Consider the following 288,358-nt stretch of genomic DNA (forward strand, 5'->3'; position numbering starts at 1 on the left):
CTGAGTAACAGAGAGAGGAACATCTTATCCTGCCACTGCAGCAGGTTTGGACAACTTTTATTACTTTAGAATTAGATTCCATCTCCTTCCATCTCCCTGCTCTCCTCTTTTTTTTTTCTTTTTTTTTTTTGTTCACATCAGTACCAAAACACATCTCAGATTTTTCAGCCTCCTTGGGTACAGCACAGTTGAACAGCCTGTGCCACAAGTGGGGCACCTGAGGTGACACCTCGTGCCTTCAGCCTCTGGGACCGAGATGAGACGTGGGGTGCAGGGTTGGAGCAGTGATTTCTGCTGGCTCCAGAGGAAAAGAGCCAATTCCTGGCTCCCCACAAGTGGAGCAACTCCATTCCCCACCTCCCAGCACCCCACAGGCACAGCTGGCACTCTGCTGTCTGCCACCCAGCCCTGGCAGTCCCTTCCTCAGTCGCCCATTCAATTGAACTAAATAAGCTCATGTTTTCTTGATTCCTAACTGGGAGTGCTTTCTTCTTCCAGACACCTAGAGTTGTACATAATTCTGAGCAGCCCTTCCTGACAACAAACAAACCCCACGAATATTGCCATGAAGACATCCAGTGCACTGAGCTCCAGTCCTGCTGCTGGCCACACTCCCACTGCTGGAGCTGGGGCAGCTCGGTCAGGCCAAAGGGGAGCAGGCACTTATTGCTGCTATTGCACAGCAGATCCTGAAACCTTGAGAGGAATACACATCAAAGGTGGGACCTGTAAAGCAGGACCAGTGGGTTCTGTTCACCCCTCAGATGAACAGAGCTTCATCTGTTGGGATCTCTGCTTGTCAGAGTGACCCTGAGAAGAGTTCCAAAGTCTCTTTTCCCAGCCTGGCAGTCAAAGAAGCAGTCAGAGCTCTTCGGTTCTCAGTCTCAAGGTTGTTTATTGTTCCTTATCTATCAAATTCTTTCTCCTGCCCTGCCGAGGTCCATCCAGCAGGACAGTTCCAGGCACCCTGCCTGCCCCCAGGGCAGTGTTATGTCTTTATACTAAAAACTACATGTACAATGTTTACAATTACTTCCCAATACCTATCACCTGTGTTAGACAGTGAGCTTCTACTCTAAACCAATCTGTGAGTGCCAACATCACAGCAGAAGATGGAGGCCAAGAAGAAGAAGGAGAAAGGCTGGACACACCCAGTTCCCTCCATCTTGCCCCCTGAACCCCCATTCCAAAAACCCCAAAATCTACTTTTCCACCCCATGATAACTTCACTATTATTCTACCTAAACTGTTGTGGCTTGCAGATCTTCATCTAAGGTTGGTAATTTGCTCCACAGGTCACAATCAAACCCACAGGGGCATCTTGGGCTCTGTGCCAGGGTCTCTGAGCCCCTGGGCAGGGTCTGGGCTGCTCAGCACAGCCAGAGGGATGTGCTGGCTCCTGACATTTATCAGCAGGTACATTATCTGTGCACTCAGCAAACACCCTGGGCAGGCCTTTCAGAAAGCAGCTCCTCCCTTAATAAAGCAATTAACCAAATTCAAACCATCACCCATCCCTTCCAAGTTATTTTTGCCACTGGAGACATAAATGATGAAAACTTCCCAGTGCTGTTTGCAAATACTGAGCTTGAATTTTCAAGTTAGGCACCAGTCCATGGAAACAAACCAGTGCAGAACAGAAATCCTTGTGATGTATCCAAACATCCTGCAGGCAGCAGGTGTCCTCTCAACTGGTGTAGCATCACTCACACACTTACAAGAAAAAACCTTCTCATGTAGTGGATGTGGGCAACAATTTAAAAGAGTGGTTCTGTCACTGCTCACATGCTGTTCACCCTGCACTTAATAGCCACAGGCACCTGGGAGAGCTCAGAACACTCAGGATTTGGGAATATAAGTGAGCTGGAAGCTGGGTAAGCCAGAAGTAACAGCTGATATTAATCTTCATTCTGATTCCCAGGGAATTAATACTGAAGAATGTGTATTACTAAGATTTGCTAATTTGGGATTTCTTCTTTTCTTGGTCCTTCACTGTTCTTCAAATATTTTTGGAAAAAGACATATTCTTCCTGTCAGAATTTAACATCTTTGTTTCAGCACAGAGCTGAAATTATCACAAGGGCAATAAATTAAAGTCTTAGATTTTTGAAAACCAGAAGGGAAATCCTGAATTTAGTAGCAAGAGACAAATCCTTTCTTGCCTCCTTCACCTTTATTTATTACTTTAAGAGAGAGCAGAATCTCTGCTAGTTTGTCTTTCCTGTTCTATTTACAGAACAGGGTTGGTGTCTCCAGACTCATTCCTTTGGCATTCTCCTTGGGACACACTACAGCTGGCAGGATAGAAATCTCATTAGGAAAATATTTCATCTTATGGAAATGAAAAGTCAGATGCATAGAAGCACAAACATGAGCTGTATCTGTATTCCAGCAGCCAAGCAAGCTTCAAGGAAACCTCTGAACCAGAGTAACAAAGGTAAATGAAAACTAGAAAATGGATTTTGGAACCAATATTTATTTTCTCAGAACCCTTGAGATTCATTTTGAAGACAAAGCAGCATTTTGATTTAAATTAATAATTAACATCTTGCATGTGACAACTCTGTTCCAAAATCTGGGGTGTGTGGTAGAGCCCAGTTATGTTTCCTCTGACTGCTGCTATCCCTTAATCTCTAGGAATCTTCTTCAAAACACTGGGAATTGATGATCTCAGGAAACTGGTTTAGCATTAAGTGTCAACAGCAGAAAGATTAAATTATGATTAGGTAAACATAAACAAATCATAGACTCTGCAGCAGGGGCTGCTGTGCCTGCCTGCCAATTTGCAATCAATTTTTCAGTAATCTCCCTGAGCCTTTTTGCAATTTTCCTGACACACACCTGGCGTGGTCTGCAGCCCTGAGCCTGCTGGGCACTGCTTGTGTCACCTCTGACAAATTCCATGTGCTTTTCTGCTAACATCAACTGAAAGGGAATCCTGAGAGCACCCCCAGGTCCCACTGATCTGCAACCAGGTGCAGCAACAAAGCCAGGTGAAAAAGGACTGCAGTTTTTCCAAGATGAAGGAATTATGCAAGCCCTTCCCATGGACTCCATTTCAGCAGGACATGAGGTATATTACAAATTATTCAGTGTTCATTCCTCAAAAAATAAATGTTGGGGAAGACAAAACAGGAAAGCCTTATAAATATGATTGCCTGGCAAAAGATTTTGAGAATATAGAAACTATAAGTGAGATTGAAATGAAAGCAAGCTGTGAGATACCTCAGTTACTGAACAATTGGAAAACAATGGTGTGGCCAGCTGAAGGCAATTCCCTTTTGATGGAACAACACCCTCTGCTTGCAGGCAGCTCCAAGGGGCAGAGCAGCCCCTACAGCTTGGCAGAAGGGGCCCAAAGAGGAGTTTTTAGGGTTTAAAATGTAACCCAGTATGGTAATGTAATGATTCTTATAGGCTGTATGTAAATGCTGTAGGATTTGTATATTGTACTAGATTGGTCAGTGAGAATCAGAATATTCAACACAGAAGAAGATTTATTGTATTGTAACGGGACCCTCACTCTCTTACCCCCTTACCCTCTTACCCTCTCATCCTCTCTCCCCCTCTCCTCTCTCAGCCTGCTCCAGCTGTGTTTGGCAGCTCCCAGCAGGGCCCTGCCCCAGGCCCTTTGCAATGAACCCCAAGTTCCAGCCCTGGCTGCAGAGATCTCTCGTCTCCGTCCGTCCCGACCGTGCTGCCCCCATTGCTCCTACAAATAAGGAATGAAATTTTGATGGTGCAAAACCCCACTGGATTTTTGCTATTCTGTATATATGGTGCAAACAGAACAGTTGCCAGCTCCATTATTGATTTTATACCTAGCACAGGATCATGGAATGGTTTAGGGACCCCACTCCATGGGCACAGCAAAGGGAAAGCTTCATGGAAACCTCTCAGGAAAAGCAAAAGAGAAAACAACAGAAATTTAGTGACCCTAAACAAATGCACTGGAAGAAAGGATCCATTCTGAAAGGGCACAAAGCTGGGAGGATGATTTCCATGGAGTCTCAATTTAATCTATTTTCATTTTCTGGGTTCTACTTGCATTCCTCTTGCTTAGAGCCCCAGACATTTCAGTAGTTTCAAGGAAAAAAAAATTCTATAATTCTACTTTTAAGTTCTGGTAAAATTGTGTTTCATTCATCACAGGGAAAAACTTAATTTATTCCCAAGCCAAAAGGAGCACTGGGTGCACTTGGAGTGTATTAAAGTTCCATAAAATGGGCTCCATATTCATCTCTGCAGGAGCCTATTGATCATTGCCAATAAATGACCATTAACTGTGTCCCCAGTTAAGTCTTCAATGCAGCAAAAGCAAGTGTTCTTGTCACCAGAAGAGAAGAATTCTCCTGCACCCCTCCATCTAAAAAGCAAAGCACAAAAGACTGGCCACAAATTATATTTGAAGAAAAAAGGAAAATATCTACTTCCAACAGAGAGTAATTTCTATTTTTTGTTCAAAAGATTATCCACCAAATTTCTGTCACAAGTATTAATACAGCCCAGTATGGCCAGTAATAAAATTACACTTAGAGAAGAGAATTTAAGAAAATATATTTTAAATAACCACCTATATATAATCGAAGTGAAAATATACAAAATTAAGATTTTTTTTTCAAACTATTAAGTATGTTGAAAAAGAAAAGTCAAAGTTGAGATTCCATTGACCAGCCAACATTTCTGAGGTTTCTGCTTCAATAAGGTCTGTGGATGCCATCACCCTGAGAGTTTTAAGAAGCCACCAAAGAGTCCTGCTCAAATGAACATTAACCTTAGTCCAGCTGTGCCTCACCATGGCCAAGCTGGGCTCGTGTCAGTCACTGCTACAGATCAAAAACTTCATGGACCCTTCCCAGCACAAAACACAGCAGAGAAGTTCAACATAAAGATCAAATTAGGGAATTCACACTATTGAATTATTGAACATTCCTCTTTAACACCGTGCAGTCACCCAGGACAGGGGGATGGATTGGAGAGCGCAGACAACCACCACTGCTTTATTTCTGATATTAAAGAATCACTTTAAATACTCAGAAGAAAAGAAACACTGGAAATGGAACAACCTTCAGTATTTGGTGTTAAGTAATATTAAGTGACAAACTCAGTACTTATCATTCTTTTTTCCTGCTCTAATACCAGTGTGACTGACATTTTTCCATTTCCACAGCATCAAGTCTGTAATGCTTAAAATATCTTGTGAAATACAACGCTCAACTTTGTCAACTCCTGAGTTATCAGCATACAGGGAAAAGAATGCCTGTGTCATCAGCAACCTTGTGTGTCACCCAAGGGTAAAACATCCTGCATTCTTCCTTTTCTCCACCTGCTTGATAAATTAAAAAACACAGGCACTGCTCATCAGTTTCCCAGAATTATTTCTCTCACCTCTATGGACTTGCTCAAGATGAGTCTGAGGTATTTGTGTGCTGCAAACCAACCTGCCCCAGCTGGATCCACTCAGACTCTCTTGCTGCTGGGACACATGGCAGGCACAGAGCAGCACCAGTTGTTTTTTCACAGCACAGTCAAAAAGGTTCCTCTGTGAGCTAACAGATAATTCCACCCAATTTTCCTGGGAAAAAAGAGTGAGAATGCCATCCCTGCCAAAGGCTGTTTTCCCAGGCCTAAGTGCTTTATGCTGCATTTTCCCTCACCGTTTGTCAGAAGATGCAGATGGGGACAACAGGAGGAGGGGAAAAATTAAAAAGAAAATTAAAAGAAAAATATAATTTTCCTCCCCAAAACTCTCATGTAACCCTCCTGCAGAGGGAGAGGCCTGTGGGAGGCTTGTGCAGCACAGGGTTCCACAGCAGCAGCTCGTCCTGGAGCACAGCCCTGCAGTGCCACACAGCCTCCCCTGCAGCTCAAACCTGAACCGCCCTGGGGCAGGGGCACCCTGGACACTGGGAAGAGTTTCTTCCTAGGAAGGGTGATTCCATGTTGGAATGAACTCCCAGGGAGTTCCTCCACACGAGAACATCTTCTCATAGCCCTACATATAATCCCCATATTGCTTCTAATCCTCAAACCTGAACTAATCTCTGGTATCCCCATATGCAAGTATGGTTTCATCCAAAACATTAGACTGTGACTCTAAAAATAGAAGTTAAAACCTTCTTACCTGCCGAGGAGAGGTAAAACCAGCGAGAACTGCTAACTCTTGTATCTGAGTATAAAACCTCAGGCTCCTTACTTTCAAAGGATAATAGTAATCCGATGGTTTTAGGAGCCACTCATCTTGGTGCAAGTCCAAGTTAAAGTAATGAACCTCTCACTAGTCCTAAACACATTCATACTCTTAACCCTAGTAACCCTCTCCACCCCCATCCTATTCCACTTCTATCCAACAGCCTCAAGAACACCCCCAGCACAATTACAAACACAGTCAAAAGCTCTTCTTAATCACCTCCATCCCTGCAGGTGCCCCAGGAAGGGCTGCAGGTGGCACTCAGGGCTCTGGGCTGGGGACAGGGTGGGTAGTGGGCACAGCTGGGGCTCCCTGGGCTCCAAGGTTTTCTCTCATTTAAATGATTCTGTGATCCTGGAACACAGCCAGGAGCCTGAAGCCTGGAAATGTTTCTCTCACATGGAAACAGGATTTGGTCCTTAGAAGAGCGGAGTACACTGAGCTCCTGGACACTTCAAATCACAAATAACTGAGGCCAGCCTTTCTCCTTCTCCTTCTTCTTCTCCTTCTTCTCCTCCTTCTCCTTCTTCTCATTCTTCTCCTTCTTCTCGTTCTTCTTCTCCTTCTCCTTCTTCTCCTTCTCCTCCTTCTCCTTCTTCTCCTTCTCCTCCTTCTTTGTCTTCTTTGTCTTCTTGTTTTTTGTCTTCTTCCTCCTCTTCACCTTTTTTTTTTGTTTGGTTTGGGGGTTTCCTATCTTTGTTTCTTTTTTTTTTTAATGTATAGTGCTGCTTTAGGCCTGTTTTCCCTCATTTTCACACAGATTCTACTTCTCTGCACTATTATTCACTACAATTTGCCATCCAACAACAAAGAAACTGTCAAACCACCTGATACCAACAGAAGTTCTCCTAAATCTGTTTTAAAACTTTCTTAAAGCGTGTGGAAAACATTTAAAAACTAAAAAGCCTAGTAACATTTTCTTCCTTTGAGTCTCCAATCCCCCATGAACATCCTCAACCTCTTCTCCTCCCGTGTACCTCAGGATGTGTCCCCTGTTCAGAGCAGAAAATCACACATGGGAAGGGAATCTTGTGCACCCTAAACTGTGACCAAAATGATTCCCTTTTTTCCCTCACTCCCTTTCCAAGTGCAGCTGGAAGTGTGTCCTAAAGGTACAAATGCTTCAGGAAAAATAATTCCTTGTGCTGTTCACACATGTTGGGCACAGCTACCTCGACTGAGGGTTATTTCTGCCTGACAAGGGAAGGTGGAAGCACATCCTCAGAACAAGCATCCTCTCAGAGGCTGCCTCTGAACCCCTGAGTGCTGCACTGCCAGCCCTGAGTGCCACAGCCATCCTGGGCACACCAGGGACTGACTGCCACCGGGATGAAAGGAGCTGCTGTGACAGTGCTCGTTTCAGCACACCCAAAAATGCATTTTAAGAAGATTGGTAGGAAAAGGAGCACCCTTAAACACCATAGGAGAAATTAAATACTCCTCTCCCAGCAACATTAGGTAAATAATAATGAAAGCTTAATTACAAAGGAATTATTACTACTAAAATAAAAAAAAGTATAGAAAAGTATGTCTGTTTCAAAGGCCCAGGTGTTACAATTTTTCCTTACTGAATTCAGACTGCTTTAAATTTTGTTAGCTGACAACCTAACACAGCTTTAATGCTTGCAGTGCATTGATAAAGATTTTTGCAACAGGTACAAAAAGGCCACCCTATCCAGACTCCAGGCATGCTCAACATCAACGAACTGGCCTTTATTCCAGAACAGCTTTTCACTGCTTAATCAGAAATCTGCAAAAACTTATGAACAAAACATTTCAGAGGGCATCTGCATTTGGAAAGTGTTTTTTCCAGCTTTTACACAACAGATGCTTTTTCCTGCATGGTTTTATTTCATTAGAACCAGAGTGGTTTGGGTTGGAAGGACTTTACCATGAGATCATCTCATTCCAACCCTGCCACGGACTTCCACTACACCAGCTTGCTCAGAGACCCAGTCAGCCTTTGAGAGCTCAGTTTCCCACTTTTTCTATAAAATATCTGTAATTTCACAATATAAACGTAAGTTATAAAGGGTTTTTTTAAAGACTGTGCACAGAACAAGGATCCCCCACATGGCACACTGCAATGCACATCTATTCTGTTTATTGCTTCCAGCCCAGCCAAGGAGAGATTTTCTAAGAGGGAAGAAGGTGACAAGTTGCCAGTGAAAGCCCAAGATAATCTTTTCAGGAATTCCTTAACCAAAACATTAAAATTTTTTTTCAAGTAAATGGAAAGATGTCAAAGTTCATAAAAGGTTTATCACAATGTCAGGTGAGAACAGGAAAACAAATTGTAGACAAAAGGAATCCTAAAGGAAACCTGAACTAAATCCCCTGTCCTGTGGCTCAGCAGCTTCCTGTCCTCACCAGGTGACATTTCAGTTCTGTTGTAGCTGTGAGAGGCAAGGGAGGAGTGAGGCACACATGAAATGGAACAGGAGCTCCTCAGCCTGGCTTGCAGCTCTTGGCTGCCCCCACTGAAGAGCCAAAAGCATCGGCCAAGATGGGGGGTACAGGAGGCAGCTCCTGCCCTGTCTGCAGGAGCACAGCATCCCTGTGTTCCAGACTGCAATGCAAGATGTTTTCCATTACCATCTGTATGGCTGATTACCTTGTCAAGTGAGCAGTTTGCCTTATCTCTCTTTTTGAATGACCACATTCACACCTTCCTCGGGAGGGGACCTCTGCTGATAACAGACTATTGAATGTCAGTGCATGACTGGTAAGAACTATAACATCCCATTGTGAGATGCTCCGCCCACAGGGAGGAGCCAAGCATTGCTACCCTGATATAGTCTGAGATTCTGGAACACCAGCATGGCTTTTCTCCACGAGATTCCCTAGAGGAACAGCAGCTGCCTCTTCCTCCACTGGATCTCCAGAGGAAAGGATACATTGTTCTCTACAGATCCTCCTTGCTCCAACAGAACCACACCTGATACTTCAGAGGACTGCAGCCACATTTCCAATAGGACTGCTACCAGCACCCTGACCCACAGGGTGTCAGGTTGGGTTCTGACTCTGTCAGTGTTGTTCTAGTGGACTGCGTTGTTTATTTTATAATTTTATTTTTTTCCCTTCCCTATTAAAGAACTGTTATTTCCTGCTCCCATTTTTTTTGCCTGAGAGCCCCTTAATTTAAAATTTATAGCAATTCGGAGGGGTGGGGAGGGTTTACATTCTCCATTTCAGGGGAGGCTCCTGCCTTCCTTAGCGGACTCCGGGCTTTCCAAACCCAGACACCCTGCAAGCACCAGGAGCTGGGAAAAACATGGAAAATCTTTGGAGCCTCAGCCCTGCTGAGCCCCCAAAGCCTCCCAAAGCTTCTGTGGCCCAGCAGCTGTGCAGGAGGTTTATCCTATTGCAGTGAGTCTCAGGGGAGCACGTTTCATTTCAGTCCCTAAAGTTAACACCATTAGAAGATACATTTCCTTGATGATTAAAAATTAACCACAGAAGAATTTCAAAGCTTTTGAAATAACTCCAAACTAATGAAGGACTAATTGCTTCACTACATGTCTTCATATAATAATGTATAAAAAATTGGTGTCAACTGTCTCATGTCAACTCCTGCATCAGTTAATTACATGTTTGCCATCAGTCATCCGCAGTCACAATTAAAGCAGGAGAATATTGTTATAATTAGTTTTCTGGTTTAAAGCAAGAGACAACTGAAGGAAGTGTTAAAACTTGGTTTACCTTTTTTTGTTGCTAAGGTGCCACAGTCATTAGCTTTATTTTAGGAATCAGCGCCATGGGCAGCTGGCTGAAGGGAATTGAATCTCTGAGCCTTGATTCACCTTGAGAAAACTCTCAGACTTTGCAAATGTAAGTTCACAAATTCCAATTTGTTCTCTTTTAGCTTTTGAAATATCATAAGCAACATCTAGTTATTGATCAGATTAAATACACTGAAATTTCTTGTGGCAAAGAGTCTAACACATGAAATGAGCAGGCAACCACTGCCTCTGTTATTGTGGAAATAAAGACCAAGTAGGAGGAGAGGAGGAACCTTCATCCCCCCTGACTGATGGGAAATCTGCATATCAGAAGTTTGAAATCAGATGTAGCAACTGCCCAAATGCCATTTGAGCCCTGCATTGTGAGCAAATTCCATGGGAACTGCTCCACTGAATTCCCTGAGTTTCTTACACAAAGAATTAACTTGATTTTAAAAGCTGGTTTGCTTTGTTGGATTTTGGTTATTTTTTTTTAAACCAAGTATTAATACATCACAGCATCTCTATCTCGGCAGCTTCCTGAATACAAATAAGCAATTTCAAGGACAAAAGCCCTGGTCTTTTAGAACTAGAGCTGCTGCTCTCTGGCTCCAAACTGAGGTTACTGCTCCAGCAAGGCTGAAGTCAAACCCAGCTGACATTGAACAGGTAAAGGGAGACAGAGAGAACAGCAGGAGCTGTTCCAGAGCCAAGGGATATGGCAAGGCAGCATCTTGGACTTGGAAACATTCCCTCCCAACCTTCCAGAGAATGAAATCCTTACAACAGAATAGAACACAACATAAGGACAAAGGGGATAATCATCAGCAGGCAGAGCCTGTCTCACATTTAACCCATCCTCACCTGAAATCCAGAAAAAGCCGTTTGATCACCACGAGCACAGGGAGAACGTGGTGGGTGCTGGTTCCACTGCAGCACAGCCTGACCATTGCATGTTGGACCATCCCACCACCTGGAGCACAGCAGCTGCTCAGATGCCATTTCTTGTTGAAAATGAGTTTGAAACTTTCAAAAAGGATGGAAAAAAAAATCATCAGAGTGTGGGGAATGCCAGAATGAGGCCAGGGGAAATCCCTGGTGTGACTGAGCACACAACAGCCTCAGACACTCTCATCCCTCAGCCCACTCCTGGTCATTGTCTAACATATTCCTGTTGAAGTAAGGCTTCAAAATCAGAAACATGATTAGAAAAGTTGTTTAAAGTGCTCCTCTCAGCCTTCCCTCGTGTTTTAAAAAGCTTCTCTGAAGAGAAGGGTTTAAAAAATCATGAAGAAGCTTTAAACACTAAACATTGTCTCTATTTAGAGTTACAAATTATTCATTTTACCCTCAGAACTGTACATTCACTGTGAAGGTACAGTACATAAATCAGTAAGAAATATGCTCTTACTCTGTGAGGTTGAAATTCAGTAATTTGAATCACTTTTAGGAAAATGTACCAGGTTTTTTAGTAGGGCCCCAAAGAAAATGCCATTTTAAAATTTGTATGTAAAGATCCATAGCCCTGGCTGGGATTTGTGCTTGCCATGGAGCACTGGGGGTGTTGATTCCCCAAGGGAGCAGGGGCAATCCTGCTTTTGGTTCTGCTCTTGAGGATGGGACAGTCCAGGATGGAATTTCACACACAGTACATTGATGACAATTCTCTGTTGGAAGGATCTAAACAGAGCAAATTTCTTGGATAAAAACCTCTGATGGCTGATGTTGCAACAGTGAAGCCGAGGAGAGTTTTGACATCTTCATATATGAACCCAAAGTCAGATTATTCTTCTTTTTCTCTCCCTGTTTTGTATTTTTTTTCTTTTTTAGCATGCAAGTCATAGAAGTTGTGCCAACAAGAACTGCCAAAAAAGTGTGCTGAGCCAGTACAGGCTCCACAGAGAGCTCTGGAAGCTGTAAATACATTAATCAAAATGAGTTTTATAAGCTGACAATATATAATAGAGGGAGGGGAGAACAGAAAAAATGAATGTCTTTGCTCACAGCTTGACAAGTTAAGAACCTCATGCCACCACGGCCAAAAAGCCAGAGATGAATCAATCTTTATTTTTTTAAAAAAAGACACTATTGCTATGTTTATAAAACTGAAGAGATGTTAATAGCTTATGCCATTGGGTTGCAAAGGGGAACACAAGAGATTTAAAACCAAACAAACAGAGCTGCAGTGTCACTGTGCCTGGGCAGCAGCAGCTCCAGGGGTCTGTGCCACGCATTCTGTGCCATCCCTGCTCCCAGGGCTGCACGGGCAGCTGGAACAGCTCCCAGTGCCTCCCAGTGCCACTGCATCCCTGCTGCTGTGGGAAAGCCAAATCAGGAGCAGAATGACAATCCAAGCTTGTGCTGTGCAGCCAGTGCAACAAACCACGTTAAACTGCATCCAGCACTTCCACCAGCAAAACTGCCTCGGATTGCAGGGCCTTACTCCATCTACTAGTTCTCAGTAACTTGAATTTAACAACTGTCTCTGAATGAAGAAAGAGAGAAACAAATACACACAGAGAGATTTAATAAATTAAGCTGGAAACATCCCCAAAAATAATGCAGTTCACAGGAGTGGGAGGAAAAAAAAGAGAAAATACATCAATCATTTAATGTTATGTATAAGAACAGTGAGATGGAGTTGTGTAAAAATAGATCTAAGATAGATCATTCAACTACCCAGCTTAAAAATCCTAATAGTCAATAAATACAATAGGTGTCCCAGTTTGCCCTGCTTTTAATTGGTAAGTCCTTTCAAGTAAACAACACCAAACAGGCAATAGAATTTCCTCTGTTTTTCTTCTGAGAACAGTTTCAAAGAGCTGTTTATTGCTAAGGAACAATTTGGTGACTAGAGATCAAAATATACAATAAAATTAAAAATTATGATTAGGTAAAACACAAATATACACCATCTTAAAGGTCATCTTTTCCCCACCAGAAAAGCAGAAATCCCATAAAAAACCAACCCTGCCCTATATTTTGATATTTATTTACATACCTGACTGCATCTGCTGTCACAGTTTTGGGGTTTTTTTCCCCAAGAAACATCTGCTTCCTGATATTTGGAATTATCATTTACAAGTAAAAGTCCTTGGTGTCAAGGCACAGAATGTCAAAACACTGCTGCACATATTAAATGCTGATTTTCATGTCCTCCTATCTAAACTAAAAATATCATCAGTAAATACAGAGTTTGAGATTTATCAGTCCAGTCCTGGTCCTGTCTGCAGAAGAGGAGTTACTGGCCAAATCCTCGTCCTCCTGACTTCATTCAGGATTTGGAGGTTGATTGCAGTGGGAACAGGGGGCCACAATTTCTTTACTCCAGTTTTACTGATAGCCTTTGCATACACAGGGTTTGGCCTGTATTCCAAATTTCCAACTGCTCCAGTGCTCAGGACAGTTCATTTAAGGTACATGAACCCAGCACCAATATTCTTCCAACTTTTGGCTTGATCCTCTGCAATAAGATGTTCAATTCCTTATGGGAACAAGGTTTCTTTTGCATCACAATTTAGAGAGCTGCAGGGCCCTGCTGTGAGCTCAGCCCTCTGTGTGCCCACAGTGGGGCCCTGGCACGTCCTGCAGCAGGAAAATAACCCCAAAATAACCAGCCCACAGCTGCAGCTCTGCATCATCCCCTATTCCAGTAATTCCCCCTCATCCTCCCCCTTAATAAATAAATAACAAACTCCAGAGAACCTAGATGGGAAATGACAAAGTGAACACTACACTACTTAAGGGACATTTCTTCATGCACATTTAAGGTTACTGTGAGACCAGACACGGGTGGCACCAGGATAGTCCCAGTTTATTTGACTAACAAATTCTCCTTTTAACAGCAAGGCATATTTGCTTCCAGCAGAGACACATTTAAGAAAGCCTGGATGTGACATCGCTGTTGCCCTCAGGTGCAATTCCTTAACCTTTCTGAACTGCAGGATGTGAGGCTGGGATCACTATTCTGCAATTAAAATAATTGTAAAATAGTGTGTGTGCACAAAGAAGTGGCTCAAGGTTACAAGGGCAAGCCAAGATTTTTCTAATTCTTAACCTTTAAGACCTAACTTTCAAATAACTTGTAAGGCTGCAAAGCAGTTTTTTAACCTTGATATTAGGAAGATAAAAGACTTTTCTTAATATGTACTTAGAGTTGGCAGAATACCTATACCCAAGCTTATCTGCTGCAGCCCTGATTGGAGATGAGATGCTGTCCATTATTGGAGCGCTGCTGTATCCTGCAGATAAGTGTTGGCAAAGGTGAGCAGATCCCAGCTCCAGGTCCCAGCTGGATTTTGAGATGAGGGCTCTGGAGCACAAAGCCCAGGAGGGGCTGGGCCATGTCCTTTTCACAAGCGTCAGACGGGGATTAAAGGCACCAGCCCCGGCCAGCTGCTGCCTCACCTCCAAACTTTGGGTTTCCAGAACTTCTGCTTCTTCCAAGGGCTTGATAACCTCTGCAAGGAGTGAAAGGGAGATGCTTTAGGCTTGGCAAGAGGCAGCAGTAGTGAGGACAAGCTACCACTCCTGCTCTGTGCTGAATTCCCGCTCAGGTGGCACTGGGGGAATGGCAAAGGAGCTGCAGCTCCTGCTCCTGCACAGGTGGGAGGAGAGGGGCACCATGCACATCCCACACTGCTGAGTCAGCAACAGAGCCACAAGGAGGGGCTGTGGTGTTTACTCCCTCCCAGGAGGGGAACAGAGCTCAGTTTTGATTCTCAGGCTGGAGCAGCTGAGTGAGGTGAGCATTGAAGAGCAGAGCTAAGGAGTGCCAGGGCTGGGGCTCTCCTCAGCCACACATTCCCACCTCCCTCACTGGGGCTGTGCTGGGGCAAACAGCACACTCAGAGATCCAGGATGGGAATGGTCCAGTAGAAAATAACCCATCAAAAACCATAACCTGTCAGGCACCTCCTTGATTTGTACAACAGCTCTCCTTGCACTACCAGCAAGGGGCAGAGACTCTGTGAGAAGGAAGGGAAAGCAGGGCCAGGGCTGCCAAAACTTCCATCAGGAGTTATTTGTCCCAGTGGATCTGATAATCCTGTCTGGAACTATTATATTTCAACAATATTCCTTAAAGAACATCATTTTGATGGGTTTTTCTCATGATGAGCCAGGACCAGACTCCTGATTGTAAGTTTGTTTTCACCTGTGCTTTTAGACCTGGGATGGTTATATTCAACCCTAAATATCCCAGAACAGTCTGAAATCATCTGAAACAAAATCTGGTTAGGAGACCTTTCCCACCTCTACCTGCTTAACATCAAGAAATGTATTTTTTTATAAAATGTTTTGAGGTTTTGTATATACATATATATACACACACACACACACACATATATATATATAATATATATATATATATATAAAACTGAATAAACCATAGAGGAATTTTAGGATCTATTATCTCACCATCCTAGATGTGTGGAAGTTAATGCAACTTCTTAATTCCCCTCTCAGACATAATTTTTGGAAGTACCCTCTGTTTTGGCAGTTCTAATCTTGTTTGGGGTGTCTGCTGGCAGCCCTTGAGCAGGTCACTCTGAGATCAGAGTGCTGGGATTTCCAGCAGTGCAAACAAACAGGGCCAGGGGCTGCTGTCCCTGCCCTCCCCAGGCAAACAGAGATAAGGCTCGGGCACTGCTGGTTCCAGCCCCAGCCCCGGGGAGTGCAGGAGGTGAATCTGCCTTCAGCCCCAGCCCCAGCTCTGAGCCTGGCTCTGGGGCCCTTCCCTGCCGCAGCTGCCAGAGCAGGCGGCTCAGAGTGGCTGTGGCTGTGCATGGCTCTGCTCTCAGCTCAGAGTGGCTGTGGCTGTGGCTGTGCATGGCTCTGCTCTCAGCTCAGAGTGGCTGTGGCTGCGGCTGTGCATGGCTCTGCTCTCAGCTCAGAGTGGCTGTGGCTGTGCATGGCTCTGCTCTCAGCTCAGTGTGGCTGTGGCTGTGCATGGCTCTGCTCTCAGCTCAGAGTGGCTGTGGCTGTGCATGGCTCTGCTCTCAGCTCAGTGTGGCTGTGGCTGAGGCTGTGCATGGCTCTGCTCTCAGCTCAGAGTGGCTGTGGCTGTGCATGGCTCTGCTCTCAGCTCAGTGTGGCTGTGGCTGTGCATGGCTCTGCTCTCAGCTCAGTGTGGCTGAGGCTGTGCATGGCTCTGCTCTCAGCTCAGTGTGGCTGTGGCTGAGGCTGTGCATGGCTCTGCTCTCAGCTCAGTGTGGCTGAGGCTGTGCATGGCTCTGCTCTCAGCTCAGAGTGGCTGTGGCTGTGCATGGCTCTGCTCTCAGCTCAGTGTGGCTGTGGCTGTGCAGGCTGTGCTCAGCTCAGAGTGGCTCTGTGCTGGCTCTCTCAGCTCAGTGTGGCTGTGGCTGTGGCTGTGCATGGCTCTGCTCTCAGCTCAGTGTGGCTGAGGCTGTGCATGGCTCTGCTCTCAGCTCAGTGTGCCTGTGCTCTCAGTGTGGCTGTGCTCTCAGTGTGGCTGTGCTCTCAGTGTGGCTGTGGCTGTGCTCTCAGGGTGGCTGTGCTCTCAAGTGTGGCTGTGGCTGTGCTCTCCCAAAAGGACAGACACAGCTGGGCCCCTCTGGTCTCGGTCTCTCCTTGTAGGAGCATCGGGGCGGGGGGGCAGCACGGTTGGGACAGACGCAGAGCAGAGATCTCTGCAGCCAGGTCAGGAACTTGTGGTTTATTGCAAAGGGCCTGGGTGCAGGGCCCTGCTGGGAGCTGCCAGAGCAGGCCTGAGAGAAGAGAAGGGTAAAGAGGTTGAAAGGGTAAGAGAGTAAAAGGGTAAGAAAGTGAGGTTTTCATTACAATACAATAAATCTTCTTCTGTGTTGAATATTCTAATTCTCACTGACCAATCTAGTACAATATACAAATCCTACAGCATTTACATACAGCCTATAAGAATCATTACATTACCATACTGGGTTACATTTTAAACCCTAAAAACTCCTCTTTGGGCCCCTTCTGCCAAGCTGTAGGGTCTGCTCTGACCCTTGGGCCTGTCTGCAGGCAGAAGGTGTTGTTTCAGCAAGAGGGGATTGCCTTCAGCCAGCCACACCATTGTTTTCCAGTTGTTCAGTAACTGAGGGATCTCAAAGCTTGCTTTCATGTCAATCTTGCTTATAGTTTCTGTATTCTCAAAATCTTTTGCCAGACAATCATATTTATAAGGCTTTCCTCTTCCCCAACACCTCCTCCCTGCTCAGAGCTGAGCAGACCCATCCTGACACTCTGGGTGTGTTTCCTTCCAACACTGCAAGGGACGAGAACTCTGCAGTGGGTCTGAGAGGTTCAAGATAAGTTCATTAAGCCAATTTGTTAATCATCTCATGAACTGTGCTCTCATTTCTTACAAGGATTTGTGTAATAGATTTTATAAAACCTTAATGAAAATCTAATTAGAGCCAAAAGTCTTGGAAAGATTTCATTATTTTTTTCCTTCTTTCTCCTCCTCCTCCTATTTTTTCCTCCCTTTTAATTATGAATTGGAGGAATGGACAAAAAGGGACAGTAAAAGATGGGACAGTAACAAAGAACACTGCAGATTAAACTTCAAACTTTCAGCACTTTTTTTTTATATTCATGTGCATCCACAGCAGGAAAGTTGATAAAATTCGTGCTGTTTCTCTGCACTGATATTGCATTGCAGGAATGGCTGTGATGGGAGATACTCACACAAGAGTCACAGCACCAGACTCTCACAGCTCTTCTTCAAACAGGTCAGTGTTCCCCCAATGAACTCACTGAATAAATAAAAATGTCACTTTTCAAAGATGCATTTCAAGGATGCCACTCCACAGCTCACTCTGGCCTCAGCAGCTGAGGATCAGTCCCTTCCAAAAGCATCTCACAGAGTCTGTGGCTGCTTTTCACCAGCCACAGACGCTGCCCCAGGTTTTAGGGGGGATATCCAAGCATGCAGACACAGCCTGAGGATCCCAAACTCACAGCTGTGGGACACACACCACATAAACCATCAGACTGGGTGAGCTGGGTACTGGGAGGTGTCCCTGCCCATGGCAGGGGTGGGAACCAGATGACTTTAAGATGCCTCCCAACCCAAACCATGCTGTGATTCTGTTTGAACAGGTAATTCTATATAATGGAAAGAGACAGAGCTGCTGATTTCACCTCAAAAATAAAAGAAAAAAAAAAGAATCAGTGACAAATTCAGTCTTTAAGACATTGATTTTGCAAAACACCAGTATTTTGCAACTGATTTAAGTATCAGCTCACAACATGATTCACCAATGCATGTGTGTATGCCAGGAAATACAATTACTTCAAATATTTGCAGATTTCATGTAAATATGGAGAGGAAATGGGTTCTATATAACATAATTCTATGTGTCATTGTACCCAAAAATAAAAGCACAAAGTGACTCTTTTCTAACTCTTTCCTCTTTCCCTTCATACCTTTATTTCTAAACATGAAAACACAAGGAGTCTTTAAGAACACAAACTGATTTGGGACTTTTGGGGTTATTTTTTTCTCTCCCCCCAGAAGTACATCTCTGTGACACAGAGTTTTGTCACTTGTTTTATTTTCTTTGGAAGGTTTTCTCCCCACCTCCCTGAAAAAGCCAGGTCTTCAACAAGTTTTTATGATTAAGAAGCTACAAAGTAGACTCTTCAAAATATCCAAACATGCATTTAGAATACAAATACAGCAACCTTAATATTGCTTATTATTAAATATAAGGAATTAGAGAGAAAACTGGCAGGCTTTACACCCCCCTAAACATTGTGCAAGATGTCAAAGACCCTGAAGGACCAAAATAATTAAATCAATTTGTCCTATGATTCAATAGAAACAAATGACAAATAGTTTCAGCTGAAAGGAACAAACAAATGCACAGATAGGAAACCAAATCCTGAGGTCTTTGTTCAGTCTTAATCTGGCAGCTCCTGCTGATATCCCCTGACTTTGCTGGGAGATGCAGGGAGCTGAAACTGAGCAAGGCTGGGAGGATTTCCCTGTGAACAGATTCCATAGAGGAGCATCACAGGCACAGAGCTGGGTGTCAGGCAGGATAAGGCAGCAGTGGAACCCTGGCATGTAAAAAGTGTAAAAAGTGTAAAAAGTGATGCTATTTGGGTCACAGCGCTGAGGATGTAAAATAAGCACGATTATCCAGGTCCCATTAGATCTCAGCCTGTGCTTGGGAGCAGCAGGCCTGGGACATGGACAGATCAGAGGCACCTCAGAGAAAAGCATCTCAGATGATAAAAGCATTGGAAAATAAAAACTGTGCTCTGTGAAAACACCACATGTTAAGGAAACTTTACAAAGACTCTGAATGGGAAAAAGTAAGTTTCTGCAACAAAGTTATCAGGGTTCAACTTGATAAAAAATTATTTTCTAAGCCGTTTCCAGCATAAAAAGTCACTCGTGCCACACAGGAAAATACACTAATATATATGAAACATACAAAAATATTAATCTACTGCCCAAAGTATCGTAGTTCAGTTGTAAACTTGCAAATTAAGACTAGTTGGTGTTAATCTGTCCTGTCCCATCCAATCCACCAATTACATGGATGGAGAAACACAGCATTTTTCTGGAAATAATCTTACAGAACACCAAGCGTAGTAGACTGGAGCCAACTAACCTCCCTCCACTTTAAAATCATACAATCATTTGGGTCACAAAACTCCAACCAAGACCATCAAGTTCAACCATTAACCCTCACTGCCAAGGCCACCACTAACCCATGTCCCAAAGTGCCACATCCACATGGATGGGGACTCCACCCCTGCCCTGGGCAGCCGTGCCAGGCTGAGAACCCTTTCTGTGAGGAAATTGTTCCCAATATCCACCCTGAGCCTGCCCTGCCCAGCCTGAGGCCGTTCCCTCTGCTCCTGTCCCTGTTCCTGGAGCACAGCCCGACCCCCCGGCTGTGCCCTCCTGGCAGGAGCTGTGCAGAGCCACAAGGGCCCCTGAGCCTCCTTTGCTCCAGGCTGAGCCCCTTTCCAGCTCCCCCAGCCCCTCCTGGGTCTCCAGACCCTTCCCAGCTCTGTTCCCTTCTCTCTGTTACACTTTCCAGGTTTTTAAGATTTACAAAACCTCAGCAGTTTAAAATTCCTTTGAGCTCATTTTTGAATCTCAAGAACGAACAGACCCCTTATGGCAGGGCAATATTTGAGTGCTGGAAAAACAGAGCTTTACATTTATCCTCAACAATTTTGGTGCTCTTAACCCATGAAGCAGCGCCCACCCTGACTGCCCCTCCGAGCCCTGCCTGCTCCCAGCTGCAGCCCTGCTGATCGAACACAGGGAACACGAGGGAGGCAGCCAGGACAGACCTATTGGATCCGCAGCAGCATCCCACTGGCATGTCAATGCCTTGCCTGGGCTCTCAGAGATCTCTGCAGAGCTGCAGTGCACAGGAAAGCAGAGAGAGGCTCCTTCCCAGGAATGAAGGGATGTGGATGTGCAATAAGAAACCTTTCTAATGAGGTGAGAGGGGGTGTTGTTACATTTTTTTTTTTTAGCAGAAAAAAGCAAGGCACAATTCTTCTCAAGAATATTTTGGGGTTTCACATTCTCTGGACCTCAGAGAAAGAAAAAACAATTCTTATCTCATTTGCTGTGTCTGTGTTGTGCCAAAGCAGAATGCAATGTGGAGATTGTTTACCCACAGTGATGGTGTTTTGTTTCCTTGGCCTGTCAGGGCCAGGTGTGTGTGTGTGTGTGTGTGTGTCGGGACTGTCGCTGACAGTCAGAAGATGCTGTGCAGTTGTGTGCAGAGCTGAGTGTTTGGCAGATTCAGTTTAGATGTAATGTAACATAGTGTAATATACTATAGAATGATATAGTATAATAAAGTAATTAATTAGCTTTCTGATAAGATGGAGTCCTCCTCGTCATTCCTCCCTGCCACAGGGATCCCTGCAAATACTATAAGGGGGCAAGCAAATCCAAACAAAAATCAGTCTGCATTAAGGCACACATTTTAAGAGTCAGGGCAAGCAACCAGTGGCAACTACCAAGAGAGATGACTAGAGGACTTCAAGACATGATTTCCTTCTTTTTCCCCCACAAGCAGAGTTGCAAACTCACACACAAACGTCCAGCCAGGCTCAAGACAGCGATAACTTACAGATGAAGTCATGTAAGAAGTGATAATAAATTTTCTGCATCCTTCTGGCCTCAATACTTACTACCCTAAATTAAAAACGTATTTGATGCTGTGCTGCAGGTCTGGAAAATGTGGAGCTTTTGTTACATTGGCTGCAAGCACAGGGAAGTGTCATACTGCTTTTTAAGTGCCCTTTCAGCTGAATCCAGGAACATAACTGGGTGTGGGAGGCAAATTGAGAACATTGCAATACGCACGAGAGGAATAAACAGCAGCTGTCCCCAGACACACGAAGCCCAGCACCAACTTCAGTAACTCAGTGCAGGATCCCAGGCTGCCCCCTCTCCCTGCTGGGTTTGCTCCTGGGTGTGCAGTGTGGAATGAGGAGGTGCTGGGGACACAGTGCTGGCACATCACAACAAACACTTCATTCCCTAGGTATGGATGAGAAATTGTGTTATTTGCGCTGTGCTGATGACACACAAGGCAGTGTCATGGCCTATTTTAGGGGCTATTTTAGGATATGTGCAAGCCCATCAGAACTCCCGTGGCCAGGCTTTGCTGCTTTACTGGAACTCGAGGGGCTGAAGTTGGTTCCACCTTTGCTCAGCATTTCAGAAAGTATTCCCTGTTTGTTCTGGGCAGACTCTGCTGGTGCCCCCAGTGGGATTTTAATGATCAGTGCTGACTCTCTCTGCTCGCCAGGCAGCTGCTCCCGCACCCAGCCAGGGCCAAGGGCAGAGGGCTCAGCAGCTCTGAGGGCGATTCTGCTCTCCTGCCCGGGTACACCGGGGCTGCTGCAGCCGCAAAGAGCCCGGCCCAAAGCCCAGCCCAGCCCAGAGCCCGGCCCAAAGCCCGGCCCAGCCCTAAGCCCGGCCCAAAGCCCGGCCCGGCCCAGCCCAAGCCCGGCCCAGCCCGGCCCAAAGCCCGGCCCAAAGCCCGGCCCGGCCCAAAGCCCGGCCCAGCCCAGCCCAAAGCCCGGGCCAGCTCTGTGACCGGGGCTGTGCCTTTCTCCCCCTGATGAGCTGAGCAGCCTCAGGGGCTGTGCTGTGAGAGGAGCAGAACAAAGGGTTTGGTTCTTGTTTGGGTCTCGGCTGTCTTTAGGCCAGGTTGGGAGCTCCGAGGTCAGGAAGGCTCTGCCAAGGGCTGGATCTTTGCTCCCCATCATGGGCAGGGGCTCCTCGCTGCTGTTTGTGGGGTCAGCGCTCAGAGGAAAAACGCTCCCACTCTGATTTGTCTTTTGGAGCAGTTCTGGGAGAAGGTCCAAGGATCCTTCTGGCAATATTTTGTACTCACAAAGGTACAATTCAGAGGATCTGCATCTCAGTTTACACCTACAGAGTGACACCTGTCAGAAATCCACAGCTTGTGTCCCCAGGTGACTGAGGGACAGAATAAGAAGTCCCAGTTTTAAACTTGAAAAATACACTCATAAACGGACGTCTGTGTTTAAAACTTCCCCATAATCCTGTGCATGCAGTGTTCAATATTGGGATTAACTCCATTTTAAACTGAAGCTGACCCAGGCCTGCTAGCTGTGATCAGCCCTGGAGTACGCATCTTTTGAAACTATTTTCTCCTTTTCAGTAAAGACCTTTGCCAAAAAGCAGGTGTTCCACATTTCCTGGGGATGCAAATTAGCGATTTCACAGCTCCTTTAACATTTCAAATGCAAAACCAAAGGCTTGGATCCAAGGAAATATATATTTCATTATTTTATTTTTACCACCAAATTAAAATTTTACAGATTATTATCCATAAACATCTCCCCTGTAATAAGCAGGAGTATAACTACATCATGTCTCCTGATAAATCTTGCAAGATTAAAAGAAAAATCCCAATTATTAAGATTCTGAGATGCAGCTTAGATTTGTGCTGTCTTTTGCAGCAGCACACATTTTAATTTTAAGAAACGTCTTACCTATGTGCATTCATGTATCATGGATATTTTTCTTCCACATTTTTCAGTCTGCTGCAAATTAGCAAAATATTCCTACATAGAGGACCCACACAGATCCAAACCAGACAGAAATGTCAGTGAAAATGCGGGGAAAGTTTGACTTGCATTTTCTCCAGTCAAAAAATATTAATATCTAAAAATAAAAATGAGAATTTTGTGCATTTATGCAGAAGTTTCACTTTGATTTCAGTAATTCAGCACTAAAAAGGCAAAGGGCCAAGTAATCAACATTTCTGCTGCCTGCCACTATTCCCAGAAGCAACATCACACAATGTCACCAGTTGCTACTTGATTAAGTTATTTTAAAGATTACCTGCTGGTACAGTATCTGCCCATTATTCACAAGATATTTCAGGTAACATGTGATGAATATTTCAGTAGGTTGTTTTGTTGGGTTTTTTTTTAATATATCAGGTGTTTCTTGGAAAGTTCTCTTGAAAAAAATTAAATATTTGGTAGTGCAATGTGTCTATGCTAAGTGCACTGTAAGAAAAAGCCTAGAAATAAACTTGCTTTAAAAAAAACAGAATAAATGAAAACAAACCAAACAAAAACAAAACAAAGCAAACAAAAAGAAAAACAAAAAACAAAAACCAGCACAACAACAACAAGAAGACCAAAAACCAAACCAACAAAAAAAACCACACCAAAGAAACCAAACCCAAACCAATCACGGAATTAATCCCCAAAAAATATTTTCAAAATTGTTTTCAATAGCAAGAAAACTGCTTGTTGTACTCCAGGAGCCCTAATCTCTGTAGGTCAGATGGGGTTTTCTAACAGTTTGAAATGAGCTTCTCAAACTTGAGGAACTGGAAAATGATTTGCTGCAAATAAAGGAAAACACAGAAAGGAGCAATCCAGTCCAAAAAGGCATATCCCAAGCTAGAAAACCTGTGCAACTTTGGGGACTTTTTGTTATCAATATTTTATTAACTGAATGAAAATATGTTGAAACAGCAGAAAGGGAGATGGGGCACAATGGTGAAAGGCAGCTCTGTTTGGCCATATCACTGGTGCCAATTTTAAAGCCTCATTTTTAGGTTGCACTGAGCTGGTTCCAGGTTCTCTCTGGAACCACTGAGGATGTGAGGAGCCCCTGCACAGGAAGGATCAGTCACATCCAGGAGGGCACAGTATTATTACATTTTCCATTTCTGTCCAAGAGCAAGTGTGTGATCCCATACCCTTTGGATTTCAAAAAGCCATTACATTGAATCAAACCCCAAGAAGGCAGATTAAATATAAATAACAAAGTGTTTTAACACAGCTCTGAAGGAGGGCACGAGGGTCTTGAAATATGTTGTTTTCAGTTGTTCCAGCTGTCACTCAAAGCCCTGAGGAGAGCAGCAAAGCTCACATGAGGATGGTGCTGCAAGTGCAGAGACATCAGCACAGCACCAGCTCAGGTCTGCTAACAAACCTGCCAGGGGGGAAGACAGAGAACACCTTTCAACTGGAAAAATGCCATGGAAAGATGGAAAGCACTTCCACAAATCCCTGTGCTCTGGTTAGCAGCAGCCCTGGCAGCTCTCACATCACAATTCGTGGTGGGTTCACTCTGCTGCTTGATGGATTTAGCAAACTTTGGTGCAGTAAGATCTTTTTATCCCTATAACAAAATTAGGACCTCGTTTTATTTAATTTATCTTTTTTTTTTTTTTCTGAATTTTCAGGCAGCTGCTGCAGTTTCCCAGCAGACAATTCTCTTTGCCAACAAATCAGTGCTTTATCCAGTGGGGTCTGCTGCTCCCGCAGGGAACGAGCAGAACAAAGGGACAAACCTGCAGTGTCCCTGGGCCACACTGACCCAGCTGCAGAAAGAGCATCTCTGCACAACCCCTGGGGTGCTCTGAAGCACTCTCACTCTCTCAGACCTGTCCTCTCTCTTGGTGAGCCACCACTTCTCATGGAACCTCTCCTGAGAGGAGGGACCCTGCTCACACCCTGGCAGCAGCACCTGGGAGCTCTGCAGCACCAGCTGCCCTTTGTCACTAAAACACTGAACTTGGAATCCAGGAAGATAAAATAAAGCAAAGGAAAAATTGGACAGAACAGAGACTACAAAAAGCAGGAGGTGCTCAGCACCCCATGCACAATCTAAAATCTCTGTGGGGTTCCAAATTATGCTCACTAGGGTTGATCCTGTGACTGAGCACATCTTAAAGAAACATAAGCACATAATAATTATTGACAGAATTTTTCTGAGAGAGATTTGAGGAGCTTGTGGGTTTGAGGGGCAAGGTCTGTGGGATTTAATTTTCACCAATTCCATTGTCAGGAAGTCTTACACAACAGATAGTGGGCAGTGTGTTACATTCCATAATGAAAATTTCCCTTTTTTTTTTTATTTTTAGAGCTGACACTACCAACTTTGACAAAGAAAGCAGCAGGAATGGGAGATACTGGAATGCTGTACCTATCCACTCAGATGCTCCTTCAGGACCAGATTTGAAAGGAGTTGAGGAAAGTCAATCAGAGTATCAGCAGCTGCTAAAAAGGAGAATTCTGCATGGGTGGGAGAAACACAGGAACAGCAATCCAATACACCTCAGGACTAGCACCTCTTTCCTGGGAGCTTTGGACCAGCAACCCCTCAGCAGTGCAGCAGATAGAACATTGCAGATAAAGCTGAAAACTGCATGAAGGGATCCTGGTGGGCAGGAGGAATATGTACGTCTAAAATTGTGACCAACCTGCTCCAGATGTTCCCTGTAGTGACTGTTGCAGACAGTGGGGAATGCACAGAGACACAAAACAGCTGCTAACTCCTCACCTCTCTCAGCCCTTGGACCCTGCACTGCCTCCTCCCTCAGCACTGGGGATCCCCTTGGATCTCAGTGCAGTTGCTGCCCTTTCCCTTTGCCATCCCCACTCCCTGCCCCCCTCAGCACCCCCAGGTTTGTCCCTGTCAGCCCCGAGGTGCCCTGGCCTGGGGCAGGGCTGCCCTCACCCCCTGCTCTGCTGCAGCCTGGGGCTGACTGCCTGCAGGGAGAACTGAGCCTTTAAAACTGATCCCAAAGGGCAAAAGGAACCCTAAACCCACCCCATTCCTGCCTGCAGGGAGAACTGAGCCTTTAAAACTGATCCCAAAGGGCAAAAGGAACCCTAAATCCACCCCATTCCTGCCTGCAGGGAGAACTGAGCCCTTAAAACTGATCCCAAAGGGCAAAAGGAACCCTAAATCCACCCCATTCCTGCCTGCAGGGAGAACTGAGCCCTTAAAACTGATCCCAAAGGGCAAAAGGAACCCTAAATCCACCCCCATTCCTGCCTGCAGGGAGAACTGAGCCCTTAAAACTGATCCCAAAGGGCAAAAGGAACCCTAAATCCACCCCATTCCTGCCTGCAGGGAGAACTGAGCCCTTAAAACTGATCCCAAAGGGCAAAAGGAACCCCAAAGCCACCCCGTTCCTGCCTGGTGGGGCCCTGCAGAGCCCTCTGCTCAGGGAACACATTTCTGAGCAGCTGCAGCCTCACTCAAGGCTCACCCCCCTGCCAGGACACCTTTCCCTGGTGAGGTGCAGCTGGAGCAGCGCTGGCACTGCTCACAGGGTGTAGGATATCAAGCATGAATAGCTGAGAAATTTATGAGATTTAAACCTGAGGTTGAAAAGCTATTGGTTGGTTCTGGGAGCTCAGTAGGCACGACAACTTCTTTTGTGATTAATTCTAACAATAACTTAGTTTTAGGATCCTCTGACATAAAAGTCTTGGCTGCTACAATATTAAATAGGAGATAAATCCAGGGAAATGTATTTGTTACTAAATCTTTTCTTTTTTTAAAACCATCTTTATAATATTGCCAGATGAAGATCTCAATTTGGAAAGCATTGACGCATCTGGAAATTTTATCATTTTTGTCAGGACATGGCAAAAGAAATTTATGATTCCTGAAACCATTTTTTGATACCCATGTACTATATTTTCAGAAATTCTCCAGGTAGCACACATTAAGGCTGAAATTTTACAGCTACCTCACAATGTAAGCAGAATTCCAAAAGGGAATTAGCTGCAGCCATCACAACTGGGGACCTGCTCGTCAAGGACAACTCCTTGTGCTGGTGCCCAGTGCTCTCAGACACTGAAATTGAACAATCCAGGGCTTTGTACCCCCCTAGAGACTCACCAGCCATAGAGAGACTACAGCTCCAATGAATTCAAGGCAAACTCTATCACAGGCAGCAGTGAGAGGGAGCTTCAGTGACCAAACAGACAAGAGATCCCTCTAGGGACTGCCTCACCTGTTTTCACCTTTCTACCAGAGGTTTTTCCTAGGTACATCATCTTCAGAAGGCCCAAGCACAGCTGTGCCTTCCCTCCCTCGGTGTGCTGACACCTGAAATTCAATGTTCAGATTTAAAAATGGGGCAAACACCCCACCCTGAAGGCAGGAGAGAAGCAGAGGCTGTCCCTGGGAGCACAGAGAGCAAACAGAGCTAAACCATGGGGGCACAGAGAGCAAACAGAGCTAAACCATGGGGGCACAGAGAGCAAACAGAGCCAACACCATGGGGTACAGAGAGCAAACAGAGCCAAACCATGGGGCACAGAGAGCAAACAGAGCCAACACCATGGGGCACAGAGAGCAAACAGAGCCAAACCATGGGGCACAGAGAGCAAACAGACCCAACACCATGGGGCACAGAGAGCAAACAGAGCCAACACCATGGGGCACAGAGAGCAAACAGACCCAACACCCCTGGGCACAACCAGCACACAGTGGCTTGAGCCAGAGGCTGGAGGCACAACCAGCTTGGAACAAAACATCTGAGAGCTTTGGCCTCCTCAGGCTGAAGAGGCTGAAGGACATTCCCAGTTGGAGGTGCCCCTGTAGCTCTGCTGAAGCCCAGCTGGATGAAACCCCATGAGGGTCCATAACCCCCACCCTGCAATGAGAAGGGAGCAGCAGAGGTGACACCTGGCTTTGGGTGCTTTAAAGCACACCTGTGAGGCTTCCAGAGGATATTGCAGACCAAGGGGACTGGCCAGCACTTTGTCCAGTTGTCCAAGAACTTATGGAATCACAATGCCAGCACCTCCCAGTCTGCTGGACAACACTAAAAAAATCTAAAAACCCTAAATACCTTAACAAAAGAGATGGTTTAACAAACCCTGAATCCTACAACATTTTAGATGGTAATGATACACATCTCTCTGAATTGCTATTTGCTGCTCCACAGAGATAATAGGCCAAAGGGAGAGAATTGGATAAAAAAAAGAGAAATTGCATGTATAATTAATAGCTTAAAGCAATTTCTTGTTCAGAGATGGCAAAAGCTGAGGAAGGTTTATTAGGAGAAATTACTGAGGCAGAAACACCACAATGATTGAGGAAATTTTTGGTTTGTATCCCCTACTTTGAGATAACAAGAAATGAAATAGGTAAGGAAAGGTGTCTTACACACATTTTCTTATTCTCTCATCTATAGTTCTTCTGTAAAAATAAGCAATGCTATTAAAAATTCAACATTTTTGTTTCTTGATGCATCAAGGGATCGGTCAGTTTATTATGACAATGCAGTAAACCAGATTTTAAGGAAAATTAAGTTTCTTTGTTTAGACTCCAGTAAGAGGTAACTGAAGTGTGAACATGGCCCGAGCCCTGCTCTTGTAAATAGTTTTTGCTGTAAAATTCAGACTCCAAAGGAAATGGTCTGTTCCCAGTACAGATCCATCTGGATGACCTAGGGGGAGAGTGTGATCAAGCTCTTTTTGCCTCAAGTTCTGAAAGCTCCCCTTCTTTGGATTGAAAGTGCAGCATGGACTAAAACAAACAATCATATTTATTTGATTTCAGTGCAACTGCTGAACAGGATACTTTGAAATCTTCATTTGGTGTTTGGCTACAACATTCAAGTGAATGAACAGCAAAACCCAAGAGCCAAAGTTTCACTGCTCAGAGTTTTTCTGGAATGTGGGTGGGATCAGCTGCCAGTACACAACTACACACAAAGATAATCAATTCCTTTTTTTTCCCAAAGACTAAATCATTTTCTGAGATAGTAAGCACTAATAACTGTTAATCTGTTTAATTTAAAAGACTGGAAAAGAAAATAAGGGCACTACTGCTTTGATTAAAATAAAAGCATAAAAACAAATTTAAAAAGCAACACCTTGACAATCTAACCAACCAAATTAAAAATAAAACAAACCCAAAAAGCCAACCAAAAGTAAGGGGGTTGTGCTAAGTATCCTATGATAAACACAAAGTGTTGTAAGCTGACCCAAAATCTGCAGGGGCAATGCCCTCCACCTTGCTTTGAATAGTCATAAGAGCTCTCAGATCTAAAGAATCTATTTCATCTTAGTTTATGCAGATAATTCAGTCCTTTGCATGCCTTTAATAAGATGAGAATTCACCAAAGCACTGTCATTTAATCACAAATTAATTGTAATCTCTCCCAAACTCTATCAGCAAGTTTATAGCCATCGCTGATCGCTTTAGAATTCATTTATTTTGTCACTAACATGCAGGCAATAAATAATACTGAACTTCCAGAACGCTTTCCTAGTTAGAGCTGAAAAGAAAAAGCCATTGTAAAGTCCTTTTGTTGTAAAAGGAGAAGGGATACAATTCGTTTGTCCATAAATAAATGGCCCCACCCAACTCAGGGGCCAACAGCCTTGGCACATTTTGGTTTTCACACCCTAGAGTTTGTTTTATTCTCTGTGCTGAGCTGTCCTACAGCTCTGCACTGGCTTCTGGCCAAGCACAGGTGTCTGGGTCAGAGCAGCTTCAGAGATGTAAAGAAAAACCCTCTCCAAGGGGGTCCCAGGGATGCCCAACGCCCCCACCAGGACCCTCCACACGGACAGAGGGCTCAGAGCCCCTGAGCTGGCTGAGAGGAACAGTTCTGACCCTGAACTGGGCCCTGAGGTGACACTGACAATCCCAGCAGGGCTTTTCCAGCACCCCCCAATGCCAGCACAGTTCCCATCTCTGGCCACCCCCACCCAGAACTGCAGCTCCTTTCACCTGAGAGATGGAGAGCTGAACACCCACATTTTCCTTATCTTCTAGCAAGTCCCTACATCAGCCCTGGCCAGCAGTCAGGCATCCCTGAGCAATGGTCCTGCTGCAGGAAATGGTAAATTGGTGACATCCCGTGGCACCAGAGCAATGTGAGGCAGCACTGCTCACCTGCCAGGCACAAACCCCTCCCTGTTCCTGCTGCTTGAGGGACACCTCAGTGAGCAGGAGGAGCTGGTGAAGCACATCCCTGTGCAGCCTCAGGGATTCACTGCCTTGGGGCTCACTGCTGGCTACTGGGGTGGTTGGATGAACAAATTGGTTAAGTGAAGCTCTGTGAAAACAGGTTTGATCCAGTGTCCCCTGCAGTGCTTGCAGCAGAGCTGGGCCCAGTTTGCAGACAGGTAACACAGGGATGGGGACAGAACCTGACACCAAGGGGTGGCCCAAGGATGAGAGCAGGATTGGCCCTGCAGAGGCACAGTCTGGGGGTCACTAACAACTCATAACACAGCAAAAGTGTGCCCATGGTCCCTTGAGAAGACACACATTTCTACCAGTAAATGAAATGTCCAGAAATGCTTGGCTATCCAAGCATTAAGTGTGTAAAATCCTAGTTATTCATTGAACAGTAGATTTTGACCTTATATGCAGAATAAGTTGTGTTCATCCATTTTTAATGCAGAACAGTCCTTGCACTCTTTCTGTGTCCTACAGAGTGCTGGGGGCACTCTGCTCTACTCCTGGTAAAGGTCAATTAGTTAAAATTAGTCACAGTCACAGATCACAGCCACAGACCTTTCTGAGTTGGAAGGACCCACAAGGATCCTCGAGTCCAGAGCTGGCCCACGCAGGCTGGAACCCAGAGGCTTGCTGTCATTAACACCACACCCAAATTTCACTTTTCCTGCGTTTACTTTTATGTCTGTCTTGTAGGGTTTTTCTGTTGTTTGTCTGTGGTTTTGAGTTTGTGGGGTTTTTTAAAGGAATGGGTAAAATTTGGCTTCCCAAGGAAGGAGATAGTGAACCTTTGTGTGCAAGTAGATAAGGACAGGTGGGTTACATGGTCTGGATTTCACTCTCACGTATCACATAGAGGGAGTCAATCCCCAGGGATCCTGTGCCACAGAGCAGAGCTTCCACAGACCCAACAAAACTTCTCTTGCCTTCCCTGACTTCTGACAGTTGCTCTTTCTCAGACAGCAGATGAGTGGAGACACGGCACAGAAACGAAGCAGAAGAAAACTCAAAGATCAAGAACATTTCTACAGCTTGGTTGAGAGCCACCCATATGTACTTTTACATTCTTGGCAGGATCCTTTTTTCAGAGTGTAAGCACTTCCACTTTCTCTTCCCAGGGTCTCCAGATGTCACCTTCCTTCCCTGTTCTCAGCTCTCTATCACCCTCACAACTGCAGCTACAGCAGCAAGTTAAAGAGTCAGCTGTGCTTCCACCCCTGCCCAGAGCACAGTGCTGGACAGGAGGGACATCATCTGTGCTGAGCAAAGATTCCCCTCACAAAGAACTGTAAAATGTTCCTCCAAAGACAGTCCAGGTTTCTGGGCAGCATGGTTACATCCTAATTAACCAAATGTTTTACTAAGAATAGCAGCTGCTGTGCCCACTGTGCCCACAACGCCCTTCAGTTCTAGGCACAAACCAGGGCATATGCTAGGGGGTCTCAACTGTAGCCAAAGGTTTATTTTGTGTGGGTGCACACCTACACCTTTGCCTTGAAGTTATTCTGTGGTTTCAGCCCAGGTGTGCAGGTGTCGGATGTGGGCTCAGAAGAGAACAAAAACTGCAACTTCCTTCTGTCCTGTCCAGGGTTCTTCAGTGTGAGGGGCACTATTCTCTTTATGGCACCTGCAGTACTTCCCATCACCAGAGCAGACCAGGCTTCTCAAACCTTGCACAGAGCCTATCATGAGGTCTCCTTGTGGTTCCAGCCTGCTCTGTAGAGAGACATGAGCCAAAACTCTGCCTGACTCTTCTCATAAAGAGCCAGTCTTTGGTTACACCTCGTATTTTTAACATTTCCCAAGTCCTGAATGGATAGAAATGTGTGTGAAAGTCTCTGGAGGAAAGAAAAACCAGCAGTTCAGACACTTGAAAGCATTCACCAATTTGGAAATTGAATCCTCCTACAAAGAACTCAGCATGGAAATACCCATTTCCTTAGCTGAAAGCCTCTGCTGACACCACCTCACCCATCCCTAACTCTCACAGAGCTCTGGTATTAGCAGCACAGCACTTTAAATAATCATGTGTGTGCTTGCCTGAGCTCTGGAGCATCCCTCCTTTCTTTGCTGGAGCTGAGGAGTGAATCAGCTGAGCAGGAAAACGCCTCTGGACTCTGCTCACAGCCTGGATGTGCTGCTGCATTCCCAGGCACAGGGCAGTTCTAAATCCAAATCTGGATCCCTTAAACACAGACCAACACCATGCTTTTGAACTGTCAACTGATTCAAATGCAGCTGCTGAAAATTTCATGTTGTAGGCAAGCTGTATCACAAAGTGGCTGGAGACCACTGGCCCTGAATTATTTGAGGCAGACAGAGTGAATAATAGAAGAGGTTTCATCTGGTTACCCCGGTTCAGCAGAGATCAAATGCCTGTAAATGCAGCCAATCTGCTCAAAGGCTGCTCCCCACCTGCCTGCAGTGGAGACTGACCAACAGGGAGAGCTGCTCCCTGCAGGACTCACTCCTGCAGATAGCTTAAGCTTCAACCTCTTCAGTTCTGTCTGGGAAAAAAGAAACATTAGCACTGCAGAGTACTTTAGGTGGAACAGTAGTTTAAAGGAAAAAAAACCAACAAAACAAAATCTCCCACAAACCTCCAACATGGGGGCCTGAGCTTACAAGGTCAGCCAGTTCTGGTGCCTCTCCATCCTCCAGGAGCAGCTGGAGGCCCCAAGGCACCTCTCTTGCAGCTGTGCACCACAGCTGGCACAGGCACAGCCAAACCCTCTTGCTGTGGACGAGCCTTCAACCTCAACAGCATTAACAGCAAAGGTACAGAGAACATCAGAGGCCTGGCAAATGTCTGTAGGATTTACGGCACTGGTCCTTCCCATCCATTTACATCCCAGACATCTGTTTAGTTGGAGGCTCATGGCTTGATGAATTCGTTTATTATTTCAGATGCATTCAAAAATAGGATAATTGGCATTTTACATTGTAACTATTCACCAGCTTGACATTACCATGCATTTTAATTAACATGAATACCTAAAGCTTGGGATTGAAGAGAGAGATAAGTCATATTAAAGTCTATAGCTGTCATCCTTCAGTTCAAATCCAGACACAGAACAAAACTAGACATGTCTATCAACGCTGACATTTCAACAGCAGTGGTTAAAGGGGACAGGGCTGATGCAGTGTTTTTAAAGAGGCTTTCACTAAATTCAAAACAGTGCTCAGTCCCCTTTGAAATAATCTTAGGTCAAGCACAGTACCTGTGCACATCACCTGAGCTCTGTTGAACTGGACTTTAGGCAATAACATCAGCAGCAAGGCCAGCCAGCCCCCATTAATCAGAGCTGAAGCCTCACAGGGCAGCTGGGCCAGAGGCAGCCCCTGTGCGCAAACCCCAGGCACGGGCTGAGCCTGGGCTGCCATGCAGGATGGAACCAGAGCAAACCCCAGCACTGCACCCTGCCCCTCCAAGGCAGCCAGGACTGCACCAAAGAGCTCTGAATATCCTCCAGTAATGGAGATATTTGGATTTCTCCAAAGGAACACTGACTACTCACTTCAGACACAGGATGTTTGCATCTCGTGTTTACGTTGCCCTGAGTCAGTGTTCCTCAGTGAAATCCAAATAAATCCTTTAGGAAACCCTTCAGCTTTCTCCCATTGACAGTGCTATTCCACTCTGGATAGTTTTTCTCCCTCAATAACTGTTCCAAGCACAAATCCACCTCCTACTTACCAAGTTTGGTTCCAATCCATGCTCTGCAACAAACAATCTTTAAAGATAACTTGATAACCATGCCGGTTAAACATTACAGGAGAAAGATGCACATGCCCTTATCTACAGTTCATTATTTAAAGGGGAAAATAGAATTCTTAAAACATAAATTTTAAATAGCTAAATAAAGGATTTTTTGTTGTTAAGAGTGTGTTGTGCCATCATTAGGTTTCTCATGGAAATGTAATTTACTGGAGGTAAATTATAAACCTATGGAAAGAAGAACATCCAGTGGTGGCTGCACTAAATTTTCCATGGAAACACTTATATCTAATAAATTCAGATATAAATTAGATGCTTAGCATGTTATTAAAACATATACATGAGTAAATATAATTAAACAAACACCAAATTTGCACTGAGAGCGACAGGGAGGAAAGAAGATCAAGGTGGCTCCTTTTAGATTAGGGCTGTAAATTGGTAATGAGACTGGAGAACAACTCTGGCCAGTCTGTGCTGTGATGAGAGGGCTCTGCCATGCCCAGAATTCCAGTTTTCCCTTCAGCTTGTCCCCGTGGCAGAGCACTCTTACAGCACTAATTTAGGGAACTCACCACTGAATTAAGCCATTGTGATGCTGGAAAGATAATTACAGAAATAAATACTTTTCAAACACATCAAAACCTGCCTCTGAGAAGCACTGAGTGCAGGCCAGGAGGGGTTCATGAAGCAGGAGCAGGGTCCCATCCTCCAGCCCTGTGCCCATCCTCACTCCCTGGTGGCTTCTTCCAGCAAATCTGATTTGATCAAATTTGTGATTCTGAAATGCCATTTAACCCAGATCTGTCCAGCCAGGAGCCCTGAGCCAGGCTGGGCTGTGGTCTCACTCTAGGCACATGCTCCCCTCTGATCACTGCTTCCCAGGGCAATAAATGAGGTTTATTTATATTTATTAATGGCTTTCACCACGAGGAAATGCTCATCAGGGTATCCTTCCCCAGAGGAAGCACACGGAAGGGCCCCAGGAATATTTCCCTGCCTTTTCTCTTGGGATAAAGATTTATTATCCAGTGACATAATCACAATGTTGTAGCTCCAACAGCCCTGACCTTTTAATGTTCTTTATTTTCTGCTCTGAATTCCAGGTTTGCTGTCCCTGAGCTCAGGGTGGGTTTTTTTTTTTGCTTTCAGAGAATTTTCAGACTTGTTATTATCCATTCTGCTCCCAGTTCTGCTCCATAAGAGTGCAAATCACTTGTGGGCAGCAAGGTTGGTGGAGAGCAAGATAAAACCTGCTCTCCAAGGCTGAGTGATCACGGCTGGAAGGTGCTGCTAATGAGGATCTGACTCTCTGGGCACTGCCTGGGCTTTAACCAAGTTTGCTTCCACCTCTTTCTCCAAATGGCTCAATCATCAGAGCACCAGGGACTGCAGCCTGCAGGGAGGGGGGCTACAGAACACTCTCTCAAAGGACATCTGGGGATGGAATGGCAGCTATGAAATCCCATGGTTTGTATTTCCCACCTGAGAGGAAGTCTGAGCACAGCCCCATCATATCCCAACACAAAACCCATGCAACCTTAGCATGAAAATAACTTCCAAAATGACAACAGAAAGCAAATGCTGCTGGTGGAAAACAGGTGAGGTTTTCCTCCCAGTCAAACAAACAATGACAAATAACCCACATTTACAAGCATTTCTTGAATAGCTTGTCAGGTAACAGCCCTGTGCATTTTGGAGTAGTGCAAATGGAGTTGTTCCACTAAATTCTTCCAGTCAGTCGGCTCAAATCTAAAACATCTCTTGCAGTCCAGATGGAAACCTCACCACCAAGTGACAGCAAAATCTGGGAGCAAAGAGGTTGTCACTGCTGCTCACATCAAGGCCAGGCATAAGGCTAGCAGTGTGCTCCCTTCCCAATTTATGTTTCTGTAGCCAGGGGCTGTCAGGGGCTCTCTGCTCCTTGCTGGGGGCAGGGTCCCCTCTGTGGCAGCAGCTGTGATCCCCACAGGGACACAGACACAGCCCAGCTGCCAGGGCTCCAAAGGCTGCAGGAACAGCTCCTGCCCCAAACCAAGGCCTATTTCCCCTTCTTGCCCAGCTGTTTCACACACACTCATGGAAGGGGTCTCAGGGCTCCCCAGGTGTTCATGGCATCAGCTGGATTAAGAGCCAGGAAACAGAGTGGAGCTGTCTTAGCACATGCCCCACACTCAGGCCAAAATCAATTTTTTTCTTTTACAATTCAGAAGACTCTGGTCCACTGCTTTGAGCTATATATACTATTAACATTTAATTTTAACATTATATCTTTTATTACATTTTACTTAAATGTTACACCAGAAGCTGACACTTCCCAAAGACCAAAGGGAGCCTTAAATTAGAAATCTCTTGTTAATACTTACCATGACTGTGGGGTTCTCTCTTCAGGAAAGACCTGTAGGTAAAACCCTGTTCATTATGAGTGAAGGAAACTGGGAATGAGGAATTGTTCCCTGGCAGGGTGGGCAGGCCCTGGCACAGGGTGCCCAGAGCAGCTGGGGCTGCCCCTGGATCCCCGGCAGTGCCCAAGGCCAGGCTGGACACTGGGGACAGTGGAAGGTGTCCCTGCCATGGCAGGGGTGGAAGAAGGTCTGCAAGGCCCCTCCCACACAGATCATTCATTCTACGGCTCTTTGATTCTGTGAAATTCAATCCTAAATCACAGGTGAAATTGAACACTGAATGTGTATTTAGCTACTGACCTTAGCTGGTACTTACTTTCTGTTCTTACCTTAAAGTACATACATACCATAAGTACAGCAGACCACTACACTCCAATGAAATTTGGCTTAAAACATCCTCAGTGGTTCTGCATGTGTTGGGACAGACCCTGAGAAGGGCCTGCAATGCACAACTTCGGGAGCTCTCAGCCCCACAAAGACAGATATTTATTTCTCCTCACACCATTTTTGCTGCTTTGTTTGCATCACTGTCTAATGCAGTAAAGAGTTGGCTAAATTGGCCATCCTAACACTATAGATAACTTGTAGAAATGCAACATATTGCCTTCCTTTAAATGGGAATTTTTTTTTTTAATTAATTGAGTTCTAATAGTGACACTGTGCTCTGAGTAATTGAGTGAGAATTGCTATTACACAGAGCCTGCCATCAGCCCATAATTAGTGCACTCCCACTCCGGCAGGAATCTCATCCCTGCAGGCTGGGGTCAGGCGGGCAAAGTGGCTCTGCAGAGCAAGGAGGCTCCTGTGCCAGCTGCCAGCCCTGCTCTGCACCAGGCATTCCCTGGGAAACGAGGAGAAGGGCTGGCCTGGAGCTCTTCCCTCTTCCAGCCAGCCCTGGAACTCCTCAGGCTTTGGTTTCCTTCAGCTCTGGCCCTTCTCACCTGCCCTGTGCTGTTCCAGGTGTTAGGTCTGATTCTGAAATCCCATTTATCCCAAAGAAGTCCCAGATCCCCATCTGGGATGAAACCCCATCATTTAATCTCACTCTTTTGTTTTTGACCAAACATGTTCATTCTAACAGCCTGCAGGGAATTTTCATTGCATCCAGCTTAAAATTACCCAGCTCTGTTTCAGTTCATGGCAGCACTCAGGTATTTCAGCAAAACTGATATTTGTTGGTACTGATCTGGAAATTATTTTTGAGATGCCTGAACCCCTTGGTCTGCACAATAGCATGTGAAGGATTAAATGAACTTTCTCTCATCCCACCAAAATCTAACAGCATTCTTCAGTCACGTCCCTCAGACCTCACTGTGAAACAACCAATGTTTTCCCCAGGAGCAGAACAGGATGCTGGAAAACTCCTGTCAGCGCATGCCAGGCTCTGCTGGATATATTAGAGCCCTAACAAGGTCAAATTATTTGATTAGCATGTTATTATTATTATTCAGTTTATTTGTGTATTTTCAAAGGGCAGTTTGGATGCTCCTTCACTTTTTTTCCTGCCTCTGCCAGACCAAAACTTTGCTTATCTCACAAATAAAAAATTAAAGTAACAATAACGATAACAACAATAATAATAATAATAGCCAAAAACATATTTTATCATCTCCAAGCCCAGGAAAACAAAGTGGAGTGATTTTCACAGGAAGAAAAGCTAAAACATTTGGCACTTCCCTTAATGCCAAAAATACAATACCTCAGATCACTGACCCATTTACCAAAAGTGGTATCAAATTAATATAAGCACAAAAATGCCCTCACTCCCAAAGCACATTTTTTCCAGGTTGACACAGCAGATTAAGCACAAATTCACTTACCCCACTGTTCTATCAATACAGCAATTATTACACACAGCAGGAATCTAATCACTCTCCTGATCAGCTCAGGCTGTGCCCACCACTTGTTGGGCTGAGTTCCACCCCAGCCACACACCAGGAGCAGCTCCTGCCCTCCCTCCCTTCCCCAGCCTGCTCAGGCAGCCAAGAGCCAGCCAAAGTTCACAGAAAGATTTTAATCATTTTATAAAGCCCAGTAAAAGGAAATTTCTGTGTGGACAAACAGACCCCTGCAGTCTGTGTGGCAAATTTTACTCTACCAGCAAACAAAGAAAATGTAGATCTGAACCCTAAGAATAAGAGTGTCGTTTAATTCTTTCATTTATCAAAAAAGTCTCTTCAGTACACATCCACCTGTAAGAGCAATTAAAACTCTGGATAACTAATGCAAATATACCTCTCACATAGCTGAATAGTCAAGTGTTCTGGTCTCATTTTCAGATCAGATTTGTTTCCAATCCCTCAACACCAGAAGAAATTTAAGAAATCTGTAAAAGTTTTTATGGAGAGAAGATCACTGTCCCTTATTATCATTGGATGTCCTCTGTGTTGAACCATATGCAGGTATGGTTATTTTCATTTCCAGCACCCTGAGGTCCCCAAACAATCACAAAAGTTTGTGTTTCTAAATGTGGAGTTTTTTATATAGTCAGAAATAGTGAAAAGAAAGAAAACCCTCAGAAAAATGGATCATTAACTTCCAGCAGGATAAATACATCATTGCATGCAAATAAATGATGGGAGTGACAAAAGGGATTTGTACCTGTTTATCCACACTAACTAATCCCTGTTTATTATCACAAAACAAAAGAAAAGAGTTCTGTAGATAACAACTACAGAAACTCAGCCCAGAACTGGGGGTCTCACCCAGAGCTGTCTCCCACAGAAAAGACCAGAAGCACAAAAAGCACTGTAAAGTTTTAAATACAAACACTGGAGCTTTTCCTGCTGTAAATTATTGACTCTGAGGAGCTTCGACAGCTGCAGAGCAGGCTCAGTGTAATGAAATTCTGCCAAGTGAGACCCACTGAAATGCTAACCAATAAATATAGAATTATCAAATCACAGCTGAAGAATTACTGGTTTTGACAAAGGGATATCAGCAGTGATTAGGCTGCTGCCTGATCCTGAAGCAGACACCTCTGCAAGGAGCTGGTGCCAGCCCTGCTTTTGCCTGGCTCCTGCTCTGACCTTTGCCAGAGCTCACTCTGCCCCAGCACAGAGCTCAGAGTCCTTGCTACAGCTCTGCTCTGCTTGGCTGCGCTCCAGCAGCAGCTCATCGTATTTCCTTGGAAGCTGCTACACTGCTCTCTGTTTCCCTTGGAAATAGAGCCCTTTTCATTCTTCCTTTTGATCCTACAGGTAGGATTTTGAGCAGTGGAGCTGTGGGATACCAAAAGCATCCCTCAGACCTCAAGAGAGACCCTGCCTGCAAAGCTGGGCTGCAGTGCCCAGCTCCTGCTGCAAGAGCTCTGCAGGAGCTTGCTCTGCTTTCCAACATGCTGTTAATTAAAATGCCATATTAAGGCTGCTCTGGAGAGTCAGTTAATTGATTATAGATATCCTTTCAGGATGAGCTTTAGAGTCTATATTGCATTTCATAATAATGACTGGAAAATTTTAAGGTGCCTATCTGGTAAAAATATGCATATATATGTATCCATGAATATGAAAACCATCCTAAATGCATTACCATAGCTGCTGTTTATGAAATAGGAGCCACTTGAAATGGTAAAATAATGAAAATCCAAGTGCAAATCAAGCCTTGCTCCTCTTTACGCAGTCCTGAAAGGTACATCCTCAGTGTATCAATCATCCCCCCATAAACACTTAGAAGTGCAGATCCATAATCAGTAATGACTTGTGGAAATTCTGAAGTAGCCCTCCTGAGTGCATCCTTCTGTAACTATGCCTTGGGGCCATGATAATCAGCGTGAGCAGCACAGAACAGATTTAAGAGCTTTCATCTTGAAGCTGATTTATATTCTTGTACTTATGTACAGTTCCTCCCCAGGCCTGCATCACCCTGTGCTGGAGTGCCACGGGAAAGCACAGCTCCAGAATTCCCAGCAGAGAACCCCTCCATCTCCAAGAAAGCCTCCAAAAAGGCATCAAAGAGCAGAGGACAATCTGAGGACACTCTTGACTTGTTTTATCCTCCTCATTTCCCTGAGAGGTTGCCCTGAGACCACACTCACATAATTCTTTCACTACACAAGGGGGAAAAAGAAACCCTTACTGCACAATAATTTATAATAAATCACTCATGAACCCATCAACTTAATCTTCATTACAATCTATTGCTACAAAGATTTCTATAGTCTGACAGAAGACTTACTGAGTATAAAAATTTGCCTCAGGGGCTCAGTGTAATCAGAGAGGGACAGAATAAAAACACAATGGGCTTGTTACTACTGCTATATAAAAACACATGAGGAACTCTTAATAATGGGGAACTCATGGGAAAAGATGGATTCTTCCTATTCACTTTTCCCAGCAAAACCTTGCCACATTCAATTGATTTTTTACAGGGACATTCCCACTGATTTGGAGGAGACATCTGGTTTGGGCTGTGGAAAGTTTGTATTCCCCAACACCTGATTTTTGCAAAGTCCAGGAGAATTTAATAGAGTTAATCAGGGAGACTGGAGAATGAACAAATTATCTGAAATGGCAAAATGACCTTTTCCTTATTCCTTCAGTAAAAATACCCCTCAAAAAAACCCAAACTCACCACAAGAGAGCAACAGACAGGTGGATAATAAATAATGCTGGTGCTTTTGTGAAGTCTCTCTTCCCTGCTGTAAGTTATACTCCCTGACCAAGCCAGGTCCAAGCAGTGAAGGACAGCAAAGCTGCTCCTGACTGACAGATCACAGTCTGGAAAAGCAGTGCAATACTTCCCACTCCAGTACCTGAGGACTTAGTTTTACCCTTATTCTCATGTCCTGTCTTTCTAACCTGACAAATGCAGTAAAACACTGGTTCTGTAGCCCATACTCGATTTGCAGCATGGAATGTCTCCTTTATTGACTGCACTGGAGTGATCCCAGCCCCAGGGTCACAGGCGGGGCTGAGTCCCAGGGGTCCCAGCATGGGCAATGCCTGGGAAGTGCCCACAGGGCACAGGGATGGGGCCGTGGTGTCCCCACCTGGACCTGGTGCAGGACGAGGGGCAGGGACTCAGTGGCTGCAGCCCTGCACAGCCCGGCACAGCCCTGCACAGCCCTGCACAGCCCGCCTCCTCCAGCCCTGCACGGCCCTGCACGGCCCTGCACCAGCCCTGCACGGCCCTGCACAGCCCTGCACAGCCCTGCACAGCCCGGCACGGCCCTGCACGGCCCGGCACGGCCCTGCACGCTCCGCCCTGCACAGCCCTGCACGGCCCTGCCTGCACAGCCCTGCACAGCCCTGCACAGCCCTGCACGGCCCTGCACAGCCCCTGCACAGCCCTGCACGGCCCTGCACGGCCCTGCCTCCTCCAGCCCTGCACAGCCCTGCACGGCCCTGCACGGCCCTGCACAGCCCTGCACGGCCCTGCACAGCCCGGCACGGCCCTGCCTCCTCCAGCCCTGCACAGCCCGGCACGGCCCTGCACGGCCCTGCACGGCCTTGCCTCCTCCAGCCCTGCACAGCCCTGCACGGCCCTGCACAGCCCGGCACAGCCCTGCACGGCCCGGCACAGCCCTGCACGGCCCTGCACAGCCCTGCACAGCCCGGCACGGCCCGGCACGGCCCTGCCTCCTCCAGCCCTGCACAGCCCTGCACAGCCCTGCACGCCTCCAGCCCTGCACAGCCCTGCACAGCCCTGCACGGCCCTGCACAGCCCGGCACAGCCCTGCACAGCCCTGCACGGCCCTGCACGGCCCTGCACGGCCTTGCCTCCTCCAGCCCTGCACAGCCCTGCACGGCCCTGTGCAGCACTGCACAGCCCCACACGGCCCTGCCTCCTCCAGCCCTGCTCTGTGCTGCCTTCCCAGCCCCTCTGGGGAGCCCTCCTGCTCACAGCACTGAGCTAATTGCACTCATTAACCCTGCAAACCCCTGCCTGGGGAATGGTGCTGGTGTTGGGGAGCAGTCTGGTGTGAGCTGCTTCACCAAGGAGAACTCCCGCAGCAGAGGAGGGGAAGGCCCTGCCAGGGCATCCCTCAGCCAGACTGAGCCCAGCCACAGATATCTTGTGAGTGAATTACACCCTGAGTGCAACTCATTTTAATTCTCCACAAAGTAGGGGACTGGTCTTTTCACAGCCCAGAGTGGGATGCTGCATGAACGAGGCTGAAAACAAGCAAAGGAAACTGGAGACTGGGAAATAGTGTTTATCAGGAGGAAACAGGGAAAGCAAGAAAACAAAATCCAACTGCCTCAAGAATGAGGCTGCCTGAAGCAGGCTACCTTTATTCTGACTCCTGTCTGTTACATAAAGATCAGAGTTTATATTGTGGTTTTGCTGCTCCTGACTCAGAGGGCCGGACACTCCACATCAGCTGCAGCTTTGGGGGATAAATTACCTGCTAAAATACATTCTGCAACACACTGGAGAGCAAGAAGGAATGATGATTTCTCTCCTGCCCCTTGCCAGACAGGCCCAGGCTCTCCCCTGGTGTTCTTACCCACGCAATGACAGCAGGGCAGGTGCCAGTTCTGGGCTGTGCTACAGCTCTGGTGACAAGGTTCATTTTCCAAATGGTCTTACAGCTGAACAGTTGTTTGCAAGCAACCACCCTGTCCTTTACAGTCCTGTACCACAGAGAGAATTTCATCCAAGTATTTTTATTATGCACAAAACAGGCCAATCCAGTACCCTTCACACAGACACTTGAGTTGGCACATGTATATCCCAACAGATTTTTCCTTAGATTTAGTTCTCAAATTCTGCTTGCCCCACCCATTAAATTCCATTGATTTCTTCTCCCACTCAATCTACCACTTCCTGAATGTTTCTGAGCTGTTTTACGAGGAAATAAAAAAAACAGTCAGTTTTCACGCCTCTGAACTTTCTACAACTTCCTTCATAAAAGTGTTCAACTTCTTTCTCCTCAATTTTTTATTTTTTCAGACACTGTGCTGTGTGCCCAGCCTGACCTGTGGCTGCCCAGCTCTGTGTCCTCCCCTGGCATCCATCTCTGTCTGAGTCTGGTTCAGCTCCCTTCCCCCCACACTCATTATCTTGCCATGGATTGAGCATTTCTTGGAATGCATCATCTCGTTGCTATCTGTCAGCCCCAGCTGCCTTCTGCTGAAGACATATGGAGAGGCATTCTCTCTCCTTGAGGGGTGACCAAGCAGACAAAGCTTTGGAGCAAACTCTCCCCAGTAAAAACGGGAATTGTGGCTTCGGCGCGAGCTGGGGTCGCCCGGCTGTGGGACATTGCACAGGCCCGGACAAAAGCACTTCTCCATACTGACCCAAACAGTGTTTGCTGGAGCTGCTGATTAATAGTGCTCCTTAAAACAGCTTTTTCATCATCAGTTTGGGCTAATGAAGCTGGCCGGCTGGAGTGGAGGCAGCTGAGCTCTGTCTGCAGCTGGAGCGCGGCTCCTCGGGTCCAAGACCCAAGAGAGCCAAGGCTCAGGAATTCTGCTGCTCTGCTAACTGCCTGAGCCAGCCAGTGCTAATCTGCTCCTCGAGATACCACGGGCACATAAGATAGCATTCAGAATTCCATTAACCTAGGAGATTTCAGCCACTTTTGCCTTCCACCTCACCAATAAAAGTAAATGAGATCAAGTTTCTCCTCGCGTATTCCTCTCACCGCCTTTGTCGTGCTTTGGGTCTGTTTCTTGTCTGATTCATTAAAGTGCCTTGATGCACAACGGATTAAGTACTTAAATAAATAGTTCACTTTTCCTCTAAATTGCAAAAGTGATTTCAATTTTTAAGCTGTTCGCAGAAAACATTTTAAAAAGATAAACATCCCATTCTTTGTGCAAATACAGAATATTTTTTTCATGGCCCAACTTTCCATAAAATACACATATTAGGACAAAAGTTGTAAAAAAGAAAAAATAGTTTGAATTCTTGCTTTGAAAGACACAGCAACAGTTTCAGATCCAATGGACGCAAGGCTGAGCTCCTCAGAGCCAGACTGGCAGCTCAGCCACGTGGTTTTAATCAACCCCTGCAGGAAAGGGGTTCTGCTGGTTCTGCTGGAGGGAACAGCCCTGCCTGTGTGGGCTGAGAGCACCCTTGAGAGGAGAAAGGAGCAGCTCTCACACTGAGCTCACTGCAGGCCCAGGTACCAGGATGGAGCAGCCTCATTCCAGCAGGAATCTCTTGCCTGGCAGAGTCTGCCTGTAGAAACCATACAGGAATATTTGCTTAGACACTGCTTATTTCAGTATGAAACACGCTGGTCAAACATTTCCCTTATGTTATTTTCATGCCCCAGGGCAGCCTCAGATGGGGATTGATGTCATTTTCTTGAAATATTTGCTGTAAAATAAAAGCTGCTTGTTTTTCAGCCAAGGAAATCCAGCCTGGGAAATAGAGGGAGGCTGAACTTGGCATTTTCTCCCATGGGCAGCACATCCTGGCCCTGGCTGCACTTCCCAGCTGGGTTTGCCCTGCAGCCCTGCCACAGCTCCAGAGTCTCATGTGTGATTTCTGGAGTGCTTGCAGCCTGAGGCAGAATCCAATCACTCTGGGCTCCCTGCACAGCTAAAACAGAGAATCCATCCTCTCAAACAGGTCCCTCAGCCCGTGGGAAATGCTGACCAGGCTTATTTTTGCCACCACCTTCACAGAGCAATTGGACTCCTGATTTGGGAGACTTGTAAAGGTGCTTAAGATTAGACAAAATTAAATCCCCAAAGCCAGCCCAAATCCAGCACCAGAGAAGCCAACATTGGGCTCCTGTGACCACAGAGGGACCTCTTTGTTGAAATAAATCTCTCTGTATAAATCTGTAAGAACAGTCAATAGGAATCATTGGGTAAAGATCCAATTTCCCCTTTTATAATCCCAACTGGAGTTAAATCTCTTCTTCCAATTTCCCCTCCCTTGCTGCTGGGTGTCCCAGCTAATGGCATTTTCCCTGACAGAAGCCCCTGGCCCAGCCTGGCACTGGCATCCTTGTGCATCCAGCGCAGGGCAGGGAGGTGGCTGCTGACAGCTGACAGCTTCCAGACACAGCCATGCATTCATACTTCAGAAATATAACACCAAAATGTGCCCTGTAATGAGTTCTAGGTGCAGTTCAAGCCTCACCATTCCATCTGCATCTGCTCAGTGCTGTTTGCCAAGAGAATTTTGTCAGTCCTTCCTTGCTGCCTCCGGCAGGCGCTGCCACTGTCAAAGTGCCTCTGTGCTTTGGGCTGTCCTCAGCTCCCAAACCAGGCAGGAGAACAACTCCTCACCGCCTTCTCCAAAGATGAGGCTTTTTAAAAAAGTGATAAATTCTCACCTGTTGGAAAAGGTTGGAATTTTAAATGCATTATCAGTAGCCCACACCTGCACGTTTCATTTCAGAAAGACCACTAAAATACCAGAAGCATTTTTAAGTGTTAGTAGAGAGAGACAGAACCCCAGGAATGAAGGGGTGGAGGAAACTTTTTCCCTGAGAGCCTGAGTAATGAGCTGTCCATATTGCAGGGAGAAAATGAAACTTCAGGATGGGGAATGCAAAGTATATTCATAAGTGCATTAAAGGAATTCAGAGTCTATTTCAGGTGAAGAAACAAAAATAACAATTAAGAAGGGGAAAAAAAAGCTCTTGGCTTGAGTATGGGAAACTAAGCAGTGATTCCTCACAGTAAATCTCAGAATGTTTCTGTATTTTCAGCTCAGAAATGTTGTAATCCAGGTGCAGCTGGTACATTTAATGACATCCACAGGTCTTCCTATTTTATTTTTTAATATCTTAGGTTACCCTTGCCAGACATTTCTAAAGCATTCAGGGCCATCTTCTCCGTCTCTAAATAGCTAGAAAAGCAAACACTTTTATACCTGTGTCATAATAGACAAAAAAATCCCAAGATATTTAATTTGACAGAGTCTCACAGGCATGAAGGGTCACTTCCCATGCCACTGACTAGAGAAAAAAATAGTGGATATTGGTCTTTTCTGCCAGCAGATGGGCAACCCAGGAAGGCAGAGATCTCCTACAGCAGCAATACAGAAAAGGTCCATAACTTGATGAGAAGGAATTAATTAAAGCAACAACACAGAAAATGGGTATTGTGAGCTGATAGAAACCAATCACTACCTGATAAATCAGCATGGAATAACCAGAAAGGTTACTCAGCCCACAAACAGCCTGGAAAACAGAGCGGAGTTTTCCTAAAGAACAGAAGGGCACTGATGCAGAGCTGGATTATTGGGGGTGCAAGAGGGACAGTCATCACCTATCCCATGGAACTTTCAGGGTCAGGCAGAAGTGAAATGAAATGAAATGAAATGAAATGAAATGAAATGAAATGAAATGAAATGAAATGAAATGCAGCCAGACATTCAAGAGACCACCCCGATGGAAGAAGGGATCCCAAATTTAAGAAGGTGCAAAGGCAGCACATTAACCAACAATGCAGTGCTAGGAAGATTTCCTCCATGATATTTTGGTAGAATTTACAGTATTTTTTTTTTTTAATTAAAAAGGAGAGGTAAAATGGTCAAAACAGTGATTTTTCTTTAACCCCTTAGAGTCATCAATGGGTTCTTGGAATACAGTTCTTGCTCTGCATAATGCCAGCAATTCAGAGAGATCCTATGCTGGGGCCTTTCTCATCTCCCCTTTCCCTCTAATTAGACAATATTTTCAAAGCCCTTCCCAGGATGAATGCTGACACAAGCCCCTGCCCATGGAGCCTGTCCTGCCCATGGAGCCTGTCCTGCCCATGCAGCACAGTGGCCTTGCTGCTCCCTCTGCCAGGAGGTGGGGGCCTCTGCAAAGGCTGCACCCAAAACACAAGGAAAACATGACTGAGTTCCTCAGGGCCTGGAGCTGATTGCAGTTTATGACTTGAGAGAGCTCTGAAAGCTCCAGACATTTCCTTAGAGGTCACAATCCCATTCATCCACTGCAGCACAGCTTTTGTTTGTTTAACTTTCCTTGTATGCTTTGCATTCCTTGTCTGTCAGCCATGAAAGCTGCTTGGGTAACCATAACTTGTAGCTAACGTGGCAATTTCCCCAGCATCAGCCAGGTTCCACTAAATTCCCAGGTTTTCTTCAAACCCCATGGTGGAAAAGATGATGTTCCATGGTGGGGTTAATTAATGCATAACAGCCCAAGTGCCTGAACTGCCCTGGTCACTGCCCCAGCTGCACAGCAATAGCAGAGACTTGGGTATGAGTAAACATAACCAAAAGCATGTTAATTACACCTGGTCATTGGAGACATTCACAATATTTGTGCTGCAGCCTGGGGCCCTTGCAGGAAGGCGCTCGGGGGTTTTGCAGCCAGCCCTGCCCCAGTGCAGAGCAGTGCAGGGCAGTGCAGGGCTGCATTTCTGTGTGCCACAGCAGTGCAGGGCAGTGCAGGGCTGCATTTCTGTGTGCCACAGCAGTGCAGGGCAGTGCTGTTTCTCTGTGCAGTTCTCTGTGCCAGGGCAGTGCTGGTTTTTGGCGTTTCCAGGTCAGGTGAGGTCATTCCAGAGCAGCAGAGCCTGGGGCTCTCTCTCCCTGTGTTTCACAGCCCAGGCTGGGCTCCTCCAGCCCAGCCTTGGGCAGAGCTGAGCTGCCAGGGAGGAGAGAGCAGGAGGGAGATTGATCCCAATAAATGATAAACCCAGCTGACTAAATGCCTAATACTTGCAAATCAATTAGAGCAGGGCAGAGATGGAATGATACATGATGTCTGCTAACATAGACTTGCAAAATATTATTCTCAAAGGCTTCATTTCCTTTTCTGATACCCTTGGAACAATATTTGCTTCCTCAAGGCTGAAACATGAGTCCAGGGCAGGAACATTCAATCACACGACTAGTTTTGACAACATTCATTCAGACTATTTCTGTGAATGCAAACAAATTTCAGAAGTGCACTGGGGCTGTGAGGAAGGTGTGTTTGTCTTCTTCCTGATTCCTGGTTTATATATACATTGCATTTAAGAAGAGTAGAAAGTTCCCAAAGGATGGAAGACTGAGAACAGCACAGGTCGATTACAGTGTGACACAACATCCCCACATCCAAGCCGCTCTGCCCCTCCAAAGAGCTCCCCTCACTGCTCTTGCAGAGACTGTGATCACTGCAGAGCTGAGCAGGGAAGGCTTTTTCCTCCTTGAAAGGTGATTTTCCAACATGTGCTTCAAGACAATGATTGGATTATTTTTTCCTTCTTTTCCTTCTTGGTAAATCCTGAACTTTCGCCCAGACACAAGTACCTAAATGAAGCTTCAATGCAACTGAAGATCAAAAATGTTTTCTCCCCTTAAAAAATAAAGTCCTCAAGAAACTGAAAATAATGATTTTCTACTTTTATCTTTGCAGAGAGACAAGACTTGAGGCTGTCAACTCAGTATAAGCCACCAGCATCCCCTCAAATAGCCCATTTTCATCCCATTTCCTCACACTTCTCAAAAACGGTGTTAAGTAAGATTCTGGCTTTCTGTTCACAGGGATAATAGGCCATGTATCTTCATTCAAATTTATCTCAATTTGTTTCTTAGTGTAAGGAGCAAGTTCTTGAGAATAAATGTTAATTTCAGCCCACTTCAGCAGGGAAGTCAAGGCATTAATAACTTAAATTAAGCTATAAAGATATTCAGACCTGCACACAAACTAGCTACCAGAAAAAGATACGTGTCTCTTCTTCCCCACACTGAGAATTTATTATTTTCAGCAAAAATCTTTTCAATAATCCCTCTCTTCTAAAAATGCTCTATTTAAATATTTTTTTAACCCCCAGAGACCCAATCTTGTACAGACTAAGCCCCATCTCTCAGTCGAGTGGCACTGAAGTGTTGATACCAGCTTAACCCACCCTGCAGAGACTCCCATTTCCCACTCTGTTCAGAATTCTGCAGGGTAACTTCAGTTCCCCAAAGCAAACGTCTTGGAGTTACAGAAATCACTTCGTAACAAACAAATGCATTCTCATGGAGATGCAGCTTCCCATTGCCCCCACCCAGCATTTCCCAGGATGCTCCCAAATCTCGGAAGATGTGTAAATATTCCTCAGGAAACCAGGGGGTGGTTAAAACCTTTCAGCAAGTACCATGGAAATAAGACTCAAACAAGGAAAAGATCAGCTGCCACAGGGGCAGGAGACAGGAGGAGCCAGGCTTTCCATAGCAGCCAGGAATTCTCCCTCAGTGCGAAGTCTGCAGAGGTAACCTCAGTGCTGTAAAACAAGGTCCAGGCTGACCTTACACAAATTAATTTTCAGATTTCAGCTGACTGCAGTGCAGTGGCTGCTGCCCCAGCATGCAAAGGTCAATAACATCCCCAGTGTGCAAGGCTGTGCTCCTGCAGTGTGACGTGGTGGCAGATGTGGGAGATGAGTGACACCAGTGCTCTGCCTCTGCAGCTCACCACGGATGATCTCAGGGCCTTGGGAACCTCCTTTGGAGGTCCTGAAAAGCCTGAAAGAGCCACAGCTCACACCAGCGAGGCTCTCACACTCCTCTCCTCCCTTTGCAGCAAGGGAAGCTCGCTGGACTCATCCCACACATCCAAATAAACCCGGGATCCAGGCTCAGCCTGGTCCTCTCCAGCACCAGCCATTGCACAGAACAAAGGGCTGCAGGCACAAGGAATCGAGGGCGTGGGTGTTTGTCCCTCTGGCTGTGCCACAAACCCTTCCACCGCTCTAATTGTGTTACAAACCTTTGTCCCTCTTCATTGTGTTAACAAACACTTCCCCTCTTTATGGTGTTAATAAACCCTCCACCTCTCCAATTGTGCTACAAACCTTTGCACCTCTTTAATTGTGTTAACATACCTTTGCACCTCTTTAATTGTGCTAACAAACCCTTATTGTGTTAATAAAGCCTTGGGCCTTTAGTTGTGCTACAAACCCTTGCCCCTCTGCAACTGTGTTAACAAACCTCTGCACCTCTTTAATTGTGCTAACAAACCCTTGTCCTTCTTAATTGTGTTAATAATAGATAATATATAATAATAATTGTGTTAATAATAATAAAGCCTTGGGCCTTTAGTTGTGCTACAAACCCTTGCACCTCTTCTGCTGTGTTAACAAAACTTTGCACCTCTGTGCTAAAAACCATTGTTTTTTATTGTTTAACAAACCCCAGTCTCTCTTTAATTGTGCTCACAAACTCCTCTTCTTAATTGTGCTACAAACTCTTTTCCCTCTTCGACTGTGTTAACAAACCCTTGTCCTTCTTTAATTGTGTTACAAACCTTGTCCCTCTCCATTGTGTTAACAAACACTTCCTCCCTTTAATTGTGCTAACAAACCCCTGAACCTCTTTAGCTTTGTTACCAAACCCTCGTGCCTCTTTGGCTGTGCCACAAACCCGGTGTTTCAGTGCTGACAAAGCCAAGTGACACCAGTGACACATCCTGGACAACATCAGGTCCAAACCAGTGGAACTGAAGAGCCACGGGCACTGGACAGCCCTCACTGCTCACATCATCTCCTGGCAACAAGGGCAAGCCACTTCTGAAAAAGAAAATTAAAATGCTCACTACAGGTGATTAAAGATCATAGGCTAAGACTCAGAAAATGATGATAAGGTTAAACTGCTGGTATGAGTTACTCAGAATTTATGTGCAGTAGCTGCATTTTAAAGTGATGTTCCAACACCTGAAAAGATAAAGGAACTGCTCCCGAGATTAAAAGGTACAGCTGGAAGTACATTTATATCCCCTAGTTTTGGTGGAGGAAAAGAATATGGAAATATATGAGAAAAAGGAAGGAAAGAAAGGAAAGGAAGGAAAGGAAGGAAGGAAAGGAAGGAAAGGAAGGAAAGGAAGGAAAGGAAGGAAGGAAGGAAGGAAGGAAGGAAGGAAGGAAGGAAGGAAGGAAGGAAGGAAGGAAGGAAGGAAGGAAGGAAGGAAGGAAGGAAGGAAGGAAGGAAGGAAGGAAGGAAGGAAGGAAGGAAGGAAGGAAGGAAGGAAGGAAGGAAGGAAGGAAGGAAGGAAGGAAGGAAGGAAGGAAGGAAGGAAGGAAGGAAGGAAGGAAGGAAATGAACACTCAAGGACAAGAAACTGGTTGTATTTTGCACTGGGCAAGTGATGATATAAAATGGTCTGTCTGACACAAGCCCAAGGCAGCCTCACCCTGATCCAGGCAGTGGAACCAAGGCAAGGTAACCAGCTGAAAGTTACCTTTACATGCAGATTATGAAGAGAAACATTTAATCATAATTCTTCCCTTTGCCCCTCTATCCCCTGCCCCCAATTTGGACTTAGAGGAGAAAACTATAATTTTATCACAAGCTTTCTGAGGGAAAAATAAAAAGTTTTCTCTGAAATATATATTTTATAGATAATAAAGTGATGTTACAATAGACACACTGTACCATCTCAGAAGAGTTATAGCTGTAGAACAGCTGTCAGATCTCAACTGTATGACCCTGCCAAAGCCTTACATGCTTTCTTGCATGCTCTGCCTCAGAGGTTTCATAAATTTCTGAATTATTACATTCTTCTTGTGTTTTTCCTGTCTCCCTTGTGCCACCACTGGCCTGTGATCTAGGAAAAAGAAAAACAGAAAGCTCCCCCAAAAGGGGTCCTAAAGGATGAAACCATCCAGCTGTAGGGAATACAAGGAGATTCCAGAGGAATATCATAGCAGAGCCTGGAAATAAGGGGGAAGCTGCTCAGTGCCCAGTTATTTTTGGTCTGAAATGTGGATATGGCTGCCCCAGCAGCTTTGGGGTTCATTCAGCAGCAAACAGGGGAGGTCTCACGGGGGTGGGAGGAAGAAAGTTCATTGTTTGTGCACGTCAGGCTGAGAAATCACTTGGAAGGGAGGTAATTTCACAGGAAAGGCTGGATGGGAGCCCTGGAGATTTGGGTTCTGTTCTTGTCTCTCCCACAGCCCCTTGAGCAGCTCCTTAGGCAAGACTCAACCCTGACGCCTCAGGATTTCAGCTTTTGTATTTTCCATCTATTTGTCATCCTGCAAGTCTTTAGTGTAGAACTCTGAGCTCCACACACAGTGCGAGCTGCTGCTTCCCCATTCTGGGCAGATACAACAATTCCTCTCCAGGCCTGGAACCAAGGACACCTCCCTGCCTCAGGCCCCAGAGATGGAAACAAAAGAGAGTTGGGGGAGCAAACTTGGGGTTAATGACTTCATTACCTGCAGCTGTAACTGGGAGATGAACCCCCAATGTGCAGATGGACCAAACTTACAGAAGTGTGAAAACTCCTGACCCATTGTCCATTTTGGGTGTAGCCCCTGGGGAGGGCTCTGTCTGCCCAAAATGTACCTGAAGGCCCTTCAATAAATAGAACTGCTTTTTGTTCCCTTGATTCTGTCTGGCCTCTGTTTTTAGGTAGTTCTAAAAAGGCATCAGCCCTGCCTGGAAATGGCAGCAGTATTTTCCACCCTCTGCATTCCTGCAGCACATCTGTAAGGACAGGGAGGGCTCCCACCCCCAGCACCTGCCAGGACCATCTCCTGCTCCCACCCAGGGCTCCAGGGGCAGCACAGAACAGCCCTGAACACCAGAACAGCCTTTGAGCACCAGAACAGCCCCTGGGCACCAGAACAGGCCCTGAACACCAGAGCAGTCCCTGAACACCAGAACAGGCCCTGAACACCAGAACAGGCCCTGAACACCAGAGCAGTCCCTGAGACCCTGAACAGTCACTGAACACCAGAACAAAACATCCCCTGAACACCAGAACAGGCCCTGAACACAGAACAGCCCTGAACACCAGAACAGCCCTGAACACCAGAACAGCCCCTGGGCACCAGAACAGGCCCTGAACACCAGAACAAAACATCCCCTGAACACCAGAACAGCCCCTGGGCACCAAAACAGCCCCTGAGCTCCAGAACAACCCCTGGGCAACAGAACAGAACAGGCCCTGAGCACCAAAACAGCCCCTAAACACCAGAACAGACCATGAACACCAGAACAGGCCCTGAACACCAGAACAGCCTTTGAGCACCAGAACAGACCCTGAACACCAGAACAGGCCCTGAACACAGAACAGTCCATGAACACCAGAACAGGCCCTGAACACCAGAGCAGCTCCTGAGCACCGGAACAGACCCTGAGCTCCAGTGCTGCTGGGACATCCCCACAGCCTCCTCCACCTCAGCCAAACCCTGCAGGCAGCAGCTTTGGAAATCCCACCAGCACTTTGGTGTATATAAAGTTGTGTTTCCCAACCATGACTCCTCTCACTGACCTCATCCCTTTTGATAAAATTCCTCAGCTCCTGGAGGAACGCTCAGGCAGGTGGGCTGGCTGTGAAGAGCCTCTGTGACTGCAAATGAGCAGAGCTGAGTTAACCCTGCAGAATATGAATTACCTTCCCATGTCGTGTCCTCACTAGTCAGGCTCACTAAATATGATTCTCAGTAATACAATGAAAATTGGAAAGAGCATAAATAGATTGGATTTCACGTGAGGCTAAGCACCAGAAGACTTGCACTATTAATCTGATTCCACAAAAATGTGAATTTGAAGCTGACACCCCGCATCCATCGGTCAAAAGCAGCAGCCATTCATCACTGTAAGCAATGGCAGCTGAGCTCCAAGTTCAAATGCAGGCAGAACTCCCTGGAAAAGTGTTTATTTTGTGCAGAGAATGGGGATTAGCACAAAAGAAAAGCTATTTAAAGAGATACACACTCAGGATATGAAATACATAGACAGATACCCGGATCTTCAGGATCAATGCAGAACATGTGAAATACAGGAACACAGCACATTTATTCAGGAAGGATCTGCCTGCATCAACCATAAGTCCAACTCAATGTTTTTAATAAAAAAAAACACCCTAGAGAAAGAATAAATATAATAAAATATAATATAAATATAGTAAATATAATAAAATTAATCCAGACCTCATCTTCTACTACCCCTGTTTTCTCCTATCTTGTGGTCTAAAAATTGGATTGGACCTTATAACTTTATTAATTGCTATTTGAAAAGTCATTTTAAGCCTTTTAACCTGAGTGCAAAAGAGCACTAAAAGTATCCTTCAAAATTCAGGAAGAGCTGGCTTTGTAAATATGAAAGGTTCTAAAATTACATTCTGCCACAGAGCTCACATAAATCTAGATAGAACTACCATATTTCAAGACTCAAAGAAGGGTTTAATTCCATTTTAAGCACAGAAAATACATGTTGATATTTTCATATCTCACACATCCAGGTGTGTGTGGATCTGTACCATATTCAAGATATTTTTCCCATACAGGGCTGATTTTTTAGTGTGATTTTTATGCATGATAGTGCATGCTACATGCTCAAAAGCATGTTTGAAATCACAAATAATAATTTTTAAAAGTCCCTCTATTGGAAGCCTGCTCAAACATTGTCAACAAGCTCTGGGGTCATTTAATGCAATGTGTACATACAACTAAAGAGCATTATTTGCATTTTAGAGTAAAAGCATTCTAAGAGGATTCCTCAGCTTTCAGTTACACAATAGATTTAATGTCCTGTCTATCTATAGGATGTGTTATGAAATTGTACAGATATCACTGCACATGAACTCCAAAGAAACACAGGAGAAGGCAAACAGCTGAAGGGGGCTGTTGCATTATAGATTTACTTCTGGGTTTTTTGTGGGTTTTGTGTTTTGTTTTTTGGTTGTTTTTTTTTTGTTGTTGTTGTTGTTGTTGTTGGTTTTGGGGTTTTTTTTTGTTTTTTTGTTTGGTTGGTTGGTTGGTTGGTTGGTTTTTTTTTAATTATACCAAGTGAAACCAAATGCTTTGGAGAATTTTAAATGTTACCTTCACATTCCAGTTTTGAATGGGAATGAGTTTTGGAAAACCTAAAAAATCTCTATAAGGTAGAATTTCAGGTCTCCACAGAGCTCTGCTGACCTATATCTTTGTTCCAATACATGACATTTAACTGGCACTTTGCTGTGTTTTTCTTGCAAGAACTTCAAACCATTTTTTGGCAACTGAACTTATTGAAGGTTGGCAAGATGCAGATCTGAGCCCTGAGGCACCTTTTTGCAGAGGTGTTTCCATGTTGCTTTTGGTTTGGGTTTCGTTGGGGATTGGTTGGGGTTTTCTGTAAACACCATATATTGTAAATATCATATAATCACCAGCTTTTAAATATTAGCAATAATTGTTTCATTTTCCCTTTAGTACCATTTAGAAATTATAAATTAAACTGATCTATCCAACAGGAGTGCCTAAAATCTAACAAAAGCCTTCTTCAGAAGGCCATGTTCACAGGAGAGCGACACAAAGTGTCACTAAAGTGAATTTACAGAAACCCTTTATGAGCCAATTTCTCAATGCTAAAGCTAAAAAGTGGTGAGGATGAATTTTAAACTCTAGTTCGTATTTTAGGTTTAAAATATCCTCTTGAAAGAAGGGGTCAAGGGAAAAAAAGAGGGAATTTTTGTGAGCAAAGAGTGGCTGAAGCCGCTCAAAAATGGAGAATGAGCAGGATGGAGATTTCCCTTCCCTCTTTCTCCTTCACTCACATTCCTTGTCACCTCTGTGAGTGTCCAAGCAAGCAGTGCACCCAATCTCACTGAAATTCAGAAAAAAATCCAAAATAATGGAAAGAGAATCTGGGATTTTATTTTTTGTCTTTTCAAAGTCCAGGGAAAATACAGTTGGGGAAAACACTTGGTTAAATTCCAATACCATACCTAGGACAGTTCCTAGAGCAGTGTGATCAGCAGTTCAGTCAGAAGCTGAAAATTGATTTGGCAACAAAACATCTTGTGAAGAGCAGACCAGAAAGCTCAACCATCCCTCTTTGCTCCCACAAATTCCATATCCAAAAAGCTCAACCATCCCTCTTTGCTCCCACAAATTCCACATCCAGAAAGCTCAACCATCCCTCTTTGCTCCCACAAATTCCACATCCAGAAAGCTCAACCATCCCTCTTTGCTCCCACAAATTCCACATCCAGAAAGCTCAACCATCCCTCTTTGATCCCACAAATTCCACATCCAAAAAGCTCAACCATCCCTCTTTGATCCCACAAATTCCACATCCAGAAAGCTCAACCATCCCTCTTTGATCCCACAAATTCCACATCCAGAAAGCTCAACCATCCCTTTTTGATCCCACAAATTCCACATCCCAGCTCTTGCCCTAAACCCCAGTAACTCAACCACTTCCCACACTCCCAGGTTTTACATCTCTGAAACATCACACACAGAGAAAAAATCACAGATGCAAAAAATTTCTTATTAATGAGAAATTGTCTCCATAAATAGAGTGCTGAAGCAACAGAAAAGCTGGAGCTTTGTCAGCCTGGACAAGTGAAAGGATTTGATTTCTGTGCTCAGGTTTTTATTGATGGGGAAAAGCCAAAGAGCCTCTTCTTGCAAGGTTTAATGCTATTTCAGATGCAATTTATCATGGCATTCTTTATGATTAGTTTTTCTGTAGTTCAAGACTAGACATTATCTGGAATGTATCACTACCCAGCTTTGATACCATCTTTGCTTTCAATGCTGTGCTGTTTAATGTTTGTTTCATCTTGATTTTAAGTGATCATATAGGAATGCAACTTTTTATTAACTTTATATGTACTTTGGATTAGAAAAAAAGAGAAACATTATATTGCATTCTGGGAATCAGGATAATACTAAGAAAAAATTGAGTTTAAATATAACAGTAATTTAACTTGTTATTAAAAATTGCTGTGAGGGACAGTTGCACTTGAAGTTGTTTCAGAAATTCCAGGAAAGCAAGGCTCCCAAGTGCTCTAAATCAACCAGTCAAAATGAGACCAAAAAATCTGTGAAAATCCCCAGTTTGGTGTCCAAGCAGGGCTCCCCCTCAGCAGAACATCCCAGCCCTGCCCTGTTCCATGAGCAATTTGTGCAGCTTATCATGAATTAGAGCCACTAAGTGAATAAGAGGCCTCCTTTATTTGTTCATCATGCTCAGGCAATTTCTTCTGTAAAGAATCTTCACCAAAAAAGGGGAACTAGGATTTTATTTCTGAAGCAAAATTCAGGAGAAAATAGTAAAGGGGGTCACAAAGAGACAGAAAACCCAATTCAACCACAAAAAAACGCCATATTTTGAAGAACCACCACGTGAAAAGGGATCCCCAACACTCCTAGGCTTTTTAGCTCCTCATTGCAATGATGTGATGGCTATTGAGAATCTCATTTTAAACTCTATGTGCATGTTTATGGGATGGAAATGAGAAAGCTGTTGTTTAAAGGAGATGCAACAATGAACTATGACACTGACCTACAAACAATTAATATTTTTTTTTACAACTGATGGAAATTTATAAGGCCAAAAGTACATGAAAGAAGCTACTAGAAACTTAGAAACTAAGAGAAAAGGGTAACTTCCAGCAGGTTTGTAATGCAGCAAGATTAGCTAAATTAAGAGATTTAAAGTTGGGTTAGTCACAACACGCAGCCCAAAAGAGCTGAGCCTGCAGCCCAAAAGGTTACTTCACATTGCTGTAAAATAAAGGAAAAGGGGAAAAAACAATTGAAAAAATCCCATTCATGAAGTTGTATCTCTCTGAGGCTTTTCTCCTTCAAACCAAACTTTGCAATCAGTGATTGATCAGCTGCAAGGCAGAGAACTCACCTGACTAAAGCCCTGCCTAAGATGTACCAGTATGGGGATCAGCCCTTGCTGGGATGATAAAAAACTGACCCATGGGGGACAGAAAAAATGCCAGAATATTGGCAACCTCCTGCCAGGCTGCCCTTCCCACTGAAACTGGGATTTCATGGCCGTGTGACTGAGGAACAGAGGCATTCCCTCTCCTGCTCAGGGAGTCTGGGCTCCAAACCCGGCACAGAATGCCTGGCAGAGAGGGCAGCTCCCAGCTCCCCAGCAATCCCAGAGCTCCAGCTGCACTGGACAGGAGGGGTTTTTGTATTATAGGTTTTTTAGGAAACACAGTTGAAATTTTTAGTGATTTTATGTTACATGTGGTACTGTTTAGAGAATATTTGTTATTGTGATTTTTTTTATGTACAGTGTTTTTACTACTGTGTATGGATTAGAGTTGTTTTTAGGGTTCTTTTTTTAAAGATGTTTTGTTTAGTTTTAAAAAAGTAACATTTTTTTACTTTTGGGATGTTAGGTTTTTTTATATTTACTTTTTGGAGTTGAGGGGTTTCGAGAACAGAGATTTGGTTTTTATTGAAGACAGGGTACTAAATTTTTTTATTTGTTTTTGTTTATGTACTCTTTTACATAACATTATTGCACTCTTTTGCTTTTAAGTTATTGCTTTTTTTTAAACGCAGTTTTTGTGTTACAGGAAAAATGGGTTTGTTTATGGCTAAGTTTAGCTAAAGGTTACTTTTTTTTTTTTTTTTGGATTTTTTTAAACTTTTTTCTGCCCCTGCTCCAGGGTGCAGGCTCTGTTTTCCACCCAGAACAGCAGGGCTCACCAGGTGCTGGCACAGGGGACAGTGACCTCAGCCCTGTGTGTGGTGGGGAGCGGGGCTGTCCCACTGCCTGTGCCATGCCAGCCACCCCCAGCCCTGGCAGGGGACAGGAGTGCTGCCAGGGGACAGGAATGCCTCCCAGGCTCTGCCCAGTGGCCCTGACACTGCCAACTCCTACAAGCACCAATTTGAGATTAAATTCCAGCTGTTCCATACTACAGGAAATGTCATATTTCACAAACAAAGTCTCATATTTCACAAACAAGTCTCATATTTCACAAACTCTGCTGTTCTAAATGAGCATGAGCCTGGGCACACTGAGGGTTCCCCTCTGCCCAGCCACCACCCTGCAGGCAGCAGCAGCAGCAGCAGCAAAGGGACGTGCCAGCCCCAGGGGTGACAGTCTCAGAGCTGCAGCATTTCACAAAAGGGAGTTGGAGGCAGGAGGGATAATTTGGTGTCACAGAGCCAGCACATCACCCTTCCCATCGGGGAGAAAGAGAATTAAACACTTGTTAAGCATAGAGAGGTCAAATAGAAATGTGGATTTTCAGACTGCCATCATCCCTGACCTTTACAGCTCGTACGAGACTTCAGGAAAGAACATTTTCTATACAATATTGATAAGGCAGGCCTTGCAAAAGCTCAGAAAAGCTCAGGAATACATGGCCAATTATTAAGGATAAATCCAGTCAGGAGAGGGGAGGTTTTTCTGAGAGCTGCAGCAGGAATGGGAGCTCTTGTGTGTTCTGCAATACAATGGCCAGCTGCAACTCAGCTACTCCCTCATCACCTCACTGAAGGGAAAAACGGAGCACAATTCAAAATGGCAATATTCCTACTAGCAAATACAGGAAATAAAACCCACAGACCCATGGAATGCCAGAGCTGTACAGCAAATACTCACAAAAAAAGCACCTTGTGCCAGGGGAGTCACTCACACTGTCCAGTTGTCCAGCCTGGAAACTCCTGCAGGAGAGCCTTGGCTCCATCCGTGCCAGCATGCCAGGGAAAGAACTTGCTATTTTCCACCACTTCTGGAGATTAGCCTTTTTTTCTTTGAGTGTTCCACTAATTGTTTTTTCCTCACTTGCATCAGCAGGAGACCCAATTATAGCTCCAGCTTCAATTTGCAATAACCTCCTTTTTAAATAGCGTGAGTCACCTTTTCACCTTTTATTACAGAGATAGCACCAAGGTCTGATAGAGAAATAGTGCAAATCCTAAACTCGATTTCTCAGAAATGGGATTTTATAATTGTTGGTCACTTTCCTTGATTTAATTTAAATCACATTTACATCCTAATAGGACTTAGAAGAAATTATTTCACAGACACAGTTTTCCATATGTAGCTCTAGTCTCCTAACACCGTATAAACCCTCTCCTATTTTTACTGATTAAAATATTATTTTTTCCCCTCTCCAGAAGCCCCAGCATCACTGAATCTATTGTCACTCACTGAAAGTAATTTTGTTTAATACCTAAGTAGGCCATCTATCCTTGGGCAGGCAGGCTGCTAACCTTGAGAGCTGCTGTGGGAGGTGACTGATGTGCACTGGGTGCACAGAGAGGAACAAACTGCAGCAGGATTTAGTTGGAGGAAACTCCCAAGACACTATTAATTACGATTTCAAACAGACAGCTCTCACTTCCACCTGGCAAATGCAATTATGCAATAGAAGGGGAGTTCAGCAAAACAAACAACAGCTCAGACCAGCAGCTGACAGAGCGACGTGCACTGTCTGCTTTAAATATGTTTGGGGAGCAGAGCAGTAAATCACAGCCAAGGGCTCATTCATTTTGGGAACCTGAGCCTCCAGGACACAGTGCAGTTGGCACTTGGAAAACAATCCTATAATCAGTCAAAGGCATAAAAAAACATTTTAAAATAGGCTCTGTAAGCTGAATCGTGGAGACAACCATTAACAATAATTAATATATTGAAAAAAGAGTTTTGCAAGCTTTGAAGGAAAATGAGCCTCACTGAACCCCACTCAGCACAAACTCTTTCAACTCAGGATAAACCCAGTAAAAAACGAGGCCGACAAGGGATAGGACTGAAATTTTAGAATGCCAGAGGGACTAGCAGGACAGCAGCCTTGCTTTTGAGGGGGTAAAGCACTGAAATAATGGCAGAGGCTGGAAGGTTACTGCTAGGACTGGCATCTCTTCACTGAGGGAAAACAAGTTTTCACCTGCAGAGAATTTGGTTCTAAAATGGAAGACTCATTTCTAAAAGCTGTGCATATTTTTAAACAAGTGCTGAAAAGCACCACGATGGTTCATCAGTGGGATTTAGGTTTTCTTACAAAAGGCAGAAGTGACCCTGGTGCTTCCCCCTGGTGACTTTGACTGAATGATCTCGATTCTTCTCGCAGCAAGCCAGATTCCAGGACCAAGGGAGCAGCCAGAGCCTGTTCCAGAGGCAGAGCTGTCAGTCAGGCTCTGCATTCCCCTCCCAGGGCTGGGGCCCTCCCTGCATTCAGCCTCCTGGTCCCCCAGCAGTGCCCAGCAGCTCCTTCTGCTGCCTCCCTTCCCCAGGCCACCAGCCCTGCCCTGCCTGCTGCAGCTCCCTTGGGGCAGGAGGACTGGGCACTTTCTGGTCTTTGCCTGCTCACAGTCACAGCTTAATTTCAGCAGTAAAGCTGTAGCTATGAGTGAGTATTTTAAAGTATTTTCAAAGAGGAAAACCAGTACTTTAAACTAAAAATACAAACCCTAAACTCTAAAAGCCACTGCAGGAATGAAAGGCACAAACACAAGCCTAGGATCCCGGAATCCACCTGGGCTCCCTGTTTTAGCTGGAAAGAAATGAAGCATCTGTCCCGCCACACTTGCACTCCAAATTAGTAGTGACAGGTCTGTAGGAGGGCAAATAATCCTGTAGACTGTGCATCAAAGCACTTCATCATCAGAGCCACACCAAGAGTGCAACCCAGACATACTGAGACTGCTCCAAAGAAGGGTTGGTTTAACTCTATTTATTTTAACATCCTAATAAAAGCCTAAAGCATGTCAGTGTTGAGAATGGCACTGGAGGCAGGGTGTGCTTTCCAAAGCACCCTCCTCCTTAACCCCTGCCTGGATTGCTCCTTCTGCTGCAGGCCAGATAGTGCAGAATGCACTAGGGCAAGGTCTGTAGAGCTCAGAATTCTCATCACTAACAGGCAGCAGCCCCAGCACTTTGCAGCTTCATGGAAACAACAATTTCATCCTCCTGCTGACTCAGGAGCTCTGGGAACCTCCCCTGCATTTTCCTCAGGGGCAGCCAAGTACAGGATCAGCTTTTGATTCAACTGCTCTGCTGTGCTTGTTTTGTTCCCTTTAAAGAGTTCATTTGTGTGTTACACAGAGTTAAATTAATTATTGGAATTATCTATTTCTTGCGATTGAAATACCTGTCCTGGCTGTGGCATCTGAGAGCCTTAGATGAGATTTGGGGGCATGGTATGTAGGAATCAACTTCTGTGCATGGAAAACCAGGATAGATGGCACATTTCAACCTAAAAAACCCCCAAATATCACTTGCACTGCCACTGTCAGTATAATTCATAAAGAACACTTACCAGATGGTGACACGAAGGGCTCAGCTCAGGAAAGCCAATGCACCTGGGTGGTCACAGTGCCAGGGATCACCTGGAATGAACCTCAGGATCCAGGGATCACCAGGAATAGCCAGAGGAGGCAGGGATCACCAGCAGTGCCCACAGGAGCCAGGGATCACCAGGAATGAACCTCAGGAACCAGGGATCACCAGGACTGGTGACAGGATCCAGGGATCACCAGGAATAGCCAGAGGAGGCAGGGATCACCAGCAGTGCCCACAAGATCCAGGGATCACCAGGAATGGTCACAGGATCCAGGGATGACCAGGAGTGCCCACAGGAGCCATCAGTGATCTGGAGTGGCCACAGGTGCCAGGGGTCACGGATCAGGGATGACCAGGGTGCCAAGGGTTGGGTGGCCAGGCTGTGCCAGGCTGTCCTTTTTTCAGGATACCTCCTCAGAGGCACCAGCTCAGGCTGTGATTTTGTTGTTACAGCAAGATTAAATCATTTTAAGGATCAGGACATCTGAGACTGTGCCATGGGAAACCTGGAGCAGAGGAAAAGCTGGTGTGAGTGTGGGGGAGCAGCTGAGGAGGGGCCTCTGTGCCAGCTCAGGTGCTGCCAGGGCACCCTTGGAGTGGGTCCTGCATGCTCAGGATGGGAATTTTCCTTTGCCCTGCTTCTATTACAAACTCAAACAAAGAAAGAAACTGCTGCATATGGGGGAGGTCGAATTTTATTTAGACCAAGCTATCAGCCATCAAGACCAATTTCAGATAAAGTGGTGAATCCCTTGCCCTGCCCCTGCAGGCTGTCGTGCAGTGAGTGAGGTCCCAGTCAGAGGCACATTCCAGGTGACACCTGCTCCTCCCTGCAGCCCCAGGATGAGCCCACAACAGCCTGGGGGTGCCTGGGTGGTTCCACAGGGGCACAGCTCTGCTGGCAGCCAGGAGGAACTCCCTCTGTGGCCAAACCCTGCATTTGTGGAGAGGAGACAGCCCAGTCCTGCTGAAACCCCTTCCGTGGGTCCCCCTGATGAGGAGACCTCTAAAAGGTTTTGTGTTAGGAATGAGAGGTGGATGGGATTTTTGGTTTTTAGGTTTTTAGGTTACTGTTTATTTTTCTCTTATCAGCAGTTCTGCACGCTACATGTCAGACTTAGAGTACAAAGAGAAGGCACCAAAAGTCACAAGACACACAGAGTCAAGGTCTTTTAAAGCTGTTTTGTTTAATTAACTCTTAGAACTACTTTATTTTTACCTTTTTACCAATAACTAATTATTTGTCTGTCCACACAACACCTGTATTGTGTTTTTTTCTAACCAATCACCCTGTGCCACCAACACTGCCAAAAATGGAGTAGATAAAGAACAAGAAGGAGATCAGACCATGCCTAAAATCTTCCATTTTGTCTCCTATCCACTTCCATGCTAAAACCCCAAAACTCTAAGTTTTTCACCCTGTGATAAACTCTACTACTATCTATTTTACACACTTGTAGATTTTAACTCATCTCAAAGTCTTGGCAGCTTTCCCCATGGACAAAGGTTAAAAGCAGTGTTCTCCTGGAGATCAGGACATCCCAGGATAGGCAGAGAAATATTCCCTGTGCCCTGGGTTCCAACACAGTCCTGCAGTGTTGCAGCAGAACAGAGAAACCCCAGCTCCAGCCCCTCCTCAAAGGCAGTCCCCACAGCTCTGGCACCTGGAGCAAGAAAACTTGGCCATCAGGGAATCACAGACCAGGGGTGACCTTCCCAAGGCAGGGACAGCATTGTGGCATGTGCAACAAATAGATTAGAAGAGATGGAAAACCTGCTGAGCCTAAGGAAATACTGCCTGTGCTGGAGAATGGCTGGCAGCTCTGGGTGGGCTAGGGAGCCAGGTAAGCTATGGGGATTTTATCTGGGATTCACTTTTGACTTGTAGGAGAAGCAAATTTCCAAGGAATTCCATCCACAAGCTGTTTCAGAACCAGTGTGTGTGTGTTGGGTCTGTTTCCAAAGCTCTCTGTGCTGTTCTGTCATTTCAGTTCCCCTCGGGGGCCGTGATCTCAGGAGAGCTCTCCAGGAGGTTTTGGGCTGTGCAGTGCTCCTGGAGTTCCCCTTGAGCAGTCAGGGGAAGGGGTGAAGCTGTGGGCAAAGGCAGAGCTCACTGTGCTCCCTGAGGGGCTGTGACAGGGCCCTGCTTTCCCCTGGGGCACAGAGGGACACTGCTGTCCCCAAACCTCACAGACACCCCCCACAGCCCTGGCCAGGCTGCCTCCAATGACAGGGACTTGCTGCGCACCCAGAAAGTGCCAGCAGGCCAAGTCCTGCTCAGTTTTATCCTTCCTGGACCAGTGGAGCTCCATGACACCCCCAGGCCTTATTTCAGAGCCTCTCCTGGGCTGTCTGTGCCCCCAAAGGCCCAGCAGCAGTGGCAGCAGGCAGGGGCTGCCAGACACACACACAGACACACACACACACCCAGACACACACAGACACACACACACACCAGACACACACACACACACACACACACACACACACACACACACACACACACACACACACACACACACACACACACACACACACACACACACACACACACACACACACACACACACACACACACCCAAACCAAACCCAGGCTGGAATCCTGCCCACAGTGCTGTCATCCCTGGGTTCTTTATCTCAGATTTAGCAGGTGTGCAGTGCTCTGTTTGGGTATTTTAACAGGTGGAAAATGTCAGCTTGTCATGAGAGATTGGATGTAAAGCACTCCCGTGCTCTGTTGCAGTGGTTTCTATATCTCATTCTCATCACCAGGAGATGGAATAGCTTGTTCCAGTCCCTGACCCAGAATTTAGTTTGTCAGCTCCTGGCAAACACATTTCAGTCTTGCACCCCACAAATATGTAAAAATATCGAGTGCATTGTGTTGTTAATAACATGGTTGGAAGTCATTCACGGCAATTAAACTTGCATTACAATGAAATCTCTTTGACCACAACGATGGTCCTGCTGTGCCATTTCATTACTGCACACTGAAAGGTGCAATTAAATGTATGCAAGAATATGCACTGAGCTTTACTCACTTGTTTTAAGTGCTTTTAAACATTGTCTTTTGGAAACATAAACTGGCATAAAATATGTGATATAAAGATTTCACAGCAAAAATTTCTTTATTCTCTTTGTTTATATTTCTCAACCAATATGCCCAGTTACTTTGCAATACTAGATATTTTATCTAGCAGATATTTTGAGCATTGGCGGGAATTTTTTTGCTGTGATTTCCCAATTGAGAGAATCAATGAAATGTTAGTAGTCTCAGAATAGTATCTCTGAATTCAGCCCCTCAGCCAGCAATGCTGCTTTGCAAGTATTATTTACCATTCTGTTGGGTTTGTCTTCATAATCCACTTTCTTCCCTCAATGTATCATTGCCCACGCTAGCAAAAAGCAGGAAATTGCAAAAACCTTAGCCAGCAAGATTTGGAGACCAAAACTTCTTTCAAGTGACAAAATAAAGAAAACTATTCATTTCACCAAACCTAATCCAAAGCCTTTCTTTCCAATAGTTCTGGATGTAGAAACTTCTCTCTAATTCACACTTGAGAAGGAGGCAAAAGTTACTTTATGAGGACCTGAATCCATTTTTTTTTGGTGTGTGCTGGAATTCTAATGCACTTTAACCCCACGTTCTAGAAAGATGAATTCAAACTAAAATAAGCAGAGACAAGGAACCCTGGAATGATGGAGGAGCTATTGCAGAAAATCAAACCTTTGGCATGTTTGGTCTCAGTGGATCAAAGGCTGGGTGTTATTTATAGAGGGCAGTCATATCCAACCAGAAAGTGAACCTAACCCTGCAAAAACCCTGCTTGGAAGGGGAAACTGAGGCACAGATGGGAGGGGCTAAGATGTTGTAGTTATTAGTTATTGCCACCAAACTGATTTATTGTCCCACAAGGCTTCTCGTGGCTCAGTGCTGGTCCCTTGCCACGACAGGGGAGGGCCCAGGGCTCCCTGGGGTGAGGAGGGCACTGAGCCAGCGTGCAGCTTCCAGGGAACCCCCTGCAGCACAGCAGCCACCTGGTGTCCCACCACCCCCAGCTAAATGTGCCTTTTTTCCCTAAACTGCATTAATTACACAGCCTTGCCTTGCAGGGAGCCTGAGTTAGTCATTAAAGCCCACTGGTAGGAATCATAAGGTTGGATTATCTCTTAACTCTTTCAAAGCTTCATTGTGTTTTTTTCCTAATCTTCTGCACTGCTGGAATGGTTCTTTTGCTGCCTCTCACAAGGGATCGGGCAGATAACTGATGGATTATTGAAATCACTTTCTGAAAACTCTCCAGGCACCTCTCTGCATCTGGAGATGTCTAAATGCATTTAAAAGCTGCCCTGAAATTCCTCCAAGCACGGCTAGAGAAGTGCTACAGAGGTGCAAAGCATTATCTCAGTGATTAAGTATACATGTTTCCTTGGATACAAGTCAAGCTAAATCATGCTTTTTGCTATATGCTAATAGGCTTCTGCAAATTAATTAATGAAGGAATTGGGCATACTAAGAGAATTACTTGAATGATGCCTGCCTGAAGTTTTTTTTAACTTCATCTGCTTGAAAATTGGAAAGTAGACAAGAAATGTCAGGTTGTGTGTCTGAGTCTTTCTATTGCATCCCAGAGGAAAATAAAAAAAAAAAAAAAAGAAGCCTTTTTTTCATGTGCAGAAACAAGCAGAGTCACCAGAGAGCTTTTCAGTATTCCATGTTATTCCTGTTGCTAAGGAAACTTTCCTTCATCTGTGCTCAGTAAAGTATCCTAAAAAATTCCTGCACAGAAGGATGGCATTACAGATCAGCATCAGAAAACTCAGCTGACAATTAACCACAGAACCATTGGGAAGTTTTAACAGGACAGTTCCTGACTTCTCTTGTAAAGCCCAGGGTGATTTGCAGCAGGGAGGAGCCTGGGGGAACCACCACAGCCAGTCTGTAGGATTAACCTTGTCCCTACAGAATTCCCCTCAAGAAGCAAAATAGGAAAAAACAAGAATCAAACCAAACATTTGGCTTGGGTTTTGTTGGCACTGTGATCCTGTCCACTCTTCAGTGTGCTCTCTAAAAGACAAAGTAAAAATCCCCCTCCCAGAGAGACCAGGAGATGTTCTTTACCATCATCTCTATTTAAGAGAGAGAGCTTAAATAAAGAGAAAAAGAGCTGCAAATAAAGAAATGCTTGAGATTTCTGTAGGCTGCAGCAGTTCTCACTCTGTTGCATGTGTTCATGTCCAGTCCATCACCAGGTGCCTTTAACACCACTGCTCACAAAACAAGGAGCCACTGCTGAGGGAGGGAGCAGAGGTGTCTCCTGCAGCAATAACAGCTGAGAGTGTGCCATCCAACTCCTGTTCTGGAATTTCTTCTTCTTTCCCAGCAAAGATTCATTACCCAAGTCTGGAAATCCAGGCCAGCAGCTGCCCTTGTTATGCCCTTTGATAAAAATCAAATACTACAAAAACACTGCGTGTCCTGGGGCAGTTTGGAATCCTGGTTCTGTCACATTCCATGACACAGTAAGGAAAGGGGCTCTGGTGTTCCTCTCCTCCTCCATGCCAAAGGTCTGCTGACCTCCAAAGTGTCTGGCTGACCTCCTTCCTCCAGCAAAATTTCACCGTGGATAACAGCAGAGTGCAAGAAATGGGGCTCACGCCCTTCCCAGAGGAGCAGCTCCAGCAGTCTCTGGCTGGGGACATTAAACCCCTTGCTTTACCCTGTCCCCTCTGTCTCACAGTCACTGATGCCCTTATGCTCTGTGCTTTTGGAGGCCATTCATTTGCCCTTTTGCCTGGTGCTAAAATATGCATATTTTTGGTCCCAGTAGTGCTGCTCTCACAGAAGATGTAACACAGGAGTCAGTAGACCAAGCTTGAATTGGATACACACTTCTGTATGGGGAAAATGAAGAACAGGGCAGACTGAGAGATCCCTTCTGTCCCTGAAGGGAGCAGTGGCTGCCTTACACTGCAGTGGCACTGGCAGCATTCACCTGGGAAATGCTGGCTCCTGGAAAAATGAACCTTGTGTGCTTTACCTCCTGGCCCTACTCCTGCTCTGCCCTGTGAGGATTTCTGGGGCACACTCCACCATCTTTGGCAGAAAATCTATTCCCAGAACAAGTTTTTGTTTTCCTTTGAAGCCATTTATTTCAGCATGCAATTCCCACCTGTTGGGGACAGAGATGGATGCAAGTTCCAGCAAAGATGGGGTTCCCTTCTCCCCCTCACCCCTGTACCTCAGCAGCTTTCCTCCCCAGAGATGGACAAATCCAGTGGATGCAGAACCCTCTTCCACCTTCAGATCCAGCCTGATACAAGTGAGGAAAAATGCTTGCTTTCCTGAGCCATGCTTCCAGTGGCGTATTTTCTGAAGGGGTTTTCTCCTTAAGATAAGGGATTTCAATAATATTAGTTTCCTATTCAAACTTATTTGTTTTTCAGAATCTCAGGAATTTTTGTGATGTAGAGCTACTGAGAACAGCTTCTCTTTCCTTATATATGTGGCTGCCAGCCACATGATTATATAGAGCTACTGAAATATATATATATATATATATATATATATATATATATATAATATGGATATTTCATTAACATCATTTATTCTTGTCTTACAGATAAATCACCAAGTCCAGTCCACTCCCAGGCCAGTTCCCTCTTTTGATTATTCCAATATTTTCTGTTTTCCTCAACAACATGCACAGCCCTCAGTAGGAACTCTGTGTATATGATTTCAAGCCATAAAATCTTCTTTCTTATTCCTTCTTTGTCTCCTGGATGAAAATGCACAAAACAATCTGAACATCTGCAGGAGCTGTGTGTGACCTTCCATCCTGACGTTCCTCCTCTGGAACCTGCCCTAACAAGCCTTGTGCTGTGATGGATGAAACTGAAAGCAATTCCCTCTTCCCAACAAATTGAGACCCTCAAAGGGATCCCATCTCTTTTCAGATGGCCCAGGTTTTGCTCACAAGACCTTGGCTTTCATCTTGGCTAGCATTAATTCTGAAGGAAGGAAAGCACCAAAGTATTGTGGTCTGTCTGGAATATGAAAGACACTTTCTGCTGCTTCTTTGATGTCTCATGAAAGAAAACTGAAAGAATACAAATGCAATATCATTAAAACATGTTACTAATCCTGCAGGAATGGAGAGGCTTGAGCATTAGAAATTTTTGCTCAATGCTACTTCAAACTATGATTTGTAATCTATTAAAGAAACTGTCATGAGTAATGGCTCGCAATGTGACAATGAATTTTAAATTTTCTCAAGTGAAATATGGATGACAATTTTTTTTACACCATTTGGAAATAACTTGAAGTGGCAGTTGCTGGTTAGAGAAAAAAAAGCCAAATGGCATGGTTTAGATACACAGAAAATGGAAGATAATGATGCATGAAATAAATGGAAGAGAATTGAGGAAAACACTGGAAAGAGGAAGGGCAGAACAGTTTGACCCACCAGTGAGCCTGGTTCTATTTCTATGGAAATGAGCTCATTACTGCTAATTTTTTTTTTTTTAAGCTCCTACTTGATTCTTGAAGGGCTGTTTGAATTCCGATAAGGGCTTCATGAATCACTGAAAAAAAACATTTGAACAAAATATCCAGAGTCAAATGATTACCAATCTCATAGATTAATCAGCTGTCTGAGCACTTTATATAGCAGGGCAGCAACAGGAGAGCCAGCTTTTCCCCTGGCACCATCAGTCTACAATGCTCCATTCTGCAAAGAAAAGGGACCGTGCTTCTGAAATCCAATTCTGGATGGTTACTCCATCCAAGAGCCTGTACTAGAAAGGAAAGATGTCTTTGATTTTTTTCCCCCCTGCTATTTTCATGTTTGCTCTGTTTTAAAAATCAGCATCCTGAGCATTGGGCCTGGAATTGCCTCTCATGCCTCAGAACCAGGAGGCTCTGTGGCGTTCGTGGCGCTGCCACGTGTGTCACCCATCAGGGCTGGCTGGTGTGGGAACCCAGGACATCCCTCTGGCTGCCCTGGGTGGCTCGAGACTCTGCCAGGGAGCTCAGAGACCTTGGCACAGAGTCACAAACACCTGTGCCTTTGATTTTAGCCCATGGAAACAATTACCAACTTTGTGTGAGGAGTTACAAGCCACAAGAGTTTGAGTAGAATGACAGTGAATTTACCACAGGATGAAAAAGTAGAATTTTGGGGATTTAGAATGGGGGTTCAGGAGGCAAGATGGAGGAATCTGGGTGTGTCCTGTCCTCCTTCTTCTTCCTCTTGTCCTCCATCTTCTGCTGTGATGGTGACACTTCTGGATTGGTTTAGAGTAGAGACAGACTGTCTAACATAGGTGATGGGTATTGGAAAATTATTGTAAATAAAGCACACATAGTTCTTAGTATAAAAAGTCAACACCACCCCAAGGGCGGTCAGTGTGCCATGAACCAACCTGCTGGACAGATCTCAGCAGGTCAGAGAAAGAATGTAACAGATAAGAGAAAATAAACAACCTTGAAAAGCAGAACATGCATCTCAGCTTCTTCTTCGGTCGCAGGGCTGGGAAAAAAGAGACTTTCTGACGCCTTGGGGTCACCTCAACAGGGTGGGATGCCCCAATGTGCAGGGAACTGCTCCAGGGCCAGGGCATGGCTTCCTCCTAAACGTCCAGGATGCTGAAATAAAAAATCCAACTAAGCAGTGGATTTAAATAGCATGTAAGCTTTATTTATTTTATAAAGCCATCAATTTTTAAGGCTGTCTTTGGGCAGGAGCAGAGTCTGCCTGTGACAGCTGGATTTTTAACTGAACAGCACTGATTGACTGTGTGTGTTATACATACAGCATCTACACCCCTTATTAATTCTCCAAACACTTCAAAAAGGATGCCCTTGGCAAGTTCTGTGACTCACTGCTAATTTGCCTTGTACTAATTTTCAAGGTGTGCAGAGGTCACTGCTTCCTCCAGCTTGCAGCTTGTAACAATGCACACGTGAGGAATTACACCAAACAAAGCTCAGCCTTCTGCCTCAGTGCTTTGTGCCTCTTGCCAAAACCTTCCCATTCTGGGATTGGCTCAGCCAGTTTGTACTTCAGCCATGACAATAACCAGTACTCACTGGGGATGCACAGGGCAGGGTGTCCCACAGATCCCTCCCCAGGACTCTGCTCTGCTCAGCTCCAAGGGACCAAATCCACATTGGAAGTGCAACTACCAAGGCCAGGCTGGACAGGGCTCAGAGCAACCTGGTCTGGTGGAAGGTGCAACTGGATGGGCTTTAAGGCCCCTTCCAACCCAAACTATAATGGATTCTAAGAATTATTTGGATTATTTAAAAAAAAAAATTCTCTAGAGAAGGATGGACATACAGCCCCACCCATGTGCAGTTATGACAGACCTTAGATAATTTTCCTTTTAAGACCAAGAGGAGGTTGAGAGATAAATTTCATTATAATTTACATGAGGAACTACACTAGTACAAATAAAAAATAATTTGGCATATATGACTCTACAGAATTGGTACAGACTTTTACTGATTTCAATTTTCTAGAATGCAGAATTAATTTGGGAAGAAGGTTATAAAGCACTTTGCTATTCAGTTGATAGCATTATTAATAATGCAAAGACAGTATTTCTGTTCTGGATGTTCCCATACATTCAGACAGGACTTTGTGAGACACCAAAGCTGCTTTCTGAAAACACTTCCAAGGCTTTCTTTTTGCATCTCACATTTCTACACCTCTCAGAGCACCAGGAGCAGAAAGGAATCAGCATTTGAAGAAAAACAAAGACAGAGGATTGATGTGGAAAAGGGAAATCTCCAAAGCTGTTTCTCTGCTGTGAACTCCCCTGGCACAGCTCTGGGGGTGGCTGCAGCTCTGCAGTGCCAGGGCCTGGCCTCTGCATGGGAGGTGCAAACTGAAGGTCCACAGCACCCTGGCACTCCCGAAACCTTCCCCTGCCAGGCTTTTTAACTGCACTCTGAGTTCTGGCACTGCTGATAATCTCATTTCCCGTGGCCTTCAAGGCAGGGCTGTGGTGTAGGACAGAAGAACAATAATTTATTATGATTCTTTAGGGAAAAAAAATAATAGAGATTATTTTCTCTTTATCTATTTACACTTATAGTTGGGTGTAACGATATTTCTTCCTATTCAGTTCTGATTTCAAGATGATGAAAGTCCCAGTTAAACTAAGTAGAAATATAATAATATCATTACAAATTAACAAGGATGGGTACTCCCTTGTGGTAGGTACAGTACAGACCTAGACCAACAGGTAGTTCTTGTTGCAAAATGTAAAGAACAGGTGAAGCAGAGGGAAGCAGGAAAAATACCAGAATATCTTGTTAGTAATGCCTATCAGACATAGAGAAACCCCCCTTACCATTATTTTGTCTTTGTTTTAATTATTTATCCAGGGGTCTTGTAAGAGAGACAAAGAATTGAAAGAGTGAAAGCTGAAATCACTGGGAAGAGGGGATATGATCCTGGAAAGGAAATGAAGAGTCTGAGGCAGAAATACTCAGAGGAAAGCTGCTGGAAGCAGCGGTCAGTCAGCACAAGGGAAAACCCCAAAGCTTTATTGCTGTTACATCTCAAATCAAACTAATCCCCTCTCCCAGCTGTGCTTCCCAGCTCAAGATACACAGCCCCATCTCAAGTGACATCCACCATGAAAGCCCCCACAGCTTTTAAAAATGTGTGAAAAACACTAAATGTTTTAATTGTATTGGATTTAGGTAAAAAAAAATACCAGATTGTATCACTTCATATTGTAAAGATCACATAAATTGTGCAAAGTGGAGTTAAGAGTTTGATTTGCAGATTGCACGAACCCTATTTGAATGACAAAGTTTCCCTGTCAAAATAATTTATAGTGCCTTTCCTCACTGAAGTTCATCAACTACAAGTTCTTTTATCTGATGGTAAGGGTAAGAATCCTGCAATGCAGAAAATTCCCATTGTGTGGCTTCATATAATATGAGATCAAACCATTGTTGTGGAAGGAAAGAGAGCCCAGCCCTGCTGAAGGAACTGCCCCAGACAAAATCTGCTTTGTGGAGTCCTGCTCAGCACAATTCAGCAAGTGGAAGAACAGGACCCAGGTGCTCTTTGCATGGCTACAGTCAGTTCTTCTCCACAGATTTAAGTAGCTGGACCTTACTCTCCTGTTTGACTGGATTTTTCTACTCACAATCCATATTAGTTTGGCTTTTCCAGCAAACAGCCATTTGACTGGGAAGGCATCACACTTCCACCACTTTGGTTTCAGCATTTTAATAACATTAAATCATTAAATAACATGTTTTAAAAATTGGTTTGCTTTCTCCTAGTTAAAAAGAGTTAAATCTACAGAAACATCAAGGGGAAATGATTCTTTGTGCCTTTTTTTCTCTCATGGGAATCTGAGATGTGGCCAAACAAACCCTACAGGATTCAGGCTGTGACATGGGCTGAGATTCCCATTCTGTTTCTGTGACAGGGGAAGGCCATTGCCACAACACAGGTGCCCAAACCCACCACTGACCCAACACAGGTGCCCAAACCCACAACACGGGTGCCCAAACCCATCACTGACCCAGCACAAGTACCCAAACCCACCACTGACCCAGCACAGGTGCCCAAACCCACAACACGGGTGCCCAAACCCATCACTCACCCAGCACAAGTACCCAAACCCACCACTGACCCAGCACAGGTGCCCAAACCCACAACACGGGTGCCCAAACCCATCACTCACCCAGCACAAGTACCCAAACCCACCACTGACCCAGCACAGGTGCCCAAACCCACAACACGGGTGCCCAAACCCATCACTCACCCAGCACAAGTACCCAAACCCACCACTGACCCAGCACAGGTGCCCAAACCCACCACTGACCCAGCACAGGTGCCCAAACCCACAACACGGGTGCCCAAACCCATCACTCACCCAGCACAGGTGCCCAAACCCACCATTCCCTGTTGGCCATGGGAAATCTCTGGAGCTGTGCTTTGTGAGCAAACATCTGTTTAACCACAGAGCACAGCTGTGCTTTTGGAGGACCATCAGAAGACCCTAAAAGCCTCAATGCAAACAGAGTAATGGCTTCCTGAGGTCCCTTGGCTGGGAAGCAGGTGTTCCATGGGCACTGCCTGGTGACACCATGCAGGGACAGAGATCTGAGCCTGGTGACACCATGCAGGGACAGAGATCTGAGCCCGGGCAAGGCTCCTGGTGTCACACTGGGCTTTGGCAGCTCTGCCATCACAGCTCTCAGTGAAGAAGCTTTGGTTATTTCAAAGAATCATTTCCAAACCTGTGCATGCTACAAAAATCAAAGACTAGAGCTTCCCATTATTCCCAGTTAGGCAGGATAACTCCATCTATGTGCCACAAAGGGCAGGGCAAAGCTTGGTCCATCCACAATATTCAAGTCATGCTCTGCAATAAGTTACAAATGCTTTATTGAAAGGAAATTCACATAGATGCCTCGGTGGTGTTTCCCTGCTGTGTGCACACAGTGTATTATTCTTCCAGACTTCTTTCTTCCCCCCAGGATAGACACATTCATGTTCACATTTAAAAAATCATATAGCAATCCATGGCCAGTCAATACAAAAGCAGCAGAAAGATAAAACCATTGATCTGAGTGCACAGGCCTGATAAAGTCGGTGCCCTCAGTGACTGCAAAGCCTAAGCAAGCCAGAACTCAGGTGGTTTTCCTTTAATTGTATTGTGCCTTCTCTGCCCTCGTCAGGAACCCAAAACCCACTGCCCTGCCAGTCCCTGTGCCCTTTCCCTTCATGGCTTGGAAAGCTCCACTGTGTCACTGTCATATTCTCTGAAAAATCCCTTCTCCAGGATTTCTTCTCCTGGGAAGCTGAGAAGCCTCAGAGAAAAATGAAAACAATAATTATCTGATAGTTTCTCCTGTGTTTGCTGCTTTGGAATGTGGTCTGGAGATTGTTCACCAACTGGCCATTGTTTGATTGGTTTCATGTGAATTGTTTTAACTTAATGACCAATCACAGTCAGGCTGTGTCGAGGCTCTGGAGAGTCACGAGTTTTTCAATATCATTCTTTGTAACCTCCTGTCTGTATCCTTTCTCTATTCTTTAGTATAGCTTTAGTATAGCATTCTTTAATATAATATAAGTACATAAAATAATAAATTAGCCTTCTAAGAACATGGAGTCAGATTCTCAACTCCTCCTTCCTCCTGGGGACCCCAGCAAATACCACACCACTGCAGTAAATTCAAACTGCCTAAGAAGCCTGCTGAATTAAGAGTATGTAATCAAAACCTTTCTCCTGATTATCAGGAAAATTTTAAGCACATTTCACTTTTCATCCTATGAATGTTGACGGACCTCCTTTATCAGGACATTAATTAACAGCAGGTGAGGGAGGCAGAGTGACTGGGACATACTGTTACTTCTGCTTGGTTTCCAGGCTGCTTGGGAGACTTTCTCTCAGCTCATGGTTGAAATTGTCTTATCTCATACATTCCCAGGATTACTGTTTCATGTAAATGTCATTTTTGCTGTCCAAAACATTAAAAAAACCCACACCAGTGTAAAGTAACTCCTGTCTTCTTCTGAGAGACATGAGGGAAGCTGAATGCTTTTGATCAAAGACAAGATCCCAACTTCAAAGTAACACCTCATCTGTAAATATATTACACCATGCTCTCAGTACAGGAAGGGGGACTCCTTTATTTTAAATAACCTGAGGCCAATACCGTGGGATTTGCCTGCCTTTGCAGAGTTTAATCCTGCTCCTCTGAATACCAAGAGAAAATTAGACAAAAAGATCTTAGAGATCTTGGGCTCCAGTCTCCTCTTATTTATCAAAGTCCAATTGACCCATGTCCAATACTTCACTGGAAGAACATCCAGCTTATGGTGGATTGAGAGAAGAATATGGAAAATAACTGCAAAATTCAGAAACATCACAGATTTTTTTAAACCTGAGACCTAAATCTTTCTTCTAATGACAGAAGCAAACAACGTGTTACATGCCTACAGATGTTGTACCACTAATTTGACTGGAATCTTCCAACATTTTTTGGCCACAAGCCATTCCTTGAACATGAAAAGAAAGGTTTGGGTGGGCACATAGGGTCAGTTTTACCCTCAGGTAACAATCAACAGTGTCAGTGTGCTGGTGTCACTCCTGTCCCTATGCACTGTACAGGAAACAGCCAGAGACACTGAAATCAATGACATTTTCTGCACAAACCCCCATAATTCATTTATCTAGGTATGGTTTTGAAATCATATAATTATCATTACATCTTATAAAAGAAATAAAATCCAGCCATCTGAAAGAATCAAATTTAAGTTTTCAGGAATCTAAATTTTGAGATTATTCAAACATGTCCTGTTGTTCTACTAAAACATTCTGTGTCTCTCAAAAGCAGGAAAAAAACTTCAATTTACCTGATGTGAATATGCAGTGTTAGAGAAATGAGCAAAGTATTATTTATAATTAGGGATTAAAACCTCTTGAAGGTTCAAGACTTGTTAATAGGCTAAAGGAAGCCTTTGTTTCTGCTATATTTACTCTCAAGATGTGCTGCTTCTCCTTCTCTCTGAATGTGGTTGCTGCAGTAAATGCAGAGCAAAAAGAGCTCAGAGCTCCTTGTCTGGGCCTGGGAAGGATCAGCTCCTCCTGGGTTTCCACACAAACATTTTCACTGCTGAGCAAAGTGACAGCATCTTGTGTCAGAAATGGAGCTCTGCTCCCTTCCTTCCCACCCAGAAAAGGTGTGTTCCCCATGGAGGGAATGGTGCCTTTCTGGGACTACCTAAATCAGAGGCCAGACAGCATCAAGGGAACAAAAAGCAGTTCTATTTATTGAAGGGCCTTCAGGTACATTTTGGGCAGGCAGAGCCCTCCCCCAGGGGCTGCACCCAAAATGGGTGAGGAGTTTTCACACTTCTGTAAGTTTGGTCCATCTGCACATTGGGGGTTCATCTTCCAGTTACAGCTGCAGGTAATGAAGTCATTAACCCCAAGTTTGCTCCCCCAACTCTCTTTTGTTTCCATCTCTGGGGCCTGAGGCAGGGAGGTGTCCTTGGTTCCAGGCCTGGAGAGGAATTGTTGTGTCTGCCCAGAATGGGGAAGCAGCAGCTCCCACTGTGTGTGGAGCTCAGAGTTCTACACTAAAATCTTGCAGGATGACAAATAGATGGAAAATACAAAAGCTGAAAACCTGAGGCGTCAGGAAGAGCACAGCCCGGTGGGACTGAGATCCCTGCCCTGCACCCTGGGACTGCCATTCCCACTGCTCCTTGTCCCTCCCACCTGCAGGGCCCCTCAGCCTGCCCTGGGCACAGCCAGCCCTGCCTGTCCCTGTGCCATGCTCACAGAGGGGCTCTGCCTGCTCGGGCTGGTGCAGGAGGAATGGCAGCCCCAGCCCTGCCTGTCCCTGTGCCATGCTCACAGAGGGGCTCTGCCTGCTCGGGCTGGTGCAGGAGGAATGGCAGCCCCAGCCCTGCCTGTCCCTGTGCCACACTCACAGAGGGGCTCTGCCTGCTCGGGCTGGTGCAGGAGGAATGGGCAGCCCCAGCACTTCCCAGGCCCTTGGCATCCCCAGGGAAGGATTGTTAGTGTTGCTGTGGGTCTGGGTCCTGGCCCAGGGGGCAGACCTAAGGCAAGGTGCCCCCAGTGCAGGTGATTGCCACCCTTGTGCCAGCTCTGCCCAGCTGGAGTGGAACTTTCCCTGGTGTGCAAGGGCAGCGTGTGGCAGGTTCCTCACCTGTGGGAGCCTCCAGCCGTGGAACAGGCAGAACATCCCACAGCCCTGCAGCAGAGGAGCTCACAGAGATGCTCCCAGGGTGCACACAAGCCCATCAGACCCCTGTGTACTGGTGTGCACGGAGCTGACAGCCCCTGCTTGTGCCATTAGCACCGAGCACGGGTCCTCTCCCATGCTTGGCTGCATCCTGCCAGCTCCAGCCCCCTCTACACTGGAACTCTCACCACTCCCAGCAGGGGAAAATTAAACACTGCAGCAGGCAGAGAGGGAATCTGCAGTTTGTACAAGCTCAGACCGAGCCTGAAAAGCTAAGGGCATACCTGGAAACACTTTTAAAATATATAAAATTCATGAATACTTTTCAGCTGGCAGCTGAGACATAAATATGTGTAATGAGCATGTAACAGACAACTTCCCTCTGCAGCATGGATATAGATCTGCTGCTGTTGCCTCCCTTGGAAGCAGACTGATTTAATGTGCTTTGCTTGGTAAGGCACCCTCCAGCAAAATAAATTTGATTTCTGCTGCAATCAAAAGAATTTAAACAAAATCACCTCTCAGTTCTCCTTAGGTTCATTTATCCAGACATCCATTTCAGTCTTCATTTTCAATACAGAGAAATTAAACAGGGTTTGTTTGAGGCAAGCTTTATGATTCTCTGAGGAGAGGTGTGAAGCCTGGTCTTGGATGGGCACATCCTTCACATGGGTCATATTTCCTGAGCCTGTGCTTAAATGCAGCTCTCTCTGAATAAACCACTGTCCCAGTTATGGTTATTTGCATCTCTCTGTCTCCTAAAACCAAAAACAAAAAAGGGAAAGGGAAAGGGAAAGGGAAAGGGAAAGGGAAAGGGAAAGGGAAAGGGAAAGGGAAAGGGAAAGGGAAAGGGAAAGGGAAAGGGAGGAGCCTCCTCCCCACAGCTCTTCCACCATGCCTACTCAGGAATTTCCAAGTCCATCCTTCTTCAGGTGAACAAGGAAGAGAGTGGCAATGAAGCAAAATCAGCTTTTGGAAGATTGAGTTTTCATTCTAAGCCTGCAGTTGAAGATTGAAATAACTCCTTCTGCCAATTTGTAGCCCCAGCCCTGGTGCTCATCCAGCAGCAGCGTGGAATTGCAGAGGTGATGGACATCCTGAATTCCCCTTTCCCTGCAGGATGGCTCTCTGCTCTATGCTCCACATAAGCATGAAAACCTTTACAGAGAACAGCCTTTTGTTTAAAAAAGACACTTTTAACCATTCTTCTCTTCACAGTATTGAAACCATCAACGGTAACCTCCTGCTACTTAGTTTTGTCACATGATTGATCAAACAATGGAATTTGGATACTTGCCATGAAAGAGAAGCTGGAAATCACATTTCTAAAGTCAGGACCTGCACAGTTATTAGCGCAGTGTGATGGGGCCATGTAACCGTGACTGTCCACCAGTCATTAGTGAACAAAGCTGTCTGACAGCTCTGGCCACCACTGAATGCTCACACAGAACGAGTCATGAGTGTCTTTTTTCCCCTGAAGTGCTGCTGTCATAATGTTAAAATGCTGAAGACCAGGACCTCTCAAAGGATATTTCAGGTGAAAAACAAGCTTCTTTTTCACCTACATTACTTAACAAATTACTTACTCCATTCAATTCCCGCTGAAAATTTAAAGCACTGTTTCTAATAAATTTTAGACAAATACATTGAAAATTTTATTTCCCATGTGGAATGTACCACTTGCAGAACTGCCTGTCACAAATTTAAAAAAAACCTCACAAGGTGCTCAGAAAATACCAATTTAGCAAATGTTTCACACCACTACCTTCACTTCAGCAAATGTCCAACTTCAGCAGGTACTGTCACATATTTTATCCAGAATGAGGGAGACTCACCTGCCCATAGAGATCAGGCTTTGGAGGCAGCTGGAGGAGGTCAGAGCACAGCTCTAAATCAAGGAATTTGAATCTGAAATCTTGCCCTGGTTTGGCATCTGACAACAATTTTTTAAAAAATGGGGTTATCAGAACCCTCAGGGAAGTGGGGCAAAGGCTCCATGACTTTTGGGAAGCTTTATCCCACAGCAAAAAAAAAAAAAAAAAAAACGTCCTTTGAAATCTGGGGAACTGTGTAAGATCTGTAGGAACTGGGGGCTGAGGAGTCTGGGAATTCTGTTTCAGTTCCAAAAAGTAAAGTTGAAGTAGGTAGAGGTTTGTTTGTATGATTGGTTGGTTTGCTTTAATACCTATTATTCTAATTGTTCCTCTATGAGAAAATTCTTAATAATTCCTGTTAATGTTGTGTAATAATGAAAGCCTTTCCTAAATTAAATTTCCCCAGCATATGTCTACCAAAGTTTGGCATCTCTCCTTTAAAGTCAAACATAATCTTGGAAAAATGAGGTCACTGATTTGTTTCCTAATTGAACATTTGAGAATCAAGCTTCCATTGCCCAGGAATTAATCAATACCAGTCAAGTTCTTCCTTACCCATCAAATATCTTATACTTCATCTTGCTGCAACCATGAAATCAGATTGTACCTGGCATTTTCCACCAGTATTCTGCATCTGTTTTCATAAAATATTTTACCCTCAATTTGGGTTAAAATTTAGCTTAGTTGTGCCAAATTATCAACAGGCTATCTTTTGCTTAAAATCTTTTTCTTCTCTCCCCTGTCATTTTTACAGGCAGCTCAGCAGATAATTTTATGCTACTGCAGTCACACAAGGCAGATTCTAATATTGATCTGAATTTTTCCCTTGAATATGATTTGCATTCCCAGCCTGATCTACTTCTTTTTTTTTTTCTTCCCATAGAACATGATTTACATTCTTAGGTCTTGCTGCTTCATTTTAAAGCCATCTTGAAAAAGTCTCTTTCTAATCATCCTTCTAAATTCATGTGGGAATAACTCTTCCTACTGATGCTTAGGAGAAGAAAATTTCAGATAAATTGATGCTATTCTTGCAGACTATAATGACTGGAAACTGTATTTGTTGATGGAAATTAGAGAATTTTTATAGCTTACTAATAATCCAGCCCTGGGACAGCTAATTACCAGGGCTTGCCATGTCTGAATACTGAGGAGGTGCATTCAATCTTCCAGCTCCTGTGAACAGGGAAAAGCCAGCAGGAGCAGCCAAAGACCATCCTTGTGCCACAGCAATCTCCAGCACAAAAACCTGTCCCGCATGCAGAAAATAGAGAGATTTTCTTTGGATTAAACATGGGTAGGCTGGGGAAAATGAATTTCTTCTTTCAGTTTGTCATCCCCACTGGAGGGGCAGATTGATCCCAGAAGGTTCATTCCATGGCCTCATCCCTTTGGGCTCTTCCACCCTCCCAAGGTGCTCCCATGGCTGGGCTGCTCTTCCACCAGCCAGGGAACTGCAGATTCAGGAGCCACATCCATTCAATCCCCTGCCAGGACCACAGGGTTGTCTCATGCACTGTGCCCAAACTTAAAGCAGCTCTAGGGCAAGAGTCAGCGACACTTTCTGAGTTCTTACTCCATTGATCTAAGTTCATTCACTTTATTATCTCTGCTTCTAAAAGCAGCTGTGTTTTAAATTTTGCTTTTGCTACAATGAAAGATGCCTGCTCAAAATTCTTTGTTAGATCTGAATGACAAAAAGGAATTTACCTTGCAACTACACTGTTATCCTCTTATCATTATTGCACTCCTCCTTTTCCACATGTATTTTACTCACTAGAGGTAGTAAATATTGCACTTACAGTTTTGAACACTGCTGACATGTCACAGTTGTCCAAAAACACTGGAAAAGGAAAACAGGAAAATATTTCTCTTGATTTTTTTTAGTAGGACATGCCCTTGACCAGACAACAAAACTGCAGCACATGCTTTTAAGGTGGGATTCTTCATATAAAACATAACTCTGGGCATTTACAGGGCAATGGTTTTGCCATTGAACAAACAGTGAACAATGCAAGGTGCAGTGCAAGCTTAGTCCAGCACCAGAATTAACGAGCTGATCTCACACAGCCCTGCACTCTGCAGATTGCTCACTGGAAGTGAATCCCATCTGCCTGTGCCATAATTCCCAGGGTTGGTGCCTTTCTGGGCCTGTGCTTGCCCAAAGAGAGCTGGAGCCCAGAGGTGAAGCCCTGTGCCCTTCACTCAGTGCAGGGCAAGAGCAGCAGGAAGGGGGCTGGGATCAGGACTCCCCTCTGGACATGCCCATCCCTGTGTTGGGTACAGAGTGATGGGGGATTTGGCTCCTAAGCTGGTCAATTTAGCAGGGACAAGCCTCTACCTGAGCACTTCTTGGGGCTTGGCCTTTAAATCTGTGACATTTTCTACATCACCACTTTGTTAATGATTTTGTCAATATGCTCTGAGTGTTTACTGAGACTACAGAAACCAAAGTGCAACATCAGAGTTACACTTTTTCTTTCAAAAGCACAAAATTAACATTTGGCTACAGCTACACTACAGAGTATATTTCTGATTGTTTCTTACTGTTTCAGTAAATCCTGATTACTACTGTTCTGATTATTGATCTAGTTTTTCATTGCTGTTGTTATGACCTCTATTCTCACATATGGAAGATTTTTTTGCTCTTTCCTTCTCATCCAGAGCCATTTTTTGGTGTTTTTAAAGCTGTGGCTGCCCATGTCTATGCTTTTGTTTCCTGGTTTTGTGCCATCTCTTGGTGGATGCAGGTCATATCGATTTTTTTATTTGATTTTGCATTTTGAGATGCTTGCTTACCTCACTATTTTAAGGTTTCAAGTAAATCCTCTCCTCCTCTAGCTCTCATAACACAATTAATGGGCTGATTTTATACAAAGGTCAGTCCCTTGAGCAGAGCAGGACAAGCATGGGAATAGAAATGAAGCCAGTTAAGTGCCCCCACATCTCAGCCAAAAGACACTGCACATTTCTGAAAAGACTTTACCCTGCTAATCAGATTAGCATGGAGATTTAATCCTCTGAAATGCCAATTGCCCCAATACTTCCCAGGTAATCAGCAATAGCACAAGGGGAAATGACCTCAAGGTTCACCAAGAGAGGTTTGGATTGGATATTGGGAAAAATTTCTTCACTAAAAGGATGGCCAGACATTGGAACAGGCTCTTTTGCTCAGGAGGGAATTTATATGTCATTTATATGTCATCACATACATTATTTTTATTTATTTTTATAGGTATATATAAAGATAGATATAAAATTCCTAAAAATACAGCAGCTACATACCTGAATATGGCAACACAGGGTTGCTGTTTGCAATGTGTCAGCAGTTTTTAGGAAATCCAGGGATTCTGGAAGAGTTTTGATCCATGCAGTTGGTAGTCTCACATGTCAGCCCATCTGCATTAGTGGCACACCAATGCTTTGCCAAGAATTAAAATATCAAAAGTCTTTTGGCACTTCTGAAATCATCTACAGATTTGACACTTGAGATTACAGTTGCTTGAGGGAAAAAAAATGAAAAAACAACACTTTTCTAGAGCAGCATCAGAATTACTTCAGAAAGAGCTCTTCATTTGCTATGATGCATGGAGGGAAGAGAGGGGCTAAGGCCCCAGCAGTTAAATATTCAGTTTAGAGTTTGAAAAGGCTCCCAGTGCTGCTTGTTCCCCTGTCTGTGCATTATACAACAGCTCTGGAGAGCAGCCCCAGGGCAGGCTGGAGCCATCAGCTGAAGGAGGGAATTCTCATCTCCAGGCAAAGCCAGAGATGCTGCTAATACCAGAATTCTCACAATGCACCACCAGAGAAAGAGGCTGGCTGCAGCAGGGAGGTGTGAGAGACAAGGCATGGGGTTCTCTCTAAAATATGCAGTGATAATTCTGTTCTTGCAGAAAGAGAGAAGTGTTAGGAATTACTAGATTAGAAGACTTTTAATAACCTTCAAAGGGGGAGTAAAAAGAGGACATGAAGAGGATGCCTTCAGTATGAAAAACAAATCAGATTGATGCATGAAGTAGTTAGGACACTGGAAGATAATCTATTTTAATTTGAAAAAAAAGCTATGAACACTTGGTACATTCCCTAAAAGTGATTTTCATCTGCTTCAATGGTAGCAAAGTTGCTTCTAGGAGGTGTAGTCAGATCTTTGTCAGCTTCAAATAGTTCCCTTGCACCTTTGTGCTGTTCCACTGTCACCTTGGCCATGCAGAGCTCATTTGTTGCACACATCCCCCAGAGCAGGGCTGGTTCTGCTCTGCTCTTCCCCTCGTCCGAGGGAGGGAGGGAGGTTTAACCCAGGGAAACAGCAGCAGCAGCAGCACTGACCCTGAATGGCTCCTACAGGCAAAGATGGACAGGAGAGACAGCCCTGGCTCTGCTCTGGGGACACCCAGCCAGCCCAGGGGAGACAGCCCTGGCTCTGCTCTGGGGACACCCAGCCGGCCCAGGGGACACAGCCCTGGCTCTGCTCTGGGGACACCCAGCCAGCCCAGGGGACACAGGAGCTGGGACATGAGAGCAGCCCTGTCCCAGGATCCCCAGGAGCACCTGGCACAGCCAGCCCAGGGGACAGAGTTGGGACATGGAGAGCAGCCCTGTCCCCAGGAGCACCTGGCAGAACCCAGAACAGAGGAGCCGGGACATGAGAGCAGCCCTGTCCCCAGGAGCACCTGGCACAGCCAGCAGGGGACATGAGAGCAGCCCTGTCCCCAGAGCACCTGGCACAGCCAGCCCAGGGGACAGACCCAGGGCAGAGCAGCCCCGAGTGCAGTGAGATGGGAAAACCATCCCCAGACAAACCCCACGGCCAGCAACACACCCATGTTGAGCAGCTGGGAATTGCATATTTAGACTTACTCAAGTTTTCTGAGGCACAAATTAGCACTTTTAAGAGCTGATCTTTTTCCCAACTGACTTTAATCAAGTGCTTCAGAAGCTGGAAAATGTTTTAAGTGAATAGAGCTCCTAAGCAGAGAGCCCAGGGAGCAGGATAGCAGCAATTTTGTACTCTCTTTCAATGGCTTTGCTTTGCTTTTTTGCTTTGTTATTGCATTTTTACAGTTTTCAACACAAGAGAAGCACCACAGCTGTAGGTTTCACAAACAAAATGAGAGGTGCAGGAAGAAAGAGACCCTGAGGGGACAAGTTCAAGTGAAAAATTAAAAGCGTTTTCTTGACAGTGTCAACCTGATGATCTCTTAAGTGTCCACTTTGCTCTGATCTCTAATGCACTTCATGAAGACAAGAGACTGATATTCTCTAAATGACAGAACCCCTTTGTTTTCCAATATATTGTATGAAAACAAAGTCACTTTTAATTTATAAATAATACCTCAGGAAAAAAATCCATCATAATAAATAAATAAAACTTCATAATATATGTCTTAAAAGAGGTTTAGCGACATGAACTCAGACAACACCAGTTACATTTTAAGGCAAATGGTCTTGGAAATGATTAAAAATCTGCCACAAAACAAACATCCTGTCTATGTCTGCATGGCAATGCCAGAGAACAACCTGAGAGGATTTCCTGCCATAGAAGGCTGATGAAGGATCTGGTTTTGCTGGCAAATAAACTGAATTTATCCAGCCAGGGTCTCTGTAGCTCCTTCTCCCAGTGCCTCCCAAGCCTTGTTCATCCCCCATCCCTCACCTGTGCCCCAGAGCTGCCTCCCTGCCCTGCTCTGGAGCTGTGAGCCCGAAGCCACAGGAGCAGCCCTGCTTGTGCCACTCTCACTGTCTGTGCTTGTTCCACCTCTCACTGTCTGTACTTGTGCCACAGGGTATGGAAATGCTCAGGGGATGGTGGGGAAGGGCTGCTTGGTGCTGGCACAGGTGTGCAAATGGTCAGGGGATGGTGGGGTGTGACTGTGGTCACAAGGGTTCTTGAGTTGGGGAAGAGACGAGAACATTGACTCCATATTCAGAAGGCTTGATTTGTTATTTTATGATATATATATATTACATTATAACTATACTAAAAAGAAATAGAAGGAAAGGTTTCCTCAGAAGCTAGCTAAGCTAGGAATAGAAAAGAATGATAACAAGGGCAGCTAGCTCAGACAGAGAGCCAGAGCCAGCTCTGCCGAAACTGGTCAGTAAATCTAAATATCTACAGGAGACCAATCACAGATCCACCTGTTGCACTCCACAGCAGCAGATAACCATCGTTTACCTCTTGTTGCTGAAACTTCTCAGCTTCAGCAGGAAAAATCCTAAGAAAGGATTTTCACAAAAGGGATGTCTGCGCCAGTGGGGAAGGAAGGGCTGCTTGGTGCTGGCAGAGCCCGGGGAGCCCCAGCCGAGGCTGTGCCCGCCCTGCAGAGCACCCTTCAGCACAGCCCTGCCCCAGCACCACCCAAACCAGCCCCCTGTCCCTGAGGGTGCTCTGCCTGGGCAAATCAGTCTGGGTTTTCCCTCAGGAAAGCAAGGACAGGTAGAGATCAGCTGACCTCACATTGCCATCACCTCTGCTGCTTGGCAGCGCCAGGAAACAACTCTTTCAACCGAGGGACTAAAAGTGAAAAAATCTTTATTATTACAAAACAACTGAGTCTTCCAAAACCTCACCTGCAAAGAGATTTGGGAAAGACTCCTTTCTCAAAACACAGAATGCCTTTCATGGAATAAAAGCAGGGACAGAGCTGACAGGAGCAGTGAGCAGGAGTTCAGGGCAGTCACTGTGCCCAGTGGAGATTGGGAATCAGAGTTCCACCACAACCCCAGAAGTGTCTTTTGAAGTCATTAGGATTTAACAATTAATAAAGAGATGTGTTTGATAGCTAGATGCAGCCAGATACAAAAGCCATTCCGTCCCAGTTTCCCATTATTTTGCCTGTAACACATTAACAGCATACTTTGATGTATTTTTATATCCAAACCTGTATAATTGAAAGTGAAAAAATTTGATTCACTCACTTCACTACATTTAAAAAAGAATACTGGGTTCTCTTTTAATAACAAATGTGCAAATAGTCATGACTTTGAACTGAAAGGATGAAAGATTTAAGTGAAAACCGAGGAATCAGTGATGATAATTTTCTGTGTTATCAATTTTAATACTTACACAATATTTCTATGATGGCTTTCAAATATTTTACATTGCCTGAATTGGTATATATTGAACTAGATAGTAAACGTTCATCCCACTGCAGTCAGCAGCAAAAATCTTTCTTTTTTTGAGAGTTATTCTTTATTAATTGGGTCTCTTGATCCTGGCCCTGGTAATTGTTAACAGCAAAGGGATCCAGAGACCTGGGACTGTGTCTGATCTGAGTTACAGCTGCTGAATGTGCTCTGAATATTTCCTTATAAGACTTAATTTTGCACCATGAGACAACTTTAAGTAGCTATTATTTTTCCTTACCTGCACTCCCCATTTAATGTTTAATGCTCCTCTCTCTCCCTTCTTAAAAAAAACCTTAAATTCCCTCCAACTTGGTTTCAAAACTTCACCTATTTCACAAAATTTAGAATTGATTTCTATTATGTGTTCTGTGTACTTCACGAGGTGTTTTTCTGGTTTGCTGCTTTTATTTTTCAAGTGCCTCCCTAGCAGGATTTGTTTTAATTAAAAAATATAGTTTTAATAACATGTAATTCCATTGGCTGACTATAGAGCTACCCTTAATTAACTTTTACCCAAGTTTAATGTGTGCAAGCAAACTTCCCATGGCTCTCTACACAAACTGGAATATTTGTTTTTCCCCATACAGAACTTGGGAATTACTTTGGTGAATCACTATGTGCTTTTAAGGAGAAAAAATATGATCTGTGTATTTTCCAGTTTTTCACAAACCTCCTAAATATCTGCTAATCCAAAGTTCTGTACAAATCAGGGCTGGCTGCAAACACAAACACTGGCAAACAGCAGAGGATATGGAGTTGCAAACACAAATTTCTCAAATTCTGGACTTGCTTCCCATTAATTGAAATACATTTTTCATTACTTTGCTATTTTCCAACTTGTTGATCATATTTGTATTTTTCTGAGTCACTCACAACAGTGATGCTTTTCCTTTGAAAGATAAAAGTTGGTCTTTTTTATAAATTTGTTTGCCTCGGGTTTGAAATCTTATAGAAGACATCAAATATTCCACCACTTAACAATAAAATCCGAAGTGGCAGTTTGGAATATTTATTCTAAAATAATCAAAGGAATTCTTTGATGCATACTTCAATAATTATTTAGTACATTTTACTCCTATAAATATGTTTCTTTGCCTTACAGACAAAATGAAAAACTCTTAAAAGATATTTCAAATGAATAATTCAAACAATGACTGACAGTATAATTGTTTATATTTTTTCCAGGTTGGCACATTCACTTTCTTCCCTCAATTTATAAACCAAGTTATCACACTCTGTGATATTTATAACGTTTGAATAAATGAAAGAAAATTTATAAAGATATCTTGTCTCCTTTTTTTTTTTTCTTACAGTGAATCTGCTCCCATTATTTTAGTTCTTTAGTTGAGAGCTCCTGGTACCACTCGTATCCCACCTTTGGTGGGATTTTAGCTATTCTAAGAAAATGCATAAGCACTGGCAATTAAATTGCCTTTTCAATTTTGTACAGCTTATTAAATTGCTTTATTGTTCAGGAAGATTAGTGTCTTCCATAGAAACAGGAAAATACCTAAGTAGGAGTCTATTGATTAAAGCTGTGATATTTTGTACCAACCCACTTTCTGAAGGAGCTCTGAAAGAGACAGAAGTCAATTGAAGTGAGAATGTAAGAAAAGGAAATAAAATCAACAAGAATGAAAATACTAAGATGGAATTGGCAAAACTTCCATATGTGTGGAAGAATCTTTCAGGGAATGAACCTAAGGAGCAAAACTGTCTTATTTTTTAACATCTTAATGAAAAACAGAAGAAAAGGCTACAGAGAGAGGTGAAAGAACTCACTGTCAATAAAAATCTGTTTGGGGCAAAGCAAAAAGCTATGGGCAGGCACAAGAACCAAGCAAAGAGCAGTGGCAAAGGAGCAGGCAGGGAATGGAACCAACACATGGGATTGTGGCCAGCAAGGACTTTGAATTTCTGAGCTGGGCAGCAGCAGCAGCACACAAATAGGAAACATGGAGAGCAGCACACACAAATAGGAAATATGGAGAGAGGCACTTTGATGTTAGCAAAGGCAAAGGCACCTCTCCTCTTAGCCCTGATTTTGCACTGGGGGCTCCATGAGGAGCAGGGGGTGATGCCCACGCTGGGGATGCAGCACAGGGCTCCCCCAGGCCCTGCTCACCCAGCCCAGCACAGCAGGGACTCACTCTGACACCCCTGGGGTCACACCTGGGGCAGAGCTGGCCCAGCACCCCCAGCTCTGGGGAGCAGGACAGGGGATGGAGGATGGAGCAGGGGATGGAGCAGGGCAGGGAGATGGAGCAGGGCAGGGGGAGATGGAGCAGGGCAGGGGAGAGATGGAGCAGGGCACAGGGGATGGAGCAGGGCAGGGGGAGATGGAGCAGGGCAGGGGATGGAGCAGGGAACAGGGATGAGCAGGGGGGATGGAGCAGGGCAGGGGGAGATGGAGCAGGGCAGGGGATGGAGCAGGGCAGGGGATGGAGCAGGGCACAGGGGATGGAGCAGGGAACAGGGGATGGAGCAGGGCAGGGGATGGAGCAGGGCACAGGGGGATGGAGCAGGGAACAGGGGATGGAGCAGGGCAGGGGGAGATGGAGCAGGGCAGGGGATGGAGAAGGACAGGGGATGGAGCAGGGCAGGGGATGGAGCAGGACACAGGGGATGGAGCAGGGCAGGGGGATGGAGCAGGGCAGGGGGATGGACGATGGAGCAGGGCAGGGGGATGGAGGATGGAGCAGGGCAGGGGATGGAGCAGGGCAGGGGATGGAGCAGGACAGGGGGATGAAGCAGGACAGGAGGATGGAGGATGGAGCAGGGCAGGAGGGGCTGGGGGATCGAGCAGGGCAGGCACCAGCACAGGGCTGGGAGGGAAGGAACTCTCATTATTCACAAATAAAAGTACAACTCCAATGTGACCACTGCAGCCTCCGGGTAGAAATGAGAATTAGATCAATTCCTAGGAGTGCTGATGAGTTAACTCAGCTGCCACAACACTGTCACTTGCCTACAAGAATTAACAGTCATTTCTGAAGGTACTGCTAAACAAAAGCCTCATCTTGGGAAAATGGATGCTAAGAAACATTTAACTCATTCACTGTTGGGAGACCAAGGCACACACTGGGGCTCTGAGGAAGCTGAATGAGTAATTCAATTTCAGCAAATCAATTATGATTAAATCACTATGAATTTTTAAAGAAGAAAAAAAAAAGACACTACCAAAAAAATTCTCCTGGGATGAATGCCACCTTCCTAGTTTCCAGCCAGACAGTAATGTTTTAAAATATTTTGCTCAGAATTCAAACATCTGCTTTACTGTGTGTTTGTTTTGCAGGTTTTGTGGCAGAGGGGCTGGCAAGGGATGAGGTCTGCTGTTTAAAATGCTGTGCTGGTTCTATCTTCTCTGTTTTCAATTTTTTACCTTATTTAACTGATTGAGGAAGATATTTTTAAAATTGCTAGGTCTCACTGCAATGCCAAATAAAATTAAGGATGTGCTTAAGTACTTAATGGCATGGAAGGAACAGTCATTCTTCTATTTTCTTCTTTGTTTACTGGAGATTTGCACTGGGATAAGTTCATTGCTTTCAGAAAAAAAAAACAAAACAAAAAAACACCACAGAAAACATTGCTAATGCAATTAAGGAGCTGAAAGCACACAATAAAGCAAAACATCATCCACAAAATCCATGACTTTTCTCTTTTCATGGCAGCAGCACTCCAAGGTGAAAGAACACAAAGGGTGGCCATCCTTCATGGGACCGCTTCATTCCAGGGAAAAGCCTTCCAGGCTGGCTGGGACTCAGCAAAAACAAGGGCAGGGCCGGGAGGTTCTTTAAATTGACCTCTAACTACTGGCCCAGGACAGGGAGAAGTCACAGCAAATCCAAACCAGGGGGATTTATCACAGCAAAGCAAGGTGCTGCTGAACCTTCCCTAGGATCAATAAAGTCCCTGTTGCTCAGCTGGGAGAGCAGATCCTTCTCTGGGGAGCCAAGAGCTTCTGAGCACTGAGGTGTTGTGCTGCTCTCAGAAGTGATGCTCTGCAGCATTGATTCTGCCAACACTGCTCCTAATCCTGACATTTCCCGACACTTTCGATTTTGTAAAATAAAAAGTGTTTAAAATTTTTAGCTTTGACATTGACATAATGAACTGATGGATCACAGCAAGGAAATTGAGAGAGTCTGAATATATTTGTTCCAATCTTGGCTTCTGCTGCTATCAAAACTGCAGATTAAATTATATTTTTTTTAATCAGAAAAACTATAGCTGGAAAATGGATGTTCTTCCTGCGGTGGGGGGAATCAATAAAAAAATTCCATCTTATACTGGGATAGAAATCCCAATTACATTTTAATTCAGGAAGAGTTTTCAGAAGAAAATACATTTAGACACAAACAATTGGATACATTTTTTTCAGCTTGCCCAATTTAACTACCTGCCCATAAGCTAAAGGCATGTGAATATCCAATCTAAAATCCAGAGATTTTGCTTTGGTGACATGAAAAAAGTAAGATGTTGTGCTCATGCGTGGACAGGCAAGAGCTTGGTATGTTTAACTATTAGAAATTCTCTCCTACTAAGAATTTGAAATAAAATATTGGGAAATTAAAATATGTACATTACTAATGGTCTGCTCTGTGTGATTCAGGCGCCAATCAAGTCAAAAGGCAAAGCAGTTCCTCTTCTTGCCTTAGTCTCTCTCTTCCTACTAAACACACATCATAAAAAGAGCAGTGAAACAAAAACTTGAGATGAAATCACAGGTGTGACACAGACACTCTTGTTTCTGCCTTCCATGAGTTAAAACAAATGTCACTGTTTGTGTTGTGAGATCAGCTGTGATCACCTCCTCTGACAGCATCACTTCATACCACAAAATCAACTGACTCTGGTGGATAAGTCTCTTTGTACAATCCCAACAGCAAAAGGCATAAGAATTGAGACTGGGGCAAAAGGAATCTTAACTTGCTTAAGCAAAACAGCTGCTTTGTCATAATATTGCTACATACTCCTTTTTTCTGTCTTCCCTCCCTCATTCTTCTTTGAGGATCACCTCAGAAAGGCTTTATGCACTGAAATTGAAATCTTTATTCTTTTTAACCTATCTCATATTGCCTTCACACATCAGTCAGAGTGAGGAGAGCACCACGGCCAGCACCCGGACAGGACAGGGACACCTTGGTGACCCAGGCCTGAACAGAGGTGTTAACCTTGGTCACCCAGGCCTCAACAGAGGTGTTTGTTAACCTTGGTCACCCAGGCCTAAAGAGAGGTGTGCAGCCCAGGCTGTGGGGTCTACATTCCTGCCCATGGCAGGAAGAGCTCTGAGGAGCTGATAGCACCATTTATTCTTTCAGGAACCACAAGGATGGCCAGTGAAGAGCCCCCAGCCTGTGGAGCATGGCCTGCACAGGAGCAGGCCACGAGCCACGTTGCACAGAGTGACTCCAAAAAGGCTTTGCAGGGATGTGGTTGGATTCATAGCTCACCTTTTAAAAGTGAGCTACCTTTTAAAAGTCACTGTGCCCCTGAACAGCTCTTTCCAATAGGTTCCTGCAAGAAAGAAAAGGGGATGCCAAAGGGAAAGAAGAGCTGAGGGGTGGTAGTTAAAGCGGGGAAGGGCAGGAGCTGAGCACCTGGCAGGCGAGGAAAAAGGAGGGAGCACAGAGAAAAAGGTGGGGAGGAGCCAGGAGAAGTGGAGGTTAGCAGAGAGGGGGACTAGTGAGGATGTACCTAAAAATCAGAGAATCATTGAAGGGTTGGGTTGGAAGGGACCTTGAGGATCATCCAATACCACCCCTGCCATGGCAGGGACACCTCCCACTGTCCCAGGTGCTCCCAGCCCCAATGTCCAGCCTGGCCTTGGGCAGTGCCAGGGATCCAGGGGCAGCCCCAGCTGCTCTGGGCACCCTGTGCCAGGGCCTGCCCACCCTGCCAGGGAACAATTCCTCATTCCCAAGATCCCATCCAGCCCTGCCCTCTGGCACTGGGAGCCATTCCCTGGCTCCTGTCCCTCCATCCCTTGGCAATTGTCTCTCTCCATCTTTCCTGCAGCTCCTTCAGGCCCTGCAAGGCCACCCTGAGCTCACCCAAAGCTTCTCCTCTCCAGACTGAACAATGAGGCGGTAAAAAATATTTATTATAGCTGCTTTCTGTCATTTTAGACATTTCAAATTCTTCCATGGGTTCCTCCCACCTCAAAAATCTAATTGCAGGGATTAAATCCTGGCTTGATAAACAGAGACCTTCTCTCTTTTCTTCCATGTAAGACTACTCATCTTCCAACCATTTTGGAAGGGTTGGTGCTTACAGATCCTGCACACACAAAGAGCAATGCCTGTGACTGCCCCAGCTGAGGCCAGGCCTGCTCTGTCCATCCCTGGACCTGTCCCTGGGGCAGGGTGACAGCAGGGCCCTTCCTTCAGCACAAACCCTGGCACACGGAGCTGGAGGGTGGCACAGGGTTTGTGCTGATAAAAGAGGGATCATCCGTAACCCCCTCCAGGGATGTGTGCCCAAAAATTACCAGAACCTTCTGCCAACTAATCAGGCCTGGGTTTATCTGTGAGTTCCTCTCATGGAGAAATCTTGTAGAATTGAAATGCTGAACCAAGACAAGGAGCTCAGAGCCATCTGTCCACTCTGCCACCTCTTCAGACAGGCCCAAGGACAAGTTTGCAGGAGGCTGACAGTGCTGCTTTCAACGTTGCTTATCTCCAGCATGATCCATATTGGCAGGTTTAACTTCAGTCTGCTGCTTTGTCTTCCAAAGAGGGACAAGCGCTTTAAATAAATCTTCTCCTCTTGCACTCAGGGCTAGCAGTTAATTTTCTCTAAATTCAGTGAAGCATCTATCCTGATTTAACAGACATCTGGGAGAGACAGGAGCAACAACACTGGTCGTGAAAGCTTCAGGCTGGCTCCAGAGCACCTCGTAGCAAATGTCCTGGGTCAGTAGTTCAAGCTACACTCAGAACAAAGATAGATTTTTAACGTGTTGCAGCCCAGCTTCTTTATGTCTTAGTCAAATCTTATTGGAGTCAAAGAAAATGACCTGGACTGGGCCTTTTGCTTGTCGAAGGCAGCTTCTTTCCCGCATTTTACAAGCCTCATATTTCCTTCTGACTGCTCAATGGCAACCAGTGAAATCTGAGGAGGAGCATTCCAAACAGATCGGTCTACCTGCACCTCACCAACCAGCCTGGAAAGGAAAACAGCTATTTAGAGTCATCACATTCCATTTGTGAGAACACACCATGCAGTGCAGTGAAAAGCCCCTGAGAGCTATTTTCCTTTAAAATCTTTCCCAAGAAAAATCCAACATCCCGCAAAGGCAAAGCACGGCTACGTCAGGAGCACGAGGCAAAAACCACTTTGTGCTCTAAAGAGCCACGTCAGTGGGAAAAGGCTGTCTGCTTATTTTTATTTTCCCTCTACAATTGCAACTGTCATGTAAACTCTTTAATAAAGAGATCAGAGCTAGTCACTAAAGTGCTAGTCAGAAATGCCAGGCACTGCAGAAATCAGCATTTTAATTTGAGTTTTGAACAGAATGAAGCCTTAACATAGCTCTCAAGCTATTTAAATATGGGGGAAATTAGCTGAATGAATGAAAGAAAATAACACAGCTGGCAACTATTTAAAAAGAGCAGACTGACTTTTGTAAGCTCAAACAGGGCTGTTGAGAAATAACTTCTTATAAACTATGCAAAATCAGATGTTGTACAAATATATATCTCTATTTATCTCTCCAGATCAAGACTTTGACAATAATTATTCATAATGAAAGTTTCTCCAAGAAAACTCAAAAATACTTAACTCTGAAAGAGCCTGCAAATATTTGGTTAAGATATATATATATATATATATATGTATGCATGTAAGTGTGTGTAAATATGTGTTTATATACACACAGTTGAAACTAATCTACTGCAAAGTTCTTTTAGAAGCATCTCTTCTTTCTGTACATTATTTATCTTCACTGAATTATTCTGTAGCATCTGGGAAGACTAATTTAGGCAAAGAAAATTTCCAGCTAAAACCAACATCCAAGTTTTTTCCAATTTTTAGAACTCCAGTAACCCAACAGCTACTCAGAGATTACACAGAGGCTGCTCCACCCTCTTCCTGGGCTGGCTCCCAGCAGCTGTCCAACATATGGCTCCAAGTTCTTGAGGAGTTTATTTTCCCATCAGAACATTACAAAATGTAAAGTTTTTTCCCTCTGCAGGCAGAAGCCTGGAGTGGGACAGAAGCAGCAGGAGAACCTGAGCTGCTCAGCATCCTGTAGAGTGACAGAAATGTTCCTTGCACACAGGATCCCAGCTTTGGCCTGCAGAATTCAGCTGGCAGAAATGCTGTAGCTCGTATTTAAAGAGAGAGAGGGAGAATAAATACAAAGGAGGCATAATAAACTCAGGAGCTGTGCAGATAAAAGGCTTCCAGCCATTCAGGTGCTGATAAAACTGGAAGACCAATGGAAGTTGTGTATCTGTCCCCACTTCCCACTGCCTGTCCTGACTCCCACTACTGCCAAGAGTATGGATAACCTAGCCCTTCTTGTTCTAATAATACACAGAATAGAGCTCTTTGCCTCATGTTTTCACAATTTGTACAGGTCTGCTTATTTTTTGTCAGTCTCTTTTGCAAGCCAAATAATTTCTTTTCATAGCACATCCTGCAGGCCTTCGCTTGGGGTTTTTTGATTAAAAAACCTGCTTTTTTAAGCTTGATGGGTTTGCAAAAGTGTTTCAATTTCTTTGATTTTCCACTTACACCTTTGCTAGCACAGCCCCACAAAATCCATCAGTGGTAAACAGCTCCAAGATGAGGAGGGAGAAGAAACCAGACTGCTGACGTCGTCTCTGCTGCCATCCCAAGACAGAAATGCAACCCTAATTCCCCTTCCTGGCACAGGACCTGGCTGGTGCGTTGTCCAGGAAGCAAACCAGGATCACATTTGCTGCCTGTCAGCCAAGGAGTGCATTCTGCTGTGGCTGGGGGCCATGGGAGCTCACCTTGAAGATGGTAATTTATCGCTTCTTTAACAAAGCAGAGGAGCCTGTGCCGCAGCTGGGTCTGTCCAGCCTCCCACTACGAGGAGCTTTTAATGTGTTTCTGCTTTTATTCAAACCTGGGCACATTTTCCTTCCACCCTGAATGATTTCTCCTTGCCAGTGCCTTTGAAACCCATTCAGCAGGTGGAATGTTCCAGGATATCACAGCTTTAAAAGCCCAGGCTCCTGTTTGAGGCTCTCGTTCCTACAGGATTGAGTCTAATCATTTCCAGTAGCACTGAACAACTTAATAAGCTGCAAAAACTTGATAAGACAATGTAATTGCCAGCTTTTATGTATATTCTTAAAATAGTTCCGTTCCTCATAGAGGTTGTGCGGGATATAAGTGTTAGCAGGAACAATTAAAGTGAAACAATTGAAGCAGATTGGAGAATTATAGCGTGCAAAAACTGTAAAAAATTCAAAAAAATTGTCTTTATTCCTTGTCTCACATAAACAATAATTTCAGGTACTGGAACAAATTACTCAAAACCAGAAAATCACTATGAGAAATAAAGATAATATTTACCCATACTGCAGGAAAAATAGGTATAAAGACCTTGTATCAGTTCAGGTAATTGAAGATGCTGGAATGAATGAACTTTCTCTCACACATTTCAGCTATTCAAGTCAGTGGAATAATACAGTCATTTTCTTATTCCAAATATTGGTGTTCAGCACATCAGCAGGTAGAAGGTGCAGTTTTTATGGTAAGTTATTTCCACCCCCTCACCCAAGACCAGGTTCCTCCTGTTGTGTGGAAGCTCCAGGGTTCCCCTCTGTGCCCTGGCCCTGCCTGCAGCAGGCTGGACAGAAACTCAGTATTTCCAGTATATCTGATACAGCCTCAAACAAAAGGCATGGTTCACACTCTCTCCATTTTATTCCAGTAATTCCACCTCAGTAACTCCAAGGCTTACTCACAAACACCCTTTGGAAGTTGCTTCCCTTTCTCATCCAAAGCCAAAAAAGCTCAGCTCCCTCGAATACTAACACAACTGTGGAAACAGGAAACACAAATAGGATCACAGAGAAGTGGCTTTCCTCTAACCTTGACTGCTATCAATAAAGCATATTTTCTTCTCTCTACCACATTTTAATGTATGCTTTGCACCAACACTGTCAGCAGTAATATAGATTTGCTGTTCTATTATGCATCATATTAAAAAGACAGCAAGGTTTTTGCAGGGCAACCAAAGGGTAAAATAAAAGGATTTGTAGGAAAGTGTTTTGGAAGACACTAAATTAATCTTGCACTCCAATCAATCTGCAGCTGAAAAGATACTTGACTCCATCTGTCAGCAGAGTCAGACAGGTATCTGATCAACTCCATGGAAATCCTTTTATAAACTCAAGCTCTGATGAATGCTGTAACCTTACTTGAAGGAATGGCACTGCCTTGTACTCACATGCATGGTAATGGAGGTGAAATGTGAAGTCTGAATATCTGATCAAGGTGTTTCTCTGTTTCATAAAAGAGATCTCTCCATTAAGTATTTAAGCAAACAGCACTGTTCTATCAAAGGATGAGACTTCTAAAATAATGATTTTGAAATTTCCCCACGACAGAAAATGTCTACATCACATAACCAGACAAATTCTGAATATCTTCTCAGTGCAATACATTGGAATAATAAGAAAAAATAATCAAACTAGGAGGACATTTTTAACCAGTATTCTTGCAGATTTCCTGCAAAACAAATTCATGCTGTCATGATAATCAGCATAACATTTTATGCATTTAAGTGCAGCAAAATCAAAGGAAGTGGAATTACTTTATAATTCTAGCTTTGCCCACTTGAAAGTCCGGGTCAATGTTAAATTCTTCTAGGACATTTGATAACCAGATCCTTCATTATCTTGTTCCTCCAACACTCCATTAAAGAAAGCAATAGGGTAACCTGATACATTAAGGGTGTTAAACTCATTTCAATCACATCCAGCAGTTACAAAACACCTGCTTCCTGAAAATCAAAGTGTAGCTGGGATGCCAAAACTGCAGTGAAAGCCAGGGCACACCTCTGTCCACGTTTGCTTTTACTTTCCAGTTCAGATGCTGGTGAAATCTGTTAAGGAGCATCATGAAGAGATGTTTGTGAGGAGGCACCAGGAGGAGCAGAGGGATGGAGCAGCTCTGCTGGGAGGAAAGGCTGGCACAGCTGGCATTGTTCACCTGCACAGGAGAAGCTTTGGGTGAGCTCAGTGTGGCCTTGCAGGGCCTGAAGGAGCTGCAGGAAAGATGGAGAGAGGCAATTGCCAAGGGCTGGAGGGACAGGAGCCAGGGAATGGCTCCCAGTGCCAGAGGGCAGGGCTGGATGGGATCTTGGGAATGAGGAATTGTTCCCTGGCAGGGTGGGCAGGCCCTGGCACAGGGTGCCCAGAGCAGCTGGGGCTGCCCCTGCATCCCTGGCACTGCCCAAGGCCAGGTTGGACACTGGGGCTGGAGCAGCCTGGGACAGTGGGAGGTGTCCCTGCCATGGCAGGGGTGGGATGGGCGATCCTCAAGGTCCCTTCCACCCCAAAGCAGTCTGGGGTTCTGTGAAAAGCAGCAGAGGAGCTGCAGAGCCCATTAAAGCCCAGATGGAGTTCCCAGCCCACGCCATGCTCGGTGGCCCTGCAGTGACTGTGGCACTGAGCCCTGAGTTGTTCTTTTTCTATTTCTATTTCTATTTCTATTTCTATTTCTATTTCTATTTCTATTTCTATTTCTATTTCTATTTCTATTTCTATTTCTATTTCTATTTCTATTTCTATTTCTATTTCCAGCTGGCTCAGGGTGGTCCCTCCTGCAGCCAGGCTCCAAGGTGGGACAGTGCAGCAAGAGGAGCTTCTCCATTTATCCCTTTGTGTAATGACATTATGAGGGGCACTGTGGCCCCGAGCCCCATGGGAGGGTGTGGGGCTCCTAAGGAGCTGCTCTGAGCTGGGAGCTGCCCCTGCAGAGGGACAGAGCCTCAGCAGCCCCTGCTGAGCACACACTCCTCAAGGAGCTCTGTCACAGTCTGTCCCGGTGAACGGACAGCGTGATGGTTCATAGGAGTGATTTCAAGGTGCAAAGAACCAACACAGTCACAGGGGATCTGCAGTAACAATCAACAAATGCAGTTTTATTGAAATAACCACAACAGAAATGCATTAGTGAGGAGAACCGGGGGAAGAGGAGAAGATAAGGAAAACAGGGAGGAAAAGACGGGGGGGAAATGGGTATAGCTACCAAAACATGGTGTTGCTTTTATCCTTCGGGGTCCAGCCGTTGAAGTTCACCAGGCCACGTCCGGGGAGATCTCAAAGGCATGGCTGGTCTGGACCCCAGTTATACTATCTTTCACTGGGAGAAGGGGGAATGAGTTTCTCAGCCGAAACAAAGGTCTTCAGAGGGGGAAAGAAGAGGGGTACACAAAGTGGAGCCAGGCAGCAAGCAAGAACCATTGCTTTCATGGCCCAGTGCTCGCACCTGTGCTTGCTCTGGGCAGCTTTCCTCCCCGCACTGCACACCTCCCCCAAGCTGGGGAGGTTTCAGTCCCAGTCTCTGGAAGAAGGTGAGAGGGGGCCTTCTCACACAGGGGTTTCTTGTGTTGGTTCCTTGATGAAGAGGCCTACATCTCTGCTTGTCAACAATGGTTGAGGACAGGCGAGAGGGGTCTTCTCTTGGAAGAGGGACCACCCCAAAGCTCAAACCAGCCTGACCAGGAGGTGGGGAGAAATTCCAGGGCCGTTGTTCAGAAAAGGGCAGGTTGCCCCTTCAGGTTCAGTGTGGTGTATAGCAAACAACACCTGTGGAAACAGTGAGCTAGGAGGCACATGATTTCTCCCCCGCACTGGTTCAGCAGTTTTTAATTTTTCGGTGCTCCCTCTTCACGGCAATCATGAGGCAAAAATGAAGGATACTTCAGACAGACTCTCACAAGCTCGTTCTCCCATCTCCATCCCAGCCCAGCCATGCCTAAATCCAGCCAGGCAGACAACCCCTTCACACCTGACAGTGCTGCCTTTGGCTGGAGGCTGAGCAAAAACTGCACACAAGCAGAGAGCAGTGGGGGGAAAGCAGGAGGAAAGAAAAAATGTATGAGGAGAGAGTTTGATATAGAGGTTGTGGACACTTTTTCCCCCACTAAGAAGAAGGATTTACCATTCCACATTAAATACATATGCTAAAATATACAGCTCATGTGGAAATGGAGCTTCATAGAGCTCAGGCCCCTCAGTGCAAAATGATCACTGACTCCAGGGCAAGGGTTAGCCTCAGTTAGGTCCAACAATAATGTTAAAAGCCTGACAGGAGTAATGTCTTGTCAGATGCCCATTCCTCTGTCTTATTCTAGACTGGAAATGGGGTGAAGAGGGTATTCTAGGGAAATACCACCTTCATTCAATATTAGGAGGTCCTGGATGCTCTGAGACACACAAGAGCACAAGCACCTGCTGTGCTTTTCCTAAAAACTTCTCATTTGCCGCATGGAAAAAGGAGACAGACAGAGGGAGGGGAGGTGTTGAGTCCAAGCGTGGGTAGCTGCATCACTGACATTTAGCAACAGCAGACTCAGTTTCAGTGCTGAAAGGGAGCCAGGAAGGCTGAGAAGAAAGTTTGCAGTATCTGAGAAATACTGCAAAGACAGAAACTAAAATAAAGACAAGAAACACAGCAATTGCTATTTAAATGACAAGCAGATACTGAGGATGGAGCTGGGTGTCTGTGGGAACTTCCTCCATTCCCAGCAGATGAGTGCAAATCAAGGGCAGGGCCAAGTGCTCTGTACTTTTGTGGAGATTTGTAGACCAGACTCCAAGTTTATGTGCAGACTCGGGCCTAAGTGAACCCATCTGGATTTACCCCATCCAAGGGTGTACCCTTAGTCCATTATTACAGGGATAGAAGACATATGTCACAGTGTTAGAGGTAAGTCCATGTATAAAGTTAAAATGAATAAATAAATCAAATTTCAGAGCAGCTTTGGGTCTCAGAAGGGTGATGGTGATGGCAAACCATGATAGTGCATGACAGCAAACCCAACAAATATGTCTGGGACTACAGAACAACAACTTTTTTTCTGTCATTTAAGTTCCCCCATTCCAATGTGGAAATGTCTGCTCATGTCTCAGCAGGTGCTCTGGGAGACAATGACACAGGAAAGGCCTCTCTGTCTGTGAACATGTGACACAAAATACAGCTGTGTCTGCAGGAGCAGCTTCTCAGTTTCAGAACCAAAATTTCTATTCCCAATGCAGAAGAGTTCTGCTCCCTACAAACAACTACAAACAGCTCCCCTGTTGTACACCAGCAGCTGTTAAAAACCCACCCCTTTCATTGATTATTGAGGCATAATTTACAAAGGTCTGTAAATTATGCCTCAATTATCTCAATAAATATATTGGGCTGTAATCTGGGTACAGCTCAAAGTGGTGGCACTTCCCTTGGTTTGACCTGGCTGACTTGCAGTGATCATGGTTCATTGTGGGCACTGCACCTGACACACCAGTAAAGCTCCTGAAAAACCTCAGAGCAGGAAATCCTGACCAAACCTGAGATTTTTCCCAGCCGTGTTTTCCTTGGGTGTAAGGAAGCTGCAAGATAAAAATTGGCAAGGGAGGAGAACATTGATTTCAAATCTAGCTGATGAGAAAACAAACACATCTGATTGTGGACATTAAAACAGTCACAGGGGGCTGTGCTGAATAATAATAATAAAAAAAAAGACAGACACAAAGAGACACAAATAAATTCTTGAATAATTTAGAGAAAAGCACACATAGAATATGATACAGCTCTATTGCCTACAGCCTATGGGTTCCCTCCTCCACCAAATAAATCCTGGGCTCTTTCTTGTTGAATTGTGGCCACTGCCACCAGAACTCTGCATTCATATTCTCAGCAGAAAGGCAAAACTGCTCTAACAGAGAGCTTGCAGCAAAATAACTCTTATCTGCAAAAGAGAATATCATCATGGGCCCCAGCAAGAAAGAAGTAGATGCAAGAATGTTGAAGAAAGAAGAGAAAACCATGCCAAGAAGATAAATTACAAATAATTCCATCCAGGAGCACAATTCCTTCCTCCCCCTCCCCCCTTTCTGCAAGTCACATTCTTTTAAGCCACATTTTTTGATTTCAGACAAGAAACAAAGAGGTGCTGAAAGATAAATAATAGTCTCAAAACTACACAGTGCACTTAGCAAAAGGGGAGAGAAAGGAATATCAACAATGTACAAATAACAGACTCATCTCAGCTGTACTTATTGGCATTAGTTATTCTTTAAAAAATGTACAATTGCTCTTTTATCATAAGCACTTCCCATTAATCCAAGCTGTATCTGGGCAGTCTGCTGTGTGTGTGCCAACTTTCACAGAAGTGAGACATGGTTATTAGGCTTTTAAGTGAAATATGTGAGACTCAGAAGATGGTCAAGATCATTTGTGCATTGTGATTGAATGACTACTGGAAAAAAAAAGATATTTTTATCACGTCTTAATAGAGCCTCTGGATTAAATGCTAATTAATGTGCCACCAAAGCTTGCTGTTAATCAGCTGCATGTCAGCATACGCTCTGAGTGACATATAAATTATGAAGTATGGGGGGATTATCTCCAGTCTTACAAATTTCCTCTTTGCAAAAGTCACAGTAAACATTATGTGTCAACTGGAGGTCTCATGAGTCCCATGTTCCTTCTCTGCATGGTTCTCTGGATTCCAGGCTGGCTCAGGCTATGGAGAGCACACTTGCACCACCTCAGAAAATGCAATTGCAAGTTTTACAGCTGACCTTTGGAGATCCAGGCTCCAAGCACCAAGCCCATTACCAATTGTCTCCTTAGGTTTATGTGCAGCTGGTGATGCTCTCCACAGCTGGGACTAAACTGAGTGCAGAAAATGCTGAGAAATCCATCACCACTGCTTTGGCCAAGACTCAAACTCTAAGGATAGTCCAGGAGAGACAGGAACTTACAATCCTGCTGGGATATGTGCGAGTTGAATCTCAGTCTCAGCTCTGTCTGAAAAATGTCCATCATTTGAAGAGAGGGACTGAAGAATGATGAATGAGTGGGGGCATGAAGCAATTATAGGGAATAATTGCAGTATCTATAACAGTATCACAAATAGTTACTGTGGGTTTAGATTTTTAAAAGTAATAGAAAATCAATTCAGCGAATAAGCAAACCATTTTGTTGATGAATAATTGGGACAAGGAAGGACAGAATTAGTTTTTAGGCTTCCTCATGTTTGAACAGTCTATTAGTATTTGACAAAAATTATAATTGAAGTGTCAGCTCCATCACATAATGTAAACTAAGGCAGGACAGTGGATAAGGGGATGGAATTGTCAGAGTGTTACAAAGCCTTCCAGAGACTCAGTGTGTATCAAATATATCGCATATGGCACAGGCACAGCCATTAAAGCAGGACCCCAACAGGAGAGGCAAAGAGGGACTTCACAGAAAAAATCCACGTCTGTCACAGCACAAAAGAAATAAAATAATTTATGCCAAGAGAGACAGATTCCAGTGGCCTCAAAATTTGTCTGAAATCTAAAGCAATATCATGGAAAAACCTTGAGGGATGACTAAAAACCTTGGAAGAAATCTTGGTGGTTTTTAGCACAATGAAAAGGGGAAAAATGACACATTCATTCTAACTTATGATTTTGGTCTCTCAGATCTTGAGCTTGGCCACTAACCTCAAACCACCAACTGAGCTTAGATATAGACTTAGGGCCTAGTCAAGCCCAATCAAAGGGGAAAGGGAAGACAAAAGCCCCCCAACTTGCCAAGCATACACATATGCAAGACACAGTTTTCATTCGTCATTGCAACTGTTCGTGTGTAAAACTGCCCCCAGATGGAGCAGAAATACCAGGTCTGGAGGAAAGCTTGGGGTGTGCAGCATCTTTTCCCATCCTTACCTGGCTCCTGTAATCTCTACCCAACCCTCTGAGACGCAACCACTCGGAATTTTGTGGAGGTTCTGTGCAGCAGACTCACCTCATTCCTTCTCTTTTGGCTCCACCATCCCCACTCAGCAGAGAGGAGCCATTGTCCTTATTCATAGGCGGGAGGGTGAGACTGTTACCAAGGAAACGGGCTCAATTTGACAGAGATTTGGAAACCCAGACCCAGCTGGAGATAGGAAATCTGAGTATCCTCCCCCTGAAAACATTTGAAAACTAGATGCAATCTGGCAGCAACTAAAACCCAGTTAACTCTTAACTCCCTTCCCTTTGTGAATCCATCTTTCATTTTCTTTATCTACTTTTTAATAACTCTCTTCTTTGGCGACATGGGTTTGAAGGAAATAGCAACGAATCCTCCTGAGAGACAACATCCAAAAGGGACACAGAGATATATTTTTGGATTTAGAAGCAGTATTCTCTCATATTCAGGTGAGGAAAGTCCCACCTGTGCCCCCAGCTACACACATGGGATTCCCATTTTAAATGAAATTCAATCAGCAGGACCAGGACCAGAAGTTCTCCTGGGGCTGGAGCCCAGCACAGTACAAATGTGCCATTGATTACTTGGAGAGGGGCTGTAACAATGATTAAAAGCCCCAGGACAGATCCTGAGCTGGTGTAAATCCACAGCAGCCCCATTGATTTACTCCGAGCCAGAAGAGATCTAATCGAATTTACACGAGCTGAGAATGTGAGGCCATCACTTCTGAGGAAGTGGGGAGTGGAAAATGATACTGCACAGAGGGGATAGATCAGAGCAATGTAAATAAAATAACAAAACAAGAATAGGGAGGAACTGCTGGAGGTGAAAAGTCCAGGAGTAATGGCTGCAAGCTAGACAGGAGAAGATCCACTGCACAGAGTTAAGATGCATTTTAAAGGATGGACTTAGAAGAGAAATTTTTTTTCCAAAAGAGTGGCTCGGGTTTTTCTAGACAGGTTTTGCATTTTGTTTATGAGCTTTACTGGCAGGAAGAGAATTTTAAGAGGGTGAACTCTCAACAGCTGGAGAGGACCAAAAACCATGGATGTTTTTTGAAATAAATGTTTCTGTAGAACCTGGGCACAGCAGATTGCACTTCAGCAGGATGAAGCCTGCTCCAGTCTGGAGCCCAGCAAGTGAATCACACAGAAATCACTCACTTGGCCCTATGCCTGAGTGTCAGAGCAATTCCTGCCCTGTTCCTGCTCCCAGTTCTGTGTGTGACACTCACAGATGGGTCACTGATCCTGCCTGACACTTTCTGGCCCCTGCCTGAACAGAAAAGCTGCAAGGAATTTGGTCTCTGTTGGACCCAAAAGGCTCTTTTCCTCCTTCTGAAACCAGTTAAAATGTCTAGTGCTTCTACAGAAAGGCTTCCATGAGATACCAACAGGAGGCTTCCAGGGTATGATCCAAACAAAATATCCAGGGAACTGCTTCCATTTTATCCCAACCTAATGAGCATTTTCCTCTTATTTCACCATGTTTTCTGACAAGCCTATAATTTGAGGCTGGAATCTGAGCTATAATTTGATACATCAACTGTAAATTTTCTTGGTTTTCCCTGTGCCAGCCAGTTAATGCTATTTACAGTGCTGTCATTGTCTGGCATTGATGTACAGTAATATAATACCAAGTCAGGTACTCTGACACATTTTAAATTAAAATGGAGAAGATTGTCCTTTCCCATACCAAGTTCCACTACCGTTAATTAGTCACATATTGTTCCTGAAATTTAATTGTTTAAAGCCATGATGTTAATTCAGAGATTTACAGGTGGAGATTGCCAGCTGGCGAGCTCTAGATGAGAAATGACACTGACCTTCAAATGTGTGTCTGCCTCAACCCTCTGAGAGATCACCTTGTCCAGCTGGAAGAACACAACCCAGCTCTTGACTGGGAGCATACAGCAGCCTCAGGAACTGGTATCATTCAGACACATTTCGGAAAAGAGCAAATGAACTTTTTGTACATCACAATTCCGACTCCAAATTACAAAATAAGAGTTCTTTGGTTGGTTCCCAAAGTTAAGATAGGATGGTTTAGGACACTCTTTATCTCCACAGGCTGTGGCATCACTTCATTCCTAAACAAACTGGACATTCTTCCAGGGTCCAGGCTCTCCACAGGTGGAAAATGATCCTTGTTGGCAGAGACAGCATGACTGGCATTTTGCCAAAGTTCCCAGACTGGAGGAGGATTCTCATCCCAAATCACATGCTGGCCATTAAAGTTTCAAAATCTGGAGAAACTCAGTGGTACAAACTTACCAGGAAGCCATGAAAGCCAAAATTTCTTACTTAATTTTGAGATATGGAGACAGACACAGAATATTTATGACTATTTGATTCTGGTTTTGTGATAGCAACAAGATTGTGCCCACCATTGTAGAATAAGTAAGAAATTATTTGTACTCAAGAGGCAGCTTCTAGAATTTATCCACACTCTGGAGCCAGCAATCTGGTCTCAGATTTCCATTAAGTCCCAGTAACCATTTGGTCTTTAAAAAAATAATAATCTTTGGTTTAAATATTTGTTATTATATCATATATCAGGTTAGAAGTTTAACATTCTTGATACAGAGAGTTGGAATCAGAAACATCTTGAGAAGAGCATTCTTGTTATCAATCATGTCATCCTGAACATGTTTAGAAGCTTGCTGCTGGCACCAGGAATTGATATTTTATTCAAAAGAATGTATTTAAAGAAAATGACAGCACTTTTCAATTCAGCTTTTCTAAAACAAGAAATCTTTCAAGTCTTCCAAGCCATGTGGATTTCAACATTCCAGTGATTAAGACTATTTTCAATTATACATGCTTTCCCCATTATTTTTTCATAGCTTTAGGGTAGATTTTCAACACTCTGCATGAAGAATTAGACACACAAATCACTCACAACTATTAATGGGAATTGCACAGATGGTGGAAGAAATGGTACAGAACAAGTAAAACCAACTCAAACCATCAAAAACTTGAGAAAAGCCTGCTGTGAACTTTGCAGGCTGGGTGGATCTGCCATTCCTCTTTCTCATCCTGCCAAGCTGCAAACTTCAACAGGCAGCCCCGGAAGTGGAACTGGCAAACAGCCACCAGAAATCCAGAAATGGTGAGAGAACTCCCCCAGCCTCTGAGAGCAACCTGTTGGTCTGGATAAACAGAACTGGATGGCCCTGGGTGATCCACACGTGCTGCAGCCTCTGGGTGAGCAGTGCAGAGCTCTCCACCTGGAAGAAGAGACATTTTGATGTCCCCATGTTTCTCTGTGGCTACCTGAAGAGACTAAAGGACTACAAATTAACTGGGAGAAAATTTAGAACATACTGGTCTGGTTTATCTGAGTGCTCTTTAGAAAAAGAGCTGTGATATTTAAACAGTATTTGTATTTTCTTCTCTTAACCAAAGGAGCCATTAATGAAATTGCAGAAACTCTCTTCCTGACCCCCCCTGTTGCCTCAATCCACTTTCCTCCAAGAAATGATCTCTCTATTTCATCAATATAACTTCAAATATAACTTAATTGAAGCATTCATTAAACCAAACAGATCTCAGGCTAACATTTGTCAGACTTTAATTCTGTGCAGGGAGCTCCCATTTTCCTTTATGTCTTTATGACAGCTACAGACAGAGAGTTTCCAGGAGTGGAAAGCCTGGGGAAGATGGCAAAAAGAATGGTTGAAAACAAGTCCAAACTTACTACTGCCATTTCCCTCACCCCTACTTCATATATTTTTATGTGCAAGAAATGGTGTTTGACTTCGCTGCACCCTTCATTTTCTCATGGCATTAGAAATGGATTTGAGGAGCACCAACCATGTTTGAATTCAGAGCCAATGCAAGGAACATCCAGGCCAGAATTTACACACCAAGATATTCTGAATTACAACCCTACATTGTCCATGTGTCCCTCCCCACACAGACTCTTTGCTGTGTTTGGAAGATACAGTTTCAAAACTCAGCTCAAATAATCTTGGTTTTGCCCTCAAGCACAAGTGTAGTTCAAAAACACTCAAAGCTGGGGTTTGTGACCAAAATTATTCTCCTTTTGTATATTCTCAGCTAGGAAAATACAAAGTCCAACTGTTCGCTTTCAGATGGAGAAAAGTATTATGAAGTAATGTAGTGGTCATCATCCTGACAGAATTTCCTTGAATGGAATTTCAGCACAGTTTGGAACTATCTAGGACAATAACAGCAGAGCAATAAACTGTACAGGTGTAGGAAGCGCACTCTTGATGGAGATGTCGGACATCCTGCAGAGCTCCTGCCACGTTCTCTGCTCTGTGTCTCAGTACCCAACTGCACCCTGTAACTCTGTTGTATTGATTGGTCATTTTTATGGCTCCCTGGAAAAATAAAACTGTCTGCTGACTTTTCACGTTTCTGCATTGTAGTTTGGTACATAGACAAAGACTAAAATAGGTAATTGTTTTATATACAGAATACCATCATTCCTACAACCCAAGGACTTTTACAGTTAAATTCAGACTCTGGCTCAAGGGAAAATTTCTTAATCAAACCCAGAATAGCAAAAGGGTGAACAAATGGAAAGTGTATAGCTAGAAGTTATGAATCATATTTCATAAAATTGGGTGCATCTGTTTCCTGATTTACTTCTCTGAAGCTTTCTCTTCTCTAACTTGCAAGTTTAATTCATCTGCGACCCCAAAAAGGCAGCAATGAAAGGCAGTCAGAAGGGTGTGTGCTTTGCAACACACCCTTATAGACAAAAGACATTTGGAAAATGCTCCCCTTCCCCCCTAAAACCCATTGCTGGCACGCTGGGGTTCCCAGGTTCTGCTGGGAGAAAGCAAGAGTGGCCCTTTCTGATGAGGATTCCAGCTCCTTGTCCCAGCTCCCTGTGGAAAACACGCATCTGGAAAGAGAGAAGGGAGCGAGCAGCACATGGAGCCTCAGCAGCAGGCAAAGCTGGAGGAGGGGCTTGACCCAAATTTAGTTATTTCAGGGATGACTCAGGGAAGTGAAGAACAGTTTCTGACTTCACAGAATGAAATTTGTCTCCCAGCCATAAAAGGTATATTTAAGGCAGGTCTCACAGACAGCATCCCTTGCCAAGGAGGAGAGGATTTCATTTAGGCCATATGAGAATAGAAAAAACAAAACAAAACACCAAACCAAACCTTAAAGCAGTCTGTTTTCCTCCAAGGTGTTCCTAAATACCTGACCAGCGCTCACTTGGCAGCATTTCTTGGCATGTAAAGATATTTACAGGAGTCACAAATAATTTATGGCTGTAGGTACCAAAAACTCACTAATGTAAGTGTTCACCTACCTTATAGGACTGTAAGTGTTTACAAAAACTGGAAAGAAGACATCTGCTAAGCCTAACACTTGGGTAGTTGAGCAAAATGGTTTAAAAATTTATATTACTGGGATTTCTAGCTGTGGTTTCTTGTATGATCTTTGCAGGGATGAGTTGTGTTCTTATTTGAGAATCAGGAATATTTATGTATTTCATGACATAAGGTCTACTGCAGAAGAAAATCTTACTAACCACTGAAAAAGGATGTAGATAATAACCTAGCACATACATCTGCTCTTTCCCTTGACACCTCTTGGAATCAGAATGGCAAAGGAGGTGAGTAACTGCAGCATCCTCATCTTCGTAACTCCTCTGGAGCACAAGATATAATTACACTGCAAGTGAACCCTTATTGCATCATACAGGCTCAAAATGAACAGCAATCTATTTTTACTTAGGAGAAAAGAGACTGTGTATCTCATCTGTTCAGCTGTATCTTATGCCCAGCTGCTTTTTACATCCTTGTTTCAGATAAAAAGATGCTGGAATCTTCCAAGTGCCTCAGAGAGCCCACTTTGTCCACCCTCCTGAAAAGAAGGCTCCCCAAAGCTGTGCCCTGACAGGCTGACCTGCAGGGAGGAGGACACCCTGCAGCTCTCAGGTCTTGGCAGGAACTCCACACTGACATCTCTCTGGAAAAAAAATTGGAATTATATCCATAGCTCATGCCTACAGGTCTTCAAACACATGACAAAAGGTTAATTAAAAACAACTAAAAGAAGATAAGCTGGGTGAGGAGGCACAGCCTGGTTTGAGCATCCTGCTGACCCCAAGCAAGGTGAGATAAGAGCCCCTTAGAGGACACCTGCAGCAGCCAGGCGAGCTGGAAATGAAAGCTGGGTGCTGGCACGGGGCTCTAAAACGTGGCAGAGGCTCAGAGGGTGCAGATTGCCACCCTCCCAACATTTCCCTTCAGTACCACAAAGCTTTGCAGCACAATTCCCACTGTCATACAGCATGCAGCACAAAAAGGCTCTTCCTATTATTATAATATATTTTCAAATCAAATGTATAAGAAGGGGATTTTAAAGCTCCATTCAGATGCTAAATAGGCAGCCATGTTTTGAGAAGTTGAAGTTCCATTCAACAATGAAGCAAACAGGTTCTGGGCTTCCAGCTCCTGCTCTCAGCTGAAGATTTGAAATCTTCATTTGCATGTCTGAGCAGGAGCTAAAACTCACCCAGTCTGCAGTTATCCAAATATCCAAAATCCCAGGCCCAGCTGTAGCTGCCTGCTCACACACAACACATGACTCAACATTAATCTCCCTTTTTTTCTCTCCTCCCAGTTTCTGCTCTCCCTTCCACAGCGCTTTTCTCTACCAGATCAGCAGCAGTAGAGAGCTAGCAGTGTTTTCTTTACAGGGACACATTGATAGTAAACACAATTTCCCCCTGACACTGGGAGCTGGGATGTGCCTGCTAGAACAGAGCCCTGGGTGTGCTGTGTGCTAATAACCTACACAGGCCCCCGAAACAGCGAACATTTCAGTGACTAATGCTGCAGATCTGCCCTGGAGAGGAGATGCTCCTATTTTATCAGTCTGGGAGCTTTTTTTACAGGCAACTGTTTGCTCTGGAAACCCTCAAGTGAAGGGGAGCAGAGGTTCTGAGTGCACATGGGCAGAGGGGAGGGGGACAGGGGTCAAAGCCACTGCCCCTCCCATTCCTGCCCCGTTTGGGAATTTCTAATGTGCACACGAAGTGCAGACACAACCTCCACAGGCTGCTGCCTTACTCAAGGCTCTCCGACTTGCCAAATAGCCAGAAAATAAAGATTTCACATTAGGTTTTCTTTCCAATCCACACAGAGATTCAGAAAGGTTGGGGAAAACCCCTGTAAACACTGGGGGAGCAATAGAGTCAGAGGTATTGCCTCCAGCTGGCAAATGAAAAATGAGCCTTCCGATATTAAAAGCTGTTAAAAACTACCTATGTTTATTTCTTTTTTTTTGTTTTTGAAGGGAAGAGAACACTGGCCAATTGCAGCAGGGCCATGAACACAACCAGGATGCACAGAACAGTGTTAATCACCAGGCTACCACTCAGGAACAAGCCCAAGCTTAATAACATTATTGACTATCAGGAGAATAAAATAGAAGAAAAATTATATTGTGCATATTAATGAAAAAAAAATCAGTAATTTCAGTTTTTCATCAATGAAAGCTGTCTTATTAAAAAAAAAAAAAAGGAAGAAATCAAGTAGATAAAGATTCCCAGCACGTCCCACGTGTAAAAAGTCTCAGTACTGCACTACATAATTTTCATTTAGGTCTAAAGTAGCAGAACAGATGGGGTCCCAGTAGTCAAAAGTAAGCACGTTATGATTATTGGCAGCTATTAAACTTCTGCTAATAAATGACATTATAAGGTAATATGTTGTGCCTAACATTGTAAAAGTTTGTGATGATCGTTTACAAGGAAAAAATATTGAAAAATCATAACATGAGGAACAGCAAAAAGGAAGAGAATGATGTAACATTTCGGCAAAAGGAATTCCAAGTCTTTTTTAAAATTAGAGAGTTATCATTTATTCTTGCTTTAAAAAATATTCAGCATAAGCCAAAGGACACTTTTTTTTAATATCTCAGCAAATCCGTATTAGAGTGCACCAAGTGCTTTGATATTTTAAAAGCAAACCAATTATCAATCAGACAAACCCAGGCATTTAACTTGACTTTCTGTCTTGATTTACTTCCCCAGTGCTTTGCTGTCTCCTTTATTTAATACAAACTGCAGGTGTGTGACTCACAAACAGGTTCAAGCTGACCATGCCAGGTGATGCTCCTTTGGCCCTCAGACACAGAGCTGGCTGGAGATAAGCAATTTGTTGAACCTGATTCAAGCTTTATCAAACATTAGAGATTTTTCTTCCTTTCCTATAGCAGTTTTCTCAAATAAATATTTATGCTTTTTTTTTCCTGAAGAGCCAGGGGTCAGTGCTAATGGTTTAAGTGTTCATACAATATTCTTATTACTATTTAGTTATTATTTTGGTTCTTAATCATGTAAGGTGAAAGCTGGTTGGTTTTGAGGGTGGGTTTTGCAGATGCTTTGTGCTGTTCAGAAGAGCCTACGTTGGCATGAAGCATGGAAAACCCATGAGCTTTGGTGGTGCCAGCCCAGCTCTCCCCATGCCCGGTGTGCCAGGGCTGGCCATGTGTGTTATCCTCCAGGAGCACCTGTGGGCCAGCCCGAGCTCTGCCAGAGCTCCCAGCCCAGGAGCAGGATGGGCTATTTCCATATCACACACTCAAATCCTAAGGGCAGCCCAAAAAGCTGCAGCTGGGTTTGGATGTGAGGAGGATCCAACCCCTCTCACAGGGTCTGGCTGCTCCTGGCTGAACTGGAGCTGGAAGCAGCAGAGCCCCATTCCTGCAGGGAGTTTTGGGAACCCAGGCACCCCTGAGGCCTTGTGCAGGGCCTCCAATGCTTGGGCAGGCCCACAGGCAGCTGAGCTGTTCCTCCAGTAAAACTCTGCTCAGCAGGGCTCAGCACACTGTGCTGGCTGCCAGCGCCTGGCAGTGCAGGACTCATTAATGACTGCTGGAGTCAACAGGAACACAGGCCAAGGGCAGGGACCTTGCCTTCATGAAGACTTCCAGTCAATCTTAAAAGATACTCCAAAGGTCCTTCTGCAGCCTCATGGAGCCTCTGTTCAAACAGGTATTTAGGCACTAAATCAGGCTGTCAGCTGGAGACCCTTTGGAACAAGCCCTGCTTTTCCTGAGGAATGATGCAGCAATTTCTTACAGGCAGTTCACTCCTGCTTTTAGCTCCTGCTGCAAGAAGACAAGCCATGAACAAAATTAGTTAATTGAAATAATGGAAGGTTGATATAATTTTGCAGTATTTCGATCTCTATGGAAAACACCTTGTAAAAAATTATATCCCATATCTTCCTCTTCCTTCCTACTTACCGGTGAGAATGATAAATAATCTGGAAATAAAAGAACTCCCAAGAGCATGGTCATGGTGAGGGATCATGGTGAGTGATCCCAGACCCATTTCAGTCTCTGGTGTAATCTAAACTATTCTGTGTCAGACAGGATCACCTAGAAATTATGGAATAAGTGACAGAAACTCTAGATAATGGTTGAAATTCTGTTTGCAGTAGCACTGGAATATTTCACTCTAGGTTATGAAGTAAACAAGAACACACACCAAAAAAATACTAACAACAAATCTAATTTAAGGAACAAGTGACTGCTTTTATTCTTGGTTATACAAAGGAAAGGAACACAATAAAGAAAGACATTTGTCCTTAATTTAAACATTTTACTCCTGTGCTATCCATGATCCTGGAGAATGTCACTGTCAGACACACAAGACACTTCAAGGAGCAGAGAAGGAAGGTGGCTGATGAGGTTTAATGATCAATATATTGAAAATTAAGTAAATCCTTCCCATGAAGACAAATGGAAAACAAGGGAACAAATGGAAATATTGTGGGCTAGGGCTTGAAATCCAAAAGTGAGCCCAAGTAGCATCAGACAATCTTATAGGATTAAGGAAGTAATTCCCACACCTGATTCAGTCTATGGACTCAATCAGGGCCTGATTTACATCTATGCTGAACCCATGGTTTTCTCTGGCATGGTACAGGATTAATTTCAGATTGCATTTCTCCTGGTACGATATCTCTTGGCACTGTGTGAGAACAAATAATGCACTTTATATGTCCCTAATATATAAAATACCCTTCTCCTCAGTCTACCTGCCCACTTATAAATTTGATCTCTTTTATGTTCCTCACAAAAGGCTGCCTCTTCCCAGGGCAGCCCAGCTGAGCTGCAGCTTACAAGTGTATTTATTGAAAGGAGTACAGCAATAACAACAGTTCTTTTGTCTCTGTGAGAAAAGGCTGCCTAGAGCCAATTATCGTTTATCACTCCAGATACACATTTTATGATCTTTGTGCTAAACCAGAAAATAGTGTAAGAAGAAGGAGCCAATTTAGTATTTTCAAGTTCAATCACATCAGAAGGGATCCCTTAACTTGCATTGTATGTTGTTCAGTGTAATTGTCAGATTTTATTAATTTTACATGCTAAGCTGGAAACATTAGGCACAGGTTTCTTCTTGGAAGAGCTGCAAAGCTAAAAACAGCACAAGCACCAGAGGAAACTGTGTTTATAATTGCTCTGTTTCCTAGTTGGACTTTGTCAGCTCAACTTGGGTGGCAGCATGACACGGAGAGAAAAAGCTCGCTTTGATTTGGAAAAGGTTGTTTGCAGGTGTCAAAACAAAGTCTACCAGGAAACCAAGGGAAAAATTAAATGCTGTGAGCCATTATTGCAGGTGTGCTCCAGTGAAAATTATCATTCTCTCGTTTTTGCCTCAGTAAACACATTGTGCAGTCGAGGCCAAACGTCGCTTGGAAGGAATTTAAAATACTGTAAGCTTACAATGAAGCTCAAATTAATATTTCTCGGTCCAAACACACAGATTAGAAGTTATTCATCCTACTCACTGAAGACAGGAATACAATGCAGGCTGATAATGAGCAGGCACCAAGGACTAAACATGCAAGAAGAGGCATTTCTGCCACTGCACTGTGGGATGTCCCCCCAGCATTCACAGTTGGTGTGCCCTGGCAGTCCCTGTCCCCAGGAGGGTGTGGGAACCCAGCACATCCCTCTGGCTGCCCAGGACGGCCAAGACCCCTGCCAGGGGGCTCAGAGACCCTGGCACAGAGCCCAAGGATGCCCCTGTGGGTTTGGTTTGACCCGTGGAGCAAATTACCAACCTTGGATGAAGATCTGCAAGTCATGACAAATTAAGTAGATTGATAGTGAATTTATCATGGGGTGAAAAAGTAGATTTTGGGGTTTTTAGAACGGGGGTTCAGGGGGCAAGGTGGAGGGATCTGGGTGTGTCCAGCCTTTCTCCTTCTTCTTCTTGGCCTCCATTCTGCTGTAATGTTGGCACTGACAGATTGGTTTAGAGTAGAAGCTCACTGTCTAACACAGGTGATAGGTATTGGGAAGTAATTGTAAACATTGCACACGTAGTTTTTAGTATAAAGACATAACACTGCCCTGGGGGCAGGCAGAGTGCCTGGAACTGTCCTGCTGGATGGACCTCGGCAGGGCAGGAGAAAGAATTTGATAGATAAGGAACAATAAAGAACCTTGAGACCAAGGAATTAAGAGCCCTGACTCCTTCTTCAAGTGCTGGGCTGGGAAAAGAGACTTTCTAATGCATCTCAGGGTCACTCTGAGCTGCAAGACATCCTGACAGGGGGACAGTGCTGGTGCCACACTGGGAGGGCACAGCCAGGGCTGCACCTGCCACAGCTCAGCCCAGGCAGGAACCCAAACCCCGGAGCAGCCCCAGTCCAGGGCCAGTCTGGGCTTGGGTCTGGGCCATTCTGGCACTGCTTTGGCCCAGGAGCCACATTGCCTGGAGTGGGGAAACAGCTGCTCCAGGCTTCTCAGGGCATTGAACTGCTCCTACACCCCACTGGCAGGTTTTGCAGCAGCACAGAGACTGCCTGTCCATTACACAGCAACACAGATTTTATCTGGGACAGACACCGATCTCCAGGAGCTCTGCCAGGGGTGCAATCCAGCCTGGAGCAGCAGCCCCCACAACATGGTGGCACTGGGATTTGGAGCGTTCCATGCAACCACATTTGTATTGGCACCAAAACCATTAAATGGTGAATGATGAAACATCTTCCCTTCTCCCCAGAGCTGGCTTTTTGGTAAATATCCACATCCAGCAGGGCTTTGGAGTCACCAGAGGAGGGAGGTGAAGTCCTGACAGTCGAGGTGACAACATGAGGAGTTCTTAAAGAAAATAAGATACCACAAGTCAACTGAACACTGAGTGAAGTGTTTTGGGGCAATAAAACCAACCCAACAACCACTGGAATTATCTTTAGAGAAGAATACAACCAGAAATGAGAAACAGTGAGGAAGGATCAAAGGACATGGCATGAGCATCCTTGGCATGATCAAGTATGGATGTCAATGTTCCTGCAGCAGGGGCAGCCTGGAAATGGGGCTCTCAACAGAGCAGAGATCCATTGCTCCTGTGCTGCTGGAAGCCATTAATTGTCAAGGAAAATCTGGGAACATCCATGATTTTAATGGGAAGTGCCTGGGTCCTGTACAATGTCTTGGCTCTATGAGGTGCCTGTGGAATCTGGAGGAAAAGATGAACTCTACCAAACAAGGCTGACTGAGAAAATGTTCTTCACACAAGGCAAATTAAAAATCAAAAAACCTGAGCCTGTTTACTCTACACTGCTTTAAAGGGAAGGGAACAAGCTGGAAGGAGCTGAACGTGCCAAGGAAATATTGTGAACGATTTTCCTGTTTCCAGTGTGTGTTTGTAACCCCGAGTCAATCAGGGCAATATGTGTGCTCTCAGAAACAGAAATTATTGCTTCCTCTGGAGTGTTATGCTTTGCTTTTACACATTTCTAAGAAGTGGTCCAAATGTCACAATATTAAAAACTGTTAATTTAATTTGTTCTCTGGTGGAAAGTTGGCTGTGCCATGGTTAGAACATGTTTTGCCCCAGCAAAGCTCAGGAATCACAAGGATTTTATGCTGAGTTGCCTTCCATGACTGTGGGTTAGAATTAAAACACACACAGAGGCTTCTGTGCACGAAAACCAGGAGAAAGAAATAGTGAATACACTGTGCAATCCTTCCCAACAAATATTAAATACAAACACACTTCAATTAAATGAAGCAGGAGACCTGAGTGCACAGGTTCAGGGCTGAATTAAGTTCTAAGTCAGGGCTGTCTCCCTGTGTTTGCTCAGCTCAAGGTATTTAATTCAGCACAGCACACAGTGACTCTCCTGAGGTATTCAGGACTGCAGATTGCTTGGGCTGTCTGCAATGCTGCAACTGGAGGAGTTCATCTGTCACAGGTGGCCCCAAACACAGCTCCATGGAATCCCACAGGGACTGCAACCCCAAAGGCACTGGGACCCCAAAGGGACTGGAATCCCACAGGGAACAGAATCCCACAGGGACTGGAACCCTGTGACGGTGGTCACAAGAGTTTTTGGGTGAAGGAAGAGATGAGATCCTTGACTCTATGATCAGAAGGCTTGATTTATTATTTTATGATATATATATACTACATTATAACTATACTACAAACAAAAAGCAGGAGAGCTTTCCAGAAACTTGCTAAGCTAAGAATAGAAAAGTAAAGAATGATAACAAGGCAGCTCTCTCCGACAGAATGCGAGAGCCAGCTCTGCTGTGACTGGTCACTGAACCAAAACATCCACACCAGAGCAATCCGGATCACCCTGTTGCATTCCACAGCAGCAGATAATTATTGTTTACCTTTTGTTTCTGGGGCCTCAGCTTCCCAGAAGGAAAAAATCCTAAGGAAAGGATTTTAGTGAAAAAGATGTCTATGACAGAACCCCACAAGGACTGGTGTCCCAAAAGGACTGGAACTCCACAGGGACTGTAGTCCCACGGGAATTAGAATCCCAAGGGGACTGGAATCCCAAAGGGACTGGAATCCCACAAGGACTGAACCCCACAGGAACTGGAATCCCACAGGAACTGGAACCCCACAGGAACTGGAATCCCCCAGGAACTGGAACCCCACAGGAACTGGAGTCCCACAGTTACTCAGACCCCACAGTTACTCAAACCCCACAGTTACTCAGACCCCACAGTTACTCAGACCCCACAGGGACTGAGTCCCCCTGCCCCACTCCTGCTCTGTGCCACGGCCTCTGCGCTGGCCCAGCTCCATCGAGCCTAAACAGCTTCAGTTCAAAGAACATTTTGGAACCTTATTCATAATAAGAAAAGACAATGGTAAAAGCAAAAGAAAACTTCATTTTTGCAACACATCCATTTCTCTAACTAAAAGAAAATCAGAGCAATCAAAGCATATTAAACAGGGCTGTGCTTTTCTGACCCAGAAAGCACAGGCCTGTACATTAACATTAACCAAACCAGTGCAAACCCCTTCCATAGCATTATAAAGGCACTGGGTCATTTCTGCACATTTTGACTAAAAATTTTACCTACTTTTGATATAACAGAGCAAAAATCCAGGTAATCTACATTATAACCAGGGATATTTACTTCAAAACAACTTCATATTTTTAAACACATTATTTCCTTATTTAGCTGGCAGCTTTATATCTTGTTTTCTATATAGCTGCTAGAGGTTCCCTGCTTTCCTAACAGAGTAATCATTGATCTATTGGTGGGTGATCTTTAATTCCTGCCTTAGAAAACCCCTAAAACTGTTCATGTTATAGCTGGAAACTCCTATAATACCACCTCAACGTGGCTTTATGGAGGTCAACATCACCACCACAGTTTATTCTTGATGTTATCATACCAAGAATCTCAAAAAACACAACATTTCTCAGATTATACTGATATTCTGTCACTTCACTATTAAAACTTTTTTATTTTTCTTTTTGGGGCACCCAGATCAGAAATGTTCATTGTACCCCCTGTGGAGAGAGCCAGAGATGCCATTTGCCCAGAAAGGTTTTCCTATCCTGGGAACAGCTTTTTGTCATGCAGCACAGCAGAGAAAATGATCTATGACCATCAAACCCCAGCTACAACAAGTGGACAACCTGTGGCATATTAAAAAGTGTAGCTGAAATAGCTTTAAAATTTATAGCTTAATTATAAAAACACAATTTAAAGCTCACATGAGGGAAGCAGAGGCAGGCCCTTGGAAGGTGCTTTCAGTTCAGCAGAATTTACTGCAATTAAGACTGCAGGAATAAGCTATAAAGAAAGTTCAGTAGTGCTTTGAGGTCTGCATTTATGCCCAGTGCCCTCCCATATATTTATTCTGGGAAGTGCCATGAAGCTGCAGCAGCTGTCTCAGCCCCTCAGCCCTGGGCAGGCACTGGGAGGAAGGCAGCTCTTACTGGGTTCACTGGTCCCAGACACTCTCTGGGGCTGTGACTCATGACCCATACTGAGCAGACTCACACTTAAAAAAAGCCTAACCCTTCTGCTTCAGGGTTTGATACCAAATTCTCCATTAAGCACAGCTGTGACAGTGCTCACAGGGGTTTTCAGGTGAGGGAAGAGACAAGAATGTTGACTCCATGTTCAGAAGGTTTGGTTTATTATTTTATGATATACATTACACTAAAACTATACTAAAAAGAATAGAAGGAAAAGTTTCATCTCAGAGAGCTAGCTAAGCTAAGAATAGAACAGAAAGAATGAATACAAAGGTCTGTGGCTCGGACAGAGAGAGAGCCAGCTCTGCCATGACTGGTCACTAATTCCAAACATCCACACGAGACCAATCACAGATGCACCTGCTGCATTCCACAGCAGCAGATAACCATGGTTTACATTTTGTTTCTGAGGCCTCTCAGCTTCTCAGAAGGAAAAATCCTAAAGCAGGATTTTCACAAAAGATGTCTGCGACACACAGCAAAAAGGAATCATTTCTGGGATATCCCTGCAACTGCCCAGTGTAAGCACAAGAGCAGCCAACACCACCCTGCAGAGCTCCCTCCCAGCAGGGCTCTGGCTGTCACCAGAAACCAGCTCTGGAAACAGAACAGCCCTTGAGCTTTGGGCCCTGTCAGCACCCCCCCACTTTCCCCCTCTGCTCAGGCACATTCACAACTGCATAAAACTGCATTTCCAAGGGCCTCAGCAGCAGAAAGCATTAGAAGTGAAATATCAATAACATTTTCTCAAAAGCAATTGAGTGCCTCAGTTTATGGAGTAGAACCTGGTCATTAGTTAGATAATCCTCTCTTTGCTGAGTGTGGGACTGCATGGAAGTTTAGATGAAATCCAAGATCATCTCTGTGGTTTTGGACCTGAGGCTTCCTCAGTAGCATTTCAGACACCAAATTTGGTGGAACTGCTTAGGACCACCTTGAAAGGGGCTCAGCAGCACAATTATGGGGAGATGCAGGAGCTAAGGCAGGTGAGTCTGCAGTCAAGGGCTGTACAGAGAGCTAAACATTGATTGCAGGGAAAAAGAAAAGGGTAAAAAGCTCCTTATTGTATTATCTGGTTGTTTCTTTTTTGATAAGTTTTTGTTTGGTTGCAATTTCAAAAATATAATTAGGAGTCCCCAGGCAAAACTGAAGAGGTGGAATACTAATGGAAATTTTAATCTTCAGCATAAGAAATCAAAAACATTCGAATAGCCTGCATACACACACATCCATTATTTAACACTTGAGACCAATTCAAATGGAATAGTTTCTTACCACCCAAGTCTCCGTTGCTTTCCACCTTTAAATCTTTTCAGCATTCCATTTCTGTGCCCACCTGTCCCTGTGAGAGACATTATATTGGCAAGTTTCATGTTTGGAGAGGCAAGAACAGTAATCTAAAAACTCTGGGGTTGGTCTGTGATAAGTATTGGGCAAGTGGGATGTTCTGTCCTCAATTTATTTATTTAGCTTATGGCCCTTACAAGCATGGTAAAACAGTCCTGGAATGCTCACCCAGAGGCTCCTGCTCCCTCACAGCTACTTCACTTGCCCTCTTTATTTCTTGCTTTCCAAGGACTGCTCCAAGATTACTGCAAACACCTCAGCGCTTTCAGGCTGTGGTTGGTCTTGACTGGAACAGATATTTTTCAAAAGTTGTGTTAAATATTCTGTGATTTGAAGATTCTCTGGCTGAACCAGTGACCCAGAGAGAAGGATTCATTCTTCTGTTGTTCCTCATTGGGCTCCAGTCACAGGTTTGATTTGGAAGATTCCCTGATATTACACAGCAGCTCAAGGCTAAGAAGGAAGATCTCCTCTTTAAATGTCACAGCTCGTGATGTGATTTGGTCTGAACTACACATATGAATATTTACACACACATTTGTACAGATACTTCATCTGCAAGCCAGACATGTTTAAACTGATTGTCCAACAGAAAAGTCATCAGTTCCAGCCAGGGTAATGCTCCTTGGAGAGCTGAGAAAGTGCCACTGACCATTTATCCTTTATTTCAGGTTTAAGAGAAGTGTCAGGGCTGCCACTGACACCCATCATAGAGGGAGGGAAGGAGAGGCAGAGAAGATTAAAAAAAAAAAAAAAGGAAAAATGAAACAGAAAAAATGAAGAAGGATAAAAATAGAATAAAGAAAAGAAATGGGAAGTATAACAACTTCACTGCAGGTGTGAATTGCTGTTCCTTGGTGTTACATCTCAGTAAACAGAATAAATGCTTGGTGGTGTGTGACTGCTTTCCAATCAGTGAGAGCAACGTGCTGTGCCTGGTAATGGATCATCCCCCAGCCCTCCTGTCCATGGGACAAACAATGGCAGTGCTGACGGCAGGGCTGTGGCTCCGTGGGTCACTCAGGAGCTCTCTCATCTCCTGAGTTCAACCATCACTGCAGGTCAGGCTGGGTTTCACACGTGGTCTGATGTGTTTGTCAGGAATGCTCCAACCATCAATTAACCTTTGCCACCCCCTTGCAAGGCAGGAGTTCTGCCCTCAGCTTTCCCACAGCCTCACTCGGGCTCTCACTTCTGCCCCAATAAAATCTTTTCTCAGCAGCAGAGACAGGCTGGAGAGCCCTGACAAAGACAGGCTGGAGAGCCACAGCTGAGGTGACTGCAGGTGCTCTGAACCCTCAGCTCATGATTCTGAAAAAAACAGATGAAACTTGCACGAGCACTGACATGCTCAAAAAAGCATAATATGCACTAACAGTATAAACCACCAGCTGCAATAACAAAGATGTTGCAGAGGGCTTGGGTTCACCACAGATGGGTTTTGCTGACAATATTTTTTTTTATTTCTCCTAGTGGCAAATTTACATTTCCTAGTGGAAGGCCATTTCTTTTTCTGTGATCTTCATCATGGCCTACAATGGTTAATGCCAGCTCAGGTTGCCAAAAGGTGACAGGAATTTACAAAAAAAGAAAATAAGTTTGTGTATTTGATTCCTGCAGGATTCAGACACTCAAACAGGGATCAAAGGAGGCAGATGTAATTTTACCTGAATATTAAATGGTTTATGAGCTGTGCCATCCCTCACCATGTCTGCCCTGCTCAGAAAGTCCTCACCTCAGTTTTTAAACCACTGAGGGCAGCAGTTTAATTTCTTCTCTTACAGAAAGAAATTCCAGTTGCTGCAGAGTTGAGTGATATTGAATCAATGTCAAGTGCTCAAGTTCTTTCTCATACATCAGCGTGACAATTGAAAGAAATGGAAATTTCCTTCTTGTGATCTCACCAAATCCTGATCTTGTCTGAGGGCTGCAGGAGCCAATTTTGTGATTTTACTGTTGACTTTGAAGCCTTTCCCAGAGAGCAGAGCCATTGCCCTGATCCTACAGAAACCCTGGCAGCCAGAGCTCTGCTGGGGCAGCAGGGTACTCTCACCTGGTGCCCAACATTGTCCTGCTCTCCTTCTGTGCCTCTTCTGTGTCTCTGTGTCTGCAAGTCAGACACAGGATACATGGGAGAGCAAATGCAAATTTTCCATCATGGCAAGTTACTGCCTCAGGTTGCCACCTTAGAGAGCTAAATTGGATGTAAATAATGTCACTTAATGTACCAAATAACATTTATATGCCATAAAATCCTCCCTTCAGATACTAACTGCCTACTCTCTTTTATAGGCTAACACTCAGCAATTAAGGCACTGAACATCTGGGCTTCCAATCACTCAGTAATCATTAAAATCAAAGAGAAGATCCCCTGAATGCCTCCGTGGGTCCGAGTGGGGAAGAGAAGCCCCGAGCAAAATATCTGTGCCATATACAGAAGGGCACACTCTGGAAACAGCTGATGCCTCTTATTCAACATTTACTAAAGCAGGGGAGGAAGCTGAGCATCCTGATGATTCATGTGGATAAATAACCTGGTGTGATGCAAAGGTTTGCACATCTTTATTACAATAAAACAGCACCTGGCGCCCTTTTGTTGCCATCTGCATGCTCCAAATAATTTGGTCAGCGTTATTGGCTTGGAAGATAGCCAGGGAGTCAAATTATTCACTGGATGGGAGTGCAGGCAGGAATTGCAAGCAGGTTTTTGAAGTCTGCTAACAAAACTTTCCCACATGTTGTCCCAGCTGAGCTCACTGGGAATGGAAGGGAATGGAAGGGAATGGAAGGGAATAGAAGGGAGTGGAAGGGAATGGAAGGGAATGGAAGGTAGTGGAAGGGAGGGGAAGGGAATGGAAGGCTCCATATACCTGTGGAGCTTCCTTAAAACTGCTCCTTGAGGTTCCTCTCCTCCCCAGCTTCCCACAGCAGACAGAGGATGCTGCAGTCATCGTTTGTCCCTCACAACTCCATCCTCTGTTGGCTGCACATCTTCCCTAAAAGTTCTGCATGTCCACACTTCAGATTCCAAGTCATTTCATGAAGAAATAAATAAGATCTACTAATTAAAGCAATAATTTTTCTAAAGTTTTGCTGCACTTCTGTTCACAGACCTTTACCATGAAGAGCTGTTGAAAAGGAAGATAAAGAAATAGCAGCAAATGGAGTGGAGGACCAGCACTACTCCAAATGCTCATGGAAAATTCTCCAACATTTTTATGCTGGGAGAAAGCTGGGTAGAACTGATGGAATTAAATTTCACACCAAGGAATTGTGAAAGACAAACTTCCATCTTATAAATGACTTCCAGTCACTTGTTTTCTCAGGCACTGGTGATAATCTGATATGGAGGCTCTTTGGCACCTGGAATTCCACCTGTATGGACAGGGCAGATGGAGTTGAGGCATTTCTGTCCCTGCCCAGCTGTCAGAAGCTGTGAGCATTCAGACACAGCCTCAGAAAGCAGCACCCATGGGTGCTGGGACCATCCTGCCCCTCTCCCCTGTGATTGCTGCTCCATGGAATGCCCCTTTCAGCAGTTCACAGGATTTTTTAATCAAGGGCTAAATGGTGGGAAGAGCCCATGAAATGTTGTTAGAACCAAGATATTTCATTGGATTTACAAGTATTAGATCCATTAGATGGAGGAGAAATGAGGAGTTGCACAGAGGAGGTGTCCAGTCTGGGATCTGGCAGCTGTGCTGTTCCCCCTTTCTCCCTAGAAATAAATTGGGCAGCTGTGGAGCAACTCTGACCCCTTCCCAATCCAGTGTGAGTCAGACATTCACAGACATTACAGGGTCTGTAAAATTGACTTACCTTTCCTTTCCTAAACACTGTTTTTCATGAATTACTGCTCCATCTGCTTCGAAGTGCACTGACCTGAAACACAGAATGCAAGTGAGGAGCCCAGCAGCAATGTTTCATGTTCATATAAAAAACAGTGGAGTGAGGCTATTTTGGGATGTAGAAAACCAAAAATCATAATTTGGGTTTCCTTCCAGTGCTCTCCTAGCAATCACTTCATAATAAGAGGCGCATTTTTATATTCCAAATCTAGTTCTGTAGTTCAAAACTTAGTGCTGCCTTATCCCCTGAAGTATTTGAACATAAAAGAGATATAATATGAATATTAGCCTCTCTGAATAAAATATAAACAGCATTAGATTTTTTTAAATTGCTGAAAATCCTATTGAAAAGGAAGGAACGTTTAAGTGGCTGTCTCTCATAACACAATGTAATTCTAGAAATTTGGGGGAATCAGAAATAGGCTTCTAGTGAATGTTCCCCATAACTGGGAGCCTTCCTTTCCTAATGCAAAAGGTTATTTACAGCAAATGTAAATAGCAACAGAAGAAGACATAACAACGGAATTCTTGGATATCCTGGGGATAGTTTGCTTACACTGAATTCTTTTAATGCTCCAAGAGGAAGGAAGAAAGGAAGGAAGAAAAAGAGACAAGCTTCTTTGTTATGAAAGCATGGCTCCACTGCCCAGAGTGAGGATGCAACTGAGCAAACCCCAGTCAGCATCAGTGTGAGCAGCCTTATTTACTCCAGCTGAGGACTGGGACAATAAATAATGCATGGAGAAGCCTTGGATACTGGGGACTAGTCAAATTTCATTGAGGTTTTTTTTTTTCTTTCAATTTCTAAAAAATACAGAGTGGAAACGAAAGGACCACAGTCTTTGTTGCCATCATGTTCTGCACAGGAAACTTGTCTCTCTTCCAGCAGCTCCACAGGAATTACATGGAAAGATGCTCAGATCTCTGCTCTTCCTTGTTTGTTTCCATGAGCACAGACACTGTTGGGGAAATCTGCCAAGGATGGAGTTAAATTTCCTCTTTTTTTGTGTTTAGCTTTGTTTTCCCCTCTGAAATGAGGGGCAGGCTCAGGCAATGCTGCCCAGCCCAGGTAAGTCCCACTGGGAGCAGGTCCCTAGCACTGCACTCATCCTGCCCTGCACAGAGCCACAGCTGCTTCCAAATTCAGTTCTCTGACCCCAGTTCAGGTAAACTCACAAAGTGGGATTCCCACAACACCAAAGCATGGGGTTTAGACACCCTGAGTCTAAACAAACATCAACTCTGAGGTGAAATAAATGCCCCAAGGGGGGGTTCTGCAGGTGAAGCAGGTTCAGGGAACACTGCCAGGTGCAGAACACAGCCCAGCTTGGCTCACCTGGGCTGGAGTGGAATGTCTGGACTCAGCCTTTAGATTAGCAAAAAAAAAAAAGTGAGGTCTACTTTGAAACTGGAAAGGGTGAATTTATAAATCTGTCTCAAATTCCCCCCCATTAATTTGTCACATAACAGTTTTTGTGCCATAGATATCCTTCAAGGTGTTTTGTTTGTTGGCCATGTACTGTGTTTTTCAAAATAACCTTTGGAAAATCAATGTGGTTTTATGTTTTCATATGAACAACAGTGAAATTTGCTGCTATTTTTTTCCTGTGGTCACTGACACCTGAAGGTTAACGTCACCAAATTTTGTCACTCAGTTTATTGACAGGTCTGGCATGACAGAATTAAAAGCTTGGATGATTCACTGATGTTGAACATTATCGGAAGCAGCCCTGTGTAATAGGAGGGAGCACTTTTTATTCCCATAACCATGACCATGACAACTGCCTGTAGGATGAAGCTGAAGGGAGAATATGAATGAAGACTTTCAAATATAGTTTTATATGAAAAATTGTTTGTGTCTTGAAAGCATAAGGTAGGTCAAATGGTACAGGAAATGATGTCTGAAGATTTTTATTTATTTATTTTTCATATATTTGTAACTTTGTAGACTGTTAATACATGGTTATAAGTTCTAATCATTTCCTGCCCTCTCCCTTAATTTAACAAATCCTTACTAAAACATTCTTGAAATTCTGTTTAGCCCTGCCTTCAGTCTAGCAAGGACACTTTGTTTTGCACCGTACATCACAGACACCATAAAGCACAGGGCTAAAAGATCTGGGGGAGGGCTCCAGTGGGGCAGAACCCAGGGGAAATCACCTAAGTAACTGCTCTTGTAACTGGACAGTATTTGATAGATGAACTGATCAACTAACCCTATAAAAATTACAGAAATACTGTGTCACAGGTGCATATTGACATGTTGTCCACCATGAAGGCTTTCAGCTAAAAACTCATCTAAATATTATCATTTTAACTGTGTTTGGAAAGGTTTTGTGCTTTATTCCAGGCAACAGAAGCACTTCTCAAACCTCACTCTACCTAATGCTGGCTCTAGAAACCAGACTGACATTTTCAGACCACACTGAACAGACATTCTGCTCTCAGCAAGGCCTTTGGCTTCAGCAAGAATTGTTCAAGGGGATCTTGATGGAACAGGCCCAGGAATCATCAGAGAGTGATTGGCTCCGGAAAGTAAAGTCCAATATTAAACACACAACCAGCTCAGCTCTACCTGTGTGAGCAGAGGATGCAAATGAGTGATTTGGATCCAAAGCAGCAGCACCCAGCCCTCCCAGGCAGCAGCAGCACGGTGGGGTTTGCACTCCAGCTGATAATGCCCTTAATAAACACGGCTTACACCAGGGAACAATGAATCTCTGCTGTCGTGCTAATTAAAAAGCCAATATTACATTACTTCCTCAAGGGCTCATTTTATAATTTCTAGGATTATAGCACATTGATTAATTTATACAAGTTTTTAATCCCCTAGTATTTAATGAAGTCTAGGAACTTGGGAACATGTGCATAATTCAGATTTGTATAATTTTATTACATGGGAGAAAAGTTAGACTGGTCATGTGCTACTTCATGTAGAAAAGTGTCTGAGCTCACCAGTTCAACCATCATCCCATTAACCATTTGCAACAAAAATATTTGAGCCTAAATTAATTCTGGGTTTATTAGATTATTTTTCAGCTTGCTAAGGACTCCAGCAAGCATTGCTTGTCTTCTGTGCTTGTCAACTGCCTTTTAATTAGCTGCTGTGGAACAACTGAGCACAGTGGGAAACTAATATCTGCTCCAGTAATCCTGCACAGCATTTAGAGTGCTCAGAAACAGCATTGTCATTACCCTGCACAGCCCCAGAGTTCCCCATCCTGGGAGGTGAGCACGCCTGGCTGCAAGGAGAGCTCCAAAAATGCATTGCAGATAAACCCTATAGCAAAATTAATTGTTGAGGAGAAAATATCCTACAAAGTGCTGCATTGTATTTGAGGCTGTTTTCTGGTTCATTTTTACAGCCTCAAAAATGCAGCTCAGTCACTTATTAGACCCACCCACAAATCATAGGCTTAAAAACAAAAGAATTTTCTTCTAAGTCTTCTGCACACAATGTCAATATCTCAAAAGCTAAGGTTTCAGGAAATATAATCCTGAGTATAAACCCCAGCCTTCTTATACTTCACATGGGGGGAACAGAACAAACAAACAAACCCAAAAGGAAACACAGGCACTGAATTTTGAGGCTGTGTTTAACCAGACCTTATTGTAGGTCAGGGACAGACCCAACTCTGGGCATTAATCAAAAGAAACACAACATTTTTGGACGCTCAGGGCTTGTTTCCTGGTCAAATGATGGCCAAAGAGAAACATCCCTGGCGTCCCAGCTCTCTACAAAGTGTAGCTTCAAAGGAAGGAGATGGATTATTCAGTGCACTGAAGATTATTACAGAGATGGGGGCACAGTTCTATTTAACAGCACTTCCAGAGTCTGCAAATATTTCACTTGGGAGGCTCCAAGTTGTGAGGCATTAAAAAAAACAAGGAAAAAAAAGTAAACTTGCAGTCACAGTACAAGCTGAGCCTGAGCTGTGGATCTGCTTAAAGACAAGATTTATGAACCATCCCTTAATGACATACTGCAAAAATTGTTTCCTTCTCTTATTTTTGTCATCTGTTGGTTTTACAGACCAGCCTTTTCAATTTTCTCTTTCTCTTTAGTTTTGATTTACCAGATTAAGATGATAGTAAGGAACTAAAAACCAGACACATGCAGTTGGTTAAGTAACAATTAGCGTTGAGAATGACGTTGATGTGTACTCTGAATTTGGGATTTGCATTCTGCCTCACCTCCCTTTTCTTTGGCAGCACCCACCACTCCCTTCACAGGCTGTACCCACCTGAACATGGCATTGCCCAGGTGGGCACAGGCAGAGGCTTTTGCTGGTGCTTTGATGCTTTGCCAACAGCAAAAGGAGGCAGCAGGAGATCAAGCTCTCCTTGGCCCTGCACAGAGCCAGCTCACAGGGCTGTCACTCAGGGCAGCTCCTGTGCTGCTCCATGAAGGTGCTGAGGTGCCACTACTGGGTCATAAAAGCTGCTCCAATTCCTAATAACTAACTGGAGCTAACAGACTATTTAAAGACAATTCTTTTTTTTCCCCGTTTTAGAAAAATCTAACACTGACAGCAACACTAAAAATTAGACTCCGGTGTTAAAAAGCACTCAGGCATCAAATATTTCCCACCTCCCCAGAGGAAACAGCTCGAGATGCTGAGATATCTGGGTTCATCCCCAGGCACAGTGCAGTGCAGGGCAGGGAGGGGATTACCCAGCAGGGTGAAGTGTCTCTGGGAAGGCTGTGGGGAGAAAAGGCCCTTTTTTATTTCAGCTCCCCACAATTATATTCATTTTCTAAATGTTTCTGAAACTTGCACTGGGCTGTCACATTTCCACCTCAGATAGCAGAGGATGATTAGGGGTATGAACAAGATCCATGTTTTTGGTTGACAGCGAGTCATGTTTTTTATTTGCTTAGTGTAGAGAAAATGATAATTCTGGGCTCATTGTCTTGAGGAGCCTAGACACAGCACAGGTAACAAGGCTTCCCTGGAACAGCTTTTAATTGCTTTTTGGTCCTTTAAACTCACAATATTTATAGGGTAAAAAGTAAATCCTCTGTCATTTTCTCTCATTCTGCATTTTCATATATTATGAAAATAATTATTTCTCAAAAATAATTCTTTGAAAGACAGAATAAGCAGAAATGATACCTGAGCAATGCCACAGAACCTTTCATCACCCACACACACCCACAGGGAGGAATCTCCTGCCAGGGGGTCGGGCTGTGCTCCAGGAACAGGGACAGGAGCAGAGGGAACGGCCTCAGGCTGGGCCAGGGCAGGCTCAGGGTGGGCACAGCAGGAATTTCCCCATGGAAAGGGGGCTCAGGCCTTGGCAGGGGCTGCCCGGGGGTTTGCAGTGCCCATCCCTGGAGGTGTCCCAGGAAGGGCTGCAGGTGGCACTCAGGGCTCTGGGGACAGGGTGGGCATCGGGCACAGCTGGGACTCCATGGGCTGGGAGGGCTTGTCCAATGTCAGTGATTCTGGGATTCTGTTTCTAGGGTGCAACTTACCAAATCAAATAAGAGTATCTCCTTGTAGCCTGCACAAGCTCTCTCTGATTAAAAGATTATTCAGTATCACTCTTTAGTTTCCCATTAAAAAAGAGATGCTTTTGTAGTGCTGCTTCTGTGGCACCTTGAGCATCCCCAGAACTCCCTGTTGTCCCCAGTTCCCCTCCTGGTGCTGCTCCTGGCTGTGCAGTCCCCCCAGCTCCCCCAGATGCTCAGCACAGGCTGAGCTCCCTCAGCAGCTGTGCCAGGGATCCCCCAATCCCCTCCCTGTGGGATCCTGCAGGAACAGAGCTGCTCCCAGCCCACAGTGACCAGGTAACCCCTCCCTGGCACAGGGACTGGCAGCACCTGTCAGGGTCTCTGCTGCTCACAGTGACCCCGAGATACCTTGGAAACTCTCTTTTCCCAGCCCGGCAGTCAAAGGAGTCAGAGCTCTTCATTTCTCGGTCTCAAGGTTGTTTATTGTTCCTTATCTAGCAAATTCTTTCTCCTGCCCTGCCGAGGTCCATCCAGCAGGACAGTTCCAGGCACTCTGCCTGCCCCCAGGGCAGTGTTATGTCTTTATACTAAAAACTACATGTACAATGTTTACCATTACTTCCCAATACCTATCACCTGTGTTAGACAGTGAGCTTCTACTCTAAACCAATCTGTGAGTGCCAACATCACAGCAGAAGATGGAGGCCAAGAAGAAGGAGAAAGGCTGGACATGCCCAGATTCCTCCATCTTGCCCCCTGAACCCCCATTCTAAAAACCCAAAATCTACTTTTCCACCCCATGATAACTTCACTATCATTCTACCTAAACTGTCATGGCTTGCAGATCTTCATACAAGGTTGGTAACTTGCTCCATGGGTCACAATCAAACCCACAGGGGCATCTTGGGCTCTGTGCCAGGGTCTCTGAGCCCCCTGGCAGGGTCTGGGCTGCTCAGCACAGCCAGAGGGATGTGCTGGCTCCTGCCAAGCACCTGCCGAGGGCTGGGCTGAGCCTCCCTGGGCTGAAGCACCGTCCCAGGGCGGGGACAGGGCTCAGGCTGCAGCCGGCCCTGCCCAGCCTCCCCTGCCGCTCTGCCTCGCCCCGCTCTGCCTTTCTCCACTTTAATTGCTCTGACTGACATTTCCATCCCAGGCTGATGTCTGCCTCGGGCTTCTCTTAAATTTCAGCAAGAAATATTCAGCTTTTTTTAGAGAGTAGTTTATGTGGAAAATACACTGTTCTTACCATGGCAAATTTTGCCATTTTATTGCGACTCTGGTACCCTCTGCTTCACAGTAGTGGCCTGATGTTTTACATAAGTTAATTTAGGGAGAAGCTGGAAATGTTATCCAAATGTAGACAACTTTGGAGTTTGTGAAGAATCACAGATAAGATGCTTGAAGAAGAGGGAATTGCTAATGCTGCGAATTGAAGCATTCAGGAGTGGCAGAACTAAGGATAAGCAGCAGCTTTCCCCTGCACATAGACATTGTGATTACACATCATCCACCCTTGTATTTCATAATTCAGAAGCCCAGGTGTCTGAATTAAGGTTGCATATCTTGCATTTCCCAAGTTCCTCAGCATTTGTGCTAGTTGTTTTTTGGCAAACTACCTCACTCTTTTAAACACTGGTTGATTTTGTTTTGTAGTTTGCAATAAAAATAGAGCCAAATGCCACCTTTACTTACTTCAAAACACAAATCTAGGGTTCTCTACCTAAACTCTGTTGAAAACACATAAAGGTTTCATGCTAAAAAAACCCTAAAGCAGACGCTTGATCAAACAAGGCATTGTTGGGGTGGATTGCCTGGGAGGGCTTGTACAGCTGAGTTTAGTAACATCAGGGATCCTGTCTGAGAGCTGTGTTCAGCAGGAGGATCTCTAAATGATTTATGAACAGCTGAATCAATAAGCAACCACTGGTGTTGAAAATGTCTTTTGAAGTGAAGTATCCCAGTCTGCTTTTACAGCGTCTGCCTGGAGTCCAAAATAAGGAAACAGGTTGAAGATTAACATCTCAAAAGGCTCTGGAGGAGCAGGATTTCCTAAGGAAATCTTTCCTAGCCATTTAACCACTATTGCCCCTCAGACAAAGGTTCTGTTGCCAGAAAACTGAAGTGTCATGATAAAGCCATGGGATTTCAGCAGCTCTGGAGTGCAGGAGTTCCCAGTCTGCAGCTGGGAAGTGCTGGCTATGCTGGCACAGATAAAATTATGGAATCATAGAAGGGTCTGGGTTGGAGGGACCTTAAAGCCCACCCAGTGCCACCCCTGCCATGGCAGGGACACCTCCCCCTGTCCCAGGTGCTCCCAGTCCCAGTGTCCAACCTGGCCTTGGGCACTGCCAGGGATGTGAAACGTCTGCCAGGGCCTCCCCGCCCTCCCTAGGGAGAATTTCTTCCCAACATCTCACTTAAAGTTTCCCTCTTTCAGCTGGAACCCAGATGCAAATAGGATTAATGTCAAAAGGAAATGCCAGCATTTTGAAATGATGAGATTTTACATCATGCATATTTTTTTGCTCAGATTCTGGATAAGGAATGCTCACCAAAAGCCCCACTAAAAATATTAGAACACCAAGAAAACTGCCTTTGCTGTTTCCCATTTAGAAATGCACAGATGCTGGCAGGGAACTCCAGGGGCTCTTTGGCTGTCCTTGAGATCCAGGAGCAGGCTGAGGACATTGTCCCCAGAGCCAAGGACTCCCCACACGCACAGTGGTGCAACAAGCTCTCAGCAAACTGGGCAAGTGTTGAAGATTGCATGCAAGATGTTTTCCATTACCATCTGTATGGCTGATTACCTTGTCAAGTGAGCAGTTTGCCTTATCTCTCTCTTTGAGTGATCACATTCACACCTCCCTCGGGAGGGGACCTCTGCTGATAACAGACTATTGAATATCAGTGCATGACTGATAAGAACTATAACATCCCATTGTGAGATGCTGCGCCCAGAGGGAGGAGCCAAGCACTGCTACCCCGATATACTCTGAGATTCTGAAATGGCAACTCAACTTTTCTCCACGAGATTCCCCAGAGGAACAGCAGCTGCCTTTTCCTCCTGGATCTTCAGGGGAAGACTACATCCTTCTCTACAGATCCTCCTTGCTCCAACAGAACCACACCTGATACTTCAGAGGACTGCAGCCACATTTCCAATCGGACTGCCACCAACACCCTGACCAACAGGGTGTCAGGTTGGGTTCTGACTCTGTCAGTGTTGTTCTAGTGGACTGCATTGTTTGTTTTATTCTTTTATTTCTTCCCTATTAAAGAACTGTTATTTCCTGCTCCCATATCTTTGCCTGAGAGCCCCTTAATTTAAAATTATAGCAATTCGGAGGGGTGGGGAGGGTTTACATTCTCCATTTCAGGGGAGGCTCCTGCCTTCCTTAGCAGACTCCTGTCTTTCCAAACCAAGACAGCAAGTCCAAGGCCTTGGGGCTCATTGGTGAAGAGAAGAAATCTGATGTTTCTAAATTCAGTGAGGGGTCCAAGAGCTGCTGGGTTCACTGCCACAAACATGAAGAAAAGGTTCTTCAGCTTGTGGGATTGTTAATGTAAAACTGGAGTCCCACTCCCAGGCTGCTGGGCTACCAGCCTGAGGACTGAGAGCCTCTGGCAAATGTTATCACCATTTTATCCCTTAGCTTAGTAAGTTCTGAGAAAGGGAACAGCAAGATCTACTCATGCACACCTCTCTCCAGAGCAACCAAAGGCAGAATTTTGGAGTCTTGATGTTCTGCTAAGAACACTCATAAAACTTGCTACCAGAAGTTGTATCACTCCACCATCAAGAGTGACAGAATAGCAGCCTCACAGAACTAGCAAATCTGTCATGTAGTCATGAGTTTAACCAATAAACTGTGACAGACATCCTCCCAACCGTTTTATGAGTAAAAACTTGTCGAGTGCAATGCCTTGACCCCACCATGATAATTCTGTTCAAAGGCACAAGAAGTGCCAGGTATGGGAACGGACTGAACTTCGCTGACTATCAGCTTCACAGATTAAAGATTCCCTCTGAATTCTTTTTTTAAGGGGGAGATAACACCAGACATCTGGCTGAATTTTAACATTTCTTAGGAGAGACTTGACAAGACAACAGATTCACAGTTAATGAATTCAAAGCTCCATGAATATAGAACAGCTCCAGCTCTGCGAGGATGAGCGTTACCTCCAGAGAGCTCGGCTACAGAGCAGGGATGCTTTATTTTGTCAGGAAGGCTACCCAGCTATGTCACCAGAAAGAATCAGCTGATTTCCTTTGGGATCACCAGTGGTTCAGAAAAGCTCTGCCTAGTTAGGATAAAACACACCAAAAACATAAGCAAGCAACATAAGGCTGATTATCTTCCCTTTCAATGAAGTCTCCAATTCCTCGTGACATGTCAGTGATGGATGCAGAGTTTTTAAAAGACCCTGTGGCAAGAATGAAAGCACTCAGAGGATAAGAGAAAAGGAAAAGCTCATCATAACTTGCAGAGGGAAAAAAGCTGGCACACAAAGAAGGGCCTTTGACTCTGTGTGTGATCAAACAATTCCAAATGGCAGATGGATCCCTGAAAACAGGAGTTCTGTGCTGCCAGCAAGTGCTTTTGCATTAGGACCTGGAAACAACAGAAAATAAACCAGGAGAGCTCAAAATGTCATGGATAATGTAGGCACATGTTGTAATTAGGCTGCAGGAACGTTACCATAAATATTCCCTCTGGTCTTTAAAGCCATTTGCTGAGGCCACACTGGCTCACCTTGCCACCAGCACTCTGCAGACTGGCACAAATATTTGTGGGAAGCAATTTAACGCCATGGAAACAAAGCCCCATCTGCCTGAGTGTGTTCCAGCACTGTCCCCGGGGGCAGGCACTGCAAAGGAGCAGGGCAGCCCTGCCCAGTGTGGCACAGACACCTCACCCTGCCACGGGCACAGGGGGCACAACCCAGGCACTGCTGGCTCCAGGCAAGGGCCACAGCCTGCTGGGCACTGCTGCACAAAACATCCCTCACAAGGGGCTTGGAACAAGGGCAGGAATTCACTGATGGGGCTAACAGGGATTTCAGTGGTTTTTGGACAAAAATGATGATACCATTCCTAGCATGGCAGAGTTTAGGAGACCAGATAGAGCAGCAGTCTCCATCCCTCCCTTCAGAGCAGGGAAAATGGCAAGGGGAGCACCTGGAGCACTGCTGAATGCCTTCCCTTCAGCTGTGAGGGCAGGGACTGCCACCCTCTCCTGTCTCTTCTGGACAGCAATGGGTTACACAGGGAGCTAAGGGAGAACAGAGATGTCCTGTCCCCAGAGGTTTCAGCCACTCTGTGTGCAAACATCCCTTCACAATGAAATAAATAAAGCAGGAGCTGTCAACAAGATTATTTCAGAGGAAATCAGATAGCAAAGCATGAGTAATTACTTCACTAAATCAGGTAATCTCTTTAATCTTGAAAGGAAACTTCAAACCTGCCTTTCAGCAAGCTTTATTTCCGTTTCCATACTCAATTTATGTGTAAAAAGTGTTGGGTTTTATTTGTAAGAAATGCATAGAAGGACTGAACTCCGAAGACCGTGTCTTGTTGGGTGTGAAGAAATTATTTAAGACAAATTATAGTGCTGTCACACTCATACCTCATAGTTTAAAATAAATCTTGTCATCTAATTATACAAGAGCTTGAGTTTGTTTAACAAATTTCTCAGAGGTATTTGTGTGGTGCTCCATCTCCCTTCGCCTCTGATTACAGCCCATCATGCAGCCTGTGCCTCCTGCAGCTCCAGTGGCTCACTGTGCTGTTTCACAGCTTGCATTTATCACATCTCCTCAGCTGGGCTGCAGCACATAAAGCCATGAAGTCAGCACAGTTCTTGGCAAATCACAATTAAAGAATTATTTAAAAACAAAGGCACCCCAAAATGGGATTCCTGCTCCCATGCTAATGACTTTCACAGCAGGAAACTGGGACTCTGAAAACAGTTTTGATGTCCCAGCCATAGTCTACTGAGAAAATTAAGGGAAAAGGAAAATTCCCCTTGTGTTTTAATTCCCATGCAATATTATAAACACACCAGGGCAAACTTGACTAGAATGATCATTATTTCAAAAATAATCATGATAATTATTTCAAAAAATGTATCTACCACAGACTGTCACTTCCCTTCTTGCTTGTCCATGAAGTCAGATCAATTGTGAACTGTTCAAGAGCCCTCACTGAGGCCACAAGAGGGCAAGGAACTGCCAGCAGATAAAAATCAAGTTAAGCACAGCTCCCTAGGAAGTGCTTCAGCCCTTGTTCCAGTGTTGGAGGCACTTCATGGAGCAAAGCACTGAAGACAAATGTGAGCAATCCTGACCCAGTCTCCAGAGGGACGTGAGGCCCTGCAGGAGGCTCTGGGTGCCCAGGCCTGACTTTGGGGATGACATCTCACAGGTGGATTTTCACTGTAAGCCAGGAACAACAATTCTGCCCTAAGCCCCTGATCACCACAATCTGATTTCTTGGTTGGATTTCTGGGGATTTCTGCTGACACCCCAGAGCTGGGAGGCTGCAGAGCCCTCTGGAACAGCCCCAGGGGTGCTCTCCCCCCAGGGATTGATAATGGATGGAACTGCACTGATCATTCAGGCCATTTCCAGCTCCCCGAGGCCCAGCCCTGCCTGCTGCTGCTCCAGGAGCTGCTGTGCCCTGCCTTGCCTCATGTGCTCACTGTCAGGGCTCCTTGCCTTTGTGCTAAGCTGTGGTTGACATCACAAGCTGCTAAATTCCATTTTGAGGCCTCCCCTCAAAACTCAAATGCAAATGTGCCCATTCCATTGCTAGTTAGGAGCATTTTAGCTGACATGGAAAGTATCAGCAATTTTTAAAATTCTATTATATTTCCTTTTTTTTTTTTTCTCAGTATTCTGGCTGCTTCTCTTCCCTTCAGTGGAAGAGCTGCAGCTGCTTCATCACTTCCTTCAGACAGCTGAGACACATTCCTGTTATTGGACATATTCTGCAGGTGTCTCACTCATGATACCTTGCCTGGCTGCATTCAAGAATATCACTGTAGTTCATTTCATCAGAAATAAAATGAACTCTAGTTTTAGTTCTTTGATACTGGGTTTCCAATATTGAAATTTTAACCAAAACTTGAAAAAGAAGGGAAGCCATCACAGCCCCACCTGTTTAGTTCACAGTTTAATATTTCCATCAAAATCAGATTTTGATGCATATATTCCTCCTTTTTATTATACAGGGTATAATTCAAGATCTTTCAAAACACCACATTTATTCCAACACTATCCCAGAATCAGAAGTAACTGTGAACTTTACTTATCAAAGTAATTATCAGAATCAGCTCTTAGCATCAAAAAAGGTAAATAAAACTCACAAGCAGTAAGCCTTTCCCTACTATTTCCGGAATTTTGAACAAAAATAATAATTAAAAACAAAACCTGAAAATAATCTCTGTTTTTTCAATGATCAATATTCCTCAGTACATTTCTTTAGTTTTTGAAGAAAAATTTCCACTGAAGTCCATCTCCATCTTTGGAAGGAGTGAAAGACATTTCAGAACAAGAAAGATTTGCCTTTCCCCTCTCTGCTCCCTGCCCCTCCAAGAGACATTCTTGTTGTTGGCAGTGATGAAAGAAGCTATTTGCTTGTGACAGGAACAAGAAAATCTTACTGATGAAAAGCAATGCAGCTTTTCTGTTTGTTTCTTGATAAAATCAATAAAACCCAAAATATGCCAGTCTCACTTTCCAGTTTGAAATGCATCAGACAGCCCCAGGGCAGAGTGTTATTCCCTCATTATTCTCTCTACTGGTCTTCAAATAATGCTATTTGGGATCAATGATCACCTCAGACATGCTAATATAAGCCCAATTTGTTTCCATAATAATTGGCATGCTGCTATTTAGTGCATTATAAATGGCTGTATAAATAAATCACAGATTCTTACAGTGGCTGTGTGCACTGCAATTTGTCTTTACAGAGTTACTACTGACAGATCAAGTTTTTATCCAGTCTTAATTTTAAGCATTTAATTACATTAGTATTCACACTATAAAACATACAAAGAGGTCTCAATTATCATTGCCCTTCATGAAATTAATTAATTTAAGTCATAAACCCACTCTCCTGTAGAAAAGAACATTCAAGAAGTCACTGTTTAGCTCATGGACTATCTGGTGTTTTCTTCCTGTCTAAATGAAATATCCTTACTGTACCCTGACTGGGGTGCACAAAATGTCCATTTATCATTGTGCTTTTCATCAGCTTCTGAGTCAGGGGAGTGACCCTTCATCTACTGCTTCATTTAAATGTCACTGAAGCTTTCGGGGGGATTCTGCCCCATCAGAAATGGTACACATCCTGAAAATCAAACCTGTAAAAGCAACTCTGGCCTTCACATCTTGCTGAATTACCCTTTAGAAGGAAGCTTTTGTCAAATTATTGCCCTCTGTGTTTCAGGGCATTTCACTTCCACAGGCTGTGCCCAGGATGGGAAGAAAACCAAAGGATGCTGGTTCTGCATCAGCCCAGGCTCAGGAGGGGCTGAGTTCTCTGAGAGGGCCCTTGAGTTGGGTCTAAGCTGAAGGGGGAATGAAAAGAAACTTCCTTGCCTTGTGCAAGAAAGGAGGAGGGATGAGTTTCCAATGGTCAGAGGGAAAGGTGTGCAAGACCGAGCAGAACGGGTGGGATGGGAGCAGGAGGGAGCAGGGAGTGCCACGGGCAGAACCTGGGGCTGGCAAGGGGGCAGCAGAGCCTCAGGCTCTGGCGGGGAAGCCAAGAAACAATATTGGCAGAGAGGGGCTGAGAAAGGGAAGAGGATAGAAAAGGATTAATAATTCAAAGCTGGCTTACAGTGGCTTAGTCTCCATGCTCAACACACAGCCAGAAGCAGTGAACAGGGGGGGCTCAGGGAGATCCCCGTGCCAGGCACAGAGAGCACTTTGTCAGTGTGGGGAGGGAGATTCCTCTGCCTGGGGCAGCTCCTGGACACCTTTATGCAGGGAATTGAACAGTGTGGTCACCAGCAGGCTCTGCACCACAGACATCCAGCTCATCCTCCTCCAAGCAGAGCCAAACCGTCACCCCAGGCTGGAATCCCCTCTGGAGGGTGCTGCAGCAGCCAGGGGCTCTGAGCCAGGGCAGCCAGGGACACGTGTGCCAGCTCTCCTCTTGGCAGGCTCAGCCAGCCCTCTGCCCACTGCACCTGGGATGTTTTCTCTGCTACCTCGGGCTTAACCCAGGCGTCTCCACAGGAAATGCATCTCAGAGCAGCTCCCACTGCTGTCCCCACAGAGAACACCCTGTTTCAGAGCACACCCAGCCCGTTGCTCATAAAACCCCTCCAGGCAGCTGTTTTGCCTCTGCCTGACTGAGTCTGCCTGACACTGAGCTGAAGTTACACATTTCTTATGTAGTCCATAAAGAGAGAATGATTACATATTCTGTGAGCCAAATTCATATTCTGCTGGCCAAAGGGCTCACTCTCTGTCTGGTGACTACTGGGGATGCATAACCACACTCCTGCAGGTGTCCCAAGTGATAGCAATCTCCAGCCTCAGCACCAAAATCACTTGGAAGTTTCAGAGGTAGTTGCTGAATTGCTACAGAAGTCATTATAATCACAGCTTTGCTGTTAGCCTTCCAGAATTTTCAACCTAAGCAGACAAGAAATTCAAGGGAAAATAGCAAAACAAGCTCACAAATAAAGCAGCTGAGAACTATGTCCCAAATTATCTAATTTTTTAAACTGTGCTGTTTCCTCATTTCCCATTGTTCACATGCCCTAGCCAGCCATAAGAACGATATAAAAAGAAAGTGTCTTCTAGCTATAAACTCCTTGCACAGTTAAGTTCTGAAAAGAAAATATGTATACTAATTATCTCATCATTAAGTTACTAATTATATTGAAAAAAACTGCAACACATTGATTTTCTTTTTTTTTTCCCTTTGCCCTTGGGGAAGAAGTTTGTATATAATTATCAGTTTCCCTAACTCTTTGCTTGCCCTTTTGTTTTCATAATGAAAGAAACTCTTTCTTCTGTCTGCAAAATTGTATGGCAATGAGACAGGCTGGAGGAAATCTGAAACCCAGCAATGGCTCAGGGCTCTGGAGAAAACAGCAATATCCATCCCTAACCTCCTCCTGACCTATCCCTGGCCTTAGACAAACAAGTTAAACATTCAATTAGCAGAAAAGAAATGAATGTGCTGTTTATTAATTTGAAGGAGGAAATGCAATGCTGTGCATATTAATTGACCTAATGTGCCATGCAGGCTCTGAACTCCTCCTGGATAATTCCCATCCTGTCCCACACTGTCCTGAGAGGCAACATGATGGCAAAATGTCTCCACACAGCTCTGTGCACATTTGCTTTGCATGGAGGAAGTGTGGGATCAATGATTTCCCCATTTCAGTGTGTCCTGAGCCCTGTTTATTGATCACAGATTGAAGCTCCCCAACTCCTTCACATCCATTCCTTGTAGCTTGTTTTCCATGCTGTCTTCCCACCCTCCCTCGCTCCCTGCTCTTTGCTTTGGCCTTCCCATCTCTCTCCTGATTTACACCTGCATTTACAACCTCTCTGTTCCAACCTCATGACAACAACACCCCTGAGGCCCTGGAGCTGCCCTCGGTGCTCCCCAGGACACGCTTGGGATGGACACCCAGAGCTGCTCCTGTGCTCCTTCCTGGCACAGGGATGGACACCCAGAGCTGCTCCTGTGCTCCTGCCTGGCACAGGGATGGACACCCAGAGCTGCTCCTGTGCTCCTTCCTGGCACAGCCTGGTGTCCCTGGGTGTGACACAGAGCAGGGGGCTCCTGGGACACCCAGGCTCAGAGCAGGGGGCTTTGAGGCACAGCTGGTACCACATCAGCCCTAGAACTCGTGGCTGCTCCTGATTCCCTGCTCTGATCCTGTTGAGCATCCTCACCTGGAGCACGGGGCAGAGCACAGCCAGCACCAGTGTGGGATGGAGCCAGCACCAGTCTGGGATGGAACCAGCACCAGTTTGGGATGGAGCCACCACCAGTCTGGGATGGAGCCAGCACCAGTTTGGGATGGAACCAGCACCAGTTTGGGATGGAGCCACCACCAGTCTGGGATGGAGCCAGCACCAGTTTGGGATGGAACCAGCACCAGTTTGGGAATCAGCACCAGTCTGGGATGGAGCCAGCACCAGTTTGGGATGGAACCAGCACCAGTTTGGGAATCAGCACCAGTTTGGGATGGAGCCACCACCGGTTTGGGATGGAGCCAGCACCAGTTGGGAAGCCAGCACCAGTTTGGGATGGAACCAGCACCAGTTTGGGAATCAGCACCAGTCTGGGATGGAATCAGCACCAGTTTGGGATGAAGCCAGCACCAGTTTGGGATGGAGCCAGCCTGGGGCAGAGGGCAGTGGGGGACAGGGCTGCTGGGCTGAGGGACCTCAGCAGAGGGGCTGCCAAGCACCTTGGCAAGTTCAAAGTTTGCCTCCTTCTTTCCACTGCAACACTGGAAATATAATCTCAGTGCATTCTGTAAAAATTAAAAAAAAAAAAAAAAAAAAACCCACAAACAAAACCCTACACAAAAATTTTCATTCCAAAGAGCAGAACAAATTAAAACTTTGGTAACAGCCATGTAAGTCCCTTGGCATTCTAGCAGCAGTGTGCTGGGACTGCTCAATAAAATATGGATATTCCTGATTTGTTATTCCATTGTCTGACCTTGAGAATTTGTGATCAGCACCCATCCCCACTGTCTGCACAGAAATCCTCTTCCAATCTGTTGTGCACTGTTGAAGTTAAGAAGTTGAAGCTTGGTTAATTAGATGGATGAAAGAAAGGGACATAGAAATCTCAACTCGACAGAATTCATTTCTAGAGACGAAGCGGTCAAGTGTGCATTAAAATCAAGAGCTTACACAGCTTTTCTGGGTATTTATTCAGTATTGAGGCTCCAGTGGGCAGGCAGCAACATCCCATTTCAGTGATATCTTAGGAAATGCAGGTACTTCTGGAATTATACCACAATTTGCATTGGACAAAAGACAGTTTTAATACAAATAGCTCTGTCACATGGTGGGAATTCCAAGTATCTGTCAGCATGAAAGAGAAGCTGAATGAACAATATACAATCCTTCCTTTGGCCTGCAATTAGAATTGAAAAACTAATCTTGTCCAGTTGGTAACTGGGATTTGAACCATCCCACTTGTTTTCACACAGACAAGATGTACCACAAGTAGACTGGGCATTTCATGAGTTCTTCTGAGTTTTAGATTCAGAGAGAGCTGAGGAGCTCTACCTAAACCAGTGAGAATTCCATTAGGGTTTGGAGGAAACTGACTGCCCCATTCCTTCAGCAAAGTGAGGAAGAACACAAATCTGACTGCAAGTTAAATACACTCATGTATTGACATGAACAGCTTCCACAGCAAAGAGGGGATCTTCTTACCATGACAGACACAATAAAATGGTGTTTGTTCTTTCCTGCTGTCTCTAGGTGTTCTCTGCACGTTCTCAGGCCAGGTTTCCCTGCATCACCTGCTATGAGCACTGGGCTCTTTTGACAGAGATGTTTCTGCTCCTCTGAACCATAAATTGTTGTAACTCCCAAGCTTTTTTTCAGATGTTTCAGCTGCAGAACAGCATCCCCCCAGACCCCCAGCTGCATGTGCCCCTGCAATGCTCTGATATGCAGCCACTGATTTCACTGCTTTGCCTCTAATTCACATTTCCCTTGCGAGGAAGTCCTGAGGACTTTTTTTGTCAGAACAGATTGTATTAGCTAAATTTGTGTTTGTCTCCAGAAGACAAAAAAAGCACTGTGGGTGGTTTTGTGTAAGTGGTTCATGTTAAGACCATTTTTCTTACGAAGTTCTGCTGTTGTAGAGAAGTGGAGAGGTCTTGCCTCAAGTTTGGAGACAATGATGGTTCAGCCAGAACTGTAATAGCACACATGGGTTGGTGGGGAGCTTCACAGAGTGTTTGTAACAAAGAGCAGGAACATGGAGCTTCAGGAGATCTAAATCTGGAACATTGCAAGTTGATATTTCATTTGCTTGTATAAATCACTGTGGAGAATGGTTGAGCACTCAAGGTAAAGCAACATGCAGATTGTCACGTTCTGAAGTCCTGAGTAAGACTAATCAAATTGTCTAAACAACATGAAGCAGTCTTATTCTGCAGCAATTACAGTGCCTGGTTGGTAATTTTCTCAATGTAGGAACCTCACAAGCAACAGAAATATTTTGTGGTTTTTCCACAATAAAGGCAGACATGGAAAGAAAACAATAGGTATTTTAAAACAAAACTTATTTGCAGGAACATTTATATGCTGTCTGTATCAACGCCTCTTATTTTTCAGAATATCACAGAGCCAAGCACTAAAACAGAAGGGCATGATTATTGTCAGAGCATTTTACTGCTGTCTTTTCTCTTGAACAAAGTTACAGTTTGGGAAAATAAGATGGGACGAGGCAGGAAAGATGGAACTACTTTTGCCTCATGGCAAAATGGACTTTAATGGAAATGCATTTTTGTCTATGTGATACCAAAAAATAAGGAATAAATAGAAAGTTGAGGTTTTCACAGCTTGGCTACAGATGAAACACATCTTGTACAGCCACGAAACTACACTGGAGTAAGTGCCAGTGGGAAAATTAATAACAGGAACAAGAGATAGCATGAGCACTGGAACCAGTGAACCCTGGGTTTTGTGGATTTAAATTGTGTGCTTGGATTCTCTGGTGTTTAATAAAGCAGAAGCTTGGCTTGGTGGTCTGGAGCCCTGCCTGGTGCAGCCTTTCCCTCCATGGTGCCATCAAACAGCCTTGGCTGTCACTCAGGGTGAGACCCTGATGCTCAAGCAGAGAGACAGAGTTGCCTGCAAGGCTGATGCCCATCCCCTGCCCCAGGAATGCACCAGCCCCCAGAGCTGCTCCAGCCCTTTGGCTGCACTGCTGGCAGAGCCCTGGCAACCATCAGAGTGCTGGGCCTGAGCCTGCTGCTCATCTCACTGACCCTTCAGCTTTCTCTGTCTGTCTGCCTCACCCTGGCTGGACTGGGACTGCAGGCCCTCTGACAGACATCACCCTTCGACTCCATTGGTTTCTTCAGCAAGAACAGAATCCTCCATGTCTATGACCAAGATACTGAGCACTGCATTTGTTCAATTAACAGATAATTATTATATTAATAAAATGACAGCTGAGCAGGATCCTTGTTAGACTTGTACAGTGCTCATCCCTGACCTGCTGCCATTGATGAGGGACAGCTGTTCCAACACAATAAATGAGGTATTATTCATACAACAAACAAATCTGTCAGACCTCTTTACCAGCCTGCCCAAACTGTCAGAGTGTTTATCCAAAGCAAACCACTGCTTAAAGTTGGCAGACTGGTTATTTTTCATGTTAATATGTGTACCAACTCGAGGGTTACCAGGAAAGCCCTGCAGGCCTCCCTCTGCAGATGGAGTGGGGATTGCAGTGTGATTTATGGCTCATCACCAGCACATTATTCAAAAGGCCCCCATAACTCATTTATATCGGTCAGCAAGTGCATTTGACTTGACAGAATCATTACCCACATTATCACCAGAACTCACACATGGACCTCTGCCTTTGGAATGGAGATTGGATTGGAAATCCCTGGCCAGCACTCAGTCCATTCCCCTGCACTGCAGTCACACAGCATCCAGTGCCCACCACGTTCCCTGTCACACACCCAGCCTTGGAACACTGATTTTTGATGGCTGTTCTACACCATCTGATACTCGAGATGCTACATCTGTTTGAAATGCCCAATGATAAAAGTAACAGCCTTGACATTATGAAGCTTAGCCATACTATTATTTGTAGTGAATTTAGCATTCTATTCCACTTTTGAGGCAAATTTTATTTTTGGCTTATTTTATGCATACCACTGCATTAAAAACAAGTAGGGACAAAGTTAATGCTGCTTTTGTAATGTATTTTTCACAACTTGAACGAATTGTTTGTGTGTTTCATACCTTTACTTCAACACTGCTCTCTGGGGTGGATCAGACTCATTAATCCCCCATTTCCATGTGTACAAGGCAAATTCTGGCCATGGTTATTCATAAATATGCCTTTGTTTTATAACACAAGAATACGGTGCTGTAATATCAGACATTGCTTTGCTGCTGAGTCAAACTCCACAAAATCAGAATAAAAACATCATTTCTGAAAACCAAGTTTCTTGTAAAGCAAAAGAACTCAAGCTTTTGTCTGGTCTGTGAGACTTCAGCTTCCACTCTCATAAACACTTCAAACAGTTAAATATTGAAATGGAGAGGGAGCAGAGGATGAAGGTTGTCCCTCTTCTGCTGTTCAACAGGTTCCCTCATTGCTGTAGAGCACAGGAAAGAACCAGGCATTATAAATGAGGGCTCACAGGCATATAAATTTCATGCTAACACATTTTTCAGACAGCCTAGTAAAGGTAATGCTATCTTTGAGCAGCAAGAAATAACTAGACAGACTTAATTCCCTTTAAGGCATTACTCACACTCTGTTACCAAATTATTCAGTGCCTAAAGAGAAATACAAACAGTCAGTAAAGATTTGAGAGATCATGTGAGAAATTACCTTCAGCTGAACAACTAATTCTGGTTGTAACTAATTTGCACAGCCTCAGTGGTCACTTTTCTGCTGCTTTGGACCTTCCTCCTGCTGCCTCTTCCAGTGATAGAAGAAAATGAGAGGCAAAAAAAGAGCCAAGTTCATTATTCGTAGCTCTGAATGCCACAAGATCATTTCCAAAATGCAGATTATCACATCATCACTTCAGCTTTTAGAAACTCATTTATTTCTGACCTGCTTTGCATTTCTGACCTGCTTTGCTATTTATGTAAAAAGATAAACACTGTTGCTTTAGCTGCCACCACTCCTGTGTATCTGTGCCTAATATATATTCCAGTTTCAATTTATTATCATGAACCCTCAGATTATAAAGATTTTGTTTCACATGAGAAGTTTTATGCTGCTATTTTTTTATTCATTGTGCAAGTTAAACTATACAGGGACTCAACTAACTGTACACATATTTTCCTGGAATAACCATGGCAACTGAACATACCCCACACTGCACAAACCCAGCTCTTGAACACCATCTCCCACCAGATCTTCTTTAACTAATTCTCACGTCACCAGGACACTTTCAGGGTGCAAATAAACCCTGCATCATGCTAGGACATACTCTGATATTGTACCACTGACTGCCAGGTGAGTTCACTTAAATCCATGAAATTCAGAGATATCTCCAGCACAGGGCCCTCGAACAGCACCTGAATTAACCATGCAAAATAAGACCTCTGCTCATTTTTGGAAAATTGCAATAATGGGAACTAATTGTTCTTTTTGTGTTAATGTCTATGTAAACAATCCTGACTATGACTGACTAGAGTAACTCTTTCTGCTTTTAATTTTTTGTGACATTCAAGAGAGGCTCAAGAGAAAAACCCTTCCTGATAACAACACAAATTGCAATGCTGCCTTCATGTGAACCTGTTTTTTACAAGACTGAGGTGGTTTTTCCCCTGTTCAAGGTTATGCCCTTACATCTGGCAAAACCAAAAAGAGAATTGCTGAGCAGGTTGAGCCATTAGGATGAAAATCCCATCGTTTGAACAATGCTGATACCTCATCTTCATCACTCTATTGATTTACCTGTGTTGGCTTTAGTTGCCTGACAGATGAAATCCATGCCAATCAAACAGCACTTCTTAAGAAAAATAGCCAGTTGAAATGAAATACTACAATACAATATTTTGGTGTTCTAGAGAGGTAGGAACCTAGGAAAGTTGGCTTTAGGAGCTAGCAGAAGATGAAATGCCAGAATTGCTGAGCCAGAGCCCAGCCCAGGACAGGGAGCCCCAGATCCTGAGTCAGGAGCTGCTGCAGGGCCAGGACAGGTGACAACAACGGGGAGGGACAATTGTCCTTTTGCATCAGTGCCCAAATCCCCTGTTAGCTGAACCCCGGGTCAGCCGCGGCCAGAGCCAGCTTGGCTGCCTCACTAATTAGCTGGAACACAAAGGCTGCAGGCCAATTAGCCCGGGAGGCAAAGGCTAATTGCACCCTTGTCTTTGGGAGCCCAGCGGCCAGCTAGAAATGCTCTGCCAAAGCAGGACAGGCATTCAGCAGCAGCAAGAGGAGGAAGAAAGGAGTGGGAGTTATTGCTGGGTTTCTTTTTTCCTACTTGTGGAGCTCAGTTACACTGGGAGTTGAACTAAGCATGACTCATCTAGAAGGATTATTTTAAAATGAGATTGATTCACAACTCAAACCAATCTAATGACAATTCCTCCCTCTGCCTGAGAATGCTGAATGCCTGAGGAGAGCTTCCACCTTCACAAAAGTGTTCTAATCATCTTTTTTGCTACTTTAAGGGATTATAATCTTTCCATTTTTTCTTAGGCAATAAAACATTTACAGGAGAAGAAACTATAACTTGAGTATTCCGTTCTTATCAGGAACCTGCAAGATTTATTTTGAGGATCCAGACTAACCCAAGTGGTCTGAGCAAGGTAGCCCAGGCTGGACTTGAAGAACAATTAGCAAAAACCCCACAGGGCTGGAAACAGGTCCCAGAGCTCTGATTGTTCATTTCGGGTGAAATTGATACAGTGAAACCATTGCAACAGAAGGGTTTCAGAGCGCTGAAACCAATATCCTGTGAGTCTGGTGGGTTAAGCAATAAATGCTGGAGTGCCCTAAATGCTGACTTGTTGCATTTTTCCCTTGATCTTGGCCTCGACATCTTTTCCCAGCTGAATATATTTGGCAGGCTCAAGCAGTCTCAAGTTGAACAATACTTCATTTTTCCAGGAATTTGCTACCCAGTGCAGTTAAACATATTTTGCCCTGCTGTATTCTATAAAATTCCCTTCTGGAGTTTGTAAATGATTAACTTGCCTGGCAGGTCCCAGCCACCAGCAGAAGGATGGAATTGTTTCCACAGCAGCAGGCTCTTCTCTTGGGGATAGCACTCTTGGGATACTCCAGGAAAGGGGCATTTTCACATTTCTGCCGGGGTTTCTGGTTTGTTCTGTGGTTTTTTGGGTAAGGCTTCACCTGCATTGTTTAGCATCAAAACTGGGCGTCTCTGCCAACACCATCCCCCTGCCTGTTACAGAAGCAGAGGATGCAGCTGGGAGTCCTGGTCCCTGTGCTGTGTAAAGGACAGATTATACATTCTAGTTTAGAACCAAGGAGCTTCCGTGTCTTCAGTTCTGCCTGCTGAGAGTTCTGATCAATCCAGCATTAAGCATGGAATGGCCAAGGTTGGAAGGGACCTCTGGAGTTAACAGCAAGGAAGAAATGTTCTGTAAGACCTGCCAGGTTTCCCCTTCCCTTGTTTTCCTGTATGATTAGCAAAGTTCAGTGCCTCCAGACTGGCATGAAGGTGTTTAATGTCAGAGCTTAATAATACAGCATACATTAAGAGTATAAATACAACGTTTTTTGCAGCTTAGAGAAAATATTTGCCCAAGACAAGTTAAAACTTTGTAGCCATATGATCTCCTGTTTTGCTGGATATAAAATGACCCTGTAAAGCCTTCTGACATTCTCCTTGAAGCTGAGGATTGAGGCTATGACCTTTGCAAAGCCTTCCAAAAAGCTTCACAGGCAGCCAGCTCTTACAGAGAAAGTTTCATTAGATGCCAAAGACTTTTTTGATAAACATGATGGCACAGTTGCCCTCTCTCATGAAAAATGGGCAAAATCAATTCTTGTTATTTGAAAGAAAACCAGTTGGAGCTGAATGACTTCAGAAGACTTGTTTTATAATTTGAATCCAACTTTCAACAGTTTTAATTTACTGCAAGGAGGGGGAAATTACCATAAGGGACTCAGAGAGGCTGGGGAGTGCCATCCCTGGAGTTACTGAAACATGGAGCAGCCCCAAGCAACCTTTTCTGGCTGGACCCACTTTTACCAAGTCTGGGTCACCTCTGGAGTCCCCTGCCAGACTAAGTGATGCCACCAGCTGAAGCTGTCACCTTTCTTCCTCCAGTCAGGGACAATCTGCCTGCAGCTGTTGAGTTGCCAAGGATGGCTGAACTGCAGCAAAGGAATCTGCCAAAAGTAGGACAGGACAGGGTGGGATGGAGCTGAAACCTGAAACTTGACAGCGCAGATGGCATCTGTCAAAAAGGGAGGGGGTTCCACCCAGCTGGAGAGAGCTGTAGTGCAGACACTGTACACAGGTTATCAGCCTCCAGAGCAGCTTTGACTTCGTGCTGCCACTGCCAGAGTGCAATCCTGGTTTGGCAGTACTTACATACTTCTTTTTTAATTGCTCTTTGCATAAAACCAGGAATGAGTTGTTACCACACTGGAAGGAAAAGGGAGCCCAGGAAGGAAATGGAGCCCAAATCTCTGCATGATGGGTTTGTGGCAGAGGGATTTGCATCTGCTGCTCAGGTGCATCCAAAGGCACCAACTCCTGTGTGCCAAGCACAAACAGCCACATCTCTGGTGGAGCTGCATCTTGTGGGGACTGAAGAAGGAAAGGAAGTTACCACATGCTGCCAGTGAAACAAATAAAACTCATTCTGCTGCATATTGGGACTTAAACCTCCTCCCTGTGTTTGTCATTAGGATTGGGTAAAGCATTGCCTGAAAGCAGAGCCCTGCAATGAGCAGAAGGGGAATCAGCCCGTTCTAAACAAACATTGCTGAAGGCCTCAAGCACTGTCTGCAAAGTAACTTGAATGCTTGAGAAGGCATTCCTGTGGGCTGCTTGCTTAAATAGCAAAAGAAGCCAATTCTCAAGAAGAAATTAAACAATCTATTTGGTAAAAGACAGCATTCAGTAAATAAGCGTATGCAATAGCACAGCAAATAATCAAGAAAATCACAATGTAAATATCAGTTCTCTTTCTGTTTATATTTTCTCACTTTCTGAGATCTCTTTTCCTCTCCTGAAGCCTTTTTTCTGTTCTTTAGTATGCACCAGACAAAGTCTTAGATCCCTAGGCTTTGGCAGAGAAGCCACAGTCTCATTTTTCTGTTAAGAGCATCGTTCTAGGTTCTGTCAGCCCTTCGGTCCTGACCGTGCCAGCCCAGAGCCACTCAGTTCTGCAAAGTCATGTTGGGCTTTTGGGGGTGCTTTGTGGGGGCCCCAGGCAGGGTTTCCCTGCTGATGGCAAGGCCCCTGGGGAATTCCTTGCTCCCTGGCCAATCCATCCCATCCTTGCCCATGCCATGGCACTGAGATCCAGCCTGCCCGGCTCGTGGGAACCTGGCCAGCAGCTGAAATAGACATGGGCAGGGGCCTTTTCTCCTTTTTAATGCCTTTATTAGAAGTGATCAGATCGGATGGGGAGAACCGACAGGTCCATGCTCACAGCAGAGTGACTCGGGGGAGGAGGAAAAGCACAGCTGTGTCTGTTGATCTGTGGGCAGAGCTCCGGGTTCCTTCCTCACCAGAGCATCAGGAGATGCCCTGCTTTGTGGTTCAACATTTGAGGTCCTCTGTCCAGCCAACATCTAGGTTAGGGTGAGGAGTAAAAAGGGTCTTGGTGGCTACTAGATTCTGTTCCTCATGTCCAGACATTGCTTTGATTCATCAATTTTGTGTTGGCTCGTTGTTTTGGGGGTTTTTGGCTAGGTTTGGTGAGGGGTCTCTCCCGTTGCATGCTGGATCCGATGTCATTTGTGTGCCAACCCTGATGTCCCTTCACCTTCACCGTTGGGGTGCCATCCTCCGGGAAGCAGCAGGGTGTCACTCGAAAAAAGGGGGAATTCTTAACCAACAGGTAGTTTATGAAAACAACAGGTGATTACAATAACAAACAGTTAGAACTCCACTCTGGCAGCAGCTGGCCCAACCTGTTAACTCTGCAACCTTTTAAAAAATGGGCAGCTTTTCTACTCATAACAGCAGCCACCTCAGTGACCCTGCTGCTCCTCACTGCTCCCCACAGCCTGGGGGGGCTCCTGCTCCTGCCCTCCCTGCTGGGCTGCCCCCACTGCCAGCTCGGGCTCCTTCCCATCCTGCAGGATATGTGACTACAGGCTTTTCCCTCGTCGTTTTTTTACAAGAAATGTGCTTCTGTCAATAAGACACTGTCATTAGCAGTACTATCCATCTGTATCCAAGTGTAATTTCCCCAGGTAGGAACCATTTTCCAGCTGGGGATTGCTGGAATGTGGTTCATTAGAGCTGCTCCTTGCACACCCAGAGGTCCCTGTGCTGGTGGTGGAGTGTGATTACATCAGGGCTGCTCCCCCTGACAGCCACAGCACAGAGCAGGGATAACACACCCTCACTGCCTTTATTGGCACTGCTAATTGTGAGAGAGACGTGACTAAGGAGCAGTTTTGCTCCTTCTGTTAGTTCAACCCCAATAAATCCAGTGAGAATGGCAGAACTAGCGCCAATTCACACACATTGGAATAATTTCATAACTGCTGTCTTCTAGAAAGAGAATCACAGCTGCCCAGGGGACAAACAGTCATGGCCATTTTCGCTCAGTGAAATGCTTGTGGAAAATGCAGCTGCAAATTCTGTTTTGCCTCTGTGAGTGCCCACAGGGGTGTTGAGACAGCCCTGCCCACCACCAGGGCAGGCAGGGCACTCAGCCCCCAGCTCTGTCCACAGCGAGCTCTAAGGGCTGACCACAAACACACCTGCCAGGTGAACGTCTGCAAGGTCTAGGCAAAGAAAATAATTGAGAAAGAAACCTAAAATGAAAACATTTCTGTGAGGAGGGAATTTAAACACAGGGAGGGCATCTCTGTTTATTACTAGGCCTTGTTTTACCTCCCTGTTTAAATAAATCTCCTTTGCATGTCTCAAAAATATTCTTTGAAGAAAATTATAAAATGGGGCTGCTGTTCCAGAGCAAATTGCCAGTTCTGGTGTAGAGCAGCACAAGGGGCTCCATCAGAGGGCACGCCTGGTGCTCAGGAGCAGCGAGTGCAGAGGTGCACAGGCACTTCTTGGCTCAGACACTCACAAAGGTCGGTTCAGCTCCTGACAAGGTTGTTTGATGCTCTCAATCCCAGCTGCCAGGCCCAGGGCCTGTGGGGATAGCAGGGCTGACCACGGAGGTTACCAAGGCTGGGCTGTTTCAGGACATTCCAGTCCTTGCTGGAACCCACCCATGAGATGACAGAAATGTTTGATGGCTCCTTTTCTCACTTCAGCACAGAACCCCTCAGCATTCCAGCTTTTCCCACACTGCTTTGCCATCTGTTACAAACAGGGAGGCTCCCAGGAGTTTTGCAGCAATGGATGGGATGCTCTCACAGCAATGCAAAGGCAGGACTGGGAAGTTTGAAACATTCCCTGAGGTCTTTAGGACAGGTCTGATCCTGGCAGGCCCAGCCTCGGGGTCTGCTCAACTCTCCTGCCTTGTCCATATGATCCCTGGCACCAGACTTAACTGGAGGGGGAAAATGAAGAGAAACTCTTCAAAAGGTTTGGAGCTGTCCAGGGCTCATTCTGGTTTTTGTTTGTTTTTTTGGCATCAGAGTGTAGTAGCACAAGAAGGAATTCCTGTAAACCACAGAGATGTGTCAGATTCAGGTAAAAAAAAATCTTTTTGGGGTTTGGCCTTATGAAAGTTGTATAAAAATGGACAGTTGTGCTTAACGCTCTGAGGTGCTGTCTGGCACTGAAGTCTGGGACGTGGATCCCAAAATCCCAGACTCTCAGAGTGCCACAGGAGCAGAAATGCCCTGATGTGGAGGCTGGCACAGAGGGACAGAACCTCCCAGCACCTGAGTTCCCAGCACCCCAAACCAGCTCCTCCCAAAGCACACACACCTCTGTACTGCCCTTTAAACGTGTCCCAAAGATAAACTGGATGTCTCTGATTTACCTTTCCCTCCACAACTGGTGCCAGCCACCCTCACACAGCGCACCCACTCACTCACAGAAACACACAAAGGAAGGAATAGAGGCTGTGAGTCACTCAAGCGATTCCCCTGAGGACTCTGAGAGAAGAAAGAAGAGAAACTGTTAAGGATATTTCTGTTTGGGGGGCAGCTGGATATTATCCTGATAGGGCCATGCAAACATATAAATATCTGAGATGAAAAGGAAGAGGATGAAATTAAATGGATGGAAACATTTGTGCTGTCAGTAAGATGAAAGAATAAAGTCGTGAGTGCAACAGAAATGATTCTTTAAATTAAACCCATATCCTCAGCATCACATTTACTGTCCTCTCCACCAACCTGCACAGCCTTGCTCCTCCTTTCTCATGTGGCAGCATTGCCCACTTGAACACTGATATAGATATTTACTGCCTGATAAAATGCTTCTATACATTTTAATTAAAGGTCTGTGGCTTCAAGTTGTATTTATAAAAAATGCATGAAATTGTATATATTCAATTTAATCTCAGAATTAAGCTCCAGGCAGTTACTGCATTTAAGAACAACAGAATTCTGATTCTGTAAATCAGACCTGTCTGATTTATCAATATTCTCCAAATGGTTTTCTCCACTCCACTATACTTTTAAATTACAGGTACACAATAAATGTCTAAAATACACAAACAGGAGACTGCAATTATCTTTCTAGTAAACCATTTCCTGAAGAACAGTAATAATTACAAACTTTTCTCAAGAAATGGGGAAGGGAAGGGAAGGGAAGGGAAGGGAAGGGAAGGGAAGGGAAGGGAAGGGAAGGGAAGGGAAGGGAAGGGAAGGGAAGGGAAGGGAAGGGAAGGGAAGGGAAGGGAAGGGAAGGGAAGGGAAGGGAAGGGAAGGGAAGGGAAGGGAAGGCTCCCTTAAAATTTTTACCAGATAGCAAAATTCATAAAATATATCTTTAAAAAAAACCCAACAAAAAAAATTCCCTAAAAATTCTAGGACATATGTAACAGTGATGGGAAACATGCAATTTATGGCATATGGCATCTGTTTTGGAGTTGGGAAAACCCTTTTTTGACCAAGGCAATTACAGACTTTTCTAGCAGCAGGAACAGTCTCTGAAAGGCAGCTTTCTCTCTGTAGGTAAGTATAAGACCTCCTTTCAGAACTGGCATCCACATGGGGTCTAAATTCAAGCAAGCTTCCGAAGGAGCTGCTTGAATATGGTGAGTGCATGGCCCCAGCCCAGTCTGAGGTAGAAATACATTTACAAGTGTTGTCCTCCATATCTGCCTGCAGAAACAAAAGAGGGTTTGGAGCTTATCACAGTTTACAAGTAGACCCCCAAATATTTAGTCTAAAATTGTATTGTTTACTTTTTTGTTGTTAAACAAACGAGCTGAATTGCACCAATGGTTCCTTTGGTTTTGTCCTGGTTTTACTGGACTACAGAAGAGACCAAAGTTCAGGGTGCTCTGCATCTGAGGGTTTGGAAATGTGATTATGGAAAGAAGACAAAATGTTAACAACCATGAGTTAAGTGCAAAGAAGATAAGGCTCACTTATCTCTTTCTTGTGCATTCCTCCTTTTATCTCCTCGTGGTCCTTTCCCTCTCTGATCTGCAGAGGTGATCTCTTCACCTGCTAAATCACCCTTATCAAGCCTCCTGAATGCAATAACCTCTTTGGCACATTACCTATCTTTTAGGATTTGTATTTAATACATTGTGTTCTTTCTTTTTTCTCCCTTCCTGGGAGGTTACTCCAGAGCTCAGGATTGTTGGATTACTGATTGATTTCACAATTACTTTGTGCTGTGGGTTGTTTTCATCTGTGTGGCCAACTGGTGCAAAAAGTAAAAAGGGAGAAAATATCCCTTCTTCCTTCCTCCTGCTCCCTCACACATATATAGACAAAGATTATTTAATTATGCACACACTATTTCAGGTTGGAAAAACCTCAGCTTTCCTGATTTACAAAACAGAATAGAATTCTGCACATAGCAGGTTCACCACCAGACCTTAACCCCCTCTCCATCTTGTTGCAGTGTTTTAGGAAAAGAGTGGTTTAGGTTATCTGCTACCTGTGGGATGAATATTGTCTCCCAAGCATCAGCACTCAGGTGTACTTCTAAGAAGCACAAAAATCATGCTAAAACCTGTACTGTTGGTTGAGGACTGCCCTGAAAAGGGAACTGTTCCGTGCTGTGGTGTGTAAGTAAAGGCACGTCCAAAATTAATGCTCAATCTGCTTTGAAAATGTTTTCTCCTGTTGATTTAGGGCAGGTTTATACAGAAGTCTCCATCAGTGTGGGACTGGGCTGTGCCCAGTGCCCCATGACTCTGCCCCTGCAGCTCATTATAAACAGGACCAAGCAGGGATGCTGGGGAATGGAGAGGGAAGGTCCAGGTGACTTCCCCTGATGGAGACAGGGATCAATACTGCCTGGGCCAGACAAAAAACTGGTTCTCTGCAGAGAAACCAAGATTTCACACTGCAGCTAGTTACTAAAAATTGATATTGAATGTTCCCAGCAGGAATATTTTCTTGTTAAACACTTAATTGGGAGTTGTAACATCAAAAACAACAAAGTGGGTTTTATTTGGATTCTTACAGAGGTCAAAAATAAGTACTGATTTTTAATTTAAAAAATCCTTTTCACCAGAAACTTGATTGTATTTTCAAACTATTAGAGTGGAACAGCTAAAACAAACAATGCAGACACAGCTGAGCAATACATCTGGCTACATTTCTATATATTTCTCTTTCTCTACTGAAGCACACACAGGCACTTGTGTCTAAAGGCACCTTTGTGCCTCAGACCTGTGGCCATGCTTGGCTCTCTGTGGCTCTGTGTGTGCTGTGTGAGACACTTGGGCACAGCCCAGGGGAAGGGAAGGGAAGGGAAGGGAAGGGAAGGGAAGGGAAGGGAAGGGAAGGGAAGGGAAGGGAAGGGAAGGGAAGGGAAGGGAAGGGAAGGGAAGGGAAGGGAAGGGAAGGGAAGGGAAGGGAAGGGAAGGGAAGGGAAGGGAAGGGAAGGGCTCCTCTGCAGCCTCTGACAGCTCCAGAGTGCCACAGCCCTGATGTGGGAGGCTGGCACAGAGGGACAGAACCTCCCACCCGAGTTCCCAGCACCCCAAACCAGCTCCTCCCAAAGCACACACACCTCTGTACTGCCCTTTAAACGTGTCCCAAAGATAAACTGGATGTCTCTGATTTACCTTTCCCTCCACAACTGGTGCCAGCCACCCTCACACAGCGCACCCACTCACTCACAGAAACACACAAAGGAAGGAATAGAGGCTGTGAGTCACTCAAGCGATTCCCCTGAGGACTCTGAAAGAAGAAAGCAAGAGAAGCTCTTCCTTTCCTCTCGCTCCTGTGATTGTGTGACCCTCCCTGCTGAGCCCGGGCCCGGCCTGCCCCTGGCAGCCCCTCATCCCTGCAGCCCCATCTCCCTCAGCCCTGCTGAACTTTGCTGCTGCCCTGGGCAATCCTTCCCTGTCACCTGATGGGACACAGCCCTGCCCTCCCCCTTCACAGCGCTATTTTGCACTATAATATCACTTTAAAGAGCCGATTGTCAGCTGAGCAGCTCTCTGTGCAAGAGCACTATATCCCAGCAGAGTCGTTTGTTTCCATTTTAAAAGGACACTTAATAATAATGCACTGCACACAGTGCCCCGGTCCAGAGTGACTGGCAGAGGCTTTCAGTGAGGGAATCAAAGCTGTTCTTCACAGAGCAGGGACTCCCACAGCCCCCAGGTATGGAGCCTCCCCGGGAGGGAGCCACTTCTGTGCTTGGGACACTCAGTTCACACCTTTAGGCCACTTTTATTCCAATTGCTAATAACTCCTACAAAGAGACATGCAGGGAATTTAGCTGCAGAGAATTAAGGATCCTATTAACACCAAGCCTGCTGCATTGTAGATGGCCCAAGAGCTAACTGAAAAATCAACTGCCATAGAAAGCATTTTTGTTGCTATCTGTAGTGCCCACATTTGAGACATTGAAAATAAAACAAAACCAAATAAATAAAACCAACATAAAACCTGTGGAATGTTTATGAAAAGAAAGAACTTCTGGAAAAAAAAGTCACATATTTGGGTGGAAAAAGAAGAGACAGTTAGTCCTTGCACACGCTGGAGGGATTTGCCCCCCATCGTGACAGCGCAGAATAAATGTGAAGTCTGAGATCTGGGGCCCATCTGTCCCTGGGCATGGAACACAAAATCAGGAGAGGCTGAAACTCACAGCCTTGCACCATCTGAACAGGCACCAACAAACACACACTCTGAAAAGAAGTACCGAGAATTGCCTCAATAGGGGGAATTTCCATGCAATAGATTGGGATTTCCTGTACTTTAAAGAAAAAAAAGCACTTTGGATTTCCTTGGTATTTATGATGATATAAACAAAGGCTCAACAGCTCACCAGAAGAAATTAATTCTGTATCTTCACTTCCACCATGCTATAACAGGTGCTTTTTTAATTCATGGACAGCCTTTCTATGTGATTCATTAATAACATTAAGAAATAGAATTTTGGTATTTTTACCGTTTTTGTGTCATGTTCCACAGTGAACTGTAGGGTGGTAATCCAAGAATAATTTAGAGATATATTAGCATAATAATTAGAAGCCTAGAAGTCTTTATAGTGTTTTTAATATTTATGCTTGATAAATATTGCTCTATTTGTCAGTTTATGCAGTATAAAGTGAACCTTAATGTAAGAAGGTTATTAGCATAAAATTAACATAATGAATAAAAAACAAAACACAAAGGTAATCAAAAATAACAGAGTTTGTTTTCTCTTGTTTCTCTCAAAGGATGTACTTTACACCCAAAAATCTGTGTTATGGAAAACAAATTCTATTTAAATTAATTATGAGGTTCTATTATAGTTGTGAAAAATGGATATCTTTTAACAGTTCTTCCAGAAACTGCTTTTTTTGTCTCTCTCAAGCTTTTAAACAGCCCAGCCTCTTAAAGAATGAGATCATTGTGGTCACATGGCTTAGGAAAAATGAATTTTAGAAAAGGACATTTGTCCAGTGTAGCAAGACCCTTTTGCTCTGAGCTGAGGAGGAAAGGAAAATGTCACAAAGCCAAAAGGACAGACCACAGGTTCATGCCTGCAGACACCAACAAACACCAGAAAACAGCAAGAGGAAATGACAGAATTATCTGTGCTGAGAGATCTGACAGCCAAAGAGTTTCCTTTGAACGTCTGAAGTTTTAGGGGAATGCAACATTTGAAGCCTGAATTCCGCACTGCCAAGCTCATGGAAGCCCAGCTGGGTCCCAGGAGCCTGACCCTCACCTTTGCTGCCTTGCACAGCTCCTGGTGATGCTAAAATCTCTCTTTTCCACCTCCTTCAGCTGCACCTTTTTCCACCTCCTTCAGAAGTTTGTCCTGCACCAGGGGAGCCGTGGCTCCATCGCCCCTCTTTGGGATGTGGGGGATTGGCCCAGCAGGGCTGGGAGCTCAGAGGGCTGCAGGGAATGGAAAGGCTCCAAACCCTCCTTCAGCTCCTCAGAGATGACCCACATCAGGTTTTTGAGGGAAACATTTCTTAAACCTGGCTGAAAGGGACTTCAAAACTCTTCAGCCATTTTTCCTTGGGAATAAATGTAAGAGGCAGTTGAGCTTCCTTCTGCTGGCAGAGGCTGAAACAGCAGCAAACATCTGTGCAGGATAATTGAACACTCAGAATTCCGGCCTGAGAGCAGCAGAGCAGCCCTTGGATGGGCTTTGGGAAGAGCTGAGCACACAGAGAGCTGCAGGCTCCCTCCCTGGGGATGGGCATTGCCAGGCTCAGAGCAGGGCCATCCCCAGGGCTCCTGCTCCTCAGCCCTGCCTGCCCAGCAGGAGCAGCCCATGGCAAGCACTCCAGCAGCTCTGGGCATTTCCCAGAGCACTCCAGGTGTGTCCCCACGTTTTTAATGGCCTCTGCAAGGGTGGGTAGGAACATGTTTGTGTGAAGGCCACTCTGGGGATGTGCCCACATGCTGCTCCCCACAGGCATGGGGGAAACCCAGAGGTGCATTCCCAGGAATCCACGTGTGGACATTCAGTGACTTCGCCCCAAGTCACCCTTCACAACTCACCTCTCCCTATTGCTCAAAAAGGCTCCTGGCACAAGCCCCCACCCTCAAGTGCCTTCTCTGACCCCTCCTCAATCTCCAGGATGAAAATACAGGTGGGACAAACTATATTGAAATTCTTTCCAGTCTAAATAATTATCACGTTCTTGACATTTCTGCTGTAGTTGGTACAAGGAGTCCAGGTCCTAAAGTCACCCACAGAGCTGGATCTCCTTGGCAACACATAGAGTAAAACACAGCTTGGAATTATTGCTTTTTTCTAATATTATTAATACTTTTATGGTACCCCTAAAGTATGAGTTATCAGAAGGAAATTGTTAGTTCAGGCTGAAAACTTCTGATCCTTTTCATAGCATCAGTATTTGCAAGATATCCTAATTACCAATGTAAGGATTTGTGGAAAGGATCTGGAAATAATAGAAATAAGCCTTTTAACACGCACAGTAATTATGCAGACACAACAGATGCTAATAACAATTTCATTTCTGTGGAAAAATGATTAAGGTTTAAAAGTACAATACCAGAGAGGCGTAAGAAGAGTACAAGGAGGTGTAGATGACACAATGTATGTGTGATCACAATTACTAATTTTAAAAGAACTTTCACACTAAGATCATCCCAAAATCATCTTCTCAACAGCAATCTGTTTGCCTTTCATGCTGTTTTCCTGCTGCCTGTTGCCCTGGTTCAGCTATTTACCACTTCTGTTTCCTATCATAGACAAAACAGCAGAGCAGGTGTTGAACCAGAGTCTTGAATATCTGCTTGCTAATAATTGTCCGAGAAGTATTCTGAATACTTTAAATATTTGTTTCCTCCTGCCAAACGAGTCATTGCTTATCAATTTTTTTAGCAGCTTCCTCATGGTCAGGAGCTGTTTGTCACTGGGTCCTGGAGCTCTCTGCAGGTGTGGGATGTTCCAGAGCAGAAGTGGTTCTGTGTCAGCAATGCCTCAGTGGACTCCTCTGAAAAACACACACAGAGAGAAGAGAGAAGCAAGAGAGAAGGCTTTAAATTACCACTGAACTCAGGGTTTAATGGAATGAGTGGTGGCATTAAAGTTCATGGCTCCACTTGTGTTAGTGCTAGACTTTCTGTTAAGTTCAAAAATTGTTCATTAAGATAATTAAAGTTCTGGGCCATCTCACCCATCAATCAGTCTTCCTTCTGAGCACTTAACAGTTATTGCTGAATAGACTCTGAAATAACCCATTAACTCAGCACAGGTTTGCCAGAAGTTATAGGTGCTTTGAGATGGCTGGGAATGAAAGGTGGCACATAAATCAAAGGCATTGCCATCATCTGATGCTCCCAAAGCCTGCTCTGGAGTTACCTCAATCATTAAGGGCTGCTATCACAGCCATTTGCATTGGAAGATGGGACTTCAATTCATTTCCAGATCAAAAAGGGAGGTGATGAATCTGCCACTCCAGCGGAGATCCTGGCAAGGGATCCCAGAGCCAGGAGTATTTATGGAGCTGTCCTTCAGAGCAGAGCAGGGAGTCATAAACCTGGTAAAGACATTTTCAAATCAAACCATTTCCTCCCCAAATGTCCACAGAAAAAAACAGCTCAGCAAATTCCAGAGCACTGTGGAAGAAAGGCTCAGCCCTGTGAACACAATATTTTTGGGAATACTGCACATCTCCTCTTCATGCTATCAGCCATGGAAGCAACTGAGATGACAATTACTCAGTGCACTTTGTATTGAAGTGTTGTAGGGGTTCTCTCAGTTATTTAATGACACAGGGGTTGCAGGCATGCAGCACACCCGAGTCAGCTTTAGAACAGGCACTGCCAGCACTGTGGCTCTGGTACTTTTGAATTTTAGCATGAACTCGACTCTTGATAACTTGTTTCCATTTCTTCACTGAAATTGGCCACTAAAGGGATTCTTTTCATGCCAGCTGCCCTGGTAACACAGACAAGGTTCTGCAGCACGAAGCTGATTTGGATAGAGATGTACAAAGCAATGCCACAATCCAGATGCCACCTCAGGGGAAATTTCACAACGATTTAAGGAGTGCTGTGTTCGCTCCTGCCTGCTGTGGGTTAACCCTGGGAGGGCAGATCAGGTCCCTGAGTCCTCTCAGATTGCAACTTTCCCACCATCTAGTGGCTGAAGAGTTACAGATAATAAAAACTCTTCACAGACCTGTACCTAATGGAGGGGTAATAAGGCTCCTTGTTTGATGAGGAAGGCACCAAGCAAAGCTACTTTACAGCCGGCATTTTCTGCTTCAGCCTCGACATTTTCATATTTTAAAAAGTTTTCTACTCCTAATTCAGAGGAATCAGAAGCCTGAATACACTCTTGAGTGGTATTTGCCAGCAGAGCAAAATGAGCTTATTCCCAGCAGGGTATCAGCCCCACCAACTTGTGATACCCTAAAATAAGGAATTGGTGCTGAAGTCACTGCTGACTGCTACACTCAGGAAAGAGAGGATGAGCACCACAGCAGGCAGATCGTGTCAGAAAGATCCTATGTGACAGGAGTTTGGGAGCTGTTAGGGCAGTTTTGGGAGGGTGTCCCCATGTGCTCACACAAACCCTGGCACAGCACTTGGACATGCAGGGTGAGCTGGATGCTGTGGGGCTCTGCACCGCTCCATCTGAACACATGCAGACACGCTGGTGGAATTAAAAGTTCAGTCACTCCTCAGTACTTTGAGAAATGTGTTCCAGAGATGTCAAGAAGGGCACTTTTAAATTATGGCAAGTGCTGGCTTTATATACATCCTTCAAAGGAGTGTCCTAAATCTGTTCTGTGAGCACACACAAAGAGTAGATATTAGCATTTCTGGTATTTCCTGAGATTAATTCCGGGGGTGTTTACAGAGAGTTCTGAAAAATAAGACACAGATCTGGCTTTCTGTTGTTCCCTGGCAAGCTTAGCAGGAGCAGCACATGAAATGCTCAGTCATGATCCATTCTGTGACAGATTTTTTCAGGAGTTAAAAAGTACAAAAAAATAATGCTATTTTTCCAAGATGTCTCAGTAGATTGTGATGAAAGCAAGAGCCAGCGTGAGCAAACAGCCACTTTCTTTTGTGTTTCCAAGTAAACAGTGGCAGCCAGGAGCTCTCAGCTTCATCCTTGTGGTGGAAGAAGCAATGTGAGGAGAAGGATTTCCATGGGATATTCCACCTGGGAAGGCTGATGGTGCCCAAGAGCTCACCCCAGGGAGATACTGAATGGCCTTGCAGCACTGCAATAGAATAGACAGCAAATACAATGTTAGGGGAAAAAAAAACCTTTAAATTGATTTTAAAAGGTTCTCTAATCCAACCCTTCATATAGAATAAAAACATTAACCACCTTAAAGTAAAAAAGCAAAAGCTTTGCTAACCCTACAGGATGCACTTGCATCCCCCATCAGGTCAAACTTCACAGTTCAAACGCATCCCACCAGTTCTGGGGAAAATTTGGGTAACTGCATTTTAAGTCAATTCCTCTGCAATATTTATTAATTCTGGCCATCATTTTCTAGTTCAAAAGTAACCAAGATCCCCCTTTTCTATTTGAATGAAGACAATTATTTAAGGGTACAGCCAAAAGCAGCTCTTGGGAGCTGCTGCAGCCTCCTTCAGTAGAAGTCACAAGACTGTTTCCTGTGGTCAAAAGTAATATTGAAAAATTACAATTAAATATCCATATGTGCCTTTCTGCTGCAGGTTTTTCCAAGTCTGTAACAAAACTTTTCTGCTTTGCCAATGGAATCACTTGTACTCTCAATTTTCTACTTTAGAATCCTCAAAACATCAGCATCTAGCTTTACATGGAACTGAACATACACAGATTTCCAGCTCCTCCTGTCCTCCTTCCCAGCTATGACACCTCCATCCACTCTAATCTGTATTTTATTTCATTATAGTGCTCTATGCTAGCATCTTTTTGGCAATGGTTTAGATGTAAACTTCACTCTAAAAGTGAGACCTGTGCAAGGAAACGCATTCACTTTCTTACAGAGACAAAGGAAGAAAAAAGCAGCCAAAAGGGTCCTGGGTTTACAATGATGAGGGCCATGTTTAACTTTATTTTGATTTATTTTCAATAAAAGCTTATAGGCATTCTCCTATAAGCATGTGAGGAAAGGGAACCTCAGAAATTATGGCAAATTAATCATTGTGGATAACAGCCAAAAGGTGATCTCCTACCAACAAATCTTGGTACCTTACATGTTGTGTACCATCCTGTGAACTCCTCCTATGGCAAAAAAATCCCCAGGATATCAAACCCTTTTGCATAACTGACACAGAGATACAGCTGAAACACTTCCACAAAGCCATGAAATAGTCATTGAAAGAACAGACCAGATTTGAGGTACCACTTGAGAACCTGCCTATAGAAACATTCTATTCTTTGACCACTCGGTGATGTGTATTTGTCATGTCAGAGTTTTGGCAATCCACAGCAGGGCACTGGGAGCCTTGGAGATTTCCTGGTAGTGTTTCTGGGTGAGGACTGCAGCAGCTGGAGGATGCAGGATCTGAGCACTGCAACCCCCCAGCAGCTGCCAAACCTGCCCTGGGTCAGGGGCTGCCCCTCCAGCATCCCCACTCTGCATGTGCCACAGAGGGGGTTCCTCTCCACAAGCCAGAAATCCACTCAGGAAGGGACCATCTTTTAGGAAATACATGGAAAATTGTCTCAAGGTTTTAAGCTCTGGGCTGTTTGCTTTGCCTTGCCCATGCCAAGGCAGAGCCAGAACCAACATCATGTTCTGGGCCAGTCCCATTCTGTTCTGCCTCCACTTCTGCTGCTTTTGTCCCTGAGGAAGAGGAAAATCTGATTTAGAGCCATCAAACACCAGCAGTGCCCAGACAGCAGCCAGGGGAGGGCTCCCAACAAGGAAACCTGTCACCTGGGAAGCTGCCACAAGCCTCAGCACCCCCTCCCCAGGACTTTGAAACAGCAAATTCTGGTTATGAACAGCTTTTGGAACGCGTGTTCTTGTCAGCAGATGAGGAATTAATCAGCAGCACTTCCTGATTTAAATAATGAATAAAGGACCCAGCAAGTTGTCACAGACTGCTCACCAACAAAAAAGTGGCAGAGCTCATTTAATAAATTATTCTCTCTGAATTCTTTTGCTAAATCTAATGTACAGGCTCTATACATAGGAGGAGGGGGAACATTAGCAGGTTTTGGACGTATTTTAGAAATGTTCATGTCAATTGTATATAATTTTCAAGGTTAATGGCTTTTTGATATATAATAATGGAACTCCCATTTATTGTACATATCCTAGTTGCAAAACCTGTTTCATTTGCATAATCATAAATTGCAGTCAAGCAATCCTCAGCATGTGGTTATTCATTTGATGAAAATGTAAATTTCAATTTTATTTTTCTTCAATTGCACACACACTGCATTTACTGAATATGAGAAAAAGCATTTTAATTTAACCAATGAATTCAGATCATTACAACCTCTTAAGAACATTGAGTAGCCCAGAATTTTGGGACAAGTTGCATTTTTAAGCAATTATTTACTATTAACTGATATTTTTACTTTATGTTTTAACACCTGAAAAAAGTTATTGTGTTTATTTTTAAGCAAATAAATTCATTCTAGGGCGTGAAATTGCTCTGCTATTTTACATACAAAGTTAGTGTAGTAGCATCAAAAAAGAAATGGACTCAATTAAGAAAAAAAATATAAAGGCAGACATTTACAGCTAACATTGAGTGAAATCCATGGGAAAAAATAGTCTCTTGTGCTTGGGACCTAAAAGAGACTCTCATGTAAAAATGAATACTCAGATCAACTGATCTGCTTACACAACTGAGAATTTTGGCCTGGCTCTGTGGAAGAGCAGCTAAAAAAGAGTTCCTAAAAGCTAAAAAGAGTAGCTGAAAAACTGAAATCTTTCCTACTTGCAAACTAAATGTATTACAGAGGCATCTCTCCAGTCCAACAGTCCAACTCCCTGGGAGAGGCCTTGCATACAAACCTGCTTCGAGAGCTTCAGAGCCCTCTTTAAAGTCCAGAAGCTTTGGGAAGGTTGGGAAAGGCGCTGGGAATGAGCCCTGTGTGCTGCCCTTCGGTGGGGTCGCAGTCCCTGCAGCAGCCCCGGGCTGCTCCTGCCGTGGAGCCATGGAAATCTCGTTCCCAGTTAATGAGAGCTCGCTCAGCGCCAGAGCTGGGACTTCCCAGCTACAGGTGGGGAGCAGCATCCTCAAAGGGCCCCTTTGGTTGACTGAAATTAATTTGCTCTCACATTATAACTACTCCTTCTAATTAAGCCAAGTTCATGATCTTTATGGAAGAGAAGTAAAGCTTAGAAAGATGAACAAGCCCAAACATTTTGAGATCATAGAAGTAAAAATTTCTACTGACACAACTTTAGATTTAATTAAAAATGTGTCTGATAATCACAGTAATGGGCCTTATTTTAATAAATAATTTCTACTGCATATCTTGTGAAGATTAACCTGGATTCCCTTTCTCTTCAGAGGTACCACAAGCATAAGTAATTAAACCTTATAAATTGATAAAATCTAGCATTAGAATTCCATGCTTGCTTTGCTTCCTCCAGCCATTCCCTCTCCTCTCCAACAAACAAACATTTTCCTCTGCCCTGCTTAGCTGCAGTCATTCCTTCTCCTGGCTTCAGGATAGAATATCTCCTGGAATAACACCATCACAGCTATAGATGGATGGGTATACTGCTGCTTTCCACTCAGAAATCCTGACTGGATGGGAAAAGACTATTTGGGCCGTTTGTTCATGTTTTGATGTCCCACACCTCAGCCAGGTGAATAACTGGAACCCCTACAATTACCAGGAACATGTAGTGTCCTCTCACAGATCCCCTGATGGAGATAAAGGTCAGTGCAGAAAACCTGATCTAGCCCTCACACACAGCCCATGCCCAGAGATCTGGGATCTGCTGGGTGTGCTTCCTCTGGGACACACAGGTGTGCCCAGCCCACCAGGGCAACGTGGGATCACACACAGCCCATGCCCAGAGCTTTCTGGGATCTGCTGGGTGTGCTCCCTCCCACAGGTGTGCCCAGCCCACCAGGGCCATGTGGGATTTCCTCACCCCAAAGCTGCAGCCCCACGAGGCAGGCGCAGCCTTTGGTGTCTGCTCTGAGAGCGGCTGGCAGGAGGGAGCCAGGGCGTTTGGGCCAGGGCGTGGGTGAGCAGCCAGCACTCAGAACAGGGCCCTGTGTCCCTGCCAGGGCCTGGGAAAGCTGCCCTGGACACAGGAAAAACCTGCAAAACACGAGAGGGAAATATGGACCTTGTTGTGCCTCTGCTCCAAAGCTCAGGAAACGCACAGATAAAACCTGGTGGTAGGCCGTGGTTTCCTTTGGGCAACTCATTGCTGAATTTCATTTCCCTGACAGATCTCATTAAATTCTGAGGTGTATTTCTGGCAACACCCATGGATTTTGATGATTGCTGTACAACACAAATATTGATTACATATATTTCCTTGGTAGAAAAAGCATTTTATTTATTTCTTATAACTTGTAGTCCTAAGCAGACTGCAATGAACTAAGAAAGTCAAAATTGTCACTGCACTTGTCTGAAGTGTCTTTTTATATTTCAGGTATTTAACTACAGATTTCAAAATTCTAACCCACTGTGTAGTATTTTCCCGTGACCTACAGTAAAGTGGGAAGAGGTTTAGGTATACACTGGGAAATATCTAGAAAGGGGACCTCTCCTAGAGCAGAGAGGAGCAGCTGGGACAGCTGGGATTTCTCTGGAATGCTCTGGCACAGCAGCACTCCCAGCTCATTCCCAGGGCCTGGCTGAGGGTTTTGCTGGGCATTTTCCATGCTGGGCTGAGGCAGTGCCGGCAGGGCTCCCCTCCACGCCAGTTCCTGGCCCCAAAGCCAGGCACACTTTGGGACACAGCTTCCCTTCAGGACTAGAACCACGCTTTGGCAAGGATTTAACAGCTCCAGACCAGTTGGCAAGAGCTCCATGGGAATCAGGTAAACTGAGTGGCACCTAAAAACAAAATTATTTTCCATGTGCATTATCCTGTGGAGAGCTGGATTGCTGAATTTGACAGAAAATAGTCTGCGGAAGCAAAAATAATAGTTCATAAAACTTACTCACCTATTCACTCAGGAGCACAGCTTAATTTTGCAGACCATATTAAGAGCTCCAAGTTCAGCTCCTTATGTTTCAACTCTAAGCATCTCCTTGTTCAATTAAGACAACTCAATTAATTTGGGTTTTTTTCCAGTCTCCCCTCCTGAAACTGGAAAATGAAATTACTCTCTTATTATTCTGGGCAAAATGGCGCAACATAAAAATATGGATTAAAGGGAAAATGAGAACTACAGAAAAATAATGTAACACATTGTATATCAATACCAAAACTGAAACAAACAAAAATATTCTCTTGATGTGTGAATTAGCAGCTTCAACCCTCACTGGGAGGATTAAAAAACATAGTGGAGGAGTAATTCAAGCAGTGGCTCAATAACTTAATTGAGCAAACGTGGTTCATGCTTAAGTTTCTCCATCCCATAAAATAAACAGGGAGGTCCAAGGCAGCAAAGCCTCCCATGCGCCCCACAGAGAGGTGATATGTGCCACAGGCTGGAGCCACCCCGTTTGCCTGCAGGGCACTACTGCCACCACATCTGGGTTTGGATGTACAGGACAATGATATATTAAAGAAAAAACCAACAAGCAACCTCCTGACCATTAATTGCTGAATTCCTGACAAACCTGAGTAGGAATTGCAGTGTGTGCAGCATTAGCTGCAAACTGAGGGCTACCTGATGGGACAAAATGTAATTTCTGGAGAGAAAATGGAATCAGCATTCCCATATAAGACCACCATCAAGTGCTTCAGCATTTATGTACATAATACACCCATGGTGAAGTTTTGTCTTTGTGCTTTCAAATAACCAGGGATTCATTTAGTTATGTACATAAATAATGGATAGCATTCCTTTCCTTCTACTCCATTATTGCTATTTTTTTGTTTATTTATAAATTATTTGCCAGGTTCATTCTGGAAAGAGAAAGGATGTTGTCTCCTCCAGGAAGTTTAGGAACTAGGCAAAACAGAAATAGAAAAGGGAGGGAAACTCTGTGCCAGTTTTACTGGTTTGTGTCCAAATAGAAAAAAGAGGACCAGGGTATAAAACTTGTTCCAAATTGAAAGGCAGAACCCCAGCTGGTACAAAATGCAGCTATGCCAACTGACCAGATCCAAGTGATGATATAGCCCTGGATTTTCATCCATCCTATCAAATGCAGTCAGCAAACTCATTTCATTGAAAGAAAAAAAACAACAACAAACTAAAAACAAACTAGCAACAAAACCAAAACGAAACAAGGAGACATAAGTAGTAAATTAGCAATGAAATAAAACAGAATACTAAATCTGCTATCATCTGTATATTTTTGGTTTGAGTGCAAAATCAGTTCTGCCATTAACACAGTTCTGACCCATTCCCTGCAAAGCTCTGGAAATGTTCTAGGCTGTAGAGCCCTTGGTAACTGGCCTGGACTGTCACAGATACAAATTTCACTGTTTCCTTCTGTTACACTCAGGAATAAATTGAAAAGCTTCTTTAAAATAAGAGATTAAATTAGTGAAACAAGCCCTGTTTTTAAAATGAAATAAAGAATATTCCATTGGTTATCACTTTGAAGGGTTTTCATGCCCCAAGACTACAATGGTAGCACAATCACAATTCAGCTTTAGGTACAGGGCAAGCAGGGCAATTATTCAAATGTGACCTGCAGGTTTTCAATTTTGGATTCTGCCAGTATTGAAACAGGAATGAAGTTTTTATAAAATTTAAAGGAATGCACTTGTTAGGACCACGGAGACAAACACATTCCCTACAGCAGCTTGTGTTTCTTGCTGTAACAGCAGATGAAATACAGCAAACATTTATCAGCAAAGCTAAGATGTTTAGAGAACCCGGGCTTCCTTTAATATCCCATTATCCTTCATCCCTGAAGGAGGATAATACCCTGGATACGGTTATGTAGCCCAGAAACCCTAAAAAAAAAAAAAAAGGTAATAGAAGAGGCAAGAGGAAGAATAATTTTAATGAAGTTGTTTCACCTTTACCCTGATGCAAAAATGTGAGGCTCTTGAATAACCATCTGGATTTCCATCCTGTGAGTCGAAATATAATTGTGTGACCTGTGCACAGCTTCAGCATCTCATCAATTGCAACACTCCGGTGAATCACGCACTTCAAACCTCCTCATCTCAACAGCAAAGCTGCTTCACCAGGCAGCACAGACAACAGAGGGTACAAGGTGAATTCATGTTTGTGTGGGGCCTGCAGGAGGATCTCTCACCATCTGACTCAGTCCAAAGTCTCCATGACTAAGGCACTTCAACTCAGTCAGCATTTTAACAATGGAACAGAAGGGGCACTTGTATTCCTTAGAGCCTTCCCCCCACAAAAGGATTCCAAGGCACCTCCCATAAAACCCTCCCCCATTTGTTACTCATGTGTTACAAGCAAGAGAACATTTTTAAGAGACATGGACCTTCTCAGGATCAAGCATTAGAAGCAACAACCCCCATATTTGAGAAATGCAAAATCTAAAGGGTTGTATGCAAGAGGATCTGGGATTTCTCAGCTATTGGGAACAGTAACAATTCAAGATATTCTGAGTTAAACCAGAATCAGATATTAACACTCTCTGAGAATAAAAGGCCAAATAAATGCATTTATAACAGCTTTTTGTGCAGGCTCATCTCAGAGATCTGATTTTAGGTTTATTGTGCCCCAAAACCAGAGGAACAAGTAAAGCTGCCAGCCAAAGAAATGGGACTGCAAAGAACTTTATGCAACAATCATTTGTCAGGCATTAAAATAACTTTATTGACAGATTCATAATACTTGCCACGGGCAGCAAAGTTAGATTTCCAGAGCGCACAAGCAGGCTCCTGGCCCCAGCTTCTATTCCCTTGATTGGGAAGAGACAGGAACAGAGACCCCCAGGCTTTTGCAGGTATTTTTGTCTCTGAATTCTGAACCTGTGAAAGGGATCTGACTCACGATGGAGACTCATTCTCTGGCTGCTCATACTTGGCTGTGAGATGCACATTTTTCTCCCATTTTTATGGACGTTGTGAACAAAACTAAAATTACCTATTAAACCACAGAACTTCCTGGGGGTTTGGTAGCCATTTGAAACTCCAAAATATTCCCTTGGCTACTGACACTTAAATTGCAGGGATGGGTGGCAGTCCTTGGCTCAACATGAGCAGCCTCCACCTGGCATCCTGCTCTTGAGCCCCCAAAGACTGATGTGCAATCCCAGCATGGACATGCACAGACCATAGATCTCTACAGGAAGCTCTGAAACTTTAAGTATTCCTAATTTCATTTGAACCAGTCCATATTCAAACAAAGCTGCCCTTGTCAGGGACAGCCAGGAGTGCCTGAGTAACAATGAGGATTTGGAAGTTGCTGGTGTGTTGTTAGAGAGGAGGAAAGACACAGAACAGACTAGAGAAACCTCAAGTTTCTAATTAGCGAGGCTGTGAGGCCACTGTGAGAAAACAACTGAATACAGGGTCTGTAAAATCATACTGTGTTCTTTCCAGCACTTTATATTCTCAATGGGCCTGATCCAATCCTTATTCAGAAAACATTTCACAGACTTCAGGCACGTTGCTATGCAGTGATCTGTGATCTGTTTCATTAATCCAGAAAAATTCTAACTAGGAACACAACACCCTTTGATAATCCCCAAGCACAGCAACAAAGAGGAATGTTTACTACTACCTAGTGAGCCATACATAATATAGCTCATCATCAAACTTCCTTCCTGCACAGCATTAACACAAATCTCCAACACCCCTTGCACCTACCACAAATATCAGAGTTCTGAGAATAAAAAGAACACAGCCAAATTAGATGCTGTGCCACTAAAATAACTGCACTCAGCAAGGGTTACAAAGTGAGGCAACCAGAAAGCTTGTGTGTAATATTACACTGAGAAATAACAATTTGGAGTCCAAGGAAGTGCTCTTTGCATGCTGCAGGAAGGTGGTCCTGGCTCCTCTCACAGGAGAACTGGAGGTGTAAAACAAACATCACCGTGTCTGCAGAGAGCAGTCTCAGTGCTCCCCTGGCACAAATCCAACCTGGATCTCATCCCCGTGTTACAAAACACTGTCTGGAACAGGGAATCCTTCCCAGGGCACACAGGTGAGGATTGTAATGCTGTGGTCTACTTTCCTACAGAACTTCCATTATTATTTTAATATAAAAACTGTTTCTGCTCCACAGCATCAAGCAAAACATTTAAAGTGCAGACTAATTATGACTGGCAGGCTGATTTAAATAAGAACTGGTTACAATTAATTATAACAAAAATAGAATGTTGCATTTTGTATATTTAGCACTGCATCATCTCCCTTTACAATTGTACCTTCAGAGAGCTTTAGCTGAACTATCTCTGAAAATCCTCTAACTTTAGAGCAGCAAACCCTTACATAGTGCAATCCTTTCCTTTCTCATTTTGTTTATCTACATAAAGGTAACTTCCAAATGTGTCTGGATTAAAGCAGGCAGCACAGACAAAGGCAGAGCAGGGAGGGGAGCTCCCAAAAGAGCCCACAATGCTGGTGGCCAGCAGGGTGGTGCCGTGGGCCTCGGGCACTGAGGAAACCAAACAGTGGAATCGCTCCCTGCAAATCAACAACCACGGTCTGAATTTGTGACCTGAGAGCTCTGCAAACACTGCAGGTACAGAGCTGAGCCATCAGCCTGTCACAGCAGCAGTGTGACATCCATCAGCTCCGGGCAGGGGCAGGGGCAGGATGCCCCAGGGCTGGTAGATGTGAGCAGCACACATCAGCTGAGGCTCCTGCCCAAACAGGAGATTAAGGAGGAAGAGAGCCTGGTGGTATTCCTTTGAAGCCTGAATTGCATTTAGGCAGCCTGTGCTCACCTCTCTTGCATTTATATCTCATGGATGCTCTAAGAAACAAATCTGCCAACAAAATGTCTACAGAAACTGAAAATTTTGATTAAATACTGGAGCACTTGCAAAAAAAGAAAAAAAGAATTCATAATTCAGAAACACCAGATATTAATGATGGAAGTCATCTTAGAAATTTTATGGTCTTGGAACACCAACCACACGACTTTAAAAGTTCAATCAAAAGACTTAGTGCAATTCAATTTAGGTAAACCAAGCCCTTGTAATTGACTTCTTCTGCCTTTAATTTGCAGATGTAGATTAAGATTTGTTATTTTACATGATACAGAGGAAAATAAAAAGTATATATTGGTTGCTGACAATTTATAAGGAGAAAAAGTGCTGAAAGAGAATAACATAAAAGAGTCACTTTGAATTACAGATTTTCTCTAGAGCATCTCCTGGGAGGCATTTCTGGGTAGACAGAAAGTACAGTTTTGTTTAATAAAATGGAATGTGCAAGAATACAAACCCTGTATTCACAAACCCTGCCCTTCCCACGATGTCAAGGTGGCCAGACACATCTCCTCACTCACAGGTTATAACCAACACAAAGTACAGATTTTTAAAATTACTTCTGGCTCTGGTATTTTTCAAACATGCACAATGCAAATATTTCTGCAGGAGCCAGTTCTGAATTATTAAATCAGGCATTTCCACTGCTGTCAGGTACGGGGAAGATTCAATAAAACAGAATCACTCCAGGCTCACCCATCTCCTGTAATCACTGGGGGGGAAAAAAATTGCTTTTCCTGATAATGCTAAAATACTTTTTTTCTTGAGTGAAAAATAAAGTATGTGTTATTTAAAAGGATGTGAGATATCAAAATACATTTGTGTGTGTCTGTGTGTCTGTGTGTCTGTGTGTCTGTGCAAGAAACATCTATTGCTGTTCATTAAATCTTCACTAGAAGTTTTTGTTTCCTGATCCCTTAAAGAACACATCCATTAAAGGTAAAGAACAGAAAATTATGACACACAAGCTCAGCTCATGAACCTCAGGGAAGGTCTGGAGTAAGCGAGGTAAGGGATGGGGACTGGAAAAATGTGGATTTCATTCTAACCTGAGTTGCTGAATGACCTAAGGGAAATCATTTCCCTCCTGTGCCCCGTGCCCTGACCTTTGGGATGGGAAACTGCAGGAGGGGAGGGGAGGGGAGGGAGGGAGGGAGGGAGGGAGGGAGGGAGGGAGGGAGGGGAGGGGAGGGAGGGGAGGGAGGGGAGGGGAGGGAGGGGAGGGAGGGGAGGGGAGGGGAGGGACTGCTGGAAACTCCCACTCTTTGAGGGAACCTCCAGGCCCCAGAACTGCAGGGACCCCACTCAGGTGAGAAACACAGGGGAGGTGAATCCATTTCCACCACTAAAACAGAGCTCCAGCAGGGAAACACAGTGACACAGCACACGCTGGGAATCTCTGTGCTGGACAGAACCATTTCCAAGCTCAGGCCTGTGAGAGCTGCCTGGTGGCTGCTGAAGTTGCCAGCAGGACCTCCTGAGTGCAGGGAAATACTCTGAGCTCCTTCCAGTGTGTATCCTGCTTAAGTGGCCACAGAGAGTTTTGTCAAAGTGCTAAAACTCTCCAAGTTCTCCCACATAAGTGGGCTCCAAACCTCTTCAGGGTTGGTTAATCCAGGTAACTGAATCCATTGCCAGCTGTGCTCTCTAAAATACAGATTTTTGTCTGAAATGGAAAGCGTGCTCCATGCAATGCTACACTGCCCAGAGGGAGCTTTCTGGAAATCCCAAACCAAGTCCTCCTAAGCAGAGACCAGGTTTTGGAAAACATTACAGTTAAAAGGCTGCACATCTGCTTATGAATTGGGCATTCCCCCTCCCTTTTTCCTTTCTCATTAATGACAATTACTTTAATGAAGGCTGAATAGGGGAAAGAGGTGTCCCTTTTATTCATTGTTCCTCATCTGAAGCTTTAATTATAGCTTTGCAACTCCACAATGACTATGAGGTAGTGATGACTGCAAACCCAGAGAAGGAGTAGCAGAAGGGATCACTGCACTCAAATATTCTGTTACTCTGCAGTATCCTAAATATTTTTGATTTAACAAGCACAGACAGGGAAAAGTACATATGTCGAATAATCTGAATTTATCAAGTTTTCCATGAAATGCAAATGCCCTTAGAGGTGAAAGAGTTTTGATTAGGAGATGTAGAGCATTGCAAAGTTGCTGCATATGCAACATTTCTCAGACTAGATTCACAAAGTACCCTGCAAACTACTTTCTTGTTAGAAATTCTCAGAAACTGACAAGCTGCACTGCAGGCATGGCACACTGTAAAGTCACTAACACTGTAATTAGCTGCTTTATAACCCAGTGTGACTACAGTTCTCAGCTGTGAGATAATGAAATAAAACATTCCTAATATTACTCTCACAAATATTAATACGAAAAGTGGATATATTAGCTTTCAAGAGAACAGAGAATTAGCCTGGCATGGAAGCACTGGGGGAAAAAATGGAAAAATAATTTCTTTTTGGCAGCAATGAAAAGAGGTCACACACAGCATGAGAAGGTAAAACATACCTGAGGAATACAAATTATTGCACACAATTTGATGATAATTTCTTGCAACAGCAGAACATCCTTCTTGTGCCCACACAGCCCTGCTCCTCTGGAGCTGCTGAGGAGCCCCAGCCAGGCCAGGGCAGGCAGTGCCCATAGAGCCGGGGCAGTGCCCACACAGCCAGGCCACGGCTGGCAGTGCCCATAGAGCCGGGGCAGTGCCCACACAGCCAGGCCAGGCAGTGCCCACACAGCCAGGGCAGTGCCCACAGAGCAAGGACAGGCAGTGCCCACACAGCCAGGGCAGCCCAGGCATTGCCCACAGAGCCCAGCGAGGGCAGGGCTCAGCTGGGGCCGTGGAGGCGCTGCAGGGTGAGTGCAGCCCTGCACTGGTGACTGTCCCTGTCCCTGTCCCCAGCACGCGTCTCCCAGCTCCAGCCGCTGCCCGCTGGCCTCTGGGCAGGGTGGGCCCGGCTCCCGGGGCTGGACAGGGCACACGCTCCCGGGGCTGGGGCAGGACAGGGCACACGCTCCTGGGGCTGGGGCAGGGCACACGCTCCCGGGGCTGGGGCAGGACAGGGCACACGCTCCCGGGGCTGAGGCACCGGGCAGGAGCCGGGGCGCGGCACGGGAGGTTCTCCTGTTCCCCTGGACTTGCTGCTCGCTCTGTGGGTTCTGTGGCTCTCTCACAGCTGCACTCGGACAACTGCAGCTGCCGAGCGGGAGTTGTTTGCCCCAGAGAGGGGGCATGGAATGGGGTTTCTGAGCTCCGAGAGCCATTTCCCGCCTGTGGCCTGTGGGAGCTCCCAGCAGGACTCCTGAGTGCGGGCAGTTCCTCCCTCCCCACTGCACAGGCGGCTCCATCTCCGCAGTGCCTCAGCCCCGGGAGGCCCCCAGATCCCTGGGGCAGTGTCCCCCAGCCTTGCCCTTCCTCTGCAGCAGCACAACATCCACCAGGATTGCTCCTGGACGTGCCCGGCACATCCCTGAGCCCGGGCGGAGTGGGACTGACAGCCAGCGAGGGCTGGAAATGAACGGGGAAGCAGAGACAAACTCTGGGAGCAGCTGATAATAATGCAGGGGAACAGCAGGAATAAAACACTGCAGAAGAATTGTCAGCTTCCCTCTCTTCTTCTGTGGTGGGATTAGCAGAAAAGGTTAGACTATACATTATCCAAGAGTCATTCTAATGATGTATCACTCTGAGGGTTTCATAAAATTAATCTCTCAATAATAAGACATAATACAGGTTTCATGCATACTAGGTAATTAAAGAGCTTGATGAATAGATGAAAGAGTGAATGTTCTGGATCCTTAAACAAATCACAGCTTTAAATTTCATTAATTTTAAATTTACTCCGAGACCTAATTTAAAATTGGCAAAGCTTCTCTACCACTGAAACCAGAAATCATTAAATAAAACTGAATTGTATTATTTATTGTTGTGTCAGGCCAATAAAATACATCAATTTACTAAGTCAGGATGGCAAAAATATGACAGAACTCTGCAATATTTAAAATAGTTTGAAAAATTCACTGCAGCTCTTGGTTGAAAATTTAAACAAGAAAATCTATTCACAGATACTTTTTTGGCCTTTTCATTTGGTGTCCGGTGCCTTGGGCTACCACACAGAAAGGTTTGCAATAATTTAACCATCATCTGCTAGAGCTTTGAGGGCGGGGAAGGCAAAGGAAGAGAGCAATGATTCTATTCAGTTTTTAGGCAAGGAAAACCACACGGGATGTTTGCTAAAGTCAGCAGAGGATATCTGAATGTCTGCAGCACTCCAAAATACCTCAGCCTGAGTAAACCAGACACTGCTTAAAGCACTTCTGCCAGGCTCAAGCTGTAATCAGAATAAGAACTGTAAAATGCAAATAGGGAATGCCACGAGAGAACAACACTGAGTCATAACTGGGGAAATAGTGAGTTAAAATAACTATTTTTCTTTAAAAGCAGGAAAAAACCCACAAGTGATTGCAATGTAATCCAAGGAAAGTGCGGCAGTTACCTGTGTGGGGCAGCCTTGTGGGCTGGGACCTTGGGGCCGGTGTTGGTGTCACAGCCCAGCAGCCCCAGATGTGCCCTCCCGGCTCTCCTGGGCACCACCCCAGCCCTTGCTGCAGCCCTGCCACCAGCAGTGCCTCACTGAGCCAGCAGAGAACTCCTCTTTTGCCACATTCTGCTCCTGGGGCACCTGGAGCAGGATGGCAGGGACTGCTGCCCTCCCTGTCCTGCACACACAGACACAGCCCCACGGCACGGGGCAGTTCCTCCTCTCTCTGGGGACTCACTCTGCAGCTCAGACCCACCTCAGCAATCAATGCTCCCCTGTTTATTAGAAATACAGGAGTGATTAAACTCTGCCCGGGTGCTCCTTGCTATTCAAGTTTAATAATGTTTGTTAAGTCTGCTCCTTTTGAAATTGGTTGCTGATGTTTCTCCCACAGAAGCCTGAAGAGAAACACTCCACAAACCTGTGCATTCATACAAGAGTGGCACAGCATAAACTGCCCCTGTGTGGGCAATGCCTTTCCAGGTTCCTTCATTAGGCCTATTTCCTTTATTTGTTTTCTTATTCTCAGATATTAACTTTCCATATTTTTGCTTTTCTTCAGTACAACACCTACAAAAGGGAACAATTTTCTCAGCCTTTTCCTTATTCTCTTATGTAAACCCATATAAAAAGATTATCTCCAAGTGTTGACATAACTCTCTCCCTCATCTCAATGCAGCAGATGAAGGGAGAAAAGCAAAGAGTTTCAAGAAGTGGCCCCTGCTGGCAAATATCCAGCTTATAGACTTCCTATTGTTTTGCTAACAATTAGAAGCTTGAATTATCAGCTTGCTAGAACTGCATTTAAAGAAACCCTTCTGGGTTTCATCACTGGTAGTCTCTTTTATTTGATAACAATTCTCATTCCAATTTAACAATTTCCCTACACGGGAGGACCAGTGGAGCAAGGGAACATTAGTGCATCCCTGTGCTTTGGTGAACTCCAGTCTGAATGCAGCTCCCAGTCCAGCAGCTCCCAGTCTTGAAGGGGTCTTGACCAGAGCAATTTTTTGTCCTATAACTGGAGTAAAGCAGATTGACTCCCTAATGTTATGAATAATTCCAAACAAACATTTGGACAGCCAAAAGGATCAAGAGACACTGAAAACACACTGATAAACAAACACAGTGAGAATCTGTGATGCTCATGAGATGCATGAGTGGCTTCTTGCTGAAAAAAGAGAAGCTGTGGGTCATCTAAAAGTACTTGGAAAAGAAATGTGGGAGTTGTGACAATAATAAGAAAAAATGAGCAAAGATGGTTTGAAATACATGATCTGTGAATCTTCAGTTTGAATGTTGAAATCAGAATTCTTTTCTGATTTTCATATCTGAAGCACTTTAATAGGGAATTTAAACAAAAGACCCCGAAAGACCCCTGCTGTCAGCACGCTAAAAATCCAGATATAAAGCAGAATTCTGCTTAGCAGCCATGCCTAAATCTGGATAAAGAAGAATCAGTGTGTGCTCCAATCTTTTTCTGTTACCAAAAAACAAGTGTATTGGAATATGATCCCAATATTACCGGATGGAATGTGCTTGGGTTTGTCTGGCTCTTGCTGCTTGACCAGAGGCGGCAGCTGTGGTGTTTCACCTCAGAGACACCTTTGGCTGGCTGGATGTTGCAGCTGGCACTTGGGACAAGTCCAGGCAAGCAGGAACTCAGGCTTTACCTCTGATGGAAAGGCTTTAGGCGAGGGTGAAGGAAAAAGAGATGGGTCCTGCTGGAGGGTTTTTATCCAGAGCTTTATTCCTAGGTCACAGATCTCTGAATCTTGCAACAGCTCCAACAGAACACCAAACCACATGGTCCCCGTGCCTTTTAAACCCTGGAAGAGGGGGAGGGAAGGGGTAAGTGTGCCACCAACCAGGTGGGAGGGGGGAGTCTCAGGGGACAATGACACCTGGATAGCCCAATGTCCCCAGGGCTGAGGGGCATCTTTTGAACTTCGCCAATCAGACAATGCCCTTGCTGGAATGTTAAGATTGAGGGAGAGCACTTATCAAGGGGGCAAGGGCGAGGGGAAGGGAGAGGTTGTTGTTGGCACACCTGAGGGAGGAACTGGGATAGCTGAAACGGGATATTGCATCCCACTGCAACACAAGTGTTGCTTGGACCACTACTGCAGTGCCTCACATGTTCACACCTGACACAAAATCCCAGGGTGAGGGAAGTCTGAGTCAGAGCTACCTGAGAGTGACAGAAGGGAACACCCAATACTCCTGTGATACCATGAAATATTACTGCTGCATCTGTCAGTTGTCCTGTGCTGGAACAGATGCAGCCACTCACGTGTGTTTTCACTAGGGCCATTAAAAAGAATAAAATTCTGAAAACCCCACATTTTTGACTGGCTGAAATTGCATGTATAAGGTAGCCCCAGATCCAGACTGAACCCAGCTTACAGCTGGTTGTCTTGTACTAAATCCAGGCTACACCATGGTATTCATGGCAGACTGAAACAAGCAGCTGGGAAGATTTTATCTCCCTTTTGATGAAGTACATCTTCTTGCCTTCCCTCAGCCCAGAGGCTCTATTGGATCCTCACAGCTGGCCCTCACTGCTGCACAACCAGTCCTGCTGAAGATTGATTTTTACCCACATGAGTTTGAGAAGAAAGGAAAGACCTTTGCTTTCCAGTAATGAGACCTGTATCATGCTTTTTACTTTCACAGATAGACTTCTTTTAAAAGTTTTACCTCTGGATTATCACTTAAATAGACAAGCACCAATGCTGTGGTTTGAGCTCATAGTCTAGGAGTTTCTAAGTTGCATTTAAAGAGTTATATTGATTTTAGAGGTCTCAGGCTGGCTGAGATGGAACCTATCTTGCTATGTAATGGGTTGGCAGTTACAGATGAGAGAGGCACATAATATAGTTAATCTGTTTTTTCAAGCACTGGTTAAATTGTTAGCCAGCATGCAGCATTGCATGTGGATGCTTATTATTCTCCCAACAAATACTGTATTTCATTCTAGTTTGCTTGATATGAACAGTTCACAGCATATTCTTTGTCATTTAATTTCCTGTGTACATTGTGAGCACTTCCAAAAGCTCAGCAGGGTGCATTAGAGAAACCTACAGAAGGAGCAGAGAACATTAATCAAATTACTACATTAGATACTATTAGATGTCTTCAAGTTGGAACTTGAGTTTTACACTGAGTTTTACAGCTTTCTTTTTATCACTTCAGAAGAGATCAAAATAACTCATTAAGTCAATTCATCCTTTTTGCTGTGTTTGCTGATTGTGCAGGGAAGTGCGCCCTGTGAGGGGCAATGTGGGAAGGGCTGTGCCAGGCCCCCTTGGGCAGGAAGGGCAGGGGAGCCCTGCTGTGGCTGTCACTCTGCATCCTCTCTCCTGTCAGCCCTGGGGACTGGGATCCCAGTGCTCCCCTGGGAATGGGACGTGGCAGCACCAATGTGCCACATCTCCCCCCACACACCATTTCTGCTGGGTGACATCTGTGCCAGGGTTCCAAACCTGTCCCAGGACTCCAGATCTGTGCCAGGGCTCCAAACCTGCGCCAGGGTTCCAAATCTGCCCCACATCTCCAAATCTGCCCCAGAGATCCAAATATCCCGCAGGACCCCAAACCTGTCCCTTCTCTCCCCCTTTCCTTCTTCCATCGTCCTTTTGTGAGGAGATTATCGAGTGCATTCGGGGTGTTTTTTCAGACCAGCATGAGCAAAGCACTTCCAGTTCTCCAGCCTTTCTTTCTCTTTCTCAGCTAGAAAATAGACTGTGCTGGAGGAAATATATCAAAACTCCCTCCTACTCCACCAAAAGAACAAAACTGTATCTGAAACTCCTCTGTTGGGAAAAAATTATTTACTTGATTTTATGTCTTTTGACAAATAAATTATGCAGTTTCAAAATTTACAATTAAATTAGAATTCAGCTAGTTATTCTCCATTCGCAGCCTGTTTTAATTTCTTCACTTAGGGATATCTTGAAAAGTTTTATATTCACTGAAACTATTCAATGCTCTTCTGCAACCAAATCTCAGCTTTCTCTTTTGCATTTTTGTACCAATGCCTCTGCAAACACACCAAGAAATTCCCAAAATAAGGATGAAGAGGAGCACTGTCAGTGCTGAGATGTACACACAGAAAAGGGAGAAAATTGAAGTGAGTCAGAGTATTGCAAATATAAATTCTGTGTAAATGTCTTTTGTTTGCACTGCTGTTTCCTAGAGTTCAACACTGCATTTATCTACTGGTTACAATGATTTAGGGCAGGTAGTGATCAAAATTTATAGGTAATTAAAATATGTTTTAGAGAAACATTTGGGCCACAGTTTATCTCCATGTCCAGCTGATTACATAACCAAACAGAATTTACCAGACAACCTATAATGCTTGTTGGAAGCATGGCACAAACAAAACAGTAGAAAAAGTTGAAGATTCTGCTTTAGAACAGAGAATATTAGAGAATTAAAGAAAGAGAATTAGAAGAGATAGCAGCAGCAGATCAGAAAGAGACAGGCTGGATTTCAAAGGCAGGAAAGGACAAGGTAAGGCTAAAGGGCTGAGTCTAAGCACGTGCCTTGAAAATATCCTGATTTTCAGGAGCAATAAATACCTATTGACATGTTCACATCCTGACATCACCTCCATGCTCCCAGCTGAAAGTCACCACTCTCACCAAGGGGAATAAAACAAAGGATTTTAGGGATGTTACATTCTAAAATCTTGGCCTAAAACCCAAGGGAAGAGCTGTATAATCAGTGTGTAACCCGTGGCTCGGCAGGTCGGAGTCCGCACGCGTGACTCCTCATATTTCACAGCAGTGAATGTTCTGCACGAGGACCTGGCAGGCACTCCTGCCTTGCTCTTGGAGGGAAGAGGCTTCTCCATGGGCTGGTCTTTATCTCCAGCTTTCCCTCCTGCCATCCTCCTCAGCTCCTCTGCACCAGGATTGTGGGGAGCCTTGGAGGGAGCTGTTCTCTTGCACTGACAGTGTTTGCATTGCCCTGTCTGGATGCACTCAGCAAAAAGGGCAAGGAGCAACGTTAGCAAGTAATTAATCATATCAATTATTGAAATCACAGGCAGGAATGTCACACACCAGCTGGAGTAGGAGAGTTTATCCAAAAACCATCACTGAGGAATCTGTAGCTTTGAAGTCAGTCACTGAAAGAATTGGCGATGAGTAATTTGAGCTGACAAGGAGAACACTTTCTGTCAACAAGTGATTTGCAAACAGGCTATAAATTTCATTAATTTGTTCATTATTTGTGATCCTTGAAGAATTGTGTTGTATAAGTAAGTTTCAACTTACAATTAGGGGCTAAGAATGCCTTTTGTTTATTACATGTTACTGAGGTGACGTGTCTGGCTTTCTAATCGGCCTGAGTTTTGGAAGGTCAGTTGCCCCAAATTCAGCTTTCCAAAATGTTGCTTTTTGCATTGACTGCAGAGTTTTTACAGAGACAACTGCTTCTGAATGAGCTACTAAAAACATTTTTCTGAATAATAGATTGCTATTTTATAATATCTCTTTTAAAAAAAATAACTGTTTTCTGAATTCACTCAGCATGTAAAATGTCCAAGGTGAGATTTCGTTGGGATTTATCACTTTCCAAAGCAGCAGGAACTTGCAGCTTTGAAGGAATAGGCTCATTCTTCTCAAAAACTCTGACTCTTATTTATGTTGTTTCTAGTTCTCCCTAAGATAGGAAACTATATTTCTTGTTTTAATAATAAAACATCATAAAATCAAATTCTAGAAAATTACTTTCACAATTTTTATGGGTTTACATTTATAATCTCAATGGGAAGAAACAAAAAAACAATTCCTGAGTTCAGATCTGATGCCTGACAACGTATTTTATTGTTCATAATGCTGAGTTAAATTAGCCATGGTCACTGATGCCCAAAAAACTCCTCAGTCCCAGTCTTTATGAAGCCTAAAAGGACTGTGCTATTATCAAAAAGAGGATTTTCTACCCTAAAAGAGACCAAGAGCCATGTCCATCACACTACAGTACAAGTTCATCCCAATAATCCCACAGCAGCTCCTCCTTCCACTGCCATAGAGGTTTCACAATTTGCACCATTAGAAAATTCTCACAGAGTTTCCTCTTGGAATGCTTAAAACAAGCACAAGTGCATGCACTCTTCTTTTGTCCACTCCAAAAGTTCTGACTGCTTCAGAGCACTCCTGGGCAGAATTACACAAACCCACACATAATTGTCATATTCAGCAAACATCTACAGCTCTAGGTGGGCTGAAAGCTGCTACCAGGATTCAAACAAAGTTTAATAAAATTTCAGCTAAAATAAGCTTAAAATAGAGGACACCCTCTGCTATAGGAATGGCAGGTGAGGAAAGGCGAAGCAAGGCCTGGCATCTGTAGCCCTGTTAGACTGTGCCACTATTTACACCTTTCTTGATGCAAGGAATCTTTTGACTTTATCAAACTCCGCCTTCCAAGTAGGGCCAAGTTCAAGGAGAATGAAAAGTCTTTGCTGCTCTGAGTGTTCTACATTTCCTGACAAGGGCAAACACAGGCTGAGCAAACTGCAAAAACCATCAAGGACAGGGGCTAGGCTCTGTTCTCTTGTTTCTGTCGTGGTTTCTCTGCACATCATTCACCAGTTCAAAGTCCTTCTCTCTGTGTGCTGTCAGTAACAGGAAGAACAAACAGCAAACCAGCTTATAGTCAAAACCCCCAGCATCTGTGTAGATGATTGACCCTGCACAGGTAATCAGGGGGTCTCCCTGACAGGTGCCTGCAAAGATGAAGAGTGGAGTAAGTACAGCTCTTTCAGAGCACATAGTTTAAAAACCTGCCCTTTCTGCATTTGAAACAAACTTCAGGGTCCGTCCCCCTGCCATTTTCTGTGACCTGTGCCAACCCTCCCAGTGCTGAAAGTCTGCATTTCACCTGGCAATTGGAGTTTCCCCATGGCAGCCACCACCAGAGGGTATGAAACATTTTGCACAGATGCAATTTGCAGATTCTCTCTTAATTTTCACAAGTGGGGTGGAGGTGAGTCAGGGCTCGCTGCTCTCCAGCCGTGCACCACTTCAGGTCACGATCTGGGCCTCATAGATACCCTGAAACCATGAGAAAGATCCAGCTGCTTCCTATTGGCACAGTATTTTGAATATGTGCTATATTTTTTTGTAGGTCTCTTACCACATGATGGACAAAAAGTTAATTTCTCAGCTTGAAATCCTGCAAGAGGATGAAGTTCTTTGCTGTGTGTAACAAAGATGAGAGCTCACTGCAATGATCATTACAACAAGGGCAAGGTAATTGTTCCCTCTGCTTTCACAGATATTTACAACAGCAAACATTTCCACATCAATGTTTTACAAAAACCAACAAAATCCAGGTTGGATTTTATGATGGACCTGAAGGGAATTACACACCCAGACTGTGCTGAAGTTGGCAGAGGCCCTTCTCCATGCCCACTGTAAATACTAGCTCTCTCAGCCATGTCTACAGAGAGATGTCCACACATCTGCAGAAGAAAAATGAGAGAATATAAAGGGAGCACTCAGGACAAGAAACCCAAGTAAATCTGAGCAGATACTGCAGAGGGACTGAGGTATTTGTGGAAGGTGGAAGGTGGAACATGGGTTGCAGCAGCATTAGGTAAGGGCCCAAGGGTGGGGAAGGCAACCTTCGGGGATTTGCCTATTTTTATTTGCCTACTTTCAAGCCTGTTTTCATGTTGCATAAAAAATATTATCGTTTCAATTCCACTGAAGTCTTTTTAAAATAAATAATATGGGTTATACACCCTGATTATCTACCAGAACATCTCATAGCAGTCAGAAAGAAATTGACCTCTTGGCCTTTGTCCAGCTGTACTGACCCCAGATCCCAAGAAATCCACTTGCAATTTTTGAGAATGGAGAGGAGGGGAAAAACCCCAACCCAAAACAAACCAAAGACAGACAAAAGCAACCAAGCCCTCATTTTTAAGCACAAACAATGAACTTTAAAAGGCTGCAATGATTCTTTTGGTCTGCCGTGCTGTAAACACCTGAGTTTTGCTCACAGTTTATGATACAGTCAAGCCATTGGGTACTTATGTCTATTCAGTGCATAAAATGTCTTCTTTAAACATATCCCAAAACAAATCTCTTAACAGAGCACTTCTAAAATAAATATCCTGTTGCTCTGAATGCAGAGATTTCATTTCTGTAGTCTCATTGGCACATAATGGACATGGAGTTTATTATCCTCGACTCCAGTGCCTCAGGGAATGCACCTTCCACACTGTTCTTAATCTGTTCCAAAAGAAATGCAATTGCACTTGTTGTAAACTACAGCATGATGTGACAACACCGAATGAAACCATAATTCTGTTTACTACATATTATTTATGCTGTGGAAACGTGAGGATTGTGATTTCTGGAGGGACTATGAGGATCACAAACCAGGCATTTAACGGGGAATTTTATTACATTTTCTTTTATTAGTCTTTACCAATTCAAAGTTGCAGATAGGAAAATAAAATAATGTTTTTATATCTTCTCTCAATACCAAATTTTATGATTAGATATTACACTATGAGACATGTTGATACACACTTGGCCAATTTATATGGTCAGAGCTACAGAACATATGCTGTTAACCTCTGAACAGTATTACTGAAATGGCCCTGGGTTTGGGGAGGGGGGGGGTTTAGGTTTTTTTTTAACACACAAAGAATGTGAACAATCTAGTTTTGCCATTAAAGTAATGCTTACAGCCTTTCTTTTTTTTTTTTTTTAATTTCAAGAACACTGCTGTCCGATGCTTTGGGGCAGAAAAAATATATTGGGCTGAAAACTCTGAAAGTGAGGAATATGGTTTTCACCTGTTATATTTGACAAAATTATAAGATTCTACTGGCTCTTGCTTAGATCTTGGATGAGTCCTGAATAGTGATGGGAGCACAGAGTGCTGGGATCCAAGTCCTTTCAGCCTCAGTGGAGTAGGCAATGAAAGGAGATTGTCAGGAGGGTGAAGCCAAGGCTGCAGCTCCAGCTGGAGGAGTGGATGCACTGCCATGGACTGGATACAAGGAGCTCATTCCTTTGGGAGACAGAGGGGAGCAGGGCTGGGCCTATGTCCCCTCTGAATACCCAGTTACACTTATTTATGTGTCCATTGCAATTTCAATTTCTTCCTGGCACCCGGCAGGTTTTGCTGAAGAATTTATTTGTTGTATAATGAAGATGCATTTACTTCAACAACACATAATGCTTTGTTTTGCCTTTTTATTATTAACTTGTCAAAAGAAGAGATATGGCAATAATAAAATGACAAAATACCATGTAAGGTGTTGAAATTAATGGGATGTATAATACATCAGGTAATGGCAATTAATTCTATAGCTGATGTACATAATGTCAGTTATTCAAACACTCACAATTATCCATACTTAAAAGTATTGGCAATCATAGAAACAGGCTTAATGAATTACAATAACAATGTGTTCTAACAGCAAAAAAAGGTAAATAGCCAAATTCTGAACCTGTTTAAGGGAATAGGCTTTGGGGAGGTAAATTATTTCAGTCAGATGGACTTGAGTTAAAGTGACATGTTTTTCTGCAAGTTTTCATAGTCCATTTGTAGCATAGTAACTGGGGAAGTTTTAATTGACTATTAAAACTAGTCAATAGTTTCCATAGTCTGTACATTTTATTATTTCCAAAGTTCATCATCTAGGAGGTGGGGTTAGAAGGAAACTGCTTATTTAAGTCAGGCATCGCTCCTTTCCAAATATGTATGCAAATTTATGCACCAGGGAGCAAAACTGAGTGTCCAGTGCCAGGCTTTCAGTTTTGGCATCTCTGTCTTCACTGCTCCTCTTTGAAAAAGCCATGTATAAAATATTAAATTCTCTGAGAACATCATTTTAATTACTCTTGAAAGACTTATCCAGCTGTTAAATGATCCAGGGTTAACCGAAGGGCTACTGCTATAAAACCATTTAAACACACCATGGTGATTTTATCAAATTTCACAGCTGTTCCTGCAGCAAATGCAGCTCCTCAGAGCACAAGATTTCTAGTTAATCTGCTAACAGTAATTTTGGGGAAAATTTGCATCAAAGGAGAAATTGCTGCACAGGAACTGGCAGGATTGGACCCACAGCCAGCCCAGTCCAGAAACCTGTCTCCAGGATGAGCCAGCACCAGATGTTCCCATGGAAAGAAATATAGAAATACGTAATACACAAATGTAATTCAGCCCACGAAAGGTCACTCTGCTTAATCACTAAGACATGCAGACTTTTCTCTTCTCCAGTGTGATTTTATTAGTGTCACATCATGCACAAACCTTGCTATTCGTAGAGAAATAACCATACCTTGAACCCAGGTTTCTTGGCTCAGACAGTGACAGAATCCACAGTTTGACAGCACGGTTTAAGACATATCCTCCTTTATTCATTCAAGATTTTTCGTATTTCCATTCTACTGCACTTTTATTGGGTGATAATTTCTCTGACTCCTTGACTATTTTACAGGCTCTTTTCTCTCTGTTGTTATTTTTCATCCCTGGTAGAGGGAACAGGCTCAGTCCCCTTGGCTGCTCCTGTGGCCCAGCTGGCCCCTGACCCCATAACTCCAGCTGAGGGGAGCCGGACCCCCTGCCTCAGGTAATCCCTGCCAAGGGAGCAGTAGAGACTGCGGCTCTTTATTTTCATGTAATAATCCTGTGGGATTCCCAGTGCAGCTGAAGCCCTGCTGAGCTGCACCTCAGATGCTGTGTTTGGGCTGTTTTAGGGACCAAAGCCGGGAAGAACATGGATATTCCAGCCAGACCCGTGGAACTGGCCTGTGTCCTGCTCTGGGGTGGTCTGACCCAGCTCATTGTGCACTTGGCTGAGGCAGCCTTCAAGGCTAAGACAATGAGCCCAGGCCTATATCCGTGAGACATAACAATAATAGTAACAATAATCATAATTTTAGCTCTTCCAGTGCAGTGTTCTCACCATAAAGAAGGCAGTTGGGCTAAAGCTTCCAAGAGCTTTATTGCCCTGATTTGCTGTCAGGCCATGTGCCAGGAAGGAAGGACTCAGCATGGATCCTGCTGATGAATTATCTTGGTCAGACAGAGGCAAAGCTTTTTCAGCTACTCCCACCTGTCTGGGGAAGGACCTGGATCCAAAAATGCTGTGATAACTGTGTGGGGTTCATCCTCAGCTTTTGGCTTATCCCACAAAGGGCCCTGTTCCCAGTGTAGAAATGATCCCCCACAGAAAACCAAAACAAGGTGCAGGTAAACCTTAGGATTGCCAACCATTAAACTTAAATCCAATGCCAAAGTTCCTCTTGGACAATTGGTGTATTTAAAATAAAACAATGAACAGCACTGTGCCCACATCTGTCAGCTCTCCGAGCCTGCAGAACCAGCAGGAGTCAGCAGTGAACTTGGTCCATGGGGTGTGTATTCCCCAGCCCCACATCTCACCCCAACTATGACAAACTCCCCCACAGGTCTCATCCCCTCACTGACATAGCAAACAAAGCATCAGGCCATGTTAACCCTGTTCCCAGCTCCACAAACCCACAGAATACAGCAATGAATTGAGCTTGCACACCTTCAATACTTTTAAAGATTAATTGTAACTCACATCTAACTTCCAGTCCATTGAATGATCATCCTCCATCTCTCTGGGAAAGCAATAGGATTCAGCAATCAGTGGGGCTTCAGGAACAGGTAACATAAAGCAAAGCCATAAATTTCAAGGTATTTCAAATAATTTGAAATAATCGTTCTTACAACTATACATGATAGCTCTCTCTGAGTTAGAAATGTCTCTGGAATACAACTTGGAGCATCAATTTTTCCTTCATATATGTGCTTCAGGAAATCAGGCTGCATTTGGAGACATAAAAATTACAAACTTCCATATTTTTTCTTTTCATTTATGGCACATAATAGGATTGTCCTTCGTAATATGGCTGTGGAGCTGAAAACATTTGTATTGCAGCAGCTGGGTGAACCTCCTCACATAAATTCAATCTGCAAAAGTCACCCAAACCATGAAGATTCCTGTAGCACGATCCTATGTTAGGTAATGGACAGCTTCTCTTCCTCTCCTTGTCTTCCTAGATCATGATGGGCTATTAGAGAGTTCTCTTTGTTCTTTCTCAAGCAGACTATTTTTTGGCCACAAACAAATCTGAAGTGCAGACTCACAGCTCCGGCTGGCAAGCAGCCACAGTTGTGTTACAAATGCCAGAAGAGGGGATGGGGCTCTGATTTTTCCCCTCTTTGTTCAGCCTGTGTTTCGCTGCTCCCCACGGCAGGGGCGGTGCAGAGGGGCAGGGATGGAGCTCCCCCTCCACAGAGCTGCTCGTCTCTCACAATCTCTGCTGCTCACGGTGACCCCGAGGGGCGTTAGAAAGTCTCTTCTCCCAGCCCGGCGGTCGAAGAAGGAGTCAGAGCTCTTCAGTTCTCGTTCTCAAAGTTATTTATTGTTTCTTATCTATAAAATTCTTGCTCCTGTCCTGCCGAGGTCTGCTCAGCAGGACAGACAGAGGCACCTCAGGGCGGTGTTATCTTTTTACACTAAAAACTACATGTACGTTATTTACCATAACTTCCCAATACCTATCACCTATGTTAGACAGTGAGTTTCTACTCTAAACCAATCTAAAAATGCCAACACCACCCAGAAGATGGAGGCTAGGGAGAAGGAGAAAGGACAAGGCACGCCCAAATTCCTCCATCTTGGGACCCCGAGAGCCCATTCTAAAAACCTCCAAAATCTATTTTTCGCCCTGTGACAAACTATTACTCTACTTAAACTCTTTTGACTTGTAATACTTCATATAAAGGTTGGTAATTGTTTTTCCATGGGTCAAGATCAAAGGCACAGGGGTTTTGGGCCCTGTGCCCCTCCAGGGCAGCCAGAGGAATTCCCTGGGTTCCAACACTTGTCCTGACTGCTTGGACCCCCCTCTGACCAAGGCACTTCTGACGAGCAGAGTAATGGTGTGGGTGATTGTGATTCTCCTTGCCTGGAGCTCCCCCATGTTGTGCTGGAGAAGCCTCTCCTCTCCAGACAAGCTGCTGTCTGTGTCCTGTGAACCTGAAAGGTCACATCTCAACTCCTGAGTGGAGAGCACAGTGTCAAACCCTTCTGTCCAATTACTCTGCAAACTGGATGTTTCAGAGTTCTGAGCTGTCAGTGTTTTGTTCTGCGTGCTCCAAACTGTTGAATATTTCTTCTAATCGTGCATGATAATGCCAAAAGCCACTGTGACAAAAAGTACATTTTGAACAAAGGCTAAACAACATAAACGCTTTTACTTTGCAGATGGCACTCAGAACTCAGCAGATGGCAAACGAAATCCCACAGGATGTTCTTCTCTCCCTTCTCTCCCCCCACATATATATATGAGAGCATGTGTGTGCACAAAACAGCAGTGTCCTGAGGAGATACTTCTGTGAAAGCCTTTGGAGTCTCTCTCCTTTGAACAACATCTCACTGCCCAATTTTGCAACACGTGAGATCCAGCCAGGGCAGGGTACCAAAAAGGGACTCAGGGAGCACCTGTCTGTTCTTGGGTTTGCCACTCACCTGTGACAGGCCTTTGGATAGGCAAGTTTGGTCCTTTTTCTTCCCATGCCATGCTCAGTCCTTTATTTTAATTCTAGATCCTCAGAGAATATATTCTTCCAGTCTCTGGCTGTTAAGACTTGTACCATGCTGGTGCTCCTCACTGCAGCTTCTGTTTCCCAGGAAGTGTTAGAGACACTGCACTCTGTAGCATTTTCTGCATTTCACAGAGCTGAGCATAAAGCTGTCCATGAAATGGAGATGTGCCTGATGGAGGGGAAAATATGGGCAATCCTCCTTCTGCATCAGCTCCTTGATAAAGGCAGGGGATAAATCTTTCTGGCAGAGAGCTGTGTGAACAGGCACCGCTGCTCCCAGTCCCCTTGGCCCTGGGGTAACTCCTGTGTGGGATCACTTTGCATTTACCCCTGCAATTTTTACTGTAACGTGACCCTCTAATGCAAATGCCTCCCAAAACTCGACATGGACTCTGCAGTTATACCCAAATCCCACCCATGGTAGAAATGTCCCCTGTGTTGGAAGCACCAGCAGCTCAGAGGTCACAGCAGCCCCAGGGCAAGGCACTCCATGCTCACCTGAAGCTGCAGGTGGCATTTCCAGTAGGCAGCATTGCAAAATCCAGGCCAGCATTTAAGTTTGGGTATTTTCCACATCTGAAGCTCAGCCTGGATTTTTCAGCCAGCCTCTTTCTTCTGGAAGAAAGCAGCACACCACAGCCTGTCACAGTATTGCTGAGTATTTGCACAGCCCCAGCATGCCCTGACCCACCAGGCACAGTCCCACAGCACTGCATTCCCTGGCAGTTTGCTGTCCTGGAACAAACTGGCTCATCTGAACGTGTCATTGTGATCCCTTTGCAGCTCCATGCTGCCTGTGCACAGCACCCCAGACTGCCCTCATCCCTAAAGCACTGCAGATCCTCACAAACAGAAAGCACTGGCAGCAAATGCCTCTCCCCACCTCACCTTCAGAGGGGTGCAGCTGCCTTTAATTGCTTTCATTTCTCAGTCTCTGGTAGAAGCAGTTTCTTTGATACAAATCTGTGCTTATCTCTGGAGAAGGGAGTTTCATATACACATGGAAAGGGCAGTGAAACTTTCACTTCTGCAAACAGAACTCATTTCTCTGGGCAGGGAGCTCTGGTGTGGCACTGAGCCTGCATGGACAGGACTGGTCAAACACAGGATGCACCAGGGTGCCAATATTTAAAATATGACATTAAAATCTGAGGTTGGTGACAGAGTCTGAAAGGATGACAGCAAGGGGGGCAGAGTGACAAGTTTGACTGTTCTCAGATTACTGAATCACTGAACAGATGGACTGGCTCCGTACAAACCTTCTACAGCCCTTCCAAAACAAGGAGTACCAGACATATGCACAGACAATTGTACACACAAAAGTGTGCTCAGCTGCCCTGACGCTCACAATTTTGGCAAGTCAGAGACAAATCTGTTGTTTAAGCAGAGAGAACGGTGCTTTTTTTTTCTCTTACTTTCATGTCCACCTGGTTGTCTGCAGCAGAGATGATTTCAGGTGGAAGAAAGTTGTTCTGTATTTGCATGACAGAGAGTACAGTATGTTACAGACTGGGAAGACATTGCCCAGCAGCTCCTGCCATCTATCTCTCCAACTCAGGGAGAGGCTTGGAATGATCACCCCCAGAGCCCTTCACTCCAAAGTACCTGGAGCCTGTTTGCAGCACTGTTCACTAGGTCTAAAAACAGTTCTGCAGCAGCACAAGGTGCACAAAACAGAGCAAGTCCAGCACTGGGAACCAGGACTACCTCAAAGAGGCAGAGAATCAACCCTGATATTGCAGATTACTTCCTGGGGAAAAATATTTAGGAATGGCTTGGGGCTTTGGGTCTGTACCTTTCTATCCTCACCATTTCAGTGGCAATCTCACATCTGTGCCTTCTTCCAGCAAGCACCGGCTGTTCTTTCCTACTCAAAGATCTCTACCAGTCATAAACATTTAGCCAAGTGGGTGAATTTTTAAAAGTGTGAGGAACTCCAACAGCTATGATGTTTGATTGATTAGTTCCACAAGAAATCACACATGTAAAACATATTAGAGACAACTAAACCTCCCAATTGCTCTGTGGTCCATAGACACGTGGTCGAGAGCTGGGTGAGCAGTCCTGGTCTGCCCAGGACCTTCTCTGGAATGGGAACTCAGCCCACTTGTCCCAGAGCCTGGAGAACACGAGCAGGACATTTGCTGGTGTCAGCCTCAGGCAGCCAGGATGAGGAAAATGCTGTGGGAAGGAGACAAGAGGGAACAAGGAGGAGGAGAACATGCTGAACATGCGACTCTCACTGCTGCTCAGACCAGCAATCAAAAGATGGAAGCAAAATAAAATTGGAGGCCCACTGGAAATGGAAGAAATAAACACTGAGCACCTCTTAACTACAAATCAGATTGTTTGGGTAAAGGAGGGGTTCAGACTCTACAGGAAACTCCATTGCTGGTACTTCCTATCTTTTGAGGATGGGACCTCATACAAACTTGTAAGACTTTTGTGACACAAGTATTGTTGGTGTGGGGTGATTACAGATGCAAAAGCTGTCTGAGGTATTCGAATTTTGACAGTGAATTTGAAACTACTCCAAGCTCAGGTCCAGAGGATTTATTTGGGCTCATTTCCAGTTAAAACACACAGCTGAGGTCACATGATTCCATGGACTAAGGCAGTTTCTAATCAAATCACTGCAGTATTAGCAATAGATAGCTTCATGTTTCTGTCAGAAGCCTTATTATTTTTCCTTATTATTTTTCCTGCCTTAAAGGAAACAACCAGAGCTGCTCTGGCTGCCTCCAAGGCTGGTGAACAAGTTCCATTAAACCTTTGTTTAGAACCAGCTACACTGGCTCAAACACTTTGTTTCAGGAAGAATCCTACCCAAGTAAGAGGTTCATATCTCAGAGAAACATCTTACAGTACTCTACATTAATTAAAGATAAGGTGATATCATTACAGAGATAGACATTGTTATCTTCCCTCTAATGTTATCAAGGCTGTTTTTATGTCTGCAGATGAACACTTCCAGACAAAGATATTTCTGAAAACCTCCCATTGTGTTTGAAAGCATCTGCTAAATGGAATTACAAAGTTTCACTGGGTAGCATATTTTGGGTGTGATCCACAGCTCACTGAAGTCAAGAGGAAGGCATGTAAAACTGTGGTTAACTGTCTCTACTCTGGAAATTTGGGTTTTCAGCAAGTGCATTTATCACATTAAATGTATACTGAGTTTCTCTTATTTTTTTGGCTGTTAAATAAATGTTCAAAGTAGAGATTTTCAAGAATCTACCTGGGTTAAGTTGGACAATAAACATTCACTGGGGCAAGGGAGCAAGAAAAGGCTGGGAAGGTTTCAGTTATTGCCAAAATTTCCAACTATTCAGTGCTGAAAGCATTGAGAACATAGCATGCATTTTTTTTCTTCAGCACCAAAAAAATTCATTGCTTTAGATTAGAACCAGTAACTACAGTTGGAACCAGTATCTAACAGTGCTTGAAATGAGAAGTTTACACATCAGAGCAATGATTTACTTAATTTTGTGGGGAGCACAGGGAAAGGAGTGTTTAAAGTAGGTGAGGAGGGGTTCTTGATGTTAGCTTTGATGAACTCCTGGGAAAATATATTTTATTATTTGAAAGCTAGCACAAAGCACTCCCAACACCTGGCTCCTGCCCACGTGTGCCCTGCAGCATCTGCTGAGGGGACACGGGGAAGCTGCCACCAGGACACCTCAGAACAGAGCAGTGGCTGTCCCCCAAAATGGGGAGCTGACCCCTGTCAAGAGATGGGACCGTTGAACAGAAACCAGTGGTGAAAAGCAGATGGTGTTTGTGTCGAACTGTGCGTGTTTACAAATAAATTCAGCTTTGCTTAATGTTTTCCTGTGCTGCTCTAATAAAGAGGAGCTCTAAGTCCCTGGCTCACAGCATGGAGGAATCCCCACATGTGTCTGCATTCAGGCAAAGATTCAGAGCTGTTGCTGGAGTTGTTCCCTGAGTGTAGAACCAGAGCAGTAACAAGTGATCAAGCCCCTTTCTCTCTCCAAACTCAAACCCTGCACTTTTCCTCACAGTTCAGACAGATTGTGAGGTGGTGCCTAATGGACCTCTGGGGTTTTATCCCTCCTTCCCTGCTAAGGCAAGCAGCCCCCATCAACTCTCTGCTTCTGGGGCTTAAGGGAAATCCAAACTAAAAGGCTGTGCCTGATTTCCAGATTTAACTCCTGAGCATCCTTTCATATGGAAAATTCCAATCATAAGCTTGAGTTGGTTCGTGCCAGTCCCAGTTCACAGTGAGGTTGCACAAACCCCACAGCAAGTGTCATGGAGATAAGGTACCATGGTTGCCATGGCATTTCCCCAGACCAAAGTGATCCCTTGCTCTCAGAGTGCCCTGAGTGAAGGCCCCAGCACAGGGTAATGACAACCAGGCTGCACTGGGGTCTGTGGAGCCCCTTGGAGTGGCACAGAGATGTCCCTGCCAGGAGCTGTGCTGTCCTCAGGTGAAAACTAATCAGTGAGCTATTCCAATACACAAAACTGCTTCTTGCTCTATTTTCAGAAATACATGGCTGCTCTCAGGTATCAGTTCACAAACTGATTTCCAAACTGATTCTGCTTAAGATTTGGCGCAGTTTCCCAACCAGCACAAGTTGGATAAAATACTAATGAACTTCAAACTATGGACATCATGGGTAAGGTCAGACCACAGCAAAAGTGCTGCTAGACCCAGCCAGAATTCTGCATGTCTGGTGGAGAAAGAATTCAAGGCTAGCATTTGAAATGGCAGGTGAAAAGCAGCTACAATTATCACCTTTCATTTTGGAACGGAGGCAGATTCCTGGTATTTCCATGCTCTGTGACACAGACAGGCATTGAGGGCTTTTTCCAACAGCATCTGAACACCAAAGTGCCAAGGTGGAACACTCCAGCACTCCTTAACTTCCCCAGGCACCCCTAGTCCTATCTGCACCCCAGAAATCTGGCTTTTGTAGACTGCACCACCCTGTGAACAAAAGGACCCGGAGAAAGTTTAGCAACCTGATTATCTCCAAAGAGTTTTTATGCTACAGAACAATAAGAAAACAGCACTTTGTGTGCTCACCTGTGCTGTAAGTGCATGTGGAGGATCCTTGCAACTTGGAATGCAACCCTGAAACCTCCTTAGAGAGATAAAATTTAAAAGAAATACTAGAAAGCTACTGTAAAGTTGCTGAAAGAAACACAGATTATGTTTCAATGACCTTCTTGAGATGTATTCCTTATTCTGAGTCATTTGTACATGTTTGCATTCACAAAGAACCAGGAAAGGAAATGATTCTGTGCACAGAGGCCAAAAGCTGACACTGTTCACCTGCAGAGCTGGTGAGTTCTTGTTTGTGTTCTCAATCTCTTTCTAAGATTTTTAAAAACTGAAGTGTCAGAGAGGTTAAAACTATTTTTTAAAGCAATAAGTTCTTCACAATCTCCTTGAAAATCAAAAGAAAATTGTTACAAGTGTTATGGGTTTTATGTTGAACTCTGAAAAATAAGAGTAGAAGTGCTTTTTGCTGAATTTGGGTCTGGCTTATGGGAAGATTTTTCTCTTGCCGTATCAGCTGTATCAGTTTCAGGGCCACAGGCAGGGTCAGCACAGGATTAATGACCAGGAGTGCCTCCTATCAGCATTCCCTGCTCACCTTTCCCTCTGAAAAGAGCTGCAGCCAAACACTGCATCTTTCTTCAGGATAACTCAACTCACACTAATGGAGGAGAGGGAGAGAGAGGGCTCAGGTCTCCAGCTCCAGGGAGGTTTGAGAGGCATCTCTTCTCATGGCCAATCCCTCTATGACATCCTTGCCCAAAATCCTTTTAACTGTGTGTGCTGAGGGGAGACCAATGCAGGCACTGGAGCCTAAACTGGGGCACAATAAAAGCAGAATTACAGAAAATGGGCCCTGAGCATCTCCTCCCTTCAGTCTCTGGGAGCTTTGGGAAGGAGGCTTCTCGTTCCCCTGCTATCAGGCCCTGCTCCCTGAGCTGCTTTCCTACCTCCAAGCCAAACTGTTCCTGCTGTACCCAGGTCAGGGGTGTCTGCAGGAGGTGGTGGGAGCCTGCCCCAGCCCCACGAGGGCTCCCCTGAGCTCTCAGAGCTTTTCCCCCACCTTGCCACCCTTTGGGCAGCCCTTGCCAGCTTTCCAGCACCAGGACAATTGCCAAACCTCAGCCCTGCAGGGCTCCACTGCCACTCTCTGGCTTCAGAAAGTTTCCTTGGGTATTGTGAGAGGCTCATGTGCAGCAAACGCCTCCGACACAGCAGTGCTGGTTTGGTGACAAGTGACTGCTGAAAATAGTACATTTATTCCATCAGCTTAAGCACAGCAGTCCCAGTTGTTGACGCTCCTCATGAAAATATTGATTCTAAGCTCCCTGGCTTAGGATGTTTTGATCCACATTCTGGGCCTATTGATCTACCTTTGATACTTCAATCAAACTGCTGTTTATATCAACTGCAAATTCATCTGATCTCTCCAAAATAATTAGATTAATCACAGGAGGATCTACAAAAGCCTTGCTTTGATTGATTATGTCTTCATGCTCTCCCGGGGAAAACAGGTAAATTTTAAAATGTGAAAAAGACAGTTGTTAGCCTTTTCATTCTGGCATCTTTTGAAATATTTTTAGTCCCACTTTTCCTTTTATGATCTCAGGTTTTTACAAGATTGCAGGCTCACAGCATGCTTAGTTATGATTTCTTCAGTGGCTGACATTTTGCAATACATAATGATTTAGCCAATATGAGCAGAACTATCATTACACAATTTAGTGTTCCCTAAAGTATTATTTGTTGTAGAGACTATTAGGCCTAGGAGTTACATGTTACAGAATTTTTATTAGAATTGTTTTAAATTCCAAGGAAATTAATCCCTCCCTTCACACCTCCTGCTCCAAGATTTCCATTTTGCAAAGCAAAGGAAAAGTATTCAAGCACAAAAATGGTGGGGGTAGTGAGGACTTCTTCTGAAATCATCAGCACTTTTCTTTGTATAAAAAACAAATGAAGACTCCAGGATTTTACTTTTAAGAGCAAAATTTTCCTTTAATTTGCACCACAGAAACACCCTTGATGCCAATGGGATTTGTGTGTGAGTCCTGAGCCCAGCTGAAAAAAAGAATGGTGGCTGAAATGTCACTGTTCAAAAATGAATATTTTATTTGATGAATGAATTGCTGAAGGAAAAAAAAAAGCACTAAATTTATTTTTTCCATTCTGGAAACAATGTCTTTGTACAATAATTCTATTGTTCAATCATCACTACAGCCTCTATGGAACCATGCCCAGAAGGATGAAACATTTTGTGCTAAACCTTTTCCAGGGGCCTTCTACATTAATCAATAGTTTTGATTACTCAATCCTATGATTATTCCATTTTTTTGGAACAAACCATGAGGGTTATTAATTACACCAAGACAGCTGTTTATCTTCCAGCAGAACAAAAGGAGCTCATCCTGCCACTGCCAGGGAGCTGCTTAATGCCCTGCTGAACTTGGCACAGCCTCCTGCTCCTTCCCTCTCCCCTGGAGGTGACAGGGTCAGACCTGGCCCTGGGCAGCCACAGGAACTCCCTGGAGATCAAATCAGGGAATGGATGCCAAAGGAGGGATGGATGCAACTGCAGAGAAGGAGGGAGAGAGGCAGGGGGGGAAAATGCATGGAGGAGAAACACTGTTAATTTAGGGGTGGTTGTTTGGCTTTCCATGAATGCATGATGAGGGGTAATTAGCTCTGCCTGCACAGTGAATTTCTGCATCTCAATCAGCAAACAAGAAAATCCTGGAACTGCTCTTCAGGGAGAGGAGAGCAACACCCCAGAGCTGAGTGGGGCTGGGACGGACCAGGAGAAATCATTGTCTGTGCAAGACGATGCTGGAGAGCTGAAAGAGGCAGCACGAGTGCTGCAAGGACATACTTAATGTTCTTCAGGATGGGAAGAGAACAAAGGAGGGGGTGGTTTCCAGGCATTTCCTTTCCACATGGAAGCAGCCCTGTATTTATGGAGACAGTTACTCCCCTGAAAGGATTACCTTCTCTTACCTTGCTCATTGTGTAAGGTTCTGGTGACTTTTTTAGTTAAGAACAAAGTGTGTTTCCTTTGCTTAGAGCAGGAATCATTGTCTGGTTGTGTAACTCAGAAGCTCCCAGCATGGAGAGTGTGGGAGCCCCCAGCTCCCAGCCCTGCTGTGCTCAGGGACAGCACAGCCCCTGCAGGGCCATCTGCCTGGAAATGGCACAGGCAGCTCAGCACAGAGCCCTCAGTGCCTGCTCAGGGGGTTCAAGGAGCACAGGCTGGGCCCGTGTGGGATCCAGCTCTGCTGGGGAGGAGGAGGAGGAGGAATAATCCCACACATCTGCCTCACACAGGGCTGCCACGCCTCAGCCCATTGAGGCACTCTGTGTCACCTCAATGTCACACAGAGCAACGGCCTGCTGCTATTACTATGGCAAGCATAAATATTCCACCTCCATCCCTTTGAAAAGATTTCCTTTTTTCCCTTTTCCAGGGATTAGTTTCTTTTTCTCTGTGCCATTCACTGGATTGTGTCCTGCCTTTCTTCTCCAAGTGATTTGGCAGCAATGCTTCAACCACTGGTTTCAAAAGCCAGGCTATTTCTTTATTCTGAGTCTCTACAGTACACAGCATGGCAGAGGCCCTTTACATCCTTCTAAATATTAATAAAAAAAGAACAGTATGGAACTTCACTTGGGTTTGGGGAAAGCTGCATTGTACAAGAAGCTAAAACCAAAGTCATTTGTTCATTTCTGTCTGAAACAGTTTGAGGTTTTTATGGCTCAAGAAGTGAGGATAAATTTACAGTCTCATTTTCCAAAATGAACAGAGAAAAATGAAAATCAATTAAGAGCATTTTTGCAGCTTTCTTGGATTCGCATCTCTAAGGTTTTATACCAGCTTTTCCCTGCAATGTTTAAATTGACAGATTCAAAGGTTCACGTTGTATTTAAGTCAGTAGAAATCTCAAGGATACTGATTTTTATAGTGAATTTGGGGTAAACCACTTTTTCTCTTGCTGTACCAAAATGAATCTTAAATATTTTATGGGATAAAAAATCCCAACAGAGTTGAAAGTAACAGTGATAAGAAAGGCCCTGCTTCAGCTCCAGTGGGCTCCTTCAGGAGCTGGGGAGAGATGACTTTTCATTTATCTACAATTTTCAAACTATGGGAAGAGTGTTAAAAGCAAAACTCCAGTGCTCCCAGCCTTGGAGATCACCACACCTTCAACCTGGCAGTGGCTGCTGGGTCCTGAGCACCCACAGCATTTTACAGACCCATTGGAGAAATTACTGCTCCCTGAACAGTTCGTGAAGCAGCTCTGCACAATCCTCTCATTTCACATGAGGCAAAAAACACCAGCATATTCTAAAGATTCTCTTGCAAAATGTCATCTTTTGAGATGCAAATACCAGGCCAGAAATAATATCCCTTCTTCCATTAATGCTCTAGTCCTTAGACTTAAGGAAAAGAAGAATTAAATCAATAAACAACTTCAATTCCTACTCCTTCTCTCAAGTTTCTTTTAAATCAATATGCAGCTAAAATCTCATAGTTAAATAAACTGTGCCAACATATTGCTTCAATTACTGTCATATAACCTCTTTCAACTTGGTATCCATTATCTTTTCTCCAATAGATACATACTCACCCTTGGGAAAGGACCTGTGCATAATAAACAAGAAAATTGAGTTGTTCTCTTAAGACAGCTGTCACCTGGCACAAGAAGTGGTGATCAAATGATCCAAAATAGCTCTTAAGCTGATCAAATTAAGGAAGAAGCATTTTTGCTTTTCTCTCTCTTTTTTTTTTTTTTTTTTTTTTTTTGGGTTTTTTTGTTTTGTTTTTGTTTTTGTTTTTTGTTTTTGGGTTTTTTTTCTTTTTTGGTCCACAGATGTCATGTAACAGGATCAGATCCTCCTACCTGCTGTTCCTGAAAGAATTAGTTCCTAAAATGCAAGTTTTAACAAATGTCCTTCTCCAGCAATGCCTGACTCCACCTCAACACGGACAAAATCTGAGGTGCCGGACAAAAGGAATCCAGGCAATGTAAATAATGTGTTAAAGCCAGTGCAATCTGGACAAACAGTAGATTCATATTTGGATTTGGCATGAAAATCAGAGGGAGAGGCCTCTCCGTTTTGCAGGGATCTGGAAAAAGTGAAAAGCCAACGGAGGGCTAATAAAACTTTTCTGGCACACCATCTGGAAGTCTCAGCAGTTTCTGCTTTCGGAAAGAATGCGTTCTGCTTTTAACTCCACACAATACCTCATTGCTGCTTTCATGTGCTCCAGACCAAGGAGACTTTCTACAAACAGCCCAAAAATCAATACATGTTATTCTGCCTCAGCCAGGTGCGCGCTCTTTGAAAACAAACTGAGACATCTCGACATCACACAATGGCTCTGCCTCCAGGAAGGGAGACTGCAACACAGGCAGGACCTGCAGGCTTTGCAAAGGTTGTGGAGCACTGGAAATGAGTGGAGGAGGAAAAAACAAAGGGAAAAAAGCCCTTCTGATCCTCCTCTCAGGAGACACAACCTGCAATATGACAGCTTTCACCTATGACATCAGCCAGTCTGAGCTTCAATCCAGCCGGGTACTTAACTCATCCTTTCCTCTAAGCCTGTGAACAGACTGAATTCCTCCCAATTTTGAATAGAAATTTATACCTATTTAGTCATAAATGCCTGGCCAGATCAAGCCCCAAGTCACTGGGATGATGAGGTTTATTGCCAGACAGTATAAAGCACAGGAGCAAAGGTTATGCAGTTTCTTATTCCTTGGCTGGAAAAAGGATGTCAAAGAGAGATGAATGCAGGAAATACTCCTTAAACATAAAGCCCACAAATGGCACTGCCTCCTAACAAACCTTGACATTGTAGTAACAGCTCTGCACACTGGCTTGTGGCTGGAGAACAGCCAGAGAATGCTTAAAGAACTTACTCCCTTCTTATGAGAATTAAATCAAGGAGAAGCCTGGATGAGAATAACCCATGTGCCAGAGCCCCAGCACAACCATCTGATCCTGATCCAGGACAAATGGCACCATCCTCCACAAAGCCAGCTGCTCCTGTGCTCTGCTTCCAATCTGAAAGCAGGTTTTTCACCAGTTCCATTTACACGAAGAGTTCAGAAGGCTTATTTTTCATTCCAGCAGAGAATTAACACAAATGTCAGAAGTTGCCAGGGAACAGACTGTCACCCTCCAACTGCTTCCATCCCTCCAAATACTTGGAGGATATTGTACTTCACATATCGCCCTTTAATCCTGTGTTCTGCTGCAGCTTTTTAATATGTACTTGCTGTATCTGTACAAAATCTCAGAATGCAGACTAGCCTAGCAGACAGAGCTTTGGCTTGGGATTTAGGAGACCTGCGAGCTGTTAAAGGCTCTTACAAAGACTGCTCTAAGTAACTTCCTCACTCTGCTTCAAGCTCTACAATTTGGCAGTGTAAAAGCGACACGCTTTGAAATCGGCGGATGGAAAATCTCTCCGACTTTAAAACACAGGAGAAAGCTTCAACACACCCAAAAGGCATTCTTGGTGGAAAGAGGAGATGCAAGCAGCCCACACAGAACCCCCAAGAAGTCAGTTTGCAGGAGCTGCCATGCACAGCTTCCACAGGTCATTTCTGAAGGGACAAACCCTGCCCATTTCTCAGGCACACCAACCCTGCCCATTTCTGGGGCACACCAACCCTGCCCATTTCTCAGGCACACCAACCCTGCCCATTTCTGGGGCACACCAACCCTGCCCACTTCTAGGGCACACCAACCCTGCCCATTTCTCAGGCACACCAACCCTGCCTATTTCTCAGGCACACCAACCCTGCCCATTTCTGGGGCACACCAACCCTGCCTATTTCTCAGGCACACCAACCCTGCCCATTTCTGGGGCACACCAACCCTGCCCATTTCTGGGGCACACCAACCCTGCCCATCTCTTGGTGCCCCCAGCCCCGCAGTGCCCTGCCACCCCTCGAGCTTGCTTCAGGCCACCCATGGGCAGGGAGTGTCTCCCCGTGGGTTCAGCAGGGGCTGGAACACTCACTGAAAGCTCTGGGTTTGCATTTCCCCGTGCTGCCCTCAGTGCCCAGCCAAGGGGAGCCCAGTGATTCACCTGAGTTCAGTTTGCAGTGCACACCCTTACAGAGGAGGTGGTTCAGTTCTTCCAACACTGTGCTGCACCTGAGACCCCCCAAAGGCAAAATAACCCGAGCTGACACTTAAGGACACTGCTCCATCCTGGTCCAGGGAAAATGCCAAAGCCAGCTGGATTTCCTCAGCAGCATTGCATGGAGTGGCCCGGAGCTCTGCAGGGATGAGTGACCAGCAGAGGGGTTTGTGTCACTGCCCTGCCTCTGCCCTGCCTCTGCTTCTGATACAGGGCTCCAGCTCATGAAATGCCCACCTGTGCTAGGTAGGCTTAAAGTGTGTTAAAAGGTAACATTGTTTTCAATCCATTATTTACCAAAACTCACATTTTATTGGTGCTTCCAAGGTTAAAACACCCTACACAGTTTAAAGCCTGATATTCAGCATGTAGACACAGGCAAGTCTAATCCTGCTAAATCTGATTTTTTTTCCAGCTCTCTCTCCCTGTTTCTTTTCCCTTAAATCCCCAGCTGAAGATGGCAACTCTTCCCCACAATAACAGCTAGCAATGCTAGGCTGCATCCTGATGGCCTGTGCTGCCAGAACCAGACCCTGCTGTTTGAAATATGAAAATACCTCACTAGGAAACAACCTTTGAAATGGCACAATATATCTGACATGAGCTTGCAGCCTCTGGATTGTTCATTTACATTCAAAGGAAGCTTGGAGTGAGAGAAAATTCTGCCATCTGGCTGAAGGTAGATCAGCCCAGAGCAGTGGTGGGCAGGTGCTGACATCCCAAAGGGTCTGTCCCAAGGGGCAATAACTCTGGGCTTTCCCAGCTGAGCTGCAAAGGCTGAGCAGGCCAGACCAGCTCATTCCAGCTCTGTGAGAGCCCAGGAGCAGAGCAGGGACACAGAGCCCTTCAGGCTCCTCAGTGCTCCCCACTGGAAATCAGATGAGAGCTGACAAGAGCAGCAAAGCTCTGTTTGAGGAGGCCCAGGCTGCTGGTGTCAGTCCCAGGGACAATCACACCAGGCTGCCTGCACAGACATGGGGAGCTCATCCCCTCCCAGACAAATGCTGTATTTACTTGTTCTCCAAAGCAATCATACTGAAAGGAAAACATTGAGTGAGCTATACAGCAGGCATCTCCAAAATATCATCTATGTTTTCAAGGAAGAGAAAATAGACAAGATTAGATTTTGAAAGCACTAGATTAGTGCAATGCCTACGAAACCCAGGCTCTTGTCCTTCTAGAATACAAAGTCTGCTGGGGTTGCCCTCATGAATTACTTTTCATCTGATTCTCACCACAGCCTTGGCTAAAGAAAAGCACAAGTTCAGTCTCGTCTCTCTCGTATCCAGATATTGCACTGGAAAAACTCCACAGGTCAGAAGCTTCCCCCAGGACCATGGTGGACTTTTCTATAAAAGCAATGAGATGAAGGAGCTTAGGGAGTCAGACATCCTCTTACACAAAATGCCTGGTTTTCTCCTGCTGACATAAGAGCCTGGTTTACCCAGTTTGGTAAAGTTCTGGTTTAACATTTTAGGCCTGTTGAAAGTCCATTAACAGGGCAGGAAATTTACCCCCTTTGGATTTCTTAGGATCTGGGCACCCAAGTCCTCTGGGCTTTTTCCCTGCAGGGGAAGCTGATCTGGAGCAGCTTGTTGCCTTGTCACCAGGCAGATCTGTGTGCACCACATGCTTTACATGTTCCATAACTTACACACATAAAATCCTCTTTTCCCTCAATTTTCCAGCATAATATGCACGTTTCATAATTGTGCAGCATGCAGACTGTCATGGGACAACACAAACTGCACAGGCTGCACAGCTCACCTGCCAACACAACTCTCTGGAAAAATTCCTATTTCTGCCTGGAGGGATGGCTGATTTTATAAAACAAACCAACAGCCTAAAATCCTGCTCCATAAGGGTTTCCACACTAAAACCTGGAATGTACTAACATATGTTTTGTGTGTAAAGTGTGACAGAGCTGTAGTCAGCAGAAACTGAATTCAGAGCTATATACTTTGGGGAACTTTTCCTGATGTGGTTGGAAAAGGATGCTGTCTGCAGAAGGAGCAGATTTATTCAGAGGTCAAGAGCACAGCTCAGTGTTCTGCCTCCTAATGCACAGAGAGGACTTTGCTGGCCACAGAACAGTTGTTGTCTGTACATCTGCTTACAATGTCATTGCTGGGGACTTTATGATACTCATGACAGGTTTTACAGGATTATAATACTGTTTTCTTTCTATTTCAATGGTTCTGGTCGGTGCTAAGTCTGTTCAGAGGGTGATGGTTGCTTAGGAAGAATTCAGAAAGCTTTGCACTTTCAAAGACAGCAAACTACTCCATAAATGTCCTTGTGAAAGATGAGGCAATTCTGGAGACTTTTACAAACAGTGCAAACAATGTATTTAATAGTTACCAAAATGGACTTGAACAATTTGATGACTTTCCAGTCTTAAATTCTAAGAGCCTTTATAGGTGCATTGTAAGGGGCAGTAATTCAGTCTTTCCAAAGCCCAGCCTGGTTGGTCAGGACCACGATGGCAAACTGCTCAGTGAAGCTCAGGCAGTTCCAGGGCACAGCCTCCAAACACACATTCTGTGGCATTTGCCAGCTCTGAGGCCAGCAGAGGATGTCAGCTCTGAGGAAGAGCAAATGCAGAAGCTCAGAGCACCCAATGGATGGGGTCACAGTTTGTGCAGCTGCCTGTGGAGCCCAGAGCTGGTGCTGAGCTTTCCCAGCATTTCACTGCCTTTCTGCACGTCCTGAGGAGCCCCATGGCTGCTGCCAGGAGAACCCTGAGGGAAACATGATCATCTGACAAATAGATTACACCTTCTAGCAGTTCCCAGCAGGAGGGAAGTGTTTGCTGAAGGAAAAGTTCTCCCCAGGGCTCTTCAGGCCTGACAGTTTCAATGATGCACTTTTAAAAATTTCCCTTTAAATGTTTCAGTAAAAAATGCCATAAATGCCTTCATGGCAGGAAATTACATATTTAACATAAAGAAACGAGCAGAAATCCCCCAGACCTGCTTTATAATGGATGCAAACCCAGAGAATCCCTCAGCTGAATGCCCAGCCTTGCCAGAAACGTGTCCTGCAGTGTGACACTGCCAGAGCCACCCCCATTTGTCTCTGCCCAGGAGACAAACAGCTCTGCCATCCTTTCTGAAACAGGTAGAATGTGAACTCTAAATGCTGCAGCCTCTAAGGCTCAACAGCTGCATTTTAAACAAAACAAAAAAAAATTAAGGAAGTTCCTCAAGTAGATAAAAGTTGCCTTGGTACAAAGGGAGACGCTCACTCATTAAAAGCACAAAGCCTTCCTCAAATATGTCCTTATGAAGGGAACTGTAAATCCATTTAATTTCTCCATGTATCCAGGCTGGATTTCCTTTTGATCACAGCCACTTGCTCCCTCCCACCCAGCAGGATGGATTAGAGGAAGCACAGCCAGTGCAGGCTTGGACACTCCTCCTGCTCTGCCAAAGGTGTGGAGAGCCAGGAATGATCATTTCATAATGAAAGGAAGAGTATGACCTTGATTCTTTCTTTTCCCCATACTATGTGTAAATACTAAATCCATAACTTGAAGTATTCTTTGAGGAGAAGGGGAAGGGGAAAAAAAGCAAAAAACCAACCCAGATTTGAACAGTATGAAAATGAGTTCTGGCTCCTTCTAACCAGAAATGGGGGCCATGGTGAGCAGGCGAAGCTTTGAGACTTTGAATTACTGAACCATTTTACAATTTGCTGTTTAGGAAAAAAGGTAATTTTCTAGACTTTAAGTACTAGATACTTTTGATATTTTTCCTTTTTGTCCTCCTGAAATGTCTGTCTTTGCATTTTGCCATTTTTACCTCTTCACAGCGGGTTTTTCTTCTCCTTCCCTTTCCTACATTTGGAATTTATGGGCCCTTTACCATTGAAAGGAAGAAGCCTCTTGCTGCTCTCACAGGCACGGCTTGTTCCCTGAATATTTAAATAGCCCCGCTCCTTTCATGAGCTGTGAGACACCTACATCAAGGAGCAAAGGATCCAAGCAATGACCCTGATATTTAGATCTAAGGAGTTGTTGATAGCCAAGTTCACCCTCAGCACAGCTTCCCTGAATTTGAAAGGCTCACACGTGGCACAGATTTGGTCCTCTGTGTTGAAGTTGTAGGGCTGATCTAGGGATACATAATAAGCAAAGACATTTGAGGCAGTTCAGCATCTTTCAGGGTAAGGATTTTTAGATCTGTACCTTTGTTCCCAAAAGAGTTAAATGAATAATGAAATCGCCCTGCAGTGAGAACAGCTGAACTTAATTCAGAGGAAATTTCTCAAAGAACTGCCTTGGTGCCTTGCAAATGTGCCTGTCAAAAAGGGCTGCTCCTTCCCAGGTATTTGTTTTAGAAATTCCCTGCCTATAGGATTACACAGAGCAGCTCAGGAGAGACTTATGCTTAAAGCAGCTTTTTGTAGGCTTAAAAATTATGCTTTTTTATTAGTGTAAATGTGAAGCACTAAAAAGACTACTTAACAAAATTAATTTCAAGGTAATAACTCTTCAGATAAACAAAATACAAACTTCTGAAGATCAGTACAATTTGTTTGAGCAGTTAATTCTTTCTTCTCTACATTAACAACCCTCAATTCAGAGTGCATTTGTAAAATTGTCCCTATATCAGATTTGAGGGTTCCATTCTTAGGCTTCAAAAGTTTTGAACAAATTACAAAACAACCTGAATATCTGATTACACAGCACATACCTCGGGAGAAAATTCCATCCTTTGTAGTTTAGAAAGGATGAAGTTAAACCCTGGTGTCATTCCTTACAAGCACAAAGCTGACCTAATAGTGGAATTCTAACATCTTTAACTTGGGCAGAAATAACATTCTTGTCTTCAATATTCAACAGAGAACAGCTAAACTGTATTAACTGCAAGAGTTACTGAAACCACCCTCAACATTTGTAAGGTACTTTGATTTTCAGCTGTCCAGGACTTACAGTGCACATGTAGACATTGTTTTAAAAGGCCACCAGCAAAAAGACATTTACAAAAGTGTAGCATTTTGATTGGACTTTTCAGACCCTAAAAAGATTACCTAAATACAGGACACTTAATCGTGATAGTTTTGGTTGGTTGACTCAACTTCCAAGCAAGAAAGGAGATGAGGAACTACCAAAGCTGAATTCTCCCAGAGAAGCCCTTCCTCTGTCAGTCCCCAGGTTCATTAAACTTTCAGAGCTGATTTCCAAGCTACTGTTTGCTTTTGTGTTTTTGTCAGCCAATCCACAGAAAGAAAACAAATTGGATGGACTAGTTCCAAGCAGCCTACCAATAAAAAATTTAAGCACTACTATCTAGAAGGAAAGTTTAAACAGAATTTTAAACTAAATCAAAATGTCAGAGCAAAGGACCATCAATGTAACGAGCTCTGCTGCGCTGCTCTTTACCTGAGATCTTGCAAAGAACTTCTCCCTCCCCGAGTCTGAGGAGCCACAACTCAGACTCTGATGCCTCTGGAAAGCACAAAAACCAGCCCAGGGCTGCCCTGCTCCCCACAGGTGCCCCTCAGCAGAAAGCCTGGCAGAGGAGATGGTTTCTTTAGGAAAATCCCTGTGGAGGCAGGGGAAGCCTCGCATCTGGGTGTGTGTGGGACTTGGCAGTGCCTGGGAACCCTGCTCTGTTCTGGCTTCAGGGGTGTCTGTAACCCTGGCAGCTGGGCCATGGGGCTGGGTTTGTCTGCAGGAAACCTCCCCATCACTCAGAATTCTGTTCCACCAATTCTGCTCTGCTCCAAGTCCCAGCATAAACACAGCACACAAAAGGAATTGTAGGGTTTTTTCCCCCAAGATAATTAACTCCAGACTGGATGAATCACTTTTATTCTGGAATACAGTTTCTAGGAGAGGTATACAAGGGAAACAACTTTGCTGCATGGACAGGGCTTAAAGAGTTAAACAAAAAAGTTCCAAAGGAACTTCCACATTTCTGCAAAGTACCAGCCCGGTGAAAACCAGCAGCAGATAAAACAACTTGGAGAAAACAAGCTGGGGGAAAAGGTGGCTTTAGGGATGGCTGTGAGAGTGAAAGGCAGGGATGTGAGAGCTGCAGAGCATTTCTAAAAATCACTCCGTGGTGTTCCAGCTGAGTTGAAAAATGAAAAGCAAAGCACTGGGCTTTACAGCACCCTCGGCATTGTTTGTTTTGTCTGCCAAGTCTGTTCCTCTTCCTTCAATGGAGTGCTTGTGGTTTGGCAGTGACTTTTCAGCCGTTTCTGTCTGTCTCCATCTGAGGCCCCAAACTCGTGTTTGTGAAGTGTCACATAAGTGGAAGTTTGTTCTGCTGTTCCCCAGCTTCAGCAGAGTGAGAGTCTTTGTGCCTCACTATTTATGCCATTTCAGCAAGCACTTAGAGAATGAAAACATCAGCTCTCCCATCCAGGCACGGAGACTGGGAAAGCAGAGTTCAGTTCTGAAAACACAAACACAGGAGGCAAAGCAGGAGCTCAGCAATGCCTGCCCCTGACAGGAGCCAGACCTGGCCCTGCTGTGCATCACCTGTGACTGAGCTGTGCATCACCTGTGCATCACCTGTGGCCCAGCTATGGCCCAGCTGTGACTGAGCAGTGTCCCACCTGTGTCCCACCTGTGGGTGCTGGGTTCTCAGAATCTCTGCTGGTCAGAATGCCCCCGAGATGTGTTAGAAAGTCTCTTTTCCCGGCCCAGCAGTCAAAGGAGGAGTCAGGATTCTTCAGCTGTGATTTTCAAGGTTGTTTATTTTTCTGTTATCTATAACATTCTTTCCCTGGCCTGCTGAGGTCCTTTCAGCAGGTCAGTCTGAGGCACACTACCCACCCTTGGGCTGGTGTCAACATTTTATACTAAAAACTATGTGTGCTGTATTTACAATAATTTTCCAATACCTATGTTAGACAGTGTGTTCCTACTCTAAACCAATCCAGAAGTGCCAGCATCACACAGAACATGGAGGCTAGGAGGGAGAAAGAAGGACAGGGCATGCCCAAATTCCTCCATCTTGGGACCTCAAATCTCCATTTTAAAAACCCCAAAATTCTACTTTTCACCCTGTGATAAACTAACTATCATTCTACTCAAACTCTTGTGGCTTGTAGTTCTTCATATAAGGTTGGTAAACTTTTCCGTGGGTCAAAGTCAAAGTCACAGGTGCCTTTGTCAGGGTCTGGGAGCCCTTGCCAGGAGCTCGAGCCCTGCAGGGCAGTCAGAGAGATGTCCTGGGTTCCCACCCTGGTCCCTGAGCAGTCCTGTGGCCATCACCCCCCAGCCCCATGGTGCCACAGTGCCCACATCCCCCTGGAGCTCCTTTCCAGCCTTCCCCAGCATGGAATCACTCTGTGTTCCAAGCATTCAGTTTTCATGGCCCAGATGAAAGTAGAAAACTGAATGCAAACCCTGCCAGTTTCCATACTGGTTATTCCCACTGCTTACACAGAATGGAGGACTCTCAGTGTGTATTTTGTAAGGAATTTCAGTCATTCTCACCAGATAACAGACCCTATAATTCCAAAGGTTTGCCAAATTCTCCTCCTCTACATCCTAGTGGAGGGGAAGCAAGTAAAACTTATAACCCCTTAACTGTGATAGCTGATCCTTCTTTGTGTGGCTTTTGATAATGCAAGTGCAAGCACTTGTTAAAATATGGTGTATGAAACATCAGGATTCAGAGCAGCTCTTTGCGAAATTACAGGAAATTTGCAATTAAATTTGATCATCTGATAATTCAAAGTTCAGTTTGAAAGCCATTTTTCCTTATAGAGGAGATTTAATCCAACACATAACACATGGTTAAGGGAAACTTTTAAGAAAGCACTAGCAGATCTGCTTGGATCTCAGGTTCTTTAGTCTTTAACAACCCTCTAAATGACAAATACAGTTATGCTTGTGTCAGGAGCCAGCACATCCCTCTGGCTGTCCTGAGCAGCCCAGACCCTGCCCAGGGGCTCAGAGACCCTGGCACAGAGCCCAAGATGCCCCTGTGGGTTTGATTGTGGAGCTAATTACCAACCTTAGGTGAAGATCTGCAAGCCATGACAAATTAAGTAGAATGACAGTGAAGTTATCATGGGGTGGAAAAGTAGATTTTGGGTTTTTAGAATGGGGGTTCAGGGGGGCAAGATGGAGGGAACTGGGTGTGTCCAGCCTTTCTCCTTCTTCTTCTTGGCCTCCATCTTCTGCTGTGATGTTGGCACTCACAGATTGTTTTAGAGTAGAAGCTCACTGTCTAACACAGGTGATAGGTATTGGGAAGTAATTGTAAACATTGCACATGTAGTTTTTGGTATAAAGACATAACACTGCCCTGGGCAGGCAGAGTGCCTGGAACTGTCCTGCTGGATGGACCTCGGCAGGGCAGGAGAAAGAATTTTATAGATAAGGAACAATAAACAACCTTGAGACCAAGAAATGAAGAGCTCTGACTGCTTCTTTTACCGCCGGGCTGGGAAAAGAGATTTTCTAACTTATCTCGGGGTCACTGTGATGAGCAGAGGTCCTGACATGCTTGCATGACCCCTCTGTCCAGGACCAGCTGAGATTGAAGAACGAGTCATTGCTGTTACTGCTTGTTTTCATTGTGGTTCTTAAGAAAGGCATCCAATGATTCAATTTTATCTGCACTTCTATTAACTACAATTAGTTACACTAAAGAAACTGCTCTGTTCTCTGGCACTTTTAAGGTTCATGAACCTGCAATACAAAGAGTTTGGTGGTTCCCTGGGAATCCCCAGGTGAGCACTGTCCCTTTTCAAGTGACCAGCCTGGCACAACACCCTTTGGTCATATTTTAGCTTTAATGTCACTGCTAAGACATGGATGATTTACTTAGTTGCAATTTTGGCTCATATGGATTTGGTTGACTGAAGTGCTTCATCAGCAATAGTGAGGTCAGGCTTTGAAAGTCCCTGAGAGCCAAAAGTGGGACCATGACCTGGCAGAGCTGACACTGAATCCTGCCTGACTTTAGGCCTTGCTCCAAAACAATCAGCAGATCTGCACATTGGTAATTCCTAATAAATAAAATTTATTTATTAGAGATGTTACTGTGAGAGCACAAGTACCTCTGACAGGTGACATTCAGCTCAGAGAGCAGGCTGTGGGCACAGTCTGATGGAAAATCTGCCACTCAGCTCGGGGGAACCCCCGACCCTTCCCTCAGCCCAAACCAGGCTGCCCCATCCAGGGCCATGCTCCAGCCCTTCTCCCATCAGGGCAGTTCATGGGGAGCGGCAGCAACCTGCCAGGAACCTGCTTCTCAGTTATTTCACACTTTGAGCAAATCATGTTCATGAAATTATTATTTCTTCACATTTCACTCTTTTGCTTTCTGCTGGTTTTAGGTACTGGTTTTGTATTTTCTGGCCCCAGTGGCCCAGCACAGGCTCTGGGCTGCCCAGGGCAGCAGACCAGGCTGTCACCTTCCCAAGGATTACACATCAGCCTCATGTCCAAATAGGCTTATTGGAGTTTATCAACAAGGCTAGGCAAGGATATTACACCAAAAAATGTTCCTTTTAGGCTGACTGCTCCAAAGCCTTCAGTAAACTTCCCTCTGAGTGTGCATTTCATATTTGAAATATTCACCAATATCTCACTGCTTTGGAGAAACATTCATTGTTTTAAAGGCTTTCCCAACAGCCATGTTAGAGGTACACACCTTGAGACAGACTCCTGCCATAATTGAGCAATCTTTCCAAGACTGGTGGGACCTCAGACCTTGCCAGAGCCCAGGCAACACCACCATTCTGCCCATTACAAATCTACTTCAGATTTCCGTGTTTCCAGCTATTAATCTGCTTTGTGTGCAGAGTTCTGTAAAACACTGCTGCTATTCAAATGATCAACCCTGTTGGCAAGAAGGCAGCTGCTGTTAGAGCTGCTCCTTTTCCCTGACAAGCCCCTCCTGCTGTGACATTACCTGACTGATGTTAATGAGCCCATCCCTGAACGCCCAGGGTAAATCAGCTGCAGTGGGGCGCACTGAGGTTTGGACCTCACTTAACCTGCAGTGAGCCAAAGGTTTGGTTCTCTTCACCTCATTGATGTAAATCACCTTTTGAAGCCCCTGAAATTTTAGCTCATTTCAAATCAATAGAATTCTTCCCAGTATTTTCACTGGGCCCTGTATCAAAAGTGTAACATCTCACCAGTCCTGAAGTAATTTTAATCTAGAAATTGTTTCCCCAAAGCTTGATAATGATTTAAGGTACAAGCAGATTTTTTTTTTTTTTTGAAACTTGATAAAAAATAGCTCAAAGGCAGGTAGCTCTAAAATTAATTGTTGTGCTTCACTGAGGCTGTCACAAAACCCAGAAATCTTGTTCTCTTTCCTGTACTGCACACACAGTGGATTTCAAAGCAATCTATATTTATTTGCTTGCTCTTTTTCTGTAAAAAAACCAACAAATTATTATAATGCACATCTAATACCTTATTAAATTAGATGTCACCTGCTCTTTGAGTGAGAGGTAAAAATCGAGTTCTGTGTAGTCAGAGGCACAAACTCAATCAAGTATTAATGGCTGAATTACTTTCAACAATAAGATACTAAGACCAAGCAAAATGTCCAAGGTCACTCCACTCCAGATGGCACTAATATATTTACAGGACTGATGCCTCCTGGCATTTTCAATTTCTTATGTTTTTGGAACGAGTCAAATTGAGGAGCTGGCAACTGCAATTTGCCCACAAAATTAAATTTAAAGGATTATAACTCCAGTTTTAAGCAGTGATTTGACTGAATTGATGTGAAACCACTACTTCCAGCTCTTGATTTCCACTGAATGATGACCACAGCATATCACAAATTCAATCAGGACAAAACAGAGTGGTTATCATAGAAAGGTTTTTTCATGTCCACAGCCACTGAACTAAGCCTCAGCTCTCAGAGCCAGCAATCAGGAATATGACAAAAGGACCCACACCAAATAACTGCTCCTGATATGGGGTCCTGAAGCAGTGTGCCTTCCTCCTCAGCAGGGGAATTTCAGTGGCAGGGTTGCACCTGGGCAGGGATGCTCCAGCAGTGCACTGCCCACAGAATTCCAGCTGTCCGTGCTCCTGGAGGAACATGGAAACCCAGACTGGCTCTGTGCTCCTGGAGGAACATGGAAACCCAAACTGGCTCTGTGCTTCTGGAGGAACATGGAAACCCAAACTGGCTCTGTGCTCCTGGAGGAACATGGAACCACAAACTGGCTCTGTGCTCCTGGAGGAACATGGAAACCCAAACTGGCTCTGTGCTCCTGGAGGAACATGGAACCACAAACTGGCTCTGTGCTCCTGGAGGAACATGGAAACCCAGACTGGCTCTGTGCTCCTGGAGGAACATGGAAACCCAGACTGGCTCTGTGCTCCTGGAGGAACATGGAAACCCAGACTGGCTCTGTGCTCCTGGAGGAACATGGAAACCCAGACTGGCTCTGTGCTCCTGGAGGAACATGGAAACACAGACTGGCTCTGTGCTTCTGGAGGAACATGGGATCCCAAACTGGCTCTGTGCTCCTGGAGGAACATGGAAACCCAGACTGGCTCTTTGCTCCCAGGGTTTGGACTTGTGCACAGGCAAACCCATTCTTTTCTCACTGCTGTGCCAGAATCTCCAGGATCCTCTGCCAATCCAACCAAAGATTGGCTTCAGAGGCAGCCAGGCATGGCAGTGCCCAGCTGGATGCTGCCCCAGATCCCAGCCACAGGAGCAGCTGTCCTGGGAGGGCACAGCCTGAGCTGGCCTGCTCAGGGTTTGTGCTGCACCCTGAGGGGCTCCAGGGCACTCTGTCCTGGGGGACAGGACACCAGCAGGAGGGGAAGAGAAGCCCATTGATTACCCAACACAAAAATGCAGACTTCCAGCTCTGTAAAACTAAATAATGCCCAGAACTGAGTGTTGGAAACCACATCCCTGAGCTTTCTTTCTCAAGCTGAGCACTGTAGTCTGATTTTTTATAGATATGTAAGAGTTTGTGTTCACATATATATTTAATTATATGCTACTGTCACATTTCAGGTAGGAAAAATACTGGGTTTGACTTATTCCTAGGGTTTCTTTGGCAGAATTTCCTGCAGTTTCCTTCTCTTTCAGCACTTTGGGTCTGAGGTTTGTGGTCTGGGTTGTTTGCACAGGCAGCAAGCACAGGCAGGCAGTGACAGACTGTCAGCACAGCTTCAGAAATCAGAGACGCAAAGGAAGAACTTTGCTCTGTGCTGTTCCATCCTGTCCCAGCAGAGCTCCAGAGCCTCCTGGCGATGTCAGTGGTGGAGTCCTGTGCTTGGGGAAACCTTCCAGAGCTGCTGAGCCTCACTGGGGAGCCAAGGCAGCTCATTCCTTCCAGGCAAACTTCCTTTGCCCACCAGCACCTCTCAGGGCAGCTGCTGCAGCTGCAGGGCTGAAATGCCACCCAGTTGTTCCAAAAGATTTACCAGCAAACCAAGTAAAATGCAGTTTCAAACTGCCTCTACCTCCAGGTTACTCTATATGGGCTTTGTATGAAAGCATGGATATTTAATATTCTCCTTCCTACCCATCCTTCTTTCCAGTGCCCACAGAATATCCACATGTTGCCATATTTGCCTTTTTTCCCTGTCACTGAGGCTCTTCCCTCTCTGGCTTCTGACCTCCATCAGTTGCAATTTAATACTTTTATTGCTGCAATAACCAAGCTGTGTCCAAAGTTGCTTTTCCCTTTACATTTTTATCTGGATGAAACCTTTAACTATTGCAGTATGATATTGATGATCCCAATATTCCAACCCTCATAAATAAGTTAACAAGAGTATTCTATTTATACTTCTATGTATGTATACCAAAATATAAAGAGATTATGTACTATAAATTTCTGTTAAAAACAGAAATTAAAGTTTTCTGTCACATTAAATACACAGTGGCTCCTGGGCATCTCCAGACTAACAAAAAAATTTGAAAGGGAAAGAAAAGGAAAAAAGGGAAGAAGAAGAAGAGGAAAAAAGACTTTAAAAATACAATTGCTCAAGGTACTGGTGAAATCAGGATCCACAAAATTCCTGGATGGAGCTGCTGCCAAGAGAATGGAGCCATCAAGCTGTTTGCATTTGAATTCCTTGGACAATAAGTGCTCCCACTCTGAGGAGAAAAATGCCAGCAATTTTTCAGTTGGAATTGAGTTTTGGACAGAAAATGAAGAGAATGATTCCTAAATTATTGAAGTAGGGTGATAATTCCCACAGTGACAGAGCCCATGCCCAGCTGTGATGTGTCCCTGCCTCCTTCCCAGGCAGGACCAGGAGAGCACAGGTCAGGAACTGCCCAAACCCCTCAGAACCCTGTCCGTAATAAATAAATGAATGAATGGCTGCAGCTGTCAGAGCTCTCTGAGCTCACCTGGGGAGGGGCACAAGAGCCAAAATCCCCCAATTTCACTTCAGAACCCAACCCAGGCAGGGCCTGGGAGCCCCTGAGGGACACGGGGCTGGGGGGACACATGGGAGATGGCGCTGGCATGGGCATGGAGTGACCACTGTCCTGGGCACAGATGACCACTGCCCTGAGCACAGAGTGACCACTGCCCTGAGCACAGGTCCACTGTCCTGGATGGGTGACCACTGTCCTGGCATGGGTGACAGAGTGACCACTGCCCTGGCACGGAGTGACCACTGCCCTGAGCACAGAGTGACCACTGCCCTGGGCATGGAGTGACAGAGTGACCACTGCCCTGGGCACGGAGTGACCACTGCCCTGAGCACAGAGTGACCACTGCCCTGGGCATGGAGTGACAGAGTGACCACTGCCCTGGGCACGGAGTGACCACTGTCCTGGGCATGGAGTGACCGAGTGACCACTGCCCTGACACAAGACCACTGTCCTGGGCATGGAGTGACCACTGTCCTGGGCATGGAGTGACCACTGCCCTGAGCACAGAGTGACCACTGCCCTGAGCACAGAGTGACCACTGCCCTGGGCATGGAGTGACAGAGTGACCACTGCCCTGAGCACAGAGTGACCACTGTCCTGGGCATGGAGTGACCACTGTCCTGGGCATGGAGTGACCACTGCCCTGAGCACAGAGTGACCACTGCCCTGGCACAGAGTGACCACTGCCCTGGGCATGGGTACAATACCACTGCCCCTGGGATGACCACTGTCCTGGATGAGTGACCACTGCCCTGAGCACAGAGTGACCACTGTCCTGGGCATGGAGTGACCACTGTCCTGGGCAGACCACTGCCCTGAGCACAAGTACCACTGCCCTGGGCACAGAGTACCACTGCCCTGAGTACCACTGCTGTGGGCACAGAGTGACCACTGCCCTGGCCAACACTGGCTGCCCCACTTCTGTCAAGTACCCTTTCATTTGCCCCCCTCTGTGTGCCACTCTTGCAATCCCTGCGTGCCACATGTGCGTCGGCCACACTGTGATCCCTGCCCTGGTCACTTGTCCCCACTGGCCTGGCCACAGCAAGCCCTCCCCAGCTGCATGGTCAGCAGGACCCTCTGCACTGGGAATATTTTGGTCTCTGATGTTTTTTCGTTGCCTGTGGCGAGAGCAACAGGCACATCAAAGCCAGCAACATCTCTCAGAGCAGAGTTATAAAACAAACAATTCAGAAATGGTTGTGCTCTCAGAGATTAAAACCATCCTGGATGACAAATTAACTCCTCAAAGTGATAAAGTGACATGTTTGCACGGTTTCTTTGTAGTGAGGATCAGGAGGCACAAACCTGACAAGGCTCAGGCACTGGCAGTGCTTACATCAGCTCTGATATGTCTTGGCCCATTTGTATAAATGGCTGTCACAGAATTCCTCTGTTCCACCATGCAGAAAGCCAAAATTCAACCATCTCCCACTCAAAGACTGCAGCACCCCTAATTCCCACCTTCAGCTTAAAAGGGAAATAAAAAATAATCATAATAGCTGCAGATTATAATGCCTCAAACACAGCACCTTTCAGGAATTCAAATGCTTTCTTCAAGGAGGTGTAACATTAAGCTTCAGTTTTCCCTGCATTAAAAATAAAAAGCTGCACTGCCCCAGGGTGAGTGGATAGAGGGATTTTCCTGAGATTTGAGGGCTCCACCTACCTCACACTGCTGCAGCTGGATTCACATAGGGGTGCATGGAACAGGCTTAATGATCTCCAGACACAAAAAGCTGAGGAATAACCCAAAAAGAGGAGGCTGGGAATGTTTCTTCCCAAACTGGGGCAGGGCAGACATTCAAACAGGGAAATATTCTTGACCAGCTTAGTGATGGCACATCTCTATTCAGATCTGTGTTTAATCCATGAACTTCCAATGGCAGAGTGGAGATGTCCAGGCCAGCTTTGGGACATCCTTCCAAAGCCTTTGCAGCATGAAAGGTCTGTGGGCCCTTCCCACCCCAGCACCTGAGCAGTCACACCCAGAAAATCACATTTTACATTTGCAGGGAAGTGTTTGTGTCCATCTGCACAAAATTAAGCAGCATGGTTCAGAGCCAGGGATGAAGGTCAGGGAAAACTCTAAATAATGTATATTAAACCAAGCAATAAATATGGAGAGATTGCAGAGCCTTTGACTAGGACAGAGAAAGCGGCAGCAAAGTGTTCCTGTAAAATATTCGCTCAGTGCTGCATCCTCACACCAAGGCTCCTTTGTCTTGCAGGTGCTTTTGGAGTCTCTTGTTCTTCCTGGTCAAATGTAAGAAAGCAACTGAAAGGAGACCTGGAAAACTTGGAATGACAAGGGCAGTGTGCAAACCTGCATCTCCTGTGCAGCACATTTCCCATCTTTCCCAGCACCAGGCAGTGCTAGACTCCCCCACGAGAATCACCCATGAGATTTCCCCTTCACTGTGCAAGCTGGGGAGAATTCAAGGCTGGGAGCTTAACCATGAGCAGCTGCATCTGCTAATTCTCCCTCCTTCCAGCTGTGCCAAGGGACTGACATCCATTGCACCCCAAATGGTACAGTTTGCATTTTGGTCAGTGCACGTGAGTTTCAATAAATATTGCAGCTAAAAGTACAGCCAGGGCTGCAGATTCCAGAGTAAGGGCTCTAAAAGTCTCATCAGGGAATGCCCTGCATAGAGATATTAAACCTCACAGCCTCTCCACACTGCGAGAGCAGAAAATAGCAGAAATTAATTGCATGTATTTCTGCCTGATAGGGTTTGCAGGCACTTTCCAGTAGTTCCCAACATCTCTGGATCTCATCCTCTGTTGTAAGAAGCAGCAAGAGCCATCCAGGGTTTCCCAGGCCTTGCTCTGGTTCTGGATCACAGGCCAGGCAGCTGCAAACAGCCCCTGGCCCTGCTGCCCTATCCCACCCCACACACAGATCTGGCCATGGTGCCCTGTCCCACCCCACACACAGATCTGGCCATGCTGCCCTGTCCCACCCCACACACAGACCCTGGCCCTGCTGCCCTGTCCCACCCCACACACAGACCCTGGCCCTGCTGCCCTGTCCCACCCCACACACAGACCCTGGCCCTGCTGCCCTGTCCCACCCCACACACAGATCTGGCCATGCTGCCCTGTCCCACCCCACACACAGACTGATCAGTGCCCGTGGCACAGTTGCGATGGAATGAGCTGTGAATCAGGTTGTGATGTTGGGACAGGAATGCAGGATACCAATCACTGCCAGCCATCCCTGGGGAATTCCAAATAAATCACTGCATCACTGTGCATTGGTGGCAGCTACTATTCATAGGGGGGAAAAGGATTTTCAACTACTTCATGCACTTAAAATTCAGCCTATAATGCATTTTGTCCTGTTACCTCTAAGCGAGTGAGCCAGAAAAAAAATAAGTTAATATGATGTGATATTTCTCAATACACTAGCAACACTGTAAAACAAAATAAAGCTTGTTCCAAAGATTTCAACATTGTTGATTTTTTTTTTCTTCTAAAGAAGGATCTAAAGGAGCAAATTCACACACTGGTAATGAAACTTTCAGCATTCAGGTATGCAAGAGACAAATGCTTTGCCATGAGACATGAATAGCCATATCAAATTTCTAAGCATTCAGGAGGTTTTTATTAGATGATAACATAATTCTAATAGTTATTTCTATATATGCATGTAATTGTGTATATATAAGCAAAAAGAAATATGTGATTTTTATATAAGCAAAAAGAAATACGTGATTTTTTTTTGAGATGATGCTACCAAATTGATTTGAGAATTAATTCCCCAGAAGTCAGTAGGTATTTTGACTCAGTGAGTTTCTTTGAATAAAGTAACCTTTAGGTTTAAAAAATATTCTTTATCTCCTCCTCCACCACCACGTGACCCAACATGGAACAGAGGAGAAACTTTTTGTGAGAAGCCAGAGTGTTCCCACCTCAGAGGATTTGCCCAGAGCTGAGACCTTGTATCCCACAGAAAACCTCTGATTCCTGCAAACCACAAAGCTGGTTCCTTTACCAGTCACTAAACTCAGCTCTTTACTTTGAAATTAATAACTCCACATTCTTCAGCCTTTGAGTGGCTCTGTGTGTGAATTGCTGATATCCTTGGTGTCCATTCTTTGGCAAGTGACAACCAGTTATTAAAGCACTTACAAATGCTCCATCTCCCAGCTTTTTTTTGAGGCCATAAAAAGCTATACAACAATGACAGCAGTTAGGATTCTTAATAACCAGTGCTTGCATGAATGCTTATTTTTCCTTAAGATAACAAGGAGGAAATCATAGACAATTATCTTAATTGTAAAAACACAATAGAACAATCTCTCTCTAGGGCTGGGGTCTGTGGGGCTGGACTATTTTCTTTCTTACAGATGACTGTAGGAATCAGAATAATCTGTTTTATTCAGAGTTACAGAAATTATGTAAAAGATCTATCTCACCAGAATATCTGCCCTTCACCCTATCTGGAACCATTCTCTTGGGGTGAAAGTTAAACCCCAGCGCCCTTCCCAGTGGGTGTCCCATGGACTGCAGGGCTCTGTGCAGCCTCCAACTCCAAATCTTTCAGAAGGAGAAAAGATGGGCCCTTCCCAAGTCACCTGGAGAGCTGCTCTGGTGCAGCTGGGAGAAGGAAATTGAGCAAAACAGCTTGAAAAAGATACTCAGGATTTACAGCACCATTTGGGCTTTCCCACAGATCCCTCCACTACTGCTGGTTCAGCTCATCACTTGCCCCAGTTTATGCATGAGAAATTAAAGTTTAAAGAGGACAGTTTTCGGCTGTGGAGGAATCACAGTTCCCTTCTTTCAGCCTTCCCTCACACAAACCTCACTCTGTCTCTGGAAGGCAGAATGGCTCCGTGGGCAGTTTCAGGAAGAGGAGCTGCAGTGGTTTCCAGAGCTCTCCTTGCACACTGGGATGGATCAGCTGGAATAAATGATGCATTTTTAGTGGGTTATTGAAACTCTTTTAGTGTGTATTTTAACTGTTGGCTCCATGTACCAATGACGCGACAGCCAAGCTTTCCCAAAATGCTCCTGGGATGCATTGCAGCTTTATTTTTACAGCAGCCTCCAGGTTAAAGCACCTTGGGGCATCCTACAATATTAAATGAAATAAAATGTCAAAGCATATAAAGTATGGTCAAAGTGCCATAGAACATCAGGCTGCTGTCTAATTCCAAAAAGCTGCCAGTTATTCATTGTATCTTAACAATAAGGGTAATGAATTCCTCTGTTAAAAACATGAAATTTAATATGGCTGGGAGGCAGCAGAGGTCACCTAACTTGTATTTTCAAGGGTCTTTCTGAGTGCAAAGGAATGGGTGTCAGTGAAGAGCACAGAAACTCAGCAATGAGCGGCCTTGGGAGAGTTCATGAGAAATTGCAGGGGCAGCTCTCAGGAACCCTTCTGCTCCCCACAACAAAAACTATTCCAGTTTTAAACCCACCTTGGCCAGCTGAATCAGCAAACTCTGCTGATTACACAGCCCTTGGTTAAGAGCAATTTTGCTCGTGTATTTTGGATAACTTCTTCCAGCACCACGCCCAGCCCTCCCAGGTGCCTGTGCCGGCCCAGGGCTGTGCTCCTGCTGCTGCCCTGCACTGCTCACCCTGCAGGAGATTTCTGTGCCTCACACAACTTCTATAGCTGCTCCTGTCAGCTGAGCAGGTTCACACTGTGATCCTTCCCACAGTCAGCTGACAGTCTGTGGGAACCCAGGACATCCTCTGGCTGCCCTGGAGGGCTCCAGACCCTGCCAGGGAGCTCAGAGACCTTGGCATGGAGTCACAAACACCTGTGCCTTTGATTTTAGCCCATGGAAACAATTCCCAACTTTGTGTGAGGAGTTACAAGCCACAAGAGTTTGAGTAGAGTGTTAGTGAATTTGTCACAGGGTGAAAATGTAGAATTTTGGGGATTTAGAATGGGGGTTCAGAAGCCAAGATGGAGGAATCTGGGTGTGTCCTGTCCTTCTTCTTCTTCCTCTTGTCCTCCATCTTCTGCTGAGATGGTGACACTTTTGGATTGGTTTAGAGTAGGAACACACTGTCTAACATAGGTGATGGGTATTGGAGAATTATTGTAAATAAAGTACATGTAGTTGTTAGTATAAAAAGCCAACACCACCCCAAGGGCAGGGACTGTGCCACAACCCGACCTGCTGGACAGATCTCAGTGGGTCAGAGAGAGAATGGAACAGATCAGAGAAAATAAACAACCGTGAGAATGAGAACAAAAGAATCCTGACCCCTTCTTCGGCTGCTGGGCTGGGAAAAGAGACTCTTAACACATCTCAGGGTCATCTCGACACCAGAGACCCCTGAGAACACCAGAGACCTCCCTAGAGACCCCCCTAGAGACCCCCCTTTCTCCAGGAGTGACAAAGGGACCATCCACAGAAAAGGTCCTGACTCTCTATATTTATATATATATATATATATATTACAGCTGGAAATAATCTGCAGTGTAATCCACACTGTTAAACCCAGCAGGAGTTCTGGCTTCGAAGACATTTTGATCAGAATCCAGAGAATTAGCAGAGCCCATAATCAGCTCTGTGCCTGGCATCAGTGTGAGCTGCCCACGTTGATGTCGTTGTGCTTTGCTGGGCCAGGCAGGGCTGCCCTGCACCCAGCACTGCTGGCAGCCCTGCGGGGACAGCTCTGCAGCCCAGCCCAGCCCTCCTCCGCCTCCCCGGCCTGCAATCCCCGGCACTCATGGCTGAAAAAGGAGGGGTCGCTTCTAGCACTGGAAATGCCTTTTTACCACTGAGGCTGACATAAATAAAAACTGACATTTTATTTTGTGGATAACTCATCACTTGTGTTCAGCTGAGGGCATGCAGGGAAAGATGAATAGCAAAGCTGCCCAGCTGGATTATTTTGGATGTTTGCTGTGCTTCCTGAATGGAAACTCCTGGGGATCCGCAAACATTTGCCCATAAATGATGAGTAACCTATTAATAAATGGACTCCAGCCATAGAGAATGCCAAGTGCACAGAACACAGGCTGCAGAAATCCTCCCCACAGCACCTGCACCTGCAAGAGCCCTGGCTTCTCACACCACACATCCCTCCAAGGGCCTGAGCTCCTCAGCACTGAAGCAGCAGGGTGGTGGGGGGAGGCTGAGCCAGCTGTCCCAGAAAGGGAATCAAACTGAAACCCCCCCTAGGGTCAAGCTCTCTAGATGTTTCCATACTCTAATGGAAAGATGTTTGAAGGTGATTGGTGTTCTTTCAGGTTTGCTATCAGCCCCACTGTGTGCTCTGAGTCCCTGCACAAACCAGCTGCACTCATTTCATGGATCTGACACAGCTGACTCTGTGCTGGACCATAAAGTTCACCAGATTTTGTAGTTTATGGAGCCAATAAACTGTAGTAGGCACAGAAACCTATTAATAGACAGAAATAAATAAAGGAAATTATGTAAAGAGACCTTTCTCAGTGTGAACCCGCCCACATTCAAAGCCAAGCAACAGAAAAGTGTTAATGTGCCCAGGAACACCCAGATCCTCCCAAAACAACTGAAAGTTAAAAACTCCTTAGAAGAAAGCAGCACACACCACACATGGCCCTAAAAGATATTTTTAGGCTCTTGAAAAAGTCAAGTCTAACTTTGCATGGAAAGGATTCCCCTCCAAGATTCAGATCTCTGACAGATTCTCCCTGCTTCCCACGGCACATGGAAGATGCCATTGGACTGGCAGATGTCAAAAAAGGACACTTTAAGAGATTAACTGCTGATTCTGGACATCATAAATAATCTTCCAGAAGCACAGGACCCAAAGTAAGCCCTTTCTGCAATTAAAAATGGGTGTAAAAGTTTTGATTTAAACAACAAAAGCAATGGGTTTGCTTTAGTGGGGGACTTGTTTCAAACAACATTCTGAGAACTATACCCAGGCTCTTGTTATTCCAGCATTATGGACACCAATTCCTCTGCTGCTCCCAGAATAACCCCAGCTGGTTTTATGATGCTGCCCATGGTTCCAGCCCAGCTCTGGTGGGGGCTGTGCTGTGCTGCTCACTTCAGTCCAAATGTTGTGTGTCAGGTCACTACAGTTCACTGCAAATGCTACTGAATTACACCAGAATTTCATTCCTAACCAGAAAATAATTACAAATCCTAGCGTTGCCATGCAGAGAACTTATGAGAATAAATGTCTTTAGTATAAGCCCCACTCAATATGTCCTATTATATCTCCTGTGTAAGACATGATGTTATTAAGTGCTAAAGATCTGTGCTGTCAACTCCAGACACATGCACAAAACACATCTAAAATTATTAATCAGCAGAAATGATGAAGTTTCTCACATTCCTCTTGCACACATACAGCAGGAGCCAAAGCAGCACTTTGGTACATTTTAAACTCATTTCAATCCCAAACTCTCTACAGTAGGAACACAATATTGGGAAGCTGCAGTACAAAAGTCTAAAAGTACAAATGTCACTCCTTCAGAGCAAAACATGGAAAATTAACACAGATAATCCTTCCGTGTCAAAGACTTTTGTTTTTCATTTTACTTTTGCAGGTGCTGTCAACAAAACAGACAATATAGCATTTAGGCTTCACTAGGACTAAAAGTGACAACAAACTCTATAGCAATTGCCTGCTGCACTCACTTTCCAACCACTTGTACTTTGCTCCATGCTCTAATTTAGAGCTGCTGTAAAGCTTGTCAGGGTTGTCAGGAAAGGCCATGAAGCTGCAATGTCAGCAGCTTACATCATGAAATGGGATGCAGTTTCACTGAGCCCCTTTTCCTCTCAGCCTGGGCTCTTTTTCTCTTCCATTTCAGAGCTTCTTTCTCTTTCCTCTTTGTTTCCACTTCACAAGGAAAGCTGGAGAGAATTTGGGAATGGTGCTTTCTTAAAGACATATATATATATATATATATATATATATATATATATATATATATATACACACACACATATATATTCCTTTTTCTGAAAATTAAAGAGATTTTCTGACATAACCTTTCCCTGCTCTGTTCATGGAAGGACATCACACATCCATTGTTCTATTTACTGCAATATCCATGGGGGCAAAAAGGCTGAAAAAGGGAAACTGCTCCTAGGGCTGAGGCAGTGCCATAGGAATTCTCTGGATTCCAAAGCAGGTTTTGCACCAGTAGATATGCATATGCCACCACTGTATACACAAATTACCCATGCAAATGGGCTGTGATTATTTCCATGCACAATTATCCCATCTGCACCTGCAAGCACAACATTTGCATCCAGGAATTGAGCTGGTGTGAGGGTGCTGATTGTTTGGGTTCTCACACATTGTCTGTGTCTCTGCAATTGCCAGTGCAGCCCCACATCTGCATTAAGCGCACAGTGCCATGTGTCACCTCCCTGGGAGCCTTCACAGCAAACTGGAAGGATCAGTGAGATGCAGAGTGAGAGCAGCCACTCCCCACCCCTGCAGTGCAAAGGCCATTTCAGACATGGGTGAGATGGGAGTGGGGAGCACCAGGAGCACATCAAATGTCTCTGATGGTCACTGCAGGGCAGCTCCAGGGCAGTGACCACAAGCCCACCCCACACACCCACCCAGCCCTGCCCTGCTGCACGGAGCCCCTCCATGCCTTTCAGGCCTCTCTCATAGAGCTTTTCTTTAAAAATACCATTATGTTTCAAAAACTATTCATCTTTGCTCATCTCTCTGTTACTACAGTTAGATATGCAATATTAGAGCATGGATTTACCCTGATTATTTGTCAATTAATCCTAACAGCCTATGTATAGTGCTAAAGTAAATAATTGCAGCCCTTTTAGTACAAATAACCAACCCAACCATTGCTTGTAATAGAAATACTGATTTGCTGAAATCAGACTCATGTAGTCATTAGTTTATTATGAAAGACTTTATTTCATACTTGCAATGTTTCTCATGGAATTGAACAAAAACCCCTACAGTGCAATAAACAGATTGTAAAACATTGCATCTGAGCCTGGATCTTCAGTTCATTAGACATAAAAATTCAGTCCCATTATCTCCCTCCTTGAAGATGCTCTCTCTTTTACACTAACCATGTTCAGCAGCAGCTTGCTCCAGCTGACCTTAATTTAATACATTTTTCACAGAAGGATTGCTTCAGGGTTCAAATATTTCTGTTGCTAACCACTGCACACGTTCTAGCACTCGGCCCTGAAGTTCTCACATCTTTCTGAGAACATTTGCTGTGCAACACCACCATGGGAGTTATCATTTTTTAAAACATATGAGATAATTGATTTGTAATTATCAACAGGGAGAAATACCATCGCTGGTGTTTGCTAACCTAATTGTAAAATTTATTGTTCCTTTCAAGTCTTAATGTATTGCCTCAAGTGTTCACCACTTAGGCACCAACAGGCTGCAGCAAATGGAGAGGCAGCAGGAAGTCAGGGATGGAATTACACAATTCTTGCATGATAAACAAGGATCTTTCCGGACTGCTCAGCCCATTCCTGGCATTTCCAGGGCATTTGCAGGGCATTTCCCCCCCGGGATGCAGCCCAGGTGTCCAGAACTGTGCTCTGGGCCTTGCTGGGATGGGGAGCTGAGTTCAGGGGGGCTTTGGGGAATGAACCCAAAAACAGCACAGGAGAGCAGCCAGGGGGCACCCACACACTGAGAGCAGCCAAAAATACACACAGCACCCAAACACACACTGAGAGCGCCCAAAAATACACACCACAGCACCCAGATACACACACAGCACACACACACACAGCACCCAAACACACACACACACAGCACACACACACACAGCACACACACACAGCACCCAAACACACACACACAAAAAACACACACCCACACACACACACACTGAGGGCACAAAAAACACACGGCAACACACACACACACACACACAGCACACACACACACACACACACACACACACACACACACACACACAGCACACTCACACACACAGAGCACACACACACACACAGCACCCACACACACACGAGAGCACCCAAACACACACAGCACCCACACACACAAACACACCGAGAGTGCCCAAAAAACACACAAACACACACACCAAAAAAAACAAAAAAAAAAAAAACACACAACAACACACACACACACAGCACACACACACACACACACACACACACACACACACACACACATCAGCTAACATATTTAATGGTCTTTTCTTTCTATTTTAGGTTCCTGGGAGGGCTGTGTGAAGAAAGATCTCCCAAAGGATCGATTATGAGATTTTGTTTAAGTTTTTTAGCCTTTTAAGAAGACTTGAGCTAGAAGTCTTAGGCAAAATAAACTGTTTGAACTTGATCATTATTAAAGTTTTGAGAAAAATGCAAGTTCTAGGGTTGAGTGCCCAGAACTGCTTTTGTCTGTGTCTGTGTGTGTGCTCAGTATGAATTATTTTGGTGCAGACTTAAAAACCCTCAGTTTTTTTTCACAGGCAAAGTTTGCAATTCACTTGAAATATGATATGGCAGATTTCAGGCCATTTTCATAAGGTATTTTTTTTATTCCTAAAATCCACCTGTCTGGATTCATCCCCAAAGAGAATTTCCTTATATTTGCATGGATTATCAATATAGTGTTTTATGAAGAGACAGTTTTGTTTTAAAATCAAGTTCTCACAACTTCCTAAAACAAATAGAGCTACATGATTCATAGCCATTAGACCTTTATTAAACATGTATAAACTAGATTCTTGTGTAGGAAATTAAAATTTAAGAAAAGCTAAATTAAATTCATAAATTATTCTGATGGGGCAATTGGATATGAATAGTTATTTTGTTGATATAAATGGTGTCCTGGTCACTCTGGGGCTGCCATCACTTACTCTCAGTGCTCTGGATCAGCAGTACCTCGCTAACCTGAGTGCAGCACTGAACTCCAAGGGTGAAGGTAAATTGTCCTTGCAGTGCATTTCTGAGCCCCAGGAGGCTGAGGCTGCCCCAGGGCAGGGCACAGCAGAGAGGGAAGGTCACCACAGCCCTGCCCACAGGCTGGGGCCTGTTATTGATATCCCTGCCCAGAAAATACCCTCAGGGCTGAGCTCAGGGACATCAGCCCGGGAGAGGGAGGCTGAGCCCAAGCTCAGCAGGATCAGCAACAGGGGCAGCAGCTTCCCCCCAAACACTGGGAGGTCTGGGGCTGTGCAGAGCAGATTGTTCCAGTGCAGCCCTTGGTGGGCACCCACCCCCAGCTCCAGCAGCTCAGCGGGGCCTGGCCAAGCCCTGCCCAGGGACAGCACAGCTGGCAGGGGCTGCCCAGCACAGCTGGCAGAGGCACAGCACAGCTGGAAGGGGCACGGCACAGCTGGAAGGGGTACAGTACAGCTGGCAGGGGGTGCCCAGCACAGCTGGCAGGGGGCGCCCAGCACAGCTGGCAAAGGCACAGCACAGCTGGCAGGGGCACAGCACAGCTGGTAGGGGCTGCTCAGCACAGCTGGTAAAGGCACAGCACAGCTGGTAAAGGCACAGCCCAGCTGGCAGGGGGTGCTCAGCACAGCTGGCAGGGGGTGCTCAGCACAGCTGGCAAAGGCACGGCACAGCTGGAAGGGGCACAGCACAGCTGGCAGGGGCTGTCCAGCACAGCTGGCACAGCTGGCAGAGGCACAGCACAGCTGGCACAGCTGGCAGGGGCTGTGTGGGGAGCACAGGGACCCCGTCACCATGAGCAGTTTGTGCTCACACCGGCCCTGAGGGGCTTTAAACACCAACGTGGGCAGGAGCTGAGCTGCCCCCAGAGGGCTCCATCAGCACACAGGGGATGGCTCTGAGGGTGAAATGCCCCTGTGTGCCAAGGTTCCACACCACCCTCCCCCCTGTGCAGCAATAATCTTTAGGAACCGTGGTGGTTTGGCTTTCCAAAAACACACCAGGCAGTACCCAGCATGTCCCACCCCTGCCCACGTGGACCAGAACACGCTGGCCTGATGGAGAACAACGAACAGCCAAGGTTCAGTTGGAAGGGGAGTTTCACAGCACCTCATTCCCACGGCCAAGCCTGTTTTCCTCTGCCTCGTCCTGAGCAGAGGAAAATCTTGGTATGTGGCAGAAACACAGAGCCCTCACATAGAGATGTATGCAGAGATATTCTGAAAATACCAGCACACCTCCACATCTACTGGGAAGTGATGCCTCTGCTGCTTGCTGACCTTAGCACTTGGGCTTTTTCCTGAAATTGTGCTTTAAAGGCAAGTTCTTGGCTGAGCAAACCAAGCAGATGTTGGACTTGGTTTTACCCTTCTTTTTTTTTCATTCTAAGAGAACCAAAAACTACTTGCAATAAGGCATTTCATTCACTTATCTGTAAAGGGCAAAATATACATGCAGGCTCTTTTTTCCCCCACACTATACCCTACTTAAGTCATGGCAATGTATAACACTACAATTTAAGCAGGTTAAGCAGTTTAAGTTTTGTGTTTTGTCCCTGTCATTCCCCTCTGTCTGGGGAGCAGCACAGTCCAGGCTCTACAGGCTGCTGGAAAATGGCATAACAAGCAGGGCAGCACTTTTTTATCCACACATAGAGTTTTAAATATGATCCCACCAAGCCATTAACGTCTGCATGACAAAGTGGCAACTTCAGCTGCTGCCGTTAATCCCACATCTAGCAGCAATTTCAGCCCCACTCGGTGCTGTAAGCAATGATGCAGCTCCAAAGCAGACTGAAGGTTTAACCTGCACTGACCCACACACACATCAAACCCCGGCTGCTCCACTGCACTGCTTGGCTGCTGCACCACAGCTACAAAGCAAAAGACTTCCAAATGTCTCTGTCAGTCCTCAGGGGACTGAAAGAACACTTGAGGATTGTTCCCACTGGTTCCTCACAGCCATACAGATGAATACCATCATCATCTGAACAGTTTTCAGAGCAACAATTTGAAAATATTCCCTTAATAGGTGTGTTTCACACAGGCCCTTTTATTCAATCTCCTCTGCCCACTGAAGATAAACCTCATATAAGTTTACAAACCTGCATTTGTGCTGTCCTGCAGAACCTCCAGGTTTGTCTTGCAAAAGAGTTTTTCTGCAGACAGGACAAACTAGAAAATGCCTGGTAAAGACAACTAACGAATGATCAGTTAGAAAATCCAGATTTGAAAGGCAGAAAAATCCTCTCTTTGCTTTCTCAGGTCCCAGGATTTCTCACTAGAAAGACACTGGGGAGACACCTGCATGTGATGCAGAGGAGCAGTAAATATTAACCCTTAGCATCTTCCCCATGGCACCAGACAGGGACAGTCAGGGTTCCTGCTGGGCAAAACCACGAGGCTGAGAGCCACAAAACACCCAACAGCCTCAGAAAGGTGACAGCAGACACAGCTCCAAAATGCTTTAGGGGATGGGAAAATGGCACTCGGGGTTCCTGAGGCCCCTCTGCTCCTGCAGGCACCCATGGTCAGAGTCAGGAGTGACCATTGCAGGCATTTTCAGGCTCGTGTGGCGCAGGCCAGAGAGCTGCAGAGCCCAGCAGCCCCTCCACAGCAGCACTGCCCTTTGGGGAGCTGCATCTGAGCTGCCCAGATCCTCAGGGAGCTCAGCAGTGAGATCCAGCTCTGCCCCTGCCAGGAGCTCTTGGTCCTCCTTGATTCCCCTGCCCCGAGAGCAGGAGGGGCAGAGTGCAGGTGCCAGCAGCTCTGAGCCTCCCAGGACAGCATCTGTGCACAGGCCAGAGCTGTTCAGAGGGTACAGGTGCTCCTCTCTTCCTGACACTTTCAAGTGGCAAAGCTGGGTGATCACAAAGGGAGACAGAGCCCAGTGAAACCCAACTGTCCCTGCATTCCCAGCCCCACCAGGGGCTCCATCTCTGCCCAGGACCCTGCCAGGAGCAGCCCAAGAGCCCTTCTCAGGTTTTCTGTGCATGAAATGGCTCCAGAGGTGTCAGAAAGTCTCTTTTTTCCCAGCCCCAAGACTGAAGAAGAAATCGAGATTCCTCAGTTCTGCTTTCCAAGGTTGTTTATTTTCTCTGATCTGTTCCATTCTTTCTCTGACCCACTGGGATCTGTCCAGCAGGTCAGGTTGTGGCACAGTCCCTGCCCTTGGGGTGGTGTTGGCTTTTTATACTAACAACTACGTGTGCTTTATTTACAATAATTTTCCCATACCTATCACCTATGTTAGACAGTGTGTTCCTACTCTAAACCAATCCAAAAGTGTCACCATCACAGCAGAAGGTGGAGGACAGGAAGAAGGAGAAGAAGGACAGGACACGCCCTGATTCCTCCATCTTGCCTTCTGAACCCCCATTCTAAATCCCCAAAATTCTACTTTTTCACCCTGTTATAAATTCACTGTCATTCTACTCAAACTCTTGTGGCTTGTAACTCCTCACACAAAGTTGGGAATTGTTTCCAATGGGCTAAAATCGAAGGCACAACTGTTTGTGACTCCGTGCCAAGGTCTCTGAGCTCCCTGGCAGGGTCTCAAGCCACCCAGAGGAATGTCCTGGGTCCTGACAAGCCCAGAGCTTGTTCTTCACGCAGAAGGAGCAGCTCCTGCTCTGGGCAACCCTCTGCTGCCTTGCACTGCACCTTCACATGTGAATGCTCAGCTGAACATGCAAAAATGTTCTAGAAAGGCTTTCAAGAGAAAGCTCTTATTAAAGATCCTAAACTGCACAGAGTGTGGAACAATAACACTGTCTGCCTGAAAATGTCATATCTTTGTCTGAGCAGCCCAAAACCTTATGTGCTCTGAATAAAGATAGAGATGTAATTGCTTTTCTTGTTACGACTCACTTGTGCACCATAGATTTTTTAATATCCTGCAGAACACATGTATTGTGGGAAGGAAGCAGGTGACAGCAGTAAACATATGTAAGGTTATTTTTCTTTATGATAGATATGAGTGGGGAAGTCTAAATGATGCCTTAGGTTTTTAATAATCAACTATGGAGTCTTAGGGGGAAAGTGTGCATTTTGCCAAGAGCAAAATCATTAGAACTTTAACTCCAGCCATTGTGGGAAATTTCACTCAGCTAATTGTAGCCATTAAGTGGCAGGTTATGCAATGGAATTACTTCAGCTTTGTCTACACTCAAAAACAGGCTGCTATCAGCAAAGTAGCTTTTTCTGAGAGTGAATGGGGGTGAGAAATGCTCTGTGCTGCTCAAAGTCTGTTGGGCTGTGTGTGAGAGGAGCTGAGCTGATGCTTCGTGGATTTGGAAGAAGCATCCGTGGAGATGCAGCAGAGTTCTGAGAGGGCTGCAGCTGCCACACCTCTGTGCCCATATACAGATATATATGGAAGGCCCATAAGCACTGTAAGCTAAATAATTCCTAAAATGTTGGTGAAGAGTTAAAGCCACACCACCCTACCTGGGCATTCCAGGGCAAAGAAATACCAGTTTACATTCTTGTAGCTCCTACTGCACAGACTTTGTGAAGATGATTTCTGAAAGCCTTGTTCAGCTTCCCACTGTCTCCTGCACCTTCTCTAAACCCAAGAAGCCCTCACCGTGGGCAGCTGCCCTTCCCTGGCTTCCCAAGCCCCATAAACCAGGGTCTGTAGGAGGGAAGGGTTCAGAGATGGAGCCCCAGAGGGAAACCAGAGGCCCTGAGCTGAAACCTCAGACATGCTCAGCATGGAAAAGTGGATTTCCCCAGCTCTGTTCAGATCATGCTGCTCAATAGCTTCAATTGGGCCACCAGACACCCCAGAAGAATGTGGAAATTCTCTGATCCGCCTGAAGAAAGTTCCCACACAGAAGTCACCAAGGTACACTCCCATGGTGGATTCCTTGGTGCAGCTCTACAGAGCCTCAGCACCAAAAACCAGAGGGAGAGGAGGAGCTGACAGAGCTCAGACCTGAAGCAGCCACCAGACCCTTCCCCAAACCTGCACACCTCACCCCAAAGATTCCCATTCCCAGCACATGCACCCAGCACTGTCTCAAGGAAAAAAGAAACCCCTTGTGTTTCCTGAAGCAATGAAATAATCCAAGTCTTTCCAGGAAAAGCATACACAGCATATTAAGCTGTTAATAATTTAATTTAAACAGTTAATCAGTGCTTTGCATTTGTAAATTATGACCTCAAAGTTTCTCATTATTAACCTAAAAATCAGAAGGAAGAGGCACACCTGTATTGCCAGGGTTTAACAAGTTTGCCCCAAAGCTGTGCCAGGCCAGGGAGTGGGATCAACCCATTAATTTATGTGATGATGCTTCTGGCTGTTGGAATTTCCCTCAGCTGCAAATAAATTCTAATGAAAAAGAAAGCTGAAGCAAATTCTTCTGAAACCCTCAAAGCTCTAGGCTGTTACAAATGAAAAACAGTGCTGATGAATTCAGAATATGATTCAATTCTAACCACATCCACAGTGCATGAAACAAAGTGGCATTAAGATATTGTCCTGGGACAGTGTGAATTCTGCCACATCCATGGAAAGTCAGGAGCATCATTCTGGGATGCAAGTCTGAGCATAGGGGTTTCTACAGGAGGACTCAAGTGAGGGCAAACCAAATTATTCTGTTCATCCAGTGCTGGCTTTCAATTATGTGAGGTCATTTTGTATAAATTGTATTTTGTGGTCCTAAATTCTTGTTGCTTAATCCCTATCAAAGTACCTCACTACAGTGATCCCAGTGGTCCCATTCCAGCCCTGCTGGGAGATGAATCCTGGGTGTTTCATTTGCTCAGACATGTGACATTCACCCTCTGCTCCATTCCCAGCTTTCCAAGTCAGACCAGAGGCACCCAAGGCTCTGGAAGATCCTCTACAGTAATCCAGATAAAATCCACTGAACTCCCTAATACTTCAGATGAAGTCCAGTGAAATCCCTAATAAATTATTTCCTTTCTTCTCGTGCCAGATCTTGTGGAGCCTTCATTCCTTTAATGTTCTCAACCATTGGACCCTCCCCTTCAAGTGGCTGCAGGCAGCAAAGTCTGCTCTTGGGGAAAGGCCAATCCACGGCAACCCTGTCTGCAGCTTCAGGCTTTTCTCCTGCCAAACCAACTCCTAAACTCAGCCTGCTCTAAAGCACCAGCACAGAGCCCTGCACCCTCTTGTGCCCACCCTGTCCTTTCTGCAGATCCACCCTGCCTCCAGAAATTCATAATTACAGGCAGTGCCAGGCACAGAACAACAAATCCTTCCCCATCTCTACTAATTTTCAGCTTGGGCCCCCCCAGAGTCATGGGTCTCCCTGTGCTTTGCAGTCTGCAGATGTTCCTTAATCTCATGCCATTTCTTCCACATTTACAATATTCTAGTCCTCTACAGTGAGCATGGAAATTTTAAGAATTAAATATACAGGTCCAACTAAGAACAATACAGCAGTAAAGATTTCATTTCATTCGTACTTCTGGAAAATTACAGTTTTAAAATATTTTTCTCCTCAAAATGAAGATTCTTTTGGCAAAAGACACATACTGAGGTCAGCGTTTCTGGGCCAGAGCAAAGGCACACAACTGGGTTACAGCACTTGGGATAAAAATCCTGCCTTTGCAGATGAACAGGACTTTACAGCTCCTGTTTTTGTTGCTGCATTGACTAAACTTCACCAAAAATTCTGGTCTTAATATCCCACATTCTACCTCACCAACCATGGAATTTAAAATCACAAAAAGGGAAGACAGGTGAGGGGAGATGGGGATGGACAGGCACAAGAAAACCATCTTTAAATCATGGCACCCATAATGCAAACAGCAAAGTCAAACCCCATTCTTTGCAACCAGACTGGCATGAAGCAACAACAGTTTAATGTCATTCTCAAAAATAAAGACAAATCTTGAAATTTAACACAATTTATCATAAGTCTGCCAAGCATCTTAAGAAAATCTAGTTGAGAAATTCGGTTTAAGTGCTAAGAACTCGCCTGGCAATGCTAGAGGGAACTACAATCATTGTGATTTAATTCCCTTGAATTTCAGAAAACTAATAATGGTTCTAAATAATTAGAAACTCTTATTACATTAAAATGCATGATACATACTGATCAGATCATATGAAAATGAAAAGAATAATTTGAATTATTTACACCAAAAAAAGCCCTCAAAGTGAGATAAATCTATGGACCATAAAGACAAAGAAAAGAATTCCTGAGACAGTAACAGCTCATTGCACAAGTAATTTTCATAAGTATTAGTGATGTCTGAATTGCACCAAATAAAGAATTTCCCCAAAATAAAACCCAAAAACATATGTACTTATTGACATAAAGTCATTTTAATGCCTTGGCTATCTCAGTTCAAAACTAATTCTAAAGTAGTAGATGCAAGCCAATGGTTTTTCATTAAATGCAAAATATTCAGTATATTACAAATTATCCAAGGCTATAATGTGAAATGCTTTTGTGACAGCAGCTTTATTTAATATTCATTGTCAGGTTCTCAGAGGATAGACTGAGAACTAATAAATTCAGAATATATTAGTATTATAACACGCTGCACAATTTATATTTAGTGTTTTATACAAGCCATAACACTCAGTAGAAGGCAGGTACACTGAATACAAAGGGTTAGATGTACAAAATAAATTAGGATATTAACGTAGAAATTAAAATATTCCTTCTGTACCCCCAGTTTAAATCTATTTGTTGAACAGGTGAACTCAGGGCAACATTTCTGCTTTTTTGGTGCCTCTTGCCCTTCTCTGTGAGAGCTGAGGCAAAGCCAGGCTGGAATTTGCTGTGCTGTGGTGGCACTGGAGCAAAGGCCATTCCCAGCCCAAGGAATGCACAGAGCTGGAAGGAAATGGCAGTGTCCCTCTGCAGGTGTCTCTGTGTGGTTTTAGATCACTTTGAACCTGTAATTGTTTAACTTGTGCTCTGCAGGGTGTCTGCAGCCAATGATTTACAGACTGAAGAATCCATCTGACCAAACGTGACTAAAGAACATAAATGCATTTTGAGCACGCATTTTGCATTGTTCCCTGCCTGTGTGTGAGCTGCTGGCAAGGACAGGTCAGGCACAGCCCAGGGCTGGCTCTGAGGTGACAGACACAGCCCCACCACCTGCCAGTCCTTGCTGGGACATCCCTGACTCCTGGCTGGCTTCAGGAAGGGACCTGGAGCTGCTCCCTGAGGAGGGAGGGGAGAGCTGGAGCTGCCCTGGGCTGAGCCCAGCGTGGGCAGCAGGGGAGGGGATCCTGCCCCTCTGCCCCTCAGGTGAGACCCCAGCTGCAGAGCTGCCCCAGCCCTGGGCCCAGCACAGCCAGGACCTGGAGCTGCTGCAGAGAGCCCAGAGGAGGCACCAGGATGAGCAGAGGGATGGAGCAGCTCTGCTGGGAGGAAAGGCTGGCACAGCTGGCATTGTTCACCTGCACAGGAGAAGCTTTGGGTGAGCTCAGGGTGGCCTTGCAGGGCCTGAAGGAGCTGCAGGAAAGATGGAGAGAGACAATTGCCAAGGGCTGGAGGGACAGGACCCAGGGAATGGCTCCCAGTGCCGGAGGGCAGGGCTGGATGGGATCTTGGGAATGAGGAATTGTTCCCTGGCAGGGTGGGCAGGCCCTGGCACAGGGTGCCCAGAGCAGCTGGGGCTGCCCCTGCATCCCTGGCATTGCCCAAGGCCAGGCTGGACACTGGGGCTGGAGCAGCCTGGGACAGTGGGAGGTGTCCCTGCCATGGCAGGGGTGGGATGGGATGACTTTCAAGGTCCCCTCCATCCCATTCCATGATTCTGTGATACTCCAGCTGGAAATGTCAGTAAGCTCAGACACAAATATAACAGAAATCTAATTCCAGGAGCCCTAGTACTTAAAAAATGCATATTAAACAGTACTGGCAAATTCCTTTATTCTTTAAAAGAATTGTATTACTATTATCTAAAATGTAAGCAGCGAGCCTGAATTCATTTACACTTGTGAAATACTCAGATATCTGTATGAAGTCAATGTACAAACAAATAATCAGCAGCAAGCCATGGATAAATTTCTATTATGCTTGTAGGAACATAATGTATGTTTAATTAATTAATATTAATAATTTATTATTATCATGTTATATTTAATGTCTTTGGAACTTCTGGGATCTGCTCAGGTTAAAAACAAACAAAACAAAACAAAACAAAACAAAAAACAAAAAAAAAAAACCCCAATGACACATAACGAAAAACCAAAGAAAAAACTCCTCCACCACCCCCAAAAAAGTCATTCTTGTCCCCTGAAAAATAAAATTTCTTTGTAACTGTGACAGCAGACTTATATCTTGTAGAACTGATGGCATTTCATTTGAGTCAGGGGCCATCTCTTTCTTCCTCAATTTTCCACATAACTGACATCAAGCTGACTTGCTTCCCTTGGGGTGCAGATGGCTGGGACTGCTGGCAATAAAATGTGGAGCACAAGGCTGGGAAGAAAACAGCCAGGATGGGTCTTGTACCAAATGCACTGGGAGAAGGTGCAGGGAAGGGAGATGAGCTCACCCCACCATGGATCAGCCCAGCTGTGACACGGTGGGGCTGGGCTGGGGGTGACAGCCCTGGGTGCACAGAGCCAGGTGACACTGGTGACACTGGTGACACTGCTGACAGTGCCACCCCAGGAACTGCTGCCACCAAAGGGGCTGAGCAGCTCTGAGCCAGGGCAGAGCCAGCCTGGCATTTGGGCAGGCTGTGGCTCAGCGAGATGACATTCTTCAAAACTGACACGTTCCCACTTCTGAGGAGCACAGGGAAGAAGGGGACATCTGCTGCCTCAAGAAGGGCTGGATCCTGCCCAGAGTGGCTCCAAGGCAGCCTCAGAAGCACTTGCTGACCCCTCGAGCAGCTTGGTGCCTCTTGCCCTCCTCTGCTGAATTGCTCACTCAGCTCACACCTTCTCCTCTCTCTCTTCCTTAGTGCAGCCCCAAAAAGAGGGGATTAAATCAGAATTTCTCTGTAAGTACTGCATTTCAAGAGGAGCCAGGCCATTCCCCAGAGCAGACAGACTGCCATTACAGGAAAGCTTGGATAGTTTTTCAACTTCAGGTCAAGTTTTCCTATGACAGACCTGAGGCTGAGAGCCTCTTTCAGTGCACAAAATATATAGAATTGGCCATAAGTCTTTAAAGCCCTGATGTATTCCAGTCCATTAGTTTTTACAGTCCAATTTATGTTGTATTACGAGGAGATGTGCTGAACTGCCTGAAAGTACAGATTTGCCAAACTATCCAAAAATAATCTGGAAAGCAAGAAAGTCAGGATACCAGCCAAATCATAAGCAGCATGGCCATTTTGCTACCAGTTCAGCTGGTAATAAATTTTTTAAAGCACTGTTAAATGTATCTAGATGAATTTGCCTTTAAATCACACTTTCTGCTGTACATTTAAAGAACTATTGATCCAAAATGAATCACAGACAACTGGGGCAGGTTCGTGTGCTGAGGGAGAACAAGGCAGACATCTCCCTGTCCTTCAGCTTGGCACAGCACACAATTAACCAAGCTCCTGCACTGCCACACAGCAATTAAAAGTGATCACAGCTTCTGGGTGAGCTCTGCACAATGGAAGAGGGAGCTGGCAGAGACAGGAGTCTCAAGGAAGTGGAGCTGGTGAGAGAAGATGCAGCATAATTACCATCACAATGCATCTTCCCACCTACAGGAGCGAAGAACTGTTAAATTAAGCTTATCTTCTGCAAGTTAAACACGTGTTGGGACTTTGTATTTGCTTACTCTAAGATTTGCACAACAATTGAAGCATTACCCAAACGCAGAGTCGTGCTAGAAGCAGCAGAGAGCCTGTCTGATGGCTTCCATGGGAAACCCTGGCCTTGGAGGTGAGAATTATTTCTGCTTCTCTTTGTGCACCCTCTGATAGAGAGCTGGAGGCTCGGGGCCACACTGCTGCTTTTCACTCCATGCAAATTCGCTTCCCCCACTGCCACAGCTCTCCCAAACCCCTCTGGCCAAGAGGGCCAGTGAGAAGCAGTACCAGGAGCACTCAGCACTGCTGGGCTGGCTGGCACAGCTCCTGTGGCACAGGCCAGCAAAACCAGCCTGGGAGCAGCTTCTGCCCAGCAAATCACCAGGGCAGGGCTGTGCTGGGAAACCTGCTCTGGAAGGATACTGACTATAAAACAACAGATTGCTTTTTGAAGATGATTGTATGTTAAATACCGCCTCTTGGTCAGTATTATTTATGCCATTTAAGAAGTAGCTTTAACAATCTTGCTGTCATGAGATGCTCAAATTCATTCAAATTTAGGCTCTTCAGGTCAAGGAAATGGACTTTTAACAAGTGGCAAATTAAAATGTCAAGAGCAATCATACAGACACTTGTTTACAAGATTGTTATTGTTTTGTTTTACAGGTCCCAGGTTTGTCTTTCTCAGTAATTGCAGCATTAACATTTTCACCATAACAGAAAGGTACCAGATAACATCAACATGTTTTTGAGACCTCCCCCGACTTAAATTGCAAAATTCTTAAGTGTGGACAGAGTCCCTCACAATTCCCAAATCCTTCACAATCAGTTATAATAGAGCAAAGCTCTGTAAGCACAGTGATGGGTATCTGCATTTTTAATCAGTGCATCTGATTGTGTCTCCCGGAGGGAAGGAGGGGGCACCACCTCCCAGCCCTGCTGTCTGCAGCTGTCCCGGCTCCTGAAGGGGGTGCAAAGCTCTCCTGAGCTCTTCCATTTCCCACGCAGAAACACCCAAAGCACAGATCCCAGTTCCCAAGCACAGGGTGAAGGCAGATTTCAGAGAGCCCCGAAGCAAACGAGGCCGGTGCCTGTCCTGTGCCCAGGGATTCAGGGGCTCTCACACCCTGTTCTGCCCATGTTCTGGATGTTCTGCCCATGCCTGGGCCTGAGGTGGCCTCCTCCTCCCTCTCACGTGGCATGGGTGCAGGAGAGGAGGGAATTTCTCCATGGACTTCATCTGAACTTTATTTGGATCAAAGGAAAGAATTCCATCTGGGTTACACACAGCAGTGGATCCAGATATTCATGTGCTCTTTGGTGCCTGTTCCTAATTACTGGAATAGGATGAGAAGTGATAAATACCCTACTGTAGAGAGCACAAGTGTGTGAATGGGGAAGGCTTACATAGCACCAGCTTTATGCTACAGAACAAAGGAATTTCCCAGCTCACATTTCAGTGGTAATTCAAGGGACACCACAGCATCACTTCTGTGGGAGGGCTTCCAGGAGTTAAACAGTTAACAGCCTTTCTGACAGATTTGATTTCCAATCCTATCTAGGCAGAGATAAAAGCACTAAAATGCCCTGTTTCAATGGGGACTTTGCCTTGTGTCACTCGTGTTTATAAGAAATTATGATACCCCTACTTCAGGGAGGTAAATCAAAGCAATTCACTTTGCACTTGGCTGTATTGGAGGAAATGTTTATGGCACTATCTTAAAAACATACAAGTGAGCCTGAAACTTTCATTAGAATCTCACTGCAGGGTGATGCAGCCCTGGAAACAATCTGTCAGCTTTGCAATCCGCAGGCAAAGAGGCCCCACAGCTCCACTGCTGCTGCCGGCCTTGGTAGGGTGAGGAGCTGAGATGGAGGTGGGAACATCCAGTGTGGTTCTGTCCCTCCCTGCTGCTCAAACAATGCTCAGCATCCACACAGAGAGGGCTGGTTGGTATCGCTGTTTGCTCTAATTCAAGTCTATATATTCAAATCCTAAAAAGGATGAGGCGGCCACTGAGACAACACAGAGGGACTGATTAAATATTTTTGTCTAACTGAAGCCCATATTCTTGCCTGTATTCTGTTTCTTCAGAAAATAAAATACAAAAAAAAAGCTTTGTGACCTTTGATGAACAGATTATATTTCTTATTCTATTATTTTTTTAAGTTTACTGTACACTGGTGCTTCATATTTTACAGTGCCCTGCCTAAGCAATCCATGACCAGGAGTTCTGATTATTCCAGTTAACAGCTGGGATAGGAATACACTTAGGAACTGAAGCTCTCAAATGAAACCTTCACAGATCTCTGTGTTTCACTCAAGGATTTCAAGACATCAAAAATATTAATTAAGTTTTACAACATGCCTATTTAATTCATTCTGGAGGAGGCAAAAATTGAGACAAGGAGGTCAAACAAGTCCAGAGGAAAGTAAAATTCAGATCTCAAAGCCCTTGCATGAGTCACACAATCCCAAATACATCGTGGGACATTTAAAGGTATTACACTGAGTCCTGTCAAAGACAATTCAGGCACTCACACAGAATAAGCCACAACACATCATCTATGTCAGTTCTTTCTTAAAGCCTCTTTAATTTGCAGGTCAGTCACATCACAAACTCCAACGGCTGCCTTAGCATCCATCAAGCCAGTGGGAGAGCAGATCAGGATTTATTTCTTCACCAAACCTGTGATTATGCTCTAATTCCAGGTACTAACCTTTATCTCAGATTTGGTTGCCAAAAGTAGGTCCTGACCAGGCACTTAATTGTCACAGACATCTTTTCATTAAAAATCCTTCTTTAGGATTTTTCCTTCTGAGAAGCTGAGAGGCCTCAGGAACAGAATGTAAACCATGGTTATCTGCTGCTGTGGAATGCAACAGGTGCATCTGTGATTGGTCTGGTGTGGATGTTTGGAATTAGTGACCAGTCACGGCAGAGCTGGCTCTCTCTCTCTGTCCGAGCCACAGACCTTTGTTTTCATTCTTTTCCATTCTATTCTTAGCTTAGCTAGCCTTCTGAGAAGAAACCTTTCCTTCTATTCTTTTTAGTATAGTTTTAATGTAATGTATATCATAAAATAATAAATCAAGCCTTCTGAACATGGAGTCAAAGTTCTCGTCTCTTCCCTCACCTGAAAACCCCTGTGAACACCGTCACATTTAATGTCCTCAGAGAATCACAGGATTGTAATATTGGGTTTGGAAGCTGCCACTGACTTCATTTCAACAGAATTGGTGCCACAGCCCCTGATGAGAAGGGCAAATGGAGGCAGCTCTCACATTTTGCCCACAGACCTTTCCATCCCCTGAGGCAAACACACCTTCCTGGGGAGATGAAGGACAAAAAGCTGATGGAGCAAAGGGGCCCAGGGCCTCACCTGCCTCTGAGGTCAGGGGGAGATGAGACATGCAACACCTGGCAAGATTCAGCCCAAAAACATTACCAAACTGATACCCTGGGGTTTAAGTTTTCTGTTCTGTTTTGGTGCGCAGCTTTTAGCTTTTGATTAAGTAGGATCTTTGCACAGGGCGGTGAATACAAAATCATTCCATTCTAGCTGGAGACTCAAGGACAATGTCTTCAAACTTCAGGCCCAAAGCATGAACAACATGAAAAGAGGAGGGCAGGCAAGCAAGGAGGATGAAACTTCATCATTTGAAGCTGTTAATTGGGCAGTTAACTCCTACATGCAAATGGATTAAAACTTATAAAAATGTGAGATCTCGTGACCAAGGCCTCTTGTGCTTCCATCTTGGAGCTGTGGCTCTGGTACTGCCAGGGCCTTTGAAGGCACTTCAATAAATACCCTCTTTATTCCTCCTAACTCTGTCCAGCCTCTGTTCCAGCTCCTTAAGGCATCAAAGCCAAGATTTCAGGACTAAAACCCCAGTTCCATCTCTCAGATTTATTGAGGAATTGCATTGTCTCATTTACACAGTGAGGAAGCTGGGGGGGCTGAGTTTCTGCTGTTACAAAGCCTGCTGAGGAGGTGGCAATGACATCCATTCAGAAGAAACTTGGCAGGATGGGAATCTGTAAATTTTATGCCATTTACATCCCTTCTCTCAGCCGTGCCAACTGTCAGCACTGGGACTGTTCAAGCTCTCCTCTTCCCCTCCTGTCTCTGCTGCACAGGATTGCAGGAGCTTCAGCTGGAGAAGGAAACCTGCGCAGCCATTGTCTCTGCAGAGTTCCCCACAGCAGAAACTGCCCCTGGCATCGCTGCTGTTCTCCCTCAGGAGCCACTGTTATCCCCAGCGCAGCTGTAATTGCCAGGATTACTGGGCTGCTACACTGGCTTTCCTCTGAGCCTCATGAACTCCACACCTCATGGGTCTCTCTGCCTCCTTCTGCCCTCACACGGTCGAGAGAACTGCTAAAAACATGCTAAAAACAACTTTGTACCCAGGCAAAAAAGGGGCTGCACGTCATTTCAATCAATCAAACTCCTTAAGGAGATTGGTACAACATCATTTGGCTTCATTTGCATTTTTTATCTATTTCCTGCTGCTTTGAGAAAATCTGCTTCAGGTATACTTGGAGATAAAACTAAATTACAATCCTAAATACAATAAAAACCGGGGAAAGGTTTCTGTGACAGTCCTGGGCTGCCCAGTGTCAGAATAACATCTCATATCAATCTGCAAGTCATCACTGGCATGAACAAATATCCCATGGAATGGAAGCCCAACCTCCCCTGGTGCTGACCCTGCAAAGGGCTGCTCCCACTCCAGGCACGCAGTCAGCACCATCAGCTCTGACCCAAGAGGCCAGAGTTTCCCTGCTATAAATCCAGATTTAAAAAGGTTAAAACCACACTTTCACTAATCTCAGGGCTCAGTATTTCTGCCTGTAACAGCTAAAAGATAAACTAGAGATACAAGTGCATGTGGGTGTAAAAACTCCACACAAGTAAGTTTGTATTTCTTCCTTACCATTGCTATCCCTCAGAATAGTTCATCGTTTACTTCTTCTTAGGTGTTTCTAGTTCTTCACTTTAGTTCTTTCCTGTTTTCCACCTTTTCCTTCCTATCTCTATGTAATTTCTCTGGTTTCCCTTTTCCTCATTCCATAAGGGGCTTTCATTTTTTTTGTCCTGCTTTTCCTTTTTCTTCACATTCTTCTTAACTGATTTGTCTCCCCTCCTTGCTGCACCCACATATACTCAATCGCTCCTCCTTGTCCTTCATGGCCACAAATCAAACACACCAGAAATGTAAAAAGGGCACCAGACATTCTCCAACCATTAATGCAAACATCACATTTACCATTTCCTCTCCAAACTCCTCACTGTTTTCTTCTTTCTTTTCCTCAGCTAGGAAGTCACTCTCTTCCCCCTTACTATAAATACCTTTAGATATTTAGATACTTCAGATTAATTAATTTGTGCCAGCCCAAAGCTCTCAAACTATTCAGATCTGGGGATGGGTGGGGTGGATTTTGAAGAGGAAGGTTTGCTACTGTGCCACTCACTGTCTGGATTCTGTTAAGGTTTCACCCAGTCTCACACACTGAGACACCAAATAAAATTTAGAAAACCTGTTTCTGTTTCAGAATTTTCTCTCTTTCCAGGGAGGTGGCTCAGTCTAAACCCACTTCTTGTTACATAAAAGGTAAATACACAATAAACCGAGTTCTTTCGCAGCCACTGAGCCCTGCTGATGCCATTGCAGAAACCAGTTGAGTGTTCATTTAAGCCAGACACTGAAATTCTGGCTGGAAACTGTCCAGTTGCTTAAAGACAGGCATTAATTGAATTCTTGTTCTTCTATTGTGGGAGATACAATGGGTGCTACTGGCCATACAGGATAGGAAGAATAAAACAGCCTCCTCTGGGGCCCAAAATACCTGGAAGGCTTTGGTGGACGTTGACATGTAGATGTCTGTAATTTGCCCTTCTCATTAGGGACTGTAGCATCAGTCCTGGTACAGGGAACTCAGGGGCAGCTTCCAAACCCAATAATCACAACCTTGTGATTCTCTTAGAATATTAAATGCCAGATCAAGACCTACTTTCAGCAGTTCTCACAAAGGTTGTTCCAGTGAAAGAAGAGGTACAGGGATTTATATTAGAGGAGTTTTTGTGTTGACCCTGCATCAAATAATTGCCCTGTATGAAAGAGGGTTTAATAGCTTGCATTGAAAAAAGGGTAAAAATATCCCAGGCTCGGTTTTAAAACATTCCATATTGACAGTATTTTTGCTTACACATGGGATTCCTGTTACAGTTAATGCTGAGCCAAGGACATGAAGGGCAGGAGGATGTGGGCATGGCTGAGATGGCTCCTGGGGACACAATTCCTGCTGGGATCCCTCAGCAGCAAGCACAGCCACGGCAAGGCAGAGCCCAGGGGAAAGAGAGAGCAAGACAGAAAAAAGAATTAACTTCTTGGGCAGGCTGGGTGTCTGGGTCAGGAGTGTTCCAGGAGCAGATCAGAGGAGCCTGGCACTGGCACTGTCATTGGCACTGGCACCGTCCCCAGCCCCTGGCTGCTCCCACTGCTCCAGCTCCCCACAGAGCCCAGCCCCAGAGCTCACAGCCCCCCCAGGACTCCTTCATGCCAGAAGCAACAAGTGTCTCACTGAGAGATTTTTTTAATCTTTTTTTTTCTGTTCATTTGCTGCTCAGAAAATTGAGACACATTCCAGGCTTGTTTTACTGTTCCTGCAATGACAAATTACACGTTAACGTCTGGAAGGCTACATTTTGTACAGTTCTGTTTCACACAGACAACCTGTTTGAAAAGCTGTCAAAATGCATCAATAACTTACCATTATCTCCCCTGCAGGAAGTATCAAGGTACTTGGAGAAGTCAGCATCTTAATATACGATAACTTTCAGGTGAGTTAAGGGGAAAAAAGTGGCTATTAAGACACCATATTTATAGCATAAACCCTTAATGACTCAGCAGAAAGCTTCAGCACAAAGCAGAATTTAACCTGCAGCTTTTTGCACATCACTTAAAAATTCATCTAGCTCAATTTCACTAACTAACCAACTTTTATCATCAATTCTGGCAAATTTAGCTTCCCCAAACACGAGAACTCCAATCAGGGCACGCCCTGACTTGTATTTAAGGGAGCATCTCAAACAAGGATTTACTTTGGGAGTCAATAAAACCACTGTATTAATCCAATTTCACAGATGCAGGCAATTAATTACTCCAAGGAAAAAATGCTTTTCCAACCTAATGGTGAACTAAATAAGCCTCAATCTCAATTGCCCATGATCAAAAATGTTTAGCCCCAGCAGCTAATTAGCAATATTTACTTGCCACATCACAAGAGAATATAATGAGGTGGCTAAAACTCATTAGATGGGCTTTTTAAAGGTTAAAGTCAACAAGTATCAGAGCAGTCTCCATATTTTCATTACTTTGACCACAAAAAGATGACCATGTGAAGTAGTCAATGGACTGTAAACATTTCTTAATGACTGTCCCACAAATATTCTGACTGAGCCTGGATGGGTGGAAGCCCCCAGAAGTTCATTGCTGTCATGGATTAACTCATGTGCTTTGCAGCACCATCACCACCACCACTGGGGCATTTCCCAAACACAAACTGCAATAATTTTTTTGAAAGAATGTATAAGGTAGAAATCAGTGGGGTTTGCCATGATTAAGCCTTCCAGATTTTACTGTCAGAGTGCTTTCCATCAGCCCCTCCAAAATGCATTTGCACTCTTCCATGCTGAGCTTGTGTTCTCTCAGAAAGTAAAGAAATGGCACCACTCAAAATGGTTTGTTCAGGCAATTTTGTAAGTTCATCACAGAAGTTCCCTGTTACTGCAGATTGGTAGCAGTGGAACTATGAACCTCCAGGGAACTTCTCTTGTCTAAAGCAAACTGATTCTGGGTTTTTTAAGTAAGATTTTCCCAATCCAAGTAACTGAAGACTCTAAAGTGCATCAAGGAATTCTTTCTTTTTCTTTTGCCCTCTTTTCTTTTTCTATTTCATTATATTAATGTTTTAAATAATGATTTCTATTTTCCCCCAATTTATCCCTGTGATATAGAACCAAAATCCTCAATTACAATCTGAAAAGGAAAAGGAAAGGAAGATACTGCTGCTGGTTTTACCATTTGCATACAGAAGAGTAAGTCTCAAAACCCAGTGAAAATATTCTGGTTTGTATTACAGACCATGACAGATTTCCTGCAAGGATGCAATGTCTCTGTTCAGAATAACTGTTTAATATTCTGCTGGGAATACATCCCAGTGATATCCAGACAGGGAGAGCTGCATTTCAGCAGTACCAAGCAGTCATTTCTCTGCTTTGGTGGCACGAGCACACCGTGGCACAGGGGTTCTGGCACTGCTTTCAGTCACTCAGGGCCTGAGGCAGCCTTACAGAGCTCTCTGCTGACACCAGGAATGTGTTTGCTCCTTTTTAGGGCAGGAGGGAGATGGCAGATTAGCAACCTTAGGAAGAAGCCTGGCATGTCTCTTTGGAAGGCAGAATGTTTCAGAGCAACAGTGAGGGCTGACTTTGATTCTTTTGTAAAAGCTATCAGTCATCGGGCAGCAGAGTTTGGTAAATGTATGACTCTGCAAGATTTCATTACCACCAAAAATTCCAGTCCCCTCAGCTGATGAATCATGCCTGGCAATTTATAGATGCATGTAGAGGAATTTGCTGCTCCCATTTTTTATGCCAAATGTAGTTTGTCTCTCCCCAGGCAGCAGCTGAACTGCCCATCCAATATCTCTCACCAGGCAGGTCTTTCATTATGCAGAGCATTCCTCTGGGACAGGATGCTCCTTGTAAGCCTGGAAGAAACAAATGTTGAATACATTTTATTATGGGCTGAGTTTTGATGCTACTTCAGATGAGCTGATAACCCTGAAAGAATATATTTGCTGGATTAATTTCCTGTAATGTCTGTGGGCTGCTCTCGACTGTAATATCCCTGGTGTAATACACCTGGACCTGACATTATCACCACGAGCTGCCGTGGGACCCCAGACCTCCCTGCCCCTCTGGGTGAGACTGGGAATGCAAACACTCCTGCTTTTATTTCAATGCATCTTTTAACAAACACTTAAAATGCAGAAATTCAGCATTACCTAGAGATGCATCATGCTGTCCCCTTCAATTCAACTGAGCAAAAGGCTCCTTCCATTGCAAGGATTTAAGCCAGGAAAGCATCATTCTTCATTAAATTACAAGTCCTGGGTTATGTAGTCACTGTGTGACCTTGCAAACACACATTTTGCACTTGCCAGTCACATCCCAAAGTTTTGCCCCTGTGATGAATGGCACAGTTGATTCACAACCTGAGCCAGCTCATTAAACCAGCCCAAAGCTAAACATTTGCAACAGCCTAATCAAACAGCCATAAATTCCACCTGCCCTTAATTGGGGGTGTAAATCTGGAGCACCAGGCTCTGGAGGCAGCCCAGAGTAAAACTGGCACTTCCCACTCTCACAGAACCCCTGATCCCACCTGGAAACACAACAATTCTGCCCTGAACATTTTATTCGCTTACTCTGTTTAGACTGCATCATAACTGCTTATGTTCAGTGTCAACATGGCTTTATTAAATATCTGCTTTGTGCTCTCAGGTTTATTTGGTTTATAGTTTTTGTTTTCATCCTTTATTTTTCAGGGACACTGGTGCAGGGTTTTAGAGAAATAAGCAGGCTGGTCTCAGTAACTATGCCCACCATTCTTTACCCTTTATTTTTTCTCCCACCAAAACTCAAAAACATTTTATTTTCTTTTTTAAACACGTATTTAAAAGCAAGAGAAATATATATAAAGTAAAAATACATGACTATTTTTTAAAACAAGGATTTATAAAACTCTTCCAGCAGATATTAACTGTATCTGTCAAGTGATTTGTTTTAACTGTTGGTATGTGTAGAGACAGAGTTTAATTGATGTCTGAATGATAAAAATAAATACATCTTAGGATTCAAGGCACAAAAGCAAATGAGATGTTTATATTGGCTTGTGGAAGGTTGCAGCTATGACACAGCAAACACTGGAAGTGAATATGGGTGAAGTAAAGAAAGATTCCTTGGATTCACACCCAATTCACCTCAGCTTTGTGAGGCACTCAGGGATTGATCTCCAGCTCTACATTAAGGACTCCACCAACCCTCCCTGAAGGCACCAGAACCCTCCATGAGGAACAGGGAGCCCTCCAGGAGCTGCAGGAGCATCTTTGCTCCAGAACATCAGGAATTCAGCACTGAGGCCACGGGGGTGAGAAATGCACATTCCCAGGGCCAGGGCCAGCTCAGCTGCCCTGCCTTGCACCATGGACTGGCCTTGCTCCAGACACCTTGGGAGAGTTCCCAGAGGACAGCCAAGACACTGCTCCTGTCCATCCCTTCCTTCCCAAAAATAGGAGGGGAAAAATACTGACCCAGCAGTCAAAATCTACAAGTCATCATCTTACCTCTAACAGAGTTTAAAGAAGATTTGCTATTGAAAAAGCACTGGGAAAAAAAAAAGATATCAAGAAGAAAACAAATTAAGTTAAAAATAAATACTATTAAATTAATAACCCTGAGTAAAAATGAACTAACAGCCTTGCTGCTGTTATTAATAGAATGGAGTAATGAGTAATGTTCTCAAAAGATGAGAGAATCTCAGGTCTGTAAGCTAATGGCACTAGTGGGTATTTCAATGTTGAACTACCATAACTTCCCAGAGCCATGGAAAAAAGCAGCAAGAGCAGTGTTTACTTTAAATTCTGAAATAAAGCTTTTAGGAGATCCTACTCCCTGATACACATCTTCTGATGGGGAACAAGAAAAAAAAAATTTAAAAAACAGAGAAAAAAAATAAACCAGCTAAAAGGCATTCATAGTTGACAGCAAGAAGAAACTAAAGCAGAACAAACTCTTACTCACAGCACTCTGATGCTCTTGCAGTAAAAGGATGAGTCCTATTAAACCAGAACATCAGCATCAAAGGCTGTGAGCAGAGGTTGAAGAGGAGCAAGGAGAAAGCAATGCATCTCCAAAGGATTCCTGCCAAGGGGGGGCCAGCTGTGCCAGGCACTCCCTGTCCCAGGGTTGAATCAAATACCTGAAAATCATTGTTCTGCAGAGTGACAAGGTGATTAGGTGATTCTATCATAATGATGCTGCTTCTTACAACACTGAAAATTAGAAATATCCCAATCCTCCAGGTGAGGAGTCAGGCAGAAAGACAGAAACTCATGGGAAGATGGAGTACTGGCATTTTCCTTCAGAGCTCATAAAACCTTCTTGCTTTCCTCTTAGTTCCTGTTTTCCCTCTTAGATAAACAAGGTAACACACTGGAGCTCCTGCCTCATCCTGTATTCCTCATGCAGCCAAGACTCCCTGAGCTGCTGGAAATCCCTGACCCTTGTGGGCAAACACACAACCAGAGAGCCAAGGGCAGAGCTGCAGCTGCCTGACAGTCAGAGCCAGAACACCAAACAGATCTCAGCCAGCGATTGGAAAGGGAAAAAAAATACCCAAACAAACAACAAAATCACAACAATTTCAGCTTGTGGTCAAAATGAGCAATAAAATTGATGGGTTAAATTAAAAAAAAAAACTAAACTAAAATATTTTTACCACCACAGTTGTGTCTTTACCATGTTACTTTCCATACAGTGCACACACAACCATGAACAACTCCCTGGCTAATTAAGATGTTGTCTTTCCTCTGACTAATGAGGACCCGACCTGCACGTATTTCTGAGGTGTGCACTGGAGGGAAACCCCAGCTCACTCCCACACCTGCAAATCAAACTGTGCTGGCTTGGAGGGGCACAGTGGTGAAAGGCAGAATTCCTATGTCAGCCAGGACTGACACAGGACAGACAGACAGCCAGGACTGCCAGGACAGACAGCCAGGACTGCCAGGACAGACAGGACAGCAGGCAGAGGCAGGCAGCAGCTGCTTCCTAATTCTACAAAGCACTGTCATCTGGGGGAGTGACAACATTCTCTAAAATACAGCTGAATAGTGAGAGGAACTAACATCAATCTGCCTTAAAACATCAAATACTGCCTTAAAACATCAATCCCAGAACAACTGCAGTAGCTAAAACACTGCAGCAGTTCCAACAAGCACCACCAAAACCCCCACCCTGTTTCACTTGCTCCCCTGGGGTGAGGAATGAGGAAATGGAGCCATGAGGAAAGGCCTGCTTTGAGCATCCACAGCATCCCCAGGCTGACCAGCCCAGCGCTGGCTCTGCTCAGCTGTCCCCAGGTGTCACCTGCCCTTGGAGCAGCAGGCTGAGCATGGAGTTCTCCAAGGGACAGAAACCCCTGGCCCATTGCTGCATGTCCCTCTGCACAGCCTGAAGGCCTTCCTTGCCCTGACACCAGCTCCCTGGCCATCTCCTTGGCTGCACAAGCAGATCTGCAGTGCAGACACACAATCATTAATCATTATCTTACACTCTGACTTTAGCACCCTGCCTTTGATGTGGCTGACCACATCAGTATCTGGAGAACTTGCATGCCCAGGTAAAAGGACCATAAAATATCCTGCTGCCATCAGTCCCAGTTGTACCCAGGCACCCCTAGCATGGATATTTTTCTGTCTGCAATGCACTAGGGTTTTCAGAATTACAATGTTTGTAGGACGCACCAAACTCTAAGAGAGGGCAAGTGTGCACAAGCCACTGTTTTAACAGCTGCAGCCAGACAATCAAAAATTACTGGGAAAACAGGCATGCAAAATGAACAGGCCTCTGGATACTGTGAAAGCAATCCTTAGGCTTTGCAAGGAATTTTCGTTGGGCTTATCCCAAGTAGAGGTCTCATGATCACTGCCCTGGTGCTGGACACCAGTCCCCATTTTTGTGTGAGGTGGTTTCAGCCCCTCCAGCAGCATCCTTATCTCACAAGGCTCAGGCTGCCCTTCCCTGCTGACTGTGAGAGCACCACCCCTTCCCCAGGGAGCTCCTGTTTCCCCCTGGCTGCAGGGGCTGCTCTCCTGGACCCTCCTGCACCTGTGAACACTGCTCAGCCTCTGCTAATGGCCACAAAGAACAGCTGAGTGGCACCATCACCAGTGCATTCAACATGCAGCAGAAAAACCCCAAGGAAAGGGAGCAGATCCATAAAACAAAGAAAGGGCTCCAGGTCAAGGCCCTGCTATGGGCTCCAGACACCACCAGGCAGAACTGGCCTCTCTTCTCCTGGAAATACCCTTTTCCCTCACACAGGCTGCCTTTGAGATCTCAAAAGCAACACAGAGCACAGAATAGGAACAACCCTTGGGGCTGAGGGGATAGAGAGAAGGGGTCAGAACATCCAGAAACAGCAAAGCAAGGGCAGTTAATTGTTCCTGAGCTTGATATGCTTTTGATATTTTGCTTTTGGTAGGTTTTGCATATCCCCTTCACTGGGCAGGGTGAAGTGATGAGCTGCATTTAAAGCCAAAGCCATTTTCCTCCCTGATGCACAGCACCTTGCCTTGGAATTCCCACCACCACTTTCTCTGATTTGGAAATGCAGTCCCATCCAGGCAGTACAAGGAGGTGTGTTTGTCTGTACTCACACCAATGCTCTCCATTCCATACCATTTCACAGTTGCAGTCAGCACAGGCAGCCTTGAACAACACAAGGAACAGAGAACAGCCTCCTAAGGCAGCTTTGGAAACCAACTTTCCTCTTTTCTGCTCCAGTGGAACAGTCTGGGAAATCTGCCTCCACAAAACCTGATGGCCCCACTCCAAAAACCATGGAAGAGCTGAAGAGATGCCCCACACCCAGAGCAGGGACAAGGCAAGGTCAGGATGGATTGATGGCTCCTGCTCAAGGAGATGCTCACATGAGGCAGCACTGCTAAATTAGAGAGTCTGAGGGAGCCTGGGGCCCTCAGTCACCTTCACATCCATTCCCTAACAGGGGAGTGCTAAATCTCAGGGTCCTGGGGATGGCAAGTATGAATGATTGCTCATAAGCTCTTTGGGCTGTTTGAACAGGTACTTAAGCACTGAATTGTGGCTTGAGTTATGCCTGGGCACTTCAGCTCTCATGTCCATGGGCTGCTGCTGTGGCCAGAAGGTGTCATGTTTATTGAGCACACACAGTCAGCCCAAAATGCCCTGGATATGTCACTGCTAATTCATCTCCCCATGTGGCCTAAATAAGCCCAGGCCTTGAGAGACCTAGATTTGATCCAGCCAGACACAATTTGGTGTCCAAAAGTCCCAGATCCTGTATGATGGATCTCAGTCCCTCCAGAGCAGGACTCCAAGCAGCAAAAAAAGAAACAGGTGGAGAAATTCAGCCAGAGGGCAGCCCACACAAAGAAAGCTGTAGCCAATTGAGGCCAAGGGGTCATTGAAAATGATCATGATTGAAAATGATCAGTGATCAGGATTTGGGGACCTGGATCCAGCCCAGGAAGGACAGTTTAGCTGCAAATCTCTGCTGGTGCTGTGTAACAACCCTGTCACCTGCAAGGCTGAGTGTCAGTATGAGAGCACACACCAGAGGGCAATGGCAAGGCCTGGCCTCTCTAACATGCTTCACTGTGGACTGTTGCTGCCTGGTTCAGCTCTTCCTCCCTTCCACAAAAATCCTCCTTTTCGTCTCTCCTTTTATTCTGCTTCTTTCCCCCACAAACATCTGCCACAGATTCTTTCCAGCTGTTACCCATTTTTTTCTGGAAAGATCAGGAGGTCCATCCACAAACTCATCTCCTGGAAAGAGAAACTTGCTTTTCTATTTTCTTGCACTGAACATATTTTTTCACTATGTCTGGGGACTTCCAGGCAGGCAGTCATACGAGTGCAAAATATTCCCAGATGCACCTGCAATCAATGGGGTTGCAGCAAGGTCTCCTCAGCAGATTTCCATGCCAGCAGTACTAAACATGCACTGTACCTGCCTGGCCTGCTAAAAACCCTGCACTCCATGCTCTCCTCGCTTTGCCCTGAGTTTTGCTGCTGTTCTCCCCACTGCTGAGCTGATTCTGCCCTGTGGATTTTGGGGATTTCACTGAACTGCAGCAGCCCCTGCCCAGCAGGCTCAGGGCCCTGGGGGGTCTCACACAAACCCATTGATTTGGAGCTCCAGATCAATGGCTGAGAGCAGCTTTTTGTGAAAACCAATATGGATTCTTTCTTGCAATGGATTTGCCCATCAGGTTTGTGCTGGGCTGCTGAGTAAAACACAGCAAGCTGGTTTCTGCTCCCTGCCACGGTGTGCAGATTGATCTGTCCCAGGGTAAAAGGTGCCAGGTGCTGCCATGGAGGATGCAGACTTTTCTGTCACTTCAAGGTTTTTAAGGGCTGGGGTTTTTTAGATCTGTCTTAAAAGAAATAGGGATCTTTTCTTATACCCTTAGTGAATATAAAAGAAAAGGAAGAGGTCAAAGAGCCAAACAGTTTAGAAGGAATCTGCAGGACTGTACATGACCAGACCCAGCAAGTCCAGAGAAGAGTCATTTCAGCCCTATCTCTTTTACACTTGCTTAAAATTGTAAACACACTGCTTAAATTTGCTGCATTCAGTATTTTGCTTTCTCTTCCTGAAATGAGAAAAATACAGGTGTTAGCAAAGACAACCTGAGGCCCAGAATTCACTGTATACAAAACTTCTCTACTTGGAAGTGTTTTAATCAAGACTTTCTCATGTAAGACCCCCAAGTTAGACAGAGAGAGTGACCCAAAAGCAGGACACAGTTTAATTGCCTGACCCAGGGCCAGCTGACCTTTCCTCAGCCCACTGCTTGGCCAGCCAACAGTTTTTTGGCATCAAAAAAGACTGAGCTGTGTTTAGTCACTTTTCATTCTCTCGCTTGCACACTGTGTTTGGCCATTGAAGGACAGAACACACAGACCTGATGCCACAAAATTCCCCAGGGTATTCCCTCTCCTCAAGTGGAGAATCGCAGTGAATAGCAATGAGGTCCTTAGAGAAAAAAATCCTCCCTTCCTCTAAAGTACACAACATCAGAAAGGACCATATTTTTTTTCTCCTTCTCTGAAAATTATTTATAAGAATAGATTTACAAGAACAAACCCAGGTTTGCTCTAGAATGGAATATTTCAAGCCATGTTCAAGATACTATTCACTATAACTTAGTAATTTTAGTGCATTCAACACTCTCTTTGAAACCAAAATAAAGAAAAAGCATATGAAATATGCTTAGAACTACTTGTATTTCCCTTATTAACAGCATATTTTCCATGCCTTATTTATCCTTTCTGCTGGCATATCTGCTGCAGACTTTGAATCAAAGTAAAGCTATACTCTTTTTATTGCCAATTCTGACTGGATCCCTGATAATAAACCATTAAAATGACAAGCAAGTGTATAAAACAAATGGAATCACTGATGCCTATCTATCACACTTCTTGACTATAATAAGCACATCTCTCCCTTTTCTCTCTTGTTGTACATCTGAAGAGGACTTTTTATTTTTTTAACACAAGTCATAATTCAAAATTATCCTACTTAGGCATCATATCACATCTACAGCTAACTCTTTTTGGAATTTTATACTACATTTTGCACAAAATTGGGTGAAGGCAGAACTGGTGCTCCTTTGGGTAAATGCTCATTCCATTTCTCTGTTCCTGGACTATTTTAAGTTGCTCTAAGCTTAATGAAATTTAACACTGAAACATTTCCTGTAAGAAATTAAATGTCCAGCAAAACTGTCAGTTTTCAGTATGAATTATTGGTCAGCCCTAGGGGAAGCTTCTGCATGGATCTGTGTTCCCTAGGCTCTGTACAGGCTTTATCTCAGCCCTGTCACCTGTACAGCCTCAACCAGGTTTGCTGCTTCCAAATTTTGACCACATTATTAAGGCTGTCACATGAAAATCTCTTGCATCAAGCCAAGAGAAACATTCAGTTCTTTTTATTGAGCATTGCCTGTCAAGCTGACAGCACCAGCCCTGTAGAACATGAACTCAACACCTCCAAGCATCCTCCAGCTTTCCAGTCCCTTCAGCTTTCACTGTCAGAGAGACTGGAACCCAAAACCACCAAAATGCAAACCTTGAGCCCATCCAGGAGGCAGCAACTGCCACTTTTGAGAGAAGCCCTTGGGAGTCATCCCTAACATGGCACTTCTCTTCAATCCCATGGAAAATGAGGGCTTTCCACAGAATGCACCCACTGCAGATCTCACTGCTCCAGGCCAGGGCACTGCAGGTGTCTTAGCAAACTGAGCCCTTGTGGGCTGGCTGCTCTTAGAAACACCCTATGGGACTCACTCCAGCCATGGAAGAAACTGATTCATTTAAAAAATTAACAGAAAAAACCTACAAAATAATTCATGATCTAAATTAGAAACTAAATTGATTTGCTTTCAAACTTCTTAAAGTGTCAACCCTTGTACTGCCCAAGGAGTTAGGGCTGAATTCTCAGCATCATAAAGGAACTCATCAAAGTAGCTTTTCATCAGCTGGGAGGTCTCAAACCTGGAGCAGAGAAGAGTACAGGATATGCACACCCATTTTAGAATTTGCACCCCTGGCATTCATGTGCTGCCTTTGTTTCGCTTAGAGCAAAATCCCAAAAGTTAAACAAGATTGCTGATTTCTGAAATTTCTCGGCAGAGAGATCATATTTGTAGAACCTTCTAGTAATCATCTAGGGCTTGCAGAGTTTTGTTTTAAACCTGCTATCCCTTCCAATCCTCACTTACAGTCCTGTGGACATTCCTCCTTTCTGCTGGCCATTTAGCAACGATCATATTTGTATTTCTTAGCAAAGCAAACCAAGCCATTCCCCCAGGCTGAGCTCAGACTGTCTCAGCCCAAGGCTCTGCAGCAGCAGGACCTGGGGCTGCTCCCCCTTGGCACTTCCCGCTCCTATTGCTCCTCCAAAGGCACAGAACTTGGTGACAGCTGCCCCAAGGCTGCCCCAGCAGCCCCTTCCCACACCCCAGCTCCAGTCAGGGCTTAGGGGGCAGCAGCAGCCCCAAGGCTGGCACTGGCTGGGGGTTCCCAAATGATCATTCTGATTTTCAAACATAAGTTTTGCTTTTAGCTATATGAATCCCCAAACCCTGGCAGACGTGTAATTATACAGAGGCAGAATCAGGAAACATTTCAGCAGCTCAAAGGCACCTAAAAATGGCTTTGGCTTCACCTCATCACATTTCAGTGGGCACTGGACAAGTCCAAAAGCCCTGCTGGATAAAAGGCCAATGACTCCAGCTGTGGACCTCTGGAATAAACTGACCAGTCTGAAAAAACATGACACAGAAATGTTATCTATGCTTAAAATAAAAATTATAAAAAGGATTTGATGCCAAAAACCTACTGCATATAAGAAGTTAATTAAAACGTGCTGTTCAGAGTTCTACAAGACACCTTAATTTATTACACCTACCAAATAAAATCTGTTTGAACCTATTCCTGCTGTCCCTAAATCCAAAGGAAAGTCACCCTCCAACCCAACCTCTGACTTAACATTATGGAGAAATTAGGTTATACATGTTCTTGCCCCTTGAAAATATCAATTATCATCCACTTAACAAGCTGTGAGCTAAAGTTTACCTTCCTGTGGGAAAGTCCTGTCAGCATTAGCAAAACATTTCAGAGAACAATCCTATGTTATAAAACAAAAACAGTCCATCATTCTTTAAAATGCTAAGTTTAGAGACATACATCCACTTTCCAGCTGCCAACAAGCCAGGGACACCATGGCTTGTGGTTTCATTTAGGGTTAGTGAAGACCTTGAAGATGATGGAGACAACAGCCTGGTAACTGCATTTGAAGTGCTCAGGATTTTTTAAATCAGCTATGGTTTTTAACAGTAAATTTTAAATTCCCTTAAACTGGGCTGTCCTTTGCCTCAGTTGCTCTTTTGCTTTGTGAACTTTCAGAGCTCACATCCTCCAGCTCTTCTCCACTGCCACAGAAACAAACACGAGAAAATCTGAAATGTGAGACAAGCTCAGAGTGCAGAGCACTGCAGCAGATGGTTACAAAGAGACAGCAAAGCTTACATGAAAAGGAATTTAGAAGCAGAGAAAAAAGGTTCACTGCTGCTTCCATTCAAGGGGAAATGAGGGTTCCCCCCTCTCTTGAACATGCTGAGATCAATGTTCAGTTTGTTGGGACTCACAGAAGTGCTCTAAGGTGGCCTTGCTGCCTCTGTCGTGGAACCAATTTACCATGAATATCACTCAGAGCTGCTTCCAGGCTTTGTCATTTCATAACTCAAGGTACAATTTAAGGGGAGTTCCAAATTAATGTGAGCAAGACCTTTAAAGTCAGCGTTACGGTTTCCAAAACAACTGATTTGTGAAATGGAGGGGGGAGGCAGGGGAGCACACGAGCAGTGCCACTGGTGGAGTTTATTGTGTCAGAATAATACAGAATATAGCTGGCATTAGATTGCTGCTGCCTACACAGGCATGATAGCACCTGAGAATTCTCTCCACGAAGGTCATTTTGTTTTCTTGTATATTTTATCACTTTCAGAGGTTTCAGACTGGTTTTCATCAGGAAGAGAGCTGCTCTCCCTAAGCTGCCTTTGAAATGTACACAAGGGAAATTATTCCCATTTCAGACCTGCTGACCCAAACAAGCACACCAACAGCAAGCCCCATGTCCTGTGTGTCCTAACCTCCTCTCAATATGCTTTCAGTTACTTCCCAAGTCCCCCATTTGCCTGGCTGATAACTCATCCACCCACTGCCTCCCGAAGCAAGAAAGGATTGAGTTCTGCCAGATTTCCCCCCTGGAGCAGCTTTAATGTAGGTCTGTCACCTCGAGCTGAGGATTTTCACCAAACCTGGGGGAACTCTGTATTTCTGAAGGCTCTAAATTACTTTCAGCTTCAGTGGAAACTGGCCCTGGCTTGGAAAGTAATTAGCAGGGGGCTGATGAAGATGCACAAGCAGTCGCACAGGTCTGCTGGCCGCAGGCGTCCCTGTGCTGAGTGTGAAACACCTTCAATACTCAGTGCAGGTTTGGTAACTGCAATATGATATTGAGCCATTAGAGTTTCCAGAAGAGGCCATGAAGATGGTGAAGGGCCTGGAGGAGAGGCTGAGGGCACTGGGCTGGGTCAGCTGCAGCAGAGGAGCTGAGGGCAGAGCTCTGCAGGGCTGCAAAGGCAGCTCCGAGCTCTGCTCAGGCCAGGGGCAGCCCCAGGAGTGGCTGGAGCTGGGCCAGGGCAGGCTCAGGCTGCAGAGCAGGGCAAGGTTCTGCTTCCCCCAGAGGGTGCTGGCACTGCCCAGGCTGCCCAGGGAATGGGCACAGCCCCGAGGCTGCCGGAGCTCCAGGAGCCTTTGGGCACCAGGGATGGACAGGGGGGATTGCTGGGGGTCTGGGCAGGGCCAGGGGCTGCATCCATCATCCTGGGGGGATTGTTGGGGGTCTGGGCAGGGCCAGGGCTGGATCCATCATCCTGGTGGATCCCTTCCCACTCAGTTTATTCTGTGGTTCTGTGATGTTATATAAAATTAAAACCAAACAAACCAGACGCCTTTAAAAGAAAAAAGAAAACAAACTCAGCTTCAAAAGCCTACAGCCTGCTGGGTCTCAGTCTGAATGTGAAGGATGTGAGGGTGTCTCTGATTCCATTACACAGGAGATTTGAAACCCACACAAGTGATTTAGGAGCCTTTTGTTGAGTATGACAGGGCTGTGCCTGCAGGCAAAGACAAGCCCAGTCTTCCCAGTAGAGGAAGCTCAGGAGATATTTGGATCTGGAGGGAAAGACATCATAGCTAAGAACAGGGCGAGGACGACAGAAACTGGAAGTTACAGACATATGGATAGAAAAAATGGCTTTTTCCTACCTAAATTTAAGTCTGAAACCATATTTGAGCTTTTACTTTTTATTTATTTCAACATTCTACTTATGAATGCAGTAATATAAAAGCAATTCAGCCTTAATTATAGTGGTTTAGCTGAGTTGCTATAATTTTCCTGTCCCTTAATTCTCCCCATGTTTATAACTATTAAAGAGCTTAGGCTCTAGTAAATTTTTTATTCTTCATAATTGCCAAGCCTGAGCAGAGCAATAAGAGCTCCATGTTTAGCCTTTCCTCATGTAATCCAAAGTCACACTGTGCCAAATATGAGGCACTTGAAGTCAGTCCCTGTGGGTAGTAATGTATCTGCTTTAACTCATGGCACACGAGGCGTGGGATGTGGATTTTGGAGTCACCCACACAGCTATTCATCCCCAGCCCACCCAGAGCCAGGCACCCTCTTAGCACTCCTAGTTTTATCCTCTTGTTACTCCTTTGTTCAGCAGTCACAACTCACTTTTTCTACACTTCTATTTTACTGGAACAATTCACACTGGGAACCCAGGCCTGAGGAACTCCTGCATGCCCCCATGTCCCTGCATGCCCCAGACCTGTGACAGGGAAGGGTGGCAGTGCCAGCGAGGGGGAGAGGATCTGATCCTTTACTCAGCAGCTTTCTCCTCCCAGAAAAAGGGTGATATTCCACCACACTCTCAGTCTCCTGTAAGGAGAACTCTTGTTTTCTCACAGAAAAACAAGCCACCCTTTCAGCAATAAAACATCCTAATTAGGGTAGCAGCAACTGCAGATTTTACTTTAAACAGACAAACAATTGAAAAAATGCATTTCTTTTAAGGTGGGGAAAACCTTAGGCAACACACAAGAATATGGGAGGGACTCAGGAAATTCTTTCAGATGTTGCAAGCTCCCAAATTAAAGGAAAAAAAAAAGTCCCTAGCTGCACTTGAAAGATGGCTATTTCCTCACAATTCCCATTTGATCACATAAAATGTGGCCACTGGTGATGCAAACAAACATTCCTACAAAACCAACTCAAGGTTTTGTGAGCAGCCCAGCTCCCCCAGAGCACGAGGGAAGGCAGGTCCACGTGCACCTCTGTGGGGTCACTGGAGCCCTCCCAGAACCCACCATCCAAATGGCTGCATCCTGCAGGAACAGCCCCGGACCATTTTAATTTCCCTCCTTTCCTGTCTAACTTTAATTTTCAAAGGTTTTGCCCAGGGCCCTTTGCTGAACTCTATTGTTTTACATGACCAGAGCTGTCGTCCTTCAGAGGAGACTCCTCACTGTCTGCTCTGAGCCTGCCCAAGCTGCTTTTCCCTGCAAGATCCTCATCCCACGTCCCCCAGAACAAACCCTCAGTACACAGGCTGCCTAGGAAGCCCAGATTCCAAGGCCAGTAACCAAAGGCTTCCTCAGCAGGGCCCAAATCCCCAACTAACAGCTTGTCACAGCTTCAGTTTACAGAGTTTATAATTGTTTTGGGAGGTGCATTACAGAGAAATCAAAATGATAACAATTCTCAAAAAATTGCAGCGGGTTGTGCACAAAGATTAAACAGCTTGGTCCTATTCTCACTGGGAAACAGGAGGCTTAGCAAACATGGAATTAACATTTTTAATATTGTGAAGGGGAATTAATCAGCTGATAAATATTGGGGGTGGGAATCAAGAAGTAACCTGATCAACAGCAGGTATTCTGCTGCTATCTGGAGGCTGAGGAGGGAAGGAGGATTCTGTTTGTGAAGGCTCAGCAGGGAGCAGAGCTTGTCTGGGAGGTTTAGGCCAGCAAGGCAGTGACATGTGGGGTACAAAGGGGATTTTGTCCAGGTGATGTGGTGCAGCAGGGGCAGAGGCTGGCAATCCCACCTGGTCACTCACAAACACACACAAGAGGTGAGTGGAGCCTTCAGCAGTCTCAAACACAGCCACTCACCCAAATGTTAATTACCCCCAGAGTACAGCACATACAGGACAGGCTTCGTTCCTTTTCACTTGTAAGCAAAGTAATTTCCAGGTGGTGTTGCCATCGTGCTTAATTTAGATTTTGTAACATCCTGCAAACCCTGACATGACGTGAATGAAAGCTCTTAAAACATACTCCAAAGCTGCCTGAGAGCCTTCCACTAACTGTAAGAGGAAAAGGAAAACAGTCAGGGCATCATTTGCTTTCTTATCAACGATTTTATCATAAATTTACTTTTTTTAAAAGAAGAGGGTACAAAAATAGCCCTGCATCACAACTAAATATTTGCAGTTAACACATGCAGATCTGGGTAACATGTTCATGCCACCCCTGAACAACCAACATAACTTCCAGAAACTTGCACACATTCCTGAACAAAATCAGCATCTGCCAGCCCTGGGTGATGTAGGATCAATGCAATCTGCAGCCAAGGCTGAATGTGTCAGAGAGCTTCAGGTCACAAAGGTCAGGTGTTGCCAGTGAAGAAGCTGCAGCCCTAGCACAGCTGGGCTGGAATTCCCACCCAGCTTCTGAAGAAGTTTTACATTCTCTTCAAGCTCCCAAGGCTCCATCACCTGTGTTAGAAAGGCGCAGCAGCTCAGGACACAGGAGCAGGGAAGGCAGACAGAAGCTGCAGAGGTGTGAATACAACCCTGGCATGATGTCCAGCTCTGAAAACACTGCCTTCAGTACAGCAAAGTAACAGGAATTTACATGTCTGGGTGGATTAAGCTACAGCTGAATACTGAGCATCTGTGGGGCCAAATCTTGTTGTCAGAAAGATTGTACTGCTCTGAGCAAAGCTGGGGGCAAGGAAGGCAGAAGGAGAGCTGTGCTCTCCTCAAGTCACCTACAAACATTCCATTCCTACAATACTCCACTGCAAGCTGACAAATCCAGCTCCCCGGGCACTGGTATTTTATTAACCTTTTAAATTATCTAAATGTTTGCAAAAATTGTTGTCATTTTGCCACACGCTTCCTTTTTCACTTGAGCTTCATAATGCAGAAGTGACAAGAAGTGGGAAGAAAGGTTAGAAAAGCCAACCAATCCCAGTCTGGAGTACAATTAACACAGTACTTCACTTTCACAGGGCAGTTCTGGCTTAGTAAACATAATGATAGCTTTGCTCCGAGGTATAAATGAGAGGGCATTCATTTGCATTACTAACACACCTTGACAAAGGTTCCAAGATCAAAGACAAGCTGTCAGCATAATTGTAAAATAACACTTTTCCCCATTTTAATTACTTGAAATAGCTTTTCTGTATTATTAATAACATTTTCCACCATTAGAGCAAAAGTTGATTAAAGGCACTGCTCTGTGCACAAACACAGAGGAGGTTTGCCTAACATGGGAATGACTTAGAGATGTGTTTGGAGCACGCTCTCAAGCACAGGGTGGGACTGTGGGGGTCTCCTGTGCACCAGTAGTTGGGCTGCATGGTCCTGGTGGGCTCCTTCCAACCCAGGACATTCTGTGATCCTGTGTTTGGGTTGAAAACACAGAACAAAACTAAACAAATGTGCTCCCTTCAAACCCAGCCATATCCAGGCAGTTTGAAGCAAGACTCAGCTCCCTCTGAGAAGTTCCCAGCCCCAAGAGGCAGCTGCTGTGAACCCAGCCTGAAAGCCCTGCCAGGCAAGCAAAGAGAAAAGGTTCATGCCCACCAAACCCCTCATCTGAGAGCAGATCACCCTCCTCACAGAAGGAGTAAGTTCTATTAGGAAGGAATTGTTCCCTGGCAGGGTGGGCAGGCCCTGGCCCAGGGTGCCCAGAGCAGCTGGGGCTGCCCCTGGATCCCTGGCAGTGCCCAAGGCCAGGCTGGACACTGGGGCTGGAGCAGCCTGGGACAGTGGGAGGTGTCCCTGCCATGGCAGGGGTGGCACTGGGTGGGATTTAAGATCCCTCCCAGCCCAAACCATCCTGTGAAGAAACTCTGTGATCTCAAGTCTGATCCAGTGCCCCCTAAGCCTCGCTCCAACACTTTCAGGGCATTCTGGGGGAGTCCCCACATCCAGCTGCTTCAGCCACAGCTGGTGATTGGCATCCCCCAGACATCCCATGGCTCATTTTCCCACCTCACAATCTTACACTTCCTGCCCAGAATAAGGACACCACAGAAGCACAGCCCTGGCCATCAGGGTTACACAGCCCTGGCTGTACAAAAGCAAGTGACACCCTGCTCTTGCACCCCCCAGTGTTGCTGATGCATCAGTGTAACAAAATAATCACCACAAAAGTACCCACTGCTGTAATAATTCTTCTCAGTTTGACGTGTCCTTCTCTCCAAGAAAATGCCTTCCATTTGAGGCTTGAAGGATTAAGTGATTTAATAGGTTTTTGCATCCCTATCTTCCATGACTTCCCTTTGATAGCTCTGGTCCAGCCTCAACACTCACTGAGCCATTTCTGCAGATGATTAGCTCTCTGAATACATTTTGCACTGTTTGATTGTATTTAATAGAGGAATAGTGTAGTACAAGACTAAAAACAAATTAATTTACAATAGATAAACTTTTATGGTCACATTTTAAAAAAAGTAAACAAAACCTCAATTTGCTTTACATGTGAACAACCTAGATGTTTTTCCAAGAGATGAACAAACTGCAGGCATTCCGTAATCCCCAAAGCAGTGACCACAACAGCTCACCAGTGTTACACTTGTCGTTTGTTCCAGAGCACACACAGCAAGTTACAAACTTCCCTCAGTACTGAGTGTGGTGATTACACTGATTTTTCCCAAGCTGCCCTGCCCTGTGCTGGAAAGGGCTGCCACACTGCAGTTTCTCTGTGGAGAACCATCATCACTCCATCAGCTCATTAGCAGCCCAGCAGAGAGGATGCTCTTGGAGTGCTTGTGTAGTTTCCTGCTAAATAGGAATATAGCCCATGAGTAACACAAACATTTTGTAAAAAATCAAACCAGCAAACAAACAAACAAAATATTAACATTCTGCGATTCTCTAATTTCAGTTGTTGCTACTCAGACACAATTAGGCACTGAACCTGCACTGCTACACTTCACCTATAACATGAAGTGCCCCATGGCAAAGGTCCTGGCAGTCTCTACCCCGCTATTTTCTGAGGGTGGAAATGAGAGCAGCTGAATGTGCCTGCAGGGAAAGGTCACCTGGAAATCATGGCACCACTTTCCTTTGAAGGGGATTTGCCTCTGTGGGTATTGGCCATCCCTCGTGCTGTCTGCAGACCTGGGAGCCTCCAAACTGACCAGTGCCTTCTGCCCTGCCCCAGAAAATGCCCCAGCTGTGCCTGTACACCTCCCTGGCTGCTCAGAGGGAGCTGCACCCTCAGCCCAGCTGGAAGAGCAGTGCCCTGTGCTCCACCTTCCCAGGGACACCTCTGCAGCCCAAGCAGGGCCAGCCTGTGGCTTTCCACACCTGGGAGAGCTCCTGGGTACGTGTGCTTTGACTGTTCCAGTGTTTGAGTTACATTAAATGGAAAACCACTCCCATGAAAGTCACTTCAGCAGTACACTCAGCCTCTAAGGCACAGCCCCTGAGGCACAGCCCCTGAGGCACAGGCAGGCCAGGTACACTGCTGGACACCCTCCCTCCACCCCTCCCTGAGCTAAAACTGCACTGCACACAAATGCCTTCCAAAAAACTCCTCCTATCAACATGAAAAGAGTCTGAGATCCCAAAAAGCAAAATACCCCTTCTCTGAGAGGTTAAGATGCCTCTTACAGGAGGAAAATTGGGTACCTGGCAATCTTAGAATGCTTTAGGAAGCTGGGATTGTATTTATTTCCCATCCGTGTGAGGGAGGGAAAAGGGCTCTTCAAAAATAGTTTGTTGCTCAATATGGTCTTTTGCAGGCCTTTAACTTTTTTTTGTTATTCATTGAAATTTATAAGGGAAAGCTGAGAGTCACAAATGGAAAAGAGATTTGACTGGCAGCTACAACTTCAATTTCTATGAGAAATCTCCCTGGAAAACAGACTTATTTTATCTCAGCCTCACCTTCCAGGAACAAAACCATGACAGTTACACTCACTGTTCTCTTGTGTACCCATCCTCACAGTGGAAATTACAACTGAATTACAAAACAGATTGTCTGATACTCATGAAAATAAAATTTATAGTCCACTCCACTCTAGCTAATTAATTTCCTTCAAACCACATCCCAGAGTGATCAAATGAGACATGAGCTCTTTCATGAGAAGAAAATCCCACTGGAGTTCCTGAACATCAAATGTAACAAACACCAGCGTTCCAACATTTGCATCACCATGTTTGAACCTCCATGTTTGCATATGTAAGCATCCATTTGCATGTGAGTACTATGTTTTATTAATAGTGATTAATATTAATATTCCAAGGTGGTAGTGAGTTCTGAATTTATGCAAAACAAGCTCATGCCATGAGACAAAAGCAGATTGCTCATGGTTAAGGTCATCAAGAGAAGAGCACATATCTGAGCACACTAAACAAAGCAAAGCACCACATTCCTGCTCCCAGCACTTACTGTTCACAATAGCACCACTGTGAAGCTCTCCAGCACAGCCCTTCTTTTGTCTGCCTGGCCCTGGGAACCCTTTTACACATTTTCATATAGTTCATATTAAAAATGAGAACTTTAGCTTCCCTCATGAGACCAGCTCTAGAGCCATTTTCCCTAAATAATGGCCATCTGTTCGGAATGACCTCCCCAAACAACTCGCTTTGTTAACGGCAACTTTGCTGCAGTTAATTCACCAGTGGGGATTGCTCCAGCCAACTTTCCACGGGCCTCTATTATTATGAAAACCTATTATCAAGCAATTAAATGACAGCAAGAATGCAATAAAGTACAACAGTCTTACTTGTAGCATTATCCTGGGTGCTGATGTTAATGAAAGGCTATCGCACCCCTGACTGCAATTCCGAAATTCTGCCATACAGGAGAAAACTCCCGTCAGCAGCAATTTCCACTCTTAATGGTCTGAGCAATTACAATCCTTGCCTAAGCCCCTCCCCAGTATTTCACTCCAAATTAAATTAAGGACAGCTCTGAGGTGATCTCTCTGCTGGAGCCAGGCCCAAAGGACACAAAGCCTGGCTTTACCAAAGCTCAGCCCATGTGGGAAGGAGTTTGCTTCCCTGTCACACAGGTGAACCTCACAGTCACAATCCCTCCTCCTCTGTGTAAATGAAACAATAAACCAGCCTTCTGAATTCTCTACTCTGAATTTGTCTCAGTAGAAAATAATGAAGTTGAATTGCCCTTAAAGTGCCCCTCTGGCAGGCTGCACTTATGGCATGACACCTTTCCTTTCCTTTTCTCATTTCTAGAGCTAAACATAAACTTAAATAAACCTCTTTGAGAAATGAGATGCACATAATTGCCACAAATACCCCAAGGTGTCTAGACCATTTCCCCTTTCTAAATCACACTGGGTTTGAAATGTGTACAATCACCATTTTGTATTTCTGATATAAAACAGAGCAGTAGGTCTTGAAACGAGTTATGGGTTTTTCTCCCCACCATGAAAGTACAAATCTATGTTGACATGAAGTAGTACTTTCCCTACTGCTGAGAGGATCCAAGTGCAGTCATGCTGCTTGGCATGGATTCAGCTAATATGCATTTCCAGTTCCCCTGCCCTGACAGAAGGCAGTATATTTACCAGCCTGTATGTGCAGTTAGGCTAAAGTGCTGTTTTTCACTGGGACTCATAACCTCTTCTCTTTGGAATATTTATTTTCTTCCTAAGATGCCATAGGGAAACTTTATGCAACTTACTATATCACTTCTCCATCAATACTACACCCAGGCTTCTTCCAGGTAGCTGGCCAAAACAACTGGGTGGGAAAGCTCCACAACAGAAATCACTGCATGAGAGAATATGAATGAATTATTTGTTCATAAGAATTTTAGATTGTTTTATAATTCAGGTTTTATAATCCTGACATTAATTTCATAAGGCAGAAGTGTTTCACTCAAGCTAATTCCAGGAACAACCTGCAAGTACAGTGTCCCAAGAAGGGCTCTTCAAACGGAGATGCTTTCCAAACCAAACAAGAAACACAGGACTCAGCGATCTCACCTCTTAGAGGAGATGGAATTGATTTTGCTGTTTTCTAGGGAAAAACCACAGCAACTGCCATGCAGCATGGACAGTCTTGGCTGTCCTTCCAAACCCACTCAGCTTTGCCAGGCAGGGACAGAATCTCTCTTCTTTCCTCTGGGTCCATAATCCAAGCCAGAAATAGGAAGAACTAATGTGGTTCTTAATCCTCCTCACTATCCTTCACATAAAATATCTTCAACTAGAATTATACAACAGAAACTTTATCTTTAAAAAATGGAAAAAAGCACAAGAGAACCTCATAACATATAGGAATGTTCCCTGTGCACAGAGAAAAAGAAACAGGAAAATAATATATTAATCTAATAACACAGATAGGATTGTTTCTTGCAAGAACATTAATAATAAAGCAGCAGAGTTTTGTTCTGTAAAACAAGTTGTGCTCACATGAGAGAGACCTGAACATCACTCATGCTGCTGAGAGAAAACCTGTATTTCCCAGCTCCCTCACAAATGACAATTTCATCTCTCCCAACTTTCTGTTGTCAAGCAAAAGAAATATGGTGTAGACTTGTATAACAGCCAAACAACTGACATTTACTTTTGGTAGTCCCTCCAAAGTTGTGCACTTTCAAAACCAATATTTTTGACTAATAACCTTTCTGTTTCTTATCATAGCATTTGTTTGGATCTCTTTCTGAGTCCTGGCTTATTGGAAATACCTTACTAGAGTGATTGTGTCCTTGACAAATACAGTGTGATATGGTGACTCTCCTCTTGACACCACTGATATTTCCCAGCACACAGGAGAGCAATGGAACAGAGCTGAGTGTTTCCCAGGAGCTCCCAAGAGTGAGTTTTGCCCTTGAGTGTTATCCCAGCAAGCTGTGCCTGTGTGCATTGCAAGGGACAGCTGTGACAAAGGTCCCCAAAGCCAAACCATGCACTAAAGGACATTTCTGAAGCTGCAGAAAGGGGGTTTTACCCCTTCATGCAATGGCCTGTCTGTAGCAGATCTGGATTCTGGGGTTTGTTTAAAAGGGGATCAGAGATGTTCCCCTCACCCCTTTCAGTGCTGTCATTGCTCTTCAGGTCCCAACCTCACTGTGGAGTGGGATTTGAAGCAGGAAGTTCCTTTGCTCCAGCTGTGCACAGTTGTCCCTCTCAGCGTTTCCTAGCCCAGGTCCCTTGGCATCCCTGGCCTTCATCCCCCTACTTAAATCCAGGATCTTCCTTCCAGGACCTCCCTTCTGGTCTCTCTTCTTTCCAAGACCACTTCTCACTTTGGGAACATTCCATTTTCAAGCCCTGCTCTGCTTTCCAGAGCCCCAAGGCCTCAGTTCTCCCTCTGCAGTCTGTGTACAAAAGCCCAGCAAGCGCCTCCCAATCAAGTAAGTCTGGCTTAGGTCTCCCTGGAGGATTTGGGATGTGCCCCTTGTCTAATCCAGGCATTATAAGACTTTACAGCTGTTCTGTAGCAGGCTTCTGCCAGAGGTCAGAAGTTCAGTTTTGGATATTCAGGCAGAGGCCACCTGTGAGTGCACAATTTTGTCCCACTTAAAACACTTTGGTATGAATTTATTAAAATATATGATGAATAGTCAGCACAAATTCCTGATTAGACCCTAATCACAGAGTTCCAGCCAGAGCACAGGCACAGGTACTGTACTCCTGACTGAACCTGCAGGCAAAGCAGCCTCTGCAGGAGCCCTGCAGCACACCGAGGGCTCTCCTCACACACGTGTCCATGTGAACACAGAGCCTGACCCGTGCTGGCCAAGCCATTTGTGTTCTGGGGCACTGACACCCCTGAGAGGTGCTGCAGTGGGGGTGAAACGCCACATCTGGATTCTGTTTTTGACATTGAACTTCCATTGGAAACGACAGCCCCAGCCAGGGGGATGGCAGGGGAGAGCAGCACACAACACACAAACGAGATGATTAAAAACGTGGAGGTGGATGCTGAGAATACACAAATCAGAGGACTGGCTTTGCTCTTGTATCAGCACAAAACCTGACTGGCCCAAGGGAACTCGGTATGGCTGAACCTACATAAATAATGAGCTGTGAAATCAAGCCTTGAATAGCAAATAATGCACTTCATGATAGTGCTCATTTCATAATATTGCTGTACTACCTGCCTTCTGCATTAGCCTGCCTTACAGTCAGGGGTGAGATGAGTACACAGCTGATAACCAGCTCATCAGTGGTTACATTAAAACATATCAAATTAGGCTCTGAGTGAAGGGGGGAAAGCTTGCAAATAAGAATTATTTTTTTTTTTAGATAATACCAATGAATTTTTTAAATAGCTTTTGAGACATCTACTCACTTGATCCGCCTCTAAAGGCAGGGGTGAGGCAGGGGTGGTTTTCCTGTCCCCCCACCGAGTGCCAGTGAGCCGAGCTGATTGCTGCACACATCATTTGACATCCTGCAAACACGACGAGCAGCAAAGGCAGACAGAAACGTTCTCAACACTTGTCACATTCCCTGATTGGTTCTCACTGAGCTGTTTGGCACGGAAATGTGGGGAGAGATGGAGCTCTGAGAGACGGAGCGCAGGGAAAGCGCCTGCGACAGAGCGTCATCTCCTTATTAGCGACTCTGGATTGGGAAACTGAGACAGGGAAATGCATCACCATGACACTTCTGCTATTGCCTGTTACACAAATAAAGAGGAAGTTCATCATTAAATCCCAATTAAGTATGCCTTCATGGCTTTACTAAAATCCATTTATTTTCCAGGAAGCACACAAGCACACACAGCTTCAAAGTGGCTGCAGCCCCAGCACAGACCTCATGCTCAGCACACCCCAGATTGCTCTGCCAGACAGGGATAAACACAGAGAGCCCCTGTGCCTTCAGCCTCCAGAAACTGCTTATCACAAACAGGATAAGCACACAGGCAGGCAGCGAGCTGGACCAGAAACTTCCATCCAAAAATGATTATGAAACACTTAAAATCTAAAGCAGCAAAGAACGCAAACAAAAAAGAAGATTGAATTGCCCTAGGAGGCTCAAAAGAAGGCCATGCTTGATTGGATTCAGATTTGATTGAGATTCGCCCTCATTCATTAAAAAGTTTGAAGATGTTCAGTCAAAAATTAACTCTCAAGTTGCAGAGCAGGGTACAGAGGAGCCATTTCTCACAGGCTGGGTTTCCCACACAGCTTGTCTTACAAACCCACACCTGAACTCCTGCAGTTACATAGGCACTCATAACCCACACATTAGCAAGCCAGGTTTGTTTTAGAAAATAAAGACACTCATTCAGGCAGCTGCCAAAGCCCCCAGCACAATGGGTGTATGCACACACATCTCCAGCCCACAGCCACTCCCAACACTGACATTCATCCCACTGTTGAACTAACATCCATGCAACTATTTAATTAAATACAGGTTAGTATAAAATTGGTATAAAATCATGCAGTTTATACCAGTCATAGTATGACTTCAGCAGGGCTGGCATTTATGCTTAAATTAAGTCCTGCACTCTGTATCCTGTAACTCTTACGAAGTAGACAAGAATTATTATCTCCATGCCCTTCATAAATGGGAAACTGAGGTAAGAGAAGGTTGAGTGACTCACTCAAGAACACCTGAAAGGTTAGAAGTGATGCTGTTGTGAGTGATGAGTAGCAGAGTGGCTGAATAACTCCTTGTTTAAAGCCTGAAGTATGTTTACTGAAATTGAGTAAAATAGGCTTTGCTTTTAAAATGGCTCATTAGAATTTTTCAGCATTGTGTGATTCTTTTCTCTTGCCCTCCACCAGCAGCAAAGTTCACACAAATGAAAGCAATATTTAGCATTGAAACCTTTAAAAGTTATTCTGGTCTCAGTGATGTTGACCTAAATTTAGAACAAATGCAAGGGTAAGCTTTATCCTGTAACCTCCACATGTTCCACCAGCCCCTCGTGCTCAGGCTCACAGCATTACTTTTCAGGGAGGAGGCCCTAAGGAACATCAGCACCTTGCCCAGCCCAGGGCAAGCCCTACCCCCACAATCCCCACCCTCAACACAAGCAAGTCCGCAGCACAACTCTGCCTTCAAAGTCCAAATTCTTTGTGTTTGTGCCTAGATGTTTCCTCAGTCCATCAATTCATTTATTTAAGGTATCCATCCCAATCAAGGCAGGATTGACCATCCAAGAGCAGTCAGGCTCTGGGTACTGAAAAGATCATACATATGCAGCAGAAAAACAGTAATTAAACTTGAAGCCAAGAAAACTCCAGGCATTTCCCATTGTCCAGTATGCACAAAAGGGAGTGACTCAAAGAACTTCAGTTTCTTTTTGAGCACAAACAAGAGATGCTTCTGAGCTGGAGGAAGCAGGGTCACAGGGAGCTGCATCACAGCTATAAATAATTCTTATTTTAAGGCTACAGTTAAATGAAAACAGAAAATACAACTGACAGCACCTATGCTTCTTGTCTTTCTCTATATTCTCTTACAGCTGACCTTGAGAATATTTTATATTAGCCTAAGGGTGCAAAGAAATGTTCTTCCTCACTGCAATCATTTAATAATAGCTTGTTCTCCTTCTGCTCAATATGCAAGCAGACACTGCTTTTGTCAAGCCTTCAGCAGGTGCTTTGTTCCCTCTGAGCTGGTGCCCGAAGCTCAGGGAGTGCCCTGCCCGTGTGGGCAGCACGGCTCCAGTTCCAGCAAGCGGCAGTGCCACAGCACGGGCTGAGCAGGGGACAATGCTCCGCCACTCAGCACAACTCTAATTTACAGGGCCACTCCTGCCCGGGGATCCTGCCCCTCAACCAGGGGGAAACCCAGCCCAAAACACCACTGAAGTCAAACCACAATGTGAATTTTGATTCAACAGGGGTTTCGTCAAGAAGAAGCGTCTGCCAGCAGCTGGGCGATGGGGTGAAATCAGATTGTTAAATGTGTCTCGTTGCCGTTTGGGAGCGCTCCGGTCTGACGGCGTCACTGGTGCCTGATGGAGGCAGGAGGAGGCTCGGGCTGTCTCCGCCGAGCCCTGGAGCCGCAGTGCCCTCTCCCGAGCTCGGCAGGCAGCGGGACCCGGCTGCCTTCGGGAGCGCATCCCCGCACGGGCAGAGCCGCTCCCCGGCTGGGCCGGGCCGGGCCGGGCCGGGCCGGGCGGCCGACCCCGCTCTGCTCAGGGAGCGCGGGCCGGGGATGCCTCCGCGGGGTGGGACAGGACGGCAAGGCTGTCCCACGTTCCCTTCTTGAAAACACCTTCAAAAAAGGCGAAATGCGCAATCGGCAGGAAAGCGCTGCCCCCGGGAGCGGGACTGCCGCAGGCTGGAGGAGCAGCCCGGGAAGGGACCCGGGAGCGCTGCTGGCCCCGGCCACAGCCCAGCCACAGCCACAGCCACAGCCACAGCCACAGCCCCGGCCACAGCCCAGCCACAGCCACAGCCACAGCCACAGCCACAGCCCGGCCACAGCCACAGCCCCGGCCACAGCCACAGCCACAGCCACAGCCCGGCCCGGCCACAGCCACAGCCACAGCCACAGCCACAGCCACAGCCACAGCCACAGCCACAGCCCGGCCACAGCCACAGCCCGGCCACAGCCACAGCCCGGCCACAGCCACAGCCAGCCCGGCCACAGCCACAGCCACAGCCACAGCCACAGCCACAGCCACAGCCCGGCCACAGCCACAGCCCCGCCACAGCCCACAGCCACAGCCCGGCCACAGCCACAGCCACAGCCACAGCCACAGCCACAGCCACAGCCCCGGCCACAGCCACAGCCACAGCCACAGCCCGTTCACAGCCACAGCCACAGCCACAGCCACGGCCACAGCCCGGTCACAGCCACAGCCCGGCCACACCACAGCCACAGCCACAGCCCGGCCACAGCCACAGCCACAGCCACAGCCACAGCCACAGCCACAGCCACGGCCACAGCCACAGCCCCGTCCACAGCCACAGCCACAGCCACAGCCACAGCCACAGCCCCGGCCACAGCCACAGCCACAGCCACAGCCACAGCCACAGCCACAGCCACAGCGCCCCGCCACAGCCACAGCCACAGCCACAGCCACAGCCACAGCCCAGCCACAGCCACAGCCACAGCCACAGCCCGTCCACAGCCACAGCCACAGCCACAGCCACAGCCACAGCCACAGCCACAGCCACAGCCACAGCCCGGCCACAGCCCGGGCCACAGCCACAGCCACAGCCACAGCCACAGCCACAGCCACAGCCACAGCCACGGCCCAGCCACAGCCACAGCCACAGCCCGGCCACAGCCACAGCCACAGCCACAGCCACGGCCCAGCCACAGCCACAGCCACAGCCACAGCCACAGCCCGGCCACAGCCCGGCCACAGCCACAGCCACAGCCACAGCCACAGCCCCGGCCACAGCCACAGCCACAGCCACAGCCACAGCCACAGCCACAGCCACAGCCACAGCCACGGCCACAGCCACAGCCACGGTCACAGCCACAGCCACAGCCACAGCCACAGCCCGTCCACAGCCACAGCCACAGCCACAGCCACAGCCACAGCCACAGCCCGGTCACAGCCACAGCCACAGCCACAGCCACAGCCCGTCCACAGCCACAGCCACAGCCACAGCCACAGCCACGGCCACAGCCACGGCCACAGCCCGGCCACAGTCACAGCCACAGCCCGGCCACAGCCACAGCCCGCCACAGCCACAGCCACAGCCACAACAGCCACAGCCACAGCCACGGCCACAGCCCGCCACAGCCACAGCCACAGCCACGGCCACAGCCACAGCCACAGCCACAGCCCGGCCACAGCCACAGCCACAGCCACGGCCACGGCCACGGCCACAGCCACAGCCCGGCCACAGCCCGGCCATAGCCACAGCCCGGCCATAGCCACAGCCCGGTCACAGCCACAGCCCTGGCCACAGCCACAGCCACAGCCACGGCCACAGCCACAGCCCGGCCACAGCCACAGCCACAGCCCGGCCACAGCCACAGCCACAGCCACAGCCACAGCCACAGCCTGGCCACAGCCACGGCCACAGCCATAGCCAGAGCCAGAGCCAGAGCCACAGCCCAGCCACAGCCACAGCCACAGCCCGGCCACAGCCACAGCCCCGGCTACAGCTGCAACCACAGCCACAGCCCCAGGCACAGCCCCGTCCCCAGGCACAGCTCGGCAATTCTGCAGCCGAGCAGCCGCAGGGGCAGCTTTAGGACCGCTCTCCCAGCAGTGCACAGCAGGGAAAGGCCATGGGCAGTGCACAGCAGGGAAAGGCCATGGGCAGTGCCCGCAGTGCCCGCCCTGGGCCCGAACAGCCGGTGGGCACACCCAGCTGCGGGCATCGGGCCTGGTGGTGGAGCCCCTGCAGCCACACAGCAACCCAGGGCAGGAGCCTGCATGCCAACTGGCCACGGGATGGCTCCCTTAAAAACCATTCCAGACATCTAGGAGCCTAAATATAGGCTTCCTTTTCAATAAAGCTAGTTAAAAAGTAGTTATCTTTGTTTTTTCTATCACAACATAGTCTCTTGAAATTGTTTTTTCCTTCTTTTCTCTGTTCACATTCTCTCTTCCCAGCCCCTCTCATTTGGGTTCCTGATTTCGGCTCCAGTCCTGATTTACAAGCTGATTTCTATTGAAATGGTGACAAATTCTTTCCCATCTTTCTTCCAGGGGTTCATGAGGACACAGGTGCACCATGCAGTTCAGTTTCAGAGGACAGTGAGTTTAAGGGACATTTAAAAACCCAGTTTCATTTCTTCATCCTCATGCTTAGCACTGCATTTTTCCTCTGCTGATACACCATAATGGAGTGATGCACACTGTGACTTTATTTAGACAGAACTGATGAGTCATGAGGAACATGATGACAATAAACCAACTTTTAGGCAAGTCCTTGCTGTAGTTCTCACACCAAGGAGTTCAGGAGCTTTCAAATCACACAATTGTTAAGGCTGGAAAAGACCTCCAAGACCATTCAGTGACTGATTCCCACCTTGTCCCCAGACCAGAGCACTGAGTGCCATGTCCAGGTGTTCCTTAGACACCTCCAGGGATGGGGACTCTAAACCTCCCTGAGCAGCCCCTTCCTGCCAATGCAGGATTAAAAGGATTTCTGCACATTTATGTCTCATGTTAGCAAACCACAACTCCTTGCTTAATTTAATATTTGCTGTTACCAAAATAACATCCAAATACTTCAGCCTTGATGCTCACAGAAGCCACCCTTCTCCATGATGCTTTCCTCTCATACATTTATAAACATCAGTTCTTCCCTTACCTGTTAAACTGAGCTTAAATGAGCACTGCTGTAAAGTTTAGCAACAGCAAGAACTTCAACTACCAGAGCACCTTTTTGTGCCAAAACATCTGTGTTTGTGCACCAGCAACAATGATTAATGTCAACAGGGCTCTGGGAAATGTGTTTGTTAATTAACTGCTGCTGTAGAGCTTGCAGGCAGAGTACAAAACATGACATTCCTACAGGGTGTACACAAATACTTATTATTTTCCTTATGCAAAAAATCCCAATGGAAGAGTTATTGTTTGGGTTTGTTTCAGTTAACAGATGAAACAGTTACACTTCCTGTTGGGTATTTTACAGGAGGGTCTCCACCAGCAGAACGCTGAAGAAGATGAACAAAGAGGAGGTTGGGTTTCTGTACTTTATCTAAGTTAGGTCACCCCTGGAGAAAGGCAGTGCCTGCTCTAAAGGCAAGTGTGATAAATTCCTGAAGGGGATTATATGATACAGCTTTCTGTGATAGCAGGAGATTGAGCTCACCAACCCAAAAAGGCCTCTCTGCTCTTCTCTTGCTAAAATGCTTCTTCCCAGGAACTGCTTATCAGCACCAGGTGTACAAGAAGAGTCTGGAGTGATCCTTTAGGCAGGTGATGCTGACAGGAGCCAGGAGAGGCAGCATCCTTCGGGGCACCACCTGAATCAGCTGCTGCTGACAGAGCAGAGCCCTTCGGACACCCAGCTGATGGGAGAGCAGGCACAGCTCCATGGCTGAGCTCTGCACACCAAACAAACCCCCTGAAATATTCCCCAGCCAGGAGCTGATCCATAGGCATAACCTCTCCTTGTGCTCACTGCAGAGCCCTGTTTGCTATCCTGGGCCCTGGGATGCTGCTGTAATTGACTCCATCCATTACCTTAAAGTGTTCTCCTGTTTATCCTGCCTTTATCACATCGAGCCACTGTAAAAATCTCTTCTGGTTTACATCTTCCCTGTGCTTTCAGCAATGCTATTACTCCTATAATAAGCTTAATGAGGACACTGAGTGGAAGAGTCTTCACATAAATCATCACAAGAGAAAATGCTCCGGAGATGCAAACAGCAATGTCACACTGCCCTCTGTTGAAATTTAAGACACTAAAGTAATTTGGAAACTTCTTCTTTCTAAGGACTAGAGGTTAATTATTTAATATTTTTTAACTGCAACATCTCTTTCCAGCCATTAGAGAAGGTGATTATTTTTTTCCACGGATTACAACATACATATTGAGCTAAGTGTAATGAGCTGTCAGAGAGAGAAATCCTTCCATCACTACAGCCAGGGGGGCAGCAGGAGGGCCTGCAAATTCTGAACTTGAACAATCCTTTCAAGGCTCAAGACTTGCCCCACCACTAATCAAAATAGACTGAGCCTTTTTAGCACCCGAATCATCAAACCCAGCCTGAAGCCAGGCTGGCTCTCACCAAACCCCATCCATTGTCACTGCCTGCCACAATCTCTGGCAGCCACTCTGTCCTTCAGAAACATTTCTGCAGGGAATGCTTCTCCCTCAGCTAAAGGAGTGGCACCCTGGGAGGTTGTGCTGAGGGTCTGCAGGAACCACTAACATTTGCCCTCTGTGCTGCACAGGACTCTCGTGCTGCACAGCTCATCCTGTCTCTGCAGCGTGTTAAAAGCATAAAATACAAATCGTTCTTCTTCTGTATTTATCAGGTTGTGCCATATGTCATGTTTTAAAACACCCTAGGTGACATCCCATGATTACAGCACAGGGTTTTTGACAGGCACAGACCCATACTGTAATCAGCCCCCTTTGCTTTGTAAACACTGCCCCAGAAATGGGTCAGGGTCGATGATCAATAGAAGTGTCATACCTTGTGTGCAGCAAGTCTGTCCTCAGCTACAGGAGGAAAATTAGACTCTGGGAGAAGCAAGTATATATTCTGACCCTGTCCAGCTTGAAGTAACCCTTAGTGGGGTGGAATTTGGGGAAAACACCTTTTGGAATGACTGGCAGGAGGCCATTGCAGAGACAGGGAAGGTGCTGGAAGGAGCAGCTCGTGGCATGCTCAGAGCTGGGCAGGGCTGGCAGAGCAGAGCTGCCCAGCACAGCCTGTCCTGCACTGTCTGTTTGTCCTCCTGGGGCCAGGAACAGCCTCAGCTGCAGAGGGAGGAAAGGAGAGCAGCTCTGCACTGGCATCTGGCTCAGGAGGAGCACAAAGGACTGGTGTAATTCAATCGTGTGCTTTGGCTGCCAGCAACAGCACAGGGCCCTCCTGAGACCCCCACCCAGAGCCAGCGTGGAGCCTGAGGTGAAGCACATCCATCCTGATTGTCTGAATGCACATTTTTATCATATGGGTGACATTCACAAAGGCAAAGGCAAACAAGGCTCTTCAAAATGCATTTCTAGTAGAGATAATGTTTTCTACCACAATGACAGCTACAATACCAAATCCAACTTATCAGCATTCTTCTCTGATCTAAAACGTAATTCATCAGCTCTATCATTGTATCTAATAAGAATATGCTGTAAAGCCTCAACTTTGAAAATGAGAGTCAAAAGCATTCGTAAGAACCCCATGAAGTTTCCTTTCTTATCTATCATTTGCTGCAGACATCAGCCTTTCTTCATTTAAATTACAAAAGTGAAGAATGAGGGCTTTTGGTGGCTCTAAAGATTTCTGAATTTCAGTGCTAAAAATTGTATCCTCTGCAACATGGCCCAAGAGGATTGGACATGAAGCAAACTATTCAATATGTAAAATCAAACAATCAGTTATTTTCATTTCACCACTGCTAAAGCAGGAACACACAGTGGCTGCTCTGCTTACAAAACTCTCCCAGGCCTGTGAGAGAGTGAATGACCATCCTTTTGGCCTGCCTTGCCCATCAGGGACGGGCATTTGAGGCCACCTGAGGACTACAGGATGATGGAGTCTGAGCATCCTCTAAGCAACATTAGCTTTAATTACACATTTACTTCTCCCTGGAACAAAGGTGCTCATAAAAGCACCCTGAGCTCCTCCCCTTCTCTTAGGAATTACATCACAACAGTGATTTGCAGACCAATTACTGGTGTCACAAAAGAACAAACTTTATATCAGAACTGAGGTAGAAATCAAACTTTCCTGACATATTTATTTTTTTTTTCTTACCAGAACAATGTATAATATGGAACAAAAAAAAAATATTCTTAATGCTAAACATTTAGACACACCCTAAAATAAAACACACCTAAAGCCTGGAGGTAGCAGCATCAGTTGAAAACAGATGGAGGTTAAAAGCAGCCTTCTCCAGTAGCTGCCAAATACAGATCTAAGGAAGAAAGCATGCACCATGCTTGGTGCATCCAAGTTTTATGCTTGGAGTCCAGTTCTAGCAAAACAAAACTGAGAAAAAATATCTCACCCTGGGCTACTGTGTGTTAAAACTCATGGCCAAGCCTACATCAGTCTGCAGGAATAAAGGACATTTTAATGCTCCAGCTGAATAACACTTTACCTGCTGCTAAGGCCGTGTGCACTACAGCTTTACAGCACTCTTTGTGTTGACTTTTTAATATCAACCCTGAAATACTCAACTGGAGTTCAGTCTTTAAGACTTGAGATCATTCAAACCAGAGTGAAATTTCAGAGAATAGAGATAAATTATTGGAAACACTTAGGGCAGGAAGAGGTAATTAAGTTGTTGCAATCAAACAAATCCATATAGTCCTGAACTGGTTATGCTATGAAGAACAGAAGGATGCCCTATTTGCTAATAGTTCAATTCCCAATAGTTGGATGCTAAGCTAAGTGCAGAAAAAGGCTAAAGAAAAGATCACAACTTACCCGTGCACATTGCAACACCCAGTCAGTGCTACAATACAGGTTTATATCTGCAATAGGTGTTAATGCTCTTTGGTTTTTATACACGGATGACAAACCCACACAAAAACCCAGAAGCACCTTCAGTTTATCTGCTCTCTTCTCTTTTGCTTCTACAACCATAACTTTCTCAGTCTCTTTAAAATATGACTATCCAGTAGTCCAATATAGAATCACAGAATCACAGAATGACTGGGTTGGAAGAGACCTTTAAGGTCATCAAGTCCAACCCATGCCCCAACACCTCAACTAAACCATGGTACTGAGTGCCACATCCAGGCTTGTTTTAAATGCATCCAGGGATGGTGACTCACCACCTCCCCAGGCAGGCCATTCCAGAACTTTATCATTCATTCTGTGAAAAACTTTTCCTTAATATCCGACCTAAACTTCCCTTGGTGCAGCTTGAGACCGTGTCCTCTGGTTCTGTCAGTTGGTGCCTGGAGCAGAGACCAACCCCACCTGACTACAACTATCCTTTCAGGAGCTGCAGAGAGTGATGAGGTCACCCCTGAGTCTCCTTTTCTCCAGGCTGAGCACCCCCAGCTCCCCCAGGTGTTCCTCACAGGGTTTGTGTTCCCAGCCCCTCTCCAGCCTCGTCGCCTCCTCTGGACACGCTCAAGTGTCTCAATGTCCTTCCCAATCTGAGGGGCCAGATTGGACACAGCACTCCAGGTGTGGCCTCACCAGTGCTGAGAACAGGGGAAGGATGATCTCCCTGCTCCTGCTGGCCACACCATTCCTGATCCAGGCCAGGAGCCATTGGCCTTCTTGGCCCCCAGGGCACACTGCTGGCTCTGTCCCCAGCCTGTAGCACTGCAGGGGGATGTTGGGGCCAAAATGCAGGACTGGGCACTTGGGCTTACTAAACTTCATTTTATTGAACTCTGCCCATCCCTCCAACCGTTCCAAGTCTCCCTGCAGAGCCCTTCTCCCTTCCAACAGAGGGACACAGTCCCAGCTTAGTGTCATCTGCAGATTTACTAATGAAATACTCAATCCGCTCCTCCATGTCATCAATGAAGCCATTGAACAGAGCTGGCCCCAGCACAGAGCCCTGAGGGACACCACTGGTGACTGGATGCAGCACCACTCACCACCACTGTCTGGGCTGGCCATCCAGCCCGTTCTGAACCCAGCACAGAGTGCTCCTGTCCAAGCTGCACAAGTACCGAAGAGCAAAATATACTCAATTCCCTAACCTTCCTTTGCATTAAACAACTATGTCTAATATAATTTGATCCCCATGGTTGGCTTTTCCCATGAAAAGCTGCACCAGATGATCCTTGAGGCTGCTTCTTACACATTATTTTATGATTCTAAGATACAAAAAGAAGTCTTTCTCTTTCCCTCCCCAGAAGTTCTGTATAACAGCTCTCCCATGAAGCTCACATTTCCTCCAGTTCCTTCCTCTTTGAAGATGGAGAAGTTGACGGGAAGCTGATGCCTCTTGAACCTGCTTGAACTTCCAAAGTCCCATCACCTCAGCAGTGCACACAGCCTCAGGAGCTTTGGGGTGCACAGCAGCCAGATGTTCAGCTCGGTGAACTAACTTCTCATAGCATCTGACACTGCCTTTCATTCTGAGTTGTTTTATTTTCTTTCATACTCTGTCAGCTGCAACCAGAATATTAAAAGAAGAAAGAAAACCCCAAACACAATGGGCAATTTTCCCTTCAGGTTCAAATTACGTTGCCTCTTAATTAAAAGTAAAGTGCAGAATTCCACACAAAAGTGTCACTTTTTAAGGGCACTGTCTAGTTACACAAATTTACTGTTGCACTCCTGTTTCTGGGAGGATCTTTCTTGTCTGTGTTCCCTGAGGCAGCAGGGTCAGCTCAGAGCCCAAAGCAGAGCATCCCCACCACGGCTCAGGCATGGCCAGGGCAGGCTCAGCCCCAGCTTAATTCCCAGAGATTTCTCTCAAGCACCCACAAAACCCAACAGAACATTTTGCTGCCTGTGCCAGGGGTAGCAAGGGCCTCCTTTTCTGTTCATGTTTTCCAGGTAGTTTGTGTTGAATACTTAGGGGGGTTTAATGTCAACTCAGTTTCAATCAAACCCAAAGAGCACAGCAGCCAACCTGAGGGGACACACTTTAAATGCTGAGGTACTGAGCAAGATCTCTAGAGAAATACCTTGTGGAATTCATTTATAACACTATTGTGTTCTTCTGAATAATATTGCCTGTTACGTATAAGGCACCTATTTAAGTATTTTCCCTTTTCTCCAACCTCCAGAAAATAAAGTTTGAAAAGCATTCTTTTCTTTAAAAGCTCTCTTTGGTGTTTTATATTACATATGAGGCCTGAATTTCTCCTACAATTACTCAGATAATTTATCTACCAAAAGTGTAAAACAGATAATTTCCCAGCTATGAAAATACCAGTATTCCACTTCAATACATGCTGTTATTTCATTGCCTACTAAAAAAAGCAGCTGAAACCATTATCTACCTGTTACAAAGAAATTTCAACTTTCTAAAAAGCTTAGATAAGTAAAACTGCCATTCTCAAAGGTCTACTTGAAAGCAAGTAAGGTACATCTTATATTTAAAGGTGAAGTTTCTTCTTCCACCCTAAGGGCTTTATATTCTCATCTTGATGTATTAATTAAAGCACATTTGTGGTGAATTTTTAATTATCTCCCTAATAAATGGTATCATAAGGAATAAAATGGTCTCTTCACAAGTCTCTCTAGACTCCCCTGTGCCTTGGAAACAGCACTCATGGCAGCAGAGGAAGAATGCAAATTGCTGGGAGGCCTGTGAATGCTGATGGGCAGGGACCAGATGGCTGTCTTGCACTCTTTCTTCATCAAAGAGCTCTGCAAAATTCTGCAGCTCCACTTGGCCGCACAAAAAGATACAAGTCTCCTTCATTTCCTTCTGAAATACAGATATTTCCTTCCACTGAAAACCAGATCAAAGGAGGAAGGGGTTTTTGTGAAGCTGATTCCAATGTGCTTGTCTCTGGATCAATTTTTGCTCCATCCTCCAAGGCAGAGAGGGAAAGGACAAGGGATGAGGACGTGGATGAGGACATTTGGGGTGTTTCCACTCCCCAGTGCTGTCACCTTTTGTTTGGAGTGCAAAGCAAACCAGTCCCCATGGAGGGGCAGCCCATAGCCCCACCACAGCCGCACGTGGTCCCTGGGGTGTCACCTGCAGGAACTCGTGGCTGACGGTGAGGCATCATGAGTGCCACCAAACCCCGGCCAAGCACAGGCAGGCTCACCCAGCAGGGCCAAAAAAAGAGGAAGAATGACCACAGAAAACCACAGAAAAATTGCAATTTGCTGTGCAACGTCAGCCAGGCACTCCCTTGGGAAGGGACACGACTTCTGCCTGTGCGGTGTCCCACAGAGCAGGTGGGAAATGGCACATTCACTGTCCAAATGGCAGAGAGTGCTGCCTTTTTACTCCTACCTATGCACACACAAGCACAAAATGCAGGGAAATATTTGATTCTTGTGTTTCTTTGTAGGAGGTTTTTCACAGAAGACACCCCAGGCCCTGCCAGACAAAGTGTACAGACATGTCTTTATCAAAGAGTGACACGGGTACGCAGCCTCAGCACAGGGAATTACACTCCCCCCTTTCAGAAGGAGCTAATAAACGCCTCTGGGGGAGGTGACTGTTGCCTGCTTTGCTTTTTATCACCCACCTATCCCTCCTGCAGAATGCCAGTGGTCAAATCCAGCCAACATTTCAAACCTGCTGTTAGACATTGAAAGAGTGGAGGTACGTATTACTAATTCCCTCAGAGCTGAGGCCATAAATCCATGCTGTTGTAAATGCTGGCAGTCAGTTGGTATCATGCAGTTAAAATCCTGTTTGCTGTTTCCAAAACAAGACTCTAACCCAGCCTCAGTACCTCTGGCCTGTTGCCAGACACTTTAAATACAGGGGAAAATATTGGAATTCATTACTGCTATACAGGATTCTTCATTGATTAACAGGGAGCATATGACTATTTCTTTAACCACAGTCTAGCTGTTCTAATCAATTTTGTCCACCTTTAGCTGAGAAAGCTATTTCCCCTATGCAGAGCAGCAATCAGGAGCAGCATTTTTAAATACACATGCAAAACAAGACCTTAAAGCACCATGCCACAGCATTACACAGAAGAGCATCCATGGGCTGCAGAGCAGGACCACAGCATTAATTGACTATTGCACATAGTTATTTGTGAAATGGAGCTTCCTGTGTTTATTGTGCAATGTTTGAAGGTCCAGCAAGCTATGGATAATTGGGAAGAATCAGGATCTCCTGATCTGTGAGACACCGAGAGGTTTCTTGTATACATGTTGAAGAAATTCATGAGCAGGTATGTAAATGACCCTTTCAGGATATTTAATAATTAACATCCCCATGGCAGTTTCCTGTTCAGCTAAAAATTGTTACTAACTATGCTTTAGCAATTCTATGTTTTCCAACCTGCTGTCTCTTAGATTCAAAGACTTCAGGAGTTCTGCAAGTCTTCTGCACTCACCAGTTTAGAAGCTACTGCTCATTCAAGATGCTAAGCAGAAAAAAGTCAATAGGAATTGTATACATTATGTATTGTCATTACATGCTGGCATGATTCCCTTGCAGAACAGATTAGGCTACATCTCCAACATGCTGATTTCCTAATAAAGCATATTAATTTGTCTATGACAGTTATTGCCTTCAACCACCACAAATTAAGGATGAAATAAAGTTTTTTTATTTTTAACATTTTCATTTATATGCTCATCTGTTGAAGTACAGGCATTATTTTCATGCAGGTTATGATGTGGGTGAATCAGATTCACTCGCTTGTAAAGTCTTAGTAGCTTGTAATTAAATTGTGTATTTTATATGTAACACAGGGCAGAGATTTATGGTGTGTGCACTGTCCTGGCATGTGTGCAGCTTCCCTTGCAGACCTGCACAGCACAGCCACTACAAACCTCTCTTTTTACACTTAATTTTCCAAGTCATGGCTGATTAGCATTGGCCTCCAGAGCAGGAGCAGAGCCAGGCTCAGGGGATGCCTGACACAGGTCTGCTGAGCCATCCATTCTGAGCACCCTGGCTCACACACACACACACACACACAGGAGGAGCCCAGCACTGCTGGGTTTGGGTTCTGGCTGTGGAGACCCCACAGCTGCTCCCAGGGCTGGGCTCCAAAGGCCCCGTGGCCATAGCAGGTAACAGGCACAGGAACACCACAATAAAAATTCAGAGCATCTATCACAGCTCCAACTGCAAACCTCCCTGGGCAGGAGAGGCAGAGCACAGCCCTCCAGTCTGAGCAGCCAGCAGCCAGAATTTCCATCAGCTTTGTTCCTGCACAGAGCAGGAGCACAGCCTCAGGGATGGGGACACATCCTCCAAGCTGCATTCTGCTCACAGCTCCTGCTCCCAGAAAGGCTGGGGCAGAGCTCCTCATCTTGATATTCCTGTCTCATTTGTGCCCAGCTGGAGCAGGAGCATTCTTCCAGCAGGTATGGGAGGAAGGTCACGGTGCACAGTGCCAACCACAGCAGCTCCTGCCATGGAAAACCAGCTGGGGCCATGGAGTGACACCAGAGCTCACCCTCCTCAGGGACACTGTGTGCCTGGAACCACAGCAGGGGTGGTTTCATACAGAGGGCTCTGCTGCCATCTGCAAAGCAGTAGGCAGTGCTTGGGGTAGAGTTCAAGTGAAATAGAAATCTGTGGCACTTCAGAGTAAAATAGCACAGACAGCTGGAGCCAAAGTCACGGAGTGTCGCTAGGGAAGTATTCTGGAGAAAGGTTGTTCCTTTCTAAATCATGCTGCAAACAGAAATGTCTGGAAGCTTCTGAAGGCAAAGAAGCCTGCAGATCACAGACCTTTTCCCTCCCAGCTATAGATCCCTGTGAGGTATCAGGAACACCTCCAGCTTTCTCACAGAAAAGTCTTTTCTCCAAAGAAACCCCACTCTGGGTGAGCCCTTCTCTCCCTTGGCAGCAAATCAGGGACTCTGAGTACCTATGGCCAACCTGTGCTCTCTGCTTCCTTCTGGTCCCTTCAGCTGATCTCAGAGCAGCTAAGATTTAGCTCCTAGGCAATTGATATTTCCACTCTGACATGAAATACATCAGAAATTACACCATTAGTAATCTCTTGCACTCATCACCCATTGAAGTGTCAACCTTTTGACAGCTGAATTGTCAAGGTTGTATCAATAAGTGACATTAATAAGTTTTTCCATAATCCTTAGTGGATCCACTGGTTGCTAGGCAAACTTTTTATTACAGCATTGCATGAGATAAAGAGGTGCAAAAAGACATATTAAAAATGGCAAAGCTGTCCCCTTTCCCCAAAGCAGTTTAACAAAAAGCCATTTACAAAATCAAGATGAAACAGTGTAGGAATTACCGGGGCCTTTGATGAGGGGGGAAATGTTTTGAGTTGTGCACCATTTGGCTGAGTTTTACACAGCAAACTATTTATCAGAAACTTTGAAACAGTGATTTCTTCCTGAAAATTCAACATAGCAAAACATGGATATCTGCCAGTTTCCATCCAAATTCCTTCAGATCCCTGAATATCAGCACAGCTGCATCAGCACCTCAGGGAATACTTGGGAAGTAAGGCACTATTCACAGGAATCTGTCCCCTGGTTCTTACTAATATTTACTCTGGGATACACTTAATTTATTAACATTCACTCTCAGACATGTCTTCGTTTTCTGGGTAGACCTAAACTCACCTCAATAGCTGCACTGACTGAATGGTGCCTTCATCCCAGAATTCCCATTTTTACAGGATGTGCAACTACAGCTTTATGCCCTTAAAGGGCCTCTGTCAAGCAGCAGAAGATAAAACAAAGGCCTGTAATTAAGTGTCATGCACCTCAATCCCCTGTGCTCCAGCAGCCCCAGAGAACAGCCCCTGTCCCTTTTTTGCCTGGCTTTAGGACTTCCGGCCTTCCCCAACCTCCCCCTTGCTCCTCACCCCGCTCCTAGACCCAGGAGGAACCTCATCCCCTTTTCTTCAAAAAGGAGATTAAAGGATCAAAAACCTCTGAGCACCTCTCACCAGGAGGCTTGGCCACCACCCTGAAATATGCCCTTTCTTTTAAGTGCAGGAAGGTTATTAATCCTTTCCCATTAAGCCTGTGCCACCCAGGAGCCCCACCCCAGCCTGCCATGGCCAGGATGCCCCACTGCAGAGATTTTCTGCCTGCTCTGTGCTCTGGAAAGCTCACTCCCAACCTATCTAAAATATTTAATGAGTGCTTGAAACAGGCACCAACGTTTAGTTTGTTTCCTGAAAAACAAGGGGGAAACATATGGGTAATATGCAGCCTGTTTTGCAAAACAATAACGAAGCATCTGGTAACTTCTCCAGGAAAAGAAATGGAAGCTGAGGGGGTATTTTGCAAAACTTGGAAGCGTGCATGGGATGGTGTGCTGTTATCCAGCATGTGTCTAAACACACACAGTCTCCTAGCACAGCTTGAGAGGAGATATTTGGTGTATTCATTGTAAATCTCTGGCAAGCACAGCACACGGCCGCTCTGTTGCTGGCAGCAGGCACGGGAGCCAGCCCAGGCAGGAGGTGTGCCCAAAAATGCTGAGCCACAGCTTGTGACAGAGCCATGGGCAGATCACACCTTCACTTGGCATAGCCAGCAGAGCAAACCCTCACAGGCCAATAGATTTTTGCCAGCTGGGGCGATACAGCTATCCTAAAATTCAGTTTTTCCCTGCATCTAAACTTTAGCATCCAGTCTAATTCTATCCCCTGCTATGACATATAAGCAAATTCTGTTTGTGTGATTGAAATCTGAGGCATCAAAAATATGCCTTCCAGATATCCCTTTAATGGCATTACTACACTCCCCATAAGCATGCATGAAATGCCAAATGTAACAAGAGTACATATAATGCACTACATAATGCTCACCCACGGATTAGGGAGTGTGTGTTGAGCCACAGTATCAGCCTCTACAACAGACCCAGGCTTTGCCTCAGCAGTGGAAGAAAAGAACTCTAATTAGAGACCTGCAAGAGAATTGAAGCCCAAGTTGTTATGAAAGGCTATAAAAAGGATCAATGCTGAGAGAGGGAAGGGCATGCAAGCAGAATACACTCAGCAAGGACAGGATCAAAGGCAGGACAAATAGACTGCAAACACTCTGTAATGTGCAAACACCTCCAAGGTCTGCTGAGGATCTGAGCAGCATCCTCCTCACAGCAGGAGGCTGCAGGCACATTTGGCGTGCCCTAATTTGCCAACAGATCACAGCCAACTAATAAAGGCATTCCTCAAAGCCAGGCACGCTCCGCTGGGCTGGCCAGGCAGTGAAATGAGAGAGCTGCTCTCCCTGCAGCCGGCAGCAGCCACCCCTGGCTCTGCTGCACCTCCAGCACTGCAGCTAACACACGGCTGGGACAGCTGGGGTGTGCAGGAGCCCATGGTGAGGGGAACACTGAGCAGCCTCACACTGGGGTGTGCAGGAGCCCATGGTGAGGGGAACACTGAGCAGCCCCACACTGGGGTGGGCAGGAGCCCATGGTGAGGGGGACACTGAGCAGCCCCACACTGGGGTGGGCAGGAGCCCATGGTGAGGGGAACACTGAGCAGCCCCACACTGGGGTGGGCAGGAGCCCATGGTGAGGGGGGACACTGAGCAGCCCCAGGCTCACCTTGGGGTGGGAAGGGCCAGCAGCAGGTCCCAGCTCAGGTCCCAGCTCACACCGAGGGCAGGAGCAGTACTGGGAGGGGGCTCAGCCCACCCCCAGCTTACACTCCTGCCCTGGGACAATCAGGCTCCCAGGCCAAGCCCTACATCCCACTGATACCAGCAAGCACCTCAGAGGCCCAAGTAAACCCCCATCTCAGCTGAAGAAATATTTTCTTTTTAGGTGCAGCTCATTTCCCAAAACAATCCTCAAAAACACAAAGACTTGGATGCTCTTCCTCAAAGCAACAACCCAGGCCCAGATTCCCTTTCTGTTCAGGAAATTCCACGGGAGAATGGCACAAGGGAACAGCCAAGCTGCAGAGCTCCTGGGGGTTCAGGTGACCTCCAGCCCCACGGTCCCAGCCCCAGCTGTCAGGCAGCTTTACCTGTCCCCAGCAAGAGCAAAGCAGCCCACACTGGCTCAGGAGGGTCCCACACCCGTTCCCAGCTGGACCTCATGTCACTCTCTGTCCCTGAGCCTGTTTGATCTCTCTGCACCCATCACTGGAGACAGACCCTTGGGCTCTGAATACTCATGTCCTTTGAAAATTAGAAGGAAGGGAAGGTGGCAGTTTAAAAAATTTCAGTTTAACCCAAACCAGTCTTCTGTACAGTGCCTAAGCATGCAGAATTCCAAGGAAGAATTCATTATTAATATTTTAATGTAATGAGAGCTGCAGTTTTCATTCTCCTCACAGCTGTCAGGGAGGCACAGATGCAGCAACACCTTGTGTAATTGGAACCTTTATTTTACAAACAGTGCACTAGCCTGTGTTTTATCTCCTCTGATCCCTGTGTAATACAACCAAGGCTCACCAATCAAGGCTCCTTCCCCTTTGTTTGCCCTTCAGATGCTGCAGAGAGCCTCTTCTGTGCCCTGCTCTGTGAGAGTGGTGTGACACAGCTGCAGCACAGAGAGCTTCTGTCCTGACTTTAAGGTATCCCCAAAGTGC

The sequence above is a fragment of the Camarhynchus parvulus genome, chromosome 11 (genome assembly GCF_901933205.1).
Source record: "Camarhynchus parvulus chromosome 11, STF_HiC, whole genome shotgun sequence".
NCBI lineage: Eukaryota > Metazoa > Chordata > Aves > Passeriformes > Thraupidae > Camarhynchus > Camarhynchus parvulus.